The sequence below is a fragment of the Oncorhynchus mykiss genome, chromosome 8, assembly GCF_013265735.2.
Source record: "Oncorhynchus mykiss isolate Arlee chromosome 8, USDA_OmykA_1.1, whole genome shotgun sequence".
Taxonomy (NCBI): domain Eukaryota; kingdom Metazoa; phylum Chordata; class Actinopteri; order Salmoniformes; family Salmonidae; genus Oncorhynchus; species Oncorhynchus mykiss.
Window position 1 is genome coordinate 72,485,603 of NC_048572.1, and position 244,339 is coordinate 72,729,941.

Genomic DNA, 244,339 nt, shown 5'->3' on the forward strand with positions numbered 1-244,339 from the left:
TGGGCATCATTGAAACATAGCCTTGTATTAAATAGCATATCAGATCTTTTGGAAACTAACTTGACTGCCTCTTTGGTTAACTAATGTATATTTGTTGTGACTAAACTGCCACCAGTATTGTGAGGGGATGAAACACAGTGTATCGTTAGTATGACCTATCACATTCAGCTTTTACAGTATCAATTTATCTACATTTTGAAACAGAGCTTTCACAGCTCTAAACATTATTCTGCAGGAGTTTTTGTCAGCAACTTCACATCCTCAATTGACCTCCTTTATAATCCATCACAAATGTCTCTACAAGAGCCAGCCATTGACGTGACCAAGTCAGCCTGTGCTTCTACACTCTCTCCCACTGTGGATGGTTAGGTATTGAGGCCTCTTCGGTGCCAAGTCAGACGTGGGTTCAAATATTATGTGTTTTAATTACAAAACTTTGTCTGGGCTTGGTTGAGCTTGCCTGGCACAATCAAACTAATTTAATAGTCCAAAACGTCAAAGACTCCATCAAAACATTAACATATTTGAATTAAAACAAATACCATTTGAACCCAGGTCTACTTGGGTGATCTCATCGGTGAGTATATGCTTAAACATGATAGGGTTTCGCCAAGCTGAGAGGGAGAAGTCTGTATTGTTGGAGCAGTCGTCATGGCATCAAGGACCCCAGACCAAGCCTTTCAGACACATGGGATCCCCACTCCCCACTGTAGTGATTAAGAGACAAAGAGCCAAGGGCCACACATGACAATTGCGTAGGTCTAGGGCCCCAATATAAAACACCCAGCTGTGTCTGTTGTAAGACTTCCAGTCTGGAGGAGCCACACACGCCTGTAGGTATAAATCTCTAGAAAGTTCTGCTGTGTAAACACCGCCTGTCTTGAGCCAGATTGTAGTAGGGTGTGTTTATAAATGCAGCCTGGTCAAACCTTTTATTTGGCATGGCACCAAACCAACAGAATTACTTTTTAAGGAAATCAATCTGGATGAAAGGAATCCCTTATGTTATATGTGAAGTCCAAAAATGGTTGGTATTTTTTGTACAATTGAGTCAGAATGTTTATGGCTGTATATAAACAGTATCAAACAGACATGATTATATTTTACAAAGCTATTTATGATGAATGCAGATTTATCTTTGCTAATACAGTTAACTTCTGATTACATTTTTTTTTTACCTTTAGGCAAGTCAGTTAAGAACAAATTCTTATTTTCAATGATGGCCTAGGAACAGTGGGTTGAACTGCCTGTTCAGGAGCAGAACGACAGATTTGTACCTTGTCAGCTCGGGGGTTTGAACTTGCAACCTTTCGGTTACCAACACTCTAACCACTAGGCTACCCTGCCGCCCCATTGATTACATTTACAGTGGGTCCATGAGGACATAGAAAGAATAATAATATACTGTACATACAATATGAATACTGTATATCATTTAGTTTGAGCAACCTCACAAAATCAGAGGAAATCCCAAAATAAATAGCACTATAGCTCCCTAATTGCGTTCATCACATGGATGTCCGATAAGCAAAACACCATTTAAAAAGCATTAGGATTGTTAATACCTTCCTGTCCTGAACAGCCACAACAAACCCCTATAGCTAGGAGGATGTTTTGTAAACAAAATGGTAAGGGGAAACACCAGAAGGAAATCCTTTGGACATCAAATTGGTCTGTTCTGCAACACAATCTCTAAAGAAAACGCCATACCTGGCCATAGCTGCAGCAACATAGATATGGCATGGCTGGCTCGTTTGAAGACTGCAAGTTCAATTAAGAGTCGCAGCTCGCAGTTTAAGGCCATCCTTTAACCCCCTAGCTCGCCCCTAGCTCATCGCAAGCCTACTAGATGGTAATATAGCACCTGCATTGCCCCTAGCGGGAAGTACGAAATTGTCATGGAAATAAAATGACACATCATGCCATAGTTTTACAATTTCAAATCTGCCTAAAAGCGCCACACATGGTCTATTTTTCCAAATAAAGAGCATTTGACTATTTACTATTTTCCAAAATATAATGTGAGTTCAGTGAATAGCACTCGTCGCATCCATTTATATTTTTCTTTCGTTTTTATTGGTCCCACCCAGGGGTGTGAATGGGTTGAACCAGGCTCTGGAAGGTTTTTTAAGTGAATTCAAGGATTTTACATTGGTGAGTTCCCTGATTTACTTTTTGTATTTTCACTGCTGGTCCAGTATATCTGGTTCCTGACAGTTACATAAGTTTCAGTACTGTCTGGGTCAGCCCAGTCAGCACCCACAGGAACCCTCATTAAGAGCTAGTCCACGATTCTAATTTGGAACCTTTGAGGGAGACTGCTGGGTTCCAGCCATCTTATTAATGTGGTATCTATTAAATACCATCCTGTTTCCTATATTGTGCACTACTGTTAATGGGCTATGTTGAAAAGTAGTGCACTCTATAGGGAATAGGGTGCTATTTCTCTATCTGTGACTTCTGTACTCTTTGTGACATGTCAGCCCATTCTGACGTGAGGTATTTTTAGAGAGGTTTCTTTCTGCTTTTGTAATCAAGAGGATCTACTCTATTCATTCAGGTCTTTGGTCTCTGTCTCCTTTTTCACACTTGGAGCTAAAGTCCTGGGAGTGTGAAGCCACTGTGAAGAATTGCCGATCTTAGTCTTAAATTGTACTCTCTAAACACCATATTTTGAAGAAAATTCGTATTTTTGCCTTGCTTTTCTGTTTGTTTTTCTATTTGTTCAACTTGTTAAAAATGAGTCTTTAAAAGAAAATGTTGTTAATGACTGGACTCTTAGTAGATCACTATCTTTGCTTTGACACAAAAACTACTAGGGTGTTGCAGGAATTTCTCTTTGAGCACCAAATGCCTCCCACCAAAATTCTATGAACCAATTAGATAGGTTTGAGCAATTAGTAAAATTAGTTCCTCCACTGTCACAAAACGTTTCATGGGTCAGTAAGTGTCTCTGTTGCCTGTCTCACAGCCCCTAACCCCTCAACATGTAGGTTCAGCCATCAACAAAAACATCTATCCCACCAGTACTCAGATTATGGTTTGACACCACTTCCCTCGACAGTAACCTTTTTGAATAAAGTCTCAAAAATAGCATCCTGGTCAGCACGGATGGTTAGGTTACTTTCGAAATGTAATTCATTACAGTTACTACCCACTGGGCGCAAACTGGTTGAATCAACGTTGTTTCAACATAGATTTCATGTCACAATACATTTACAAATTATGTCAAAAATACATTGGATTTGAAAAAAGTCATTAAAGTAAACTGTTGTTTTGAGGGTGAAATTTAAACCCACTGGATTGTCATCATGGTAACCAATTTTCAACATAAACTCAGCAAAAAAAGAAACGTCCTCCCACTGTCAACTGCGTTTATTTTCAGCAAAGTTAAGATGTGTTCATATTTGTATGAACATAACAAGATTCAACAACTGAGACATAAACGGAACAAGTTCCACAGACATGTGACTAACAGAAATTGAATAATGTGTCCCTGGACAAAGGGGTGTCAAAATCAAAAGTAACAGTCAGTATCTGGTGTGGCCACCAGCTGCATTAAGTACTGCAGTGCATCTCCTCCTCATGGACTGCACCAGATTTGCCAGTTATTTCTGTGAGATGTTACCCCACTCTTCCACCAAGGCACCTGCAAGTTCCCGGACATTTCTGGGGGGAATGGCCCTAGCCCTTACCCTCCGATCAAACAGTTCCCAGACGTAGTCAATGGGATTGAGATCCGGGCTCTTCGCTGGCCATGGCAGAAAACTGACATTCCTGCCTTGCAGAAATCACGCACAGGACGAGCAGTATGGTTGGTGGCATTGTCATGCTGGAGGATCATGTCAGGATGAGCCTGCAGGAAGGGTACCACATGAGGGAGGAGGATGTCTTCTCTGTAACGCACAGCGTTGAGATTGCCTGCAATGACAACAAGCTCAGTCCGATGATGCTGTGACACACCGCCCCAGACCATGATGGACCCTCCACCTCCAAATTGATACCGCTCCGGAGTACAGGCCTCGGTGTCAACGCTCATTCCTTCGACGATAAACGCGAATCCGACCATCACCCCTGGTGAGACAAAACTGCGACTCGTCAGTGAAGAGCACTTTTTGCCAGTCCTGTCTGGTCCAGTGACGGTTAGTGCCCATAGGCGACGTTGTTGCAGGTGTTGTCTGGTGAGGACCTGCCTAACAACAGGCCTACAAGCCCTCAGTCCAGCGCCTCTCAGCCTATTGCGGACAGTCTGAGCACTGATGGAGGGATTGTGCATTCCTGGTGTAACTCGGGCAGTTGTTGTTGCCATCCTGTACCTGTGCCGCGGGTGTGATGTTGGGATATACCAATCCTATGCAGTTGTTACACGTGGTCTGCCACTGCGAGGACAATCAGCTGTCTGTCCTGTCTCCCTGTAGCGCTGTCTTATGCGTCTCACAGTACAGACATTACAATTTATTGCCCTGGCCACATCTGCAGTCCTCATGCCTCCTTGCAGCATTCCTAAGGCATGTTCACACAGATGAGCAGGGACTCTGGGCATCTTTCTTTTGGTGTTTTTCAGAGTCAGTAGAAAGGCCTCTTTAGTGGCCTAAGTTTTCATAACTGTGGCCTTAATTGCCTACCGTCTGTAAGCTGTTCCACAGGTGCATGTTCATTATGGTTCATTGAACAAACATGGGAAACAGTGTTTAAACCCTTTAAAATTAAGATATGTGAAGTTATTTGGATGTTTACAAATTATCTTTGAAAGACAGGGTCCTGAAAAGGGGACATTTCTTTTTTTGTTGATTTTATTTTATACAAGGTTTGTCTACGTTGGATTTGTACCTTTGAAACCATGTCAGATCGTCAATGTTATATTCGATATTAAAAACAAACAAACGATAGGATGGGCAGCACCTCCTACTGGAGAGTTGCTCTGTCTACAGCTATCCATTTTGTCTCTCATCCAGTTTTTATCAAGCCCTGCTTTGAAATTTGCCAATGACTACCAATATGCTCTCTTGAGAATGATTATTTCAGAGATCTGTTAATATCTAAATAGATTAGTTTTGGTTTAGATGGAGATGTGAATCCAACATTTCAATCATTAATTTGTAGACAAACTGGATATTGAATGTCTATATCAACATCAAAATTTGAAGGAGATGTATCTTCTGCTTGGGTCGTTCAATCTGTGCCACTGACTTAGTCTTTAATTCTAGTTTGTCTACAAATTAGTAAATTATACTGTAAATTTGATTCCTGTCTCCATCTCAACCAGAAATAAAGAATAGGATTAAGCCAGTGGCTCAGATTAAACTATTTAAGCATTAGATACGCTATCTCCTTTAAAAATAATTCAATGTTACTTTTGTAATACAGTAAATAGCCTAAAGTTAAGGCCATTTTACAAACTAATGTAATAGTATTTATTCAACCTTCAAATGAGTAAGACGGGTTACTGTTGCTAAATGTCTTATGTAATCATATAAAATGTGCATGTTCAAGATAGCATGCAAGGTCACAGGTCTGTGGAGATCTTCACAATTGCTATAATAATCTGTGCAGAATCTTGAACAGCATTGATCACTTGCACTATGTACTTTTAATGTAATCTCATCTGCAATTCAGGTCATTTAGTTGTGCTATTAGAAGACGCACAGTGATAACACATTAAGTGGTTGTATAAATAAATACAAATCTGAAGTTGTTTCCCATTTGAAATGTGTTGTGCTTTTAAATGGTTGAAAGCGCAGTGATAACATATTTAGATGACAAACCAAAAATTAGACATTGTTTTTCCATTGGAATTTGGTTGTGCTTTTAGATGACTGAAAGCACAGTGATAACACATTGTGAATTCAACAAACTTCTCGTTTTTTTTTAAGTGGGTGAATAAAGATAAAAAATGTCATTGATCAACATTTCAACCAAATATTACCAAAATGTTCACGTTGAAATGACATGGTGGACCCAGTCGGTAGTTACCTGTCCAAAATTGTAATCAGTAACGGAACTTTTGGATTAGCCAAACTCAGAAAAATGGAATCTGATTTACGTTCAGTACATTTTGGATTACTTTCCCTTTAAGATGCATTAGAAGAAGAAAAAAAAGATCCATCAGACATTTGGTGTGTCATCATAGTTATCTCTGAAAACGGAAAGATGGCCTGAACTTAGTCACTGCCACTAGCCGGCTACCTCCCAGTTACTCATCTCTGCACCTTAGAGGCTTCTGCCCTATGCACATGCAGTGCCTTGCGAAAGTATTCGGCCCCCTTGAACTTTGCGACCTTTTGCCACAATTCAGGCTTCAAACATAAAGATATAAAACTGTATTTTTTTGTGAAGAATCAACAACAAGTGGGACACAATCATGAAGTGGAACGACATTTATTGGATATTTCAAACTTTTTTAACAAATCAAAAACTGAAAAATTGGGCGTGCAAAATTATTCAGCCCCCTTAAGTTAATACTTTGTAGCGCCACCTTTTGCTGCGATTACAGCTGTAAGTCGCTTGGGGTGTGTCTCTATCAGTTTTGCACATCGAGAGACTGACATTTTTTCCCATTCCTCCTTGCAAAACAGCTCGAGCTCAGTGAGGTTGGATGGAGAGCATTTGTGAACAGCAGTTTTCAGTTCTTTCCACAGATTCTCGATTGGATTCAGGTCTGGACTTTGACTTGGCCATTCTAACACCTGGATATGTTTATTTTTGAACCATTCCATTGTAGATTTTGCTTTATGTTTTGGATCATTGTCTTGTTGGAAGACAAATCTCCGTCCCAGTCTCAGGTCTTTTGCAGACTCCATCAGGTTTTCTTCCAGAATGGTCCTGTATTTGGCTCCATCCATCTTCCCATCAATATGAACCATCTTCCCTGTCCCTGCTGAAGAAAAGGGGGCCGAATACTTTCGCAAGGCACTGTAGACATGGAACACTGGTCACTTTAATAATGTTTACATACAGTTTTACCCATTTCATATGTATAAACTGTATTCTAGTCAAGGCCATCCTATTCAACTATTGCTGTACATACACTATTCTATCCACATATTTTTCAGATATACTATATATTCTATCCATATATTGTCCATAATGTTTATACATCCCATCACACATACAGTGCATTCGGAAAGTATTCAGACCCCTTGACTTTTTCCACATTTTGTTGTGTTACAGCCTTATTCTAAATTGGATTAAGTAAAAACATGTCCTCATCAATCTACACACAATGCCCCATAATGACAAAGCAAATGTTTGCACATTTATTACAAATAATAAACCAATTACAAATAAAAAACAGTATTCTGGGGAATAAGGATTGACTGACCTTCATGTCTTAAAGTGATGATGGACTGTCATTTCTCTTTGCTTATTTGAGTTGTTCTTGCAATAATATGGATATTTAATAATAATAATATTTACCAAATAGGGATATATTCTGTATACCACCCCTACCTTGTCACAACACAATTGATTGGCTCAAGCCCATTAAGAAGGAAAGAAATTCCACAGCAAACTTTTAACATGGCACATCTGTTAATTGAAATACATTCCAGGTGACTACCTCATGAAGCTGGTTGAGAGAATGCCAAGAGTGTGCAAAGCTGTCATCAAGGCAGCGGGTGGCTACTTTGAAGAATCTAAAATAAAATGTTGATTTGTTTGGGGGGGGGGGGTATTTAATTGTTCTGATGTCTTCACTATTCTACGATGTAGAAATTAAAGAAAAACCCGTGTTCAGTGTGTGTGTATGTGTATATATAGATTGTATTGCTCATAGATTTCTATCAAATCATGTTGAATAGCATTTATCCAGATGGATTCCCAATGTATGTATTCCCTGAATCTCTCTTTTTTTCCCACTATGGGAACAAACTCACGTGCATGTCTTTAGAGTGCCATGTTAGGGACAGACTCTGTCCTCTTTGGAGGCTTTGCTGTGACCCAGTCACTGCTGAGTTAATGTGGAAATTCAATTATTGATGCTATTCACTGGTATAGAGACATCTTAACAGGTAAACATATCGAAGAAGCGCACACTATAATATTTGAAGATGGGACTTGGAAATATGTTCCAACAACACCATAGTTAGAAATCCCAAGCAACAAACCTTGTGGACACTCACCTTATACTGTAGTCATAAAGTCCTGCTACTGTAGATGTCTTTATGAATGGAGAAACAAAGTGCCTCCGAGTACAACTTCCCCTCTGTCCTACTACAGCCTGTTCTACACCACTACTTCTGAAAGTCCAGAGGGAGAAAAAAAGAAGTAAGTGCAGGGAGTATGGGAAACGAGAGGGATGGGAGGGAGGAAAAGAGGGAGAGGGAGACCAGTAAAAGAGTGAGGGAAAGGGGGGCGAAGAAGAAAAAAAGCCGTTTGGATTTCTCCCTTCCCTTTCACTTTTTAGAACCCGCCTCCCATCATTATCAGCAGCCTTATAAATGCAGCCTGTTGATGTTGTTTGGGAGTTCCACTGACACCACTCTACATTATCTCAGATAAGACCACCATACGTCCAGGCTGCAGCCAAGATGAGAGAGTTCAAGAGCAAGGCATTCTGGAGGGCTGTACTAGCCGAGCTTGTTGGGATGACCATGTTCATATTTCTCAGCATCTCAGCTGCTATTGGGAACTCAAACAACACCGCTCCTGACCAGGAGGTGAAGGTTTCTCTGACCTTTGGTCTGGCCATCGCCACTCTGGCCCAGAGTTTGGGCCACATCAGTGGAGCCCACCTGAACCCAGCTGTGACACTGGGCATGCTGGCCAGCTGCCAGATCAGCGTGTTCAAGGGGATGATGTACATAGTGGCTCAGATGCTGGGCTCTGCTCTGGCCAGTGCTATTGTCTACGGAACCCGGCCAGAGGCAAATACTGCACTGGGGGTCAATGCTGTGAGTGGCTCATTTTGGCTAATTTGTTTCAGAATGCAAATTTGAATATATATGGTTAATGTGTGTCCTTTTCAATTAGAAATGTTGGCTTTCAATTCCATTTTATGGGAAGTGTTTGAACTTTGTGTGCAATTTCTTGATAAATGTATATTGCATCTCATAGTTGTTGGCAAACAGTAATGAATGTGAACCTGCATGCACTGCATTGATAAAATAGTTGATTGAACTTAGTTTAATTTAGTTCGACTCAATGATTTTTGAAGGGACTCAAATGGGATGTCATTCATGTTTGATTAGAGTGAGCTTGAATGCCCCGGCTGCAAACTATTGACTAACAGAATAATGTCATGTTTTTTTATGACCACACTAACTCATATTAAGCATAGGTGCTTCTGCTGTTCTCTAGTGAATATAGGATGTACAGCTGCATGGTAGTTACTTTCCCATGCCATAAAAAACCCTCACATGCCTCCTATGGACACCAAGTTATATTGTCTTTTAAGCTGTTGATACAGAGGATCATCACATCTATTGCCATTAACGGAATTCTAAATGAAAGTTTGTAAGAATATGATCAATTATCAACGTCTTTCAATCATTTACAATTTCAATGAATGAATAAACTAAGACTTGCTCAGACTTTGACAAATTATAGTTAGACTATCAGCCTGCTGAAAGTTTACATTACATTTTAAATTATATTTTTTTCTCCTCACCCTGCACTTCACAAGGGAAGCCTTTGCTTTGCCAGCTATTTAGAATAGCACATAGTAGTTGAGAAAAACATCCATCACGCTGATGCACACTGACAAATTGTTTTTGTTTGTTTCCCCCTCTGCCCCCCTCCTTCCCCCTCGTAGCTAAATGGTGTCAGTGCCAGCCAAGGCGTTGGCATCGAGCTCCTGGCTACCTTCCAGCTGGTCCTGTGTGTCATAGCAGTAACTGATAAAAGGCGGCGTGATATCACCGGCTCTGCCCCCCTGGCCATCGGGCTCTCTGTCGCTCTGGGACACTTGGCAGCCGTAAGTTACTTATAGTAGTTTGTCAACAAGGTATCTCCTCTGACACATGCATCCAATTAACAAAACATGGATTTTGAATGTGTTATTGTGACAAATCACCATTGAATTAAAGCTTCATTTTACTCAGTGCAAATGTTAACTGTTGAATTTACCCCTCAGACCCTAGGCCTAATCCTATAACCATAAACTATTTATATTGATTTTACAACAGATTGTCTCATCCCTCATTTTGTCCTAAGATATTTATCTTGTTGTTGTGAACAGATCAGCTACACAGGCTGTGGTATCAACCCGGCCCGATCCTTTGGACCAGCTTTGATCATGAATGATTATACAAATCACTGGGTAAGTGGATATGGTGTGTTTGCAGGCACGTGTTTGCAGATTCCTTGCATTTAGTGTGACATCAATTCCATGACTAGTAAATTCAATAAACTTCTAAAATGATTACCAAAGCTGAGCTACTTTCAATAAAGTGGTTACTGAGTGACAGCGTCTCTATTGTTTTATTGTAAAAAAGCAAAGTTAAAGTTAACCCTGTAATATTTGTCTTCAATCTGCTCTTCCATTGATTCAATGATTGACTTCTTTGCACCATGGCAGGTGTACTGGGTGGGGCCAATGACTGGAGGTGTGGCAGCTGCTCTGGTCTATGACTTCCTCCTGTACCCCAAATCTGAGGACTTCCCTGAACGTATGAAGGTCCTTGTTAGTGGCCCGGTGGGAGACTATAATGTTAATGGTGAGGAGTCTGCAGCTGTGGAAATGTCATCAACAAAGTAGTGTTGTCATAGCAACACCATATAGTGTATAGGACTTTAGATTGTCTACCTACAGTACAGTCTACCTACAGTCTACCTACTCCTGTAAAGCATTGACATTTCCTTTAGAATGGCAGCAGTTGAATTGTTATTTCAAAATAATGATAAAGAATTTCAAATAAGAGGGGCATTTTTATTTTGTTGTGAAGTGTTAGGCCTGTTTCATTGAAAATCACACTACTGAACTGCCGATTTAGTAGACAAATTGTCACTTGACTATCACAGGAGGTTGGTGGCACCTTAATTGGGGAGGACGGGCTCGTGGTAATGGCTGGACCGAAATGAGTGGAATGGTATCAAATACATCAAACGAATGGTTTCCATGTGTTTGATACCATACCATTTTCTCTTTTCCAGCCATTATTATGAGTCGTCCTCCCCTCCGCAGCAGCTTCTACTGTTGAGTATTCACTTCAATTTCTAAACGTCTTTAACAAGAGTTGTTGGAACATCTTGCTCTTTGTTCAAATATTTCCCATATCAGTATTCTATATAGAGCTATTTGTTTTTGTATATTTTCTATGTACCTGTTTATGGAATAACTTTTTATTTCTTGATGTATATGTATTTCTGTGTGCACTCTTGAATTGTATTTCACTTTTGTACGTAAATAAAACACCAGATGTTAACAGACGTTTACTTTGGCAATATCCAGTCTCCACATCCAAACAGTACCCTTTTAATTTTTGGACTTAATTTTTGGACTTCAAAGCCAAACACTTTGGGGGCTCCCGAGTGGCGCAGCGGTCTAAGGCATTCCATCTCAGTGCTAGAGGTGTCACTACAGACCCTGGTTTGATTCCAGGCTGTATCACAACCAGCCATGTTTGGGCATCCCGTAGGGTGGCGCACAATTAGCCCAGTGTCATCCAGGTTAGCGTTTCGCTGGGGTAGAGGCTGTCATTGTAAATAAGAATTTGTTCTTAACTGACTTACAAAGTTAATTAAAAATGTGGCTAACACAATCTATTTCAGTTTATCTCAGAAGGTGGGGAGAGGGTAGCCTAGTGGTTAGAGTGGTGGACTTGTAACTGAAATGGTTGCAAGTTCAAATCCCTGAGCTGACATTTCCTTATCTAGAATTGCTGTTAACAGGCCAGGTTTTTTTCCCCTGGAATCCACTGTGTGCTTGAGCCAGTAAGTTTACAGAAAAAATATGAGTAACTTTTAACACACCCCAGTCTTATCTGCATTTTATGTGGTTACAAAAAGAAAAAGCAGGGAGTATTAGAGGCAATATGTGATTCAAAACACGATTAGAAACAAAAAGTAAAGTTTTTTGTTTCAGTTTTCTTCTTTGGGTAGGATGAACCGTAAATCAGAGGTGTGGGCATGACTGGTTTCTCATTCTGACCAACCTTTCTGATATGTCTGTTGTATGAAGTGAAGGATTAGGTTAGTTGTTATTGTCATGATTCAACAACCACATTTCCCTACACAGATTCACATCAATCAGTTTGACTTACTCAAAATAGAGTGAATAATTCAGAGTGAACAAAAACCATCTGATTTGTTGTAGGCTACAGAGTTCCCCATTCGTAATATCTGAGTCCCATAGTGACCAAAGCACAAATGTGTTGGTGGCTAGAGAGAGAATATAGTTGATCTTAGGTTATGGGAATTCATGCAAATTAATCACCACAACATGGTGTATTAACAGAAACCATTTTCTATGCATGTAATTATCTTTAATTGAACATTTATCAAAATGTAACAAAATAGATTGATTGCCCTGATCATGATAAATGTATTTCATAGGCACAGCAGATACATCAATTGACCTGCATTCCCATTTCAATTGGCTTGCTCCTCAATAGAAGGGGCCTATTAATTTGGGTTGAACATTCAGACCCTTGCAGCTAGAATGTAATTGTATAGAATGAATGGACACAACCCTCCATGGATAAGCATGTCCTTTCCATGCAACACTTTTCTATCTGCAACAATAGAGGAATGTTTCAGAAGGAAAACGAAAGAAAAGAGGGGGGGGAAATGTGATGTCTGTAGTCAATGCAATGGCCCTGTTCAAATCCTTTAAAAGTGCATCCTGCCTTCCGAGTGGCGCAGCGGTCTAAGGCACTGCATTGCAGTGCTAGAGGTGTCACTACAGACCAGGGTTTGAATCGGCCGCAACCGGGAGATCCATAAGGCAGCGCACATTTGGCCCAGTGTCGTCCGGGTTAGGGGAGTGTTTGGCTGGCCGGGAAGTCCTTGTCCCATCGCACCCTAGCTACTCCTGTGGCGGGCCGGGCACATGCACGCTTACTTCGGTCGCCAGTTGTACAGTGTTTCCTCCGACACATCGGTGTGCTAGCTTCCAGGTTAAGCAGGCAGTGCGACTTGGCAGGACCGTGTTTAGGTGAATGCATGGCCCTCGACCTTCGCCTCTTCTGAGTCCGTATGGGAGTTGTAGAGATGGGAGAAGACTAACTACCAATTAGGGAGAATAAGAGGTAAAAATAAAGTACATCCTTCATTCCTAATTTCAGTCATTAGAAATGACTGGACAGGTGAAAGCAATGTGCTGGAGCCGTTGTATTCACTTGCCCAAACATGTCATGTCTAATCAGTGATTACTTCAAATGGAGAAAATAAATATTCATTCTAACAGGCCTACTTAGGGCTCTATTCAATCCGCATCGCGGAAGTTCAGTTTTACAGCGTGATTGAAATTTAAAGGCAATGTTCCTGCTTTAGCGGAGACTGCATTCACGGTAAACGCTGTATACGTTGGCTCAATCGCAAATTGCCTTTACATTACTATTGCGGAATCTGTAACACTTCAGCTTTACAGATTGAATATATCCCCTATTGTGACATGGCTCTCAGCTGATTCAATCAAACCAGACAGTTGAAAAAGCATACCTGATTCAAGCCAAACTAATTACTCAAAATTCACTTTTGGGTAAGGTGCTAGTTGCGAGACTAAACCGTGTGAGGGTGTATGATACAAACTTGGCATAACAGCTTCATTTGTGCTCCATAATACCATTGACCTAGCGCCTATGCCAAGTTTATACTTGTTTTAAATTGAACTAGCAAAACCATGGTGGCAGCTCCCACATAAAGACTATAGTTTTACTATAGAATACTGCAGTATTATCCACAGACACAAAAAAACACTGTAGTAAATACTACAGAAATGTCTGCAAAAACAACACAGTAAAAGCTACAGTATTTTATTTGCATATACCCTGCCCATTCCCCTCCCCCATATCCCAATTTGTGCCACCAATAAGTATATACAGTGCCTTGCGAAAGTATTCGGCCCCCTTGAACTTTGCGACCTTTTGCCACATTTCAGGCTTCAAACATAAAGATATAAAACTGTATTTTTTTGTGAAGAATCAACAACAAGTGGGACACAATCATGAAGTGGAACGACATTTATTGGATATTTCAAACTTTTTTAACAAATCAAAAACTGAAAAATTGGGCGTGCAAAATTATTCAGCCCCTTTACTTTCAGTGCAGCAAACTCTCTCCAGAAGTTCAGTGAGGATCTCTGAATGATCCAATGTTGACCTAAATGACTAATGATGATAAATACAATCCACCTGTGTGTAATCAAGTCTCCGTATAAATGCACCTGCACTGTGATAGTCTCAGAGGTCCGTTAAAAGCGCAGAGAGCATCATGAAGAACAAGGAACACACCAGGCAGGTCCGAGATACTGTTGTGAAGAAGTTTAAAGCCGGATTTGGATACAAAAAGATTTCCCAAGCTTTAAACATCCCAAGGAGCACTGTGCAAGCGATAATATTGAAATGGAAGGAGTATCAGACCACTGCAAATCTACCAAGACCTGGCCGTCCCTCTAAACTTTCAGCTCATACAAGGAGAAGACTGATCAGAGATGCAGCCAAGAGGCCCATGATCACTCTGGATGAACTGCAGAGATCTACAGCTGAGGTGGGAGACTCTGTCCATAGGACAACAATCAGTCGTATATTGCACAAATCTGGCCTTTATGGAAGAGTGGCAAGAAGAAAGCCATTTCTTAAAGATATCCATAAAAAGTGTTGTTTAAAGTTTTCCACAAGCCACCTGGGAGACACACCAAACATGTGGAAGAAGGTGCTCTGGTCAGATGAAACCAAAATTGAACTTTTTGGCAACAATGCAAAACGTTATGTTTGGCGTAAAAGCAACACAGCTGAACACACCATCCCCACTGTCAAACATGGTGGTGGCAGCATCATGGTTTGGGCCTGCTTTTCTTCAGCAGGGACAGGGAAGATGGTTAAAATTGATGGGAAGATGGATGGAGCCAAATACAGGACCATTCTGGAAGAAAACCTGATGGAGTCTGCAAAAGACCTGAGACTGGGATGGAGATTTGTCTTCCAACAAGACAATGATCCAAAACATAAAGCAAAATCTACAATGGAATGGTTCAAAAATAAACATATCCAGGTGTTAGAATGGCCAAGTCAAAGTCCAGACCTGAATCCAATCGAGAATCTGTGGAAAGAACTGAAAACTGCTGTTCACAAATGCTCTCCATCCAACCTCACTGAGCTCGAGCTGTTTTGCAAGGAGGAATGGGAAAAAATGTCAGTCTCTCGATGTGCAAAACTGATAGAAACATACCCCAAGCGACTTACAGCTGTAATCGCAGCAAAAGGTGGCGCTACAAAGTATTAACTTAAGGGGGCTGAATAATTTTGCACGCCCAATTTTTCAGTTTTTGATTTGTTAAAAAAGTTTGAAATATCCAATAAATGTCGTTCCACTTCATGATTGTGTCCCACTTGTTGTTGATTCTTCACAAAAAAATACAGTTTTATATCTTTATGTTTGAAGCCTGAAATGTGGCAAAAGGTCGCAAAGTTCAAGTGGGGGGGAATACTTTCGCAAGGCACTGTACATATGTTGTGTTATCTACAGATTATAGAAAAGAGCAGAAGTGCTGAAATCTCTGTTCAGATACTCGTCCAACAAACCAACGCCTACCTACCTACGGTCTATGGAACATTTGCTCTTTTAGTATTTATCCAGTAGGTTTTCTCAAGGAGAAACTCCCAGTAATAGACACCAAAAATGGATATATCACATTATCTGGTGTACAATCTTAAACTAACCTGAACCCAGCTTGTCAGCTGCCAGTTCTGTGTCGTCAGTAGCCTACCATGAGTTGATCCAAAAATAATTTACATTATACACAAGTTAACTTGGGATTTAAATGCAAACAGAATTTCAAAGTTAATGGTGTCCTTTGTAGCATATGCCGCTCCAGCTCAGGTCACTGTACAGAAGTTGTCATGTACTGTCATGTTGTGTCTTGTCTCTGTCCTTTCCCTTCACCCTGTCTCCCTCTGCTGGTCGTTGTTAGGTTACCTTTTCTCCCCCGCTTTCCCCCAGCTGTTCCTTGTCTCCTCTAACTACCCATTCACCCCGTTTCCCACCTGTTCCCTTTTTCCCTCTGATTAGGTCCCTATATCTCTCTCTGTTTCTGTTCCTGTCCTTGTCGGATTCTTGTTTGTTGTGTTTCATGCCTGAGCCAGACTATCGTCATGTTTGCTGTAACCTTGTCCTGTCCTGTCGGAATCTGCCGGTCTATCTGAGCCTACCTATGTTTGGTTATTAAAGAAGCTCTGTTTAAGTTAGTTCGCTTTTGGGTCCTCATTCACTCACCATAACAGAAGAATCCGACCAAGAATGGACCCAGCGACTTCGGATCCTCTCCACTCAGCCGTCGGGATCCAGGGAGCGATGCTAGGCAGACACGAGCAGGAAGTGTCTGCTGCTCGACATGCCGTTGAGACCCTGGCCACCCAAGTCTCCAACCTCACAGAACAGGTTCACCATCTCCGCCTCGATCCACCGGCCACTTCCAGGGCTTTCGAATCTCCGGAGCCCAGAATCAATAACCCGCCGTGTTACTCTGGGGAGCCCACTGAATGCCGCTCGTTCCTCACCCAGTGTGATATTGTGTTTTCTCTCCAGCCCAACACTTACTCCAGGAGCACTGCTCGTGTCGCCTACGTCATATCTCTCCTTATTGGACGGGCTCGTGAGTGGGGCACGGCAATCTGGGAGGCAAGGGCTGAGTGTACTAACCAGTATCAGGACTTTAAGGAGGAGATGATACGGGTTTTTGATCGATCTGTTTTTGGGGAGGAGGCTTCCAGGGCCCTGTCTTCCCTATGTCAAGGCAATCGATCCATAACAGACTACTCTATTGAGTTTCGCACTCTTGCTGTCTCCAGTGGCTGGAACGAGCCGGCCTTGCTCGCTCGTCTTCTGGAGGGTTTCCGCGCAGAGGTAAAGGATGAGATTCTCTCCCGGGAGGTTCCTTCCAGCGTGGATTCCTTGATTGAACTCGCTATTCGCATTGAGCGATGGGTTGATCTTCGTCACCGAGCTCGTGGAAAGGAGCTCGCGCTCTCCGTCGCCTCCCTCTCCGCATCACTACCATCTTCCTCTGCCGGCTCGGGTGCTGAGCCCATGCAGCTGGGAGGTATCCGCATCTCGACTAAGGAGAGGGAACGGAGAATCACCAACCGCCTCTGTCTCTATTGCGGTTCCGCTGGTCATTTTGTCACTTCATGTCCAGTAAAAGGCCAGAGCTCGTCAGTAAGCGGAGGGCTACTGGTGAGCGCTACTACTCCTGTCTCTCCTTCAAGATCCTGCACTACCTTGTCGGTCCATCTACGCTGGACCGGTTCGTCAGCTTCCTGCAGTGCCTTAATAGACTCTGGGGCGGAGGGCTGTTTTATGGACGAGACCTGGGCTCGGGAACATGACATTCCTCTCAGACAGTTAAAGGAGCCCACGGCCTTGTTCGCCCTGGATGGTAGTCCTCTCCCCAGGATTCAGCGTGAGACGCTACCTTTAACCCTCACTGTTTCTGGTAATCATAGTGAAACCATTTCTTTTTTAATTTTTCGTTCACCTTTTACACCTGTTGTTTTGGGCCATCCCTGGCTAGTGTGTCATAATCCTTCCATTAATTGGTCTAGTAATTCTATCCTCTCCTGGAACGTCTCTTGTCATGTGAAATGTTTAATGTCTGCTATCCCTCCTGTTTCCTCTGTCTCTTCTTCACAGGAGGAGCCTGGTGATTTGACAGGGGTGCCGGAGGAATATCACGATCTGCGCACGGTGTTCAGTCGGTCCAGGGCCACCTCTCTTCCTCCACACCGGTCGTATGATTGTAGTATTGATCTCCTTCCGGGAACCACCCCCCCCCGGGGTAGACTATACTCTCTGTCGGCTCCCGAACGTAAGGCTCTCGAAGATTATTTGTCTGTAGCTCTTGACGCCGGTACCATAGTCCCCTCCTCCTCTCCCGCCGGAGCGGGGTTTTTTTTTGTCAAGAAGAAGGACGGGTCTCTGCGCCCCTGCATAGATTATCGAGGGCTGAATGACATAACAGTGAAGAATCGTTATCCGCTTCCTCTTATGTCTTCAGCCTTCGAGATCCTGCAGGGAGCCAGGTTTTTCACTAAGTTGGACCTTCGTAACGCTTACCATCTCGTGCGCATCAGGGAGGGGGACGAGTGGAAGACGGCGTTTAACACTCCGTTAGGGCACTTTGAATACCGGGTTCTTCCTTTCGGCCTCGCTAACGCTCCAGCTGTCTTTCAGGCATTAGTCAATGATGTCCTGAGAGACATGCTGAACATCTTTGTTTTCGTTTACCTTGACGATATCCTGATTTTTTCACCGTCACTCCAGATTCATGTTCAGCACGTTCGACGTGTCCTCCAGCGCCTTTTAGAGAATTGTCTTTTTGTGAAGGCTGAGAAGTGCACTTTTCATGCCTCCTCCGTCACATTTCTCGGTTCTGTTATTTCCGCTGAAGGCATTAAGATGGATCCCGCTAAGGTCCAAGCTGTCATTGATTGGCCCGTCCCTAAGTCACGCGTCGAGCTGCAGCGCTTTCTCGGCTTCGCGAACTTCTATCGTCGTTTCATCCGTAATTTCGGTCAGGTGGCAGCTCCTCTCACAGCCCTTACTTCTGTCAAGACGTGCTTTAAGTGGTCCGTTTCCGCCCAGGGAGCTTTTGATCTCCTCAAGAATCGTTTTACATCCGCTCCTATCCTTGTTACACCTGACGTCTCTAGACAGTTCGTTGTCGAGGTTGACGCGTCAGAGGTGGGCGTGGGAGCCATCCTTTCTCAGCGCTCCCTCTCTGACGACAAGGTCCACCCATGCGCGTATTTTTCTCATCGCCTGTCGCCGTCGGAACGTAACTATGATGTGGGTAACCGCGAACTGCTCGCCATCCGGTTAGCCCTAGGCGAATGGCGACAGTGGTTGGAGGGGGCGACCGTTCCTTTTGTCGTTTGGACTGACCATAGGAACCTTGAGTACATCCGTTCTGCCAAACGACTTAATGCGCGTCAGGCGCGTTGGGCGCTGTTTTTCGCTCGTTTCGAGTTCGTGATTTCTTATCGTCCGGGCTCTAAGAACACCAAGCCTGATGCTTTGTCTCGTCTCTTCAGTTCTTCAGTAGCCTCCACTGACCCCGAGGGGATTCTCCCTGAGGGGCGTGTTGTCGGGTTGACTGTCTGGGGAATTGAGAGGCAGGTAAAACAAGCGCTCACTCACACTCCGTCGCCGCGCGCTTGTCCTAGGAACCTTCTTTTTGTTCCCGTTCCTACTCGTCTGGCCGTTCTTCAGTGGGCTCACTCTGCCAAGTTAGCCGGCCACCCTGGCGTTCGGGGTACGCTTGCTTCCATTCGCCAGCGTTTTTGGTGGCCCACCCGGGAGCATGACACGCGTCGTTTCGTGGCTGCTTGTTCGGTCTGCGCGCAGACTAAGTCCGGTAACTCTCCTCCTGCCGGCCGTCTCAGGCCGCTTCCTATTCCCTCTCGACCGTGGTCTCACATCGCCTTAGATTTTGTCACCGGACTGCCTTCGTCAGCGGGGAAGACTGTTATTCTTACGGTTGTCGATAGGTTCTCTAAGGCGGCTCATTTCATTCCCCTTGCTAAGCTTCCTTCTGCTAAAGAGACGGCACAAATCATCATCGAGAATGTTTTCAGAATTCATGGCCTTCCGTCAGACGTCGTTTCGGACAGAGGTCCGCAATTCACGTCTCAATTTTGGAGGGAGTTTTGCCGTTTGATTGGGGCTTCCGTCAGTCTCTCTTCCGGCTTTCACCCCCAGTCTAACGGTCAAGCAGAACGGGCCAATCAGACTATTGGTCGCATCTTACGCAGTCTTTCTTTTCGTAACCCTGCGTCTTGGTCAGAACAGCTCCCCTGGGCAGAATACGCCCACAACTCGCTTCCTTCGTCTGCGACCGGGCTATCTCCTTTTCAGAGTAGCCTCGGGTACCAGCCTCCGCTGTTCTCATCTCAGTTCGCCGAGTCCAGCGTCCCCTCCGCTCAGGCTTTTGTCCAACGTTGCGAGCGCACCTGGAAGAGGGTCAGGTCTGCACTTTGCCGTTATAGGACGCAGACTGTGAGGGCTGCTAATAAGCGTAGAACTAAGAGTCCTAGATATTGTCGCGGTCAGAGAGTTTGGCTCTCCACTCAGAACCTTCCCCTTAAGACGGCTTCTCGCAAGTTGACCCCGCGGTTCATTGGTCCGTTCCGTATTTCTCGGGTCAATAATCCTGTCGCAGTTCGACTTCTTCTTCCGCGATACCTTCGTCGCGTCCACCCGGTCTTCCATGCCTCCTGCATCAAGCCCGTCCTTCGCGCCCCCGCTCGTCTTCCCCCCCCCCCCCCCCATCCTTGTCGAGGGCGCACCCATCTACAGGGTCCGTAGAATTTTGGACATGCGTCCTCGGGGCCGTGGTCACCAGTACCTCGTAGATTGGGAGGGGTACGGTCCTGAGGAGAGGAGTTGGGTTCCCTCTCGGGACGTGCTGGACCGTGCGCTGATCGAGGATTTCCTCCGTTGCCGCCAGGTTTCCTCCTCGAGTGCGCCAGGAGGCGCTCGGTGAGTGGGGGGGTACTGTCATGTACTGTCATGTTGTGTCTTGTCTCTGTCCTTTCCCTTCACCCTGTCTCCCTCTGCTGGTCGTTGTTAGGTTACCTTTTCTCCCCCGCTTTCCCCCAGCTGTTCCTTGTCTCCTCTAACTACCCATTCACCCCGTTTCCCACCTGTTCCCTTTTTCCCTCCGATTAGGTCCCTATATCTCTCTCTGTTTCTGTTCCTGTCCTTGTCGGATTCTTATTTGTTGTGTTTCATGCCTGAGCCAGACTATCGTCATGTTTGCTGTAACCTTGTCCTGTCCTGTCGGAATCTGCCGGTCTATCTGAGCCTACCTATGTTTGGTTATTAAAGAAGCTCTGTTTAAGTTAGTTCGCTTTTGGGTCCTCATTCACTCACCATAACAGAAGTTGCAATACAAGATTTAGATTTATAATGTCCTCGAAATGTGTTAGACATCTATTGAATCAAGAGCGGCACTTTCCTCAAACAGCTCTATGCATTGAGTTAATGTGTTTTCTTCTGATTTCAGCCTTTAACATAAGCTCTCCCTTCCTGGCAGGGATTGTTGGAGCTGAAAGAAGCAGAGCCGCCTTATCTTTCAACTCCCTCTGCTTAAATACATCCTCTGAATGATCGTAATTCTATTGTATTTTCAGACAGTTATGCGGGGCGAGATTAACCAAATGCTTTCCTGTTCTCTTCTCTTGTAGTTGAATGGAATCAAGGATTTGGCATAGAATTTATTCTCACCCTCCAGCTTGTGTGTCATAGCAACCACTGATAGGTGGAGTGATGTCGGAGGTTCTGATGTCCTGCGCCCTTGGCGATCAGGCCCTCAGTAGGTCTTGGAGTAAATCAAAGCCATTATATTGTTTTAATCTACCCTGGAAACGATTCATGACTTGTAGTGCAGTGGTATAACACATTAATTGGATAATTTACCTCACTAGTCTCAACGCCAGCTGTAAGACACCTGGGTCATGATCAGTAGGGCACACCGTAGAAAAATGTTTTCAGACATTACATTTAAAAAAAATACTAGACGTATAAGATACCATTTTGTATTTGTCTGTGATGACTTATACACCCTGCAGCATGTTTGACTTCTTGTCAGAAATAAAGCATGGAAATCGATTTAAATGTCCTGTTTTCAACTTTAACAACCTTTTTCATTCTAAATTTAACATAGATATTTGACAAATGTAAATCATTTGAATTGCAAAGAATGTGTTTTAAGAGTTCCTGTATAGTAATGTTTCTCAGTCACTTTTCAGTGCAACAATTTCTGTTTAGAACTGATACATATTTTATGGGGTGACTGAGAAAAAGGGGTGAAAACCTGAAGTCTCTTGTTAGCGGTATTTCCTGCTACTTTGAATGTCAGTCTCCTCCTACTTTCACTAGGGATCTACAGTAACACTACAGTATAAATGCTGCTTGGCTTGCATTGTTAGTAACACTGAAGACACAACACAAACGCCACCCAACACCACAGTGATGGGAGAACTCAGAAATTGGGCGTTTTGGCGGGCTGTTCTAGCAGAGCTGATTGGTATGATCCTCTTCATATTCATCGGTATATCTTCTGCTATCGGGAATAAAAATAACTCCATGCCTGACCAGGAGGTTAAAGTAGCGTTAGCCTTTGGTCTGGCCATCGCCACGCTGGCCCAGAGTTTGGGCCACATCAGTGGAGCCCACCTGAACCCAGCCATCACCCTAGGTCTGCTGGTCAGCTGCCAGATCAGTGTGTTCAAGGCAGTGTTCTACATCCTGGCTCAGATGCTGGGAGCTGTAGTAGCTAGTGCCATAGTGTATGGAGTCAAGCCGACAAACATTGATGCACTGGGAGTTAATCACGTGAGTGAATATCACTTTTGACTGTTTTCAGATTATTGGCTAATATGGAGAGATTTCAAACAAAAAACAAGGAAGTCACCCACCACTGTTTTAGGAGAAAGCTGAGTGCTGGGTCTGGATATTTTTTATCACTTTCGAATTTATAGACAGCGCTATAGATGCAAGGACTGACCATCCATGTTAACACAATTTAAGTTTTAACCATGTTTTGAGGCTATACATTGTTTGTTTACAATTACATGGTAAAAAAAAGGAGCTAAATAAAATTATTTGGGGTTCTGATGGAATAAGTTATATTCTTCAAGAATCAATGGATATATACTGTATCATTAATTTAAAAGTCAAAAAATTTATGTAAAATGTATGTACCAATTGCAGATTGCCACTAAGTATTAAAATGCTGAAAATATACATTGGAATGAATTCATTTTAAATGGAATTGATTCCGACATGTTGAAGACTTTTGTGAAAATTGTCATCTAAAGTAAGCTTAAACTCATCTACTTTAAATCAGACTGACTTAATCAACGCTTGAGCCGTCATGCATCTCAGATCTCATCTCAGATGCCACCTAATGTTTCACAAGCTCATCATATCCTCTCCGGTCTTCTCCAGCTGAATGAAATAAGTGTAGGACAAGGGTTTGTCATCGAGCTCCTGACCACCTTCCAGCTGGTCCTATGTGTCATAGCAGTGACTGATAAAAGGCGTGGGGATGTCACCGGTTCTGCCCCTCTAGCCATCGGGCTCTCTGTTGGCCTGGGACATCTTGCAGCAGTAAGTGAATAATGCTACCCAAACGTGTGCTGATAAAAATGTTTTCAGCTTTACACTGTAGATCTACAGTAGATTATAGTCTTGCTATAAACAAACTTCAGGAAAATCCATAATCTCCAGTGTAAGTGCAATATAGCGGTACAGTATAACATAAACATGCCATAAATGCTATGGTTAATCGTTTCTATCCTCAGATCAGTTTCACTGGATGTGGCATTAATCCTGCTCGCTCATTTGGGCCAGCTGTAATCTCCGAATACTTTGGTGACCATTGGGTAATCTTTCACCTTTTTCACCCTAATGTTTGTGTTGTCGTCAAAACTATCATATCATATTAATGATAGCTTCTTGTCTATCAACTGCACCTCTATCACTTTTGTATTATTATCTAACTTTTAATTATCCAGGTTGATCTCAAAAAAATAGACCTGTTCCACAGCAGCTCTTGGTTAAGCACAGATACTGAATTGTTGGCACCATTTCTGCTCCTGTACTCCAGGTGTACTGGCTGGGGCCGATGTGTGGAGGTGTAGCAGCAGCCCTTATCTATGACTTCCTCCTGTATCCTAGAAGGGATGACTTCAGTCAGCGGTGGAGTGTTCTGGTCAGTGGGCCAGACAGGGATAATGATGCCCCAAATTGTGCTTAAAGACCTTGTTTCTGCAGTCTCTGCCAGCCGCTGAAAGATCCATATGTAGAATTAATTTAAACTGTCAGTTTGATTTATGCAGTTATCTAACTTTTATTATTGCTGTTACAGACATTGTGTTTCTGTTCGTCCTGTGTTGAAGGTTGAAACATTTGTACACCTAGGGGACAGTTCAAAATGTACTGTAAAAACAAAATGCGCCCTTATAGAATTAACAAGAAATGATGTTTTACGACCACAAATAACTGTAGTGAGCCTGTGTTGTTTAACGTAGATATCGACTTTGCCACTTCAGCATGGTTTTGTGGTACAGTCAATGCCACGCAAGGCTACGGGCCAGAAGGTTGAGGATTTGCTGACCACCACTGACGAGCTAACTCTCCCTGCCTTTCATTAGAACTACACTACGATCAGAGCCGGCTGCAGACACTGATCATCCAGGTGGAAATGTAATATTTAATATTTTGATACTATATTTATAATTATACAAATTAAATGCAACAAATATATGCAACGCCACAATCTGCACAGTTTGAATGCCGGAATTATGTAGCCTACAGGAGACTTTTGAAGTAGCCTAATCATTAAAACATTGTAACTGGTTGTGTTGATGCCACACATAAAAGGTAATGCATTTTAAAAGTGAAATTAACTATATTTAGGCTATAGGTTATTGAAGCGTTAAGCTCTAGGTGCGGCACAGCAGAGTTGTCAAGCTTTCCTGAATAACTGGGCCTGCTGGAAGCCTACTGTATGTGGCCACATTATTATAGGACGACTTGGGAGAATGAGGATCCGCAACAAACAGCGCATCTCAGTATCAGGATTTAAAATACAGCCAAACAGCCAAATACTATTTTGGACCGCCCCAGTTAATATCGAACTGCCCCTACGGTATTTACATTTTCTTTGTTTTAGTGTTTGCTTTGTGGAAATAAAGTATTTTTTGTATTTAAAGAATAAACTGTTTCAGTCAAGTTTGAACACCATTCAATGTTTTTTCTTTATTTTCACTAATAGTGTAGACATCAAAACTATGAAATAACACATATGGAATCATGTAGTAACCAAAAAAGTGTTAAACAAATCCAAATATATTTTAGATTCTTCAAAGTAGCCACCCTTTGCAGGTTACAGGTTTGCACACTCTTGGCATTCTCTCAACCAGTTTCACCTGGAATGCTTTTCCAAAAGTCTTGAAGGAGTTTCCACATATGCTGAGCACTTGTTGGCTGCTTTTCCTTCCAACTCATCCCAAACCATCTCAATTGGGTTGAGGTCAGGAGATTGTGGAGGCCAGGTCATCTGATGTAGCTCTCCATCACTCTCCTTCTCGGTTAAATAGCACTTACACAGCCTGGAGGTGAGTTGGGTCATTGTCCTGCTGAAAAACAAATGAAAGTCCCACTAAGCATAAACCAGATAGAATGGCGTATTGCTGAAGAATGCTGTGGTAGCCATGTTGGTTAAGTGTTCTTTGAATTCTAAATAAATCCCTGACAGTGTCACCAGCGTAGCACCCCCCACATCATCACACCACCTCCATGCTTCACGGTGGTAACCACACATGTGGAGATCATCCCTTCACCTACTCTGCATCTCACAAAGACACGGCAGTTGTCACAAAAATCTCAAATTTGGACTCATCAGACCAAAGGACAGATTTCCACCAGTCTAATTCCGACAAGCAAGCAAGTCTCTTATTATTATTGGTGTTCTTTAGTAGTGGTTTCTTTGCAGCAATTTGACCATGAAGGCCTGATTCACACAGTCTCCTCTGAACAGTTGATGTTGAGATGTGTATGTTACTTGAACCCTGAAGCATTTATTTGGGCTGCAATTTCTGAGGCTGGTAACTCTAATGACCCTATCCTCTGCATCAGAGGTAACTCTGGGTCTTCCTTTCCTGTGGCGGTCCTCGTGATAGCCAGTTTCATCAAAGCGCTTGATGGTTGTTGCGACTGCACTTGAAGAAACTTTCAAAGTTCTTGAAATGTTCCGGATTGACTGACCTTCATGTCTTAAAGTAATGGACTGTCATTCATGTTTGCTTATTTGAGCTGTTCTTGCCATAATATGGATTTAATCTTTTACCAAAGCGGTGTACCACCGCTACATTGTCACAACACAACTGATGGACTCAAATGCATGAAGAAGGCAGAGTTCCTCTGTCCAGTGTCTGTGTACCTTTGCCATCTTAATCTTTTATTTTATATTGGCCAGTATGAGATATGGATTTTTCTTTGCAACTCTGCCTAGAAGGCCAGCATCCCAGAGTCGCCTCTTCACTGTTGACGTTGAGACTGGTGTTTTGCGTGTACTATTTAATGAAGCTGACAATTGAGGACTGTCAGACACTCTAATGTACTTGTCCTCTTGCTCAGTTGTGCACCGGGGCCAACCACTCCTCTTTCTATTCTGCTTAGAGCTGTTCTGTGAAGGAAGTAGTACACAGCGTCGTACGAGATTTTCAGTTTCTTGGCAATTTCTCGCATGGAATAGCCTTCATTTCTCAGAACAAGAATAGGCTGTCTAGTTTCAGAAGAAAGTTCTTTGTTTCTGGCCATTTTGAGCCTGTAATCTAACACACAAATGTTGACGCTCTAGATACTCAACTAGTCTAAAGAATGCCAGTTTTATTGCTTCTTTAGTCAGAGCAAAAGTTTTCAGCTGTGCTAACATAATTTCAAAAGGACTTTCTAATGATCAATTAGCCTTTTATAGTGATAAACTTGGATTAGCTAATGTTGCGCAATGTGCCATTGGAACACAGGAGTGATGGTTGCTGATAATGGGCCTCTGTACGCCTATGTAGCTATTCCATTTAAAACATCTGCAATTTCCAGCTACAATAGTCATATACAACATTATCAATGTCTACACTGTATTTCTGATCAATTTGATGTTATTTTAATGGACAAAAAATGTGCTTTTCTTTCAAAAACAAGGACATTTCTAAGTGACCCTGATCTTTTGACCGGTAGTGTATATTTACATAAAAATATATGATGCAGACAATTAGATTGTGGCTTCTATATATCTATCTGCAATATTAAAGCTGATCTACCCTTTAAAAAGACCAAGAACATTTAATTTAGCAGACACTCTCTTATCCAGAGCGACATACAGTTAGTGCATTCATCTTAAGATAGCTAGGTGGGACAACCACGTACAGTGCATTAGGAAAGTATTCAGACCCCTTCCCTTTTTCCACATTTTGTTACGTTACAGCGTTATTCAAAAATGGATTGAATAAAAAAAATCCTCATCAATCTTCACACAAAACAGGTTCCTATAAATTTTTGCAAATTTATAAAAAATTAAAATATTTAGGTAGGTATTCAGACCCTTTGTTATGAGACTCTACATAGAGCTCAGGTGAATCCTGTTTCCATTGATCATCTTTGAGATGTTTCTACAACTTGATTGGAGTCCACTTGTGGTAAATTCAATTGATTGGACATGATTTGGAAAGGCACACACCTGTCTATTCAAGGTCCCACAGTTTAAAGTGCATGTCAGAGAAAAAAAAACAAGCCATGAGGTAGAAGGAATTGTCCGTAGAGCTCAGAGACAGGATTGTGTGGAGACACAGATCTAGTGAAGGGTACCAAAAAACTTCTGCAGCATTGAAGGTCCCCAAGAACACAGTGGCCTTCATCATTCTTAAATGGAAGAAGTTTGGAACCACCAAGACTCTTCCCAGAGTTGGCCACCCGGGCCAAACTGAGCAGGGAGGTGACCAAAAACATGATGGTCACTCTCACAGAGCTCCAGAGTTCCTCTGTGGAAAAGGACAACCATCTCTGCAGCACTCCACCAATCAGGCCTTTGTGGTAGAGTGGCCAGACGGAAGGCACTCCTCAGTAAAAGGCACATGACAGCCCGCTTGGAATTTGCAGAAAGTCACCAATAGACTCTCTGACCATGAGAAACAAGATTCTCTGGTCTGATGAAACCAAGACTGAACTCTTTGGCCTGAATGCCAAGCATTAAGTCTGGAGGACACCTGGCACCATCCCTACAGTGAAGCATGGTGGTGCCAGCATCATGATGTGGGAATGTTTTTCAGCGGCAGAGACTGGGAGACTAGTCAGGATCGAAGGAAAGATGAACAGAGCAATGTACAGATGTCCTTGAAGACAACCTACTCCAGAGTGCTCAGGACCTCAGACTGGGGTGAAAGTTTACCTTCCATTAGGACAACGGCCCTAAGCACACAGCCAAGACAACACAGGAGTGGCTTCGGAACAAGTCTATAAATGTTCTTGAGTGGCCCAGCCAGAGCCCGGACTTGAACCCATTGGACATCTCTGGAGAGACCTAAAAATAGTTGTGCAGCGACGCTCCCCATCCAACTTGACAGAGCTTGAGAGGATTTGGATAGAATAATAGGAGAAACTCCACAAATGCAGGTGTGCCAAGTTTGTAGTGTCATACCAAAGAAGACTCAAGGCTGTAATCACTGCCAAAGGTGCTTCAACAAAGTACTGAGTAAAGGATCTGAATACTTATTTAAATGTGATATTTCACTTTTCTTAAAACCTGTTTTTGCTTTGTCATTATGATGTATCGTGTGTAGATTGATGAGGGGGGGAATGATTTAATCCGTTTTAGAATAAGGCTGTAACGTAACAAAGTGTTACAAAGTCAAGGGGTCTGAATACTTTCTGAATGCACTGTAGCACGGTCTTAGTAAGTACATTTTCCTCGAAGTAGCTATCAGTAAAGTCAGTTTTAGTAGGGAAAAAAAGTAAAGTGTGAATGTTACAGTAGTTCAAGAAAGAAAAGGGTATTATTATTATTTTATTTTTTTCAATAGAGTACCGCAAATAAATGTTTACATCATGACATCATATGTCCATTAAACAGTAGGTGGCATGAATTAACCTTGACTTCATCCAAGGTCATCAGAAGTATGGCACAGGTCATTCTATTCTTTTAAGAATTAACTGGAACCCCTCTGGAGTCATTCCATGGTGCCTACAGTAACTGCATCACAGAAACAACATGAGGATGTGACTCATATAATGGGACATTAAAACAGTACAGTTTCCACCAGAAAAAAAATATATGATTACAGTGCAGTGGAGAGAATAGGGAGGTTTAATTTCCATCTCAGTTTGGCAGTATCACAATGTCATGTTCTTCCTATAGCAGCACACATTGCCTGTCTCACCCGTTATGGGTATTTAATGGTCCCTAGTCCACACCCTGGGCCTGCGCTTATCATTGTGTAATGACCGAATGACTTGGACTCCACAGGCAGTTAATCTGAACAGATATGGTAAAGTTGGACAGCTAATCTGAACAGATACGGTAACGTTGGACAGCTAATCTGAACAGATACGGTAACGTTGGACAGCTAATCTGAACAGATACGGTAACGTTGAACAGCTAATCTGAACAGATACGGTAACGTTGGACAGTTAATCTGAACAGATACGGTAACGTTGGACAGCTAATCTGAACAGATACGGTAACGTTGGACAGATAATCTGAACAGATACGGTAACGTTGAACAGCTAATCTGAACAGATACGGTAACGTTGAACAGCTAATCTGAACAGATACGGTAACATTGGACTGCTAATCTGAACAGATACGGTAACGTTGGACAGCTAATCTGAACAGATACGGTAACGTTGGACAGCTAATCTGAACAGATACGGTAACATTGGACTGCTAATCTGAACAGATACGGTAACGTTGGACAGATAATCTGAACAGATACGGTAACGTTGAACAGCTAATCTGAACAGATACGGTAACGTTGAACAGCTAATCTGAACAGATACGGTAACGTTGGACAGCTAATCTGAACAGATACGGTAACGTTGAACAGCTAATCTGAACAGATACGGTAACATTGGACAGATAATCTGAACAGATACGGTAACATTGGACAGCTAATCAGAAGAGATACGGTGACATTGGACAGCTAATCTGAACAGATACGGTAACATTGGACAGCTAATCTGAACAGATACGGTAACATTGGACTGGAACTAAAGACATCCACATCCAGCAAGCTCCCCCCAGTGAATATTAGTAACCCACTGGCACACATTGGTTGAAGCAACGTTTCCACATCATTTCAATTTCAACCAACGTGGAAAAACAAAGAATTGACGTCTGTGCCCAGTGGGAAGTTATTCTTGGCAAAAGCACCAATCAGAGGCAGGAAAAGCTCTGCGTTTGAATGAACATCCTCTCTGACCACTCCTATTACTTTGCTCTGTGTGCGGGGATCATTAACCTTGAATGTTGTCAACCCAGATACTATTGGAGTTCCCTGGAGGATAGTAAAACGGACCAAGGTGTACAATCTGTAGTATTTACCAGATGTGTGTCTGTCTGTTCCACATCTAAATGGAAATGAGCAGTAGCCTACAGCAGAACCCGATATCAGTGGAATAACATAACTACAGAAAGTAGGCTAGTTTGTATAAGAATGTAAAATGATATAATTTATTTCAGTTTAAGAAATTTTATTTCACATATGAATAGGATACACATGGTGTACACAGTCCAATGACATTCTTACTTGCAGGTCCTCTCGATAATGCGACAACAATAATAAATAATAAAAAGTTCAAATAAAGCTCACGGAAAATAATAAAACATTAGCATAAATATAAATACAGTAAGGCACTGAACAATTTGCAGTACATTATTTACACCAGGGTTGGGGTTTAATTCAATTTAGATGTCATTCAATTCAGGCAGTACACACATTTTCTAATTATTTTCAATTAGGAAAGATATGAATTTGAATTGGAGTTTGGTTAATTTTCTGAATTGACAGGAATTTAAATGGAATTGACCCCTTCCTTTATTTACATGTGTGTTAGGGGAAGGGGGATTCCGAGGTCAAAGTGTTTAAATTGTGCAGTATTTTTCAGTAATAATCTTATCATAGGATTCTTCCTCATGGACCCTTCAGTATTACTGCAAGGGACAAGGAACCATTTGGTCATATTAAGATATCATGATCCTAACCCCCCTGACAGACACACAAATACAGGTTGGAGAGATTGGAGGTGGTTAAAGAGGTTAAGGTTAAGTGTTTCACCTAAATCTATTTACTTCTCTTACATAAGTGGTCAGGGTGGACCCTAGCACAGTACCAGTCATAAGTTTGGACACCTACTTATTCAAGGGGTTTTCTTTATTTGTACTATTTTCTACATTGTAGAATAATAGTGAAGACATCAAAAATATAAAATAATACATGGAATCAAAAAAGTGTTAAACAAATCAAAATATATTTTCTATTTTTTTTTACCCCTTATTCTCCCTCATTTCGTGGTATCTAATTGGTAGTTACAGTCCTGGCCCATCGCTGCAACTCCCGTACAGACTCGGGAGAGGCTAAGGTCGAGAGCCGTGCATCCTCCGAAACACAACCCAGCCAAGCCGCAGTGCTTCTTGACACAATGCCCGCTTAACCTGGAAGCCAGGTGTCAGAGAAAACGTTATACACCTGGCGACCGTAACAGTGTGCATGCGCACGGACCACCACAGGAGTCGCTACAGCGCGATTGGACAAGAACATCCCGGCCGGCCAAACCCTTCCCTAACCCGGACAACGCTGGGCCAATTGTGCGCTGCCCCATTGGTCTTCCGGTCGCGGCCAGTTATGACAGAGCCTGGACTTGAACCAGGATCTATAGTGGCTCAGTTAGCACTGCGATTAATATATTGTATTTGATAGATTCTTCAAAGTAGCCACCCTTTGCCTTGATAACAGTTTTGCACACTCTTGGCATTCTCTCAACCAGCTTTACCTGGAATGTTTTTCCAACAGTCTTGAAGGAGTTCCCACATATGCTGAGCACTTGTTGGCTGCTTTTTTCCTTTCCTCTGCGGTCCAACTCATCCCAAACCATCTCAATTGGGTTTAGGTCGGGTAATTGTGGAGGTCAGGTCATCTGATGCAGCCCTCCATCACTCTCCTTCTTGGTCAAATGGCGCTTACACAGCCTGGAGGTGTGTTGGGTCATTGTCCTGTTGAAGGACAAATGATAGTCCCACTAAGCACAAACCAGATAGGATGGCGTATCGCTACATGCTGTGGTAGCCATGCTAGTTAAGTGTGCTTTGAATTCTAAATAAATCACCAATAGTATCACCAGCGTAGCACCCCCACAGCATCACACTTCATCGTCCATGCTTCACAGTGGGAACCACACATGCGGAGATTTTTGGTTGGAACCAAAAATCTAAAATTTGGACTCATCAGACAAAGGACAGATTTTCACCTGTCTAATGTCCATTGCTCATGTTTCTTGGCCCAAGCAAGACTCAACTTTTTGGTGTCCTTTAGTAGTGGCTTCTTTGCAGCAATTCGACCATGAACGCCTGATTCACGAAGACTCTGAACAGCTGATGTTGGGATATGTTACTTGAACTCTGTGAAGCATTTATTTGCCCTGCAATTTCTGAGGCTGGTAACTCTAATGAACTTATCCTCTGCAGCAAGGTAACTCTGGGTCTTCCTTTCCGGTGGCAGTCCTCATGTGTACTAGTTTCATCATAGCACTTTATGTTTTTTGCGACTGCACAATTTTCCAGATTGACTTACCTTCATGTCTTAAAGTAATGATGGAATGTGGTTTCTCTTTGCATATTTGAGCTGTTCTTGCGATAATAAGAACTTGGTCTTTTACCAAATAGGGCTATCTTCTGTATACCACCCCTACCTTGTCACAACACAGGTGATTGGCTCAAACGCATTAAGTAGGAAATTAATTTCATAAATGAACTTAACAAGGCACACATGTTAATTGAAATGCATTCCAGGTGACTACCTCATGAAGCCGGTTGAGAGAATGCCAACAGTGTGCAAAGCTGTCATCAAGGCAAAGGGTGGCTACTTTGAAGAATATCAAATATGAAGAATGAAGAATCTCCATATGTGTTATTTCAGAGTTTTGATGTCTTCACTATTATTTTACATTGTAGAGGTATGTCCAAACTCTTGACTGGTACTGTGCATACCCCGATCCTCAAAGTCACATTCATAGCTTGTCATGTTCCTCAACACCAGAAAATGTGGCAATATTCAATCAGTTATATCAGACAGTGATCTGTAAACAAACAGGTTAAAAATGTATAAAACATGTATAATAAAGGGTCATTATAAATGTCTTCTGCACTACATTGTTTGTGTGATGGTGAAAAGCCTTGATTATTCTATATTTGCTGAATCAATAAAACGTTGATCACAAAAAAAGCAAGCTCCTGCTCCTCCTTTGTCTCGATCCTTGTGATTGCAGTAAATTTGCTCGCTGAGACCAACTGTTGCCTGGCATATCAAACATTACTGTGAAGGGAGTGGTGAGAAGAGAAACCTCACCTAGTATTATCACTACTCCCGATGATCTGTCTCAAAGAATCGTTGGTGGTTTCCAACGGGTAAAAGTCTTAACAATTCAATACTTTAACTTATATGAATGTTTCTAGTCTGCCATTGGAGTTAATACATTCAGCCTATATGCCTCTGATCTGTTTGATGGCAGTATCTTCCTGTCCCGTGCCATGTGAAGGGCCCAATAGCCTCTACTTCCATTGTGTGTTTAACCTCTGAGGTCATCGCATTGTGTTGGTCTCCTGTTTTGATGTTTGCCCTCGACGGCACGAACAATGTTGTTTTTGTTGTCCCATCTATCGTTTGTGGCAGAGTTCCTCTCATCAGACTGTTTGGCTCTCATATAGAGGTCATCAACATGTGATTACTCTGGCTGGATGAATATGGGGGTTTGGTGATACTGTGGAGCTCTGACTGGGTCCTGTGCCCTATATCCCTTGTCCTGTGGCTTCACTTTTTCCTTAATGTAAAGTGCACATAAAAGATCCCAGAAATGTTCCATACACACAAAAAGCTTATTTCTCTAAAATGTTGTGCACAAATTAGATAATCCATCTACCTGACAGGTGTGGCATAACAAGAAGGTGATTAAACAGCATGGCCATTACACAGGTGCACCTTGTGCTAGGAACAATAAAAGGTCTCTCTAAAATGTGCAGTTTTGTCACACAACACAATGCCACAGATGTCTCAAGTTAGTAGGGAGCATGCTATTGGCATGCTGACTGCAGGAATGTCCTCCAGAGCTGTTGCCAGGGAATTTAATGTTCATTTCTCTACCATAAGCCGCCTCCAACGTCATTTTAGAGCATTTGGCAGTACAAGCCTCACAACAACAAACCATGTGTAACCACGCCAGCCCAGGACCTCCACATCCAGCTTCTTTACCTGTTTTCAAACCTGTTTTCGCTTTGTCAGTATGGGGTATTGTGTGTAGATTGATGAAAAACATTCATTTAATCAATTTTAGAATAAAGCTGTAACATAACAATATGTGGAAAAAGTCAATGGGTCTGAATACTTTCCCAATGCACTGTATCTGTATGTTAAGTTGGACATTCACTGGATTAAACAGGTTATTTCAACGTAACCCTGGAGAGTTGAAGTTTAACTAGCTGGAAGGTTGAGGAGGAAAACAACACCCCCAATACCACACACAAACAGGCACCAACCCAATCTCCATATTCCCAGTGCTGAGCGAATTTGAGCCCTTATCTGTGACCGCAGCGAGTTATCATGTTCCCTCCCTTTCTACTTCTCATCGGTTACTGGTGTGGGGTCAGAACCCACTGTGGCAGATGGGGAGCAACTCTGCTGAGCATAGTAATTGTGTTGTTAATTTGGCAGTGGTGTTCATTTGGCCATGGTTATCATCATCTGGGACCATAGGGGCGAAAGAAGAGAACTCGTGTTCATTCAAAGCTAGGAGGAACTGCTTGATCAAGCAGTCATGACTTCTTCTTTTTTTGGACCACACTGACCACACAAGCAGAGTGAAAAGTTTATCAGCTCTTTTCCTCTGTGAGATGTCAATCTTCTGGTCCACCGTTTCACACTTTTGCTGCTCAAACAGAAGCACCCCAACACCCAAAGTTCCGTTATAACGGTATCTCCTTTTCGCAGCTGACATTGCAGAAACCTATAAAATGTCCCCAGTCTGTTAAACACATCAGCATACTGGAAGCTTCATATACATGCCTCTCATGCTGAGAGCAAATATTAAGTCTACATCCAAGTATATAAATTACCTATGCAACAACAACTGGCAAGTCACAGAGTCTCAGAGTCTTTACCTCAAAGAATACATAATCTACACATGTGCGCACAGCCACACACACCCAAACCTTTTACGGGCTACACTGACCAGTAGCCCAGTATGGCAATGCAATATACAGTATTTCTCCAATGTATTTGGTTTCAGTCAACATCCTCTTTGAAGAATGGGAACAGGCCTCAGGGCTCCAGACTTTTGACTTGGCTGTGTTAGTTACAATTTTTATTGGTTGCACCGATGCGAGTCGCACATTCTACCTGGTTACCTCAATCAAAAATACCTATTTTTGTGTGGATAAAACCATGATTTGGTCAAACAGTAACGTGCATTATTCTTGTAATGAAAGTCTCTGCCCTGCTGCTGTTCCGCTGTGGCCAGCTGCTGTAATGAGCGAGCCTCTAACACTCTTTAACCCTGAAAAATGCATTCTGATTGTGTAACATTTCAAAATGCAATTGTGCAGGGGGAGGGGTACACACACAGCTTCAGAAGCAACAGGCCTACTGTTGTTCATGCTAAAGGGAGAAGGTTCTCAGCTTTCTGTAGGCATAATGTTTATTTCTCCACTCTCAATAATGAGCTCAAAGCACACTGGTTAACAATCAAGACAGAAATACAGAGCGTGCGAAATGCGCATCAGCCATCTCAAGTTTTCTTAAGACATAAAATGTATTGTTACATAGCTAAATCAAAGTACATTTTATTTGTCAAATGCTCAGAATACAACGGTTGTAGTTTTTACCGTGAAATGCTTGCTTACGAAGTCTTCCCAACAATGCAGTTAAAAAAGAATAATGAAAACAAATAGTAACACAAGGAATAATATACCCAAGAATTAAGCTATATACAGGAAGTAACAGTACCAGATCAATGTTCAGGGGTGTCACGTTCGTCACAATGATTGGATCAAGATGCAGCGTGGTATGTTTCCATCCCTACTCCGGACCGGGAACCGTCTCAGGAGGCTCCGGACCGGGAACCGTCTCAGGAGGCTCCGGACCGGGAACCGTCTCAGGAGGCTCCGGACCGGGAACCGTCTCAGGAGGCTCCGGACCGGGAACCGTCTCAGGAGGCTCCGGACCGGGAACCGTCACCGGAAGCTCCGGACCGGGAACCGTCGCTGGAAGCTCCGGACCGGGAACCGTCGCCGGAAGCTTGGTACGTGGGACCGGTACAGGTGGCACCGGGCTGATGACACGCACCTCAGGGCGAGTGCGGAGAGCAGGCACAGGACGTACTGGACTGTGGAGGCGCACTGGAGGCCTGTTGCGTGGGACCGGTACAGATGGCACCGGGCTAATGACACGCACCTCAGGGCGAGTGAGAAGAGCAGGCACAGGAGGTACTGGACTGTGGAGGCGCATTGGAGGCCTGTTGCGTGGAACCGGTACAGGTGGCACCGGGCTGATGACATGCACCTCAGGGCGAGTGCGGGGAGGAGGCACAGGACGTACTGGACTGCGGAGGCGCACTGGAGACACTGTACGTATGGCCAGAGCATGATATACTGGGCCGTGGAGGCGCACTGGAGGTCTGGAGTGTAGAGCTGGCACAACGCATACTGGCTGGATGCTCACTTTAGCCCGGCAAGTGCAGGGCGCTGGCACAGGACGCACTGGGCTGTGAAGGCGCACTGGCGACACAGTGCGTAAAGCCGGCACAGGATATCCTGGACCGAGGAGGCATACTGGAGACCAGGAACCGGCACAACCCGTCCTGGCTGGATGCTCACTTTCGCATGGCAAATGCGAGGAGCTGGCACAGAACGCACCGGGTTGTGGATGCGCACTGTAGAGACATTGCGTATCGCCGCAAAACATACTGGTCCCACGCTCCTCACGGCAACTGTCTTGCTCCAGACGCCAAAACATCCACTCTACCTCATCACTCCCCTCAACTATCTCACAATACTCCTCGATCAGTCTATCCCAATATTCCTCTTCGCTCTCAGATTCGCCCCTCGGCTTCGCCAACCAACCCGTGTGCCGCCCCAAAAACATTTTTTGGAGCTGCCTCTCGGGCTTCCATCATGGTCGTGAACTTCATAGTCGCTGTTGATCCTCCTGCATCTGCTTCCATGGAAGGCTTTTGTCTCCTGCCATTATCTACTCCCAAGTCCAGAATGTCTTCTCCTCCTAGCCACACTGCTTGGTCTGTTTGTGGTGGGATGTTCTGTCACGTTCGTCATAATGATTGGACCAAGATGCAGCGTGGTAGGTTTCCATCCCTTTTATTTGGAAGAGAAACGTAATTAAAGAACAAAAACAATAAAGATAACAACCGAACCGTGATGCAAATATAATGCTCACTGGCAACTATACCTAGACAACATCCCACAAAGCACAATGGGAAAATGGCTACCTAAATATGATCCCCAATCAGAGACAATGATAAACAGCTGGCTCTGATTGGGAACGATATCAGGCCACCATAGAAATACAATTCCCCTAGATAACCCACCCTTAATCACTCCCCGACCTAACCAACTTAGAGAATAAACAGCTCTCTATGGTCAGGGAGCGACAAGGGGAATGAGGTTGAGGTAGATACACTAGATATGCAAAAGTATGTGGACACCCCTTCAAATACAAATTGGTGGATTCCGCTATTTCAGCCACACCCGTTGCTGACTGGTGTATAAAATCGAGCACCCAGCCATGCAATCTCCATAGACAAACATTGGCAGTAGAATTGCCTTCCTGAAGTGCTCAGTGACTGTCATCAAGGCAAAGGGTTGCTAATTTGAAGAATCTCAAATATAAAATAAATGTTGATTTGTTTAACACTCTTGATTACTACATGATTCCATATGTGTTATTTCATAGCATTGATGTCTTCACTGTTATTCTACAATATAGACAATTGTAAAATAAAAACTCTTGAATGAGTAGGTGTGGCCAAATTTTTTAATGGTATGGTTTGAGCCAATCAGTTGTGTTGTGACAAGGCAGAGGTGGTATACAGAAGATAGCCCTATTTGGTAAAATACCAAGTCCATATTATGGCAAGAACAGCTCAAATAAGCAAAGAGAAACAACAATCCATCATTACTTTAAGACATGATGGTCAGTCAATCCAGAAAATGTCAAGAACTTTCAAAATGTCTTCAACAGCAGTTGCAAAAACCATCAAGCGCTATGATGAAACTGGCTCTCATGAGGACCGCTGTAATGAACACAAGGGGAGACAGAGCTGGTTTGAAGCGCAGGGCGCAGCAGGTGTTTATTGCAAAGGACCACAGGAGGAGGAACATAGCTGGGTCCAGCAGAAGGTCATACACAGGGGTCCAAAAGGGCAACAGTACAGGCTAAAGTACAGGCAGGGACTAGGCAAAAGTCATCGTTAGTGAGGCAAGCAAAAACTAGCATTCACAGGAACCCCAGCACTCGGAAAGACATGTGTCACAAAACAAACAATACAGCACAGTGATGGGTTGCAAAGCACTGAACTAAATAGTGTGGGATTTAGGTGTTTGAGAGTGTGAGCTGGAAAGTGGGCCGGAAAGTGAGCAGCATTCAGGGGATCTACGTGTTTGAGGGTGTGAGTTGGAAGCAGACGTTACAACCACCACAGGAAAGGAAGACCCAGAGTTAACTTTGCTGCAGAGGATAAGTTCATTAGAGTTTACCAGCCTCAGAAATTGCAGCCCAAATAAATGCTTCACAGAGTTCAAGTAACAGACACATCTTAACATCAACTGTTCAGGGGAGACTGTGTGAATCAGGCCTTCATGGTCGAATTGCTGAAAAAAAAACAGTACTAAAGGACACCAATAATAAGAAGAAACTTTCTTGGGCCAAGAAACACAAGTGGAAATCTGTCCTTTGGTCTGATGAGTACAAATGTGAGATTTTTGGTTCCAACCGCTGTGTCTTTGTGAGACGCAGAGTAGGTGAACGGATGATCTCTGCATGTGTAGTTCCCACCGTGAAGCATAGAGGAGGAGGTGTGATGGTGTGGGGGTACTTTGCTGGTGACACTGTTGGTGATTTATTTCAAATTCAAGGCACACTTAACCAGCATGAATACCACAGCGTTCTGCACTGATTCGCCATCTCATCTGGTTTGCGCTTAGTGGGACAGTAATTTTGTTTTTCAACAGGACAATGACCCTACACACCTCCAGGCTGTGTAAGGGCTATTTGACCAAGGAAAGTGATGAGTGCTGCATCAGATGACCAGGCCTCCACAATCACCCAACCTCAACTTAAGGCCCTTGGAAATGACCTGCACATCTGCAGTTCTAAAAAATGTTACAAATACAAATCAAAAGGTGTTTGTGGATAGTGAATTGCATTTGTGGATAGCAGTTTTCATATGTGGAAAGTCATTTACATTTGTGGATTGGTGATTTACATTTGGAATTGGTGATTTACATTTGTGGATTGGTGATTTCCATTTGGCATGATATTGATCCCATACCGTAATACCAGCAAACTCATGTAGGAGAGTGCACTTTTTGAAAAACACAAAGGGACTGTGGTGTAGTGGAGGGAATGTGCAGATAGAAACTGTGTACCCTCTTTTGTATCAGTGGGCAATGCATATACTAACTTTTTAATCTCTAATGATGCGTATCAAAGTAGTGTTTTTGAAAGTATACGATTTATCAATTATGTAGTACAATAGAGAAATCGTGCACAAAGTAGCCTACGCAATCGCAAAGCACGTGAAATATATTCACATGCGCACTGCACACAGCCTAATTTCAGCAAATTATTATCTGCAGGCAGCAAGAGTGTGCAGCTCTCAATTGGTTTTGGCATGGAGCAGCTCACAGAAGAATGACATCTGTAGCCGGTAAGGTTGGAAAGATGTTTCAATTTATGATATATACCAGTAAATGCTAACGAAGGCAACAATGGGTATGCAAATCAGGTTTTGAAAAAGTTGGATATTCCTGGGTGGACAGAGCACTGGGGAGCCAGGCCCTGACTGGAACGTCTGCTTAAGCGTTGTTGTGGACTTAGACCATCACATTTTTGTATTTTTTTCTATTTAAAAAAGGGTGATTTTGAGAGTGAACATTTTTTTTTTTCACAAAGGCCTTTGCTTCACTGGGCGGGCTGTTTGGGTACTCTTTGGCAAAATTAAAGTATACCCACTTCTACAGGCACTGCTGCATAGGGCCGATGGAAAGACAGCAGTGATACTAAAGGATAAGCTGTCCATAAACTCAGACATAATAAACCAGTAGCTCCCAATCATAAGAATACAAAAACACAACCATTATGCATTTCCCAACCGAAATGTACAACTAAACTCAGAAACGTCCTCTCACTGTCAACTGCGTTTATAATCAGCAAACTTAACATGTGTAAATATTTGTATGAACATAACAAGATTCAACAACTGAGACAAACTGAACAAGTTCCACAGACATGTGACTAACAGAAATGGAATAATGTGTCCCTGAACAAAGGGGGGGTCAAAATCAAAGTAAAAGTCCGTATCTGGTGTGGCCACCAGCTGCATTAAGTACTGCAGTGCATCTCCTCCTCATGGACCGCACCAGATTTGCCTGTTCTTTCTGTTTCGATGTTACCCCACTCTTCCACCAAGGCACCTGCAAGTTCCCGGACATTTCTGGGGGGAATAGCCCTAACCCTCACTCTCTGATCCAACAGGTCTTCGCTGGCCATGGCAGATCACTGACATTCCTGTCTTGCAGAAATCACGCACAGAACGAGCAGTATGGCTGGAGGCATTGTCATGCTGGAGGGTCATGTCAGGATGAGCCTGCAGGAAGGGTACCACATGAGGGAGGAGGATGTCTTTCCTGTAACGCACAGCGTTGAGATTGCCTGCAATGACAACAAGCTCAATCCGATGATGCTGTGACACACCGCCCCCAGACCATGATGGACCCTCCACCTCCAAATCGATCCTGCTCCAGAGTACAGGCCTCAGTGTAACGCTCATTCCTTCGACGATAAACGCGAATCCGACAATCACCCCTGATGAGACAAAACCGCGACTCGTCAGTGAAGAGCACTTTTTGCCAGTCCTGTCTGGTCCAGCGACAGTGAGTTTGTGCCCATAGGCGACATTGTTGCCAGTGATGTCTGGTGTGGACCTGCCTAACAACAGGCCTACAAGCCCTCAGTCCAGCCTCTCTCAGCCTATTGCGGACAGTCTGAGCACTGATGGAAGGATTGTGCGTTCCTGGTGTAACCTAGACAGTTGTTGTCATCCTGTACCTGTGCCGCGGGTGTGATGTTCAGATGTACAGATACTGTGCAGGTGTTGTTACACATGCTCTGCCACTGCGAGGACGATCAGCTGTCTGTCCTGTCTCCCTGTAGCTCTGTCTTAGGCTTCTCACAGCACGGACATGGTAATTTATTGCCCTGGCCACATCTGCAGTCCTGCTCATCAGCACGTTCACGCAGATGAGCAGGGACCCTGGGCATTTTTCTTTTGGTGTTTTTCAGAGTCAGTAGAAAGGCCTCTTTAGTGGCCTGAGTTTTCATAACTGTGACCTTAATTGCCTAGTGTCTGTAAGCTGTTAGTGTCTTAACGACCGTTCCACAGGTGCATGTTCATTAATTGTCTATGGTTCATTGAACAAGCATGGGAAACAGTGTTTAAACCCTTTACAATGAAGATCTGTGAAGTTATTTGGGTTTTTACAAATTGTCTTTGAAAGACAGGGTCCTGAAAAAAATCCACGTTAAGCAGTTTAAAGTGGAACTGACATTGTTTTTAACAACTTTGCAGATATGAAACAGACAAAAATATCATCAGTCAAAAGTATCAAATTCCCAGTTTATGCTTCAAAACCAACTTTATAAGAGGTTTTAAGAGTATCACAGAGTAACGGCACATCCCACGTTAGCTTGGCCGACCATTGGACAGATTATTATCCCAGGTAGTACAGTGGATCTGGGCCGATTCCGGCTGAGAGTCAGGGCACTCGGCTGAGAGTCAGACTCGGCCGACGTCATGTGGCAGTATTACTTATGGCTAGGATGTGGGGATTGAGCTCGGGCCGATTCCGTTGTGAGTTACCTGGCCCAAATGTACTTGGGGCTCGGGGTGATTGGGCCTACTCTCTGGCAGATGATTACATGGGCTGCTCTATATAATTAACATTTCATTATTTATTTTTCCATATTTTCTTATTGTTTCTATGATTTAAAAAAATACAATTAACATTTAAATTACATTTTTTAAGAATCATGTGTAGTATTTGAGTTTTTTCATACTTTAAAATCTCTGTGGGTGGAGCCTCCCGAGTGGCGAAGCGGTCTAAGACACTGCATTGCAGTTCAAGCTGCATTGCTACAGATGCTGGTTTGAGACCTGTGCCGGCCACGACCGGGAGACACATGAGGCGATGCACAATTGGCCCAGTGTCGTTAGGGGAGGGTTTGGCTGGCCGGGATGTTCTTGTCCCATCGTGCTGTGGCGACTCCTGTGACGGGCCAGGTGCTGACACGGTCACCAGGTTTATGGTGTTTTCTCCGACACAAAATGTTTTTTTTTGTGGATGGGTATAATTTGTATGTATAAAATAGTCATATTTAAAATGACTAAATTGGGTAATTTTTATACATTTTATCTAAATTTGCATCAGGCTGCTTCTGGGGGTATTCTGGTAAAATGCCTGCAAAGTTTGCTGAATTCCGGTAGATGGAAACGGCCCGATGTACTTGGGCCGATTCTGGGCCATTATTCATTTTGATTCCAGGCCGAGTCTGACATCCAATTCCGGGTCGATTCAATCAGTTCCAGCCCCCGCTTCTGGGTCGATTCCTCATTGCTAGCTGGGATGGGTTCCCTTTTTCTTCACATGCAACAGCACAGGAGTAACGCTCTCGAAGACAATATTCAGGAGAGACATGCTCAGCCTGAGTACTGGGAGATGGGGACAATGTTCTTAGGTTTGAATTCAATTAATTTTTGGTCATCATGTGATTGACTACAGGCAGAGGGCAGAACATGCATTAAGCCATTGAGACTGCACTCACAGAGAGCATGTGCATGTAACTGTTGCTCATGGTTGCTCAATTCAGAACCACCAAAGACAGTACAGTAAGAAGCGAGACATAAACTGCTTCTTCAATATAAATCCTGATAACGCTTGTAGGTGATGTCATGGCGACGTTGGCTAGCTAAGCTCATGCGCAGAAACGTCATCAAGTCTAACGGTCGTCTCGCGCCGAACTGGGCCTATGCAGGCCGTCAAATCAAAAGGCACTCATTCGATATTACGAAAATGAAGGTCACTTTCACAAGGTTGGAGTAATAACATGTTCAACTGCTTAAGACATTGGCTTGTTTCTATGTTGTGCCTTTAGATTCCGAGAAAATTAACTAATGAAGAATTTTTCACGTCTCTCATTGACTATGAAGGTAAAATAGTGCCTTAAGTGTACAAGGATGTAAAGTATGATTTGCACATGTAAAATATGAGTTGCACCTGTATAATCAGTGATGTAGTTGCAATTTTTTTTTGAAAACATGTAACTTCTTTTGAGAATAAATGCAACAAAACTTGCAAGCACAACATGATGTGGGAATTAACACAATATGATTTGCAAGCATGCAACTAACTTTGAGAATGAATGCAGCTCATTTACTAAACTTGCGACTGGTGAATGTTCTTCTGTTAATCAAAACTACATTTGCCAATGTCGAATCTGTGTGCTCCAAGTTTTGGCAGTAATGTAGCGACTAACCTCAGCCAAAAGTTTTGTAGTTGTAAAAAATAATTATGCAAGTAGCTGCAGAGAAATACGCAAGCTCTGGTGGACAGGGCTTTTTCCCCAGTGTTATTCTGGAACGTGCTTTCACATTTCACAGTGTTCCGGTCTGGAAGCGTGCTTTCCAATGTGCTAAATATGGATCAAATTTGTAAAAATTACTAGCCTCTTTTTTATTGACATTACATGGCTGGTTAGCTAGCTAGCATTAGAGCTTTCTGGCTAGCCTGTCTAGTGGTTCTTACATTGTGTAACAGAGCAATAGGTTTAGCTATGCACTTGTCATTTGGTTGAGACTCATTAGTTTAGAAAATAATTGTTTGCTCTGTGTATATTTGGTGTGAAGTTGATTGGCTTTGCTAGTTAGCAAGCTGCGATCTCTGCTCAAGTTGGCTACCGTTAGCTAGCTTGCTAATACGTTTTAGAGGAGAACAGGCTAGCTACCTGTAGAATCAAGACAAGACAGGATGGGGAAGAAGATTATATTTGCAGTTTCGTCATCAGGCTGATGCAGTGCCCAGATGTGATGAGAGATAAAAAGGTTAGTTCTCTCAGGTTCTATCTCGATTAGCTAGATGTCATTGTCAAACCAATGGAATGATATTTATTGGCTTGCTATATGAGCTGCTTTTCCTGAAAAATGTATAGCTAGCTATCTGATATGGCTAGCTAGTTGTTGTTCTAGTGTCCGTTAAATGTTACAGCCACAATATCATGATCATGTAGTCATGCATCGGCAGACCAGCGAGGAGGACAAAAGCTATCAATAATATCAAATAAATATTTTCAGGAAAAGCATGGAAAGAGCTTTACCTGTAGTAATTATATTATTTTTAACCACCTCATGCACATCATCTGTTTCTGTGTTACATTCCATATTATGTTTTAATATATTTGTACTGTATCTGTCTCAAGTTGTACAAATTATGTTTGAATTGTCAAGTGGACTGAATTCTCATTAAAATAATGTTGTGCCTCTGCTAGCCACACAACCACTGCCTCAGAGTGGTTGGGTAAGCTCCTTCCTGCATTTACATAACCATGGCTAACAGTGAACTTCAACATCTTCTGTTTTGATTTTGTTGTTGATTCTGCTCTTCACAAGTCCTCACTGCCAACCCTAGCTATGGAAACAATTTCCCCAGTTTAACATACACTAGTGTAACACTGATACATCTATACATCATGGCAACATGCTTGACTTTAAACATGCCTTAACTTTATGGAGGTGATTGTTCCTGTTGTTGTCCATTGTTCCTGTGAGATATTCAATGTCCTGCCTTCCCCCAACCCTTTCCTTTCGCTCTCTCTTAGGATCTTGTTTGCAGACTTCTTCCTGATTAACATGATCCTGTGGGTAGAGGGCTTCTTGGCAGCCATCCCCTTCAGGACGCTGGTGGCCATCTTGGATTTGTGGTTTGGCATCTCCATGCCTCTCACCTTCGTGGGCGCCTAGCCTAATTCGTCTTCAAGAAGCCTGTGAGTTTCATCTATCAATCACACTCTCTGTATGAATAACTCTTTCAGGCAGAGGCTCCTAAGAGGAGGAAGGGGAGTACCATCTTCCTCAGTGAAATTCATAAAAATTTAAATTGTAAAACATTTCAAAAGTTATCATTTTTAGATAAAACTATACTAAATATAATCAAGTCAATAATGTTGTTCACCCAATCAAAGGATCAGAGAATTTTTATTTATTTATTTCACCTTTATTTAACCAGGTAGGCAAGTTGAGAACAAGTTCTCATTTACAATTGCGACCTGGCCAAGATAAAGCAAAGCAGTTCGACACATACAACGACACAGAGTTACACATGGAGTAAAACAAACATACAGTCAATAATACAGTATAAACAAGTCTATATACGATGTGAGCAAATGAGGTGAGATAAGGGAGGTAAAGGCAAAAAGGCCATGGTGGCAAAGTAAATACAATATAGCAAGTAAAACACTGGAATGGTAGATTTGCAGTGGAAGAATGTGCAAAGTAGAAATAAAAATAATGGGGTGCAAAGGAGCTAAATAAATTAATTAATTAAATACAGTAGGGAAAGAGGTAGTTGTTTGGGCTAAATAATAGGTGGGCTATGTACAGGTGCAGTAATCTGTGAGCTGCTCTGACAGTTGGTGCTTAAAGCTAGTGAGGGAGATAAGTGTTTCCAGTTTCAGAGATTTTTGTAGTTCGTTCCAGTCATTGGCAGCAGAGAACTGGAAGGAGAGGCGGCCAAAGAAAGAATTGGTTTTGGGGGAGAGATATACCTGCTGGAGCGTGTGCTACAGGTGGGAGATGCTATGGTGACCAGCGAGCTGAGATAAGGGGGGACTTTACCTAGCAGGGTCTTGTAGATGACATGGAGCCAGTGGGTTTGGCGACGAGTATGAAGCGAGGGCCAGCCAACGAGAGCGTACAGGTCGCAATGGTGGGTAGTATATGGGGCTTTGGTGACAAAACGGATTGCACTGTGATAGACTGCATCCAATTTGTTGAGTAGGGTGTTGGAGGCTATTTTGTAAATGACATCGCAAAAGTCGAGGATTGGTAGGATGGTCAGTTTTACAAGGGTATGTTTGGCAGCATGAGTGAAGGATGCTTTGTTGCGAAATAGGAAGCCAATTCTAGATTTAACTTTGGATTGGAGATGTTTGATATGGGTCTGGAAGGAGAGTTTACAGTCTAACCAGACACCTAAGTATTTGTAGTTGTCCACGTATTCTAAGTCAGAGCCGTCCAGAGTAGTGATGTTGGACAGGCGGGCAGGTGCAGGTAGCGATCGGTTGAAGAGCATGCATTTAGTTTTACTTGTATTTAAGAGCAATTGGAGGCCACGGAAGGAGAGTTGTATGGCATTGCCTGGAGGGTTGTTAACACAGTGTCCAAAGAAGGGCCAGAAGTATACAGAATGGTGTCGTCTGCGTAGAGGTGGATCAGAGACTCACCAGCAGCAAGAGCGACCTCATTGATGTATACAGAGAAGAGAGTCGGTCCAAGAATTGAACCCTGTGGCACCCCCATAGAGACTGCCAGAGGTCCGGACAGCAGACCCTCCGATTTGACACACTGAACTATATCAGAGAAGTAGTTGGTGAACCAGGCGAGGCAATCATTTGAGAAACCAAGGCTGTCGAGTCTGCCGATGAGGATGTGGTGATTGACAGAGTCGAAAGCCTTGGCCAGATCAATGAATACGGCTGCACAGTAATGTTTCTTATCGATGGCGGTTAAGATATCGTTTAGGACCTTGAGCGTGGCTGAGGTGCACCCATGACCAGCTCTGAAACCAGATTGCATGGCAGAGAAGGTATGGTGAGATTCAAAATGGTCGGTAATCTGTTTGTTGACTTAGCTTTCGAAGACCTTAGAAAGGCATGGTAGGATAGATATAGGTCTGTAGCAGTTTGGGTCAAGAGTGTCCGCCCCTTTGAAGAGGGGGATGACCGCAGCTGCTTTCCAATCTTTGGGAATCTCACGACCCGAAAGAGAGGTTGAACAGGCTAGTAATAAGGGTGGCAACAATTTCGGCAGATAATTTTAGAAAGAAAGGGTCCAAATTGTCTAGCCCGACTGATTTGTAGGGGTCCAGATTTTGCAGCTCTTTCAGAACATCAGCTGAACGGATTTGGGAGAAGGAGAAATGGGGAAGGCTTGGGCGAGTTGCTGTGGGGGGTGCAGTGCTGTTGACCGGGGTAGGAGTAGCCAGGTGGAAAGCATGGCCAGCCGTAGAAAAATGCTTATTGAAATTCTCAATTATGGTGGATTTTTCAGTGGTGACAGTGTTTCCTATATTCAGTGCAGTGGGAAGCTGGGAGGAGGTGTTCTTATTCTCCATGGACACTTTACAGTGTCCCAGAACTTTTTTTGAGTTAGTGTTGCAGGAAGCAAATTTCTGCTTGAAAAAGCTAGCCTTGGCTTTTCTAACTGCCTATGTTTTCTAGCTTCCCTGAACAGCTGCATATCACGGGGGCTGTTCGATGCTAATGCAGTACGCCATAGGATGTTTTTGTGTTGGTTAAGGGCAGTCAGGTCTGGGGAGAACCAAGGGCTATATCTGTTCCTGGTTCTAAATTTCTTGAATGGGGCATGTTTATTTAAGATGGTTAGGAATTTTAAAAAAAATATCCAGGCATCCTCTACTGACGGGATGAGATCAATATCCTTCCAGGATACCCCGGCCAGGTCGATTAGAAAGGCCTGCTCGCTGAAGTGTTTCAGGGAGCGTTTGACAGTGATGAGTGGAGGTCGTTTGACCGCTGACTCATTACGGATGCAGGCAATGATCGCTGAGATCTTGGTTGAAGACAGCAGAGGTGTATTTAGAGGGCAAGTTGGTTAGGATGATATCTATGAGGGTGCCAGTGTTTAAGGCTTTGGGGAGGTACCTGGTAGGTTCATTGATAATTTGTGTGAGATTGAGGGCATCAAGCTTAGATTGTAGGATGGCTGGGGTGTTAAGCATGTTCCAGTTTAGGTCGCCTAGCAGCACGAGCTCTGAAGATAGATTGGGGGCAATCAGTTCACATATGGTGTCCAGAACACAGCTGGGGGCAGAGGGTGGTCTATAGCAGACGGCAACGGTGAGAGACTTGTTTTTAGAGAGGTGGATTTTTAAAAGTAGAAGTTCAAATTGTTTGGGTACAGACCTGGATAGTAGGACAGAACTCTGCAGGCTATCTTTGCAGTAGATTGCAACACCGCCCCCTTTGGCAGTTCTATCTTGTCTGAAAATGTTGTAGTTTGGGATTAAAATGTCAGAATTTTTGGTGGTCTTCCTAAACCAGGATTCAGACACAGCTAGAACATCCGGGTTGGCAGAGTGTGCTAAAGCCGTGAATAGAACAAACTTAGGGAGGAGGCTTCTAATGTTAACATGCATGAAACCAAGGCTATTACGGTTACAGAAGTCATCAAAAGAGAGTGCCTGGGGAATAGGAGTGGAGCTAGGCACTGCAGGGCCTGGATTCACCTCTACATCGCCAGAGGAACAGAGGAGGAGTAGGATAAGGGTACGGCTAAAAGCAATAAGAATTGGTTGTCTAGAACGTCTGGAACAGAGAGTAAAAGGAGGTTTCTGGGGGCGATAAAATAGCTTCAAGGTATAATGTATAGACAAAGGTATGGTAGGATGTGAATACAGTGGAGGTAAACCTAGGTATTGAGTGATGAAGAGAGAGATATTGTCTCTAGAAACATAATTGAAACCAGGAGATGTCATCGCATGTGTGGGTGGTGGAACTAATAGGTTGGATAAGGTATAGTGAGCAGGACTAGAGGCTCTACAGTGAAATAAGCCAATAAACACTAACCAGAACAGCAATGGACAAGGCATATTGACATTAAGGAGAGGCATCCTTAGTCGAATGATCAAAAGGGTCCAGTGAGTAGAGAGGTTGGTTGGGGTCACGGCGATTTAGACAGCTAGCCAGGCCATCGGTAGCAAGCTAGCATAGGATGGAGGTCTGTTATTAGCCACCTCGTGCGTTCCGTCAGTAGATTAGTGGGGTTCCGTGTGGTAGAGGGGATTAATCCAAATCACACAACAACAAAAAAACTATAGATATAGTTATAGAGGCCCAAGAAAAAATAAAGAAAAAATAAATAAATAAATAATTTGTCCGATAGGTCTATTCAGATAGCTGTCTTATCGGCTGCTAACGGTTAGCGGACCGCAGATGGGCGTTCAGGTAACGTCGCGACGGAGGAGCCAGCCGGATAACTCCTTCGGGTAGATAACGTCGGTCGTCCAGTTGTGAAGGCCCGGTGGGGCTCCGCGTTGGCAGTAAAACGGGTCCGGATAGGTGATTGTAGCCCAGGAGTGATTGATGGAACTCTTCAGCTGGCTAGCTCCGGAATAATTGATGTTTGCTCCGGAATTGACGAAAGCCGATAGTCACACGGATAGCAGCTAACTAGCTGCGAGATCCAGGTATGAATGTCCAGAGTTAGCGGTTGAAATCCACGGACATGGAGAGAAAAATAGGTCCGGTATGTTCCGAGCCGCGCCGTACAAAACTGCCGATAGATTTTCGAGCTAAAGGATAGCTGATGACCACAAACCGTGGTTAGCTGAATACTAACGATTAGCCAGTAAAGCTTCTGGCTAACTAGCTTCTGGATTAGCTTCTGGATTAGTTTCTGGCTAGCTTCTATGGAGGATTACAGATTTGAGGTAAATACTTTTTTTTTTTTATAAATATAAATTGGTGAGGCGGGTTGCAGGAGAGTGTGAAGAGAATGAATCTAGTACTGAACGCATAAGCTACAGGTAGCTACCACTGCAGTGTATAAAATGTGCTGTAGTTGACTCAAAGAGAGAATTACAATAGTTGAACAGTTTTGAATAAATTAATTTCTTCCAAAATGAAGGAGAAGCAAGAGAAAGAGATTTACTCAATTTTCTTTCACTTTGTTTCACTTTCTTAGCTAGTTCTAGCCTACTCAAACACTCTGCTCAAACAGAGGGAGGCAGTGTTAACTAGCTGGCTATGACTATCCAACACAACACTGGAACTCTTCCAAGTAAAGCTTAAACTGCTTACTGACTGTACACTGTAACGTTACTGCATGATTGGCGTGGGTTTACTAACACGTTAGTTCTATTAGCAGTGATGGAAAAATTACCTAATTGTTGTACTTGAGTAAAAGTAAAGATACCTTAATATCTGGCAAACAATCAATTATTTGAACCAAGATCAACTCAGCCTCTAAGCAAGGAGACTGAATTTGATTGTTGAGTATTTTCTCGACATTTTATCACACCAGATGTTCCTGTTCAAGGTGTTCATCATTTCTCTCAACATCTGCTCCATGGCCACCATCCTGCTGTGCTACTTCCACTTGTGGGTGGAGCCATACACACAGTACATGGATCTCACAGGAGGCTGCTTAGGGGAAAACGGCTCATAATAATGGTCAGAACGGAGCAAATGGAATGGCATCAAACACATGGAAACCATGTCTATGATGTATTTAATACCATTCCACTAATTCTGCTCCAGCCATTATCAAATCAAATCAAATGTTATTGGTGACTTGCGCCTAATACACCAGGTGTAAACCTTACAGTGAAAGACTTACTTACAAGCCCTTAACCAACAATGCAGTTCAGGGTTAAGAAAATATTTACCAAATAAACTAAAGTAAAACATTTAATTATAAAGTAACATAAAATAACAAGGCTATATACAGGGGGTACAGGTACCGAGTCAATGTGCAGGGGTACAGTTTAGTCAAGGTCATTTGTACATGTAGGTAGGGGTAAAGTGACTTTGCAAGAATAATAAACAGAGAGTAGCAGCAGTGTAAAAACAAAGTGGGGTGGGGTCAATGTAAATAGTCTGGGTGGCCATTTGATTAATTGTTCAGCAGAATTATGGCTTGGGGGTAGAAGCTGTTAATGAGCCTTTTGACACTCGACTTGGCGCTCCGGTACCGCTTGCCGTGCGGTAGCAGAGAGAACAATCTATGACTAGGGTGACTGGAGTCTTTGATTTTTTTGGGCCTTCCTCTAACACCACCTAGTATATAGGTCCTAGATGGCAGGAAGCTTGGCCCAATGATGTAGTGGGCCGTACACACTACCCTCTGTAGCACCTTGCGGTCAGATGCCGAGCAGTTGCCATACCAGGCGCTGATGCAACCGGTCAGAATTCTCTCGATGGTGCAGTTGTCGTACTTTTTGAGGATCTGGGGACCCATGACAAATAATGTATGTCTCCTGAGGGGGAAAAGGCGTTGTCATGCCCTCTTCACTACTGTCATGGTGTGTTTGGACCATAATAGGTTTGTTGGTGATGTGGACACCAAGGAACTTAACTCTCGACCCGCTCCACAACAGCCCCATTGATGTGAATGGTGTGTTCGGCCACCCTTTTCCTGTAGTCTACGATCTGACCTCCTCCCTATAGACTGTTCCATCACTGTCAGTTATCAGGCCTACCACTGTTGGTGTCGTCAGCAAACTTAATGATGGTGTTGGAGTCGTGCTTAGCCACAAAGTTGTGGGTGAACCGGGAGTACAGGAGGGGACGCACCCCTGAGGAGCCCCCGTGTTGAGGATCAGCATAGCAGATGTGCTGTTGCCTAGCCTCACCTCCTGGGGACTGCCCGTCAGGAAGTCCAGGATCCAGTTGCAGAGGGAGGTGTTTAGTTCCAGGGTCCTTAGCTTAGTGATGAGCTTTGTGGGCACTATGGTGTTGAAGGCTGAGCTATAGTCAATGAACAGCATTCTCACATAGGTGTTCCTTTTGTCTAGGTGGGAAAGAGCCGTGTGGAGTGCGATTGAGGTCTAAGGTTTGCGGGATGATGGTGTTGATGTAAGCACTTCATGGCTACCAACGTGAGTGCTACAGAGCGGTAGTCATTTATGCAGGTTATCTTTGCTTTCTTGGGCTCAGGGACTATGGTAGTCTGCTTGAAACATGTAGGTATTACAGACTCGGTCAGGGAGAGGTTGAAAATGTCAGTGAAGACACTTGCCAGTTGGTCCGCGCATGCTCTGAGTACACATCCTGGTAATCTGTCTGGTCCCGCGGCCTTGTGAATGTTGACTTGTTTAAAGGTCTTACTCACATCGGCTACAGAGAGAGTGATCACACAGTCGTCCGGAACCGCTGGTGCTCTCATGCATACTTCAGTGTTGTTTGCCTCAAAGCGAGCTTAAAAGGCATTTAGCCCATCTGGTAGGCTCGCATCACTGGGCAGCTCACGGCTGGGTTTCCCTTTGTAGTCCGTAATAGTTTGCAAGCCTTTCCACATTCTACGAGCGTCAGAGCTGGTGTTGTAGGGATCTTAGTCCTGAATTGACTGTTCGCCTTAAGGCACAGCGGAATTTTGGATATAAGCATCCGGATTAGTGTCCCACTACCTGAAAGCGGCAACTCTAGCCTTTAGCTTGATGCGGATTTTGCCTGTAATCCATGGCATCTGGTTGGGATATGTATGTACGGTCACTGTGGGGACGACGTCGTCGATGCAGTTATTGATGAAGCTGGTGACTGTGATGATATACTCAATGCCATTAACTGAATCCCGGAACATATTCCAGTCTGTTCTAGCAAAGCAGTCCTGTAGCGTAGCATCCGCGTCATCTGATCACTTTCGTATTGAGCGAGTCACTGTTACTTCCTGCTTTCGTTTTTGCTTGAAAGCAGGAATCAGGATGATAGAATTATGGTCAGATTTAACAAATGGGGGGCGAGGGAGAGCTTTGTATGCCAGAGCCCCTCAGTCCAGAGGCGCCAGAGCCCCTCAATCCAGAGGCGCCAGAGCCCCTCAGTCCAGAGGCGCTGCCGGAGCCTCCCTCCTCTCCGGAGCTGCAGGAGCCTCCTGCCTATCCGGCGCTGCCGGAGTCTCCCGCCTGTCCGGCGCTGCCAGAATCATCCTTCACCTCGGCGCTGCCGGAATCTCCCATCCAATCGGGACCCATTTCTAGGGTCCCCAGTCCGAGGTCAGCTGCGAGGGTTGCCGTGTTTAGGAGGCCACGGAGGCGGAGAAAGACTGTGGGGAAGTGGGGTCCACCGCCACCGCGGACAGACGCCCACCCAGACGCCCACCCAGACCCTCCCATATAGGTTAAGGTTTTGCGGCCGGAGTCCGCACCTTGGGGGGGGGGGGGGTACTGACCTTTATTTCCTTTGTTCTGTCATTATTTAGTATGGTCAGGGCGTGAGTTGGGGTGGGCAGTCTATGTTTGTTTTTCTATGATTTTGGGGATTTCTATGTTTCGGCCTAGTATGGTTCTCAATCAGAGGCAGGTGTCATTAGTTGTCTCTGATTGAGAATCATACTTAGGTAGCCTGGGTTTCACTGTTGTATTGTGGGTGATTGTCTATGTCTAGTTGCATGTTAGCATTATGTTTCATTAGCAGTCACGGTCGTTTGTTGTTTTGTTAGCTTGTTTAGTTTACGTCGTGTTTTTCGTCATTCAATAAAATAATGCATTCATACCACGCTGCGCTTTGGTCAGCTTCATACCACGATCGTGACACATAACCTGAGCGGGAAACCAGGTTGCATACCAGAGATATCAAGAAAGCAAAGATTATCAAAAGTGTTGGAAAAACTTGTCAGTAAACAGGGGAAAATAGAAATAGGCCTATAACAGTTAGAATCAGCTTGATCTCCCCCTTTAAATAAAGGACGAACAGTGGCTGCCTTCCAAGCAATGGGAACCTCCCCAGAGAGAAGAGACAGGTCACAAAGGTCAGAGATTTTAGGGGCAGCAACCTTAAAGAAGAAAGGGTCTAAACCATCTGACCCAGATGTTTTTTGGGGGTCAAGTTTAAGAATCTCCTTTAGCACCTCGGACTCAGTGACCGCCTGCAGGGAGACACTTTGTAGCGGGGCAGAGGAAAAGAGGGAGGACCATCGGGGCTCGTCGCATTAGAAGGGGTGGGAGATGAGGAAATGTTGGACGGGCAAGGAGGCATGGCTAAGTCAAATAGAAATCCTGACAATGAAGTGGTGATTAAAAAGCTCAGCCATGTGCTCCTTGTCAGTAACAACCACATCATCAACTTTAAGGGACATGGGCAGCTGTGATGAGGGAGTGAAACACAGTGTGGGTGAACGGATGATCTTCACATGTGCATTTTCCACCATAAAGCATGGAGAAGGAGGTGTGATGGTGTGGGGGTGCTTTGCTGGTGACACTGTCTGTGAGTTATTTGGAATTTAATGCACACTTAACCAGCATGGATACCACAGCATTCTGCAGCAATACACCACTCCATCTGGTTTGGACTTAGTGGGACTATTATGTTTTTCAACAGGACAATGATCCAACACACCTCCAGGCTGGGTAAGGGCTATTTTACCAAGGAGAGTGATGGAGTGCTGCATCAGATAACCTGGCCTCCACAATCACCCGACCTCAACCACATTGAGATGGTTTGGGATGAGTCGGACCGCAGAGTGAAGGAAAAGCAGCCAACAAGTGCTCAGCATATATGAGAACTCCTTCAAGACTGTTGGAAAAGCATTCCAGGTGGGGCTGCTTGAGAGAATGGCAAGAGTGTGCAAAACTGTCAAGGCAAAGGGTGGCTGCTTTGAAGAATCTCAAATATAACATATATTTTGGTTTGTTTAACACTTTGTTTACTACATGATTCCATGTGTTATTTCATAGTTTTGATGTCTACACTATTATTCTACAATGTAGAAAATAGTGAAAAAAAAGAAACTCTTCAATGAGTAGGTGTTCTTAAAAAGTTTGACCAGTAGAGTAAATACAAAAGTATGTGGACACCGCTTCAAATTAAGGGAATTTGGCTATTTCAGCCACACCCGTTGCTGACAGGTGTATAAAATCGAGTGCACAGACATGCAAGCGTCGGCTGGCGTGGTATACAGCTTGCCGCCATTGGACTCTGAAGTAGTGGAAATGTGTTCTCTGGAGTGCTGAATCACGCTTCACCATCTGTCAGTCCGACAGACAAATCTGGGTTTGGCAGATGCCAGGAAAACGCTACCTGCCAACGGTAAAGTTTGGTGGACGAGGAATAGTGTACTGGGGTTGTTTTTCATGGTTCGTGCTAAGCCCCTTAGTACCAGTGAAGGAACATCTTAACACTACAGCATACAATAACATTCTAGATGATTTTGTTAGTGGGAGCATGCCTAAGATCACACATTAGACCAAGGCCCATATTCATAAAGCATCCAATGCTGCTTTTCGACTAACATCAGTGTTACACTAGTGTATAAACCCTTATGTTATACTATTGTTTCCATAACTAGAGCTGGCAGTGAGGAATCCACAACCTCTGCATAATAAAAACCATTGCTTTGAGAGAAGATGTTAAAGTTCATAGTTAGCCATTGTTATGGCAATGCAAACTGAAAAGTACCAGCGGCCTGGCTTTGGCCCCAAGAGAGAAGGTCCGACAGAGCCATGGCCCAGTGAGACACGGGTGCCGGCCCACGTAGATGGAGACAGAAAAGTCTGAGCCTTTTAGGTAAAACACTGAGGAGACGGGGGCTGGGAGACACTGTGGCCCTGTCCAATGTCACTCCTGAACAGGGCCAGCCAGGAAGGAGCTGACCCAACCACTTTGAGGTAGTGGTTGTGTGGGTAGCAGAGGCAGAGGTGTGCTTAGCAGTGCTTAGCAGATCTGAAAGAGAGGCACAACATTATTTGAATGAGAATTCAGTCATGACAATTCAAACAGAATGTGTGCAACTTGAGACAGATAGCAATACAGTACAAATATACTAAAAGATAATATGGAATGTAACACAGACGTGCATGAGTTGGTTTAAAATAATACTACAGGTAGCTAACTCTTTCCATGCTTTTCCTGAAAATGTTTATTGGATATTATAGCTAGCTAGTTGATGTTGTTCTGGCTAGCTCACCCAAAGCAAGCTTTTCTTCACCTCGCTGGTCTGCAGATGCATGACTACATGATCATGATGTTATGGCTGTAAAGATATTACTGCACTGTTGGAGCTAGGAACACAAGCATTTCGCTACACCTGCTAAATATTGTGTATATGACCAATAACATTTTATTTGAATGTTTTTTTACATCTACAAAACCTGGCCGAGGTTAGTCGGTAAATTAGTGACAAAACTCTGAGTGCACAGATTTGACATCAGTAAATGTAGTTTTAATTCACAGAAGATTCACCAGTCACAAGTTTAGAAAATTAGTTGCATTCATTCTCAAATTTAGTTGCTCATTTTATTGAATTTATTAACATCAACGTACATGTTTGAATGTTCATGTTATGTGCTTGCAAATGTGGCATTTATTCTCAAGTGCCATGTTTGATATTTTTTTTGCAAATACAAAACGGATTATATAAGTGCAACTCATATTTGACATTATTTTACACAAGACACTATGTTACCTTCATAATTGACCCCAAACCCAACACATGCTTTCCCGGAAGTCTCGCGATGTTGCGCTTCTGGGTTTAGGAACTCTGTGGAACAACAATCAATACTTTACAAAAGTGTATAGTGTCATCTTCTGGCCACACGTAAAACTGAAGGCTATTATACCAATGAACATCCCGGGAATACGAGATCGATCATCCCTGAAATGCAATAGGCTACATCCGTTATTACACTGGTTATAAAAATAAAGTTTAGATATCTAAAGGCCAGCAAAGCATTTGATTTGGCATAGGCCTAGTTGAACAGTAAGTGTTACTCTAATGTTGACGATAGGAACCTGTGGCTCTGATGTTCCTTCTAAACAAAATCAAAATACTGCTAGGGCAGAAGATTATCCGTAAATTGTATTCATGTTACAAATTATAAACATTACTTTCTGAACCATGCCTTAAGGCTTACAATGTTGACATCCTGATTGCGCCCGATTTGAACCGGATATACAACTTTAGTCGGGGTCACGTTTATTGTTGAAGAGGAAAGATGTCTGAACTGATTTTATTCAATTTCAACGATGCAAAATATATATTTACAGTAAGAACTTGTCTTCAATACGGAGTATTTCAGACTATTCTATGCATGATTTAAATTGTTTATCACATCTTTGTAGAAACGCTTACAATACCTTTGCAAGCCAAGTCATATTCATTAGACACGTTGGTTGGCTAGCTTAATCACGTTAGCAGGTTAACAACGTGTAACGATAGTCCCAAGAAAATACTAAGCTTTTATTATTTGTTCAATTGTTATAACTCTCACCCAGGCCTCAAACAGAAGTGTGTTAGTCAACAAAACCAGCAAACCGTTGATAAACGCATTCAACCAGATCACTGGAAAGTGAGTGAATGGCGTTACATAGCTAATGTTAGCTGTTAACATTAATTATATTATCTCTAGGCTATGCCTCTGTCCACATCACCACAGACATTGTCTGCCTGCTTGTCTCTTCACAGTGAGACAGAGAAGAAGACCACCTTTGACCAAGCTCTGAGGCAGGTCCTGGAGGAGTAGATTGTAAGTTTAAAGAAATGTAGCACATATGTATGTATGCGTGTGTGTGTAATTTGTTTTAGATATGTATATGTAAAGTGTTGGTCCCATTTTTTTTCATGAGCTGAAATAAAATTTCCCAGGCATGGTTCAATTTTTCTCAAATTTAGTGCACAATTTTGTTTACATCTCTGTTAATGAGTATTTCTCCCTTGCCAAGATAATCCATCCAATTGACAGGTGTGGCTTATCAAGAAGCTGATTTAAACAGCATGGCCATTACACAGGTGCACCTTGTGCTGGGGGCAATAAAAGGCCACTATAAAATATGCAGTTTTGTCACACAACACAAAGCCACAGATGTCTCAAGTTTTGAGGGAACACGCAATTTTCATGCTGACTGCAGGAATGTCTTAACAGAGCTTTTCCCAGAGAATGTAATGTTAATTTCTTAATGTTAATTTCGCCTCTAACGTCGTTTTAGAAAATGTGGCAGTACTTCCAACCGGCCTCACAACTGCAGACCACGTGTAACCATGCCAGCCCAGTACCTCCACCTGTGGGATAGTGAGAGGAGTGGGGATGCTGAGGAGTACTTCTGTCTGTAATAAAGCCCTTTTGTGGGGAAAAACTCATTCTGATTGGATGGGCCTGGCTCCCCAGTGATTGGGCCTGTGAAATCCATAGATTAGGGCCTAATTAGTTTATTTCAATTGACTGATTTCCTTCTATGAACTGTGTAACTCAGTAAAATCTTTGAAATTATTGCATGTTGCATTTATATTTTTGTTTAGTATATTTATATGTATGTGTATATGTGTGTTTGTTTTGTTGTCACATACACCTGATAGGTGCAGTGAAATGTGTTGTTTTACAGGGTCAAACATGGTAGTATGGTGCCCCTGGAGCAAATTAGGGTTGAGTGCCTTGCTCAAGGGCTACCTGCCACCTAGTGGTTAGTGAGGTCGCTGGTTCGAAAACCTGAGCCGACAAGGCGAAAACTCTGAAGTATACTGCTAGTACATGGTCTTGCTTATGCTCAATATGCTTCACCAAGAGTCGAGCAACATTCTCCCTTTCTCTCCTTTTCTTTTACAGGTGGAAAAGAAAGCACTCGTCGATGACTTCCTGTCTCTCATCATTCTCAGCATTGATGGAGTCACTGAAGGTAAGCAGCAGGCTGAACGTCACGTCATAACATCGCTACATCTCCTTCTGTTTTACCTCCTTAGTATTTCATCGATATACACGCCAGACAGCAAATTATGTAGTAATTGTGTAGAAAAGTGTAGTAAATTCACTTGTCCATGCAGGTATCTGCTCCGCCACCACTCCTTTCCTACTGTTGGGAGATGTTCTGGACTGTCTTCCTCTGTACCAGTGTGATAAGGTCTTCTCCTTTGTTGAAGAGAATGTCTCCACCTGGAAGTCTGTAAGTAGCTTAGTCTGTTTCTCTGCGTTCTTAGAGTAACGGTCAATGTTTACTTGATGACAGGTTTCTTATAGATCTTTCCTTTTAGTTATTGAGGAAATGCCACCAACATAACTTTCTCCTCTCTCACTTCAGAACTCCTTTTACACTGCTGGGAAGAACTACTTGTTAAGGATGTGTAATGGTGAGGATAAAGGCACACATTAAGATCACTTCCTGGCAGATGTTTCCTGTAGGACCCGGGATTTGAACTGGCAACCCTCTGGTTGCTGGCTTGCCTCTCTAATGTCTAGTGCACCTGCTCCATGGTAAGCAACATGAGTCCTTGTTCCATCTATCGCAATGCTTGAAATCAGTGGTTTTTCATCAACATAGCTGTTGCACTGATCCCTATGCTGGCAAGTCTTGTAAGTTTGATTGCAGCTTGCTAAAACAAGTTGTTATCTTTATTTGTGCAGATATTCCATCACTAAACCCCATCTTCTTACTTTGCAGATCTTTTGAGGAGGTTGTCCAAGTCTCAGAACACAGTCTTCTGTGGACGGATCCAGCTGTTCCTGGCTCGTCTCTTTCCCCTGTCTGAGAAATCAGGTGAGAGGGTTACATGGAGCTACAGGAACTGACGTCATTTATGTTTTATCATGGATGTGGACTTGTGGCCACTATTGTGTTCCTTTGTGTGTTTCAGGTCTGAACCTGCAGAGCCAGTTTAATCTCGACAACATCATAGTGTTCAACAAAAATGAGCAAGAGAGCACTCTTGGCCAGAAGGTAAGGCCTTGTTCTAAGGATTGTCGATACTGTGTATTGTGTAAGCTGTTGAATGATGTGTGTGCTGTTGAATGTGCTTAACAATGAATTACCACTCTCTCTCTACCTCTGTTCTGTGTTGTCTTCTACAGCCCACAGAGGAGGAGGATGGGATGGAAGTGGAGGAGGGGGAGATGGGGAACCTAGTGCACCTGCTCCATGGTAAGCAACATGAGTCCTTGTTCCATCTATCGCAATGCTTGAAATCAGTGGTTTTTCATCAACATAGCTGTTGCACTGATCCCTATGCTGGCAAGCCTTGTAAGTTTGATTGCAGCTTGCTAAAACAAGTTGTCATCTATAAAATTGCTCCCTGTTTGTAGTTCCATCCCTATCGACTACAACCTACAGAAAGTTTTGGACTCTGCAGGACTACTTCAGAAACCCTGTTCAGTGTTATGAGAAGTTTTCCTGGATGACTTTCCTCAAAGTTACTTTTCTGCCCTCTTTCCCTCCCAAAATAGCTTTGTGACATGACCCATCTATGGACATCTACTAAAAGTATGACACTTTGCTTTAAAAAAAATGTCTTGTTCAAAACTGTTACTATTCTGTATGTCCTGTGAAGTTTCAAGACAGGTGCTGGCTGTGTTTGTTTCTGTGAGAAGACACTGAAAAGTTGTTTGAGTTAATAGAAATGTTCTGTATGTTGTCTGTAGTATTCAGACAGTGTTTAGAAGCTTCAAGCTGGACGACATGCAGGCTTCTAAAAAGAAGCTGGAAGAGCTGAGGACGGCAGGAGGAGACCACGTTTACTTTGCCAAGTTCCTCACCAGTGAGAAGGTGACATCTCAACTTCCATCAATTAAGAATAGAACAGAATAGAGATTGACTACATTGCAGTGACTGCACAGTCACTGTTCTACAAATCACCTTACGTCCCAAGTAACTACTCATTATGTGATTGAGATTAGGAAGTCTATACCTCACCTTTCTCAAATGGATCCCTTCAAATACAATGACAGTCTCTGTCTTTGCCTCTAGTTGATGGACCTGTAGCTCAGTGACAGTAACTTCAGACGACACATCCTCCTGCAGTACCTTATCCTGTCCCAGTACCTCCAAGGGACAGGTCAAGTTCAAAAGGTGAGGTGGCCCAAGAAGATGGCCCCCGTCCCACACCATCATTCACTATGTCAGGTTGAATGTAGTTTGATTCAATTTAGCAGTAAAAGGTGTAACAGTGAATTCATATTGTGATTTGACTGCTGTTGGTCTCTTCACTACCAACTCTTGTCCTGTAAATTGCTGCAGCTCCAGTTGTATCCTGAATGATGATCAGTGTTCATGGATGGAGTAGACCATCAAAGTTGTGTACCAGGTGTGTGTGTTTCATCTGATAGATTGTAAATTACTGTTTTATATAATTATCCTCTTAGTATGAATAGATTGTTTTTATATCCTTAGAGATTGAAAGTAGTGTTAGGTTCAAGCTCTGTGCATGAGAACTGTAATTATTTAGTGAACTGTAGGAATGTGTGCTCCCAATAACTCAAGGACTCTGCTGACTGACAATACGTCTTATTGATATGCACGGAGAAATCCTGGGTGATAGGGAAAAGTACTGAAGTACATCTTTGTGGAAGAGAGGGTGTTAAAGCTAAGGTTATAAGTGGACACTGCACTGTTTCGAATGTATGTATTCAACTGTACATCTTCACTGAGTAAACATTTTAAATTTCACTTTGAGTTTGGGCTCTTTTGTATGATCATGTGTTTATTGTATATTCAGATATTGCTATTTTTTATCACCTGTCTAACTTGTTCCCTATAGCTGCTCAGAGAGATCCCACCGGATGAAGACAAGTTTGCCACCATGGTCGAGGTAAGAATAGTCTGAATATTCCGTAAGTCTGTGTAGTTCCTGCAAGTTCACATGTTTTATTAGTGACATCACAACATACAGTACCAGCCAAAAGTTTGGACATACCTACTCATTCAAGGATTTTTCTTTATTTTTCTATTTTCTACATTATATAATAATAGTGATGATATCAACTATGAAATAACACATATGGAATCATGTGTTAAACAAATGAAAATATATTTTAGATTCTTCAAAGTAGTCACCATTTGCCTTGATGACAGCTTTGCACACTTTTGGCAACCTCTTAACCAGCTTCATGAGGAATGCTTTTCCAACAGTTTAGAAGGAGATCCCACATATGCTGAGCACTTGTTGGCTGCTTTTCCTTCACTCTGCGGTCCAACTCATCCCAAACCATCTCAAATGGATTGAGTGATTGTGGAGGCCAGGTCATCTGATGCAGCACTCCATCACTCTCTTTCTTGGTCAAATAGCACTTACACAGCCTGGAGGTGTGTTGGGTCATTGTCCTGTTGAAAAACAAATGATGGTCCCACTAAGCACAAACCAGATGGGATGATGTATCGCTGCAGAATGCTGTGGTAGCCATGCTGGTTAAGTGTCCCTTAAATTCTAAATAAATCATACAGTGTCACCAGCAAAGCACCATCACACCACCTCCTCTATGCTTCACATTGGGAACCACAGATGCAGAGATTATCTGTTCACCTACTCTGCATCTCACAAAGATACGGAGGTTGGAACCAAAAATATAGAATTCGGTTGCTCGTGTTTCTTAGCCCAAGCAGTCTCTTCTTATTGGTGTCCTTTAGTAGTGGTTTCTTTGCAGCAATTTGACCAGAAAGGCCTGATTCATGCCGTCTCCTCTGACCAGTTGATGTTGAGATGTGTCTGTTATTTTAATTCTGTGAAGCATTTATTTGGGCTGCAATTTAAGATGCAGTTATTTGCAGATTTCTGAGGCTGGTAACTCTAATGAACTTTCCTGTGGTGGTCCTCATGAGAGCCAGTTTCATCATAGTGCTGGGTGGTTTTTGCGTTTTAAGACACTTTCAAAGTTATTTAAATCTTCAGGATTGACTGACCTTCAGGTCTTAAAGTAATGATGGTAATAAGTTTCTCTTTGCTTATTTTAGCTGTTTGACATAATATGGACTTGGTCTTTTATCAAATAGGACGATCTTCTATATGTCACAACACTAAGAAGGAAAGAAATTCCACAAACTTTTACCAAGGCACACCTGTTAATTGAAATGCATTTCAGGTGACTACCTCAAGAAGCTGGCTGAGAGAATGCCAAGAGTTTGCAAAGCTGTCATCAAGGAAAAGGTTGGCTACTTTTAAGAATCTCAAATATATTTTGATTTGTTTAACACTTTTTTGGTTAAAACATGATTCCATATGTGTTATGTCATAGTTTTGATGTCTTCACTATTCTTCTACAACGTAGAAAACAGTAAAAAAAAATAAAGAACTAAAGAACCCTGGAATGAGTAGGTGTGTCAACTATTGACTGGTAATGTACACTGCTCAAAAAAAATAAAGGGAACACTTAAACAACACAATGTAACTCCAAGTCAATCACACTTCTGTGAAATCAAACTGTCCACTGATTGACAATACATTTCACATGCTGTTGTGCAAATGGAATAGACAACAGGTGGAAATTATAGGCAATTAGCAAGATACCCCCAATAAAGGAGTGGTTCTGCAGGTGGTGACCACAGACCACTTCTCAGTTCCTATGCTTCCTGGCTGATGTTTTTTGGTCACTTGTGAATGCTGGTGGTGCTTTCACTCTAGTGGTAGCATGAGATGGAGTCTACAACCCACACAAGTGGCTCAGGTAGTGCAGCTCATCCAGGATGGCACATCAATGCGAGCTGTTTGCTGTGTCTGTCAGCGTAGTGTGCAGAGAATGGAGGCGCTACCAGGAGACAGGCCAGTACATCAGGAGACGTGGAGGAGGCCGTAGGAGGGCAACAACCCAGCAGCAGGACCACTACCTCCGCCTTTGTGCAAGGAGGAGCACTGCCAGAGCCCTGCAAAATGACCTCCAGCAGGCCACAAATATGCATGTGTCTGCTCAAACGGTCAGAAACAGACTCCATGAGGGTGGTATGAGGGCCCGACGTCCACAGGTGGGGGTTGTGCTTACAGCCGAACACCGTGCAGGACGTTTGGCATTTGCCAGAGAACACCAAGATTGGCAAATTCGCCACTGGCGCCCTGTGCTCTTCACAGATGAATGTGACAGACGTGACAGACGTGAGAGTCTGGAGACACCGTGGAGAACGTTCTGCTGCCTGCAACATCCTCCAGCATGACCGGTTTGGCGGTGGGTCAGTCATGGTGTGGGGTGGCATTTCTTTGGGGGGGCCGCACAGCCCTCCATGTGCTCGCCAGAGGTAGCCTGACTGCCATTAGGTACCGAGATGAGATCCTCAGACCCCTTGTGAGACCATATGCTGGTGTGGTTGGCCCTGGGTTCCTCCTAATGCAAGACAATGCTAGACCTCATGTGGCTGGAGTGTGTCAGCAGTTCCTGCAAGAGGAAGGCATTGATGCTATGGACCGCCCGTTCCCCAGACCTGAATCCAATTGAGCACATCTGGGACATCATGTCTCGCTCCATCCACCAAAGTAGCCACCTTTTTCCTTGATGACAGCTTTGCACACTCTTGGCATTCTCTCATCCAGCTTCTTGAGGTAGTCACCTGGAATGCATTTCAATTAACAGGTGTGCCTTGGTAAAAGTTTGTGGAATTTCTTTCCTTCTTAATGCGTTTGAGCCAATCAGTTGTGTTGTGACATACAGAAGATCGTCCTATTTGATAAAAGACCAAGTCCATATTATGTCAAAAACAGCTAAAATAAGCAAAGAGAAACGTATTACCATCATTACTTTAAGACCTGAATGTCAGTCAATCCGGAAGATTTAAAGAACTTTGAAAGTGTCTTAAAACGCAAAAACCACCCAGCACTATGATGAAACTGGCTCTCATGAGGACCACCACAGGAAAGGAAGACCCAGATTACCTCTGCTCTCCTAAGTTCATTAGAGTTACCAGCCTCAGAAGTCTGCAAATAACTGCATCTCAAATTGCAGCCCAAATAAATGCTTCACAGAATTAAATTAATAGACACATCTCAACATCAACTGTTCAGAGGAAACTGTGTGAATCAGGCCTTCATGGTCGAATTACTGCTAAGAAACCACTACTAAAGGACACCAGTAAGAAGAAGAGACTTACTTGGGCCAAGAAACACGAGCAATGGACATTAGACTGGTGGAAATATGTCCTTTGGTCTGATGAGTCCAAATTTTTAGATTTTTGGTTCCAACCGCCATGACTTTGTGAGACGCAGAGTAGGTAAAGGGATGATCTCCGCAAGTGTGGTTCCCACCGTGAAGCATGGAGGAGGTGTGGGGGTGCTTTGCTGGTGACACTGTCAGTGATTTATTTAGAATTCAAGGCACACTTAACCAGCATGGCTACCACAGCATTCTGCAGCGATACGCCATCCCATCTGGTTTGCACTTAGTGGGACTATCATTTTTTTCAACAGAAAACACAAAACACACCCCCAGGCTGTGTAAGTGCTGTTTGACCAAGAAGGATAGTGATGGAGTGCTGCATCAGATGACCTGGCCTCTACAATCACCCAATCTCAATCCAATTGAGATGGTTTTGGATGAGTTGGACTGCAGAGTGTAGGAAAAGCAGCCAACAAGTGCTCAGTATATGTGGGAACTCCTTCAAGACTGTTGGAAAAGCATTCCAGGTGACTACCTCATGAAGCTGGTTGAGAGAATGCCAAGATTGTGCAAAGCTGTCATCAAGGCAAAGAGTGGCTACTTTGAAGAATATAACATATATTGACACTCTTTTTTGTTATTTACATGATTCCATATGTGTTATTTCATAGTTCTGATGTCTTCACTATTATTCTACAATTTAGAAAAAAATCCTTGAATGAGTAGGTGTCCAAACTTTTGAACGGTACTGTATATACAGTGCCTTCAGAAGATATTCACACCCCTTGACCCTTTTCACATTTTGTTGTGTTACAGCCTGAATTTTAAATGGGCTAAGTTGAGGTTGTCACTGGCCTACACACAATACCCCATGATGTTTTTAGAAATGTTTACAAATTAATAAAAAATGAAAAGCTGAAATGTCTTGAGTCAATTAGTATTCAACCCCTTTGTTATGGCAAGCCTAAATAAGTTCAGGAGTAAAAATGTGCTTTAACAAGTCACAAGTTTCATGGACTCATTGTGTGTGCAATAAGTGTTTAACATGATTTTTGAATGACTACCTCATCTGTCCCCCACACATACAGATAATTGTAAGTTCCCTCAATCGAGGAGTGAATTTCAAACACGGATTCAACCACAAAGACCAGGGAAGTTTTCAAATGCCTCAAAGAACAGCACCCATTGGTAAAAAAAAAAAAAAAATGCTCACATTGAATCTCCCTTTTGAGCTTGGTGATGTTATTAATTACACTTTGGCTGGTGTATCAATACACCCAGTCACCACAAAGATACAGGTGTCCTTCCTAACATAGTTGCCAGACAGGAAGGACACCACTGGGATTTTAAATTGTTTATTTAAACTTTATTTAACTAGGAAAGTCAGTTAAGAACAAATTCTTATTTTACAAGATGGCCTACACCGGCCAACACGGATGACGCTGGGCCAATTGTGTGCTGCCCTATAGGACTCCCGATCACGGCCGTTTGTGATACAGCCCAGACTGGGGTCTGTTGTGATGTCTCTAGCACTGCGATGCTGTTCCACTCAGGAGCCCCAATGGTGACTTTAATTGTTTTAAACGTTTAATGGCTGTGATAGGAAAAAACTGAGGATGGATCAACAACATTGTAGTTATCCACAATACTAACCTAATTGACAATGTGAAAATGTGCATCCTGTCTGCAACAAGGCACTAAAGTATCTGCAAAAAATGTGTCAAAGCAATTCACTTTTTGTTCTAAATACAAAGTGTTATGTTTGGGGCAAATCCAACACAACACAACAGAGTACCACTCCATATTTTCAAGCATAGTGGTGGCTGCATCATGTTATGGGAATGTTTGTAATCATTAAGGACTGGGTAGTTTTTCAGGATAAAATAAGAAATGGAATGGAGCTAAACACAGGAAAAATCCTCAAAAAATCTGGTTCAGTCTGCTTTCCACCAGACACTGGGAGATTAATTCACCTTTCAGCAGGACAATAACCTAAAACACAAGGCCAAATCTACACAAGTTGCTTACCAAGGAGTAGCTGAGAATTTTGAAAAAGATAATGGGCAAATGTTGCACAATCCAGGTGTGGAAAGCTCCTAGAGACTTACCCAAAAGACTGTAATTGCTGCCAAAGGTGCTTCTATGAACTATTGACAAAGGGTTGTGAATACTTATTTAAATAAGACATTTCATTATGGGGTAATGTGTGTGAGAAGAAAAATTATACATATTTTGAATATAGGCTGTAACACAACATGTGGAATAAGTCAAGGGGTATGAACACTTTCTGAAGGTACTGTAAAAATCAAGACCAGTAGATGACAAACCCAAGAGACCCATTGGGAAGAGACAAGCTCCAGAAGACTTCCTAGGTAAAGGCCCTGACAGGAAGGTCTTCATGGGGAAGTAAGTATCAATCCTAACATAATAATAATAATTTGGTGGGTGCTTATAATGTACAATAATAAATGATACAACTTCTATAGCGCTTTTAATTACAGAAAGAATATCAAGATTCAAGTCTGTAGGGAAAGGATGGGGGGTACCTAGTCAGTTGTACAACTGAATGCATTCAACTGAAATGTCTTCCGCATTTAACCCAACCCCTCTGAATCAGAGAGGTGCGGGGGGGGGGGACTGCCTGAATTGATATCCACATCATCGGTGCCTGGCGGAACAGTTGATTAACTGATTTGTTCAGGGTCAAAATGACAGATTTTTACCTTGTTAGCCCTGGGATTCGATCTAGCCACTAGGCTACCTACCGCCCCTGTATTATACGCATGTGTGAATTGGACATTTTGTCCATATCCAAACTCTGTATGGCAATGATAACTGGGACAGAATAGTAATGTGTTCCCCAAAACCATAGTTGGTTTAGGAAAGTTGAGGTATGCCAGTTGAATTATTTACAGTGTCTAGCCCTCATATTGGAGCCTAATGAAAATGGGGAGACATAGCATGTTGCCAATATGGGGGACGAGTGACACAGCTTCCCTTGTATTTGGCTTTGTCAAAACTCGTGTTTGTTTTCTTGCAGTGATGAACTCACGAGACTGTGGAATCTGAATCATAACAATATGGCAGCTTGCCAGTCAGTTAGCAGGTGAGTGGTTTTACAGCAGTGGTGCAGCTGGTCAAAGTTACATAGCCCACTTATCTACCTATACATTTTTGGTGTATAACATTAAAGGAGGATTTCGCTTTTTACAACCAAATGTAAAAAAATATATATAAATGACATATTATAGAAGGGTCCAGACACTTTCTTTGTGACTTGACTTGTTTTTGAGAAACTTACTGCAACCAGCGATTCACTTGCTTATCCTCGTACAGTAAGGGGCTCAGAAAGACATGAACAAATGCTCCAAAAACCACAGCAGCCTACTTGAACACTGTAACTTGAAGCGGGTACAGCCTCAGTGTTGACAGTAAACACATGCTGGAAGTGGGACCGAATTTTCCCAATATTGAAGTTTGTGCTCAGCAGACCAGAAATGTGCTCAGTGCCCCCAAAAAATGTGGCTAAACATTGGTATGGACCCTTCTATAATTTGCCATTTACATAAAAAGAGATTTGGTTAAAAAATATATATAACTTATTATTTAACCCTAAATGTTAATTTCTTGTCCACAGGGAATTCATGCCTACTCTGGAGGAGTTCTTTGAAGAGGCCATTGAACAGGCTGACCTAGCCAACATGGAAGATGAGTACAAGTAAGTGTATACACAGTGTACAAAACATTAGGAACACCTGCTCTTTCCATGACTGACCAGGTGAAAGCTATGATCCCATACTGGAAGTAGATGCCAGGCACACCAGTTGGAGTGTGTCAATAACTGCAACGCAGCTGGGTTTTTCACAATCAACAGTTTCCTGTGTGTATGAAGAATGGTCCACCACCCAAAGGACATCCAGCCAACTTGACACAACTCTGGGAAGCATTGGAGTCAACATGGGCCAGCATCCCTGTGGAACGCTTTTGATACTTGTAGAGTTCATGCCTCAATGAATTGAGGCAATTGAGGGGGTGCAACTCAATGTTAGGAAGGTGTTCCTAATGTTTTGTACACTAACTGTTGATTGTCTGTCCTAAGACCTGTCCAATGGTGTCAAGAAAGATCCTGCCGTGTGAAGTGTTCTGGTTCAATATTATCCACTCACCTCCACGCCCCGTCTTGTAGGGTGGTGCGTAACTCAAACTGGCTGGCGAGCCCTGCGTCTTGTCTAGGAGTCCCCACTTCTTCCAGCCCACCAACCAGCAGTTCAAGAGCCTGGCTGACTACCTGGAGATGGTCATCAAACTGGCCAAGGAGCTGCCTGTGAGTTGTCTGGTCTGGCTGGAACTATGGGTGCTTGGATACTGAAAATGTTAATGAATTACAAGGCTCCCTTTGGGAGCATCTCAATTTCATACTCCTCACAACCCATGAGGTCAGAGGACACAAGGAGTATGTAATTGAGATGTTCCCCATGACCTACCCTCTGATGGATTGGAACCCCTTTGCCCTGTCATCACAGAAGGACCTCCCGTCTGAGGAGATTAAGACAGAAGACACCCTTCTCAAAGAGAGCAACGACATTGAGTTCTAGCACAACTAAAATGTATAGCTTGTAGATATGTAGTTGTAAAATCAAAGCTCTAGTTGGACTGCAGATTTTCCATACTGACCTGATCACATCCCTTTTGTGTGCCCCAAGGTCTGAGCATGCAGACTAACCTGGTGTCTAACCAGCAGATGGATAAGCTGGGTTCCCAGTGGGAGATTGAGACAGCAAGGACGTGGCCAAGCAGGACCGTGAGGGGAATCTGGTTCCAGCGCTCAATGCTGCTGGCTTCCCCAAGATCGCAGACATCCTCAACGAGGCATAGATCAAGGCCTTCCTTTCGTTGGTATTTATGCTTAGACATGTACTGTAATTTCATCCTCCATAGAATCATTAAATAAATGCTCAACTTTGACCAGAGCTTTATTCATTTAGCGCTAACCACTTACAGGACGGGCATTTAGATGGATAAAAGTGAGTCATTTAATCAGAACATGGTTTGGTATAAGTTTATTTTCACCATTTATGAAAAGCCATCAGGATAATGACTGCATGTATGAGAGAGAAGCGTTATAGTCACACTGTATTAGAGGTATTGAACCGCTCGTATGATGACAAATCACAATGACGAAAGCAATGTGCAAGACAGTTCTGTTTCCAAAAGAGATGCAAGGATTCATTATGGTTTGAATAGTGGGCACTGTAGGTGATAGGGGTGGTCTCCAATACATTTGAATTAAAGGTACAGGGTAAATTGAAAGACACCTGAACCAGATTATATAACTTGGCCAAAGACTGTACAGCTGATTAGTTATGACTACAGAAGTACTGACATGAGCACCTTGTTCAAGGATTTAAAAAATATACAATGTGTATAAAACAATGAAACTGCAGAACTAGAAACTCAACCGCTCAATGATCCAGTCCAGAGATTGCCTGGCTCAATAAACCATTTAAAACCTTCCTCCACTCATGTTGATATAGGATGGCTTTACAAACATCTGTCCAAGTTACTTTATAAAGACACCCAGAATTTATTGCACATCTATGCAGGGTAGACAGTGCTTGGAAATGGCATTTGTTGGTTAGATTAGTTTTTTTGCATTAGGTTGATTACTGTTTCTCCTCTTCAAGTATTTCCAGTCGTCGGGGTCCGTACAGTAGGACGTAGGCTATATGCCAGTCTCCTCCACCGGACAGCCTCAGTATATCCTCTGGAGACACCACACTCACCTTGTCGTCATCAAACTTCACCCACTCGTCTGTAATGGCAAAACATGAATATAGTAGTTTGTTTACAAGGTAAACAATAAATCAGGCCGACTTCCACAACTAAGAGAGAGAAGCATGAGGGTAAACTTCCACCGTTTTGGTCCCGCAGCTATCACCTTTCAGCAGAGCGAAGGGCACTTGTGCTCATCTGGCCGCTACTTGGCAACGTCATATAGCTGAACCTTAGTTCAAAGTAAAGTGATCTAAAATCTCTGGGTCCGTATCCCACATCCTCCGTTGTGGTGAACTACCCATTTAAGCAGCAGGTTGATGTATCTATTCATCGCACTGTGGAGACTTTTCTTAATGCTATGGAGGTTACCTTCTTTCCTCTTGACCCAGCCAACATAGTGTCCGGAGGAGCTGGATCGGCCCTGGTGTGTCAGCACTGCCTGCAAGTCGTAGTAACCGCTGTTGTTGGAGCCCAGGTCTGCAAGGAAGACACATGCTTAGAAACATTAACAACCTCTCTCTCACACTGACTGATTCTTAGTTTGTAAAGGTATGCCACAAAACAATATGATGTAAAGTAACCAACCGTCATCAAATGAAAAGGGCTCATATTTCACTTCCTTCGGTTTGTCTCCCACTTTCTTCTCCACCTGCTTGATTCACAAAGAGAAAATGTAAGCTACACGCATGTTGTTTGAGACGTTCGTTCACACCGAGTTGCTTTGTTTGGTCAAAGGACAACACGGAAATATATTTCTTGGAGGTTTGGGTTTATTTTCTAGAGTATAAATTTGCAGTTCAAAGCTGAATTGCAGTAGAGACGGTACACAAATAAATATATATTTTTACCTTCTGTGACTGTTTCTCCAGCTTCTTGTCCTCAATCTCCTTGAACTTTGACCTGACTGCCACCATCTTCTCTTGCAGCTCAGAGGTACACAGCTCATACACATCCAGCATCAGCGGGAACTTGACATCCTGGAGAATTAAGTCAATAGGGGAAAAAAGCGTCAGGACAATATTTTTTTCTCCATTTACAACAGTATTCTGATGATAATCCCATCAATTAGGAGGACATTCCTAAAACATCAGAGGACTTACCTTTAGGACTTTGGCATTGACAGATTCCTTCTCTTTGTAGAAAAAGCGAACCATCTGAATGGTCAGGTAGGCAGGGAGGCGGCTGACTTTAGACTAGACGAAGGGAGATCAAGTGAACATCACCTTAACCAACCAACTAAAACAACATAACAATAAAACACATTTCACAAGCTCTCACTAGTGTATAAAAATCTTACGGCCCGGCCCAAACTACAAACTTACAGATTTTATGTACAGGGCATTTCTTTGCAAAGACGGGGACAGCTTGGTGATTTCTTCCTGCAGTCTCTGGAGAAAGAAACAGCGGGACATGACGGGATTAGATCAGTGTTGCCATGGTGACAGACCACCTTCGAGACATCGTGTGCACATGTGTGTTTCTGTGCATTTGTGCGTGTTGCTGTGGTACTACTCACCAGCCTGAGCCCAGTGGCCAGGTATTTGACCTCCTGGTTGATGAAACAGCTGAGTTGAAGCTGGCTCTCTTTACCTTTAGCTGGCTCCTCATCTTCAGACTCTGTACATTTCATACTGAGAACAGAGGTTAAAGAGATTCTCTACTACTTTTGGATACTTTAGCCAGTAGGTCTGAAAGTAGCTCATGAAAAGTGGTCAACGGAAATTGCGTACTACATCACATATGTGCAGATACGTGCACCACATTGCAAAGAGCTTAAGCGCATTGGCTAAAACTCAAATTGCCAGGGGGCTGGCCCATGTGGGAAAAATGGCACCGCCGTTTCCAAAAAACGGTTGCTTTCAAACTAGGAATTGAGACGAATTGCGCATCGACACATCCAGCCCAAAGTGGGAGGTAAAAAAAAAAAACTTGAGCATATCTTCAAGAAAGAAACAGAAATAGGAGACTCAAGATACAGGTGTCCTTCCTAACATAGTTGCCAGACAGGAAGGACACCACTCTATTTAACTAGGCAAGTCAGTTAAGAACAAATTCTTATTTTCACCTTGTCAGCTCAGGGATTCGATCTTGCAACCTTTCAGTTACTAGTCCAACGCTCTAAACACTTGGCTACCTGCCTCCCCATTCTTGGGAGGAGAGGGCAAAAGGTTTGTTGAAATAATATACAAATGTGGAAGCCGGGGATATTTCTGCCATTCAAATCCTTAGGCGGGCCGCTAAACGTTTTTTTTTGGGTCGCCTTAAACCAAACAGTGTAAAAAAAAAAAAAAAGACATGCGCAGGATTGCAGGAAAAGTATTTCAGTGTAACCAGATATAAAGTATGTAGAAAGAAAAGAAATACATATATATAGGTCCATTATTGTTTATAATATAATATTTGAGAAATAACAAATCACAAAAATGAAAGCTAGACAGTCGGGAGAATTGATTAGCCATGGCAAAACGCATAGAATTGCAGGAAATTTGCTTTAAAACTGCGAAAATGTATCTCGGCTCCATGGAGAAATTTGTAGAATTGCAGAAAATTGGCTTAGAAATGGAAAAATGTCTACACTGCCAAGATGGGGGCCTAGAAAATGTTGCCGTGCCACCTGCCACATCCAATAAAAACCCTGGAAGCCATATTCCTTTCCCTAATAGATCATACGTTCATCTCAAATTCAATTGGTCAGGTGTACCGACTAAGGATACGTGGTTTCATACTCCACTCCAAAATACTGGTCAATGAAGTTCTTCTTGGCAGCGACAGCAGCAGCTCCACTCTCAGTGTCAGTCTATGACAGACAGAAAAAGGGAAAGTTAGGACAGACATCCACATCTACCTTGACAGCTTACATATTTGTTTATACACATACCTCCATGGGAGCGTCTGAGTCTTGTGGTTCCAACTTCTGCTGAAGAACCCGCATCATCTGCAACCAGCACTCGTTGGCATCCTAGAGAGGGAGAGACATTCATTAATGAAGCCCATGACCACATTCTGTATGCACAATTATTCAAATGTCCTCTTGGGCTACTTGAAACAGCAATCAAGGTGGTTCAGTCTAGATGTGTGTTACTGAGTAGTACCAAGCAGTATTAGCAAAGCAGCATCTTCTGGTGATGAGTGAGTGACTGGTGCAAGCCAGGGGCCCTGGTCTCACCTGCTGAAGGTACTGTCCCTGGTCTCCCTTCTCAGCGAACTGGGGGAAAGCCATGTGCAGGAACTGCAGCAGGATGATCGGGGGTATGCTGGAGGAAGTTTCGTCCATGGTCTCGTAGAGGTCACGGAGGGCTGAGGAAGGGAATACAAACGGTTATTTAACAGTTATAACATGGACATTTAGCTGACCCTTTACCCAAAGCCACCTACAGTTTATAGTACATCACACAATGCAGGTATAGGCAGCACTGTGCTCTGACCATAGAATTAGGAATTAAATACTTAGTAATGGAATAGGATCTCTATGGCTACGACTCACTGAGTCATACCATTACCACGTCTACACTGGCAGATACAAAAATATAAATACAACAGATACAGATGCCAGGCACTGACCTGCTGTGATGTACTGGGATGATGCGTTGGCCCCTGAGGACCCCAGAGCACCTGCGTACCTGTAGGGGGAGACAGAGGGCTCATAAATAAGATCAAATCCATAAAACACGACTAAGAACAAAAACAGTCTATTGTCTAACCTTATAGGCACACCCTGGTCACCTGCTCATGGCAAGGTAGCAATCAAAACGAGAAAAAAAAACTATCATGTTGAAGAGCCTGAAAGCGGCGTCTTCTAAGACTAACAATACATGTGATATAATTGTCAGCTGTATATAGATATAAAATTTATAAGAATCATATTGCATCATCACTATAGATTAGATCACTGACAAGTTGCTTGCATCATCACAGAGTGGCATTAATGCAAAAATCATGAGCACACCTTCTGAGGGCTCCTTTAAGCTCTGGCACGGAGCGAAGACACTGCACTGTAGCGTTCATATAGCAGGTGTTTCCCAGGTTGGTCAGTCCACAAGGCATCTCCATCTACACAGACAACAAGCAAAATGGGGTTAGTTTCTCTGACTGCCTGTGTTGGCAAACCCAGACAGCATCCATTCCCTTTAAACAAACAGACATCCAACGAGTAAACATTAACTCACAGCTGAGGCCAGCTGGTCCTCAGTCATGTCCTCTACAAACATGGGCCTGACTGCAGGCTCCTCGGGCAGGGCCTCCGCTGAGCCCATCATCAACAGAGTCATCCCCTAGGACAGAGGGTGGAGGGGGAATGACGGAGAGAGAGTGGAGAGAGGAGGAAGAGTATCGCATGTCACATTGTGTACCATAGGATATCTGGTGATGGTAATCAAAGAAGAAAATAGATTACCCACTAAATTACAATGAAATGTGCCAATATATCAGTCTACTTTCCACAATATTGACAGAAGTAACATGACAACTTTTAGGCTATACTTACATTCTTTAATTTAATGTTTCCCCAGTCATCATCCTGAAAAAAGATATACAAATGATTAGGTATCTTTGGAAATAATGTATTGATCATCCGTGGTCCAAGTGATGACATTCATTGATTAACTAAAATGAGACAACTTTACCTTAAGTGTGCCTCCCTTGACCATAACCTTCTGTCTCTCTGGTTGTACCCCGGTCAAGGCAAAGAGCTGAGCCTTGAAAACCATGGGAGGTTCTTCTGTGTTCAGCTCTATTGCATCAAACTTCTCTTTTCCCCATTTCACATTCACTGAGAAAAAAAACAGGTATTTGTTATTGCTAACCAGCAGGGAGTGGAAGGCATCGTGTCTTGTCATGAATGACACAGCACAATCATATTTTACAGTGATAACCTGTGCTGCAGAGGATGGCTTTAAATAAGAGTCGAATGTTTTGGTTTTTAAGTCTTGATCACCTGTTAGCTAGAAGCAAGTGAAAAACTGCGGCTACTACTGTGCTGACTAGGAAGATTGCATAAAATAGATGGTAAAATGACTTAAGTAACACGCTACCTAAATTCAATAGCTAACTAACCTAGCTAGCAAGTTAGTTAGCAAAATAATCACAAAACAAACCAATTTAGCGGAAACAAATTGCGCTAGCGTTAGACTAGCTCCTTAGCTAGTTTATTTGGGCCAGATGTAACGTTGCAGTACAATTTTCATACAGTAACGTTAGGCTCTTTGCGTAGTGTAAGACAGTTCCTTTTATGGCTAGCTTAACAGTTAGCAGGCTAGCTAGCTAAATATTGACGTGACTGCATGAAGTTAACTGGTGCCGTTAGCACAACATAGAGCTAAGTAGCTAGCTAAATATTGACGTGACTGCATGAAGTTAACTGGTGCCCTTAGCACAACATAAAGCTAAGTAGCTAGCTAGTTAGACACATTACTTAACTAGTTGTCAACACCACCAACACGTATCTAGATTACTTAACTAGATAGTTCGTTTGTCATATTTTCTTAAATCAGAGAAAACACTCTCGAATCTGTTATTTTTGTCGGGCAGCTCGCTAGTTGGTGACTCCACTGATTTACTTTACGGCCTATGATGACTAGCTAACACTTTAGCTAGTTAGCTTGCTAGATAGCGGTCCAATAGTGATCATTGAAACACGTGTATAAATAGTTCAGAAAATGGTCATCATTGTAAGTGGTTACTTTACAGCATTAGCTTACCTGTAAATACGGTCATCTTTTAGGCTGTTTTGGTTGCTATTCTCAAACTCCAGTCACCGGGGCGCGAATTCGCTGTCGGGTGTAGTTGGCTACGATATGTTTCTGTCCAGCTAGCTAGTAGCTACACCGAACTTCATTCAAACAGTTTGCACAATGACGCTGCAACTGCACGGCAGTGTACGCGGAAAATGTATCGATGCGCTCTGCCTGTAGCTATCCAGCCTGGACAGCCCAACATGTGAAGGAGAAGGGTGTAATTGCAGATGCAATTAGGGGCGTTTACTGACATTAGCGTTTCTTGATGTCAAGAAACGCTCGCCATTTGTCCGTGGCAGTTTCTTTCGTATCTGGGACAACTGTAGCATTGCCCAACCTGCCACGTTAATTTATCCTAATCTGCTATGTAAACAAATCTGTGTAAAAAAATAAAAAATAAACACCAGTCTTATAACGCCAGAATTGACCAATGGCAGGCACCAATGGGCGTTCTCTGATATCAAGGAACGCCCACATCAAGAAACACAATATAAAGTAATAAATACTAGGAAAAGCCATTTAGCAGACACTTGAACACTCCCAAATATGTTATGATCAGAGTGGGCCCCTGATCACAGTAGAATTTCTTCAACAAATACATTTGTAAAGGTACTTAAAAATATATATATATTATACATCTCAGTTCCCACTAACACATACAATTTAAACAAAACAAAAATAAACAAAATGTTTTACCAAATTCTGCATCCGTCTCCAAAAAGTTTGACTGTCCTGATGACACTTATTAATTATGATCTGTTAAAAGTAGCTCAATTACTGTAAAAGGAGCAAATCGCTAGCCTAAATCTTCCCACGTGTTAAAAGCAGCCCATTAGTGGTTCTTCATAACCTAACTTACCTTGTGTTTTCTGCCAAACAGTGATGCTCATCCCAGTAACACAGCTCTTCTCTGTTCCCAGCACTGTGATTGTTGAAGGGAAAAGTCTAAAACTGGATCATTGGGACATCCCAAATCTGACTTCACCCCATTGAAGTTGAAACTGTTAAGGGTTAAGGATAGGGGTTTAGGATAGGGACGTCCAAAGGAGCCCATATTGCACTAACCATTGAATGACTAGCTACAATCACAGCACTTGGATTGGTAAATTACTTCGTTAGCAGTAAGTCTATATGTAGTTGCTCAGAATAAAGAGTAGTATATCAAAATCAATCTCAGCCTACATGCATAACAAAAGTGAAGTGCATAGATGATAAAGATATGTTTATTGACACCTATCCATCAGTGTGGCCTCCATTGCAATTAAACATGATTCATCCAAGACAAAATAGAGTAGATCATAGTTCCAGTGCTTTTCTCTTTTTACTGAACAAAGTTTTTAAAAAACATTTAGAATTATTGAGGTATTCATGATCCTTATTTTATTTCTAATATTGTACACTGAGTGGTGTTTGCTTGAAACAATTCCATATTAATATAACATCTTTAACAAGGTACACCATCCAGAAACCTTCGTGAGATACATACTGGACTCTGGGAACTTTGTGTTGATACATTAAACTATTGCAATGAGTCTATAATGAGGCATTCGATATACCCAAACCAGTCGGAACGTTCTGATAAAACCAGTGTGGCAGATATTTAAAAAGATTGATGTAAGAGTTAAGATTTGTCTTCTTTTTGGAGATAAACACAAACAGATATGGCAGTAAAATTGTTATCCAAACATTAAGGCACTAGGTGGGCCAAATGCTACACCTGTTTAGTTTTCTACAAATAATTTACAATTCAAACAGTGCAGTTTTACATTTGTTAACTTAATGTTTTCCTTTTGAACCATTTATCTATGAGTCAATGTAAGGCAATACATACAAAAAATACAAGAAAAAAAACAATATTACAGAAAACAATGTACCCAATGAACACAGAAAAAAAAATGACGTTTCTAGGTCTCCTATATGCCATTACAATGGAATTTCCTTATGGCTTGGAGCAATAACAATTATAATAAAAATAATAATGCATAGATTGAAATGATGATCTTGCATGCTCCTCACTCAATACTCAAAAACATCTAATACTCAGTTCCCAATACATACTCTGTCCCAACCAACCCCTGGTATAACTGATGTGCAGAGTAATAGGGGATAGGAGCATAAAGGCCACCAGTCAAAGGCATCAAAGTACATTGAAGGAAACAGAGTTACTGACAAGGGAAGAAAAAACAACCACATTTCCGTATCCCCGAGATGTACCCATTCACCGCATAGTTAAGCCAATCCCTGTACTACAATACCTCCATGTTGACATGCAAGAGCCCCAGAAAAACCCGCAGTCATTCATTCATTCAACCGGAATCCCTTCCCATGACTGATATGGAATATGTACTACCAACTGCATACCATGAGCCCTTTTCTATTGCTCTCCATCTTCCATTCAGGTTCCAAGTCGCCCACGCCATCTTCTGGAAGAAACGAAGAGTTGCAAGTATGTGGTGCCTGGGTGAGGAAGTCTTAGTTGAGGCTCCGCGGTGAGGATAGGGGAGGAGGGGGTGAGGGAAATAGCAGGCCTTCTCAATGTCCCTGATGCCTTGTGTCAGATAATTGTCCCAATTTCCGTCCCTGGTCAGATTGATTTAATTTACTGTTACATAAAATAAGGATTCTCCTTTAACGTGAGGGATAATGGAGGGGATAAGAAAAAATACAAAGTCCCAATAGAATCCAAATGTTCAGATGGTTAGCTGGAAGAAAGAAGAGAAAACAGGTGTCCAGTAAAAGAGTGGAAGACATTTGACACTTGGTTAGTACCCCCGATAGATATTAATATATTACATAGAACAATGGATTTAAAGACATAGTAACTGCAACTTCATTATGTCTTTGATGGCCTCTGGCATCATTCTTGCTAGAGAGAAATACAACAACCCATATATGGGGCACCTGCTTAAGGAAAGGTTGCATAGAGCGCTAAGAGTTAGTCAATGAAACCAACCAACAACACTTTAGTGTCAAATTAGATAGAAAGAGTTCCCCAAGTCAAACGAGAAAGAACCACAAAGGAGGACAATTCCACTGATGTTATATACACCATCAACGCAGTCAGTTAATAATAAATAAATAGTCAGGCCAAAACAGGAAGGAGATGGTCTAAAAAGTTAAGACTTCTGTAAATTTGGTGTGGAGGAGTTGTTGTCAACAAGTGCTGGATGTTGTGTCTGTTGCTTGGAGGCTGGAGGCTGTGGTAGCAGAATGAGACTGCGACCTGTTACAGTCACAAAGGGTAGTAGAAGACAAATAGCAAGTCACGTGACTGACTGGACTGGAAGACAAAACCGAAACAGACAGTCCAGCAGCAGGGATGTACAGAGGACTTCTGGACCTTAGCACACACTCAACTCCCCAGAATAGAAGCCCACAATTCCTTAATGTTCTGTACTGTTCAAAACAAGCATCAAGCAATAGAAAACAAGTGTGTCCGCTCAGGCCCTACCAGAGGATAGAAGAAAACTACAGAACAACTTTTAGGTTGAAAGGGCTGCTTCGTGGGACAATCAGAGGTGGTGTCCTATGCCCACTATGCCCTATATAGCGCACTACTGTTGACCAAAAGTAGTGCACTACATAGGGAGTAGGGTGCTCATGACTGAAGTAGTGCACTATATAAGGAATATGATGCTATTTCAGGCCCAGAGAGTGTACGTGTGTAAGGTTACCTTGGCTTGCCCGTTATGCTTTTGGGGTTCTTGCGAAAGGACTGGTTGGTTCCGGAGCGGGTGGACAGGGTGCGGGGCGACGCCCTCAGGAAGGAGGAGGGCGGTGTTTTGGGGATCTTCTTGCCCAGGTGGCCGATCCATTTCTTCTGCTCGTCTTGTGTCAAGGCCAGCAGGAGCATGTCCCGGGCAGAGGTCACATCGTAGTTCACTGTTGGAGGAGACAAAACCAGGTAGAAAATTGAAAACACAAACTCAAGATGTCTCGACGTCCCTAAGGAGGTGGAAGTTAATATCCCCTTTAACCCAACACTTGCCAGTTAACAAAATCCAAAATCAAGTTATATTATTAAATTGTGTGTTCTTTCAAAATACATCTTGATAACTTGATTGCTGACATGCAAAACATTTTGGGACTATATCAACAATGGACCAATGTAACAAATACCAAACAAATGTTTTAGGGTGGAACTTTCCTTTAATTGTTACCCAGAAATGATTTGATATATAAAAATGGCTGCATTGGGCCTTAAAGTAAATTTTTCCCCCTTTACAACACAGAGTCAGGTCTTGTCAGTCTAACCTAACCTCTATCACCGTACCTTTGCAGGGGGCGATGACGTCCTCCTTCTTGTCGAGGTGGTCCCTGTGGCACTTGACGTGGCAGCGGCGGCACTCCAAGGCGTGAGGAGGCTTGAAGACATTCCACAGGGGCTTGGAGCAGGCTTCACAGTTGGAAGGGAAGTGGTAGAGCGTGGGGATGAACTCGTGACCTTTGTGGGGCAGACAGTTGGTCTTGTCCCCTTGCGAGACAGTCTCCATGTCCGCCTCCTTCCGGCACTCCCCCTCGTTGGCATACAGGATCTGAAGAGGGGAGACAAGAGAGAATCAGTCTCTATTAAACAATGTTTTTATAACGAGGCTATGTTCAGGGGTTATCCATACCAAGTCAATGTGCGAGGGTACAGGTTAGTCATGTAAATTAGGCAATATGTACGTGTAGGTAGGGTGGGGTTAACGCAAATAGTCTGGGTAGCCATTTGATTAGCTATTCAGCAGTCTTATGGCTTGGGAGTAGAAACTTAAGAAGCCCTTTGTACCTAGACTTGGCACTCAGGTACCGCTTGCCGTGTGGTAGCAAAGAGAACAGTGTATGACTAGCGTAGCTGGAGTCTGACAATTGTTTGGGCCTTCCTCTGACACTTCCCAGTATAGAGGTCCTGAATGGTCCTTGACCCTAGTGATGTACTGGGCTGTACGCACTACTCTCTGTAGCGCCTTGCGGTCAGAGGCCGAGTCATACCAGGCAGCGATGCAACCAGTCAGGATGCTCTCGATGGTGCAGCTGTAGACCCTTTTGAAGATCCATGCCGTCTTTTCAGTCTCCCGAGGGGGAATAGGTGCCTTCTTCACGACTGTATTGCTGTGTTTGGAGCATGACAGTTCGTTGGTGATGTGGACACCAAGGAACTTGAAGCTCTCAACCTGCTCCACTACAGCCCAGTCAATGAGAATGGGGGTGTGCTCGGCCCTCCTTATCCTGTAGTCCACAATCATCTCCTTTGTCTCAATCACGTTGAGGGAGAGGTTGTTGTCCTGGCACCACACTGCCAGGTCTCTGACCTCCTCCCAATAGGCCTACCACCGCTGTGTCGTCGGTAAACTTAATGATGGTGTTAGAGATGTGCTTGGCCACGCAGTCATTGGTGAACAGGGAGTACAGGAAGACACTAAGAACGCACCCCTGATGAGCCCCCATGTTGAGGATCAGCATGGCAGAAGTGTCGTTGCCTATACTTACCACCTGGGGGTGGCCCGTCAGGAAGTCCAGGATACAGTTGCAGAGGGAGGTGTTTAGTCCCAGGGTCCTTAGCGATGAGCTTTGAGGGCACTTTGATGTTAAACGCTGAGCTAAAGTCAATGAATAGCATTCTCACATAGGTGTTCCTTTTGTCCAGGTGGGAAAGGGCAGCGTGGAGAGCAATAGAGATTGCGTCATATGTGGATCTGTTGGGGGGATATGCAAATTGGAGTGGGTCTAGGGTTTCTGGGATAAAGGTATTGATGTGAGCCATGACCAGCCTTTCAAAGCACTTCATGGCTACAGACGTGAGTCCTACGGGTCACTAGTCATTTAGGCAGGTTAGCTTGGTGTTCTTCGGCACAGGGACTATGGTGGTCTGCTTGAAACATGTAGGCATTACAGACTCGGGTCAGGGACAGGTTGAAAATGTCAGTGACGACACATGCCAGTTGGACAGTGCATGCTCGGAGTACACGTCCTGGTAATCCGTCTGGCCCTGTGGCCTTGTTAATGTTGACCTGTTTTAAAGGTCTTACTCACATTAGCTATGGAGCGCATGATCACACAGCCGGAACAGCTGATGCTCTCATGCATGCTTCCGTGTTGCTTGCCTCAAAGCGCGCATAGAAGTAATTTAGCTTGTCTGGTAGGTTTGTGTCTCTGGGCAACTCGCGGCTGGGCTCACCTTTGTAGTCTAATAGTTTGCTAGCCCTGCCACATCCGACGAGTGTCTGAGCCGGTGTAGTAGGATTCAATCTTATTCCTGTATTGACACTTTGCCTGTTTGATGGTTCGGAAGGCATAGCAGGATTTCTTATAAGCATCCAGTTTAGAGCCCTGCTCCTTGAAAGTAATCCATGGCTTCTAGTTGGGGTACGTACGGTCACTGTGGGGATGACGTTGTCGATGCACTTATTGATGAAGCCGGTGACAGAGGTGGTTAACTCCTCAATGCCATCGGATGAATACCGGAACATATTCCAGTCTGGAGGATAGAATTATGGTCAGATTTGCCAAATGTAGGGCGAGGGAGAGCTTTGTATGCATCTCTGTGTGTTGAGTAAAGAAGGTCTAGAGTTATTATTTTTGTCACGTGACATGCTGGTAGAAATTAGGTAAAATGGATTAAAGTTTTACTGCACTAGGAGTGCCGCCTCTGGATGAGCATTTTATTGTTTGCTTACAGCCTTATACAGCTCATTGAGTGCGGTCTTAGTGCCAGCATCAGTTTGTGGTGGTAAATAGACAGCTACGAAAAATATTGATAACTCTTAGTAAATAGTGTGGTCTACAGCTTATAATGAGATATCTATCTCAGGCGATCAAAACTTGGAAACCTCAATAATTGATTTTGCGCACCAGCTGTTATTGACAAATAGACACATACCTCCATCCCTCGTCTTACCGGAGGTAACAGTTCTGTCTTGCTGATGCATGGAAAACCTAGCCAACTGTATATTATCCATGTCGTGGTTCAGCCACGACTCTGTGAAACTTAAGTTATAGTTTTTAATGTCCCGTTGGTAGGATAGTCTCGAACGGAGCTCATCCAATTTATTCTCCAATGATTGCAAGTTGGCCAATAGGACGGATGGTAGAGGCGGGTTTCCCACTCGCCGACTAATTCTCACAAGGCACCCACACCTCCCCTGTATCGGCATCTCTTCTTGATGCGAATGACGGGGATTTGCTGTAAATCAGCAGTAAATCCTTCGCGTCTGAGCCATTAAAGAAAAGGATTGTATACTACTGAAACACACATTGAAAAGTTTAAGCGCTCATTGAAAGTCTTTCTGGGAGAAAAAGGCATCAGCTTAATAACTAATTGTGCATGTAGACTAGAGTCCACTCAAGACAGCTGTCAAAATCTAAAATGGGATTGTAATCATCCGTTTGAGAATGGGCAAGTAAGGCGACTGAAGAACTAAAAAGACTGAGCTGGTTAAGCTGATTGGTTTAGGTCAGAAGGCCTCTGGGTCATTCTAACACGACCGCGTTGCCATGAACCATCAGCGCAGACGGCCGTCGTGCTAAGACAATGGGTTAGAAAGTTGATTGGTCAGGTCAGAAGGTTCCTTCCTACCTGGAATATCCTTGGGATCTCCTCCGTCTCTGCTCGGTACACATCACCCTGGGTAACTGGACGCACGTGGAACAGTTTGCTGCACACAACAAGCAATGACTGATGATTGAGTACCAGAATACACCGTCTCAGACAAAGTGTTACATTATCTATTTTATGATTAAGCAATAATTATCATAAAAAACTACTAAGACTGATATTTTGTCCACAAAACAAATTTCTAGTGTAAAGTGAATTACAATTAAATCCAAAATCATAAAACAAGCATACTTACTCGATATCTAGTACCATGGAGGGGTTGGACTGTTCTTTGTCCTGTTCATCGTTGTAGAACAGAATCTTCTTGCTGCTCACCACCACATACTGAGGAAAAATAGAATCAAGAAATAATGTTAGGAAGAATTGTGGTGGCCATAAGGAGTAGGCACTAGGCAGCACCATGAGCACAACCCGTACTGTGCCATTTAATATGAATAAATATATGTTGCATGTCAGTTAATGTCAGTAAATTGATGAAAAGCTTCCAGGTGACTTACCTGCTTCTTCCAGCCATATCGTTTGATATTAGGTTTATTAGGAATGGACAGCCAACCTTCCAGTCTGGATTCTACATAGACACACAAGATAGACACAAATGAAAACCAAGCCTGTGTAACACTGTCCCCAAAAAGTCATGCAGTGATCAAATTCAAACTTAACTGGGGGAAGAACAGAAAAGTCACGTGACAAGGCTGAGCCATACTACCTTAGAAGTTTCAAGTTCAACTTACTGAGTATCTCTCTGCTCAGGTTACACTTTAAAACAACTGTATTATGTGACAGGCAGGAGTTAAATATCCCATGCTGCTAATTCAAGCTCAGTAGTTTTAGAACCCATGCACAAGGGAGCCTTAAAGGGATATACAGAAATCACTAAAGCATGTAACATCCATGTTATTTTTTCCAGCAAGTTCAATATCAAGGAGTACATTCTACTCCATGAGGAAGAGGTTAGATAGATGTGTTGTAAAATAATGTTATATTCAGCCAATGGCTGACAGAACATGGACATCCTATCGATATAATTAGAATCACTAGCCAATTCAAATTGAAAGGTGCTGTCCAACACGGAGCTTCTGATGCCTCGGTCTCCCGTCACAGAGGACAGAGCCTATTTCATTGAAGATACACTATATATACAAAAGTATGTAGACAACCTTTCAAATTAGTGGATTTGATTATTTCAGCCACACCCGTTGCTGACAGGTGTATAAAATCAAACACACTGCAATGCAATCTCCAGTAGAATGGCTTTACTGAAGAGCTCAGTGACTTTCAACGTGGCACCGTCATAGGATGCCAACTTTCCAACAAGTCAGTTCGTCAAACTTCTGTCCTGCTAGAGCTGCCCCGGTCAACTGTACGGTGCTGCCTCTGGGAGCACAAAAGTCAGCACAAGAACTGTTCGTCGGGAGCTTCATGAAATAGGTTTCCATGGTTGAGCAGCCGCACACAAGCCTAAGATCACCATGCCTAGGTTGGAGTGGTTGGAGTGGTGTGAAGTTCGCCGCTATTGGACTCTTGAGCCGTGGAAATGCGTTCTCTTGAGTGATGAATCACGTTTCACCATCTGGCAGTCCGACGGATGAATTTGGGTTTGGTGGATGCCATGAGAATACTACATGCCCGAATGCATACGTCCAACTGTAAAGTTTGGTGGATGAGAAATAATGGTCTAGGGCTGTTTTCATGGTTTGGGCTAGGCCCATTAGTTCCAGTGAAGGGAAATCTTAACACTACAGAATACAATGACATTGTAGACGATTCTGTGCTTCCAACTTTGTGGCAACAGTTTGGGGAAGGCCCTTTCCTGTTTCAGTATGACAATGCCCCCATGGACAAAGCAAGGTATGTACAGAAATGGTTTGTCGGTGTAGAAGAACTTGACTGGCCTGCACAGAGCCCTGACCTCAACCCAATCGAACACCTTTGGGATGAATTGGAACGCCGACTGCGAGCCAGGCCTTATCACCCAACATTATAGTGCCCAACCTCACTAATGCTCTTGTGGCTGAATGGAAGCAAGTCCCCTCAGCAATGTTCTAGTGGAAAGCCTTCCCAGAAGAGTGGAGGCTGTTGTAGCTGCAAAGGGGGGGGGACCCACTCAATATTAATGCCCATAATTTTGGTATGAAATGTTCGACAAGCAGGTGTCCACATACTTTTGGTCATGTAGTGTATCTTTCCATTACGTTGAGTTGGTAACACTAACATAAAGAGCATGCTTCGGCACAACAAGCTACAAAAGAAGAGTGAATTGATCAAAAGCTCCACTTCAAGTGTGGGAGATTTCCTTGGTTCTGAAAAGGCATTGCTTCTGTTCTGAGGTGATCATGCCAACAAAACAAAACTTAAAAACGGTGAGTGTTTGTTTGAAGAACAAGGCACAGGAAATCAAAGGAAGGGTTTGGTTCATGGTCTCCAGACACATTTTGAAAGGTGCTCAGAGTGATGAGTTAAACCACAGTGTTGTTGTCTAGTATTACAGTAGCCAACCTCTCATGTAGTCACTTTACTTTAGGAGTCATTCAGATTGTATGATAGCTTGTCCTGCTACAAAATAAATGTACAGCTGACAATGAAACTGATTACCTACAGAAGGCTAATTGATATGGTGCAATCAGCATTTGTACTGAAATAATGTTAGATTAAGTTCTATACTGTAATTGGTTTTTAACCCCTTCAAATAGCTTACGTGATTTTTGATTCACGGTTAGTAAATGAAAATGCCGCCAGCCTGGCACACTTGGTTAAAAAAATAACTTTGTTAAAAGACCAGAAAATTGGGCTTTAACTGTTCCTTTTGTCACTCAGAATGGCCTTTCAAAAAAGTGTTGTTTAGAACATACAAGAGGGCTTTCCTTTTCACCACAAAAAAAAATGCCCCAAAAAGTTAGAAAAAAAATACGAGGCAAAAGACAATGTAGCACGGGCCAGGCACAATGAGGGTCCCCCAACTCCGAGTTACTCACAGAAAGAAAAGGATAGAAGATACAAAGGTAAGGAGGCGAGCAAGGAGAACCAAATGGACATGGGGAATAAGAGATGAGAGGACTTTAACGACAGACACTCAGGAATTCCATGTACAGTAAACATCGTTAGCAGGTCTACTAACTGACACTTGAAACAGGTGGGTTGAGAAAGACGAAAATAAGCGTTCTTCTATACTTACTTTACTGCTTCAGAGCCATACTGTCAGAACTCAAACACTCAATGATATATTCATTAGATATTATATTGTATTGTAAATTGTATATTAAAGTTAAAAGATTAGTCCAAATGAGGACTAAAAGAGATCCTAATAAAATACAATTACTTGAAATGGCTGGGATTGAATTTTAAATCATGTCCGGGTGATTGTTGGACAAGCCAGCCTGATGGACCAAACATCAAGTTCAGTGATCCAAAATCCTGCTCCTGGAGAGCCATCATAGGGTAGATTTGTCCTAGCTTAGTACCATCACACCTTCATTAGCTGAGTCGTGTGTGTGTGTGTGGCTTGACAGAAGCAGGATTGAGCCTCTTTGGCCTAGCCGGTACATTGACACAGCCGCCTTTTGTTAGTTGATCCCGCGGTGACCTTACCAGCGATGTTGCTGTCCGTCTCATCCGTCTGCAGGCTGATGACGCTGGAGTTGTCCATGCGCAGCTGCAGGTCGTTGAGCTTCTCCCTGAGCTGCTCAATGTCACTCTCCTTACTGTCCAGCTGCATCTGCAGCTCGTTGCGGTACGTGCACTCCTCCGACAGTTGCTGTTGTAGAAGAGGAGAGGCAAGCAGAATACACATTCATGAATACGCAGTTCATTTAGGGAAGATCAGAAGCACTGCAGCTTCAAGGGGGGATGCGGTGCTGCCTTTCACTATAGAGTTTAACGCCGTTCTAAATTAGGAATGGATTTGACTAAATCTTCCTAATTGTCCTATTGTGGTCATACTTGTCTGTCTTGCTTTTTTTTTGTTTGATTTGAAAGAATACTATTAATTAAAAGGTTCAAAGGATCGTCGTCAAATGATTGAGACCAATTTGACCCTACTGTCAAATTGACAGAAACTGACTGACTGTATAATGCATTATTACTGACCGCCTGCATCTCGCTGAGCTCCTTCTGGTACTTGATGGCCATGTGGTTGAATTTATCCTTCTCCTGGTTGAGATCCACCTGCAGCTTGCGGTTCTCCTTCTCCTTCTTCCTCAGGTCGGTTGTGCTCCCCTTCTTCTTGGTGTCAAGCTTCATGTCCTTCCTGTTCATGATCTCTGCCAGTTTGTTCACCGCCTGGAGAGAGAGACAGGGTTGAGGGAGGGATCAAATGGGGGCAATCGGTTGAGGTTTATGTTTAACAAAATGGGGCAACACGTTGAGGGAAGGTTGTGGTTTAGGTTTAACAAAATGGGGCAACACGTTGAGGGAAGGTTGTGGTTTAGGTTTAACAAAATGGGGCAAACAGTTGAGTTAAGGTTGAGGTTTAACAAAGTAGGGCAATGGGTTGAGGTGTAAAAACTATGGGGTTGAGTTTGAGATGTAAATATGAGGCCAAAGGAGCTCATAACTATTGGTGTAATGTTAGTCAAAGGTTGAAGTGTCTTTACCTGAGTCTTGAGCGTGCGCTCTGTGCTGAGAACCTTCTCATAGTTGGCCTTGATTGTGTTTGTAATCTCCTCTTTCTGGGAGTCATACTCTGCAGAGAAGGGGACAGACAGCGAGAGGACACCAGACAGTCTTAGAGGGATCTAACTGACAGAGGCGACATAAGTGGCTATGAAGAAATTACCCATAGGCCTAGATTGTAACAGAAATGCAGAGAATATACAAATTAGACCAAGTTCTGAAAATGGTGTCTTGACATTACCTTCCTTCTGAGTGCGAAGCTTGTGGTCCAGCTCGGCCTTCTCCTTACTGAGGTTCTCCACGTCTTTGGTCAGGGTTTTGTTGGATTCCTCAAGCTGGGGAGGACAAGAAGAGAGACATTCAGAGGTTTAAGAATGTAGATTACCGGTCAAAAGTTTTACAACACCTACTCATTCAAGGGTTTTTCCTTATTTCTACTTGTTTCTACATTGCAGAATAATAATGAAGACATCAAAACTATGAAATAACACATATGGAATCATGTAGTAACAAAAAAAGTGTTAAATCAAAATATATTTGAGATTTTAGATTCTTTAAATAGCCACCCGTTGCCTTGACGACAACTTTGCACACTGTTGGCATTCTCTCGAATAGCTTCATGAGGTAGTCACCTGGAATGCATTTCAATTAACAGATATGCCTTGGTAAAAGTTAATTTGTGGAACTTCTTTCCTTCTTAATGCATTTGAGGCAATTAGTTGTGTTGTGACAAGGTAGGGGTAGTATACAGAAGATAGCCCTAATTGGTAAAAGTTCAAGTCCATATTATGGCAAGCAAAGCTCAAATAAGCAAAGAGAAAGTAATGATGGACTGTCATTTAAGACATTAAGGTCAGTCAATACAGAACATTACAAGAACTTTGAAAGTTTCTTCAAGTGCAGTCACCAAAACCAAGCACTATGAAACTGGCTCTCATGAGGACCGCCACAGGAAAGGAAGACGCATGCATTACCTCTGCTGCAGAGGATAAGTTCATTAGACTTACCAGCCTCAGAAATTGTTCAAGTAACATATCTCAAGATCAACTGTTCAGAGGAGACTGCAGGAATCAGGCCTTGATGGTTGAATTGCTGCAAAGAAACCACTACTAAAGGACACCAATAAGAAGAGACTTGCTGGGCCAAGAAACACAAGCAATGGACATTAGACCGGTGGAAATATGTCCTTTGGTCTGATTTCTGCGTCTTTATGAGACATATTACAGGTGAACGGATGATCTCTGCATGTGTATTCCTACCGTAAAGCATGGAGGAGGTGGTGTTATGGTGTGGGGGTGTTTTGCTGGTGACACGGTCAGTGATTTATTTAGAATTCAAGGCACACTTAACCAGCATGGCTACCACAGCATTCTGCAGCGATAAGCCATCCCATCTGGTTTGTGCTTAGTGTGACTATCATTTGTTTTTCAACAGGACAATGACCCAACACACCTCCAGGCTGTGTAAGGGCTATTTGACCAAGGAGAGTGATGGTGTGCTGCATCAGATGACCTGGCCTTCACAATCCCCAGACCTCAAGCAAATTGAGATGGTTTGATGAGTCAGACCACAGAGTGAAGGGAAAGCAGCCAACAAGAGCTCGGCATTTATGGGAACTCCTTCAAGACTGTTGGAAAAGCATTCCAGGTTAAGCTGGTTGAGAGAATGTCAAGCGTGTGCAAAGTTGTCATCAAGGCAAAGGGTGGCTATTTGAAAAATCTAAAATCTAAAATATATTTTGATGTTTAATTTTTTGGGTTACTATATGATTCCATGAGTTATTTCATAGTTTTGATGTCTTCACTATTATTCTACAATGTAGAAAATAGTAAAAATAAAAACTCTTGAATGAGTAGGCGTTCTAAAACTTTTGACCGGTAGTGTAGGTGTTCACAGCTGCCTGAGACACACACAAACAAATGTAATTATTAAATAGAACAAAGTTGGAAGTATACTAAGCTGTTGTTTCCGCTGTGCCCACATTCCTGGAGAGATATATTTTCCCTGACTTTGAAGAATTTTACAATGTAGGAGAGGTGTGTATTGAGTGAAGCGGTCCTGACCCGTGCAATGGTTGAATCCCTCTCGGAACCCTCCTGCTTGTGTCTGGCCATGGCCTTTTTGTTCTCCTGGCTCAGCTCAAAGTACTGCTCCTCCTGGAGCGCCCTGGCCAGCTGCTCCGACTCCGCCTTGGTCACTGTCAGATCCAGCTGGGCTGACAGGGAGTCCCTGGAAGAATGGAAGAAGGACAGACAAACATGTGTGTTGATTTGGGAAGTAGGCTGGTCGAGAAAAGCTGCACCCCATATTTTGACAACACTGATTGTTGCTATATTGACAAAGGACTGATATTACATTACACCTACATTTTAGTTACTTCGCAGATGCTCTTATCCAGAGCAACTTACAGGATCAATTGCCTTGTTCATGGGTAGAGACATATTTTTCACCTGGTCGGCTCAGGAATTCCAACCAGCGACATTTTGGTTACTTGCCCATCGTTCATAAGCGCTAGGCTACCGGCCGCACTTTTCCATTTGTTACCTTTCGATGTGCAGCTCATGCACTTTCTTGTGAACTTCCTGGACCTGCCGGTTCCTCTCCTCGATCTCTTCCTTCAGTTCCTTCACCTGAGTTTTATAAAGCGTCTGGAGGTAGAGACAGGAGATATGGCATCAGTCAGTGAGCCACTGAGCAGGGTTATAGGGTAGTGAGGTAGATGGCCCCTACTCACTGAGAAATACTGTTCGGCCTCAAGCTGGTCCTGAAGTTCCCTCATCTGTCCCTCGTTGCCCCTGTATTGCCTGGAAGACGAACACACAAACCATATGGTTAACATATTGGATACAGTAGCGAAATAAACATTTCAAAACAACCAAAACAAACAGTGCTGAAGGGGAAACGCAAACTCTGGTAAAATCCTTAAAAAGCCTTTAAACGTTTCAGACAAAACTTTAGTGTATAGATTATTAACTTAATTACACTATACAGTATGTCCCAGGGTTGTATGTAGCCCGGGCATACCACCACCCCTCCCTGCAGCGCTCCGTAGTCAGAAAGCTACAGGAAGCAGACGGATTAACAGTCCACTCATTCTAATGGGAGGAGCTAATCCTTAACCCTGTGGTGTAAACATTGTCACAGGGGAGCTTTGCTACAGTCAATGTCTAAGCTGAAATAAGAGCCTTTTTACTGGAATAACGACCAGCTATAGGGCCATTTAACAGACTCCCAAAGCAATATTAGCTAGCAGCAGCAAGGAATGTAAAACTACAGACTATTACAAACTTTCAGAATAGCATTTAGCCAATGGAGTCAGAAGTGTGTCTGGAAGGTATTGCATTCATTTGGAAGGGAGGTACACACATTGAGACGATACTCAATGTAGCCTGTCAAGGATCAAGCTAGAAGTTACCAACAGATCTAGAAAAACCCCTATCCCAAACCTAACCATTAGGATGGGGGGGGGGGGGGGGAATGAAAATATATTTGACCCTTGTATCAGTGACTAGGGGTAAACTGAACTATATACCCCCACACAGGGGATTAGGTAAAGTTAAACTGTGGTGGGCTGTGACGACATGTGGCAACTTTGGAGGATATTCTCACTTGGTGAGCTGTGCTAGCTGGAACTCGAGAGAGCGCTTGTTCTCTAGTGCCGTGTTGATCTCCTGCTTCAGCTGCTTCTCCGAGCCCTTCAGCCGGTCCGCCTCCTGGGAGCGGCTCTTGAGCTCGTTCTGGGCCAGCAGCCTCTTACTGGACTCCTGCTCCAGATGGATCCGCAGAGCCTGCACCTGCAGGGGAGAACAAGGGATGTTAGGACAAGAGAACCACAGTATGTCCTAACTACGCTGGGATTATACCAGATTTCTGCTCAGGAAATCCAGTTTTTTCTGGAGGGCCGAATCCTAACTTGAGATCTGCACGTTGAAAACTTTATTTATTGCGAAAGCCTCATTAGTATCGACTCATGATTAACGTTAATTTTTTTTGCAGATGGGGGTAGTTGTAGGATATCCAGAAAAGTGGCTAAACATTTTTAGGGACAGTGCCCATGGACCTCCACCCCAGACAGGGTGAGTCAATGCTGGGGTGATGGTGTTGAGTGGTGCTGGTGCTCACCTCGTCCTCAAGCCTCTCCCTCTGCTTCATCAGCTGCTCCATCTTCTGCACCGACTGCTTGAGGTCAAACTCCAGCATGGAGCACTGCTTCTCTACCTCCACCACCCTGCTCTCCGCTCGCATCCGCGCCCCGCTCTCCTCAGACACCTTGTGCTGCACCGCTGAAGGGACAGAATGAGGGAAGGAGATATCACTCAGTTGCAACTATCCATCATTCAATGGAAGAACCTCACTGACAGATTTAATAGGAAATTTGTGTTCAGTCATTTGAAATGACCCACCCACCACACAGGACAAAACATTTTAGTGCACCCCCCTCTTGGCAGTGGATCATTTGTTTTGTAGTGTTAAAGTACATTTCCTGCAATTCGACACATTTTGCCATGAGGTGGTGAAACTTTGTTTTAAAGCTCATTTCCTGCAGTTCTACATATTTTGCCATGACGTATGCCATGTTCATATGAGTGAGAGTGACTAACAAAATTAAATGAGGGCCCCCTGGGCACAAGTACTGCATGCCCCAATGGCAATTTGGTGATTACTACTAGGTTTAGAATGCTGGCTAGACTACTTTACCTAGCAATATAAAATAATATTAGCTGATATGGGCTAATTGAGTGACTGACAAGTGGAAAACTACCGATGCACTACAACATTTCTAAATTGCCCGATGTGTATTCTACTATTCTAACTCAACAATACGGGGTCGGGGCTCCCTAGCAACCGCGGGGCCCTATGCACAGCGTGTAGTCTGCGTATAGGCAAATGTCTGGAAGACAAATGTTGCTTCAAACGGTGCTAGTTGGAAGGTGGGATTGTGTCCAGATGTTAATATGTAGGGAGGTAACGTCTGGACATGCCACATGGAGTGGAGTCCACTCCCTCAATTCCTCCCCATCTGTCCAGTGCCCCCTGGGTATGAGTGGTGCAGGTGAGAAAGAGAGGGAAGAGATAGAGGGGGACACAAAGAGGGAGAGAGCAGACAGAGAACGAGGGAGAGGCAGTAGTGGTGGGTAGGGCATGCTCTAACAAGGGCCCAGATATACCATGCATGGCAGCCGACTTGGCCTCCTCAATAGACTCGTATTTGTCAGTGAGCTGGGCCCGCGTCACTCTGTGTTCTGTGTGCTCCTGGTCCAGACGCTGCTGCAGTGTCTTTAGCTTGTAGTTCAGGTCGATCTCCAGGTTGTTCTTATCCTGTTGGTAGAAAGCGTAGAATTACATATAGAATCCCTAGAATGGAAATTGGCATCCTGGCAGCGCGTGTAAAAATGACCAGTAAAACATTAATTCTGCTGATCTCTATGGTAGAGGGGCTCTTAACTGGGTGTAAATGGGACTAAAATACCAGTTAGATATACATGTGGTTGTGTTTTATACATGTCTTTGATACTTCCATTTGGACCACTACTCACAATAAGTGGACATGTTAGCCTGATAAAGCACGGTATGTGAGTGACGTGGAGAGACTTAGAGGGCCCAAACCTTCTCCAGGTTGTTGCTCCTCTCCTGGGCCTGCTTGCGTTCCGTCTCCACTTTGGACAGGCTGAGCTTCAAGTTCTTATTGTCCTGTTGAAGACCTGTCATTCGCGCTACAGACACACAGAGAGAGGGAAACAAAGAGTCACCTTCAAAACAGTGGTTTGTGCAACATGCTAAACCCATGTTGACAACACCATAATGCATAGCATTCAGATTTGGAAAACTATATTTGTGGAGTAACGAAACTGGACAATAAAGTATTATTTTTCTATTCCATATGGATGCCTGTAGACTTGGAATTCAGTCTGAATTAAGAGCAATATTATATCAACACAATCCATCAGATATATTCATCCCCAAGACTTCAAAGCGCTCCTCTACAGATAAAACATGACTGTTGGACAGATAAGTCGGATGTGAGCTCTGTGGGCATGGGCAGTGCCTGGGCACGTCTAATGTGATGAACGAGAATGGTTAGAACTGGAGCTAAGATTCCCCAGCTGTCTCTTAAATAGTTAAGAGGGAGAGACAGATCACTTCAGATCATTTGAAGTTAGTTGAACATGCCAAGAATGAAAAACAGTTAAGAGTGAGTGAGGAATTACTGTAAAGCAAACTAAAATGGTGTGGGAAATCATGTTCATCCCTTCTCGTTCTAACACATGCCCAAGTGAATGCAGGGTTGTGGTCAGACCTTCTATTTACTCAAACACTGAGTCATGTCCAAGTCATATTTACTCATAGAACAATGAGTGCAGTCTTTGGGTGTGAGCCACTGAGTGTCCCAATTCTCCATACTTTTCCTTTTCTGGTGCACTTGTGCACCCCCCTACATATATATAAAAGACCATGCTTACATGAGTGCTTAGCTGTACTTTTGTTGTTGTATGTATAGACCTCAGGAAGAGTAGCTGTCAGCTAATGGGGATCTGAATAAAGATTAAAGCGTGGAGAATTGAAATGTAGCCAGGAATGTGTTCTGGTACCTTGTAGCTCATGGATCTCCTCTGATCCCTGACTGTAGCTCCTCCTCTCAGAATCCAGGGTGCTCTGCAGCTGCAGCAGCTCTTTCTCCAGCTGGGCCTTCCCCCCATCGGCCGAGCGGCTCTTCTCCTGCAGCTCGCTGGTCAGCCCCTCCAGCTGGCTCATGGACTTGGCCATCTCCGTGTGGCTCTTTCTCAGCCGAGCCGCCGTGTCTGACTCCACCCTCAGCAGGTCATTGGCCTCCTCCAGCTGTCAATCAAGGAAACAACCATTGGGAGAGCTCAGAATCAATATTACCTCCTGACACAGGCGATCTGCTCAGTTGCTGCAGAATGTTTGATTCTGAAACGGTTGTTGGGGTTTTTAACCAATATGTGGGTGGATGTCTAATGTTACTATAGAATCATATCCATCCATGCACTTCCAGGAATAGTTAATAGGCAAAGACTACCATCTATACCAGTCTGACATGAGGCACTGATTCCTCGGTCCTTCACTTCCTCATATGGAAATAAATTAGCCTTCAATTTGCTGATAAACATCAATGCATGTAAAGTAAAAGCCATAGGGTGATGACACAGGGTCAGATATTGTTCATTTTTTTAATGGTTAAGGTTCAAATTTAGGATGGAGTAATCTGTTCCTAGATCTGTGGTGATAACCTGGCCTTCCCTCTCCTTGAACTGTCTCAACCATCCAAATACATTCCTCAAAACAAAACCCCTTCCCTGCACGGTTCTCATTCCCTTGACTCACATTCTGACCCTCAAACAAGATCTCAAAGCTAGAATAACACCCTAAGCTGTGTGGATGGCAATTGAAGAGAGCAGTGTGTGTGTGTGTGTGTGTGTGTGTGTGTGTGTGTGTATATATACACACACACACACGTTTTCCTACCTTATCAGGACCACAATGTCCTGACAAGTCGTCAGAGTATCCTGACAAGGTAGGAAAACAAGAAAACATTTTAAAACACTAATTTAGGCTTACGGGTTAGGTTTAAGTTTAGTATTAATGTTTAGGGTAAGGGATTAGGTTTAGAATAAAGGATTAGGTTTAGGGTTAGTATAATAGGATTCTGAATGGGAAAATATTCTCTCTCCAAAAAGAGAATTTACCAAAATATAAAGCTGTGTCCGCGTGAGTGTAAGAGAGATAACGTACCTGCTTCTGCAGTTGTAGGATCTTGTCATTTGAGGCCTGAGAGTTTTGGCTGATTTTCCTCATGACCTCAAGCTGCTCTTTGAGAGTGGACACTGAGAAGAAAGAGAGTACGGATGAGAGTTAAATGAAAGATCAAGTCATCTTTATTGCACATCTCCCTTTCAAAACATGACACTAAACAAACTGTATCCAGAAACATGTTTTTTTGTGCATGGGAGTTGCTCATGTGTTGCATTTAAAGTGCTGTTTACGTGCATGTTGTTATGCGATCTGCTAGTTTAAGGGAGTTAATGCGTGTAAATCCACTTAGTTCACAGCGATCCTCTGGTCACAGTTAATGGGAGGGTCTCAGAGGGTGAGTGTCTGGGTTAAGACTGCTAGTTAGCACTGCAGGGGGCGTCAGACTGGCAGACAACTAGACCAGCAGGTCAAGCTGCTCTAGTATCGGTCAGTGTGAGCACTAATAATCCAGTTGGGAAAACACCTGTTAGGGCTAGGTGCAATAACATCTGAGCCTGTTTTCATAAAGCATTTCAGAGTAGGAGCACAGACATAGGATCAACTTTCCCTTCTAGATCATAGTAACACAACATGGACAGGGAGGACCTGATCCTAGATCAGTAATCCTACTCCGAGTGAGATGCTTTATGAATACAGGGAGGAAAGATGCTACTGCAGTGGTACTAGATCTCATTCTAGATTATACTGTAGTAGCACCTACCCTGTACAAATCCCGTCACTGAGTGTACAAAACATTAGGAACACCTGCTCTTTTCATGACCGACTGACTAGTTGGATCCAGGTGAGCCCTTATTGAGGTCACCTGTTAAATCCACTTAAAATCAGTGTAGATGGGAGGAGACAAGTTAAAGAAGGATTTTTAAGTCTCGAGACAACAGACATGGATTGTGTATGGGTGCCTTTCTGAGGGTGAATGTGCAAGTGTTTATAATCAGTGTTATAAACACGTGTATAATCTAGAAGAAAAATAAACGCACACCTATTTAGGCGAGGTGCTGGCTAGCGGAGTAGAAAACTTGAAAATAAAAGTGAGCCGCACTCTAGGAGCTCAGATGCAAAAATCTATCAGATTTCGACAGAAATATGGCTGAGACGCAAAGAAAGTTCAAGGAGAGGGGCTACAAAAATGATCAGATTAATATTGCCATTGAGAAAATTCAAAACAAAACGAGACCTGACCTTTTTCAAGGTCAGTCTCGCAAAGACGCATTCTTGTGTTCTAACTACCCGCTATTTAAAGCGTTCTGAACGAATTAAGGGAATTTTTCACAAACATTGGCACATTCTAAAGTCCGATGATAGTCTCGGTAATGTGTTATCGTATTCTCGCGGGGCAGAAATCTCAGACACCAATTGGTACACTCTATTTACCACCCCAAGATAATCCTGAACAACGTCTATTTGCGCCCCTAATGGATGGAAATTACAAATGTAACGGCTGTGCTCAATGCAATGGCACTTATAAATGTAGATCCTTCAAACACCCACAAACAGGGAAATCGATCCCAATCAAAGGTGTTATTACGTGCTCCACTAAGGCAGTTATTTATCTTATAACTTGTCCTTGTGGTAAAAATGATGTGGGTAAAACAAAGCTCAAATTAAAAGTATGTATCTCAGAGCATCGTAGCACCATTAGGTGTAAAAACTTGACTTACCCAGTTGCAGCCCACTTTTTGGAGGCAGGCCACTCGATTTCGTCTTTGCTTTATATTCGCATCGAACATGTCACCCTCCCTAGGAGAGGGGTGACCTTGATAATTTATTGTTAAAACGAGAGGCTGCCTGGATCTTTAACTTAAAGACCCTTGTTCCCTTCGGTCTCAACGTAGACTTTGATCTGAAGCCATTCTTGTGATTATTGTGACTTTGCCATTGTAATTGTTTGTAAGCTTGTGTAGTCTAAAAAGGAATTTATGATCGTATGCTATCCATTTGTTGTTTGTATGCTGTTCTTTGTATGCCATTTTAATATTTGATAATTAACCAATGATATTAGGCCACTCTTGGCCATGATTACAGACACCTGTGTCTTTTGACACTATAAACGAGTCATCCCACAGTGTTAGTGATTATACCCTGATGAAGACAGCTTGGCTGTCGAAACATTGGTAATTACATTTTTGCATCTGAGCTCCTAGAGTGTGCGGCTCTCTTTTATTTTCAAATAAACACGTGTATAGACAGGTTTGGACTAAAACAGTGGGAGATTGGAGAATGAATTAAATGATAAAAAATAAAAAAAGAACTATCCTTACCCTCGTTCTCCATGTTGCGTCTCTTTTCGGCCTCCTGGTCGACCTTTCTTTGGTACTCTGTGGCTCGGTGCTGGATCATCATCTTGTCTTTCTCCAGGAGGGACATACTGGCCTCCACACCCTTCCTCACGTTGGCCTGGGAGGAGGGGAGGACGGCAAAGGAGTTAGAACTCAATATATAGAGCAATTAGGCCCTATATCATGTCTTGTTTGCTGCACTTTTGTAGACTACTGTAGATCGTGATTATGCACTTGCCCTGGTATACGTTTCAGAATACTAGATATTCACTCACCTCCTCGTCCAGCTCTTTCATGATCTTGTCGAGTTTTGTATTTGTCGTCCTAAAGGACAACAATGATTAGCACTTTTTGCTTTGCTTGATCTTTTAAAAATGGGAAAACGGATGCATTGTTCATTAAAATACACTTGTTTGTATTCAAAACCAGAATGTATTTTTTTGCTTGAAATCTGACTTGTTAGTTAAATTAAGTTGATTGACAGGTGATCGATTACTACCTGCACTTTTGCTCCATCTCATCCTTCAGCTGCATCTCACTATGTAGCTGCTCCTCTAGCTGGTAGACCCTCTTCTGCAGGTTCTCCAGCTGAGCACAGACAACGTGTAAGACAGACTGTAGAAAACATTACGCTTTGCTATACAATAAACTTGTAATCAGTTTGGCATTGCAAAGTAAAATGTTCAAGTACAATAAACCGATACTAGCGTACATTATGTAACAAAAACAACTTGCAGAGAATTTAGTATTGCAGAAAGTAGCTACTTCAGATGCAACAGAGTGTTGTTTTCATCTCTTTAAGTAGTACTCACATGGCTCTTGTCCTCCTTGGTGGAGCTGCTGCGTTTGTCAACACTCTTGGTGCTGGTGCTCCGGGAGAACCTGGGGGATAGACCACAACAACATGATCAACATTTTGTGTTACAAAGTAGGGAAAAAAAGGATGTCGTAATTTTCTTGTCAACGATCTACACAAAATACTTGTCACAGTGGAAGAAATGTTTAACATTTGTGAAGAAAATATGGAAAAATAAAAATGAATATATCTTGATTCAATGTCTGTTAGAATCAACTTTCCCAGTGATAACTGCTGTGAGTCTTTCTGGGTAAGTCTCTAAGAGCTTCGCAAACCTGGATTGTACAATATTTGCACATTCTTAGAAAATATTCTACAAGCTCTCAAGTTGGCGGTTGAGAATTGCTAGACAACCCTTTTCAAGTCTTGCTATAGTTTCAAGACGATTTAAGTCAAAACTGTAACTAGGCCACTCAGGAACAATCAATGTCGTCTTGGTACTCTACTATAGACTTGGCCTTGTGTTTTAGGTTATTGTCCTGCTGAAAAGGTGAATGTTTCCCAGTGTGTTGGAAAGCAGAATGAACCAGGTTTTCCAGCAGGATTTTGCCTGTGCTTAGCTCGATTCAGTTTATTATTTATCCTAATAAACTCCCTAGTCCTTGCCGATGACAAGCATACCCATAACATTATGCGCCACCATGCTTGAAAATATGAAGAGTAGTACTCAGTGATGTGTTGGATTTGCCCCAAACATAACTTTGTCCTAAATACAAACTTTTACAAAAACTTTTTTTCTTTGCCACATTTTTTTGCAGTTTTACTTTAGTGCCTTATCGTAAACAGGAGGCATGTTTTGGAATATTTTTATTCTGTACAGGCTTCCTTCTTCTCACTGTCATTTAATATTGTGGAGTAACTACAACGCTGTTGATCCATCCTCAGTTCTCTCCTATCACAGCCATTAAACTCATGGTGAAATCTCGGAACGGTTTCCTTCCTCTCCGGCAACTGAGTTAGGAGGACCCCTGTATCTTTGTAGTGACTTAGTGTATTAATACACCATCCAAAGTCTGATATAAACTTTATCATGCTCAAAGGGAGATTCAATGTCTGCTTTAGGTGCCCTTCTTTGCAAGGTATTGGAAAACCTTTCTGGTCTTTATGGTTGAATCTGTGTTTGTAATTCACTGCTCGACTGAGGGACCTTATAGATAATTGTATGTGTGGGATATAGAGTTGAGGTAGTCATTCAAAACTCATGTTACAAACTATTATTACACGCAGAGTAAGTCATGAACTTATTTAGGCTTGCCATAACAAAGGGGTTGAAAACTTGACTCAAGACATTTCAGCTTTTCATTTTTAATAAATTTGTAAAAATGTCTAAAAACATAATTCCTCTGCCATCATGGGTTATTGTTGGTAGGCCAGTGACACAAAATGTCAATTTAATCCCTTTTAAATTCAGGCTGTAAGAACAAAATGTGGGAAAAGTCAAGGGGTGTAAATACTTTCTGAAGGCACTGTAGTGACAACACTAGGACTACACTTCCCTGACCCACTGATGACCTGACCAAACCGTGAACACATCCCACTGGCTCAAACACGTTGTGGTTGTTATCTAGGTCAGATTACTCTCCAGTGTGAGACATTCATATGTGCATGTCTAACAAGCTCTGGGTGTAATTAGCTATATTGCTATAAAAGTTGCATTAGATTTATGAGGCTGTATAAAACAACGGCAGTACTGACGGTTCTGATGGCTCTAGCAGGTTAAGCTAGAAAGTGTCAACTAGCAGTTCACAGAATAACAGATGATTGCGCCAGCTGGTGCACCCAGACTATTTTGACTGTGGTAAGTCAGGCCTGACTATAGTATGTTGACCATGGTTAGGGCCTTGAGTTTCTCCTGAGCTGACCAGGAAGAGTCTAAGTGATGACTGACAGTGTTGACTGTAATTGGTATTTGACTGATGAGTGTTCTAGTGAAGCCTGACAGTGTTGACTGTAGTTGGTAGGCTAAGCGGACAGTGCCAACACATACTCTGCACACCGTTTCCCGACACAGATTAAGCCTAGTCCTGGACTAAAATGCAGTTCATGGAAATTCTCCAGGAAACATGATTCAAGCGCCTTATTGGTGACTGCTGTAGTAGTTGAAGCCTGGCTATGCTAACATACTTACTGGTGACTGCTATAGTAGGTGAACCCCACAAAGGGCAGCTGGTTGCCCACGAAGGCCTTCGGTATGGGGAAGGTCTCCTCGTCTCCCCGGTCCTCCTCAATTTCGTCAAAGTTACTGGTGTCGATGTCACTGCTCAGCTCAGGCACTACCGGGGCCGCCGCTGGAAATACAGATAGACAGGAGGTGGAGGAGAGAACAGAATCATGACTCACTGAAAGTGGGGAGCTATTCTCATTGTTTTGATGATTTGGTGCAGAGGCACATTGAGTTGAGAACTTGAGATCATGTTTTGGGGGAAACGCCAGTCAAACTTTGAGGCATGTACTGCACTTTGAAACTTGCAAAGTGCAAAATATAGATTCCAGTACAAGGTGATGGGAGATAAGTGTAAGCAACACAGTCTCAGGGCAGTTGGGATATGCAAGAAACCCACTTCCATTGCATACTTGTGTGTAACAAGACAAATATAAACACCCCCCAAATTATTATTACTCTACATCAGTCCCATTTCAAATCCAAATTGTATTCATCACATGTACCGAATACAACTGGTGTAGACTTTAGGTAAGATGTTCTATATTCATCATATGTTTGTAAGTTACTTCTCAACAGAATGTTTATTTTTGTATAATACTGTGGCGGGGTTGAAGTATCTGTTCTGTCAAGACTAAGTTGCTTGGGCCGGAGAGAGGGGAGAGGTCAAGCGTGTATCTCTTGGCTCTACAATGTCTGTGTGCCAGACAATGTGTCTCTGTGATCTTGTCAAGATAGGATGGATTTGATATATGCCTGTTGATATGGAGGATTTGTTTAGGTTCTGAGTTTGAGAAAATAACATAGTTTAGGAGACAAAGCTGAACGATAAATTATGCCGATGCTGTCTGGCTATGTGATTTTTTGCAATAAAGGATCTCAGTTGCAATGTGTAAGGAACTCAGAGAATTCATTGATAGACACTGAATTGATCGGAGAGTCACAGGGTTGTGATGGAACTCATATAATTAAAGATGGACTTTGTGATAACTAACTCTGACTTGTGTGTGGTTTGCTCTCATGATTTGGTAAATACAGGAAATTTCCACGACACAGTGAAAGGCTTGATTACCAACTTTCCCAACAATGCAAAGTTAAAAAATAAAACAAGTAAAATGGTAACTAACAAGAGGAAAAAAATAAAATACACAATGGAGCTACAGTGGGGCAAAAAAGTATTTAGTCAGCCACCAATTGTGCAAGTTCTCCCACTTAAAAAGATGAGAGAAGCCTGTAATTGTCATCATAGGTACACTTCAACTATGACAGACAAAATTAGAAACAAAATCCAGAAAATCACATTGTAGGATTTTTAATGAATTTATTTGCAAATTATGGTGGAAAATAAGTATTTGGTCAATAACAGTTTCTCAATACTTTGTTATATACCCTTTGTTGGCAATGACAGAGGTCTTCACAAGGTTTTCACACACTGTTCTCCATGCAGATCTCCTCTAGAGTAGTGATGTTTTGGGGCTGTTGCTGTGCAACACAGACTTTCAACTCCCTCCAAAGATTTTCTATGGGGTTGAGATCTGGAGACTGGCTAGGCCACTCCAGGATCTTGAAATGCTTCTTACGAAGCCACTCTTTCATTGCCCGGGCGGTGTGTTTGGGATCATTGTCATGCTGAAAGACCCAGCCTCGTTTCATCTTCAATGCCCTTGCTGATGGAAGGAGGTTTTCACTCAAAATCTCACGATACATTCATTCTTTCCTTTACACGGATTAGTCGTCCTGGTCCCTTTACAAAAAAAGCCCCAAAGCATGATGTTTCCACCCCCATGCTTCACAGTAGGTATGGTGTTCTTTGGATGCAACTCCGCATTCTTTGTCCTCCAAACACGATGAGTTGAGTTTTTACCAAAAAGTTATATTCTGGTTTCATCTGACCATTTGACATTCTCCCAATCTTCTTCTGGATCATCCAAATGCTCTTTAGCAAACTTCAGACGGGCCTGGACATGTACTGGCTTAAGCAGGGGGACACGTCTGGCACTGCAGGATTTGAGTCCCTGGCGGCGTAGTGTCTTACTGATGGTAGTCTTTATTACTTTGGTCCCAGCTCTCTGCAGGTCATTCACTAGGTCCCCCCGTGTGGTTCTGGGATTTTTGCTCACCGTTCTTGTGATCATTTTGACCCCACAGGGTGAGATCTTGCGTGGAGCCCCAGATCGAGGGAGATTATCAGTGGTCTTGTACGTCTTCCATTTCCTAATAATTGCTCCCACAGTTGATTTCTTCAAACCAAGCTGCTTACCTATTGCAGATTCAGTCTTCCCAGCCTGGTGCAGGTCTACAATTTTGTTTCTGGTGTCCTTTGACAGCTCTTTGGTCTTGGCCATAGTGGAGTTTGGAGTGTGACTGTTTGAGGTTGTGGACAGGTGTCTTTTATACTGATAACAAGTTCAAACAGGTGCCATTAATACAGGTAACGAGTGGAGGACAGATGAGCCTCTTAAAGAAGAAGTTACAGGTCTGTGAGAGCCAGAAATCTTGCTTGTTTGTAGGTGACCAAATACTTATTTTCCACCATAATTTGGGTGAGTGTACGTGTAGTGTGAGTGAGCATGTAGTGTGAGTGAGTGAGCGTGTAGTGTGAGTGAGTGAACGTGTAGTGTGAGTGAACGTGTAGTGTGAGTGAGTGAGTGAGTGAACGTGTAGTGTGAGTGAGTGAACGTGTAGTGTGAGTGAGTACGTGTAGTGTGAGTGAGTGTAGTGTGAGTGAAGTGTCTGTGTAGTGTGAGTGAGTGAACGTGTAGTGGGAGTGAGTGTACGTGTAGTGGGAGTGAGTGTACGTGTAGTGGGAGTGAGTGTACGTGTAGTGGGAGTGAGTGTACGTGTAGTGGGAGTGTAGTGAGTGAGGTGTAGTGTCAGTGAGTGAAGTGTAGTGTGAGTGAGTGAAGTGTGAGTGAGTAGTGTGAGTGAGTAGTGTGAGTAGTGTGAGTGAGTGTAAGTGTAGTGTGAGTGAGTAAGTGTAGTTGCTGGTGAGTGTAAGTGTAGTTGTTGGTGAGTGTAAGTGTGGTGTGAGTGAGTAAGTGTAGTGTGAGTGTAAGTGTAGTGTGTGTATAATGTCTAGGGAGTATGCATAGGGTCAGTGCAAGATAGTCAGTGCAGATAGTTTGAGTACCATTAATTGACTATTTAGCAGTCTGGGGGTTAAAGCTGTCTTGGAGCCGATGCTTTGTTACAGTGATTGGTTTGGGTGGCTGGAGTCTTAGGCAATTTTTCAGGCCTTCCTCTGACAACGCCTGATAGAGGTCCTGGATGGCAGGGAGCTCGGCCTAGGTGAGGTACTGGGCTGTCCGCACCCCCCTTTGTAGCACTTTGAGGTCAAGGGCGGTATAATTGCCATACCAAGCGGTGATCCAGCCAATCAAGATGCTCTCGATGGTGCAGTTGTGTAACTTTTTGAGGATCTGACGGCCCATGCCAAATCTTCTCAGCCTCCTGAAGGGGAAAGGAGCTGCCTTGCCGTCTTCAAGACTGTTCAGGTGTGTGTGGAACATGTGGACCAACAGCCTCTCCCTCAATGTGAGCAAGACAAAGGCTTCTTAACAGCTTCTACCCCCAAGCCATAAGACTGTTGAACAATTAATCAAATGGCTACCGGACTATTTATATTGACCCCCCCATTTGTTTTGTACACTGCTGCTACTCTCTGTTTCTTATCTATGCATAGTCACTTCACCCCTACCTACATGTACAAATTACCTCTAACCCGTACCCCCCCACATAGACACTGTACCGGTACCCCCTCCTTCTCCTATAGACCTGGCACCACACTAACTCATCTCTGCTTATGGGAATGTTCTGCTGTCAAATATGTCAGTCTATTAAACTGTCTCTTGTCAATCTAGACTACTTAGAGATAAAAATGCATCAACTACAAACACAAAGCATTCAGTCCGACAGTTGATACAGTGAGTTGACACAGTAGATATTCAGGTGCTTTTTATGCCTCAGAACAGCATCCTATTCCCTATGAGGTGTACTACTTTGCACCTTTTCCCTATGAATTGTAGGGAATAGGGATCCAATTAGTCTCCCAGCTAATCATCTAGGGGAGTATCTAAAGGAGCAGCTAGGACAGCCAGTGCTGGTGGCATGGCAGGGCATGCCAGAGCAGGGCTAGGGGCGGTGTGGCCAGGCCAAAGTGATGACTGCAGCCCTTCAGCGTATTTAATATAAACCCAGTAAAGAGCTGCAATACCCTGTGGGTTTACATTTAGCCCCCCCTCCTCTACTCTCTCCGCTGCAGGAGGAGACCACATCAACACTCACGCCAAGGTGCTGTTCAGTAGGGTACACCGCAGCAAAAAGCTTTGCAACTACTGGACATGACCCAGTACTGCTTTCCTCCCGTTCTCACCCTCAAAAATAAACCATCCAGGTTCAAATTGGTTTCAAACTGATAACACCACTAAAAGCGGAATCGTTGCAATCACTCAGTGTGTGGCCATGGGTTACTGAATGGATCTTATTCTGGAATTTCCTGAGACTGTCCGCAGTAGGTCAATGGGATAACATGTAACACTAAAAGCAGTTTGCCAACAGAGCAGTGTGTGGGGGGGGGGTTACAAACACATAGGAATCATGAAAGCGCTGCTGGTTGACCTGAACACAACTCACTCTCTCGGATGTTCTCCCATGTCCACTGGTCGTTCTTGAAGAAAGGATGCCTCTTGATCTCATCCACCCCGTTACGACCCAGTCGCACCTCCCTAGTAACAGGGAATCAGAACAAGGTGCCGTTTAGTCATTCTGCAATCCACTGATAATGTCCATTGTTATACAGAGTCTATGGCTTTGAAACAAACTCTGAACACAGGAAGTGAAAGCTTTAGACGTGATTGATAGCTCTTCAGAAGAACACAGCTTGATGTCTGACTGATTACTAAGTCTAATCAAGCCAATGAGTTCATGACACTAGTCCCTTTCCATCTACTTGTCAACTAGGGAAATCATTGGTAAAACATGAATGATTTCTCTAAACAAAACAGTATAAAATCAGGGCTTTCTGCACCACCAGTTTTTATTTCCTAACCGCGCATAAAAATAAAGTCATCATCATCCTCACCTGTCAGTCAGGAAGGCACAAATGAGGTTCTTGGCATCCTTGGAGATGTCGCTGTCTTCAGGGAAGGTCAGTGCGTTCTTGTGGTTCATGATCTTACTGTACGTCCCCACCAACGAGTCAGCGTAGAACGGTGTGTCACCTACAGACACACAAAACCACAGGCAGTGAGGTTAGCTAGTGAACCCAGCCAAGACTACATATTTTCAATGGGGGTTTGCTTAGCCTAAACCCTTAACCATTACTCTAGTCTTGAACAAAGTTTGATACCTATACCTAGCCTCTTCCTTTAGGTTGAGGCAATGTAGGGCTGGGCGATATATTAAGGTATACTGGTATGGATTTTTACAATACCGTCTATAAAAAGGTATTCTGATAGTGTTAAATAAATGAAAAGTTCTACAAACTGTCAGTTTTGTCCTAGTTCGGTTGAGTATAAAACAATCAGAATGGAGGAAGCCCATTAGAATCATTTGTTGCCATCCTAACTACTAAAAATATTTTTCTAACTTTTTTTGGTCTTTATTCTATTTAACCACACAAGTCAAGACATTAAGTAAACACGATTTGAGCAACAAGATAGTATCCTTTCCAACTTCATCTTTTCATAGTATGGATTCAAGGCGTGATGATTACACAATATGACAAAACAAGGGGAAGACGTTATGTACTACCAGAGTCAAATAAGAGAGGGAATATAGAAGACTATCCTCAATGGTATTTTTGCTGCCTGTAAATGAATGGGAATACTCTGCTTCAGAACTACAATAGGGGTTCAAATTGTATGACCAGTTTGTTTCTGATTGTAACAGCGTGAAAAAAGGTCTCTTATTGCGACTCACCGACAAGCATCTCATATAGGAAGACTCCCACGGACCACCAGTCACACTCCCGGCCATAATATCCATCTCCTCCCTGGGATTTTAGTACCTCTGGCGAAATGTAGTCTGGAGTTCCCACTGCTGTGTCGCATCGGACCATACCGTCCTGAAAGAGCATTAATCTTAAACTACTATACTTATAAACACTGCTGTGTCGCATTGTTCAAAGCGTATACGCTCTAAAATACATAAGCATTCATAGTTCAAGAAAACAAACCAATTGTAGGCCTAAGTGCTGATACAGTGCCTTCAGAAAGTATTCATACCCCTTGACTTATTCCACATTGTTGTAATTACTGCCAGAATTCAAAATTGATTAAATTGATTTCTCACCCATCTAAACACAATACCCCATAATGAGAAAGTGAAAACATGTTTTTTATTTTTTACAGAAATCTAATTTATTCACAACTCTTTGTCAATACTATGTAGGAAGTACATTTGGGGCCGATTAAAGCGTCAAGTCATCTTGGGTATCTCTCTGCATCAGCTTTGCCCATCTGGATGGAGATATTCTTCCTTGCAGATTTTCTCAAGCTCAGTTAAGTTCAATAGGGTGCGGCAGGAACAGCAATCTTCAAGTCTTTCCACAGATATTCAAATTAAATTTAAGTCTGGGCTTTAGCCAGACTCAAGGACGTTCATATTCTTGTTCTTAAGCCAGTACAGAGTTGCACTGGCTGTATGCTCGGTGTCATTGTCCTGGTCAATTGCACCCTAAAGCACGTTTGCCTGTATTTCGCACCATTCATTGTTCACTCTATCCTAACCAGTGACTGCCACCACCATGCTCCACGGTAGGGATGGTGTTAACAGGTGATGAGGTATGCCTGGTTTTCACCAGACAAAGCGGTTTCCATTCAAGCCAAAGAGTAATTTTTTTTGTATCATCAGACCACAGAATATTTTGAGTTATGATCTCAGTGTCTTTTACGTGCCTTTTTCTCAGGAGCAGCTTCCGCCTGGCCACTCTCCCATAAAGCCCAGATTGGTGAAGTGCTGCAGAGACTTTTGTCCTTCTGGCAGTTTCTCCCATCTCAGCCAAGGAACTATTTAGTTCTGTCAGATTGGTCAATGGGTTCTTGGTCACCACCCTGACCAAGGTCATTCTTGCCTGGTTGCTCAGTTTGGTTGGCCAGCTCTAGGCAGTCTGGGGAGTTCCATAATTTTTTCAATTTCCCCAATGATGGAGACCACTGTGCTCTTGGAAACGTTCAACACTCTAGAAATAGTTTTATAACCTTCCCCAGATATAAGAATTGTGATGAGGCAATCTGAGATCTACGGACAGTTCATTGGACGTCATGGTATTGTTTTTGCTTTGACATGTACTGTCAACTGGGACCTTAGACAGGTGTGTTTCTATCTAAATCATGTCCAACCAATTGAATAGGCAACAGGTGGACACTTTGTAGTGATCAACAATGATCAAAGGAAATGTGATACAGTTGATCTCAATTTGGAGTGTCATACAAAGGTCTGTGAATACTTATGTAAATTAGATAGACGCATTTCATTTTCATTAACATGTTTTCACTGTCATTATGGGTCATTGTGTGTAGATGGGTGAATAAAAATGTGGAATAAGTCCAGGGGTATGAGGACTTTCTGAAGGCACTGTATGTAAGATGAAGAATGATAAGTAAATGTGTTAAAAGTTGGAAATATTGATAAACCATCACTAAGATGAATTAAATAGAGCATTTGGAAGCAGCAAACAGTTTAAACTCTTAAACAACAGTCTACTCTACAGGGTGATAGTGTCAACTAACTTCTCATTATCAGTCACGGTGCGTTGGAAGGCTAGTGCGATAGCTACCTTGTTCATTTTCATACAGGTCCCAAAGTCTGCCAACTTCAAGTGGCCTGCTTTGTCTAGCAACATGTTATCAGGCTTCACGTCCCTGAAAGACATAAAAAGACACTTAAGGGATAATCAACAAGAGGCTATGCGTTCTCTGGATTATAATGAATGACGTGGGAGATGTCTTCCACGACGCGCTAGCGGAGTGGAACTGACCTTCAATGGAGTTGCATTAGTTTCCAGAGAACGCATAAAGCCCTAAGTTGATTGTCCCTTTAATACCATGGCGATAATTTAACACATTTGCCAGTAGAAATTTGTTCATTTTCCACTAGAAATGTGTCCAATATCCACTGAAGTAGCTAGCAAGTTGACAAGAGTGATCGTAGTTGCCTTGGTAACCAAACAAACAGACTTGCTAGTTTAACGAACCAAGCCATCAGTCCAAGCTTGCCATTATAAAATAGAATTCAACAACGGCAATAATGTTTTCAATTCGATTTTGCTTTCAACAGCAGCTCAAACACAGAACATGTAAGAATGAACTATAGCCATTGAATTCTACCGTGCAAATATACCGTGCATTATAATGAAATAATGCATGCCCTAGAATGCCCTTCAAGCCAATCAGATGGAGTATTCAACGATGCCATTGTATAAAGTAATTTCTAAAATGGGTGGTTCGAGCCCTGAATGCTGATTGGCTGACAGCCGTGGTATATCAGACCGTACACCACGGGTATGTGACAAAGCATTTATTTTTACTGCTCTAATTACATTGGTAACCAGCTTACAATAGCAATAAGGCACCTCTGGGCTTTGTGGTACATGGCCTATATACCACGACTAAGGGCTGTTGGCACTCCGCAACCCTTCAGGCCTTATTGCTTAAATAACAAACCAGCAGTTCTTGAACCTAAAACCTGATTATACAAGCAAAGCATTCTCAAACCAACTACAGTACATTAAACAAGTGATTTAAGTTCCTGTCAAGGAGGCTTTAGAAGGGTGGAGAAAACTGCCACTACAGAAAAGAGGAAGTAGAGACACTAGAGCCACCTTTACAATTGAAGAGGAGGAGTCCAGTACCAGTAACAGCAACAGTAGTACCTGTGTATGAATCCCATGGCGTGGATCCCATCCAGAGCCAGCACCACCTCGGCGGTGTAAAAGCGGGCCCACTTCTCGGGGACGTCATAGTTGCTCATCAAGTTGACCAGGTCTCCGCCGGGCATGTACTCCATCACCATGTAGAGGTAACGGTCGTCTTGGAACGCATAAAACAGCTGTGGGGGGGTTAGTGACCAAACATCATTAGGAGGAATGAAGAGGAAAGCAACAAACAAAAAATTAGCATTACAATTGCCTGAATCTCAATCACTGTGCTTCCTTACAGATTATTCCTAGTAGGCAAAGTTGAGAACGAAACTAAGGTGTCGCTATAAACAACTATGCGTTCCATACCTGCACCACCAGGGCGCTGTTAGCAAAGGCCATGATGTCCCTCTCCTCCCAGAAGAAAGCAGAGTCCGACCTCTTGATCATCTCAAACTTGCTAAGCAGCTTCATGGCATACACCTTCATCGTGGCTTTGTGTCTTACCTGGGAGAGAGGAGAGTCTCTAGTTAGGGCGAATGGCTTGCGTCAAGCCAAACCTATAGCCATATAATAATAATAATATTATACTTCTATATCTGTCTGCACTAGATGTATGAAGGGAAAGCAGACAGACAAAAGTTGATGTGATTCACGCAGGACAAATTAGCATAACCATAATGGCGATCCTCACCAACTGCACTTCTCCAAACGCCCCCCTCCCGATAACCTTGACCACCTCATAGTCCTCTGCTTTCATCCGCAGGTCCCGGATCTTACTGATGGTGTCCTTATCTAAAGAAGAGAAGTGGAGAGATGACATTAAAAGGAAACTTGTTAGAAAAGGGTAGATTAGTAAATTACTGAAGGGACTTTGTCCACCGCATCAGACAGAGAATACAAAAATAACACAACATTAAAACAGCAGAGGAAAATCTGTAATAATAACATCACTAGATATCTGAAGTACAGGTACCATTGAACTTGGATGTTACATAGACACCAGTTAACCTTGACCAGTGATCCATGCCTCAGGACTACCTGGCCTGATGACTCCTTGCTGTCCCCAGTCCACCTGACGGTGCTGCTGCTGCAGTTTCAACTGTTTTGCCTGCAGCTATGAAACGCTGACCTGTTCACCGGACGTGCTACCTGTCCCAGACCTGCTGTTTTCAACTCTCTAGAGACAGCAGGAGCGGTAGAGATACTCTGAATGATCGGCTATGAAAAGCCAACTGACATTTACTCCTGAGGTGCTGACTTGCTGCACCCTCGACAACCACTGTGATTATTATTATTTGACCCTGCTGGTCATCTATGAACATTTGAACATCTTGGCCATGTTCTGTTATAATCTCCACCCTGCACAGCCAGAAGAGGACTGGCCACCCCTCATAGCCTGGTTCCTCTCTAGGTTTCTTCCTAGGTTCTGGGCCTTTCTTGGGAGTTTTTCCTAGCCACCGTGCTTCTACATCTGCATTGCTTGCTGTTTGGAAAGAAACCTCTTTCTTTGAGCTGATGGGATTTCTCCACTGACCGCTTTACAGAGTGTGTTACAGTACTGAGAGCCTATCTGATGTAACAACTGGCTTCCCTGCCCTAGGGAAGATAGTATTCAGCCAAATTTGGTCATAGCTGAACAGGAGGGGTAGTTTTTCTATTTGCATGGTTCACAACTGGCACAAGAATGCATGGGAAAAAAAGGGGGGCTGAGTGCAGTGCATCAGAGTTCAATTGATCTAAAAAAAATAAAGCCACGGACTAGAACTATTAAAATGAGACCATTTTGAATGCAGAGTTGTTTCCCGCAGTTACGGTTTCAGGGTTTCATAACTAAAAGTACACGATCAAGTAAAGTACATGATTGAGAAGTGATTCAAAAAGTGCGATAAAAATTACATTTTTTACAAGTTTTTTTAAACATGGTTTTATTCCCACATGCTTGGACTAAAATATGGAGGGAGAAAATCAAATCACTTGTTTGTACTGTCCGCGGAGATGTTGGCTAATGTGATTGAGTGTAGCCTAGGCATATTGGCTACTGGTCTCATACAGAATATGATTAGTCCACATGTCATGGGTTAGTAGTCTAAGGAGGAGAGCACTAGCAATACAAAGAGCACAGACCCCCTGAAGGGATGACATTTGCAATCAGCCCCTTCACAAAACAGCTAGCCCATTGCCATAATGTCCTTCAAGGCCTCTCCAACACTGAAAGTACCCAGCAAGACTAACTGAACAAATAGCCTGTGATAGATGTAGCCCCAAGGCTTTACAGTAGCTCGTATTGACCGTTTATTTCCAATATGGGGAACAGTTTGTGAAGAATTGTCCTCATCTATAGTAGATGCTTTACTACCATTGTAGTCACATATAATATATAACCATATTCATAAACTAATGACATGCCAAAGTTGCAGACAGTCCTTGTGCTAAAATGCTCCAGTCATACAGACATGGTGGTCCCCCAGTCTGAGGGGGACACCATGTGGGTCACCAGCCACTCATTAAAGCCCTTTTGTTGAGGACACCGAGTAGACTGAGCTGCAGACACAATAGTGCCATGGAATGTATAGAGGCGAGGCGGTGACCCCAAAACAGCCTCCACTCTCTCCTGTCTGCCTGCGTGTGCGTGTGTTCTACAAATATGATGTAAGTGACAGAGATTCTGCACAAAGGGAGGAGGACATATGCGGGAGAGGAACCTTGTATAGGCTAGCTACTTACATCTATTCAAGAAGTTGTCGATGCTTTTGTTTTTTCTCAGGGCTGGAAAGTCAAGGTCGTACACCAACGCATCCAAGCCATCCTAGAGAGAACGAAGAGAAGCATTAATAGAAAGCATAGATTTCAAAAACTAAGACCACAACTGGGGCAAATACTCTAACCAGCTCACTACTAGCACTATGTAGCTAGCCTACAGTAGAACTAATACAGTGCCTTGCAAAAGTATTCGGCCCCCTTGAACTTTGCGACCTTTTGCCACATTTCAGGCTTCAAACATAAAGATATAAAACTGTATTTTTTTGTGAAGAATCAACAACAAGTGGGACACAATCATGAAGTGGAACGACATTTATTGGATATTTCAAACTTTTTTAACAAATCAAAAACTGAAAAATTGGGCGTGCAAAATTATTCAGCCCCTTTACTTTCAGTGCAGCAAACTCTCTCCAGAAGTTCAGTGAGGATCTCTGAATGATCCAATGTTGACCTAAATGACTAATGATGATAAATACAATCCACCTGTGTGTAATCAAGTCTCCGTATAAATGCACCTGCATTGTGATAGTCTCAGAGGTCCGTTAAAAGCGCAGAGAGCATCATGAAGAACAAGGAACACACCAGGCAGGTCCGAGATACTGTTGTGAAGAAGTTTAAAGCCGGATTTGGATACAAAAAGATTTCCCAAGCTTTAAACATCCCAAGGAGCACTGTGCAAGCGATAATATTGAAATGGAAGGAGTATCAGACCACTGCAAATCTACCAAGACCTGGCCGTCCCTCTAAACTTTCAGCTCATACAAGGAGAAGACTGATCAGAGATGCAGCCAAGAGGCCCATGATCACTCTGGATGAACTGCAGAGATCTACAGCTGAGGTGGGAGACTCTGTCCATAGGACAACAATCAGTCGTATATTGCACAAATCTGGCCTTTATTGGAAGATTGGCAAGAAGAAAGCCATTTCTTAAAGATATCCATAAAAAGTGTAGTTTAAAGTTTGCCACAAGCCACCTGGGAGACACACCAAACATGTGGAAGAAGGTGCTCTGGTCAGATGAAACCAAAATTGAACTTTTTGGCAACAATGCAAAACGTTATGTTTGGCGTAAAAGCAACACAGCTGAACACACCATCCCCACTGTCAAACATGGTGGTAGCAGCATCATGGTTTGGGCCTGCTTTTCTTCAGCAGGGACAGGGAAGATGGTTAAAATTGATGGGAAGATGGATGGAGCCAAATACAGGACCATTCTGGAAGAAAACCTGATGGAGTCTGCAAAAGACCTGAGACTGGGACGGAGATTTGTCTTCCAACAAGACAATGATCCAAAACATAAAGCAAAATCTACAATGGAATGGTTCAAAAATAAACATATCCAGGTGTTAGAATGGCCAAGTCAAAGTCCAGACCTGAATCCAATCGAGAATCTGTGGAAAGAACTGAAAACTGCTGTTCACAAATGCTCTCCATCCAACCTCACTGAGCTCGAGCTGTTTTGCAAGGAGGAATGGGAAAAAATGTCAGTCTCTCGATGTGCAAAACTGATAGAGACATACCCCAAGCGACTTACAGCTGTAATTGCAGCAAAAGGTGGCGCTACAAAGTATTAACTTAAGGGGGCTGAATAATTTTGCACGCCCAATTTTTCAGTTTTTGATTTGTTAAAAAAGTTTGAAATATCCAATAAATGTCGTTCCACTTCATGATTGTGTCCCACTTGTTGTTGATTCTTCACAAAAAAATACAGTTGTATATCTTTATGTTTGAAGCCTGAAATGTGGCAAAAGGTCGCAAAGTTCAAGGGGGCCGAATACTTTCGCAAGGCACTGTATATGGTGCAAAGCATGTTACCTGGAGGTTATAGGCTATAACCCAGCTAAAGGCCAAACCGTCACAATAAGCAACCTTGCAAGCAGTAGCCTCAAACTGGCTTAGGCAACAGTGGCCAAGGTTCAGCTAATCACAAACAAAATATCCTAATTATTTGCCACTTGTAGCTTAAACGGTTATAATGTAATTAAACCGATTAATAGCAGATCTGATGACAGGTTTAAAAGGGTTGCGTTTTATAACTTGATCCGTGTTTAGGGAAATTTGGACTCTATAAAAAAAACACCAAGTCACATTCAATTAGAGGGCTAGTGTTACACTACACACAATCACAGCAATGGTGTGGCGTCAAACATATGACTATCTGGTCTTCAACAAAACGATGGACAGAGCCTATTCAGTCATTTGGAACAGCTCATTACCATACTGCAAGATCTCAAAAAAGACCTTAGGATGATGTACATTAGAAACAAATTATCTATGGCCAGCTTAGCCACAGGCATTGGGCATCACACAGGAATTGAGACTTTATTCAACACCCAGCAGCAACTCCTCAAAACAGCAACTGAAGTAATTGAAGAACCATAAAGCCCTTCATCTGTGGGTCGTGATGATTTCCTGAACTTCTTGGGTCAGGGAGCTCTTCAATGCAAACGTGTCTGGTTGACAGAGTTCCTAACTGACACTCAACTTGGCAGGGCATATACATTTAGCACCTTAACTCAAATGGATCTAGTATGTGGAAAAGTATGTAAACGTTGCAGTGACAGACATGTCATGATGAGCTGTAGAGAGAACTAAGGTCATCCATATGATTATATTACTCCAACATGATGATTAACCCCCAATCATCGCCCAGCTGCGAACATAAGGGTCCTCCTTAGAGTCTGGGTCCTGCCCTGCTTGGGAAGAAGTGGCCGGCAGACCAGCGGGATTTAACCTAATCTTCCTTAATCCAGGATGTCTCACACACAGAGGGCAGTGGCACATCACAAAGATCGCAGTTGTAGCCAGGGCCTATATACAGGACATATATGGTTCAGTTGTATCCAGGGCCTATAACAGTACATCTATGGTTCAGTTGTATCCAGAGCCTGGCCTATAACGGTACATGTATGGTTCAGTTGTGGCCAGGGCCAGGCCTATAACAGGACATGTATGGTTCAGGTTGTATCAAGGGCCTATAACAGGACATGTATGGTTCAGTTGTAGCCAGGGCCTATAACAGGACATGTATGGTTCAGGTTGTATCCAGGGCCAGGCCTATAACGGTACATGTATGGTTCAGTTGTATCCAGGGCCAGGCCTATAACAGGACATGTATGGTTCAGTTGTATCCAGGGCCAGGCCTATAACAGGACATGTATGGTTCAGTTGTATCCAGGCCCAGGCCTATAACAGGACATGTATGGTTCAGTTGTAGCCAGGGCCAGGCCTATAACAGGACATGTATGGTTCAGTTGTAGCCAGGGCCTGGCCTATAACAGGACATGTATGGTTCAGTTGTAGCCAGGGCCTGGCCTATAACAGGACATGTATGGTTCAGTTGTAGCCAGGGCCTGGCCTATAACAGGACATGTATGGTTCAGTTGTAGCCAGGGCCTGGCCTATAACAGGACATGTATGGTTCAGTTGTAGCCAGGGCCTGGCCTATAACAGGACATGTATGGTTCAGTTGTAGCCAGGGCCTGGCCTATAACAGAACATGTATGGTTCAGTTGTAGCCAGGGCCTATAACAGGACATGTATGGTTCAATTGTAGCCAGGGCCTATAACAGGACATGTATGGTTCAGTTGTAGCCAGGGCCTGGCCTATAACAGGACGTGTATGGTTCAATTGTAGCCAGGGCCTATAACAGGACATGTATGGTTCAATTGTAGCCAGGGCCTATAACAGGACATGTATGGTTCAGTTGTAGCCAGGGCCTATAACAGGACATGTATGGTTCAATTGTAGCCAGGGCCTATAACAGGACATGTATGGTTCAGTTGTAGCCAGGGCCTATAACAGGACATGTATGGTTCAGTTGTAGCCAGGGCCTATAACAGGACATGTATGGTTCAGTTGTAGCCAGGGCCTATAACAGGACATGTATGGTTCAGTTCTAGCCAGGGTCAGGCCTATACATGGTTCCTTCCTTGGCTTCCCCACGAGTGAGAAGGAACCTTACCCTTCATTATTCTGATTGAGTAGGGCCTAGATGTAATGTCTATGACTCCTGAGCACAGGACTTTCACCTTTGTCTACCTAGTTGACTTAAACAAGCAATCTATGCAAAAACAAAACAGATGACACTTCAAGACAAAGGCCCGACCCTCCTCCTGCATCCTAATGGGTAAAAACAAAACAGATGACACTTCAATACAAAGGCCCGACCCTCCTCCTGCATCCTAATGGGTAAAAACAAAACAGATGACACTTCAAGACAAAGGCCCGACCCTCCTCCTGCATCCTAATGGGTAAAAACAAAACAGATGACACTTCAAGACAAAGGCCCGACCCTCCTCCTGCATCCTAATGGGTAAAAACAAAACAGATGACACTTCAATACAAAGGCCCGACCCTCCTCCTGCATCCTAATGGGTAAAAACAAAACAGATGACACTTCAATACAAAGGCCCGACCCTCCTCCTGCATCCTAATGGGTAAAAACAAAACAGATGACACTTCAAGACAAAGGCCCGACCCTCCTCCTGCATCCTAATGGGTAAAAACAAAACAGATGACACTTCAAGACAAAGGCCCGACCCTCCTCCTGCATCCTAATGGGTAAAAACAAAACAGATGACACTTCAAGACAAAGGCCCGACCCTCCTCCTGCATCCTAATGGGTAAAAACAAAACAGATGACACTTCAAGACAAAGGCCCGACCCTCCTCCTGCATCCTAATGGGTAAAAACAAAACAGATGACACTTCAAGACAAAGGCCCGACCCTCCTCCTGCATCCTAATGGGTAAAAACAAAACAGATGACACTTCAAGACAAAGGCCCGACCCTCCTCCTGCATCCTAATGGGTAAAAACAAAACAGATGACACTTCAAGACAAAGGCCCGACCCTCCTCCTGCATCCTAATGGGTAAAAACAAAACAGATGACACTTCAAGACAAAGGCCCGACCCTCCTCCTGCATCCTAATGGGTAAAAACAAAACAGATGACACTTCAAGACAAAGGCCCGACCCTCCTCCTGCATCCTAATGGGTAAAAACAAAACAGATGACACTTCAAGACAAAGGCCCGACCCTCCTCCTGCATCCTAATGGGTAAAAACAAAACAAAAAAAAGACATGGTGAATCAGCTGCAGCTCAGACAAGCAGATGAACCCTCTTAAGTAACTCCTCTGATGGCTATTGATGGTGTAACAGTGTTTGTGGTGGTCATGGCCTCTTTATAGTAGCAGGCATGAAGACTGAAATAACACCTCAGGGAAAGAGATGGAGGAAAGAAAACTAGATATTCAAAGAAGGGGGGCGAGAGTGTAGAGTAAAAAAAATGGGAGAGCTGGCTAGATCAGCCCACCCGTTAGTCATGGCTGAACTGAGGATAGGCATAGATTTCACAGCAGCTCTTCTAAATGGTGGGCTGAGTGTTTCATACAGAGGGGAAAATGGGGCCTTGTATGTGACCATGGTGCAGAGCAGATGAGAAAGCCTATCCCCCTCCTCCCTGCCTGCTGCAGAGAACTCTGGACGGCCGCAGTTCGCATTCCTCAACAGGACTCTACACGTCAGAGTGCTATTTTTAAGTATGTGGCCAAACAAGTTCAACGAAATGCTGAACAAAAATTGTAATTGTACAAAAGTCAAAGTGAGGCAGGCCCCTTCTTTTCAATGCCAACTGTACTGGTTCAGTTTCTTTCCCTTGGCATGATAGTATGACAACTCCACCCGTACTAGTTCAGTTTCATTATCCTTTTCACACCATCAAGCCAACTCCAACCATACTGGTTCAGTTTCCTTACCCTTTTCATGCCATCAGTACTGTTACAGATGTTTATTTTTTTCCAGCTTGATTCTAGACACTATGGTGGATGTGTAACTAAGCCAACACGGTAGAGAACTTGGCTAAGCTCAGTAGTGTGAAAAGGGTATAACAGAGAACCAGAGGTGTGTGGACCCAGCTGCCCTGGGAAGAAACGCGCTCAGGATGTTCTTATAGGCACTTTAGTATTGCCAGTGTAACAGTATAGCTTCCATCCCTCTCCTGGGCTCGAACCAGGAACACAACGACAACAGCCACCCTTGAAGCAGCGTTACCCTTTGCAGAGCAAGGGGAACAACCACTCCAAGTCTCAGAGCGAGTGATGTTTGAAGCGCTATTAGCACGCACCCCTCTAACTAGCTAGCCATTTCACATCGGTTACACCAGCCTAATCTCGGGAGTTGATAGGCTTAAAGTCATAAACAGCTGCTGGAAAACGCACAAAAGTGCTGTTTGAATGAATGATTACGAGCCTGCTGCTGCCTACCATCGCTCAGTCAGACTCCTCCATCAAATCATAGACTTAGTTATAACATGATAACACACAGAAATACGAGCCTTAGGTCATTAATATGGTCGATTCCGGAAACTCACCTCGAAAACAACACGTTTATTCTTTCAGTGAAATACAGAACCGTTCCGTATTTTATCTAACGGGTGGCATCCATAAGCACTAGCGACTCCTGTGGTGGGCCAGGCGCAGTGCACGCTAGCCAGGTGCACGGTGTTTCCTCCGACACATTGGTGCGGCTGGCTTCCGGGTTGGATACGCGCTGTGTTAAGAAGCAGTGCAGCTTGGTTGGGTTGTGTTTCGGAGGACGCATGACTTTCAACCTTAGTCTCTCCTGAGCCCGTACAGGAGTTGTAGCGATGAGACAAGAAGGTAACTACTAAACAATTGGATACCACGAAATTGGGGAGAAAAGGGGGTCAAATTTAAAAATATATATATTTCTTTATTGATTTCATGAACCGTGTTTAAGATAAATATGTTAACATGGGCTATTTGTGGCACTGGGATGCTTATTTGTTTTCATTGCTTTACTGGGAAGCTTAGCAGAAGTAAATATGCTCATGTTATTTAGTACAGGGTGAGCTGCACACAGTGGACTTCCTACTAGGACACACCGCCTCAGTGCTAACAGTATACCCCCGGTTCATAGGCACATGATTACTGTTTACAATGGCTGTAGGACCAGCAGAGTCATTCAGAGAAGTTAGAGGGACATACATTAGGTTACTTACATTGTGTCTACCGACACCCCTGGTATAATGTACATTTGCTGAAGCATTATGACAACTCAGCAACACAATGGTAGGGATTAAATGAGCTGGGCTTGGGTCATTGATAAATCATTGTCTGAACGCAGCCTTATGATGCTGTGTAAGGATCCAGGAACGTAAATGATTGGGGTGGATCCAACCTCCTTATTAAACGTATTTGGTTTCCAAAAGGTATCGAAATAGTCAAAAGTTACACCCACTGTGTTGCAATAATCACGTAGCAAGAATCCTACTAACGCATCCAGAGATGGCAGAGGGCCAGATATGATGGGTATTTGATTAGGGTCTAGCAGAGAGTCACTGAGCTCTTTAAAATCCAGTTTCAACTGTTCAGAGCTGACCTTCATAATGTCATTAAAACCCACATGGACTATGATAGAATCAATGTCCTGACGTAGTACATTTTGGAGCAGCTTAGTAATGTCATTTACTCAAACTCCGGGATAGGACATTGTTTTTGCACGAGGAACGGTCACATTTTTTACCATGGAGCTGCCCAAAATCACAGCTGGCGAGAAGGACACGGAAATCCACCCACTCCCATGCTTCACGGGATTCAGAGAACCCTTTATGGAAGGGCGAGGGGCAGGATCACTTTAGCTACCTCTGTCCCTAAGCAATTTGAATGTTTAGTCCCAAATGTTGGCCATTGTAATGATGCCAAACTTACACAAGTGGGAATAAATCACCCTCCCTCTGCCTCAACATATGCTCTTAGCCGATTGTCTGACCTTCTGTTTAACTATGTTAAATCTGAATTATATATTTTGGGTGATCTTAATCTGGATTTGTTGATGCCAGCTTCTGATAGCTGAAAGATATCTGATTGAGCTGAATCTAGCACCGCTGACAACTGAACCAGCCCGGCCCAAACAAAAACACTCCGAAAACTCAATTTTGACAAACTCCCCTCATAAGTACACAGCCAAAGGATTTTTGCTAGTGATTTCAGTGACCATTGTCCCGTTGTCTGCATAAGAGATGCAAAGCTACCTGAATCTCGCTATCGCATATTACAAAGAGAAATGATAGGAATTTCATTGAACAACAATTCGTGTCTAATCTGTGATTGTATGAATGGGGGAGGTTGTCATATCTCTGACTCAAATCAGGCTAGGGCGATATATAAACTAAAAGAAACGTCCTCGCACTGTCAACAGCGTTCATTTTCAGCAAACTTAAAATGTGTAAATACTTGTATGAACATAATATTCAACAACAGACAAACTGAACAAGTTCCACTGACATGTGACTAACAGAAATTGAATAATGTGTCCCTGAACAAAGGGGGGGTCAAAAGTAACAGTCAGTATCTGGTGTGGCCACCAGCTGCATTAAGTACTGCAGTGCATCTCCTCCTCATGGACTGCACCAGATTTGCCAGTTCTGGCTGTGAGATTTTACCCCACTCTTCCACCAAGGCTCTTGCAAGTTCCTGGACATTTATGGGGGGGGAATGTCCATAGCCCTCACCCTCCAATCCAACAGGTCCCAGACGTGCTCAATGGGATTGAGATCCGGGCGCTTCGCTGGCCATGGCAGAACACTGACGGTCACGCACAGAACGAGCAGTATGGCTGGTGGCATTGTCATGCTGGAGGGTCATAAGAGGATGAGCCTGCGGGAAGGGTACCACATGAGGGAGGAGGATGTCTTCCCTGCAACGCACAGCATTGAGATTGCCTGCAATGACAACAAGCTCAGTCCGATGATGCTGTGACACACCGCCCCAGACCATGACGGACCCTCCACCTCCAAATGGATCCCGCTCCAGAGTACAGGCCTCGGTGTAACGCTCATTGCTACGACGATAAACGCAAATCCGACCATCACCTCTGGTGAGACAAAACCGCGACTCGTCAGTGAAGAGCACTTTTTGCCAGTCCTGTCTGCTCCAGTGACGGTAGGTTTGTGCCCATAGGCGACATTGTTGCCGGTGATATCTGGTGAGGATCTGCCTTACAACAGGCCTACAAGCCCTCAGTCCAGCCTCTCTCAGCCTATTGCGGACAGTCTGAGCACTGATGGAGGGATTGTGCGTTCCTGGTGTAACTCGGGCAGTAGTTGCCATCCTGTACCTGTCCGCAGGTGTGATATTCAGATGTACCCATCCTGTGCAGGTGTTGTTACACGTGGTCTGCCACTGCGAGGCCGATCAGCTGTCCATCCTGTCTCCCTGTAGCGCTGTCTTAGGCTTCTCACAGTATGGACATTGCAATTTATTGCCCTGACCACATCTGCAGTCATCATGCCTCCTTGCAGCATGCCTAAGGCATGTTCACACAGATGAGCAGGGACCCTGGGCATCTTTCTTTTGGTGTTTTTCAGAGTCAGTAGAAAGTTTTCATAACTGACCTTAATTGCCTACTGTCTGTAAGCCATTAGTGTCTTAATGACCGTTCCACAGGTGCATGTTCATTAATTGCTTATGGTTCATTGAACATGGGAAAACAGTGTTTAAACCCTTTAAAATGAAGATCTGTGAAGTTATTGGGATTTTTATAAATTATCCTTGAAAGACAGGGTCCTGAAAAAGGGACATTTATTTTTTTGCTGAGTTTACATGAGCTGAGGTAGAGGGGGAGTCTCTGGAGAACTGCTTTATGTACAAAAAAGTAGCCAATGCTGGGCCCTTATGGTAGTCAGACTCCCAGCCAACAGAACTATACAAAATGCAGTGAATTGTCCCCAGTGATAAAACACAGTGCTGAGTGATAGTCGGAATCTAAAGGTTTTAAAACAGAGGCTGCTGCATGCATGTAGATTATATCACCATAATCAAGTACTGGGAGAAGCATTGCTTGAACAATCTTCCTTCTACTTTCCAAAGCGAGGTAGGATTCATTTCTAGAAAAGAAACCAATCTTAAATTCTCCGCTTTTTTCAATTTTAAGAGTACTTATCTTCAATTCAAATACCTAAGTACTTGTAATGGTTTACTTGCTCAATTTGGGCTCCATTCAATGTGCAAATAGGCAGGTCCTCATGGTCAATATTATGAGACCTAGAGGACTACATAAACTTGCTTTTCTTAGCAATTAGCACTAGTTTAAGATCAGTAAGTGATTTTTGAATCGAGTCAAAACCATGCTGAATGTCATGAATGGCCTGCTGTACTGAGGGGGAACAAGAGTAAATAACGATCATCCGCTTAGAGATGAATGGTACAGGTTTATCATACTCATTGTGTCCCGTCTGTCAATGTTCCCTCTAAAAAATGTTGGCACTGAGCAAATTTCAGGTCTGCTGAGCGCAAACTTGAACCTCGTGAAATGTCGGCGCAACTTCCGGTGCGTGTTTACTGGGAACACTGAGGCTGTACCTGCTTTAAATTGACTGTTAATAACAGAGGCCAAGTAGGCTACTGTGGCTATTTGATCATTATGCAGACATACCAGAGTGGCATACCATAAAAACAATGGAGGAAATGCTTCACATAACATTTTAACATGAAAATAGCAGGTCTATCATTCAGTCTACAGGAACTGGCGATGTGTGGTGTTAAATGTAGGCCTACATTCCACGAGACTTTGGAAATCAAATTGTATGTCAAAATAAAGTACATTCATCTCAAGAAGACAGAACACGTCTCCTTCCTGAGCGCTATGACGGCTGCGTGGTCTCATGGTGTTTATACTTGCGTACTATTATTTGTACAGATGAACCTGGTACCTTCAGGCATTTGGAAATTGCTCCCAAGGATGGACCAGACTTGTGGAAGTCTACCATTTTTTTTCTGACGTCTGGCTGATTTCTTTTGATTTTCCCATGATGTCAAGCAAAGAGGCACTGAGTTTGAAGGTAGGCCTTGAAATACATCCACGGGTACACCTCCAATTGACTGAAATTATGTCAGTTAGCCGATCAGAAGCTTCTAAAGCCATGACAAAATTTTCTGGAATTTTCCACGCTGTTTAAAGGCACAGCCAACCTAGTGTATGTAAAGTTCTGACCCAATGGAATTGAGATATAGTGAATTATAAGTGAAATAATCTGTCTGTAAACGATTGTTGGAAAAATTACTTGTCATGCACTAAGTATATGTACAAGAAAATTGTGGAGTTTTAATGACTCCAACCTAAGTGTTTGTAAACTTCCAACTCCGACCGACCGACCGACCGTCCGTCCGTCCGTATGTATGTATGTATGTCATGGCTCCCAAGTGGCGCAGCGATCTAAGCCACTGCATCTCAGTGCAAGAGGCATTACTACAGTCCCTGGTTTGAATACAGGCTGCATCACATCCGATTGTGATTGGGAGTGCCATAGGGCGGGGCACAATTGGCCCAGCGTCATCCAGGTTTGGCCGGCGTAGGCCGTTATTGTAAAATAAGAATTAGTTCTTACCCGACTTGCCTAGTTAAATAAAGGTTACATTTAAAGAAAATTGTTTTAAAAACTGGCGGCAACCTCAGGGCAATCAATAGGAGGTGAACAGTGGCTGGTGTTGAAAATGTAGCTAACTTTTTATGCAAGTGTTGCACACCGAACAGATGGAGAAAACCTACACCAATCGAGCAACTCATTTCAACAATAATCTTAATTTTACTTTACAAAACAAGAGGGCTTAATTTGAGTCTATTTCTGCAGAGCCTAGGCCTATCTAAAATAACTTACCTGGCTGAAGTAGCTTATGAGGCTTAACAGCCTAATAGAAGTACCTTTTATTTTTATTAGGCCTACTTACAATTGCAACTGGCCAACAATGTAGCACCCTATACAAAACAATCATTAAAAAAATGTCTGCTTGTTCTAACTAAAACAATGTAACTAATAATGAAAAGCGCACATTTGTAAATCACAAACTCTAAAAGTAATTGGAAAGGTAGATACAAATTATTTGTGACAGTGGTTACAATCAAGAATAAACAAGATGCTGTGTTTTTATTTACAGTAGTGATGGACAACTGGAGGCATATTGAAAACAGGTTTTTAAATGCTCTATTATCCAAATGTAAAAGTATATACTGTACAGTACTGTATTTCTTCATCAGCATCTTTATGTGTTCGTTAATAAAATAATGATAAAAATACTCTTAAAATGCTGATGTTTAGTTATGGATCCATAACGAATTACTACGGGAATAAATATCACTGACGGTCACATTGTACAGAACCATTACGGCCATTAGCTGGGCTACATTTGGGCCTTTATAAATATTATTTTGGCCTTTATTAATATTACATGTTTATTTGAAAACAAAATAATCTCCAAAATATCGTTATATATAGCCTTCCCGCTGTGGACATCAATTTCAGCACTGTTACACGCTGCTCTGCGATAAGCATGGAGAAACGAAAATGTTCAATTATATTCCATGATATTCTTAAGATATATGTGTTGACTGAGTATAAGCAAGAGATGTCTGCTAAATAATCAAGTTATAAATAATTATTTTTGGAGAAAAATAAAAAAAACTTGCTTTATTTCCAAATTAGTGAGAATGTCTCCCCATGTTCAAGAATTGCCTTTTTCTCACTCATTCTAGGTTAAATGAAATCTCCAAAATAGTTTATTTTTAAACAAAGCAACTTATTATTTTAAAATTACATAAAAGCCGCTTAGATATTCTCAGTTCTCACAATTCCTAACGGAAAATGCCCCATAGATATTCATTTAGAATCCTCCAATCATCTAAAAGTAATTATTGGCAGAGTCACGTCATTGAAAAAAATATTTTTAGATATACTGTAGGCCTACCATAGGTGAAATGAGTCTCACTAGTTTTGAGTAATGTGCTGTTAAAAGTGGTGTATGTCTTATTTAAAGAGCATATTGAAGTTAGAAGCAATAGGATTTGAAGCAAATGTCTACAAACTATTTTAGCACCGTTCCGCGCTGCTCTGAGACAAGCATGGGGGGGACTGGTCTTAAAATCAGAGTTTTATTTTCACGGAAGCTCCGTTTGGGTATTGGTTAGACTAGAATTAGAAAATCAGGGTGCAGAAATGTTACACTCTTTGTGTAACCTTTTTTTAGCTAGGCAAGTCAGTTAAGAACAAATTCTTATTTACAAGGACATCCTACTCCTTCCTCCTCGTCAGGGAATTGAATGCCGGTCTCCCGCGTTTCCTACCCACACAACACAGGGATACTTTAGCTAAATAGCTCAGTACTGTGCTGGTGACCTTCATGTACAGCACCATATTTTCCGTTCCATCCTAACGGAAACCCAGAGGGTTTTTCCGAGGTTCTTGGGGGAAAAAAATAATAAATAAAAAATAATATAATATAAATGAAGTTAATTAAGCAAGTACCAGTCAAAAGTTGACACACCTAGTCATTCCAGGATTTTTCTTTATTTTTACTGTTTTCTACATTGTAGAATAAAAGTGAAGACATCACAACTATGGAATCAGTTAAGAACAAATAATTATTTACAAGGACAGCCTACTCCTTCCTCCCCATCCAGGAATTGAACCCTGGTCTCCCGCATTCTCTAGTAGAGACATACCCTGCTCTCCCTTATGTGAGGAATTACACACTTTCCCATGTTTACTACAGTATGTATTGTAGGCTATGTTTACATGTCAGACTGCACAGTAGCCTACTAAACAAATGCAAGTGGCTTATATCTATGCTTATTATCCAAATGTAAAAACAAACTGTACAGTACAGCATTTCTTCATGCGTTCGTTAATAAAATGACAAAAATACTCTTTAAAATGCAGATGTTGATTTAGTTAAGGATCGATCCATTACTAATTACAATGGGAATAAGTATCACTGATTTACAGAAATATTGGAACAAAAGCTGTAAAATGAAGGCAATTTCTTTTTTTATCCTCCAATCCTCTTATGCTGTAGCCTACTCCCGACCGTCACGTTGTAAACGCCATATTTCCCATTCTATCGGAAACACTGAGGGTTTAGTTTCTCGGAAAATAAATAACATAATACTAATCCAATTAATTAAGGTAAATATCATAAATCCCATATCCCACATTATTACAAAAAAAAGGTTTTAAATTCTCAGGTAATGCCAATATAGAAGAAAATCAAATGCTTCTCCGGTGGTCAAACTAGCACTAACTTGCATTAACAGAAAAAAATTACACAACATTTAAAGGAGGAACCACAAAACTGGGCTGTACGCACTACCCTCTGTGGCGCCTGTCGATTGGAGACCGAGCCGTTGCCATACCAGGCAGTGATGCTCTCGATGGTGCAGCTGTAGTACTTTTTGAGGATCCATGCTGTCTTTCAATCTCCTGAGGAGGAATAGGCTTTGTCATGCCCTCTTCACAACTATGTTGGTGTATTTGGACCATGATAGTTTGTTTGATGTGGACACCAAGGAACTTGAAGCTCTCAACCCACTCCACAACAGCCCTGTTGATGTTAATGGGGGCCTGTGCGGCCCGCCTTTTCCTGTAGTCCACGATCAGCTCCTTTGTCTTGCTCACATTGAGGGAGAAGTTGTTGTCCTGGCACCACACTGCCAGTTCTCCGACCTTCTCCCTATAGGCTGTCTAATCATTGTCAGTGATCAGGCCTAGCACTGTTGTGTCGTCAGCAACCTTAATGATGGTGTTTGAGTCGTTTTTGGCCACGCAGTTGTGGGTGAACAGGGAGTACAGGAGGGGACTAAAAACACACCCCTGAGGGGCCCCACTGTTGAGGATCATTGTGGCAGATTGTTGTTGCCAACCCTTACCACCTGGCAGTGGCCCGTCAGGAAGTCCTGGATCCAGTTGCAGAGGGAGGTGTTTAGTCCCAGGGTCCTTAGCTTAGTGGACACTATGGTGTTGAACGCTGAGCTGTAGTCAATGAACAGCATTCTCACAAAGGTGTTCCTTTTGTCCAGGTGGGAAAGGGCAGTGTGGAGTGCGATTGAGACATCTGTTGGGGCGGTATGCGAATTGGAGTGGGTCCAGGGTATCCGGGAGGATGCGGTTGTCCGCCATGACCACCCATTCAAAGCACTTCATGGCTACCAACCTGAGTGCTACGAATCTGTAAATCATTTAGCTTCGCTTTCTTGGGCACAGGGACTATGGTGGTCTGCTTGAAACATGGGATTAGACTAATTCAGGAAGAGGTTGAAAATGTCAGTCAAGATACTTCCCAGTTGATCCGCGCATACTCTGAGTACACATCCTGGTAATCCGTCCGCGGTCTTGTGGATGTTGACCTGTTTAAAAGGTCTTGCTCACATTGGCTACGGAGAGCGTGATCACACAGTCATCTGGAACAGCTGGTGTTCTCATGCATGTTTCGGTGTTGCTTGCCTCGATGCGAGCATAAAAAGGCATTTAGCCTTGCCACATCCGACGAGCGTCAGAGCTGTGTAGTTGTATTCAATCTTAGTCCTGTATTGATGCGTTGTTACCTGTTTGATGGTTCATCTGAGGGCATAGCATCAACTGTTTTGAGCAGCAGGTAGCCTAGTGGTTAGAGCATTGGGCCAGTAACCAAAAGGTTGCTAGATCGAATCCCCGAGCTGACAACATAAAAATCTGTTGTTCTGCCCCTGAACAAGGCAGTTAACCAACTGTTCCTTGGCCATCATTGTCAATAAGAATTAGTTCTTAACTGACTTGCCTAGTTAAATAAAAGGTAAAAAAATAAAATAGGAGTTCTTATAAGCGTTCGAATTAGCGTCCCACTCCTTGAACGCGGCAGCTATAGCCTTAAGCTTGGAGCGGATGTTCTCTGTATTCCTTGGCTTCTGGTTGGGATATGTACGTACGGTCACTGTTGGGACGATGTAATCCATGCACTTGCACTTGATGAAGCCAATGACTGAGGTGGTATACTGCCACTGGATGAATCCCAGAACATACTCCAGTCTCTGCTAGGAAAACAGTCCTGTAGCATCCACTTCATCCGACCACTTCTGTATTGAGCGAGTCAATGGTACTCCCCGCTTTGGTTTATGCTTGTATGCAGGAATAAGGATAGAATTATTAGTCAGATTGGCAATGGAGAGCTTTGTATGCGTCTCTGTGTGTGGAGTAAAGGTGGTCTAGAGTTTGTTTCTCCTCTGGTTGCACATGTGACATGCAGGTAGACATACGGTAAAGTGGTATTTAAGGGTTACTAGTCCCGCGGCTTCTGGATGAGCATTTTCTTGTTTGTATACAGCTCGTTGAGTGCAGTCTGACTGCCAGCGTCGGTTTGTGGTGGTAAATAGACAGCTACGAAAATTATAGATAAGGACTTTTGGTAGTGTGGTCTACAGCTCATCATGATGTACTCTACCTTAGGCGAACAATACCTCAAGACTACCTTAATATTAGACATTGCGCACCAGCTGTTATTGACAAGTAGACAGACCCCCCCCCCACCCCTCGTCTTAACGGACATAGCTGTTCTGTCCTGCCAATGCACGGAAAACCCAGCCAACTGTATGTTATGTGTTGTAGTTCAGTCACGACTCAGTGAAACATAAGATATTATAGTTTAATGCCCCGTTGGTAGGATAGTCTCGAACGGAGCTCATCCAGTTCTCTCCAGTGAGTGCACGTTGGCCAATAGAACGGCAGGTAAAGGAGGGTTACCCACTCGCCAACAAATTCTCACAAGGCACCCTGATCTGCTCCCCCAGCATTATATCCTTTGCGTCACTCATTAATTAACTTCTTCAGGCTAGGGGGTAGTATTCAGAAGTTTGGATGAATGAGGTGCCCAAAGTAAACTGCCTGTTTCTCAGGCCCAGAAGCTAGGATATGCATAGTATTATTGGAAAGAAAACACTAAAGTTTCCAAAACTGTTAAAATAATGTCTGAGTATAACACAACTGATATGGCAGGCAAAAACCCGATGACAATCCATCCAGATTTTTTTTTTTTTCAGCTCACCAGTGATTACAATGGCTGGGAATGGGAATATAAAAGGAAGACCTCCCAGGTTGCAGTTCCTAGGGTTTCCACTATATGTCAGTCTTTAGAAAGAGTTTCAGGCTTTTATTTATTTTTTAAATGAGCTAGAATTTGTACTTTTTCTAAATGTCTCCCATTTTGGCTGTAGTGTTTGTTGCGAGTTCCGGTGAGGGAGTGCACTTCGTTATTTATCTCCGGTAATGGTCTCCGGTATCCTCCATTGTAACCTTTATCATTTATTTACATATTAGGGTACCTGAGAATTGATTAGGAACGTTGTTTGATATGTTCGGAAGAAGTTTATTGGTAACTTACGGAATTCATTTGTATGCATTTTGAACGAGGGAAACCGGTGGATTACGGAGTCAAGCACGCCAATGAAACATATTTTTTGAGATATAAAGAAGGACTTTATCGAACAAAAGGACCATTTGTTATGCAGCTGGGACCCTTGTGATTGCAACCAGATGAAGATCTTCAAAGGTATGCGATTTATTTTAGCGTTACCTCTGCTTGGTTGGAAAATGTATGTAATGCTTTTGTGTGGGGGCGCTGTCCTCAGATAATGGCATGGTGTGCTTTCGCCGTAAAGCCTTCTTGAAATCTGACAGAGCAGCTGGATTAACAAGAGGTTACACTTTTAAATGATGTATCACACTTGTATCTTCATGAATGTTTAATATTACGATTTTTGTCATTCCAATTCCGCGCTCTGCAATTTCACCGGATGTTGACGAAGTGGGACACTAGCTTCCCAATGATCCATAAGAAGTTAAAAAAATATATATATATTCAGAACAGCTATTACCTCAAACTGGATGATATCCAGAAGGTGGATCCAGGATTCACTTATCCTTCAGACAAGGTGGTGACTGAAAAGGTTGTGTTTGATCGAAGAAACCACTTTACAAAATAAAATTATTATTATTCCCATACCATTATTAAAGAGAGTCAGAAATTATGCTAAAAACTCTTGCTTTTTGGCTACTTAGCTTATTCAAGCCTGTCTCAAAATACAACCCCTTTAACACAAGGGAAAAAAACTTTACCTGACTACATTTTTAAAGATGTCTAGAAATGTACACATTTTGTGCTCTTGTAGGAAGCAATCACTCCCACGTTGCTAACTACAAATGGGCTATAACTGGGCTAATAACTCACTAGCAAAGAATATGAACAGATGTGCACATGGCTACATGCAGTTCTTGCTTTTATCAAAAAAGCTGTTCATAATAAATGACGACGCTCATGTTGTAAAACAGTCCAGTACAAAGTGAATGGCATAAATCCATATATGGCAATGGACCAAAAGGCGTACTGCAGCTCTGATTGGTTTTGGCGTACCGGTCTGTGTAGAGTACTGAGTCCTGCCTGTCAATGCAATAGATTGCTATTCGGATGCATTCTGCCGACAACAATCTCTTGCATAGTTCGTTTTGCATACTAAATCATGCATAGTTCGTTTTGTTTCGGTATATTGCATTGAAAGCTGTTAGTATTGCGTTGCTTTGATCACAATTCTCACAGCAAAGGGAAATGTTGTATAGTGTTAATTAACTGGGAAAACTTCACTCAACTTTGTAGAGTTAAGTCGTGTGCTTCTCTGCGCGTGCTGCTTGGCAGTCCGTTAATAGTTGAACAAATTGCAAGATGCCTGATCTAGGCATATGTGCCATGTAAGAAAGCTAACGTTTAAGTTCCAAGAAGTTTTAAGTTGTAGTTATTATAGGAATTCTAGGACTATTTCTCTATACCATTTGTATTTAATTAACCTTTGACTATTGGATGTTCTTATAGGCACTTTAGTATTGCCAGTGTAACAGTATAGCTTCCGCCCCTCTCCTCGCTCCTACCTGGGCTCGAACCAGGAACACCGACAACAGCCACCCTCGAAGCAGCGTTACCACTACTCCAAGTCTCAGAGCGAGTGACGTTTGAAACGCTATTAGCGCGCACCCGCTAACTAGCTAGCCATTTCACATCGGTTACACCAGCCTAATCTTGAGTTGATAGGCTTGAAGTCATAAACAGCTGCTGGAAAACGCACAAAAGTGCTGTTTGAATGAATGCTTACGAGCCTGCTGCTACCTACCATCGCTCATTCAGACTGCTCTATCAAATCATAGACTTAGTTATAACATGATAACACACAGAAATATGAGCCTTAGGTCATTAATATGGTAAAATCCAGAAACTATCATCTCGAAAACAAGACGTTCACTCTTTCAGTGAAATACGGAACCGTTCCATATTTTATCTAAAGGGTGGCGTCTATAAGTCTAAATATTCCTGTTACATTGCACAACCTTCAATGTTATGTCATAATTACGTAACATTCTGGCAAATTAGGCGGCCCAAACTGTTGCATATACCCTGACTCTGCGTGCAATAAACGTAAGAGAAGTGACACAATTTCACCTGGTTAATATTGCCTGCTAACCTGGATTTATTTTAGCTAAATATGCAGGTTTAAAAATATATACTTCTGTGTATTGATTTTAAGAAAGGCATTGATGTTTAAGGTTAGGTACACATTGGAGCAACGATACGAACCACATCAATTATATGCAACGCAGGACACCCCTGAACGAGGCAGTTGACCCATCGTTCCTAGGCCGTCATTGAAAATAAGAATGTGTTCTTAACTGACTTGTCTAGTTAAATAAAGATGTATAAAATAAAATACATTTTTATTTTTTTTATTTTTTTTTAATCGGCTAAATCGGTGTCCAAAAATATTGATTTCCGATTGTTATGAAAACTTGAAATTGGCCCTAATTAATTGGCCATCCCGATTAAATCGATCAAATGCCTTCGTCAGTAAACAAGGCAGCACAATGATTTTTATGGTCTAAACAATATAGCACATCATCGAAGACAAGCGTAGCTGCTGAAACAGTGCTACGTCCAGGTCTAAAACCAGATTGGTGCTCATTAAGAATGTAATGAGAAGTTCTATGCTGAGTTGGCCAGGGACTCTAAAACTTTGCCAAGGCTAGATGGCTTGGAAATTGGACAGTAGTTAACCAAGCCACAAGGGTCTCCGCCTTGTGTAGGGGGGGGGGGGGACTTGTGACGATTTCCAGATCTTAGGGATAACCTCAGGAACAAGTGTCAAGTTAAAAGTATAGGTTAATGATTCTGCAATACGTGACCATCTTAAAACAAACAATTCTGTATGTCAGCTCAGTAGAGAGTTGAGCAAAGAAGCAAAACAATTTAGGATCAAGGGCTGGGTGACATGGCCAAAAAATAAAATAATCAAGATTATTTTTTATGTATGGGAGATTCACTACCTCTTCGTAAAGAATATATAACAACTCTAAATAAGCTTTGTTGCACAATTAAAGGTCAATACGCTGCATTTCAAACAGTCATTAATAATCTAATTATACCTAGGCTAAATATAAGCCCTCAACCATAAGACCCACTAATAATTTAATTATTTTATCAAAATAGTTGAACCTGCTTTTTTTTGTGCAATAAATCACTGATCTAGCTCTGCCATTTCCTGGTTGCTAAAATGTGTGTAATATCTTTGTTTGTGAAAAAACAAGCAAGTATAGAAAATTATTGTACAATCTAAACTAGAGGTCAACCGATTAATTGGAATGGCCGATTAATTAGGGCCGATTTCAAGTTTTCATAACAATCGGAAATCTGTATTTTTGGACACCAATTTGTATTATTTATTTTTTTATTACACCTTTAGTTAATCTTTATATAACTAGGCAAGTCAGCTAAGAACACATTCTTATTTTCAATGACGACCTAGGAATGGTGGGTTAATTGCCTCGTTCAGGGGCAGAACGACAGATTGTCACCTTGTCAGCTCGGGGGATCAAATCTTGCAACCTTACAATTAACTAGTCCAACGCAATAACGACCGTTACACTCCACAAGGAGACTGACGACCTGCTACGCGAATGGCGTAAGCCAAGGTAAGTTGCTAGCTAGCATTAAACTTATCTTATCAAAAACAATCAATCATAATCACTAGTTAACTACACATGGTTGATGATATTACTAGATATTATCTAGCATGTATAATCTGACTGAGCATACAAGCATACAAGTATCTAAGTATCTGACTGAGCGGTGGTAGGCAGAAGCAGGCGCGTAAACATTAATTCAAACAGCACTTTCGTGCATTTTGCCAGCAGCTCTTCGTTGTGCTGTTTATGACTTCAAGCCTATCAACTCCCGAGATGAGGCTGGTGTAATCGAAGTGAAATGGCGTGCTAGTTAGCACGCGCTAATAACGTTTCAAACGTCACTCGCTCTGAGCCTTGGGGTGGTTGTTTCCCTTGCTCTGCATGGGGTAACGCTGCTTCGAAGGTCGCTGTTGCCGTTGTGTTCCTGGTTCGAGCCCAGCGAGGAGAGGGATGGAAGCTATACTGTTACACTGGCAATACTAAAGTGCCTATAAGAACATCCAATAGTCAAAGGTTAATGAAATACAAATGGTATAGAGAGAAATAGTCCTAGAATTCCTATAATAACTACAACCTAAAACTTCTTGGAACTAGAGCTCTCTTGAATTTTTTCAACATTCTGTTAAAAATCACGCAAAATTTCAACGTCCTGCTACTCATGCCAGGAATATAGTATATGCATATGATTAGTATGTGTGGATAGAAAACACTCTGAAGTTTCTAAAACGGGTTAAATCATATCTGTGACTATAACAGAACGTGAATAGCAGGCAAAATCCCAAGAAAAACCTGTTCACAAAAAATAAATAAAAGTATCCATCCGCCAGTCTCTGAATTGTCTATGGCAAGGGAAAATAGATAGCGGCCAGTTTACAGTTCCTACAGCTTCCACACGATGTCGCCAGTACTGGCAATTGGGTTGAAATTAATCCTTGGTGAAATGAGAAATAGGCACTTCCTGTCATCCAGTACACAGGAGGAAGTTTATGGAAGAGAGAATATGGACCATGATTTCAAGAGTAGCTGCTATTGAATACAGATCGCCCCGTGATCAATTTGATCGATTATTAACGTTTACAAATACCTAAAGTTGGGTTACAAAAGTAGTTTGAAGTGTTTTGTCAAAGTTTATAGGCAACTTTTTTAATTTTAAAAAATGACGTTGCGTTTTGGAAAGCAGTCTTTTCCTGGGTCAGACGGGCTATATAAATGGACATTTTGGGTATACATGGACGGATTTAATCGAAAAAAAGACCCAATTGTGATGTTTATGGGACATATAGGAGTGCCAACAAAGAAGCTCGTCAAAGGTAATGAATGTTGTATATTTTATTTCTGCGTTTTGTGTAGCGCCGGCTACGCTAATTCTTTTGTTTACGTCCCCTTCAGGTATTTCGGGGGGTTGCATGCTATCAGATAATAGCTTCTCATGCTTTCGCCGAAAAGCATTTTAAAAATCTGACATGTTGGCTAGATTCACAACAAGTGTAGCTTTAATTCAGTACCCTGCATGTGTGTTTTAATGAAAGTTTGAGTTTTATCGAGTACTATTAGCATTTGGCGTTGCGCATTTTCATTTCCTGTTGGCTAGGTGAGACGCTGGCGTCTCGGTGGCTGTAAGAGGTTAAACGTTAGCTTTCTTACATGGCACATATTGCACTTTTACTTTCTTCTCTTCTCTTTGGATTATTTAAACCAAATTGAACATGTTTCATTATTTATTTGAGGCTAAATTGATTTTATTGATGTATTATATTAAGTTAAAATAAGTGTTCATTCAGTATTGTTTTAATTGTCATTATTACAAATAAATAAATAAAAAAAACGGCCGATTAATCGGTATCGGCTTCTTTTTGGGCCTCCAATAATCGGTATTTGCGTTGAAAAATCATAATCGGTCGACCTCTAATCTAAACTGCTGTGAAATTTTCCTTAACCAAAAATATTGTATTCACCTGTTTGAAGTAAAAGACGCAAAAATGCATCTTAAAAACGGAAAGCATAGAAATAGCGCACATAGAACCCATCCACTGCTTCTTAGACTTGCTTTCAATGAGAATGACAGATCTAAAACTCCCATTTCTATGTGCTTTTAGTCAGGTCATCCCAAAAAGTTACATATTGCAGCTTTTAAAGTCTAGCCAACTTGGATCTATTTGCATTCTAACAAGGTTGAACTGTTATGAATGCACACTCCTGTCAATCTCCAACTGTTTTCACAACACAGCCTGTTCACTTTGTTAAGATGTCAAAATGAGTAGCCTATCTGGATAAGAAGCTTATTTCTCAGAATGAGAACGTGTTGCCAATTCCTTATATACACAGTGCCTTCAAAAAGTATTCATACCCCTTGACTTATTCCACATTTTGTTGATACAGCCTGAATTCAAAATGGACTAAATGTTTGTTCTCACCTATCTACACAATACCCTTCAACGACAGTAAAAACATGTTTATAGAAAAATGTGCTAATTTATTGAGAACGAAATACAGATATCTAATTAACGCAAGTATTCACAACCCTGAGCCAATACATGTTAGAATCACAGAATTACAGCTGTGAGTCTTTCTGGCTTAATCTCTAAGAGTTTTGCACACCTGGATAGAACAATATTTGCACTTTATTCTTAAAAATAATTCTTCAAGCTCTCAAGTTCGTTGTTGATCATTGCTAGACAACCATTTTCAAGTCTTGCAATAGAGTTTCAAGCTGCTTTCAGGTAAAACTGTAACTAGGCCAATGGCATCTTGGTAAGCAACTCCAGTGTATATTTGTGTTTTAGGTTATTGTCCTGCTGAAAGGTGAATGTCTCCCAGTGTCTGCTGGAAAACAGATGAAACCAGGTATTCTTCTAGGATTTTGCCTGTGCTTAGCTCTGTTACGTTTCTTCTTATTCTATAAAAAAAAAATTAAAAAATCCCTTGTCCCTGCAGATGAAAAGCATACCCATAACATGATGCAGCCACCACCATTCCTTTAAATATGAAGAGTAGCACTCAGTGACGTATTATGTTGAATTTGCCACAAACATAACACTTTGTATTGAGGACAAAGTTCATTACTTTGCCACATTTGTTGCAGTTTTACTTTAGTGCCTTGTTGCAAACAGGATGTATGTTTGGGAAATGTTTATTCTGTACATGCTTCCTCCTTTTCACCCTGTCATTTAGGTTAGTATTGTGGAGTAACTCCATCCTCAGTTCTCCCATCACAGCAATTCAACTCTGACGGTTGGCTTCATGGTGAAATCCCTGAGTGGTTTCCTTCCTCTCTAGCAACTGAGATAGGAGGACCCTTGTATATCTGTAGTGACTGCGTGTATTGATACACCATCCAGAGTGAAATGAATAACTTCACCATTCTGAGGGATATTCAATGTCGGCTTTTTTTATTTTCATCTACCAATAGGTGCCCTTTGCAAGGCATTGGAAAACCTCCCTGGTTTTTGTGGTTGAATCTGTGTTTGAAATTCACTGCTCGACTGAGTGACCTTACAGATAATGTGTTGGGGTACAGAGATAAGGTAGTCATTCAAAAGTCATGTTAAACACTACTATCCATAATACTTATTATGTGACTTGTTAAGCAAATGTTTACTCCTGAACTTATTTAGGCTTGCCATAACAATGGGGTTTTATTATTATTGATCCAAGATGTTTCAGCTTAAATTTAAGAATTTGTAAAAAAGTAAAAAATGTTACCTTCACTTAACTTTTGTGTAGATCAGTGACAAAAATGTAAATTTCATATTTTGACCACTACACAACAAAATGTGGAAAAAATTCTACAGGTGTGAATACTTTCTGAAAACACTGCACAAGTTAATGTGTATTATTATGCTCATTGCACATGAAGAAAACAGACTAGACCCGCTAGCACCAGTCTTTGGCTAAAATTATGATAGTGGTACTGCAATGCCGTGTGTGGCAGAAACTGTGCATTAATTTCCCACACGTTCATTAACTCCCGTCTTAGTAGGGTCTGCTCAGTTGTACATTTTTAGGAGTTGTGACATAAAAAGGATATCATTACAATGGTTAAGTTCTCCTCTATTACAGTAAAAACCTGAAATGCAAATGGCAAGATAAAACTGCTTGTTGTCAAATAGGAAGATGATCTTTCATCTTTGTTGTGAGTGGCAGGGGGAGGGGCTTGGTGTCGGTGTGAGAGTGGGAATGTGCACAGCACAGGAGTGACAGACAAGAAGAAAAAAAAATCAACACGCATTAAAGCAATTTGGAAAATTGCGCGCTGAAACAGAAATTAGACTAATCAAATTCATTCTAAACTCAGTATAAAAAAAGAAATGTCCTTTTTTCAGGACCCTGTCTTTCAAAGATAATTCATAAAAATCCAAATAACGTCGAAAGATCTTAATTTTTAAGGGTTTAAACACTGTTTCCCATGCTTGTTCAATGAACCATAAACAATTAATGAACATGCACCTGTGGAACGGTCAACAAGACACTAACAGCTTACAGACAGTAGGCAATTAAGGTCACAGTTATGAAAACTTTGGACACTATAAAGAGGCCTTTCTACTGACTCTGGAAAACACCAAAAGAAAGATGCCCAGGGTCCCTGCTCATCTGCGTGAACATGCCTTAGGCATGCTGCAAGGAGGCATGAGGACTGCAGATGTGACAGGGCAATAAATTGTAATGTCTGTACTGTGAGAAGCCTAAGACAGCGGTACAGGGAGACAAGACAGGCAGCTGATTGTCCTCACAGTGGAAGACCACGTGTAACACCTGCACAGGATCGGTACATCCCAACATCATGCCTGCGGGACAGGTACAGGATGGCAACAACAACTGCTCGAGTTACACCAGGAATACACAATCCCTCCATCATTGCACAGACTGTCCGCAATAGGCTGAGAGGCGCTGGACTGAGAGCTTGTAGGCCTGTTGTAAGGCAGGTCCTCACCAGACATCACCGGCAACAACGTCGCCTATGGGCATAAACCCACAGTCGCTGGACCAGACAGTACTGGCAAAAAATGTACTTCACTGACGAGTCGCGGTTTTGTCTCACCAGGGGTGATGGTCGGATTCGTGTTAATCGTTGAAGGAATGAGCGTCACACCAAGGCATGTACTCTGGTACGGGATCCGTCACAGCATCATCGGACTGAGCTTGTTGTCATTGCAGGCAATCTCAACGCTGTGCGTTACAGGGAAGACATCCTCCTCCCTCATGTGGTACCCTTCCTGCAGGCTCATCCTGACATGACCCTCCAGCATGACAATGCCACCAGCCATACTGCTCGTTCTGTGCATGATTTCCTGCAAGGCGGGAATGTCAGTCTTCTGCTATGGCCAGCGAAGAGCCCGGATCTCAATCCCATTGAGCACGTCTGGGACCTGTTGGATCGGAGGGTGAGGGCTAGGGCCATTCTCCCCAGAAATGTCCGGGAACTTGCAGGTGCCTTGGTGGAAGAGTGGGTTAACATTTCACAGCAAGAACTGGCAAATCTGGTGCAGTCCATGAGGAGGAGATGCACTGCAGTACTTAATGCAGCTGGTGGCCACACCAGATACTGACTTTACTTTTGATTTTGACACCCCTTTGTTCAGGAACACATTATTCAATTTCTGTTAGTCACATGTCTGCAACTTGTTCAGTTTATGTCTCAGTTGTTGAATCTTGTTAAGTTTGCTGAAAATAAACGCAGTTGACAGTGAGAGGATGTTTATTTTTTTGCTGATAGACATTTTCAGAACCGCTCTCTGGACTGGCTGGTTCCGGAGGTCCCGCTGGTCTCCACTGACCTGGGGAAAATGTATTTTAGTTTTTACGCATGGCATTGTTGCTTGATACATTCAGCCAAGTAAAAACAGAAATCCTGTACTAGGCTAGGGCTAATTAATTAATAGACTATGCCTATATGGCTCGTAGAAAGCAGGCCTAGCTCAATAGCCAGAGCCATCTGTAGCCTATAGCCTTAATATAGCTCTAATGACTAGCCAAGCCTATCCCCCTCATTTTCAAACCTTGCTATGGACACAGCCAAACCTCCACTTTACTCCCCTACTGCAGTGCACAGTGGTAAATTTGCAGCGGTAAATTATTTAAATGTCAGTTTACAGACCCTAAAAGTCAAAAAATATATATATAAAACTGTAGTCTATAGTTTAACTATAAAACGTTTGTGAGCATCCATTCTAGAGGAAAGCTTATTCATCGTTCTATAGTCCTAAACCTGTCAATCAACTGATGAACGCATCCTTGCCTACTGCACGCTGCGTATTAATAAAGGTGTGTTTGTCATACTGACAACAGCAAATAGGCTACATATTAACTCTTATTTAAACGTAGAATTCAACAACGCTGTTTAGCCTGCGCATCTTTTACAGTTTGTCAACATTGCCTTGTTACTCAAGTGGTTTTGCAAGTGATTTCCATTTTTCTAATAGTTGTCAATTCCGTCGGGTCTTTTTCATTGTGCTCATCTCTGTCTGTCCTGTGCAACTACTTGCAATGCATCAGTGCAACAATGTTATCATAACCAGCTAAAAGTGATGACACCAACAGTTCATTTGACCTATGGTTCCTCTAGGTTCTCTCTGGGGTGAGGTCAGGAATCCTGAATTTGCCTTGAGAAATCCAGGGCTCAAATATTATATAACACAGCCTAGACCTGAATGAATGAAATATTCTTATTAAATACTTTTTTCTTTACATAGTTGAATGTGCTGACAACAAAATCACACAAAAATGATCAATGGAATTCAAATTTATCAACCCATGGAGGTCTGGATTTGGAGTCACACTCAAAATTAAAAGTGGAAAACCACACTACAGGCTGTTCCAACTTTGATGTAATATCCTTAAAACAAGTCAAAATGAGGCTCAGTAGTGTGTGTGGCCTCCACGTGCCTGTATGACCTCCCTACAACGCCTGGGCATGCTCCTGATGAGGTGGCGGATGGTCTCCTGACGGATCTCCTCCCAGACCTGGACTAAAGCATCCGCCAACTCCTGGACAGTCTGTGGTGCAACGTGGCGTTGGTGGATGGAGCGAGACATGATGTCCCAGATGTGCTCAATTGGATTCAGGTCTGGGGAACGGGCAGGCCAGTCCATAGCATCAATGCCTTCCTCTTGCAGGAACTGCTGACACACTCCAGCAACATGAGGTCTAGCATTGTCTTGCATTAGGAGGAACCCAGGGCCAACCACACCAGGATATGGTCTCACAAGGGGTCTGAGGATCTCATCTCGGTACCTAATGGCAGTCAGGCTACCTCTGGCGAGCACATGGAGGGCTGTGCGGCCCCCCAAAGAAATGCCACCCCACACCATGACTGACCCACCGCCAAACCGGTCATGCTGGAGGATGTTGCAGGCAGCAGAATGTTCTCCACGGCATCTCCAGACTCTGTCACGTCTGTCACGTCTGTTTTCAGATGTAAGGAACACAAGCTAATAGTGTAATTATAGAATGCTAGATTTATATTAAGAAGCAGTGACAACTGCATCATTGTCCTCAACATTGTCCATGCAGACTGAACGCAAGTGTCTCGTGGCAACGAATGCGTTCCTTGAGTGACAGGAGACGGGATAGGTTTGTGTGGAAAGCGGCGTGGAGAGAGTGTGGTGAGATTGGAGAGATGACTCAAGTTGCGAACTATAAAAATGGATGGTACACACTGCGTATCACATTTAACAAACCAAACATTCAAATACCGTTATAGAAGGTAAAGTAAAAACCCAAATCGGTTTGTGCATCAATACCGGTATATCGCAAAAAACGCCCAGCCCGTCCCATGTTTTTTTTTTACTATTTAAGGAACTCCGTCAGGCTTTAAACTTACTCTTGAAAGTTGCAATGTATATATTATTTTATCCTCACTCAAATATCACACAAACACATTAAACATGGCAACATGTATAAAATTACAAGAAAATATGCTTTAAAACTGCAATATGTTCTTTGCATCCCATGACAAAATGTGTAGAATTGCAGGAATTAAGCCTTAAATGTGCAAAATTCTCTGCAACAACAAGGATGTGAACAGTGCTTGAGCCAATAGAAATAGTTCTGGCGCATGCAAAGAAGGTGCATGGGATGTTCCTCAATGCTGGAAGGGGGACCCTGAGTGAACAAGTTCGGGAACTCCTGGGCTTCAGTATGCCTCACTTCACACACTGATGAAAATCAAACCTCAAACAATCATATGGCAGTCTAGGGGAAATAGCAAAAGAAAATGGAGATGAGAGGCCTGTATTGCAGCCTTCTAACTCACAGCCTTTTTACAGCTTTCTGCTAATGCAGCCGGCAGGAGAGTGACAAGTATCCATCCATAGGATTATTAAATAAAATAACAAAAAGCACTCTATTAATGAAAAATACACTTATAATTGCATGACTACACCCCCCAAAAAATTACATAAAAAAAAAACTAACATAACAATTATTTATATTAAACTGAAGGGTAGAAAAATCCAGTGGAGGACAACCTCTTTCCAGACATTTCAGTTGGAGTTTAAGTTTCCATGGCGAGTCAACCACATCTTCCTTCTCTAAAATGCCAACAATGGGCACTGTGGGCAAGGCCAGGCAGAGAAGCCTTACTTCTCATTTCCATTTCCCAAATTAAGAGCAATACAGATGGTCAGTTCACAATGCAAAATCTGATTAGGAAGTAAGTAAAGCCATCCATCTACACCACAGAACAGTGCCAATGGCCGGCTCTCTGTCTGCAACTCATACTAAAGCAATACTAGACCCATTTACAAAAATGTCTAACTGCCATGCTTTTTGCATACTTCATTTTTTTCTGCAATGCATTGTCGATGGCTGAAAAATCCAACTAATGGGCATGGCTAGGACAATTCCCTGCATACAGTGTCATGGGGATGTAGGCCAGAACTTTGGAAAACTCTGCCTGACAATCAACAAGACCCATCAGAGAGCCGAGTCAGACTGTCCTCAATGCCAGAAAAAAAAAAAGAGTAACAGTTCATAATATCTACAGACAGGAAATCCCACTTACCTAGAAAGACCGCATATCTAACAAGATTCGTGGATAAATGGCAATGACAGTGAACCCAGGCATGGCGAACCGGGGCATTCCATTTCCTTATGAGGCCCCAGTGAGTCGTACTGGCTGTCAAAAAGGCTTTCACGTCAAAATATAATTGAGTCATTCCAACAGAGAGAGGTGCACCACTCACATGTCTCTTAGTACTGACTGAGCCCTGGATTCTCAAATTCAACTCAGCCATGGCTGCCTGCCTTACCTTGCCAGGACTCCTGACCTCACCCCAGAGATAACCTAGCAAGCATAAACCAACTTATTAAACATTGACCTGCAGCTCAATTCAGACAAGCTCTGCTGACTGACTGGCTCTACTGAACACAGACAGCACAGCCAGGGCAGGCAGGGGGAGATTCATTGGTTAGTGGGATTAAAAGTAAAAGAATGATGGTAAAGAGGAAAAGATTAAATGGATAGAAAAAAGAAAAAAAACACAGGAGGCAGTGACGTTAAAGGAAATGAATCACGGAAGGAGGTTGGGTTGCCCATTTATTAAAGTGCCTGGGACTGGATCATTTTAGTCTGCATTCCTGCACATGATCAGTCAGTTCAGGGGGAATGTTATGTGTTGCAATGAATAGCTGGGCATATTGTTGTTCCAATAGGCAGGCAAATAGCTGAGGCGTGCAGTTTAGAGTTTACAACTGACAGTCACAGCACTGGCCTGGACCATTCTGACAAAGCTGTGCACAGATGCAATGCGGACTCAACTTTTACCACCAATACGTCCATATTTCTCCACAACGGCATGCCGTTCATCTTTGGGGGCTAAGATAGCTGTGGTGTTAACATCCATCTATTAAACAAGTAGCCAGATTCACAAGGAACGTTAGCACCTGAATTATCAGTGCAGGGAGGGGGCACTGATCATAGGGTAGCCTAGTGGTTAGAGCGTTGGACTAGTAACCGGAAGGTTGCAAGTTCAAATCCCTGAGCTGACAAGGTACAAATCTGTCGTTCTGCCCCTGAACAGGCAGTTAACCCACTGTTCCTAGGCCGTCATTGAAAATAAGAATTTGTTCTTAACTGACTTGCCTAGTTAAATAAAGGTAAAATAAAAAATAAATAAATAAATAAACACCTATAGCCTCAACTTTCTTGATTTCCATTGCACGACCACCGCCAGTAAACATACCTAAAACTCATGAGACATTTTGTGACCAAAATGTGTGATCCACCCATACAAAGTAAATTTCATAGACTCAGTCTTAGCTCAAGGAAGAGGCCAAAAATACATCTAGGCTAGGGAGCCAAATGTGCCAAGTGTCAAATAAACAAAGACTGAGCTATGCCAGGAAGTCTTTCCATCTCAAAACAAAGGTCCATATCAGGCAAGTTCAAACAGATTAATCCAGCCATCCCATTCTGCCAGCCCGAGACTTGGATTTAACAAAAATGTGATCAAACCCAAGGAGACCAACTAGCAATTATGAATGAAATAGGCTTCTATTCAAGGATTTCCTGGACAAGAGAATTTTTCTAAACTAAGCCTGTGTGAGCAATCAAAAGCCCTATGGAAAAACAAACATAGCTAACTACATAGACAATAGCAGCACCCTTTAATGTCAGTGAGCTTTCCCTTCACAATGCCAAGAATTCTGGTTGTGCAGAGGCTCTCAGGAGCAGGAGCCTGCCTGGAGCTGAGCGATGCAGGGCGGGCAGTGTTACAGATATGGCCCTCTCTCTCTCTCCAAGAGAAATTACTTCGGGAGAAGATAAGAATGACTGGGCTGGAACACAGCATCTGAGTGATAGGCCACCCCTGAGTGGAGGATGCAGGCCAAATGTCACAGCAAAACAGCCTACAACAGGCAAAAGAACAACTGCATAACTTATTTTGGCCAAGGCAGTGGCAAACTAGCCTGGGTGCTAGTCTTGCTGAGCACTTAGCAACATTTGGCATGGCATTTCCATAAGGAGTTGGCAAGAGAGCAGATAGACTGGCACCCCAGACCCCACCCAGGCTAATGGCAAACCAACGCAACCCCAAGTCAAATCAGATTAGAGATACAACAACCATAGCAGCCTAAGTAAAACACTTCCATTGTGCATTTTGATAGAACCGATTATCCAGAGCATAGCAGCCAAACATGTTGGAAACTGCTTTAGGAGTTAAATGTCCCGATACAAAGAAAGGCTCTTTCGGAAACATGAGTCTACATTCAACATAATTTTGGTTTTATGGGTATTTAGAGAACACACCCATCTAGCTACCTCAGAGCAGGGGCTGGGCAAGCAGCTCTGACTCTTTCCAGGCGCAGGCCGCACATACATAATGGCTTTGGGACACACAGGGGACACCAGGCCAGTCAAAGACAAGAGGTTATTTGATTAGCATGGAATTTTATTAAGCTGTGGGTGGAGTAGCATGGTGGTGGAGAGGGGGCTGAAGCAAAGGCTTCCATTCATTGATCAGGAGATTGCAACTAGGAGGAAAAGAGGAACAACACCCTTGTGTGTAGCTGCCCTTGGCCTTCGCTGCGGTACAGTCCACACAGCTTTTTGCCATTAAAAGTCAGAGGAGAGCCGGAGCATGTGCATTAGGTGAGTTGAATTGCCTTGCCTTTCTCTGTGGCAGACAAGGCAGGGAGGTCAGGGAGACTAAACAACTGATCTTGTTTAAGAGTCAGAGTTTGTTACATATAAAAATAACAGTGAACTAAGGTAGGTGGGGGTGGGTAGGGCTACAGGAAAACGTTCCTCCCAGTTAGTGGATGATCTGAATGCTCCCTTTATCATCAGTGAATGAGGCACCATTTTCAGTGTAAGGGAAATTCAATCATGCTTTGTCTCAGTCACTGTCATCTCTCCCACAATTAATACCTTAAGACAGAGGCCCGTATTAGCATGAGATGCTGTATGAATAGGCTACATAAATAGCAAACCTCAGTCATTTTAAAATTTGCATCATTGATACAGTAGAGCCTGTGAAGGTATTTCTCTGAGGTTTAGCACGTGGCAGTCTGATACGAGTCAGTGATGAGTCGTGTGTGAGAGACAGGAAATCGTCAGGGTTGGCAGACTAGAGCAGGTTAACTGATGCAGCTGGGATGGCAGGTTAGAACAGGCCTGATGCATACTGTAGCTTACACTTCAGAGGATATATAACAAAATATATACTTTTCGTGTATACTCTACAAAGAGTGTCCTCTAGTAATGCCCATTATACAACAAAGGAGGCCATCAAGCAGGCAGCACCGAACCCTGTCTCATTTGCTCCACTGTCGGCCCTTTAATCTTCAAATGGAAAATAAATTAATGAACAAATATATCAGTGACTTGTGTCACTGCAGGTTGCACTTAGGTTTACGACTTCACCTTGAGACATTAATTTCCTTTTCTGGTTTTATGCACTATGATTGACTGACTATCTTAATGGAAACAACTAAATTATACAGTGTAACGTTGCCTTTCTGTCTTACTATGTAGTCTGCAAAATACCCTAAGGGTCAAACAGGACAATAGCAACTTCAGTGTTGATGGTTTGAAAATAGACAATTGTAATTATAACAAGAATGAGACATTAAACTGTTGATTAATAATTATTTAGTCATGTTCTGGCTAGCATAGATGCCCTAGCTAACTAGAGTAACGCTATATGACTTATCATCGCTGTTTTGGATGCCACTTGTTCAGCTTGCTAGCCAGTTAACAAAACGTTAGTTAACAAAACGTTAACTACCCACTAGTTAAGTAGTTAGCTAATCTTCAAGATGTCGACTGGCTACCAAATATAGCCTACATACAGCTAGTTATTCGTATAACGTTAGCTAGTTGCCGTTAATAACAACGGTAGTTAGCAAGTTGATTAGTTAAATTAAATAGTACGTTAATTTAAACAAACCACAAACTTAGCTAGCATGCGTATGTTAGTTAGCTAGCATTAGCCAACAAGCCAAGTTCATTGTCAGGCTAGCTAACAGTAACTTACCAAAAGGCAATCCGTGTTTATTTCCGACTTCGGGTCCTTCAACATGGCATCGATTTTCTCAAAACGAGCCTCCAAACTTTCTCCAGCAGACATTGTTGCAGTTAAGTAGAGTTCCACGCCGGTGTTACAATTAAAATGAATTTATCTAGCTATAGGGCTAGTTAGCTAGCCCAATGTTCTTCCCTTCGCGTGAACTCAGTCAGTGTTTAGCTAGCTACAATTCCGTAGAACCCGCAGTTTGAATCAAAGAAACGTGTTTCTTCTCGTTTGTTCACAGACGATGACACATTTGATATTCAAAAGCCACATTTTAAGAGAAAAATGTTTCACCAGCTCAGATTACGAAGACAACTTCAACTATTCAAAATAAGATAACTGCATCGACGATAGATTAGTCGGCGACCACAGGATGCAGCAGCGGAGTTGTGCAGGACTTTAAAAGATAACGATACATCCAAAATCAATTTATAAAAATTAAACCGTTTTTTTTAAATCCGGCGATATAAATCCGGAGTTGCAAACTAGCCACATTACTCCAGGCCTGTCCATCAGTGCCAGACCCTTGCAAAAAAAAGTAAAATGAGTCTGACAGCTGCAAAGTAGAAGTGGCGAGAAGAAAAAAACTTTGCTTCCAAATTTCGATCAGTTTAAACCACGGTCTTGTTAAAACATTTCATTTACTGTCCTTTCGTAGTAAATATCACATGTTCATCGGCCATTGATGTTGACCGATACAGACGAAAATCGTGCTGGTTCTACATAGATACATCGGCTTTTGATCTGTTTTTGTTTTTTTAAATAGACTATGCCCGATTTTCTCCCACTGCCTGACCAACATGTCCGCCTTCCTGTTCAAACACCGGAGAAGCAACTTTGAAATGTCAAGCACTGCGCATGAGCCACACTGGAAGCGCGTTCAAGGAGTTCACAGGCTGTGTTGTTGAGCACGCGATCGTGATGATGACAAAGGTCGCGTTCCACTGCTTTCTGGGGATTTTCATATAACACGATAATTCGGATAGCCACTCAAGCTTCGCCCTTACTGGGCGTGAGCAAGCTAGCAAGTAGGCTATGTAGTGCTTCGTATCAACGGCCAATCCAGTAGGGTCTGGAAGGTATGGTGAGCTCCCTCGCCCATACCTGAATCACCGAACTGTCCCCGTCCACTTCACTTCCCTCCATTGCACTCAAAATGAATAGGGCTCTGTAATGTCATCGCCCCCATCACGTTATGTGGAAACGCAGTTACCATACATTTTAACCAAAGATTTTTAATAACTAAACCAAGATCGTTTCAAATGAGTCATAGTGGGCGGAGCATGCAAGGAGGTGGGCAGAGCCAAGCACAAGCTAGCGAGATCCTATTGGCACGTTCTAGCATTATTTGCATATTTATGTTATGGAAAGCCTAGTCTGTAAAGTGCATGTGTGCAATAACTCAATTTGCATTTGCACTGCTTCAAGACAATGTATTTTTTCAAAATACAGTTTTCTGATTTGGGACCAGAAAACTGTATTAAGCTCTAATGTTTCATCGATGAGAAAATTAGCAGAATGTTGGCCAAAATGAATATCCTTCCATCTACTCCCACTGCCGGCCACGGCTTCCTACACTCACTACCATATTAGTAGTGAGTGGAAACGCCACTGATGCTTCACATTTACACATCCGGTGAAATATCTGTCTCATTATTCTATTGGTGTTTTGCCTAGCAATTGTACTCCTCTTCGCCACACCAACTTCGCCCTCCTGTGGGTGCAAGCTTGCATCAACAGCCAATCCAGTAGGAACTGGAAGCGATAGTGACCCTCGAATGGCAAGCGCACCGCGATGTCGCAGAGTATTTGCATAAAGTTCTACTTTCTACAACTTTGGTCCCGCGCCGTTCACGTCCCCTCGCCCATGTTCGCATTGCCCAACGGTCTTCCGCACACTTCGCTGTTTCTCAATTGGAAATAAATGGCTTTCCGTAGTTTCATCGCCCTCCCCCGATGATTGATGCGTTGGGCAGACAAATTTATTCAGCCTCCTGACATTGAAGAGGCGCTGTGGAGCCTTCTTCACAACTGTCTGTGTGGGTCGATCATTTCAGATCGTCAGTGATGTGTAAGCAGAGGAACTTGAAGCTTTCCACCTGCTCCACTGCCGTCCCGTCGATGTGGATAGGGGGGCGCTCCCTCTGCTGTTTCCTTAAGTCCACGATCGAATTCGCCAAAGCTCTAGAGCATATCAGTAAGTATTTGTTTGTTGTAGTTACGTGTATTTTTTTAATATTTTTTTTTACATAATATTTTTTTTTAACTCTTCATTGAAAGGAAAAATCGGTTGGCTATTTAACTGTTTATTTATTTACAAGCTATAGCCTAGACGTGTTGTGTTTTCAGGCACACACTGCAGTTTATAGACTAAATAGTATGGCTGTATGGGCCTACTGGAATGATTATTTGTGGAAATATAAATTAAAACTCCTTTGAAGTATTACAGAGATTCACCTACAAAGGCAAATCATCAGTGACAAGCTTTCGGGTTACTGGCCTAACGATCTCAACTCTAGGTCATCTACCACCCTGCATTTGAGTAGGCCTATGCAACCGAGCATTTTTCCCGACAGAGGGAGATGTTCTCAAACTTTTAGTCAAACCCCATGGGAGGAGCTGATTAACAAGTTCTACATGCAACTACTAAATTAAAAACATGTGCGTGCATGAAACATGTAGCCAAAAGATAGGCCTTTTATATGGTTCTAGTTTCGATGGTGTGGGCCTATCATTTCTATACTTTGTATTCTAATAAGCTTTTATTTTGTATGCTTTACAGTAAATATAGTTTGTGTGTCCTACTTATGTAGGCCTATGCGATTATGCAATTTATAGCCTAAGTGTTAAACATTAAATAAATCAAACTTAACCAACATGTAATTGTGTAGAATTCAAATATATATATATATATATATCTTTAAAAATCATTAATTATGAGGAACCACGATCTCGTTCTGAAAATGAGAAACCATTTTTTTCACTGAACTGGACTGCTTCTCTTGCGCGCATTTGAGGCATAGCCTACAATGACTGAGCGTCAGTTTTGCACGTTCTGAACTCTTTGTTTGTATTATATGCACTGTTCATTACAAGAACTACAAGCAATTTCCCAATTAAAGCCAAACGCTACATGCAGTAATTCCTTGACGTCACTTGGAGGGCTCCCTGTCGTCTACTGTGGCTCAGATGACCAGCAGGAGCTGCCAGCGCCTTGTGGAGAGAGAGCGATTCAGAGAGAGAGAGAGCAAGACAAATGTACGATTATGTGCGTGCATGATGGACATTTAAACATCCACTCATCTGAAATTGCAAATTGGTAAGTCTTTTTTCAATGACTGATGTAGGCCTATAAAATGTATGTATTTTACAACTGGCTATACATATGGAATTTGATGTTGCAGGTGATGGGTCAAGTTGAAACAGAGAGACTGTCTATATTTCATCCAACTCTATATTGCATTAGATTGAAATAACAAATATGTTCTGTCTAATATATATTTGCTCAGATAGAATATACTATGATGACACATTGTATTTTTTTCTCTGTCTCTTACTCTAAGAACCTTTTATAGAAATATTGGCTAATAAGCTGCCTTTTCTTTATCTTATTGTAAGTTTGGATGGGCAATGAGAGGAGACATCAGATGGGAGTGACCAGGAGATGTGGTGTCAGTGAGCTTATACTGTAATTACTGCCTTTACAAATCTGTCTGTCCATCCTAATCTACTGTACTGTCCCCCATGTTTCATGTCCTAGAGGATAACTCATTTCCTCCTGTCTCCACAATACCTCTCATTTATCCCTCCCTCCTCCTCCTCCTCCTCCTCCTCCCAATTTATGGCTGGACAAATACCTTTATTTTTGACAAAATGTCCTAAAAGGACCAGCATTTGAAAATGAAATAGAAAGTACCTAATCACAAATTGGGACTGCTAGCTAATATTGGGTTGTTGCCAGTCATCAAACTGCTCTGTATTTTACGTGTGACTACAGCCTTGGACTATTTAATAGACAATACTGAGTCAGGTATGGTTGTGAAGTCTCATCAGTCATATGTTCTCAGCAACCAACATCAGTTTTTCATATTCCCATGCATTGCATCTCAATAAATTATTACCCTAATAAGGCTAACTAATATCCTCACTATGTTGTTGTGATTGTGATAAAGCAAGGTCACATGATCAGTTGCCTTTGCGTTTCATCTGGGCCTGCAGTTCCTTGTAGCATACTAGTTTTGATGACATTCACTTGGCATCATCGGCCGATGTGTATGATGATGAACTCTGGGTGGCTTAGGACTGAGCATGTGCGGCCATGTCAGTGAGGGCAAGGGGCTTTCCAGCAGAGTCAGGGGCCCCGAGCAGAGCTCTGAGCTGACAATTTGGCCCTCGGGGGGCTGGCCCTGGCCTAGCTTCCTCATTGTTCCCAGGGACCAATGTAAAGTTAATCTGAGGGAGATAAGAATAGCCTCCTCAGTGGCAGACAGGTTTCTCTCTCTTTTCTCTCACTCTCTTTCTCTTTTAACTCTTGTGTTTGTGGCCCTCCTTTTTTCTTTCCTAAATGGTGCAGCTTCATTATGAAATCACCAGCGGTTAACTGCTTTGAAGGCAATCCCAATTTGAGGAACATGGAAGCAGCTTGAAGGCAGCCTAAATTTGGCATTGATGAGATATTCAAGAAACTTGCAAGAGTTCCGTGTCATGAGTGCCCTATCTCAAATAAGTATTCAGCTCTTATGTTATTTTCATTTATTTAACTAGGCAAGTCAGTTAACAACAAATTCTTATTCACAATGATGGCCTAACCCTCCCCTAACCTGGGCCAATTGTGCGCCGCCCTAAGGGACTCCCGATCACGGCCCGGGATCGAACTAGAGTCTGTAGTGACGCCTCTAGCACTCGGGAGCAATCCTTTAGTTTATAAGAACAGAGAAACACAATAACGTGCTGTATTGATTCAGCTATGATTTTAATACTTTGAGTGAGTCGTCACAATAAGATTAGATTCTTCTCCTTCACGATCCATGGTCTGTCTTTCAGGATCTTTTGTTTTTCAGCTACCAAAACCTGCAGGGAGGGACAAAGGTTTAGTTGAATGCCACCTGACATTTCTTGAGATCACTCAATGCTTATTTTAGTCAGTTGTTACCAGGGTAACAGCTTGATAAGCAACTTTTGAGTCTCCCTGGTTTCATCTCTAGCCTACTGTTAATGTCTTGAGATGAAGGTCATAAAGTGCTTATCTGATGATGAATATGGTAGTAAGAGAGACAAAATCCAGTTAGCTGCCAGGGAGAAATTGTCGTCTTTGTCTTAACACCTTCCGACTTAGAACTGATGACCCGGAAAATAGATGGTCTCCAAAACAAACACCATCATTGATCAAATTGCCACGACATGACATTTTGAATAAATGTTTTGCAAATGGTACTGTTTAATTCCACAGTGCCATGGACTTTTTTCTACTATTCTCAAAAATATGCTTCTACCTTCAAATTAGTGAGTGGTTTCTGTATGGATTTTTAGGTTGCACTTTATTTTCGTAATTACACTGTAATATACATGTTAGCTTCTTGGGGATTCCTTAAAACAAGCACTAGAGATGAAGAGTTAGATATTTCACATAGATGTCACTACCATCATTCTGATTAATATTTTCTTTCGATCTCCAAGGCGTCAACCAAGAGACAACAATATTCAATGAAATGTTAAAGTTGAGAGGTCTTGAGCATACTTGCACAAGTAAGGTCAGTGGACCTGGAGTTAGGTCAGACAGGTGTCTAGTTAACCACAATGTTCAATAACCTTTGAGCCCTGCTACAAGCCATCTGAGAACTAATCACCACTGGAGTTGTTAGTAGATATCCTCTTTCAGCTGTTGCTCTTCTGGCCCAGCCATCTTCCTGCATGGGTGCTTGTAAACTTTTAACCTGCCCTTTTTATTGGGGTTCAAGAATGCCAGGAACCCATCTTCATTGTCAACCCTGTGTAAAAAAGATGGAAAGAAAAACATTGACACTAACCACGTTTCCATCCACAGTTTTTCTGCAAGGAAAGTCATGCCATATATTTGAAAAAATAAAATTTAAAAAAAGCACGACAGCTGTGATGGAAACAGGACGTTTCGGTACAATTTTATAAATGCCGACAGATATTTATTTCGTTCGACATGGTGAGATATTTTTGTGTCTGTAAAATGTATTATGCGAGAAATGGCGGTGGAAACGCCTTTATGTGCAAATATTGATATAATTACCATCATTTCGAAGTAAACTTGAAGTCACGCGATGATATTGCGTGTGGTCCTCCCGCATACGATTCCGGAAACCATGCAGTTTATTTGGCTACAGATTCATTTTGTGGTGAAAGTGCACAGTGATCTTGATGCTCCTTTCCAATAAATATCGAGGGTCTTATTCTGGTGACATGATGATCGATGCTTGACTACAAAAAAATATATTATTTGCTCCTATCCATAATAATGTCATCATGTAGACTAGCCTGCAAGCTGTTGGCTAGAGCGCATGTGCCAAAACCAGAGTAGGCGCATTTGCTATTTAACGCAACAGATGTGGCAAAACTATCAGTAGAGTTGAAAATACAATGGAAACACATTTAACTTTTAGATGTTTATTCAGTACATGAAAACTTAACCGAAACAATGTATTTTGTGTGCACTACCTCATCACTCACTGATTTGTTTTTTATCTGCAACAATTCAGTTTGGTGGAAACTCACAACTGGTGAGAAAAATAGCATATTTTCCTTACGCGAATTTTAGAATATTCACATGAACATCTGATCTGTCGCCAATTGAATGGAAACCTAGCTACTGATAGTCTTTATAATAACCAGATGTGCTGAAAATCAAAATAAGTACATTTGTTTGTTTCTCTCTGTGAAGTCTTACCTTCATTTGGTGTATTGCTGTAAATTACAGCTGTAGCTTTTATGCTTACAGTTGGCTAAGAGGCATGATACTTTTCTGTCATTTAAATTATTTTCTTATTTCTTAATAATTAGGCTAAGAAATAACAGTGCTCTCTATGGGGTCCTAGAATTGACATATTTTGTATATAAAATTTTAAAAAACATTGACTTGCTACAGTATGCTTCTTAGGTAGACTCAGCGAAATGACGTTGCCACGAGCAGGTCCACAGTTATTGAGATGAGCGATAGGCAAGACTTCGCTCTCACACACAGTATCTGCTCATGTGCACGGGTTCGCTTCACGCTAGCTAGGGCACCAAAACAGCTGAGAAGTTGAGCCTCGCGCTTCAATGCTATTATTGTGGAAATTGACCCACTATCATTAAAGCCAATATAACAAATGCCCTGGCCCCTCCTCCCTCTGAATGAAGATGTCAAAGGTCGCAGACCCTTTCCATTTCTGGGCGTTGATCCCTCAGCTGGAGGTGGGGTTTCTTTCCTCCCTAAAGCAAAGCCTGCCCAGATCAGCTGTTATATCTTAGTTTTTTGTACCAGGAAATTATTCACAACATGTTATGTTGACAGCAATTCTTATATTTAGAAACTGGACAGTGTACAAGTAATGTAAATGTCAAAGCACAAAGAGTAACAATATAACCTAAAAAAGAAGGGTTCATAGCCTGTTTCTCCTCCTTGACTTTTTCCCTAATCCACTTTTAATCTAATGACTGACAAGTGGGCCTTCTTGAGTGTGAGTATTTTTTTTTTTATTAAACTTTGTATTGAACTTCACATTTGAGCATATGGTGTTTCTCACCAAAGACACATGCTGGCCTGTTTCTTGAAAATCCATGATTGCTTAAGGGCTGCAACTATCTTTGTCATAAGGAGACTGAGACCATAGTAAACATACATTGCAACTACTAGGAATCCTGTTATTTTGTTTGGTAGTATGTTTTTTGAAGTTGTCCTTTTCCACAGAAAAGATACATCTAGGTAGGCTATGTACATCCATCCATGCTTGTTATACTGTGTATTAATGAACTATGTTGGACTGACTTGGTGGGTGATGTGAGGTCATGAACTACCAGAATCAGGTTGTGTTCTATTAGAAATCACACAATGTTGAATGCAGGGTAATGAATGAAGGATGAGTCATTGCCGGTGAATCTCCTGAATCACTCTGTGCTGCTTAGAAACACAGCGTCCGAACTCTACTTTAAATAGTCTACTGTATGTGTTTATCCTGTCTGTGTAGAGATGCCAATCCCACAGCCAGAAAAATGTAATGAGGCTTCCAGATTCCTTATTAGAAAGCACAGTACCACTGGGTACACATTGGTTGAATCATTGTTGTTTCCACGTCATTTCACCATGCCTCCCCACACAAACAATGTGTACTGAAGCCTAAGGTCATGACAGCGTCAGGCCTGCCAAGGCAAGGTGGTGTGTGTGGGACAGGAGAGGAGAGGATTGGAGGGGAAAGGAGAGGAGGGGAGAGAGGGCCACAGTGACCAGTCACAGTGACCAGTCACCAGTCCAAGGCCACAGTGACCAGTCACCAGAACCCAGTCAGTCAGCCGCTCTTTATCTCTCTCAGCCCTCTCAATTCACTTTCAATTCAAAGGGTCTGTATTGGCATGGGAAACATATGTTTACATTGCCAAAGAAAATCAAATAGACAAGAAACAAAAGGGGGAAATAAACAATCAGAAATTAACAGTAAACAATACACTCACAAGTTTTAATAGAATATAAACATTTCAAATGGCATTATTGGCAATGTTGTAAAAATGTGTAAATAGTTGAGGTATGAAATAGAAAATAAATTAACAGATAAATAAATATAAGTTGTATTTACAATGGTGTTTGTCCCTCTCAATTTTTTCAATTTGCTTTATTGGCATGACGTAACAATGTACATATTGCCAAAGCTTACCTTGGATATTTACAACATAAATGGACATGTGCAGGTTGGTTGGTCTGTCAGACACGGTCCCTCATCTTATGGCAGGCAGCAATGTAGTGCGCTGCCAACCCACAGCTCTCTGTCCTCCCCCAACAGGACAGGTAGCCTATTCTCATCAGAGAGGTCTTTGAAACCTTGAATAAGGGTTTCAAATTTGGGGAAATGACACTCAAAATGTCAAAAATTTAAAACAATTAGTCAGGAAATGCAGCTCTGTCTCAGGTTCTGCTGTTGTGCAGTGGTTGCACATCCTTTCCTCTACAGGGAGCAAGGTTTTCCTGTGTCTACCCTTCTCAATGGCAAGGCTGTGCTCACTGAGCCTGTACTTTGTCAAGGTTTTTCTAAGGTTTTGATCAGTAACCATGGTCAAATAGTTAGCCATGGTGCACTGGCGATATAGGGCCAGATAGCACTGCATTTTGCTTTTTGCTTGTGTTTCCCAATCAGTAATCTAGCTTTGTTTAGACTGTGTTGTAATTTGGTTTATTCTGATTGATTGGATGTTGTGGTCCTGAGGCCCCAGGACCAGCTGGATGAGGGGACTCTTTTCTTTGCTCAGCTCTTGGCATTGCAGGGCTTGGTAATGATATGAGAGGGGGTCACTGTATTTTAGATGTTTCCAAAATTGAATTGCTATGTTTTTGTGTATTTATTATTAGTGGATATTGGCCTAATTCTGCCCTGCATGCATTGTTTGTAGGTTTCCTCTGGACATGTAGGATAATCTTACAGAACTCTACATGCTGACTGGTTGCATCACTGCCTGGTATGGCAACTGTTCAGCCTCCGACCGCAAGGCACTACAGAGGGTAGTGCGAACAGCCCAGTACATCACTGGGGCCAAGCTTCCTGCCATCCAGGACCTCTATACCAGGCGGTGTCAGAGGAAGGCCATAAAAATTGTCAAAGACTCCAGCCACCCTAGTCATAGACTGTTCTCTCTGCTACAGCACGGCAAGCAATACCAGAGCGCCAAGTCTAGGTCCAAGAGGCTTCTAAACTGCTTCTACCCCCAAGCCATAAGACTCCTGAACATCTAGTCAAATGGCTACCCAGACTATTTGCAGTGCCCCCCCCCCCCCTCATTCCTATTTACACCTTTGCTCTCTGTTGTCATCTATGCATAGTCACTTTAATAACTCTACCTACATGTACATATTACCTCAACTAACCGGTGCCCCCGCACATCAACTCTGTATTGGTACCTCCCTGCATATTGTCTCGCTATTGTTATTTCACTGCTGCTGTCTCGCTATTGTTATTTCACTGCTGCTCTTTAATTACTTGTTACTTTTATCTCTTATTCTTATCTGTATTTTTTTAAACTGCACTGTTGGTTAGGGGCTCGTAAGTAAGTATTTCACTGTAAGGTCTACCTGTTTTATTCGGCGCATGTGACTGATACAATTTGATTTGATGCAGGGTTTCAATGAGGTGTTTGTCCCATTTGGTGAAATCTTGTTTTGCAAGTGGACCCCACACCTCGCTGCCATGAACTGCAATTGGTTGAATGACACATTCAATTAGTTTTAGCTAAATGTTTATAGGTATTTCAATTAGAATTTGTGTTTTAATGGCGTAGAATGCCCTGCATGCTTTCTCTCTCAGTTCATTCACTGCATCATTAATGTGTCCAGCTGAGCTTATTTTTAAACCTAAGTAATTGTAGTGTGTAGTATATTTTGTACCAATTGAGAACTTCGGTCTAATTCCCTGAGATCTGGATCTTCTCTGGAAAATCATTATTTTAGTCTTTTTGGTGTTTACTGCCAGGGCCCATGTCTGGAAGTACTGCTCTAGCAGGTCCAGGCTCTGCTGTAGGCCATGTGCTGTGGGTGACAGCAGGCATAGGTCATCTGCAAAGAGCAGGCATTTAATCTCTGAATTGTGGAGACTAACACCAGGGGCTGAGGATTCTTCTAGAATAATGGACAATTCGTTGATGTAATTATTTAAGAGAGCAGACATCAGATTGCAACCCTGATGAAGGCCCCACCCCTGGCTAAATAATTCTGTTATTTTGTTACCAATTTTGATGCTGCACATATTGCCAGTTTAATTATGCCATATGTTTCACACCCTACACCCTACACCACTTTCAATAACGTTGTAGAACAGTCCTGTATACCAAATAGAATCAAATGCTTTTTGAAAATTGATAAAGCAAGCATACATTTGGTATTATTTTGGTGGACATGTTTATCTATCAGGGTGTGTAGGGTGTAAGTATGATCGGTCGTGAGATATTTTGGTATAAATCCAATTTGGCTTTTACTCAAGACATTGTGCTTATTAACGCAGTTTAGAACTCTTACATTTATAATACTATGGAAAACCTTCCCCAGGTTACTGTTCACACAAATGCCTCTAATTGTTAGGGTCAAATTTGTCTCTGTTCTTGAAGATTGGGGTTATTGATTCCAGATGTCAGGAAAATAACCTACACTCAGGATCAAATTAAACAGTTTTATTATAGCTAATTGATATTTTGCACTAGTGAGTTTGAGCATCTCATTTAGGATTCCATCAGGTCCGCATGCTTTTTTACATTTGAGGGCCTGAAGTTTCTTATAGAGCTCCTGGTCAGTAATTGGGGAGTCCAATGGATTTTGATTGTCCTTTAAAGCTTTTTCTAATCCATTACATTTTTCATGAATTTGCCGTTCTGCGTTTGTGTCAATTTGAACGGTGTTGTAGAGTGTTTTAAAATGGGTTGTCCATATGTCAACATTTTGTATCACTCATTTCTCTTGTTTAGATTTTTATTTTATTTTTCTCCAAATTTGACAGAAGTTGTTTGTGTTTATGGACTCCTCAGTTAGTGTCAACTGCTTGCTGTTGTACTGGGCTTTTTTGGTTTAGAGTGCATGTTTATAGAGTTTTAAAGTCTCACAGTAATGAAGGCATAATTCACCATTATTTGGGTCTCTGTGCTTTTGGTTTGATAGTGTTTTAAGTTTTTTTCTTTTATAATTTTACAATATGTGTCAAACCAGTTGTCATCTGTGGTCTTTTTGTTTTATCAATTTCAGTTGTGCTTCTTTTGCCATTTTCCTGAATATATATATATATATATATATATATATTCAGGAAAATGGCAAAATAATATATAATATATATATTATATATTTGGCTGTGATAATTTGGCTGTGATCAGACAGTGGTGTTAGTGGCTTGACGGTGAATGAGCTGAGAGAGAAAGGGTCAATGTCTGGATTCATGGAGTGAGAGAGAGAGAGAGATGCCATACTGTTTACAGGCCACACTGTTTCTTATTACTCACTTCTTGGCCACTGTAAACAGTATGGCATCTCTCTCTCTCTCTCTCTCACTCCATCTCTCTGGTTTATCTCTCTATCAATTCAAAGGGGCTTTATTGGCATTGGAAATATATTGCCAAAGCAAGTGAATTAAACAATAAACAAAACTGATTAGAAACAAACAACATCAACAAAATGTACGGTAAACACTGCACTCATCAAGGTTTCAACTATAAGGATGTTTCAAATGTTCTATTATCAGCTATGTGTAGTGTTTTTAACAATGTGCATATAGTTGTAGTACGAACAGTAGGGGAAAATCTATTTTTCTCCCTCCATCTCTCTCTCTCATTCTCTCTCAACTCTCTCTCTCAGATCTCTTTCACTCCTCCCTTCTCTCTCTCTTTCTTTCTCTCTCTTGCTCAGTGTTTTGATGCATTGGAACTAGAACCTAGACATTCAGAATATCCATTTCCGGATTTAAAAGTTCAACAATCCATTCGCAGATTGTCCAGTTGTCTTGGACAGACAGAGCAGATTAAATGACAATATAAACCACATTGTGGTTATTAACAGTGGAGTACAGTACATTTTGAGTCTTGCATTGTGTTTTAATAGAAAAAATGTATTTAACTAAATCCTGCAGGTTTTGAAATGTTGTTTCAATCAGTGCTTTTGTATCAACTGCTGTATCATACACGTGTCTTGTGTGTGGCTAAATGTAACATTTTAGAATCTTAGAAAAGGAACAAAGATGGAAATAAGTAACATTATCAAACAAGAACACATCTTAACTTCCCACAGTAACTAATTAACCCGCATATGTATCCTCTCAACCCACACCAAGACCTGCAGAGACAGTCTCAGCTCCTCTCAGCCCTGACTGGCACATCTGTCAGGAAAAGATCCCCTTCTCCCGCAGGATCAATACCGATTAAGAAGTGTGCACTATGCCTAAATAGGTTTACTGTCACTGTTCTCGTCAGTGAGGTTTGTGTCATGGCCTAACAAAGGCCCCCCCAGCCACCATTGTTCCATTAAGACAAAAAGAAGAAGAGAGGAGAAGCCCTGCTGCCACTGTGACCACTGTGGGTCCAGGCTGTGCTGTGGTCAGCTATGGGGAATGGGATTTAAAGTGTAAACCCTTTCAACAGGTTTCCTGACGACTCATCCTGAATTTAATTTCACTGCTCTATCGCTTCATAACCTGCTATCCTAGAAGGCATTTTTGCTGATGTCAAAATGATGTGTACACAGGCTCTGCCCCAACCCATCGGTTTCGGTGACCAATCAGAACGATATGAATGTGTTCGCGTTTGAAAAGTTGTTGGGCAGGAAGCAAATCTAGACTGATCGTGGAGAAGAAACATTAGCGGGAATGACGTTTGGCCGGGGCGAGGTGGATGGGTAGCCAGGCAAGTCACCAGGGGCAACATGGCTACATACTATTAATCAGGAGGGGTTTAGGGGTGGACAGGAGTAGTGGGGGTACATGTGTGTGTGTGTCGGCACTGATGCAGCAGAGGTGCCTAGAAGTCAGGAAGAGAGGCATGATGGATACAGCTGATCACCTCTCAAGAGAGTGAAGAGGGGAGGGGGTAGAGAGGGGTAACGCTCCTTCCTTAGGACATAAAGGACGTTATTTGTCAATGTGTCACTCAAATGAATTCAAGGTGGCCTGGGACTTTTGAATGAGGGAAGAAATAATTGATGGAGGGGTCCTATTCAGTGAGGTGTCTTCTTCCTTTCTATCTATCTTTCTTTCTTCCTATTTTCAAAACACATTTATTCATCAAGTTTAATTGTGCTCAAAAGTGGTCTGTTTCTGAACATTTTGAAAGGGTAGCGGTTGTCTGGATATTTGAGCGTTACTTTTAGATTTATATGATCAGATTTAGTAAAAATCAATCATGATACATTTTTTTGTTGCCTTCTGAGTACAACTGAATATACTAATATGAACTATCCTATACTGATAGCTATGTGATATAATAGCAACATGCAGTTAGTGATTGAGGTGTGGGGAAAAGTGCAGCCCAGGCCTGTCACCTGAAACGGAACTCCACCTCTCACTGCTCCCTCCAGTCATCTGATAACAGAGTGTTTTAATAATATTTCCCTCCCCATAACAAATAGGCCTGTCTAAATACCAATTGAAGGCCAGAACAGGACAGGTCTGGTCAAACTGACCATGAAAGGTTTGGAGTTTAGGGAGGGGTTGAGCGTAGAGGTGTTGACCAGATAACCAAATGGAGTTGTTAGCTGTGATGATGCTATCAGGGTACATAACCACTAAAGTGAGTCAAGCTGAGATACTTTAATTTCCTTTTCTCCTGTCAAGTCCTTTATTATGGCCTTTTTACATTGATGAAAGTAGAAGGATATTCACGAGAGCTATGGGAAAAAATCCAGAGAATTAGACAATTTATGTCTCGACCGCTACCTCTTGAGGTAATGCACGACAGTCACCTGACAGTTGCCCTCCTCCAAGCAGGGCAGTGTGAACAGAATTGTCTTGTTAAGCCGAATACTTCAACAGCAAAAATCTTAATAGCAGAACAATGTTTTTGAAACAGCTGAACTGTACAGACATTTTCCTTATATTTGATGCTAGTTTTATTGAGTTTTTACCTGAAATTGCAGCAACAGCCTGTTACATTCAGAAACTGTTGCTGTAGATAAAAATAGAAGTTCAATGGTGCTTGCTTGGCAAGGCTGAGCCATATAAAATAACTGATCTCAACCACTGAGGTATAATAAGAACGGGAGACTGCTTCCAAGATGTCCGCCAGGTGTTTTCAAGGTAATCTACTTAAATTCACATACACCAATTCATGGACGGTCTATTTCTGGATTGCATCCGGTTTATATGGACCGACATATACGCATATACGCACTAGCTCTAAGAGCGACGTCATCCAAAAACATGACAGACATTGGGTAAATATAAAATGTTAATATCTTCAGTTGTGAGTAATGAATAAAATATGTTTTATGCACAAAAGTGATGACTAAGGTATCGTATTAGGACTTTTTTATTTTGACTTTTCTATGTGGCCGTGTATGGAAACTGTATTTTTCGTCCAGGCGGCAGTTACACTGCAGAACCGAAACAAAACTGTAGGAGCAGCCATTACTGTGCTTCGAGACTGGAACCCTGTGTACCTTGATCTCAACTCACCAGTGAATTACCCATGTTTTCTTTCGCAATTTTCTGATATCACATGTAATGATTTCCATGATATTGATGAAAATGAAGCCTGGGATGTTCTTTTATTTTATTTAACCTTTATTAACCTTTTAAGTCAGTTAAGAACAAATTCTTATTTTCAATGACGACCTACCAAAAGGCAAAAGACCTCCTGCGGATACAGGGGCTGGGATTAAAATAAATAAATATCATATATAATATATATATAGGACAAAACACACATCACGACAAAAGAGACAATACAACACCACATAAAGAGAGACCTAAGACCACAACATTGCAAGGCAGCAACACATTCTAATGTTGTAAGGTAGGCCTACTGTACTTTTATTTTCCTATGACAGGGTTAAAGTTTTGTATTGGGCACAGGGGAGGATTGTGCGTTATTTCCCAGGTTTACGTTTGGTGTTTTGGAAGTTTTCCTATATATTTTATTCCATCCTGCTTGCATTCGCCTCCCCTAGCTCATTCATAGACGCTAACTACCTTTAGCGCCTATTGATAATAGTATCTTCTGGCCGGGGGAGTTTTGTTACAAGCCAAGACGCTCTTTCTGAACGTTAAAATGCATCTTTTGCGGTACGGTTTTGGAAACATAAGGAAAGTACTAGATCTTTCATATCAGAATTTTTTTTATTTAATAAAAATGACGTTAAATTACTACACATCAAATCAAATTTTATTTGTCACATACACATGGTTATCAGATGTTAATGCGAGTGTAGCGAAATGCTTGTGCCGACAATGCAGTAATAACCGAGTAATCTAGCTAACAATTCCAAAACTACTACCTTATACACACAAGTGTAAAGGGATAAAGAATATGTACATAACGATATATGAATGAGTGATGGTACAGAACGGCATATCGAGTACAGTATATACATATGAGATTAGTATGTAAACAAAGTGGCATAGTTAAAGTGGCTAGTGATACATGTATTACATAAAGATGCAGTAGATGATATAGAGTACAGTATATACGTATACATATGAGATAAATAATGTAGGGTATGTAAACATTATATTAAGTAGCATTGTTTAAAGTGGCTAGTGATATATTTTACATCAATTCCCATCCATTCCCATTATTAAAGTGGCTGGAGTTGAGTCAGTGTGTTGGCAGCAGCCACTCAATGTTAGTGGTGGCTGTTTAACAGTCTGATGGCCTTGAGATAGAAGCTGTTTTTCAGTCTCTTGGTCCCAGCTTTGATGCACCTGTACTGACCTCGCCTTCTGGATGATAGCGGGGTGAACAGGCAGTGGCTCGGGTGGTTGTTGTCCTTGATGATCTTTATGGTAGTTTGCCCCCGGTGATGCGTTGTGCAGACCTCACTACCCTCTGGAAAGCCTTACGGTTGTGGGCGGAGCAGTTGCCGTACCAGGCGGTGATACAGCCCGACAGGATACTCTCGATTGTGCATCTGTAGAATTTTGTGAGTGCTTTTGGTGACAAGCCAAATTTCTTCAGCCTCCTGAGGTTGAAGAGGCGCTGCTGCGCCTTCTTCACGATGCTGTCTGTGTGGGTTGACCAATTCAGTTTGTCTGTGATGTGTACGCCGAGGAACTTAAAACTTACTACCCTCTCCACTACTGTTCCATCGATGTGAATAGGGGGGTGTTCCCTCTGCTGTTTCCTGAAGTCCACAATCATCTCCTTAGTTTTGTTGACGTTGAGTGTGAGGTTATTTTCCTGACACCACACTCCGAGGGCCCGGGAGGTCCGTGGGGCGACGCACAATTGGCCTAGCGTCGCCCGGGTTAGGGAGGGCTTGGTCGGTAGGGGTGTCCTTGTCTCATCGCGCACCAGCGACTCCTGTGGCGGGCTGGGCGCAGTGTACGCTAGCCAAGGTGGCCAGGTGCACAGTGTTTCCTCCGGCGCATTGGTGCGGCTGGCTTCCGGGTTGGATGTGCGCTGTGTTAAAGAAGCAGTGCGGCTTGGTTGGTTGTGTATCGGAGGACGCATGACTTTCAACCTTCGTCTCTCCCGAGCCCGTACGGGAGTTGTAGCGATGAGACAAGATAGTAGCTACTACACAATTGGATACTATGAAATTGGGGAGAAAAAGGGTTAAAATTCAAAAAAAAAAATAATAATTGCTTGGTTCTAGTGGGTGGCGAGCACAGAATTGCACATCAGCGCTGCCAGCTGGATGGGTGTTTACTACTGTGCAAGGCAACCTTCAGACCAGTACTAAAGTTAAATGATAACTAAATGTAGCCAAACAGTGGTTGGTTAGTTTAGTGGGTTGGAGTAAAGTCTTATGTACTCTCCCATTGTTATCATTTGAAAGTTCTACAAAGTTACATGGCAGTTAATTCAACAGTGGGAAGTTATCTAAATTAGGTGGTGTGATTACTAAAACACCTCTTGATTAGTAGTAGAAAATGTACTAATTGCAGATTTAAGTTTTTGTCTAAAGTGCTGGGTAAGTGCAAATTTCAGTTGTTTGTAAAAGTTGAGATGAAAATGTTGTTAAACCGCTGTAATGTTTGATTGGTACCAGATAATTCTGTTCTGATTTCAGATTTGAATAGGAGAGAAGAAGAGAAAGATTCCATTCACAAACTCTTTGTCTAAGTTGTTGGTGAATACAGTGAATAGAATAGAATGTTGGGAGTGATGATATCACAATTGGACCTTTAGAATGCTGAGGATATCCCATGAGTGGATGGAGGACAAAAACATGACAAAAAGTACAAAAAGTTGTGTGCAAGCACACCATTCCACTATTAAAGTTTGAACGGCATTTCTAGCTTAATGGGAGTAGCGTTGTAAAGAATAAGAACAACTGTAAGTCAGAAGTACCTATGACAATAGCTAAAGTGTGGCTGCTGTCGCAAGCCACCCTAATGATGACTGGCATAAGCTTGTGTGAATACTTCAATAATAAAGTAGAGGCAATAGTTATGTTTTTACCATGTTCTGAATGATCTAAATCATTATAGATCAACTATGCTCTGATGTGTTGCAGAAAAAGCATGTTCAGGATCATTGAGCCAGTGTCTCTTTTTTCTTCCTTTTCCACACGTGTGTATCTGTGTGTGTGTGTGACTATTTGTGCCTACGTGCCCGTATGTGGATACAGTTGAAGTCGGAAGTTTATATACACTTTAGCCAAATGTGAAATATCAGAATAATAGTAGAGTGATTTATTTCAGCTTTTATTTATTTCATCACATTCCCAGTGGGTCAGAAGTTTACATACACTTAATTAGTATTTGGTAGCATTGCCTTTAAATTGCTTAACTTGGGTCAAACGTTTCGGTTAGCTTTCCACAAGCTTCCCACAATAAGTTGGGTGCATTTTGGCCCATTCCTCCTGACAGAGCTGGTGTAAATGAGTCAGGTTTGTAGACCTTGTTCGCACATGCTTTTTCAGTTCTGCCCACACATTTTCTATACGATTAAGGTCAGGACTTTGTGATGGCCGCTTCAATACCCTGACTTTGTTGTCCTTAAGCCATTTTGCCACAACTTTGGAAGTATGCTTGGGGTCATTATCCATTTGGAAGACCCATTTGCGACCAAGCTTTAACTTCCTGACTGATGTCTTGAGATGTTGCTTCAATATATCCACGTAATTTTTCTCCCTCATGATGCCATCTATTTTGTGAAGTGCACCAGTCCCTCCTGCAGCAAAGCACCCCCACAACATGATGCTGCCACCCCCGTGCTTCACGATTGGGTTGGTGTTCTTCGGCTTGCAAGCCTCCCTCTTTTTCCTCCAAACACAACGATGGTCATTATGGCCAAACAGTTCTATTTTTGTTTCATCAGACCAGAGGACATTTCTCCAAAAAGTTTGATCTTTGTCCCCATGTGCAGTTGCAAACCGTAGTCTGGTTTTCTTTTTTAATTTTACCCCTTTTTCTCCCCAATTTCGTGGTATCCAATTGTTGTAGTATCTTGTCTCATTGCTACAACTCCCGTACGGGCTCGGGAGAGACGAAGGTTGAATGTCATGCGTCCTCCGATACACAACCCAACCAGCCGTACTGCTTCTTAACACAGCGCGCATCCAACCCGGAAGCCAGCCGCACCAATGTGTCGGAGGCTACACCGTGCACCTGGCAACCTTCGCTAGCGCGCACTGCGCCCGGCCCGCCACAGGAGTCGCTGGTGCGCGATGAGACAAGGAGATCCCTACCGACCAAGCCCTCCCTAACCCGGACGACGCTAGGCCAATTGTGCGTCGCCCCACGGACCTCCCGGTCGCGGCCGGTTACGACAGAGCCTGGGCACGAACCCAGGGACTCTGATGGCACAGCTGGCGCTGCAGTACAGCGCCCTTAACCACTGCGCCACCCGGGAGGCCCGTAGTCTGGTTTTCTATGGCGGTTTTGGAGCAGTGGCTTCTTCCTTGCTGAGCGTCCTTTCAGGTTATGTCGATATAGAACTTGTTTTACTGTGGATATAGATACTTTTGTACCTGTTTCCTCCAGCATCTACACAAGGGCCTTTGCGCTGTTGTTCTGGGATTGATTTGCACTTTAAGCACCAAAGTATGTTCATCTCTAGGAGACAGAACGCTCCTTCCTGAGCGGTATTACGGCTGTGTGGTCCCATGGTGTTTATACTTGCATACTATTGTTTGTTCAGCTGAACGTGGTACCTTCAGGCGTTTGGAAATTGCTCCCAAGGATGAACCAGACTTGTGGAGGTCTACAATTTTTTTCTGAGGTCTTGGCTGATTTCTTTTGATTTTCCCATGATGTCAAGCAAAGATGCACTGAGTTTGAAGGTAGGCCTTGAAATAGATCCACAGATACACCTCCAATTGACTCAAATTATGTCAATTAGCCTATCGGAAGCTTCTAAAGCCATTACATCATTTTCTGGAATTTTCCAAGCTGTTTAAAGGCACAGTCAACTTAGTGTATGTAAACTTCTGACCCACTGGAATTGTGATACAGTGAATTATAAGTGAAACAATCTGTCGGTAAACAAATGTTGGAAAAATTACTTGTGTCATGCACAAAGTTGATGTCCTAACCGAATTGCCAAAACTATGGTTTGTTAACAATACATTTGTGGACTGGTTGAAACACTTAGGTTGGAGTCATTAAAACTAGTTTATGTAAACTTCCGACTTCAACTGTACAGCAGGAAGTTCGATTTCATAATGTGAAACCCTAAACTGACTTTGCAATGTTGCAGTGTTGTCTTTGAAGAAAAGGGTCCAGGAGTGACAGAGTGGTTCTGAAACAGGTTGTGAACAAGGAGAAGGTGATGTAAAACCCTCTCTATCCTCCATTTGTGCCTCTATTGCCAGGAGTGTAACATCATAATGCAGATGAAGGAAGAAACAAAAGATGGAGTGGAATGGCGTGAAGAAAGCATAGAGCAGGAGGGAGGGAGAGAGAGAGCGGACAGGACGTGGTGGGAGCAAGGGGAAGCCCACAGTGCTCTTGGAGTTAAATATCAAACATTTCTTAAGATTTAAATCCTTATTGCTCTAAAATAGGAGCTCTGTTTTCACATTGTATATTTTACAGTGATTAAGCTATTTCACGTGTATGCAGCTTGTTTCCAAGTTAAGCAGGGTCCATAGAGGTAGTCATTTAGATGGCACATTTAGAAGTCCGTTACCCCTCATATACCTGGAGGAGTCACTGTTCATGCAGAAATCTTTGGACTGTGGCTTCTCATTTTATTTCAATATACCTCTTTGTTTAAGTTGATAGCATGACGTTGAAACAATGATGTTGATTCAAACATACTATTTTACTATCAACATTGATACAAGGTCAAATAAAATATGTCTAATCAAATCTGAAATTCTACCTAATTTCAACCACAATACACTACAGTTGAAAAGTTTGGGGTCACTTCGAAATGTCCTTCTTTTTGAAAGAAAATCAAATTTTTTGTCCATTAAAATAACCTCAAATTGATCAGAAATACAGTGTTGACATTATTAATGTTGTAAATGGCTATTGTAGCTGGAAATGACAGATGCTTATGGAATATCTACATAGGCGTACAGAGGCCCATTATCAGCAACCATCACTCCTGTGTTCCAATGGCACATTGTGTTAGCTAATCCAAGTTTATAATTTTAAAAGGCTAATTGATCATTAGAAAACCCTTTTGCAATTATGTTAGCACAGATTAAAACTGTTGTTCTGATTAAAGAAGCAATAAAACTGGCCTTCTTTAGACCAGTTGAGTATGTAGAGCATCAGCATTTGTGGGTTCGATAACAGGCTCAAAATGATGTGTACTACTCCCTTCACAGAACAGCGCAAACTGTCTCTAACCAGAATAGAAAGAGGAGTGGGAGGCCCCAGTGCACAACTGAGCAAGAGGACAAGTCCATAAGAGTGTCTAGTTTGAGAACTAGAAACAAAGGAGGGGAGAAATAAATACACTTTTTAAAATAGACCTGGAACCATTCTATCAGTGAATCAATAAATAATACAATAATGCCTCACAAGTCCTCAACTGGCAGCTTCATTAAATAGTTCCCGCAAAACACCAGTCTCAACGTCAACAGAAGAGGCGACTCCGGGATGCTGGCCTTCTAGGCAGAGTTCCTCTGTCCAGTGTCTGTGTTCTTTTGGCCATCTTAATCTTTTCTTTCATTGGCCAGTCTGAGATATGGCTTTTTCTTTGCAACTCTGCCTAGAAGTCCAGCATCCCGAGTCGCCTCTTCCCTGTTGACTTTGAGACTGGTGTTTTGCGGGTACTATTTAATGAAGCTGCCAGTTGAGGACTTGTGAGGTGTCTGGAAACTGAGTGAAGGAGGCAAAGTCTTAATGGGGAAATATCTATGAGAGGAAGGAGGGTCTTGTTCATTAGGGCACACCGTAACAAGCATTTCTTATTGGACAAGTTTAGATGGAACCTCGCTCAGTCAAATTCAGACAATTTTCTTCAATTTCATGCCTAATGAACACAACCCATGTTTTCTCCGCTATGGTCTCCTGGAATCTGCAAGCTTGTAAGGGGGCCAGAGCTTAATTCTGACCTGGGGTCAGATTCTTGCAATATGGCCATTATGACCACCCAGGATCAAGAATTTGAGGAAGAATTGGAGACCTGTTTTCTGGTCAGCTTCCAGTTGTTTCAGTGAAAATCTATGTCTCTGTTACTTCAAATCTCCAAACAGGATTCTATTTCTACCTAAAAACACAGATCAGACACTGTTCCATTATCCATCAAACGTAATTACATCAACAGAAACCACACCTGACCCGGACCAACTCACTGGCTCTCACTGGCTCTCTTCCGCTCCAGCCACATCCATTAGGCCACTTCAGGCCACCACAATGGCTTTGCTGTGTGAGGTCACCACAATTGCTTTGCTGTGTGAGGTCACCATTATGGCTTTGCTGTGTGAGGTCACCACTATGGCTTTGCTGTGTGAGGTCACCACTATGGCTTTGCTGTGTGAGGTCACCACAATGGCTTTGCTGTGTGAGGTCACCACTATGGCTTTGCTGTGTGAGGTCACCACTATGGCTTTGCTGTGTGAGGTCACCACTATGGCTTTGCTGTGTGAGGTCACCACTATGGCTTTGCTGTGTGAGGTCACCACTATGGCTTCGCTGTTTGAGGTTAATGACAAATCTGTTCTCTGCTGTTCTGGGCTCTGGTATTGGGCTCTGGTATTGACATGGACATTTCCATCTGGAGCACCTCTTAGCTCCTTCACCAGGCTCCGCCACCTCTTTAAACAGTTCTCTCTCTGTCTCTTTCTACCTTCCTCCATCCATCCATCAGCAGAGGGAGAAATACTGTAGCTTCTTTATGTCAATCTGCGTATCTTTGTCAAAGCACAATCAAGCACCACACTTAGGCTCTTTTCACATTGACAATACTTAAGGAGATTCTAGCAAGGTATTGATTCTGGAGAGACATTACTGTAATGTAAACGTGCAAATTTCATACGTCTCGACCACTACCTCCAGAGGTCGCGGGGCGAGCCTTCCTCAAGGGTCACAGCCCCCGAGCAGGGCTGTTTAAATAGAATTGTCTCATTGAGCCCAACACTCCTACGGTAAAAAATGTAGTAGCAGAGCAATGTTGTTGAAACAGCTAAAATATATAGACATTTCCTTATGGGGCGGCAGGTAGCCTAATGGTTAGACTCTAACCGTTAGAGTGTTGGGCCAGTACCCAAAAGTTTTCTGGTTCGAATCCCTGAGCTGACAAGGTAAAAATCTGTCGTTCCCTGGTAGGCTGTCATTGTAAATAAAAATGTGTTCTTAACTAACTTGCCTAGTTAAATAAAGGTCATATTTAAAATAAAATAGATTTAAGACTTGTTTTATTGAGTTTTAACTGAAATCACAGTAACAGACTTACATTCTGAAATTATCACCATAGCTTTAGAGGGGCAATCTGTAGTTGTTACATTACTTTTTTGACTAATAAATAAATTATATGTACCCATTTGATTCTTGAAGAATATAACTTATTGTCGTACCCGATCAGAACTCAAAATATAAGCTTGTCTTACTATAGTGTTTATAAACAATGTACTTGTAAACAAACACTGTACAGCCTCAAACATGTTTAAAACAATAATTTGGATATCATGGATGGTCAGCCCTTGCATCCATAGCTCTGTATATGAATTTGAGAGTGGTTACTTTTCTCCAGGCCTATCCCTCAGCTTTTTGCTGAAACAGTGGGAGAGGGGGTACGCTTTGTTATTGTTTCAATTAAGGATTTCACCTTAAAAAAAAAGGTAAGTGGCGCTTTGGTCGGCTGCACTGAGAGTTAGTGCTATCCGGTATCCTTGGGAAGTCCCTACCTTAAACCCCTACCCTTACTCTAACCCTAACCTTAACCATAACCCTTGCCTAACCCTAAACTTAACTGTTTAAAATGTCAACTTCAAAGCGGTGACGTCAGAGTTGGACGTCCCAAGGATCTCAGATAGCGAAGACCTGCATTGAGCAGCTGTTGTCAACTCGCAGTTAATTACCCACATTTTCAGTTGCAATTTGCTTTTACCACATGTAATGATTTGCATGATATTGATAAAAATGAAGCCTGGGTTGTTGTAAGGTAGGCCTACTGTACCTTTCATTTCATATGAGAGGGATAGCTACTAGCTAATCATTCATTTTTGATAGTGGTTTATTTGTCAAAGTGATCTCTTGATTTAGTTAAGTTTGTTTGGTTGTATTTCATAATTGTTACCTTAGCCGAGTGGTATTGCCAATTCACTTGCAAATTAAATTAGCTGGATTGGATGCAACTCTGGGTTTTTTACCAAATAAATGTACGCAAGTTGTTTAGTTACAGTATGTTTAAATTTAATTTGTCTCAATTATGGAGGTACTATAGATATTATATGTAGGCTTGTAGCATTCCTGTGAATGTTTTTTATATTGTAATACAGGGTTTTGTTTTGGAATTGTTTTCTGAAGGCCATTCTTAAATTGCTTGCCATAGTAAAAATCAATATTTATGGCATTGTATTAGTCAAAATACACAAATAATCTTGTCCCTAAAAAGAACTGTCGCACAGACACCTCTTCCACACCACAGATAACTGTCACGTTCTGACCTTTATTTCCTTTGTTTTGTATTTATTTAGTATGGTCAGGGCGTGAGTTGGGATGGCAGTCTATGTTTGTTTTTCTATGTTTTGGGGCATTTCTATGTTTCGGCCTAGTATGGTTCTCAATCAGAGGCAGGTGTCATTAGTTGTCTCTGATTGAGAATCATACTTAGGTAGCCTGGGTTGCACTGTTTGTTTGTGGGTGATTGTCTATGTTGATGGCTTGTTTCAGCGCAGCTCGCATTAGCTTCACGGTTGTTATTTTGTTTACTGGTTTGTATAGTTTTCAGTGTTCAGTACTTTCTTGATTAAAGATTTACCATGGACACTTACCACGCCGCATATTGGTCCTCTGATCCTTTTCGCCTCTCCTCTTCAGATGAAGAGGAGGATGACCGTGACAGAATCACCCACCAACCAAGGACCAAGCGGCGTGGTAAAAGACAGTGACTGCAGCAGCAGCAACAACAGCGGCCAGCATCACAGGACTCCTGGACATGGGGGAATGGAGCCTAAGGGAGAGGTGCGTGTAGTAAGCACTAGATCTCCCGTGCTTACCCACAGCCCGGTTCAACCTGTGCCTGCACTCTGGAGGGTCCGGGCTAGAGTGGTTGTCCAGCCTGGGGAAGTGGTGCCAAGGTTGCGCACCAGAGCTCCAGTGCTCCCCCACAGCCCGGTCCTTCAGGTGCCTCCTCCTAACCCCAAGCCTCCTGAAGGTCTCCCCAGCCTGGTGGTTCCTGTGGCAGCCCCACGCACCAGGCTGTCTCTCTGTCTCCTCCCTGCAGGTGGTCTTGTCTGTCCGGCGCTGCTGCCGGAGTCTCCCGCCTGTCCGGCGCTGCTGCCGGAGTCTCCCGCCTGTCCGGCGCTGCTGCCGGAGTCTCCCGCCTGTCCGGCGCTGCTGCCGGAGTCTCCCGCCTGTCCGGCGCTGCTGCCGGAGTCTCCCGCCTGTCCGGCGCTGCTGCCGGAGTCTCCCGCCTGTCCGGCGCTGCTGCCGGAGTCTCCCGCCTGTCCGGCGCCAGAGCCGCCGCCCCTCTGTCCCGAGCCGCCGCCCCTCTGTCCCGAGCTGCTGCCCCGCTGTCCATTGAGAGGAGTGGCCATGGTTAGGACAATGAGGCGGACTAAGACAATGGCGAAGTGGGGTCCGCGACCCGCGCCAGAGCCGCCACCGCGGACAGACGCCCACCCAGACCCTCCCCTATAGGTCAAGGTTTTGCGGCCGGAGTCCGCACCTTTGGGGGGGGGGGGGGGGGTACTGTCACGTTCTGACCTTTATTTCCTTTGTTTTGTATTTATTTAGTATGGTCAGGGCGTGAGTTGGGTGGCAGTCTGTTTGTTTTTCTATGTTTTGGGGCATTTCTATGTTTCGGCCTAGTATGGTTCTCAATCAGAGGCAGGTGTCATTAGTTGTCTCTGATTGAGAATCATACTTAGGTAGCCTGGGTTGCACTGTTTGTTTGTGGGTGATTGTCTATGTTGATGGCTTGTTTCAGCGCAGCTCGCATTAGCTTCACGGTTGTTATTTTGTTTACTGGTTTGTATAGTTTTCAGTGTTCAGTACTTTCTTGATTAAAGATTTACCATGGACACTTACCACGCCGCATATTGGTCCTCTGATCCTTTTCGCCTCTCCTCTTCAGATGACGAGGAGGACGACCATGACACTAACGTAATTGTTACAGAGTCCTGGCTGTTCCCAAACAGCCTTCAACCTGTGGTTTGACTTGACTTGGCTGTTAATGGCTGCGTTTATACAACACTACAGTAACACCAGCCCAAGGACAATGGTAGGGAGGGTTTTCCAGGCCAAGACCATACGTTAGGTGCCAAAAAATGTGACTTTCTTTTCAGTCCTTTGTAAACCCTGCAAATGAATGGCTCAAATCAAAGTTTATTTGTCACGTGCACTGAATACAACAGTTGTAGACCTTACAGTGAAATGCTTACTTACAGTGTCACGAATTCTACCGAAGCCGTTGCCTCTCCTTGTTCGGGCGGTGCTCGGCATTCGACGTCACCGGTCTTCTAGCCATCATTGATCCAATTTTCATTTTCCATTGATTTTGTCTTGTCTTCCCACACACCTGTTTTCAATCCCATTCATTACCTGTTGTGTATTTAACCCTCTGTTTCCCCTCATGTCTTTGTCAGAGTTTTTTTTTTTTGTCAGTGTAGTGTTTTTTTGTATAGGTGCGCTACAGGTCTTCGTACCCATATTTGTTTATATTCATTTTTCTATTTAGTGTTATGGAGCATGTTACTTGGACATTTATTAAAAGACTCCATTTTACACTCCGTTTGACTCTCCTGCGCCTGACTTCCCTGCCACCTATACACATATACAGTGCCTTGCGAAAGTATTCGGCCCCCTTGAACTTTGCGACCTTTTGCCACATTTCAGGCTTCAAACATAAAGATATAAAACTGTATTTTTTTGTGAAGAATCAACAACAAGTGGGACACAATCATGAAGTGGAACGACATTTATTGGATATTTCAAACTTTTTTTAACAAATCAAAAACTGAAAAATTGGGCGTGCAAAATTAGCGAGGCTATATCCAGGTGGTACCAGTACAGAGTCTATCTGCGGTTAAAGTGACTATGCATAGATGGTAAACAGAGTAGCAGCAGCGTAAAAGCGGGATTGGTTGGTTGGGGGTGGCGGGACACAATGCAAATAGTCCGGGTAGCCATTTCATTAACTGTTCAGGAGTCTCATGGCTTGGGGGCAAAAGCTGTTGAGAAGCCTTTTGGTCCTTGTTATGAGAATTTCGTTATCAATGTTCAAAAACTTAAATTAATCTACTCAGTCTGCAACCCAAAGTTTGTAAGATTCTAGTTGAATGAAACAGCATGTCCCAGCTTACAATAGTCCAAATGTTTATTCACGAGAGTACTCTGAAGTCCACTATACAAACCCAGTCTTTATAACACACACAAACAAGTTCAAATAAAATAAAATAAAATGTATTTATATAGCCCTTCGTACATCAGCTGATATCTCAAAGTGCTGTACAGAAACCCAGCCTAAAACCCCAAACAGCAAACAATGCAGGTGTAGAAGCACGGTGGCTAGGAAAAACTCCCTAGAAAGGCCAAAACCTAGGGAGGAACCAGGCTATGTGGGGTGGCCAGTCCTCTTCTGGCTGTGCCGGGTGGAGATTATAACAGAACACGGCCAATATGTTCAAATGTTCATAAATGACCAGCATGGTCCAATAATAAGGCAGAACAATTGAAACTGGAGCAGCAGCACGGCCAGGTGGACTGGGGACAGCAAGGAGTCATCATGTCAGGTAGTCCTGAGGCATGGTCCTAGGGCTCAGGTCCTCCGAGAGAGAGAAAGAAAGAGAGAATTAGAGAGAGCACACTTAAATTCACACAGGACACCGAATAGGACAGGAGAAGTACTCCAGATATAACAAACTTGACCTTAGCCCCCCGACACATAAACTACTGCAGCATAAATACTGGAGGCTGAGACAGGAGGGGTCAGGAGACACTGTGGCCCCATCCGAGGACACCCCCGGACAGGGCCAAACAGGAAGGATATAACCCCACCCACTTTGCCAAAGCGCAGCCCCCACACCACTAGAGGGATATCTTCAACCACCAACTTACCATCCGGAGACAAGGCTGAGTATAGCCCACAAAGATCTCCGCCACGGCACAACCCAAGTTCAAATCTTAAGCTACGCCTTGCTCAGACAGTCTGTGTTTTTCCACTACACAGATACATTGTTTAATAATTTTCTGCAAGCCTAACAGTTTCTCCCCAACACGGGTAGAGACAGAATGTCCTGTAAGGACCACAGTATTACAACTTGTCTGTCGATAGCTCCTCTTATCATTTGTTTCCCACTTGCACCCTGCTTCTGTAACAGTTGTTAAAGTACTTAAAGTACTATGTGAATTCCACCAGGTTCATATATTAATATGTCGTGTTGATTTGTTCTTATGCATGCCTGCATCCTGGGAGTAGGGGAGTGTGTACTTACTTTGTGCCCTGTGTGCTCGTGCTCAAATCATTTTGATGCACTATGAGAGGTAGGCAGCCTTTTTCTGTTGTCTTCAGAAAAGTTTGATTCTTTTAACTAATAAACCACTTGTTGAATTCAGAATGTTGATATCATCCTAAAAAGTACAATTACAAGTGCATCTTAAGAATACCCTCCACTTATGAGTAACCTCTAAATATACAACATTATTCATGAACAAAACACTGTGTGTATGACTTTGTAGCTAGCTAAGGTATTAGCATGTGTATGTGTGAACGATGGCTAGCTCCAAAAATGATCCCAGTCCCTCCTATTGTGCATCTGTTGTAGAAAGAGGTGACGATTCGCAGAACATATGTACTCTACAAATGTTTTATTTCCTTTTGGATGCAGTCCACATCTATAGTCTCAATCAACCACACACAACGCAGAGTTACAGCGGTGCAGCACAGCACCGGTTACACTTCCATATTAAAAAGGAACTAAAGGTCCTTGTTCTAATTCTGACTAAAACTACACACATCATCAGATTATAGTTTTATGATTCTAATCAATTTCATACAATTATATGGTTTCAGAGTGGAATTATTTAATCATTATCTTTAAACATATCAATTATTTTATCAGTCCTAGACTTGGCGATCCGGTAGCGCTTGCCATGCGGTAGCAGAGAAAACAGTCTATGACTGGGGTGGCTTGGGTTGTTGACAATTTTTGGGGCCTTCCTCTGACACCGCCTGGTGTAGAGGTCCTGGATGGCAGGCAGCTTAGCCCCAGTGATGTACTGGGCCGTACGCACTACCCTCTGTAGTGCCTGTACCAGGCAGTGATGCAACCAACATGCTCTCGATGGTGCAGTTGTAGAACCTTTTGATGATCTGAGGACCCATGCCAAATCTTTTCAGTCTCCTGAGGGGAAATAAGTTTTGTCGTGCCCTCTTCACGACTGTCTTAGTGTGTTTGGACCGTTCTAGTTTGTTGATGTGGACACCAAGGAACTTGAAGCTCTCAACCTGCTCCACTACAGCCCCCTCGATGAGAATGGGGGAGTGCTCGGTCCAGAAAAATTTGATTAATTTAACCCTCATACCACCAACATGTTTTACATTCATGGATTTCCAACTGGGGCCATTTTGAAAATAATGAAAAAAGCAACAATCATAGAAAAATATCAACGTAATAATTTTCAAAACATCATTAGACATGTTAATAATGTTAGCGGAAATACAAATAGCAAAAACAGACTGTTATATTAGCAAACTGACAGTTAAATAGCATTTTCTGTAAAACAAAAATATATATATTGTTCTCTTAAATAATGTACAGTGTAACGCTCAATGAGTGAATGGGTGTGGAGTCAGGCGCAGAGAGCAAAGGATGCGGGAAAAAACACGCTTTAATGTCCAAAATCAAAGGAAGAAAATAGTTATACCCAAACAGGCGTAACTATAAAAACAATATAGTACCCTTAGGTAAATACCAGGACAGCGAGAAAACCCAACAAACACTAACACCTCTCACAAATACAGAAGAACAAGCGGGCTAAACAAACTTAAATAACCCCACCCTAACAACCAAACAATGAACAGGTGAAACCAATTAGACAAAACCAAACGAACACGGAACAAAGGATCGGTGGCAGCTAGTAGACCGGCGACGACGACCACCGAGCGCCACCCGAACAAGAAGGGGAGCCACCTTCGGTAATATTCGTGACAGTACCCCCCCTGACGCGCAGCTCCCGCAGCGCTCCGACACCGGCCTCGGGGACGACCCGGGGGCCGAGGCGCAGGGCGATCCGGATGGAGGCGATGGAACTCTCTCAACATAGATGGATCCAGAATATCCCCCACCGGGACCCAGCACCTCTCCTCTGGACCATACCCCTCCCAGTCAACGAGGTACTGCAGGCCCCTCACCCGGCGTCTTGAGTCCAGAATAGCTCATATCGTGTACGCCGGGGTCGATGTCCAGAGGGGGCGGAGGGACCTCCGGAACCTCACCTTCCTGCATGGGACCAGCTACCACCGGCCTGAGGAGAGACACATGAAACGAGGGGTTAATGCGATAATACGAAGGAAGTAATAATCGATAACAAACCTTGTTTATTCTCCTCAGGACTTTAAATGGCCCTACACACTGCGGACCCAGCTTCCGGCAGGGCAAGCGGAGGGGCAGGTTTCGGGTCGAGAGCCAGACCCTGTCCCCCGGTGCAAACACGGGGGCCTCACTGCGGTGACGGTCAGCGCTCTTCTTCTGCCGTCCACTCGCCTGACGTAATGACTCCTGGACGGCCCTCCAGGTCTCCTTAGAGCGCTGCATCCACTCCTCCACCGCAGGAGCCTCAGTCTGGCTCTGATGCATGGTGCCAGGACCGGCTGGTTCCCCAACACGCTCAGTCCGCCTCTGCTGACCACTGCAAACGCACCGGCCCCCCCTTCAGCAGTGAGGTAATAGGAGCTGAGACACACCATAGCACCAGAGACACATGCGTGTAGCGGAGTAGATCAAAATATCGTCAATATACACCACCACACCCTGTCCGTGCAGGTCTCTGAGAATCTCGTCAACGAAGGATTGAAAGATAGCTGGAGCATTCTTTAACCCGTACGGCATGACGAGGTACTCATAATGGCCAGATGTGGTACTAAACGCGGTTTTCCACTCCTCTCCCTCCCGAATACGAACTAGATTATACGCGCTCCTGAGATCCAGTTTCGTGAAGAGCTGCGCTCCGTGAAATGATTCCACTGCCGTAGCGATGAGAGCTAGTGGGTAACTAAAACCCACCGTGATGAAATTGAGACCTCGATAATCAATAAACGGACGCAAACCACCAGGGAGAGAAAAATAGTGACAGAAGGAGAGATCGAAAGAGAGGGAAAGAGAAAGAGACAAAAACTGAAAAAAATATGAAAAAGAGGTAAAAAACAAGAGGGGAAAAAAGGGAAAGAGTGTGAGATTGTGTGTGTGCATGCTTAGTCTCACACAGAAAGATGCATCTAAGTTCATCCTAGCATCTGTATGGACAAGTATCCTATGTAGATTGGATATTTACCCGTGGAGGCTGGTGGGAGGAGCTATATGAAGATGGGCTTATTGTAATGGCTGGAATGTAATTAATGGAACGGAGTCAAACATAGTTTCCATATGTTTGATGTGTTTGATACCGTTCCATTTATTCCATTCCAGCAATTAGCCGTCCTCTTATAGCTCCTCCCACCAGCCTCCTCTGATTCCACTATCTTACATATTGACGTGGATGGAGCTGAGCCTGGAGTGGATAGCTGTGCCTTTGTTCATGTTATACCCTCCTTCTCATTCCAGATAATGGGGAATTCATATGCAGGGCAGCCGAAGTCTGCTCGCTTCGAAGAGGCCCTCCACAACTCTATCAAGGCCTCCCTATGCTCCAGCAGTGGAGACCCACAGCCCGTCTTCACTCAGCTATACCTGGAGCCTGTCCATTATCCTGGCAACATGGAGGGCATGTCTCCCTGTCTCCCTGTGTCCCGTGTCTGTCTGTCTGTCCTCATCTAGATCGTTATATATAGAAACAGAACAAAACACTAGCTATAGCTAGCTGCCTCTTTCATTTAGTGGATCATAGTTAACAGAAACACATTGAAACTGATACTGCCATCTCTGATCATGTTTAATTATGCTGATGTTGACCAGCTGAATGGCACTTGAGAATGAGTCACTCAATTATACCCATACAGCAAGTCCATGTCATCTCAGTAATTTATACTTAACAAAAATATAAACGCAATATGTAGTGTTGGTCCAATGTTTCATGAGCTGAAATTAACCTTTCTGATCTCCCCATCCCGGATCCGGGATCGTGAATACAGACTCAAGCTCATTACCATAACGCAACGTTAACTATTCATGAAAATCGCAAATGAAATGAAATAAATATGCTAGCTCTCAAGCTTAGCCTTTTGTTAACAACACTGTCATCTCAGATTTTCAAAATATGCTTCTCAACCATTGCAAAACAAGCATTTGTGTAACAGTATTGATGTCTAACGTAGCATTTAGCGTAGCATTTAGCATTAGCATTCAGCTGGCAACATTTACACAAAAAAACAGAAAAGCATTCAAATAAAATAATTTACCTTTGAAGAACTTCAGATGTTTTCAATGAGGAGACTCAGATAGCAAATGTTCAGTTTTTCCTGAAAGATTATTTGTTTAGGACAAATCGCTCCGTTTTCTGCGTCACGTTTAGCTATGAAAAAACCCCTGTATCCAGGATTGTGTAAATCTATCAGCAAGCTCATTAGCATAACACAACGTTAACTATTCATGAAAATCGCAAATGAAATGAAATAAATATGCCATCTCTCAAGCTTAGCCTTTTGTAAACAACACTGTCATCTCAGATTTTCAAAATATGCTTCTCAACCATAGGAAAACAATCATTTGTGTAAAAGTAGCTAGCTAGCGTAGCATTTAGCGTTAGCATTAGCGTTAGCATCCAGCACGCAACATTTCAACAAAAACATAAAAGCCTTCAAATAAAATCATTTACCTTTGAAGAACTTCAGATGTTTTCAATGAGGAGACTCTCAGTTAGATAGCAGATGCTCAGTTTTTCCAAAAAGATTCTTTGTGTATTAGAAATAGCTCCGTTTTGTACATCACATTTGGCTACCAAAAAAACCCGAAAATTCAGTCCTCAAAACGCGAACTTTTTTCCAAATTAACTCCATAATATCGACTGAAAACATGGCAAACGTTGTTTAGAATCAATCCTCAAGGTGTTTTTCACATATCTCTTCGATGATATATCGTTCGTGGAAGTGTGCTTTCTCTCCTGAATCCCAGGAGAAAATGCCCGCACCTGAAGATTACGCACAAATTTAGACAAAGGACACCGGGCGGACCCCTGGAAAATGTAGTCTCTTATGGCCAATCTTCCAATGATATGCCTACAAATACGTCACAATGCTGCCGACATCTTGGGGAAACGGCAGAAGGTCTAAGCTTATTCCTGTCGCATTCACAGCCATATAAGGAGACATTAGAAAACAGAGCTTCAGAAATTCTGCTCATTTCCTGTTTAACGTATCATCTTGGTTTCGCCTGTAGAATGAGTTCTGGGGCACTTACAGACAAAATCTTTGCAGATTCTGAAACTTCAGAGTGTTTTCTTTCCAAAACTGTCAATATGCATAGTCGAGCATCTTTTCGTGACAAAATATCGCGCTTAAAACGGGAACGTTTTTTATCCAAAAATGAAATAGCGCCCCTAGAGATGCAAAGAGCCCAGAAATGTTCCATATGCACAAAAATCTTATTTCTCTCAAATGTTTTGGACAAATTCGTTTACATCGCTGTTAAAGAGCATTTATTCCTTGCCAAGATAATCCATCCACCTGATCATTTCACAAGTGCACCTTGTGCTGGGAACAATAAAATGTCACTCTAAAATGTGCAGTTTTGACTGCAGGGATATCCACCAGAGCTGTTGCCTGAGAAATTCATGTTTATTTCTCTACCACCTCTAATGTTGTTTTAGAAAATTTGGCAGTATGTCCAACCAACCTCACAACTGCAGACCACGTGTAACCATGCCAGCCCAGGACCTCCACATCCTGCTTCTTCACCTGCAGCATCGTCTGAGACCAGCCACCCGGACAGCTGATGAAACTGTGGGTTTGCACAACCGAAGAATTTCCACACAATTTGTCAGAAACCGGCATAGGGAAGCTCATTTGCGTGCTTGTTATCCTCACCAGGGTCTTGACCTGGCTGCAGTTCGGCATCGTAACCAACTTCAGTGGGCAAATACTCACCTTCAATGGGCACTGGCACGCTGGAGAAGTGTGCGCTTTACGGATGAATCCTGTTTTCAACTGTACCGAGCAGATGACAGACAGCGTGTATGTCAGCGTTGTGTACATGGTGACGGAGGAGTTATGGTATGGGCAGGCATAAGCTATGGACAATGAACACAATTGCAAGAGATCCTGAGGCATATTGTCATGCCATTCATCCGCCATCACCACGTTTCAGCATGATAATGCATGGCCTCATGTCGCAAGGATCTGTACACAATTCCTGGAACCTGAAAATGTCCCAGGTCTTCCATTGCCTGCATACTCACCAAACATGTCACCCATTGAGCATGTTTGGAATGCTCTGCATCGAGGTGTATGACAGCGTGTTCCAGTTCCTGCCAATATCCAGCAACTTCGCACAGCCATTGAAGAGGAGGGGGACAACATTCCACAGGCCAAAACCAACAGCTTGATCAACTCTATGTGAAGATGTGTCACGCTGCATGAGGCAAATGGTGGTTACACCAGAGACTGACTGGTTTTCTGACCACACCTCTACTTTGTTTTTAAGGTATCTGAAACCAAAAGATGCATATCTGTATTCCCAGTCATGTGAAATCCATAGATTAGTGCTAATGAATTTATTTAAACTGATTGATTTCCTTATATGAACTGTAACTCGGTAAAATCTTTGAAATTGTTGCATGTTGCGTTAATGTTTTTGTTCAGTGTAGTTCTCTTGAAGAAAGGTAGACTTGAATGTGGCCATATAATGTGTTATGGGTTCGTCCTTCTCTTGAAAAATACCTTGCAGAGTGTCCAATCTCCAGCTCCTTGCTTTTGTATGGCATCTTCACTCCAAGATAATATCATGTGTTGTGTGATGTGGTGTATAATGGCGACATTGTCATAGGTGGAAATTATGTCTTACAGAGTCCTGGTTTCTTACAGGGTCATTATGTCTTAAGGGGTCATTGTGTGTTATGGGGACATTATGTCTTAAGGGGTCATTGTGTGTTATGGGGACATTATGTCTTACGGGGTCATTGTGTTATGGAGACATTATTTCTTAAGGTGTCATTGTGTTATGGGGACATTATGCCTTAAGGAGTCATTGTGTTATAGGGACATTATGTCTTACGGGGTCATTGTGTTATGGGGACGTTATGTCTTAAGGGGTCATTGTGTTATGGGTACAGATATAAAGCCCAAGGTGGACCTGTACCTGCCGTGCGGGAAGCCTCCGGGTCAGGATCAGCTGAACGGCCAGGCCTCTAATGGTCTGGAGGAGATGAAGGTGGACGGCAACTATGACACCAGCAGCCCCCCACCGCCCAACTTACAAGGCCCCTCGCCCGACAGCTGCTGCACCATGGACGGTAAGCGTCAAACCATCTCAAACTACTTTCGCCCTGGGACTTTCTCAGAAGTTGCGAAGCCCTCGGATTCAAATCCCTGCTAAAAAGCATATCTGAAGAACACATCTTGTTCATTCTCTCCCTAGGAACACCACGTTTGCAGCAATATTCACCTTAGTATGTTCCACTGTAATGTAGACATGTAGATTACATGCAGGGAGCCCTTGTCATGCAGGGCTTCTTGTAAAAGAGTCTTTGGTCTCAACGGGACTCCACCCTGGCCTGCCTAAATAATGGGGGGGTATTATGGTTGTGGATGTTTACTCCTGAGTTGACTGGTGTTCTCTCTCTTCTCCTCAGGTTTCTGTCAGGCCGGTAGGGACCTCCGTCTGGTCTCCATGTTGACAGAGCCAATCCAAGTCCCAGCTGGCTTTGAGTTAGTCGGTGCCAAGTCCCCCAGCATCCCAGAGCACATCCTGGTGTGTGCTGTGGATCGACGCTTTCTGCCTGATGAGAACGGGAAAAATGCACTTTTAGGTCAGTCTGCCATGCCTCTTTGACTTGATACAATACGAAGGTCGTCCACAGCCTAGGTCAGAGTTACAGGAAATGCAATGTACTTTAGGCCTCTGAAATGAATGTACTATTTTACCCACTCAGCTCGGATGAGTCATCTGAAGTTATATTTTTTTCCCACCATCCATAATGTAGCTTGCTACAACTTTTGATTTTTGTTGCATTCAGCAGTTGATTAACCTGTGCTTTGCTGTCATTTAATGCAATAATAAGTAAGTTAATTGAATGGCTTATTTTGGGCTGTTTTGAAAATGTTTTGGTTAGCAATATTGACATAAGACAATAATGTATCCATATAACCTGAAATAATGCATACTTATTCTGTAAATACCTACAGTTCCCAACTCATGTTCTCTCTCTCTCTGTTTGGTGTGTGCAGGGTTTTCAGGGGACTGTGTTGGCTGTGGAGAGAAGGGGTTCCGCTACTTTACTGAGTTCTCCAACCACATCAACCTGAAGCTGGCCACGCAGCCCAAGAAGCAGAAGCACTTAAAATACTACCTGGTGAAGAACTGTCAGGATGCTCTGTGCAAAGGACCCCTCATCTGCTGGAAAGGTGAGATTTGTATTTGTATTTATTAGGGATCCCCATTAGCTGTTGCCAAGGCAGCAGGTTCTCTCCCTGGGGTCTAAACAGGCACTGGTATTACACATAAAACAAAAGATTAAACAGTACATTGTGTATCATTATTACACCACTACATAGCTACAATACAAAATGTATAATACCACCATACAACTTGAGATGTCTCTCCGACTCTATCTGCATATTTCACTTCCACTTTCTGGAACACTTTACATTGAATTGCTGTTATACCTGTGTAGTAACACTGTGGTTATACAACATTACATCATGATTCATGCTACATGTCATTTAGTAAATGCATTATAAATGCATAGTAGCCTAATGTTTGTAGTTGAGCGGTTTTTAAATTGAATTTGTAATAACTAAAATGTGGTATTGGTTTGGGGCTGTAATCTTTTTATGACCCATCAATATATGCACTACTGTTCAAAAGTTTGGGTTCACTTAGACATTTCCAAATTTTTTTGTCAATTAAAATAACATCAAATTGATCAGAAATACAGTGTAGACATTGTTAATGTTGTAAATGACTATTGTAGCTGGAAACGGCTGATTTTTAATGGAATATCTACATAGGCGTATACAGGCCCATCCTCAGCAACCCTCACTCCTGTGTTCCAATGGCACGTTGTGTTAGCTAATCCAAGTTTATCATTTTAAAAGGCTATTTGATCATTAGAAGACCCTTTTGCAATTATGTTAGCACAGCTGAAAACTGTTGTTCTGATTAAAGAAGCAATAAAACTGGCCTTCTTTAGACTAGTTGTGTATCTGGAACATCAGCATTTGTGGGTTCGAATACAGGCTCGAAATGGCCAGAAACAAATAACTTTCTTCTGAAACTCGTCAGTCTATTTTTGTTCTGAGAAATGAAGGCTATTCCATGCGAGAAATTGCCAAGAAACTGAAGATCTCATACAACGCTGTATACTACTCCCTTCACAGCACAAACTAGCGCTAACCAGAATAGAAAGAGGAATGGGAGGCCCCGGTGCACAACAGAGAAAGAGGACAAGTACATTAGATTGTCTAGTTTGAGAAACCGATGCCTCACAAGTCCTCAACTGGCAGCTTCATTAAATAGTACCCGCAAACACCAGTCTCAACATCAAGAGTGAAGAGTCAACTCCGGGATGCTGGCCTTCTAGGCAGAGTTCCTCTGCCCAGTGTCTGTTCTTTTGGCCATCTTAATCATTTCTTTTTTTGGCCAGTCTGAGATGTCTTTTTCTTTGCAACTCTGCCTAGAAGGCCAGCATCCCGGAGTCGCCTCTTCTGTTGACGTTGAGACTGGTGTTTTGCGGGAACTATTTAATGAAGCTGCCAGTTGAGGACTTGTGAGGCATTATTGTATTATTTATTGATTCACTGATAGAATGGTTCCAGGTCTATTTTAAAAAGTGTATTTATTTCTCCCCTCCTTTTCCCCAGACTGTAAGACATGTCAGTTCTCCATTAGCAGTTCATCCACCTCCAAGCCCAACTCCTCATCCTCCCTGAGCATCAAGGAGAATGGAGGCACCAACAGACACAGCTGTTCCCCCTTCTCCCTGTCAGGTAGGACACAAACACCCTCCTCTTACCCTTCTCCCTATCAGGTAGGAAACATACCCTACTCTTACCATTCTACATGTCAGGTAGGACACACACCCTCCTGTTACCCTTCACTCATGGCAGTGGAGCCTGATCAGTTTGTAGGGTAGTTAGTGTTCAGTCAGTATAAGATCTAACCTGATGTTAGACAGCTGTGCTCATATGCTCTATTGACTTTAGCCTGAGCTACATCCTGCTCCTCTGTCAGGGAAGGGTAGAGGTGTGACACAACACCCCCTCTCCTCTCCCCTCCCTACCCTCTTCTCCCATCCCTCCCTCCCTCTGACCAAGATGACATCTGGCTGGAGTGAATAGTGTCTGTGTTTGTTTACAAAGCATTGTTTAGTTAAAGGGGGCAGTTATGGTCTACTTGTTGTAATGGAAAAACTGTAATGAGTCATTATTATTTGTTAGTGTTGTTTGGAGACAGTTTGGTAAACGTCACTTGACAGGACCCATTCTAACACCCACACTGTGTTTTTATTGCCCTCCAGACTCCCCATCTACCAGAATTCCCTCTGCATCCTCTGTGTTCCTCTCAGCCCAGGACCTGGCCCGAGAGGGCAGCTTCCTCAAACCTTTGGCCTCTACCCCTGGGACAGAGACTCTACCAATAGGTTCAACTCTTCTTCTACTCTTGTTCTACCACCACTGTTTCTGGGTGACATTGTGTTAATCTATGTGTGATCACATCTCCATCGCATAGTCATCTTTCTCCCACAACGTCAGCTTCATGTTTTACACCATGGTACATCATACAGCAATAACATCCAGTGATATTATGCAGACTGCCTCATGTGTAATAGGCTTTAGTCTGGGTATTTCAGAACATTCCTTGTGTGTGTGTGTGTGTGTGTGTGTGTGTGTGTGTGTGTGTGTGTGTGTGTTTGTGTGTGTGTGTGTGTGTGTGTGTGTGTGTGTGTGTGTGTGTGTGTGTGTGTGTGTCCAGTCAGTAGAAGAATCTACACTCCACAGCTCCATCTGGCCTATGCTTGGCCATGTAAACCAACATATTTGTAGGCAACAGCTCATTCTCCTACTCAGACCAGGGCACATAGCAGAAGTGATGCCGTATGCACACAGGCCTCATCAATAATGAGCAGAAAATCCCTGTAATGACTTTTTAAGGGCCGGCTATCCATTAGCTCGTTTACAAGGTTGCGAGATTGACAGGCCTGGGCTACACATACTGTACTGATCAATGTGTTAGCGTATATGCACACACAGTGAATCTGAGATTGGTAAGTGCCCCATCAGTTCATTGGCAATAAGAAACCAATAGCTCAGTGTTAGGCGGGCATAAATCCTTCTTATAAAGTATATTGCTCAGTCTCTGTATTAGGAAGATATGTCAGGATGATTGGTTTTCTTTTGTGATTATCAAACACATGTATCTCTTGTATTTTTTTACTATTTGTTTCCTATAAGAGAGGAAGATAAATGTGCATTTCACGTATGGCATCTCTCAAAAAATTGTCTTACGAAAGTAAATGATTTAGCATCGAATCATCTGAAAATGAACTGTGGTGAAATGCATTATAACAATGTATGGTGTGTCTGTGTGTGTCTGTGTGTCTGTCTGTGTGTCTGTCTGTGTGTTTGTCTGTCTGTCTGTCTGTCTGTCTGTCTGTCTGTCTGTCTGTCTGTCTGTGTGTGCGCGCCCACAGTTCTGATAGTGAACAGTCCGGCTAGCGGACTGGGTGCAGAGGGCCGCCCCCCGTTACTGAGCCTCTCCCAGGTGTCTCTGGAAACCCAAGGACAGGGGTACAGAACCTCAGACCCAGGAAACAGCCCTGGTGAGCACCATGTTCTCCTCCCAAACCTTTGTGTTGCTGTTTTAAACCCAACTGAGGGTAACTCAACCGCCCTAGCTCCTCGTTTTAGATTCTATGTTCTGAAATAGTACATTTACTCATAGATTGCTATTGTAGAAGCCCAGTGAATGTTCTGGGGACCAGGATTGTAGGTATTCTGCAGTTTATTCATATGTTCCTCTTGTGTTGTTTTCTATCCAGTTTTGTCTGCCATGACCCTTGGCCCGCCCAAGAAGCGCCACCGCGGTTGGCACCCCAACCCCCTGGTCCCAGTCCCCCCTACAGCCATCCCTATGCCCACCATCCAACCCATCGTCTACTCCCCAGGTCCGGCACAGAGTTTTTGATCATTTTTATTGTTTATTTACATAGGGACAGATTAATTTAGCCTCTCTCTGTCTCTGTCTCTGTCTCTGTGTGCATGCGTGCGTGATGTTGACTAGTACATTGACCTCCCTTTTTGGGAGAAGGAAGGACACAAGATCTGAGACATTCTCTGTTGTCAGTGTGATTCATTCAGCATCTCCATGGAGATCGGGTCAGACGGGTTAGTGCAGATACAGTATGAACAGAGAATCGCTAAAACTGAGAGGTCTGCAAAGCTAGGAGAGCCAGGACACTATGACTTAAAGGAGACATACAGTATATTCCCTGGTTTTATTCTGTATATATCCAGAGGATAAAGGGCTGTATAGAGCCATGTGTATGACCACCCCACCTACAAACATTGGACATGGTTATCTTCAAATAACAATCTGAAAAATCTACAGTAGACCAGGCCAACTCTCCTTCTGGAGTGGGTTGGCCTCGTCATGGTCCTGGTGAGTAGTTCAGTAGAATTATCTATGCTAGATAATGTTTTCAGTGAAAGTCTGCTGGAGGGTATCTCTGAAGGAGGAGAGTTGGTGCTGAGCTGATGTCTAGCTGTATTCTAATCCCAGTATTGACATGTAGCTCTCTGTCTTTTCCATCAGGCTCTGTACTGGCTATGCCTACTCCTCAGCCGCCTGTAGCAGGGGTCCTTCAGCCCCAACCTGTCACTGCCGGAGAGACTGTCATCGTCCCCAACAACCTGCTCAACACCTCAGGAGTCCGTCCCGTCATCCTCATCGGTACAAACCACCATTCTTTGACTGACTGCAATTTAATTGAATTTAAGTGAATTGAATTAACTCTGATGTTTGGTTTGGCAGGGCATGGTACGTTACCATACTTCTACGGGAACGTGGGGGACATTGTGGTGAGCCCCCTGCTAGTGAGCTGCTATAAAGGCAACAAGCTGACTGAGAAGACCCTGTCCAGTCTTGGACTGAACAGTAGCCAACTGCTCAGTGTGGAAACCATAATACTCCTCACCCTGCAGTACCTTGCAAGGCTAGGTAAAGGTCTCAAAACACTCATACACTTGCACGCACATGCATGCATACACCCTGTTCGATATGGAAGACTTATATAACATTTTGAATCACACAGGCTAAGCTCAGCCAAGGCCTGGTTGTTTTAAGTTTGGTAACACAATAGAGAATGACAGAGGACTCTAGTGCCCAAAAGACAGGCTTAGCATGGGCAGCACCATTGAAGATTTTCAACATTTTGAAGATATCAACTAGGTGGGTCTTCCTATTGGTTCAGGAAGGATCACATAATTCCATTCAGGTCATCAGGAGAGATCAGCTAATTAATTATACTCATGAGCAAATATTCCATAACTGCAGGTGGCAGTAAATGGCCAACCTTGGCTTCATACCGGTTCTAACAACACACTACAGGGGGCGGTGTGCACCCTTTCCGTTTGTTTATCAACTCATAGAAGTAGTAGAAGAAGAAAATGTACTACTTCAAAATGGTAATGGTCTCAATGGCGCCGCCCGTGCACTCACAAACGCAATAATGGGACGATACAATGTTCCGTCTTCTAACTTTATATACAAAGGTATATGGACACCCCTTCAAATGAGTGGATTTGGCTATTTCAGCCACACCCGTTACAGACAGGTGTATAACATCAAGCACACAGCCATGCAATCTCCATAGAGGAACATTGGCAGTAGAATGGCTTACTGAAGAGTTCAGTGACATTCAACGTGGCACCGTTATAGGATGCCACCTTTCAACAAGTCAGTTCATCAAATTTCTACCCAGCTAGAGCTGCCCCAGTCAACAGTAAGTGCTGTTATTGTGAAGTGGAAATGTCTAGGAGCAACAATGGCTCAGCCGCGAAGTGGTAGGCCACTTCGTAGCACGTAAAAATCGTCTGTCCTCGGTTGTAACTCTCACTACTGAGTTCCAAAGTGCCTCTGGCAGAAACGTCAGCACAAGAACTGTTCATCAGGAGCTTCATCAAATGGGTTTCCATGGCAGCCGCACAAAACCCGGAGATCACCATGCGTCGGCTGGAGTGGTGTAAAGATCGACGCCATTGGACTCCGGAGCAGTGGAGTGATGAATCACACTTCACCATCTGGCAGTCCCACAGATGAATCTGGATTTGGCGTATGCCTGGAGAATGCTACCTGCCCGAAAGCTTGGTGCCAAATGTAAAGTTTGGTGGAGGAGGAATAATGGTCTGGGGTTTGTTTTTCATGGTTTGGGCGAGGCCTGTTACCTCCAGTGATGGGAAGTCTTAACGCTACAGCATACAATGACATTCTGGACGATTCTGTGATTACAACTTTGTGGCAACAGTTTGGAGAAGGCCCTTTCCTGTTTCAGCATGCCAATTCCCCCATGGACAAAGCGATGTCTGTACAGAAATGGTTTGTCGAGATCGGTGTGGAAGAACTTGACTGACCTGCACAGAGTCCTGACCTCAACCCCATTGAACAACTTTGGGATGAATTGGAACACTGACTGTGAGCCAGGGGGACCAACTCCATTTTAATGCCTATGATTTTGGAATTAAATTTTCGACGAGCAGATGCCCATATACTTTTGGTCATGTAGTGTACCTCTATGGGTAACATTGATGAGGTAGTCGGATCCCCCTCCCCCATTGTAACTCAAAGTGCTCCATCCCTGCCACTGCTCCACTTACCTTCACTGATGCACTTTAATGGCAGCTCCAAAAAGCATGACCTTGAGATGAACATCTTGTTCACACTATACAAACATAAGACCAGTGCATAATTTGTAAATCGGGAGGTGCCGGAACAAAAAGTGAGGGTGAGAGGGGGGAGACCTAGGGAGCTCTGAGGTACCGGAACGCATGAGAAAAGAAAATCACCTTTATAGGCTAATAAAGCATTGTGTGCATATCATCGCATTTGCGTAGAGGCATAGAGCAGAAGTTGCACACATGGAGGAACGTTTTTAGTGCCAACGGTCCGGAAGAAATGTGGCCTTTTATAAAGGCCTTTTATAAACGCATTTCAAATCAAATCAAATCAAAGTTTATTTGTCATGTTCGCCGAATACAACAGGTGTTCACCTTACAGTGAAATGCTTACTTACAGGCTCTAACCAATGGTGCGGGGGAAAAAGGTGTGTGTGTGTGTGTGTGTGTGTGTGTGTGTGTGTGTGTGTGTGTGTGTGTGTGTGGGTAAGTAAAGAAATAAAACAACAGTAAAAAGACATTTGAAAAAAGAGTAGCAAGGCTATATACAGACACCTGTTAGTCAGGCTTATTGAGGTAGTATGTACATGTAGGTATCGTTAAAGTGACTATGCATATATGATGAACAGAGAGTAGCTCGCGGCTGTGCTTCCCTTTGTAGTCTGTAATAGTTTGCAAGCCCTGACACATCCGACGAGCGTTGGAGCCGGTGTAGTGTGATTCAATCTTAGCCCTGTATTGGCTCTTTGCCTGGTTGATGATTGGTCGCAGGGCATAGCGGGATTTCTTGTAAGCTTCCGGGTTAGAGTCCCGCACCTTGAAAGCGGCAGCTCTACCCTTTAGCTCAGTGCGAATGTTGCCTGTCATCCATGGCTTCTGGTTGGGGTATGTACATACAGTCACTGTGGGGACGACGTCCTCAATGCACTTATTGATAAAGCCAGTGACTGATGTGGTGTACTCCTCAATGCCATAGGAAGAATACTGGAACATATTCCAGTCTGTCATAACAAAACAGTCCTGTAGTTTAGCATCTGCTTCATCTGACCACTGGTGCTTCCAGCTTTAATTTTTGTTTGTAAGCAGGAATCAGATGGATATAGTTGTGGTCGTATTTACCAAATGGAGGGAGAGGGAGAGCTTTGTATGTGTCTCTGTGTGTGGAGTACAGGTGATCTAGTATTTTTTTCCCTCTGGTTGCACATTTAACATGTTGATGGAAATTTGGTAGAACTGTTTTTAAGTTTCTCTGCATTAAAGTCTCCGGCCACTAGGAGCGCCGCCTCTGGGTGAGTGGTTTCCTGTTTGCTTATTTCCTTATACAGCTGACCTAGTGTGGTCTAAGTATAATGCAATTCTGGATAATTTTACATAACTGGAATCTTTAAGTTGTCAAATTGACAGACTACTTTGACACTGACAAACTGAGAATGTGATAAAAATGACCTTGTCTTGAATCCATCAATATCCTAGGTGTGTGGAGACACTTGTGGCTACAATATGAGGAGGAAATTATAGTCCAGTTTCACTTGAAAGCATGTCTCTGTTATTTTACTTTGTAAAATGAAATATTTTGTTAGCCTCCTGCAGACAAATTAGAGTCTTCTCTTTTCATCAGGAACCATTTGCATTCCAACCTGTGTTTTCCTGCGATTATATTGGAAAAAGGTTTATTTTTTATTTTTCATGCTGTTCATTCACAGATTTGCCGCGTGTTCCCGTCTGTAGGCTATGCCTTGTTGTTGGAATATACACAATCCACAACTAGGCCATTTTTTAAAATAAGTTATTGATTCTCTGTGTCAAAATTATAGGCCTTTTCTTGGTGTAGTAGGCTACTCTGAATTATTTCATTTATTTTTGAACAGATAGCAGTAACTCTATAACTTTGGCTCATTTATTTCAATTCACCAGGGGTGCTGCAGCTCCAGAACCCTTTGTGCTGGAGAGATGAGAGTTGCAGGGTCATGTCTATCAGAGCAGAGAGAGGGATCATAGAAAGTGAATGTCATTCTAGTTCTGTGAGAGATGCAGGCGTTCTTCTCACACTGCCATGGCCACGCGTTTGTCTCAAGCATAGGTTGTAATGTTGCCCAAACCGTAAGCCAGCCCAACCCGAATCAACTCTTCGAATATCTACTTTTTCACATTACATTGGGGCAGGGGATTTAACAAAGAGGCAACTTTTTTTCAAATTTTTACATTGCTAAAAGTGAAAATTACTTCTCAGGCCATGAGAGGTTCCGGAAACAAAACAGTCCAAAACAGAGAGGTACCGGAGGATCCAGCTCAAATGAAGCACTGCATAAGAACACTGTCCCCTGCAAAACAAATAGCAAGTAGACATGGGAAACTGATATATGCATTTTTTATCTTCTGTTCTCTTTACTTCTCTTCTCTACACTTGTCCTCTCCTCATCTCTCCTCCCCCACCCCAGGTTCGGAGCAGATCCCTCTGAGGGAGTTGTTAGAGCAGATTGTGCTGAAGGCTATGTTAATTTGTCCTGGAGGTCTCTCCATCTCCCCGGCCCAGCTGCCCTGGCTAGCCCGCCTGGGGGCCAGCGTAACTGGGGGCAGGGTTCAGGTCCTAGTCACCCAAAACTCCCTGGGGGAGGGCATCTCCGAGTCCCTGCGCTCACTCTGCAATGGGCCGCCCCACCAACAGTGCCTGCCCACCTACGTGGTTATTGTTTTTGCCTCCAAGATGAGCGGCAATGAGTTCTGTGTGCTCGTTCTGGGTGAGTGTTCTCAGTTCTCATACTGTCTTTACACTACAATACCTATATGTGTTGTGTCTGTATAGTTATAGCAGTGTTCCCCAACTGGTGGTCCACGGTCCGAATTTGGCCAACGGGTGATTTGACCCCCGCCCCAAGTTTTCTCAGATAACATTTTTTATATATTTGTTGGATATAAAAGACACCAGCAAATCAGCTCCAAGTGATTTTAATTTTGCAAATCTGTTTCCATAATAAAGAGATATATGTGATCGTATATAAATGTAACAAGGTTTGAAATAGTTACGTTTTAGTTAAATATTACATCTGTTAAAATTATTTGTAATTATGTTCCGGCCCCTTGACTATCCATTCTAGAAAGAATTGGCCCACAACTGAATCTAGTTTATGATCCCTGATTAATAGCGTACCAAAGGAAGTAATTATAGTAGGTGAACCTTGCCTGAGACCCTAAGTCAAATCAAATCAAATTTTATTTGTCACATACACATGGTTAGCAGATGTTAATGCGAGTGTAGCGAAATGCTTGTGCTTCTAGTTCCGACAATGCAGTAATAACCAACAAGTAATCTAACTAACAATTCCAAAACTACTGTCTTGTACACAGTGTAAGGGGATAAAGAATATGTACATAAGGATATATGAATGAGTGATGGTACAGAGCAGCATAGGCAAGATACAGTAGATGGTATCGAGTACAGTATATACATATGAGATGAGTATGTAAACAAAGTGGCATAGTTAAAGTGGCTAGTGATACATGTATTACATAAGGATACAGTCGATGATATAGAGTACAGTATATACGTATGCATATGAGATGAATAATGTAGGGTAAGTAACATTATATAAGGTAGCATTGTTTAAAGTGGCTAGTGATATATTTACATCATTTCCCATCAATTCCCATTATTAAAGTGGCTGGAGTTGAGTCAGTGTCAGTGTGTTGGCAGCAGCCACTCAATGTTAGTGGTGGCTGTTTAACAGTCTGATGGCCTTGAGATAGAAGCTGTTTTTCAGTCTCTCGGTCCCAGCTTTGATGCACCTGTACTGACCTCGCCTTCTGGATGATAGCGGGGTGAACAGGCAGTGGCTCGGGTGGTTGATGTCCTTGATGATCTTTATGGCCTTCCTGTGACATCGGGTGGTGTAGGTGTCCTGGAGGGCAGGTAGTTTGCCCCCGGTGATGCGTTGTGCAGACCTCACTACCCTCTGGTAGTCTTGCGTCAGCTCCCAGAGCTGCCTAGGCATTAGCTCTGTGGGCTGAAACAGTCTTACGGCGCAAAGGACACTCAGGCTCATTCACACTTGTCTACATGTGTCTTACAGGGAAGTACCAGGCGAGAGCACTAGCTGAGGGAATGCTCACCACCAATGAGTTCCTGAAGGAGATCAGCTACGAGCTCATAACAGGAAAAGTCAGTGTCCTAGAGTCTAACTTCAAAACCACATCACTAGGTGAGCATAGTAAGTGCCATGGGACAGGACATCAATGGAAAAAACTCAAAGATCATTTCTACTCTATTTTCTCATTTTTTTGTTGGAGGAAAAGTAATTACAGTGGGGCAAAAAAATATTTAGTCAGCCACCAATTGTGCAAGTTCTCCCACTTAAAAAGATGAGAGAGGCCTGTAATTTTCATCATAGGTACACTTCAACTATGACAGACAAAATCAGAAAAGAAAATCAGAAAATCACATTGTTTTTAATGAATTTATTTGCAAATTATGGTGGAAAATAAGTATTTGGTCACCTACAAACAAGCAAGATTTCTGGCTCTCACAGACCTGTAATTTCTTCTTTAAGAGGCTCCTCTGTCCTCCACTCGTTACCTGTATTAATGGCACCTGTTTGAACTTGTTATCAGTATAAAAGATGCCTGTCCACAACCTCAAACAGTCACACTCCAAACTCCACTATGGCCAAGACCAAAGAGCTGTCAAAGGACACCAGAAACAAAATTGTAGACCTGCAGCAGGCTGGGAAGACTGAATCTGCAATAGGTAAGCAGCTTGGTTTGAAGAAATCAACTGTGGGAGCCATTATTAGGAAATGGAAGACATACAAGACCACTGATAATCTGCCTCGATCTGGGGCTCCACGCAAGATCTCACCTCGTGGGGTCAAAATGATCACAAGAACGATGAGCAAAAATCCCAGAACCACACGGGGGGACCTAGTGAATGACCTGCAGAGAGCTGGGACCAAAGTAACAAAGCCTACCATCAGTAACACACTACGCCGCCAGGGACTCAAATCCTGCAGTGCCTGACGTGTCCCCCTGCTTAAGCCAGTACATGTCCAGGCCTATCTGAAGTTTGCTAGAGAGCATTTGGATGATCCAGAAGAAGATTGGGAGAATGTCATATGGTCAGATGAAACCAAAATATAACTTTTTGGTAAAAACTCAACTCGTCGTGTTTGGAGGACAAAGAATGCTGAGTTGCATCCAAAGAACACCATACCTACTGTGAAGCATGGGGGTGGAAACATCATGCTTTGGGGCTGTTTTTCTGCAAAGGGACCAGGACGACTGATCCATGTAAAGGAAAGAATGAATGGGGCCATGTATCGTGAGATTTTGAGTGAAAACCTCCTTCCACCAGCAAGGGCATTGAAGATGAAACGTGGCTGGGTCTTTCAGCATGACAATGATCCTAAACACACCACCCGGGCAACGAAGGAGTGGCTTTGTAAGAAGCATTTCAAGGTCCTGGAGTGGCCTAGCCAGTCTCCAGATCTCAACCCCATAGAAAATCATTGGAGGGAGTTGAAAGTCCGTGTTGCCCAGCAACAGCCCCAAAACATCACTGCTCTAGAGGAGATCTGCATGGAGGAATGGGCCAAAATACCAGCAACAGTGTGTGAAAACCTTGTGAAGACTTACAGAAAATGTTTGACCTCTGTCATTGCCAACAAAGGGTATATAACAGTATCTCAAGTATTGAGATAAACTTTTGTTATTGACCAAATACTTATTTTCCACCATAATTTGCAAATAAATTCATTAAAAATCCTATAATGTTATTTTCTGAATTTTTTTTCTCATTTTGTCTGTCATAGTTGAAGTGTACCTATGATGTAAATTACAGGCCTCTCTCATCTTTTGTGGGAGAACTTGCACAATTGGTGGCTGACTAAATACTTTTTCGCCCCACTGTATGTAGGTAGTCCATTTAATGAATCAATCAATTAATCAAACAAACATGAACTGTGTTTCAAGGACAATGTTTATTTTAGTGTCAATATGAAAACAGAACAACACCACAATCTAGGTCCCATATTATTCTGTTTATGTATCTTTTCCCAATGATGCATATTCACCTTCCTTAATGCCCACTGGCCCATCCCTACTGCTTTCTTCAGCAATACCTTGAACTGGCAGTTTGGCAGTCACAGAATGGGAACGGGACACTGTGTCACAGACAGACATCAATATTTGATGAGGTTTTGCTTATGTAGCTGCTGTGTGTGTGAGTGTCTTTGTCTCTGACGGGTGGTGGCCTGTTGTGTTGTTGTTTCCAGGGGACAACCTGGACAAGCAGCTGCTACACATCCAGCGGCAACGGAAGGGCCAGGTCATCCAGCCCTTCCAGGGCGATGTCACCGACCACATCCCGTCCCATGAGGCAGCCACCATGGTACCTCCCTCCGAGTCAGGTGAGGCATGGCTACTGTATGGTCCGTCTTCTCCTCCTCCTCCTGCTGGAGACTCACTATGAAGCTTCTGGATCAGAATATGGATGGATAGATATCAAAGTAATCTACTGTATATATTCAGCTCTAAGTTTCCAGTATGCTGACCTGCAGGTTCCTCCCCCCCTTCTCCAACAGATCTGCTGAGTGACATGTTTCAGATCCACTCTCCCCAGCTGAGTGTAGCCAGGAGCCTGCTCTCCCTGGTGTGTTCCATAGCAGACTCAGGCAGCCAGAGTCTGGACCTGGGCCGCTTCTGCAAGGTGGACTTCCTGGTTCTGGTTTCTCCGTCTCACGTCCTGATGAACCAGACCTCTCATCGCATCCAACAATCAGGTATTCATGAGGGGCGGACAGGGTCAAATTAGAATTTAAAGGCTGCACTGGCAATACAATGGATTGAAAAATCACATCTTTAGGTGGTCGTCTACAAGAGACTCATCTCAAGATTACAGTATATCTGCCTTTTATGACGTTTCTTAGTAATGATTGTTGGACTTTTAGTAATCTCTTTCTGGCTGTCTCTAACAGGAGTGCTAGTGGACCTGGGTATAGAGGATGCTTCCTCAGCTCACCAGAGGTCAGACCAGTACGTGGTGCGTCTAGATGGAGACGTCCACGCCAAGATGGAGGCCTTTATGAGGAAAGTCAAACAGAATCCCTACACCCTGTTCGTGCTCATCCACGACAACTCCCACGTGGACCTGACCAGGTAACACATACACACACACACACACACATGCACACACAGATTTGAGTAAACTGGAAGTTGTGCTGCTGATCCTGTTGGTTCTGACAGATGTTGTAATGAAAACTTTGCTCTGGCTAGAGGGTCAGTCCTCGGCTACACATTGTACTGAATAAGAATAGAACAGCCCAAGCCAAGTCAGAACAAGACAGAAAAGAGCAGAGGTATATTTTTCGTCATAAATATAGAACAGGACAGAACAACTTACCTTCATTTTTGTTTCCCCTCGCTGTGTAGTGCCCGGTCCGGCTCGGTGTGCCACGGGGAGCTTCAGGGTATAGCTGACAGGGTGGTAAACTGCCAGGAGGTCCTGGAGGCCTTGAACCTGCTGGTGCTGCAGGTCAGCTGCTTCCCCTTCGCCCTGCAGACAAGACAGTCCCGCATCAGCGTTCACAACGAGGTGCACTGGCCAGACAACACAGACAGCCTGGTGAGTGGCCCTGTGCAATGGTTCATCTACATCTTCTGGTGGTACCTATTTGGAATTACATTCACATTTGGGTCATTTAGCAGACACTTCTATCAAAAGCGACTTAGTCAGTGCATTCAACTAAGGTAGGAAAACAAACCCATATCACAGTCAATGCAAGTAAAAACATCTAAATAGCCGCACAAATAATGGGGTCGAAAATTGTTCCACCACTGAGACAACAAGATTGGAAAGCTGCCACAGTCACCCCCCCTCTTCAAATTGTATGAATTTATTTTTATTTCACCTTTATTTAACCAGGTAGGCCAGTTGAGAACAAGTTCTCATTTACAACTGCGACATGGCCAAGATAAAGCAAAGCAGTGTGACAAAAACATAGGGGGAGACACTCTAAACCCAAACTGCTACAGATCTATATCCATCCTGCCCTGCCTTTCTAAAGTCTTCGAAAGCCAAGTTAACAAACAGATCACAGGACATTTAGAATCCCACTGTACCTTCTCCACTATGCAATCTGTTTTCCGAGCTGGTCACGGGTGCACTTCAGCCACGCTCAAGGTCCTAAACGATATCATAACCACCATCGATAAAATAGAGTACAGTGCAGCCGTCTTCATCGACCTGGCCAAGGCTTTCGACTCTGGCAATCACCGCATTCTTATCAGACTCTCAGATAGAGTTCAGTGTGTCAAATCGGAGGGCCTGTTGTCCTGATTTCTGGTGGTCTCTATGGTGGTGCCACAGGGTTCAATTCTCGAGCCGACTCTTTTCTCTGTATACATCAACGATGTGGCTCTTGCTGCTGGTGATTCGCTGATCCACCTCTACGCAGGCAACACCATTCTGAATCATCTGGCCCTTCTTTTGACACTGTGTTAACACACCTCCAAACAAGCTTCAATGCCATACAACACTCCTTCCGTGGCCTCCAACTTTTCTTAAATGCTAGTAAAACTAAATGCATGCTCTTCAATTGATCGCTGCCCGCACCTGTCTGCCTGATTAGCATCACTACTCTAGACGGTTCTGACTTAGAATATGTGGACAACTACAAATACTTAGGTGTCTGGTTAGACTGTAAACTCTCCTTCGAGACTCACATTAATTAAATATCTCCAATACAAAATGAAATCTAGAATCGTATTCCGATTTCGCAACAAAGCCTCCTTCACTCATGCTGCCAAACATACCCTCGTAAAGCTGACCATCCTACCGATCCACGACTTCAGCCATGTCATTTAAAAAATAGCCTCCGACACTCTACTCAGCAAATTGGATGTAGTCTATCACAGTGCCATCCGTTTTGTCACTAAAGCCCCATATACTACCCACCACTGTGACCTGTATGCTCCCGTTGGCTGGCCCTCACTACATATCCGTCGCCAAACCCACTGGCTCCAGGTCATCTATAAGTCTTTGCTAGGTAAATCCCCGCCTTATCTCAGCTCGCTGGTCACCATAGCAACAGCAGCACGCGTTCCAGCAGGTATATTTCTCTGGTCATCCCCCAAGCCAACACCTCTTTTGGCCACCTTTCCTTCCAGTTCTGCTGCCAATGACTGGAACGAACTGCAACAGTCACTGAAGCTGGAGACTTACATCTCCCTCATTAGCTATAAGCATCAGCAGTCAGAGCAGCTTACCGATCACTGCACCTGTACACAGCCCACCTGTAAATAGCCCACCCAACTACCTCATCCCCACATTTTTATATTTTTGCTCTTTTGCACCCCAGTATCTCTACTTGCACATCTATCACTCCAGTGTTATTGCTAAATTGTATTTTTTTTCTCCTCTATGGCGTATTTATTGCCTTTATACATTTGCACACACTGGAAATAGATTTTTCTATTGTGTTATTGACTGTACGTCTGTTTATCCCATGTGTAACTCTGTATTGTTTGTGTCGCACTGCTTTGCTTTATCTTGGCCAGGTCGCAGTTGTAAATGAGAACTTGTTCTCAACTGGCCTACCTGGTTAAATAAATAAAATTAAAAACAAATGTAAATGTAACTGACAGACACAGAGAACAGTCAGTTTGCATAGACAGCAGCTGATGTTCTTGTGTTTGACCCATAGGGGGAGGTCTCTCCTAAGGAGCTGGTGTACTTTGGCCTGAGGGACAACAGCAGCTCTCTGCGGTGGGGGGTGGCCAGCCCCATCCTGCGCTGTGATGACGCCTTCGAGAAGATGGTCAACATGCTGCTGGAGAGGTCAGTCAGTCACTCTGCGTCAGGGGTCAGGTCCCCAAAAAGCTGCTAAGCCAGTTCACCTGGACACCAAACCTGCCGTAAAACGACTAACACCACCACCTGTACTTTCTCTTTTGCAGACATCCCCACCTACACAGCATGGTGATCAGGAGCTACCTGTTGATCCAGCAGTACACAGAAGCCATGATGGCTCTGATCTCCTCTCCTTCCCTACGGGACAACATCACCCCCGAGACCCTGGCCATGGTGGAGGATCTGATCAGTGCTCCGGGCCGGGAGGGGACCAGGGGCCGGGGCCACATGCTGCTGATCCGGGTGCCCTCTCTGCAGCTAGCCATGCTGGCCCAGGAGCGCCTGGAGGACGTCAGGGACAAGCTGGGTCTCCAGTTCTGCTTTGCCATACTGCTGGGGAACCCTGCCGCCGAGCTCAGGCTTCCACGACACTTCGCTAACCGACTCAGGGTGAGATTTGGGGTCACACTTTATTTGGATAGTTTGGATAGTCCATCTGTAGGTGCTCTACATATGGTAATACCATCAACAAAATATCTGTTGATAAGCAACTACTTGTTAACGTCACAGTTAGGGTTAGGTTTAGAATCAAATCAAATCTTATTAGTCACATGTGCCGAATACAACAAGTGTAGTAGACCTTACAGTGATATGCTTACTTACGAGCCCCTAATCAACAATGCAGTTAAAAACAAAATAAATACAGATAAGAATAAGAAATATAAGTAACAAGTAATTAAAGATTAACAATAGCGAGACTATATACAGGGGGGTACCGGTACAGAGTCAATGTGCGGGACCACCGGTTCATATAGGTCATATGTACATGTGGGTAGATTTGTTAAAGTGACTATGATGACTATGATGATAACAACAGAGAGTAGCAGCGGTGTAAAAGAGGGGGCGGCAATGCAAATAGTCTGAGTAGCCATTTGATTAGGTGTTCAGGAGTCTTATGGCTTCTCACATGGGTGTTCCCTTTTGTTCAGGTGAGAAAGGGCAGTGTGGAGTGCAATAGAGATTGCATCATCTGTGGATCTGTTGGTGTGGTATGCAAATTGGAGTGGGTCTGGGGTTTCTGGTATAATGGTGTTGATATGAGCCATGACCAACCTTTTAAAGCACTTCATGGCTACAGATGTGAGTGCTATGGGTTGGTAGTCATTTAGGCAGGTTACCTTAGTGTTCTTGGGCACAGGCACTATGGTGGTCTGCGTAAAACATGTTGGTAGAGGCTGAAAATGTCAGTGAAGACACTTGCCAGTTGTATAGCGCATGCTCACAGTACACGTCCTGGTAATCCATCTGGCCCTGCTGCCTTGTGAATGTTGACCTGTTTAAAGGTCTTACTCACATTGTGGAGAGCGTGATCACATTGTCTTTTGGAACAGCTGGTGCTCTCATGCATGTTTCAGTGCCATTTGCCTCGAAGTGAGCATAGAAGTTATTTAGCACGTATGTTAGGCTCGCTTCACTGGGTAGTTCTCGGCTGTGCTACCCTTTTGTAGTCTGTAATGGTTTGCAAGCCCTGCCACATCCAACGAGCATCAGATATGGTGTAGTACGATTTGATCTTAGTCCTGTATTGACGATTTGCCTGTTTGATGGTTTGTAGGAAGGCATAGCGGGATTTCTTATAAGCTTCTGGATTAGAGTCCCGCTCCTTGAAAGCGGCAGCTCTAGCCTTTAGCTCAGTGGCTTCTGTTTGGGGCTTCTGGTTGGTACGGTCACTGTGGGGACGTCGTCATCGATACACTTATTAATGAATCCAATGACTGAAGTGGTGTACTCCTCAATGCCATCGGAGGAATCCCGGAACATATTCCAGTCTGTGATAGCACAAAACTCCTGTAGCTTAACATCTGCTTCATCTGACCACTATTTTATTGATCTAGTCACTGGTGCTTCCTGCTTTAATTTTTGCTTGTTAGCAGGAATCAGGAGGATAGAATAATGGTCAGATTTGCCAAATGGAGGGCGAGGGAGAGCTTTGTATGCGTCTCTGTGTGTGGAATAAAGGTGGTCCAGAGTTTTTTTTTCTCCTCTGCTTGCACATTTAACATGTTTTAACAACGGATTTAAGTTTCCCTGCATTAAAGTCCCAGGCTACTAGGAGCGCCGGCTCTGGGTGAGCATTTTCTTGTTTGCTGGGCCAAAATTCACCCAACTTACTGTGGGAAGTTTGTGGATGGCTACCCGAAACGTTTGACCCAAGTTAAACAATTTAAAGGCAATGCTACCAAATACTAATTGAGAGTATGTAAACTTTTTACCCACTGGGAATGTGATGAAAGAAGTAAAAGCTGAATAAATCATCTCTCTACTATTATTCTGACATTTCACATTCTTAAATTAAAGTGGTGATCCTAACTAACCTAAGACAGGGAATTTTTACTAGGAGTAAATGTCTGGAATTGTGAAAAACTGAGTTTAAATGTATTTGGCTAAGGTGTATGTAAACTTCCGACTTCAACTGTATGTCATCTATTTTATTCTCCAACGATTGCACGTTTGCTAGCAGAATTGAAGGAAGTGGGCGTTTATTCGATCACCTACGAATTCTCAGAAGGCAGCCCGCGCTTTGGTCCCTTTTTCTCCGCCTCCTCTTCACGCAAATCATGGGGATCTGGGCCTGTTCCCGAGAAAGCAGTATATCGTTCGCGTCGGGCTCGTCAGACTCGTTAAAGGAAAAACAGGATTCTGCCAGTCTGTGGTGAGCAATCGCAGTCCTGATGTCGAGAAGTTATTTTCGGTCACACGAGACGGTAGCGGCAACATTATGTACAAAATAAGTAAAAAATAAGCTACAAAAAACGCTAATAAGGGTTAGTGTAAGAGATAGAGTTAGGGTAAGAGTTAACGTTTATAGCGTAGCGGAACCCCTCGACAACATTCCGCTGAAAAGGCAGCTCGCAAAAATCTAAAATATTTTTTAGAAATATGTAACTTTCATACATTAACAATATAGCAAATGAAAGATCAACATCTTGTTAATCTACCCATCGTGTCTGATCTAAAAAATGCTTTACAGCTAAAGCACAACATTATGATTATGATTATGTTAGGTCATAGCCAAGTCGAAAAAACACACACATTTTTCCAGCCAAAGATAGTAGTCACAAAAAGCAGAAATATAGATAAAATTAATCACTAACATTTGATGATCTTCATCAGATGACACTCATAGGACATCATGTTACACAATACATGTATGTTTTGTTCGATAATGTGCATATTTATATCCAAAAATCTCAGTTTACATTGGCGCCTTACGTGCAGTAATATTTTGATTCCAAAACATCCGGTGATTTTGCAGAAATACTCATAATAAACATTGATAAAAGATACAAAAGATACGACTTCTCCTTAACCTCTAGCGTCGAGCAATCCCGTATCCGGGAGCGTAATCATAGCCTCAAGCTCATTACCATAACGCAACGTTTCCTATTCATGAAAATCGCAAATGAAATTAAATAAATATGTTGGAACACAAGCTTAGCCTTTTGTTAACAACACTGTCATCTCAGATTTTCAAAATATGCTTTAACCAAAGCTACACAAGCATTTGTGTAAGAGTATTAATAGCCTAGCATAGCATTAAGCCTAGCATTCAGCAGGCAACATTTTCACAAAAACAAGAAAAGCATTCAAATAAAATCATTTACCTTTGAAGAACTTCGGATGTTTTCAATGATGAGACTCTCAGTTAGATAGCAAATGTTCATTTTTTCCCAAAAATATTATTTGTGTAAGAGAAATAGCTCCGTTTTGTTCATCACGTTTGGCTAAGAAAAAAAAAACGAAAATGCAGTCAACGCCAAACTTTTTTCCAAATTAGCTCCATAATATCGACAGAAACATGGCAAACGTTGTTCAGAATCAATCCTCAAGGTGTTTTTCACATATCTATTCGATAATCTATCAGTGGTGGCAGCTGGCTTTTCATCAGAAGAAAACGGAAAAATACTGCAGCTGGAGATTACGCAATAATTGCGACGGAGGACACCAAGCGACCACCTGGTAAATGTAGTCTCTTATGGTCAATCTTCCAATGATATGCCTACAAATACGTCACAATGCTGCAGACACCTTGGGGAAAACGTGGAAAAGGTAAGCTGACTCCTAGCTCCTCCACAGCCATATAAGGAGTCATTGCCATGAGGTGGTTTCAAAAAATGCAGCACTTCCTGATTGTATTTTTATCTGGGTTTTTTCTGTAACATCAGTTCTGTGGCACTCACAGACAATATCTTTGCAGTTTTGGAAACGTCAGAGTGTTTTCTTTCCAAAGCTGTCAATTATATGCATAGTCGAGCATATTTTCGTGACAACATATCTTGTTTAAAACGGGAACGTTTTTCATCCAAAAATTAAAAGAGCGCCCCCTATATCGAAGAAGTTAATGCAACCACTGTGTCAGATTTCAAAAAAACAAAAAAACAGCCAGAGGAATATCCGCAATTTTGGAATCAACAAAGTTAGAAACAACACCATAAATATTCACTTACCTTTGGTGATCTTCATCAGAAGGCACTCCCAGGAATCCCAGTTCGACAATAAATGACTGATTTGTTTCATATTGTTCCATAATTTATGTCCAAATGTCCACTTGTTGTTAGCGTGTTCAGCCCAGTAATCCATCTTCATGATGCGCAGGCACTTCATCCAGACAAAAACTTAAAAAGTTCCGTTACAGTCCTTTAAAACATGTCAAACAATGTATGGAATCAATCTTTAGGATGTTTTTAACATAAAACATCTATAATGTTCCAACCGGAGAATTCCTTTGTCTTCAGAAAAGCACTGGAACAAGAGGTAACTCTATCGGGAGCGTGCATCATGAGACCAAGGCTCTCTGCCAGACCACTGACTCAAAGAGTTCTCTTGAGCCCCTCCTTTATAGTAGAATCCTCATTCAAGTTTCTAAAGACGGTTGACATCTAGTGGAAGCCGTAAGACGTGCAACTTTATCCATATCTCAATGTGTAGGCCAAGCTTTGGAAAACTACAAACCTCAGATGTCCCACTTCCTGGTTGGATTTTTCTCAATTGTTTCCTGCCATATAAGTTCTGTTATACTCACAGACATCATTCAAACTGTTTTAGAAACTTCAGAGTGTTTTCTATCCCATACTAATAATAATATGCATATATTAGCATCTGTGACAGAGTATGAGGCAGTTCACTCTGGGCACGCTATTCATCCAAAAGTGAAAATGCTGCCCCCTATCCCAAAAAGGTTAAGGTAAGGGTTAGGGTAAGAGTTACGTTTAGGGTTAGGATAAGGGTAACGGTTGGGGCTAGAGTTAGGATTAGTAGACAGTTTAAATATTAGTGATAGTTTGTAGAGTGTCTACAGATGGACTTTCTAAATAAAGTGTTACCTAACTTGGTTTTAATTTGGTCCGGAAACATTTCTAATTGTGTGTTGTGTTGTTGCTGCAGGCCTGGCAGGGATGTGAAAATGAGGACTGGATCCCTCAAACCTATGAGGATCTGGAGGGTCTTCCCTGTGTCGTCATCCTCACTGGAAAAGACCCTCTGGGAGAGACCTTCCCAAGGTGATCAACTCAAACACATCACATTTGCCACAGTAGTATTAGCAAGTAGTTTTGCAAATTTGTGTAGCACTTGAGGTTGCTCATAAACCTCTATAGTAATGTTGTAATACTGCTAGTAATGCAAAGTGTTTCCCAATTCGGATACCTAGTCCCAATGGTCATCACCATCCTGTAAAAAAGGTTTACCGTCTATTGGATTGACTTGGTAAAATTGCAGAATCCCCTACCTCACCTTTCCTATTTTTTCCCCTTAAAGGTCTCTGAAGTACTGTGATCTGCGTCTGATCGACTCCAGCTACCTGACACGTACGGCCCTGGAGCAGGAGGTAGGTCTAGCCTGCTCCTACGTGTCCCTGGGGATGGTGCAGGAGCGCCGCAAGGCAATGGCCCACAGGGACCAAGAGACAGACAAAACCAGCGGCCCCCAGGACCCAGACCTAGAGCTTCATGTGGACCTGGAGAAGTCCCAGAGCAATGTCAGCACTGCTACTAAAGCCTCCGGTAGGTCCCTGGACAACAGACTCAACATGTTTAGGAAATGGGGATGAGCCGCTTGTTTTCAGGTTTCAAGATACTGTTTAGTGAGGGTGTTACAGTTGGAAAGGGTTTATGAAACAGTTGAAAGACTATTCTATGAGTCTGGACTTTCTCTCTCCCCATCCTATTCCTCTCCCTTTCTCAGGCTCTCTGGCAGAGAACGGGGTCAGCTCTTCTGACGTCCCTGACTCCTCCCAGAAGCCCTCCACCTTCTCCTGCCCCCCCGGAGGCAGGGCAGGCAGCATCATGATGGACTACAGGACAGTTCCGGGCACGGCCTCATCCTCCCCCTGCCGGGTCAAACAGGAGTGTGACTCCCTGGGTAATGCCGCCCCCTGCCCCTCCAACACCCCTCCCTCCTGCTCTTCCTCCTCCTCTACCCAATGCCCCAGCCAGTCCACGGGGTGTGGTGGGGGCAGCAAGTCACCTCTAGTCTCTCCGCGGAGTGTCATCCTGTCCCACGCAGCCTACAACCTCCTGGCTCCAGAATCAGGGAGCCAGCTGAGCTCCTTCTCCCTGCTGCCTCACGCTGATGTGGGCTGGAGCAGCCTGCTGAGGCCCCTCGTCAGACCTAACCTCCAGGGGGCAGAGCAGAGCATCTTCTACAGACAGTGGACCGTAGCCGGGCAGCACCATGCCGACCACGAGGCTCCCCCGGTGCCACACCCACGACGCCTGCTGCTCAGTGGACCCCCACAGGTTAGAGACCATGCAGATATTAATCTATCACCTCATATCTATATCAATGACAGCACCTCTCCTGTGCATGCCATCCGGCATAGTCTAGAGCTGCATGCTGATATGGATTGTTCTATCATATCCCTCCCATTCGGATACAGAGATAAGTATCAGTCTTCTACCACCATGTGCAAGAGAATATCGACCTAGTTGTATGGAGTCCTAAGAGGCAATTGTGTTTAATTATGGTATTTGAATGGATGCCTAAGATTAAGTGTTGATGGCTGCATGCAATGTCAGCATGTCAGTTGTAACAACCGGATAGGTAAGTCCATTTAATTACTCTGTTCTCTGTAATAGGTGGGGAAGACCGGTGCCTACCTGCAGTTTCTACGCATCCTGTTCCGCATGTTGATTAGACTGCTGGAAGTGGATGTGTACGATGAAGAGGAGCTGGAGGAAAGTAAGGAGAGCTGGATCTTATGTTTTATCTATGTATTGTCTCTCTCTCTCTCTCTCTCTCTCTCTCTCTCTCTCTCTGATGCTGTGTGACTCGAGGAACTGAAGCTGATGTAAATGTTTATTGATGTGTCATTCTCCTCCTCTTCTAGCGACCACGGACATGTCTGAGGCCACACCCCCAGCCAGGACCCAGTGGCCAGACATCGAGGAGATCCGCAAACTACCCTTTGACCTCTTCCCCAGAGACCCTAAGTTCAGAAGGGCCAGTTCCGTGTACACTGACAAGATGCCAAAGGGCTTGAAAGGTCAGCAGAAATAAACTCTTATTCACGGCCCATGTCATTGTAGAAGGAAGCTGCCCTGATTCAGGATCAGATATGAGTGGACCCCATTAATAGGTTGAGTTAATATTTGGTGTTAACATCTGATCTTACATCATCTGATCTTAGTTTAAGGGCAACTTCTACCTCAAGTGTGATATGTATATTGATTTGTTGTCTGTGTATCTTAAACTGCTTTGTCCCATAGCATGTGGATGTAACTGTAATATTTGTCCATGCAGATCCCAAACTGGAAGGAGAGAGCCAAATGCCTGTAAAGAGGGAGACTGTGTCGATTCGGCTGAGTATGTTCGCGGCCCACAATGCATTTCACCATTGTGAGCAGTGTCACCATTATTGTGAAGGAAGCCCTGCCACACAGGTCAGTACATAATGAGGGAACAGAGCCATCTATATATTTAGATCTAAAGATGGTTCTGGGAGGGAAAAGTAGTTTGTCATTGTGAAGAGATTGTTTGTCTCATGGGAGAACTTGATTTATTGGCTTAACTAACAGAACACCTGTGTCAACTATTGCTGTGTTGTGTGTTCTCAACAGCCCCACCCTTCTTCCACTTTTCTAACCCTATAGAAAAACACCACCCAACTTGTAGAAGGACTGTTGTGCTGAGCATTGCAGCCTTTTGTGCTGGGTGGTGTGCTGGGTGGTGTGCTGGATGGTGTGCCGGGTGATGTGCCGAGTGGTGTGATGTGTGGTGTACTGAGTGGTGTGATGGGTGGTGTGCTGGGTGGTGTACTGGGTGGTGTGCTGGGTGGTGTGGTGTACTGAGTGGTGTACTGCGTGGTGTGTTGGGTGGTGGAGCTCTGAGTGTACAGGATGTGTAACGATGTGTGTTGATGTGTTTTTGTTCAGCTGTCGGAGTGCACCTTCCACGCCTTCACATTCTGCTCGTCCATGCTGGGAGAGGAGGTGCAGCTCCACTTCATCATCCCCAAGGCCAAGGAGCAGCACTTTGTCTTCAGCCAGCACGGCAGTCACCTGGAGAGCATGAGGCTGCCCCTCGTCTCTGCGCAGGTAAAGGGTGATATGGACAATCTTGAGTCTGCCCTCCAGTTCTAAGAATGTTATTCCCAAGATGAGTATGAATAGTGGCAAGGAATGTTCTCCCTTCAGCTTCTGTAATCAGTAGTGCATTTTTTATATATATCTTTTTATTTCACCTTTATTTAACCAGGTAGGCTAGTTGAGAACAAGTTCTCATTTACAACTGCGACCTAGTCAAGATAAAGCAAAGCAGTTCGACACATACAACAACACAGAGTTACACATGGAATAAACAAACGTATAGTCAATAATACAATAGAAAAGGTCTATACAGTGTGCAAATTAGGTAAGATACGGGAGGCAATAAATAGGGGTTCACCTAGGGGTCATGAAAAGGGTTGTGCCAAAGTGTTTGATGTATTATAAAAAATTGATTATGCTTATGTTTTATTAATAGAAGGAGAGGGGTTGAAAGACCCCTCCCTACTTACATTTATAGGGTTTTAGACTACTGATTAACAATATTGTAGAAGTTTAGTATGGTTCTACATTTGTATTTTAGTTTTCTCTCTCTTTTTCTGCCTCATTATAAAGAGGCCCTTCTTAGAAATGTGTGACTTAGACAGAACTCTGCAGGGGAGTGAAGGAGATAAGACTACGTAAACATTCCACAATCAATCAACTTTGGGGGAAGGGGACATTTACTGTTAAGTGTTTAGCTAACAATAAAGGCCCTGTTTATACAGCTTTGTAGGCATGGTTTTGGTCCTGGGAGTAGAGGATGATGACGTAGGCAGTGACATCACCAGGGCACAACTTAGGGTTTAATAAAACTCTGGAGACCTTTTGTTGGATATAGAACTTACTCAGAAACATTCATGGTATGTTCCTGTTTGTCAACTTCTGTCTGCAATTGCATTAATAAAGTTTTTTTACATTATTTAATTAAAGTTATTGTCATAATGCTAATTTCACCAATGAGTAACTAATTGATAAGGAAACGAGGAAACGAACACTAACAATATACCAATTAAACACTGGAATGATAGATGTGCAGAAGATGAATGTGCAAGTACAGATACTAGGGTGCAAAGGAGCAAGATAAATAAATAAATACAGTATGGGGATGAGTTAGTTGGATGGGCTATTTACAGATGGGCTATGTACAGGTGCAATGATCTGTGAGCTGCTCTGACAGCTGGTGCTTAAAGTTAGTGAGGGAGATGTGAGTCTCCAGCTTCAGTGATTTTTGCACTTCGTTCCAGTCATTGGCAGCAGAGAACTGGAAGGAAAGGCAGCCAAAGGAGCAATTGGCTTTGGGGGTAACCAGTGAGAAATACCTGCTGGAGCGCATGTTACTGGTGGGTGCTGCTATTGTGACCAGTGAGCTGAGATATTGCAGGGCTTTACCTAGCAAAGACTTGTAGATTACCTGGAGCCAGTGGGTTTGGCGACGAGTATGAAGTGAGGGCCAGCCAACGATAACGTACAGGTCGCAGTGGTGGGTAGTATATGGGGCTTTGGTGACAAAACGGATGGCACTGTGATAGATTGGATCCAATTTGTTGAGTAGTGTGTTGGAGGCTATTTTGTAAATGACATCGCCGAAGTCGAGGATCGGTAGGATGGTCAGTTTTACGAGGGTATGTTTGGCATAATGAGTGAAGGATGCTTTGTTGCGAAATAGGAAGACGATTCTAGATTTCATTTTGTATTGGAGATGCTTAATGTGAGTCTGGAAGGAGAGTTTACAGTCTAGCCAGACACCTAGGTATTTGTAGTTGTCCACATACTGTATTCTAAGTCAGAACCGTCCAGAGTAGTGATGCTGGACCGGCGGGCAGGTGTGGGCAGCGATCAGTTTAAGAGCATGCATTTAGTTTTACTTGCATTTAAGAGAGGTTGGAGGCCACTGAAGGAGAGTTGTATTGCAATGAAGCTTGTTTGGAGGTTAGTTAACACAGTGTCCAAAGAAGGGCCAGAAGTATACAGAATGGTGTCATCTGCTTAGAAGTGGATCAGAGAATCACCAGCAGCAAGAGCCACATCGTTGATGTATACAGAGAAGAGAGTCGGCCTGAGATTTGAACCCTGTGGCACCCCCGTAAAGACTGCCAGAGGTCCGGACAACAGGCCCTCCTTTGACACATTGAACTCTGTCTGAGAAGTAGTTAGTGAACCAGGCGAGGCAGTCCTTTGAGAAACCAAGATTACTGAGTCTGCTACTAAGACTGTGGTAATTGACAGAGTCGAAAGCCTTGGCCAGGTCGATGAATACAGCTGCACAGGAATGTCTCATATCGATGGCGGTTATGGTATTGTTTAGGACCTTGAGCGTGGCTAAGGTGCACCCGTGACCAGCTCTGAAACCAGATTGCATAGCGGAGAAGGTACAGTGGAATTCCAAATGGTCGGTGATCTGTTTGTTAACTTGGCTTTCGAAGTCTTTAGAAAGGCAAAGTAGGATGGATATAGATCTGTAGCAGTTTGGGCCTAGAGTGTCTTCCCCTTTGAAGAGGGGGATGATCGCTGCAGCTTTCCAATCTTTGGGAATCTCAGACGATATGAAAGAGAGGTTGAACAGGCTAGTAATAGGGGTTGAAACAATTTCGTCAGATCATTTTAGAAAGAGAGGGTCCAGATTGTCTAGCCAGGCTGATTTGTAGGGGTCCAGATTTTGCAGCTCTTTCAGAACATCAGCTATCTGGATTTGGGTGAAGGAGAAATGGGGAGGCTTGGGTGAGTTGCTGTGGGGGGGCTGTTGACCGGAGTAGGGGTAGCCAGGTGGAAAGCATGGCCAGCCGTAGAAAAATGCTTAATAAAATTCTCAATTATAGTGGATTTTTGCCTCAGTTCAGTGGGCAGCTGGAAAGAGGTGCTCTTATTCTCTATAGACTTCAGTGTCCCAGAACCTTTCTGAGTGCTACAGGATACCAATATCTTTTTGAAAAAGCTTGCCTTATCTTTCCTAACTGCATGTTATATGTTTCAATGAAACCGTGCCATAAGCAACATTTAAGCAACACCTACAGTAAACAACACCTACAGTAAGCAACACATTATCAACACAGACACTCACATCATTATGTTACAAGAAGTTGCCACATGTCTCACACAGAGCGATCTATACACTGATGTACCTCTCCTTCTCTCACTTTAGTGGTTTGATGCTAATGAGCCCTGGTCCTAGTCTAATGTAAGCAGCCTGATCTCGTGATAGCTCAGCTCAACAGTCAGTCTGCTTGACCAGGCTACCTGGGCCCTAGTCGGCTGCACTATGCAACTTTAACTATATCTCTACTTTCTCTCCCCAGGACCCCAGTCTGTTGAAGAGCCCCATCTTCACCCCGACCACGGGGCGTCAGGAGCACGGCCTTTTCAACATTTTCCATGCCATGGAGGGCACCGCCCACCTCCACATCCTGGTGGTCAAGGAATACGAGATGCAACACTACAGGAGAAAATGGCCCAACCACATCCTGCTGGTGCTGCCAGCCACGTTGAACAGCGCCGGAGTCGGTGAGTGTCTGGGCTCTGCGCTGAAGTTTCACTGAGGTACAGTTCTAGGATCAGCTTTCCCTCCCACAATCCTATCCTTAACCATCAGCGGGGAAAATACACAACTGACCCAAGATCAGCTTCTAGGGGCAACCTTACCCCTCATTTAGATAGTTCCTCTCATTTCATTGGTCTAGTTCTGTGATCATTGATTGGAAAGTTGCAGTACTACAGGTTTTTCGTCCCATCATAGTGCTCAATAAGGTGTTTCACTGCTGAGTGGTAGCATTGAGGACCATAGTAATGTGTGATAGAACACTCAGCAAAGAGATCATAGAGCTGCCTTGTGTTTTATTAACTATATTGATGTATTTCTTTATACACTAATGTATTTTACACTTTTAGTTTGTCTAGTAGCTTATCTCTCTCTGCTGATAGTGATGAATTTATGGCAGTCAGTGTGAACTTCAAGAGACATACTGTATCTTGCCGTCTGTTGAGTAAGGTTGTAGTCAGTAGGTAAGAGTTAAATATTACATTAACCAATAGGGTTAATGGTCAATGAAAACACAACTAGGCCAGTAGTCTGAAATATGGATCCACCAATCAGGTGTGTAGTCTTTATGGATGGACCAATAGTGTTGCAGCACTACAGGCACATGGCACGTGCAGCAATAGGGGCATTAGGTAAAGGGCGATAAAAACAGGACAGTTCAGCAGGTGGACGGACCAATAAAGTAATAATTAGAATTCAGGTACTGTGTTCAGACTGTCGTTTGAGTTAGAGCCTTTAGAGTTGGAGCTCTGTGGTAGAGCTCTTTAGTTAGTGGTTGGCAAATATTTTTCTGCTGTGTTCATACAATTTGTGAATTTGACCCACAATAAATCTGTTTGGATTTGACCTTGGGGATAACCACAGTCCAGACCTTTTTCTAGTCAGGTCATGTGACTAGACCAAACGAAATAAAATAAATAAGGGATCAGTGGATCTCCACCATCATCATATATGTCATTATGGTCAGAGCCCTGGTCAAAAGTAATGCACCATATTGGGAATAGAGTGCCATTTGGAACATACCCACACTGTCAGTAACATAGCTGTAACATTACTGTCCCAGGGGCAGCTCGGTTCATGATCAAGGAGCTGTCATACCACAACCTGGAGCTGGAGAGGAACCGTCTGGGAGAGCAGGGGGTCAAGAGGCAGGACATCTGGCCCTTCATAGTCATGATGAACGACTCCTGTGTGCTCTGGAACGCACACCAACCCCAGTACAGCAGCAGGTACAGTTTCAAATTCAAACTGGCATGCACACACACGCATGCAAGCATATCCTCATGTGTGGCTCAGTTGGTAGAGCATGGCGCTTGCAATGCCAGGGTTGTGGGTTTGATTCCCACTGGGGACCAGTATGAAAAAGTACCAACATGTATGCATGTAAGTCGCTCTGGATAAGAATGTCTGCTAAATGACTAAAATGTAAAAAATATATATACAGTGGGGCAAAAAAGTATTTAGTCAGCCATCAATTGTGCAAGTTCTCCCAATTAAAAAGTCTGTGTTAGTCCGTGTTGTCTAGCAACAGCCCCAAAACATCACTGCTCTAGAGGAGATCTGCATGGAGGAAACAGTGTGTGAAAACCTCGTGAAGACTTACAGAAAACATTTGACCTCTGTCATTGCCAACAAAGGGTATATAACAAAGTATTGAGATAAACTTTTGTTATTGACCAAATACTTATTTTCCACCATAATTTGCAAATAAATTCATAAAAAATCCTACAATGTGATTTTCTGGATTTTTTTTCTCATTTTGTCTGTCATATTTGAAGTGTACCTATGATGAAAATTACAGGCCTCTCTCATCTTTTTAAGTGGGAGAACTTTGTATATACTCAAAAAATCTCTGATTGTTGGTCCATGAATATTGATCTGCAATGAATTCTCAGAAAGAACCATAATTTATCTGGACTACTCTATCAACACCCTTACTAATATATGTCTCTTCCCTCTCTCCCTCAGTGATATGGCAGACACAGGGCCCAGTCTGACCAACGTGTCTTTGAAGACGGTGCTGCAGCACATTGAGGCTACTCCTAAGATCTTCCTGTATACCATGTGTGGCACCCGCAAGTGGAGCAGTGCCCTGGCCCGCCGCCTGCCTGCCATGCCCTTCTCCCGATGCCACCTCCATGACTTTGTCATGCTCAATGTGGACCTGACACAGAACGTCCAGTACGACCTCAACAGGTACAGCTGTGAGGAGGTGGACTTCAACCTGAGAGCCAACAGCAGTGGTCTGCTGCTCTGTCGTTTCAACCACTTCAGCCTGATGAAGAAACACATTCCCTTTGGAGGACACAAGGACTTTCTGGTCAAACCCAAACTCACAGTGAGTTTTCTGCTCCTACTTGTTCTACCACGTCCTTCTTTTCAACATTTTTTTTTATATATATACAGTACCAGTCAAAAGTAAGGACACACCTACTCATTCAAGGGTTTTTCTTTATTTTTATTATTTTCTACATTGTAGAATAATAGTGAAGACATCACTACTATGAAATAACTTTGTGCTTTTGTCTGTGCCCAATAATGTTTGTACCATGTTTTGTGCTACTGCCATGTTGTGTTGCTACCGTGTTGCTACCATGTTGTTGTCATGTTGTGTTGCTACCTTGCTGTGTTGTCATGTGTTACTGCCATGCTATGTTGTTGTCTTAGGTCTCTCTTTATGTAGTGTTGTATTGTCTCTCTTGTTGTGTTGTGTGTTTTTTTTCCTATATTTTAATTTTAAATTTATTTTGGGATTTTTAATCCCAGCCCCCTTCCCTGGAGGATTCCTTTTGGCAGGCCGTCATTGTAAATAAGAATTTGTTCTAAACCGACTTGCCTAGCTAAATAAAGGTCAAATACAAAAATGAAATAACACAAGGAATCATGTAGTAACCAACAAAGTGTTAAACAAATCAAATATATTTTAGATTCTTCAAAGTAGCCACCCTTTGCCTTGAAGACAGCTTTTCACACTCTTGGCATTCTCTCAAGCAACTTCATGAGGAATGCTTTTCCAACAGTCTTGAATGAGTTCCCACATATGCTGAGCACTTATTGGCTGCTTTTCCTTCACTCTGCGGTCCAACTCATCCCAAACAATCTCAATTGGGTTTCGGTCGGATAATTGTGGAGGCCAGGTCATCTTATGCAGCACTCCATCACTCTCCTTGGTCAAATAGCCATTACACAGCATGGAGGAGTGTTTTGAGTCATTGTCCTGTTGAAAAACAAATGATAGTCCCACTAAGAGCAAACCAGATGGGATGGCGTATGGCTACACAATGCTGGTTAAGTATGCCTTGAATTCTAAATAAATCACTGACAATGTCACCAGCAAAGCACCCCCACACCATCACACCTCCTCCTCCATGCTTTACGATGGGAACCACACATGCAGAGTAGGTGAACAGATGATCTCCGCATCTCACAAAGACATGGTGGTTGGAACCAAAAATCTCTAACTTGGACTCATCAGACCAAAGGACAGATTTCAACCGGTCTAATGTCCATTGCTCGTGTTTCTTGGCCAAGCAAGTCTCTTCTTCTTATCAAGTTTAGTATTGTTTTTTTTTGTTGCAGCAATTTGATAATGAAGGCCTGATTATCTGATTGAACTCTGATTGAACTCTGTGAAGCATTTATTTTGGCTGCAAACTGAGGTGTAGTCAACACTAATGAACTTATCCGCAGAAGAAGTAACTGGGTCTTCCTTTCCTGTGGCGGTCCTCGTGAGAGCCAGTTTCATCGCTTGATGGTTTTTACGACTTCACTTTCAAAGTTCCTGACATTTTCCATATTTTTTTTTTTTTTTTTTACCCCGTTTTCTCCCCAATTTCGTGGTATCCAATTGTTTTTTAGTAGCTACTATCTTGTCTCATCGCTACAACTCCCGTACAGGCTCGGGAGAGACGAAGGTTGAAAGTCATGCGTCCTCCGATACATAACCCAACCAAGCCGCACTGCTTCTTAACACAGCGCGCATCCAACCCGGAAGCCAGCCGCACCAATGTGTCGGAGGAAACACCGTGCACCTGGCAACCTTGGTTAGCGCGCACTGCCCCCGGCCCGCCACAGGAGTCGCTGGTGCGCGATGAGACAAGGACATCCCTACCGGCCAACCCCTCCCTAACCTGGCCGACGCTAGGCCAATTGTGCGTCGCCCCACGGACCTCCCGGTCGCGGCCGGTTACGACAGAGCCTGGGCGCGAACCCAGAGTCTCTGATGGCACTGTCGTTTCTCTTTGCTTATTTGAGCTGTTCTTGCCATAATATGGACTTGGTCTTTTACCATATTGGGCTATCTTCTGTATACCAACTCTACCTTTTCACAACACAACAAATTGGCAGAAGGAAAGAAATTTCACAAATTAACTTTTAACAAGGCATACCTGTTAATTGAAATGCATTCCAGGTGACTACCTCATGAAGCTGGTTGAGAGAATGCCAAGTGTGTTCAAAGCTGTCATCAAGGTAAAGGTTTGCTACTTTGAAGAATCTCAAGTATAAAATATTTTGTACATTTTTTTAACACTTTTTTGGTTACTACATGATTCCATATGTTTTATTTCATAGCTTTGATGTATTCATTATTATTCTACAATGTAGAAAATAGTAAAAAATAAAGAAAAACCTTGAATGAGTAGGTGTGTCTAAACGTTTGACTGGTATTGTACATAATATAGTGTGTTTGTATGTGCCTAAATATGTCTGAAACACAGTCAGTCACCCTAACCCCCAACCTGCTCCCCCTCTAGGTGATGGAGAATCCAGCCCCCATCAGCCCGTACCAGTATGTCTGTGCCCCAGACAGTGATCACACCCTCCTGGCTGCCCCGGCTCAGTTCCTCCTAGAGAAGTTCCTCCAAAGTTGCAGCCACATACTGTTCCCCAAGGCAGTACAGAACAACAGCAACCCTGTGCTGTCCATAGACAGTTACCTCAACATAGGCCCTGAGGTAAAATCCATAGACGGTTTCCTCAACATAGGCCCTGAGGTAAGATCCATAGACAGTTTCCTCAACATAGGCCCTGAGGTAAGATCCATAGACAGTTTCCTGATTTGTCTAAAATCCTTATTCATGTCCTCATTACATGTAGCGCCAAAAGACCACTCATAATCTGTAAAGTTCTCTACTTTTGATAGATTTAAACAGACAATATTGGAATCACCTTGGTCACAACCATGAACTGTCAACTCCGTCTGCCTGATAGAATATGAATTTTGGTTAAAATATGTTACATGTCATTAGATTTTGGAGTCATAAAGCTACTGAGGAAAAACAACATTGCTGCTTTGAATACCACTTGAATGAAGAAGAACATTTTTGTTTTTGTCAACTATGTAAAACATCAACTCCGTCAGATTTCTGTCTAATGTCAATTCCGTCAGAGTGCTGCAAGATCTGATAGGATGGTTGTTTTTATTGGGGAATTTGAAATTAATCATTCTCCATATTTTACAATTGTTTTGTATTGAACGTTTATTTTTAGAGGCAATAATATGTCTGTTTTCAAGATCTATTGTCATCTCCGTCAGTGGCTTGTCAATTCCATCACTGATGGTGAGATATCGTTTTTTTTTTAATATTCAGAACAAATATTAGAATCACTGTTCTGCAACATTTGCTGTTGAAGTATTTGCTGTTCTAGGTATAAAGGATAATATTTGCTTTATACATGTTGTTTTATGTTCTCAACCTAGAAAAACATGCCAAAATGCTAACAAAATCAGCCCTGGAGTCTTCAATAGAGCTATAAAACAAAACAAAAATAAGTTTGTGTTACGGGATTCTTCCGTCGAAGGAAAGGCGGACCAAAATGCAGCGTTGTTATGGTTGAACATCTTTAATAAAGATGATAACGTGAACAATATACATATACAAAACAAGAAAACGTTTTGGCCAGGGTGTCCGCACCCCCCAAAGGTGCGGACTCCTGGCCGCACACCTAACCCCATAGGGGAGGGTCTGGGTGGGCGTCTATCCATGGTGGCGGCTCTGGCGCGGGACATGGACCCCACTCCAACATAGCCTTAGTCTGCTTTCTTAGCGTCCTTAGAGTGGCGACCCTCGCCACCGACCTTGGCCTAAGAACCCTAACAGAGGGCCCCACTGGACTGAGGGGCAGCTCCGGGCTGAGGGGCAGCTCCGGACTGAGGGTCAGCTCGGGACTGAGGTAGCTCTGGACTGAGGGGTAGCTCAGGACTGAGAGGAAGCTCAGGACTGAGAGGAAACTCAGGACTGAGAGGAAGCTCAGGCAGGTTGACGGCTCTGGCAGATCCTGGCTGAATGGCGGTTCTGGCAGATCCTGGCTGACTGGCGGTTCTGGCAGATCCTGGCTGACTGGCGGCTCTGGCAGATCCTGGCTGACCGGCGGCTCTGGCAGATCCTGGCTGCCCGGTGGCTCTGGCAGATCCTGGCTGACTGGCGGCTCTGGCAGATCCTGGCTGAATGGCGGATCCTGGCTGAATGGCGGATCCTGGCTGACTGGCAGATCCTGGCTGACTGGCGGCTCTGGCGGATCCTGGCTGACTGGTGGCACTGGCGGATCCTGGCTGACTGGCAGCACTCGCGGCTCCTGGCTGACTGGAGGCACTGGCGGCTCCTGGCTGACAGGCGGCACTGGCGGCTCCTGGCTGACTGGCGGCACTGGCGGCTCCTGGCAGACTGGCGGCTCTGGCGGCTCCTTGCAGACTGGCGGCACTGGCGGCTCCTTGCAGACTGGCGGCACTGGCGGCTCCTTGCAGACTGGCGGCTCTGGCGGCTCCTTGCAGACTGGCGGCTCTGGCGGCTCCTTGCAGACTGGCGGCTCTGATGGCGCTGGGCAGACTGGAGACTCCGGCAGCGCTGGAGAAGAGAAATACTCTGGCCAGAGGAGCTCTGGCGTCTCTGGACTGAGGGGCGGAAGCTCTGGCAGCGCCGGACAGGCGGGAGACTCCGGCAGCGCTGGAGAGGAGGAAGGCTCTGGCAGGCGAAGCGCACTGTAGGCCTGGTGCCTGGTGCTGGCACTGGTGGTACTGGGCTGAGGACACGCACCTCAGGGCGAGTGCGGGAAGCTGCCACCGGAGGACTGATGCGTGGAGGTGGTACTGGATAGACCGGACCGTGCAGGCGCACTGGAGCTCTTGAGCACCGAGCCTGCCCAACCTTCCCTGGTTGAATGCTCCCGGTCGCCCTGCCAGTGCGGCGAGGTGGAATAGCCCGCACTGGGCTATGCAGGCGAACCGGGGACACCATGCTCAAGGCTGGTGCCATGTAAGCCGGCCCAAGGAGACGGACTGGAGACCAGATGCGTAGAGCCGGCTTCATGGCACCTGGCTCGATGCCCACTCTAGCCCGGCCAATACGCGGAGCTGGTATGTACCGCACCGGGCTATGCACCCGCACTGGGGACACCGTGCGCTCCACAGCAATACACGGTGCCTGCCCGGTCTCTCTCGCCCTCCGGTAAGCACAGGAAGGTGGCGCAGGTCTCCTACATACATTTTTGGGGTTGACTCTCGGTTTTCCTTGCCAGCCGTGTTCCCTCATATCGCCGGCTCCTCTCTCCGGCTGCCTCCACCTGTTCCCATGGAAGGCGATCTTTTGCCGCCAGGATCTCCTCCCATGTGTAGCAACCCTTGCCGTCCAAAATGTCCTCCCATGTCCATTCCTCCTTGCGCTGCTCCTGCTGCCGCTGCCTGTCACCGTGCCGCTTGGTCCTGTTGTGGTGGGTGATTCTGTTACGTGATTCTTCCGTCGAAGGAAAGGCGGACCAAAATGCAGCGTGGTTATGGTTGAACATCTTTAATAAAGAGGATAACGTGAACAATATACATATACAAAACAAGAAAACGTGGAAAAACCGAAACAGTCCTAACTGGTGCAAAACACAGAGACAGGAAATACAAAATACTAAGGCCAGGGCGTGACAGTTTGGAGATTTGTATTCCATATTTGAATAATCTACATTTAGAATTAAACAATCAAGGCCTTTAAACACTTGGATAATAACTGTAAAAATGAAATGCCTTTTATGGTGTCTGATGGAGTTGACATGAATCCAGTTAGTTAATTAAAAATAAGAAGAAGAAGAATTAGGAGGTTGTTCCTTTACATGGTGTGATGGCTAATACTCTGATCAATCACAATATAGTTGATATTGTCCCATCTTTTAAGAAACCCTGAGTTCTAAAACAGTTTTTTTTTTAAATGTCAAAATGTGTAAAATAGCACGAGATTATCTGTAAAACTTCACGTTTTTTTCTTTCTGGCCTATGGGGGGAGGGTGTTTAACATAGGCCCTGAGGTAAGATTTAGTCAGTTACCTCAACATAGGCCCTGAGTATTAGCTGAGCAATCTTTTGAAAAGGGGTGGAGAGAATGTGAAAATCTTAAGATTTTCACATTTTGTTGTTACAGCTTGAATTTAAAATGGATTAAATATAAATGTTTGGTCACTGGCCTATACACAATACCCTTACAATGTCAAAGTGGTGTGTGTGTGTCTTGGCCACCATACTCCGGTGCTAACCTTGTCAAGATATTCTCCACTGCTGTGCTCGTTATCGAGGCCACTGGGCACTCGTTGTCCTTCGACTATTTAAAACTCGAACGGGTCACTTCCCTTGATAACCACGTCTAGGAAGGTTGTTAGCCTACTCAGCTATAAGACGTGAGATTTGGATTGCCTCCCCTAGGCATCCCTCTCCCCTGGTATTACTGGCATGCTACAAGCTAGCGCCACTGTGTATCATCAGCTAGTTTACTAACTCCACCTAGCTGCCACTGTGTGTTGTCTGCTTGGCTTACCAAACAACGGCCATTTGTGCATGTTTCACATTAATAAGCCTATGTGGTATCTCTCCTAAACATGATATCTCTCCTGCTCCAGCCCTGTGGTCATAGCTAGGCTCACCCTAAATTGTTTGGCAGGTGCTGTACAATTCCTGACAGATTATTGTAGCTCTCTACCTTTACTCTGTATTGTGATAGTTGTTGTAATACAGTCTCCAGTTACTATTATATTAGTTAACTTGATTAATCAGATTATTGCATAAGAAATATGTTATTTGTTTATTTTATATATTTTTTCTTCACATTCGGAGAGAACACTGGGCATGCATAGCTGCTCCTCTTGTGAAGCTAAACTACAAGTAGAAGATGGTCATGACATGTGCCCCGCCTGCCTAAGCGTTGGCAACCTGTATGAGGCCCTTGCTGAACCCTGAATTAACTGCACCATTATGCCTGTGAAAGTAAGGGAAGCGAGGTTAGTCAGAATTGACAGCCTGGTTTTCACAGATAATTTACCAGCGTTGATCGCCTGGATCCACCCAGGGCGACCAAAAGAGCTAAAGCCCACGAAACTGATGGCCTTCACGTTCCTGTTTTACCAGAACTGTCACGGTTGTCGTAAGAACGGGACTAAGGCGCAGCGGATGTTGAGTTCCACATATTTATTTCAAAAGTGGAACTTAAAGCAAAAACAATAAATCAATGAACGAACAACAAAACGTGGTGCACATGCACAAACACACACAAAAAAGGTACTTAAATATGATTAAATATGATCCCGAATTAGAGACAACGATTACCAGCTGCTGCTAATTGGGAATCATACAAAAACACCAACATAGAAATTATAAACTAGAATACCCCTAGTCACGCCCTGACCTACTACACCATAGAGAAACAAGCGCTCTCTATGGTCAGGGCGTGACAAGAACACCGGCATTTTCTGCGGTTTGCCATCCAAAGCCAGGCATATTAGTTTGCGATATTACCCTTCGTCCTCTCCCTGGCTCCTTGCATCTCCACAATATGTGTGAGTGCAGCCATGATCTCCCTCCACCTACAGGCGATCAGGATCCTTCCTTACTTTGACGACTGGCTCATCTTCTCCCCCTCTTGCGAGTTTGTGGCTGAGAACCAAGCGTTGACACTGACCCACCACAAAAAACTTCACACCAGGCCAAAAGGTCACCTTTATTGGTATGGCTCTGAACTCCTGTACTATGAGGGCATGTAAAAAACTCAGTGTGTGGACAGCATTCTTCTTCTGCAATTTTCCAGTTGAATGAGTGGTGAAGGTACCAACGTTCCAACAACTGATGGGCACACTCACGGCGGCCTCCAGGGTGACACTTTTAGGCCTCCTGTCTTTAAGACTACTACAAGTGTGGTTTAATGACCTCCGCCTGGACCCCAAGTGGTACTGAAACACCAAAATGCAGGTGACATGGGCATGCTACTCTACTCTGCGGCCATGGAGGAAGAGAACCTACCTGACTACAGATGTCCCTCTTGGATCAATTCCGGTAAGGCGTGAACTGACAACCGACGCTTCACTATCAGGCTGGGGAGCACTGTGGCAACACAGGTCTGTATAGGGAGAGTGGCTCCCCCGCTGGAGAAAAATGCACATCAACGTGCTAGAACTTCAGACAGTTTACCTAGCCCGGAATCACTTTCTGCCGGTTCCTGATGCAATCAGACAATACATTGACAGTGTTCCACATCAACCATCAAGGGGGAATGAGGTGGCCCAACAACTTCTGGCATGGGCCCTACGAGCCATTCATCTCCCAGGCAAGGTGAACGAGGTGGCGGACTTCTTGTCGTGACGAAAAACGGCCCCGGGAGAATGGAGACTTCACCCGCAAGTAGTGAAGATGATATGGCAGCGGTTTGGAACTGAACATGTGGACCTGTCCGGGCGAGAACTTGGGATCTGCGAAAACCTCCCTTCGAACATACGGAGGAGTCAGACATAAAATGGTTACGTTCTGAAAATGGTTTTCTTCCTAGCTATTTCATCAGCGAAACTTGGGAGTGAGCTCCACGAACTCTCTATGAGTCCTGTCTGCATACCATGGAAGGCCTTATGGTCCTATCCAGCCTTTTGCCTAAATGTATCACTCCTTCACATCAAGCCTTCTTCCCTCATTCCTTTCCAGAATGCGGAGGAGGAGCGAGCAAATCTCCAGTGTCCAGTCTGTTCCCTCAAATGCTATATGCAAGTCTTGGAGCACTACAGGAAATCAGACAAGCAGTTTCTGTGCTTTGTTGGGAAGTCAAAAGGCCTTGCATTGTCCAAGCAGAGGCTTTCTCACTGGGTTGTGGATGTCGTTGCTCAGGCCTACAAGGGTATAGGGCTCCCTGTCCCAGAAAGTGTGATATATTACTGGACCAGAAGAGTTGTCACATCTTGGGCTGCACTGAGAGGCGTCCCCCTGAATGAGATATGCACAGCTGCTGTCTGGTCGTCGCCCTGCACGTTCTCAAGATTTTACAAGGTCAACGTTGCATCTTGCCACAACATGGGGTCTGCCATTCTTCCAGTGGCACCGGCACATTAATCAGAGGTTAGTAGTGCTATTCCTTGCGACCTTGTTGGCATGAATACTGACAGTCTTCCAAGTATTTGTAGAACCATATTTACATTCGTAACTTCCGTTCTACTTCATACATATAAAACAGAAGTTACCAATGAAACTATGGTTCTACAAATACCTGGAAGATCGTCAGTACTTTCCTGTCACTCTGAATCTTTGGGCGAGAAGATTCTCTAAAACAGTGTGTGATCTGATGCACAGTTTAAATGAACAGTGGGGGCACGTCACCGTATTATTCTCTTTATTCATATTATTACCGACCTATGCGGAGATTGAGAGATATAATACATCTTCCAGGTATTCGTTGAACCATAGATATTCCGTTTTTCCGGATGAAAAGGAAACAGAATGGAGCTAAGCACAGGCAAAGTTCTAGAGGGAAACCTGGTTCAGTCTGCTTTCCAACAGACACTGGGAGATGAATTAATGTTTAAGCAGGATAATAACCTAAACTACACAGGAGCTGCTTACCAAGGAGACAGTGAAGGTTTCTAAGTGGCTGTGTTACAGTTTTGACTTAAATCTACTTAAAAATCTATGGCAAGACTTAAAAATGGTTGTCTAGCAATTATCAACAACAAATTATTTGCCAGAGCTTGAAGAATTTTGAAAAGAATAGTGGGCAAATGTTGCACAATCCAGGTGTGGAAAGCTCTTAGAGACTTACCCAGAATGACTCACAGCTGTAATCGCTGCCAACGGTGCTTCTATAAAGTATTGACTTAAGGGTGTGAATACTATGTAAAGTAGATATTTCTGTATTGTATTTTAAATACATTTGCAAAAATGTCAAACATGTTTTGAATTACTGTCATTATGGAGTATTGTGTGTAGATGGGTGAGACAAAAACTATATAAATCATTTTGAATTCAGTCTGTAATACAACAACATTTGGAATAAGTCAAGGGGTATGAATATTTTCTGCAAATATTGCACAATCCAGGTGTGTAAGTCTTAGAGACTTACCTAGAAAGAGTCACAGCTGTAATTGCTGCCGAAGGTGATTCTAACATGTAGAACATGTAAGGGGAATGAATACTTTCTGAAGGCCAACTTGTGTCCAACTCATTGTAAAAATGTTAAGTCAAGCACAGGTTTTAAGAATTTTTCGTATAGGATTTGAACAATTGGAACGATTCCATGTTCCCATGATAAAACATCATGACTGAGATGGTGGAGATGTGACTGGGCTTTCTACATCCCCAGGTGTCAGTATGTTACGTCAGCTCCAGGCCACACTCCTCAAACCTGGACCACCAGGGTCTGGTCTTCAGTGGCCTGCTGCTCTACCTGTGTGACTCCTTCGTTGTCTCTGGCCTCCTCAAGAAGTTTCACTTCCTCAAAGGTAACTAATGCTATTTTCTATGTTGTGTTTTGTTTGCCCTTATGTAAAGTTAAGTGTAACCTCATCCATAGTTTTGGAACCATGTAAGGTTTGACCAGTGTAATGTCTGTGAGGCCTAGGGCTATTAATCTTCAATTCAATTCACTCGATCAATACCACCTTTCTGACTGGTTCTCTGACCTCTGATTATAATGTTTTCCAATATATACAGTGCCTTGCGAAAGTATTCGGCCCCCTTGAACTTTGTGACCTTTTGCCACATTTCAGGCTTCAAACATAAAGATATAAAACTGTATTTTTTTGTGAAGAATCAACAACAAGTGGGACACAATCATGAAGTGGAACGACATTTATTGGATATTTCAAACTTTTTTAACAAATCAAAAACTGAAAAATTGGGCGTGCAAAATTATTCAGCCCCCTTAAGTTAATACTTTGTAGCGCCACCTTTTGCTGCGATTACAGCTGTAAGTCGCTTGGGGTATGTCTCTATCAGTTTTGCACATCGAGAGACTGACATTTTTTCCCATTCCTCCTTGCAAAACAGCTCGAGCTCAGTGAGGTTGGATGGAGAGCATTTGTGAACAGCAGTTTTCAGTTCTTTCCACAGATTCTCGATTGGATTCAGGTCTGGACTTTGACTTGGCCATTCTAACACCTGGATATGTTTATTTTTGAACCATTCCATTGTAGATTTTGCTTTATGTTTTGGATCATTGTCTTGTTGGAAGACAAATCTCTGTCCCAGTCTCAGGTCTTTTGCAGACTCCATCAGGTTTTCTTCCAGAATGGTCCTGTATTTGGCTCCATCCATCTTCCCATCAATTTTAACCATCTTCCCTGTCCCTGCTGAAGAAAAGCAGGCCCAAACCACATGTTTGACAGTGGGGATGGTGTGTTCAGCTGTGTTGCTTTTACGCCAAACATAAGGTTTTGCATTGTTGCCAAAAAGTTCAATTTTGGTTTCATCTGACCAGAGCACCTTCTTCCACATGTTTGGTGTGTCTCCCAGGTGGCTTGTGGCAAACTTTAAATGACACTTTTTATGGATATCTTTAAGAAATGGCTTTCTTCTTGCCACTCTTCCATAAAGGCCAGATTTGTGCAATATACGACTGATTGTTGTCCTATGGACAGAGTCTCCCAGCTCAGCTGTAGATCTCTGCAGTTCATCCAGAGTGATCATGGGCCTCTTGGCTGCATCTCTGATCAGTCTTCTCCTTGTATGAGCTGAAAGTTTAGAGGGACGGCCAGGTCTTGGTAGATTTGCAGTGGTCTGATACTCCTTCCATTTCAATATTATCGCTTGCACAGTGCTCCTTGGAATGTTTAAAGCTTGGGAAATCTTTTTGTATCCAAATCCGTCTTTAAACTTCTTCACAACAGTATCTCGGACCTGCCTGGTGTGTTCCTTGTTCTTCATGATGCTCTCTGCGCTTTTAACGGACCTCTGAGACTATCACAGTGCAGGTGCATTTATACGGAGACTTGATTACACACAGGTGGATTGTATTTATCATCATTAGTCATTTAGGTCAACATTGGATCATTCAGAGATCCTCACTGAACTTCTGGAGAGAGTTTGCTGCACTGAAAGTAAAGGGGCTGAATAATTTTGCACGCCCAATTTTTCAGTTTTTGATTTGTTAAAAAAGTTTGAAATATCCAATAAATGTCGTTCCACTTCATGATTGTGTCCCACTTGTTGTTGATTCTTCACAAAAAAATACAGTTTTATATCTTTGTTTGAAGCCTGAAATGTGGCAAAAGGTCGCAAAGTTCAAGGGGGCCGAATACTTTCGCAAGGCACTGTACATCCAAAATGACATATACTGTATAATGAACCATACAACAATACACGTATATACTGTAGGAAAACAATGGCACCTTTCTGATTGGTTCCTTGACCTATGACCTCTGACCCCTGACCCTGTTTCTAGGTGCCACATTGTGTGTGATCTGCAGGGACCGTAACTCTCTGCGTCAGACCATCATGCGGCTGGAGTTGGAGGACAAGTGGCAGTTCCGCCTGAGGGATGAGTTCCAGACGGCCAACTGCAGCGAGGACCGGCCACTCTACTTTCTCACCGGACGCCATGTTTAACCCTAAGACTGATGCCAGACCTGCTCAGCTGCCCTCCTGTTCCATAGACCCTAACCAGGCAGAAGGATAACCACCAACCACTGATCTCAGACCAGTTAACAATCACAATTATTCTCTTTCTGTCAGAGGATACAATCACTCTTAGATCTGTTCAGCCAACCTCCTGTCACACAGACCCTAATCAAACAGGAGGATAGCATCTGTTCTCAGACCACTTAACAAGCACAACAATTCTCTGTATGTCAGGAGATCAGAGAGATGAATTGGGGCACACCCAGGCCCCAAGTGCCCTGTATGGACACGTGGTCATCATCAATGTGGATGTAACTTCTCCTATACGCTCCTCTCCCATGCTGCACTATGTTCGGAACAGAATTGTTCAGCTAGAGACTCTTAACTGAGGCTTGTGTTGGAGTCTGTCCCTAATCTGAGCCTGGCGAAAGCACACCATGCGATTATCTGAGGACAGCGCCCCACATACAAAACCATGAAAAACATATTTCAACCAGGCAGGTGCGACACGAAAGTCAGAAATAGCGATATAATAAATGTCTTACCTTTGATGATCTTCTTCTGTTGGCACTCCAAAATGTCCCAGTACATCACAAATGGTGCTTTTGTTTGATAATGTCCTTCTTTATATCCATAAAAACTCGGTTTAGCTGGCGCGCATCAGTCAATAATCCTCCCAGTTTCCCTCCATCAAAATGCATACAAAATGAATCCCAAACGTTACTTATAAACTTTTCCATACAAGTCAAACAACGTTTATAAACAGACCTTAGGTTCCCTAATACGTAAATAAACAATAACATTTAAGACAGAGAATCGTTATTGTCTTTTCCGGAGAAAAAATACCAAAGAACATGTTCTCACTCACGTGCTTGGAAACACTACAGCCAAAATGGGAGCCACCTAGAAAAACTTCAATTTCTGGGTCATTTTTCCAAAAACCAGCTTGAAACTCTTTCTAAAGACTGTTGACATCTAGTGGAAGCCCTAGGAACTGCAGTCTGGGGGGATTTCGCCTTATAATAAAAGTGACAGCCATTGAAAAGTGGTAGGCTGAAAAATGTTGGGATGGTTTGTCCTCTGGGTTTCGCCTGCCACATCAGTTCTGTTATACTCACAGACATTATTTTAACAGTTTTAGAAACTTTAGAGTGTTTTCTATCGAAATCCAAATGCATATCCTAGCTTCTGGGCCTGAGTAACAGGCAGTTTACTTTGGGCACGCTTTTCATCTGGACGTCAAAATACTGCCCCCTATCCCAAACAAGTTTGAACTCTTTCTTGAACTGCATTGTTGTTAAAAATTATAGTTACAAATTATAAAAAGTAACACGAACAATAACAAGGCAATATACAGGGGGTACCGGTACTGAGTCAATGTGCAGGTTAGTCGGGGTAATTTGTACATGTAGGTATGGGTAAAGTGACTATGCATAGATAATAGACAGTGACGTAGCAGCAATGAAACAAACTAATGGGGGGGTTGGCAATGTAAATAGTCCAGGTGGCCATTAGATTAATTGTTCAGCAGTCTTATGGCCTGGGGGTAGAAGCTGTTAAGGAGCCTTTTGGTCCAAGACTCGGCGCTCCGGTACCGCTTGCCGTGCGGTAGCAGAGAGAACAGTCTATGACTTGGGTGACTGGAGTCTTTGACAATTCTTAGGGCCTTTCTCTGACACCGCCTAGTATATAGGTTTTACATGGCAGGATGCTTGGCCCCAGTGATGCACTAGGCCGTACGCAATACCCTCAGATGCCGAGCAGTTGCCATACCAGGCGGTGATGCAACCGGTCAGGATGCTCTCGATGGTGCAGGACCCATGCCAAATCTGTTCAGTCTCCCGAGGGGGACAATGTGTTGTCGTGCCCTCTTCATGACTGTGTTGGTGTGCTTGGAACATGATAGTTGGTTGGTGATGTGGACACAGAGGAACTTGAATCTCTCGACCCGATCCGCTACAGCCCCGTCCATGTCAATGGGGGCCTATTCGGCCCGCCTTTTTCTGTAGTCCATGATCAGCTCCTTTGTCTTGCTCACATTGATCGAGACGTTGTTGTCCTGGCACCACACTGCCGGGTCTCTGACCTCCTCCCTATAGGCTGTCTCATTATTGTCGGTGATCAGGCCTACCACTGTTGTGTCATCAGCAAACTTAATGATGGTGTTGGAGTCGTGTTTGGCCACGCAGGGGGCCCCAGTGGGGCCCCAGTGTTGAGGATCAGCATGGCAGATGTGTTGTTGTCTACCCTTACAATTTGGGGAAGGCACGTCAGGAAGTCCAGGATCCAGTTGCAGAGGGAGGTGTTTAGTCCCAGGGTCCTTAGCTTAGTGATGAGCTTTATCCAGGTGGGAAAGGGCAGTGTGGAGTGCGATTGAGATTGCGTGGTCTGTGGATCTGTTGGTGCGGTAAGCGAACTGGAAGTGGGTCTAGGGTTTCTGGGATGATGGTGTTGTGAGCCATGACTAGCCTTTCAAAGCACTTCATGGCTACAGACGTGAGTGCTACAGGGAGGCAATCTTTGAGGCAAATGATCTTCTCTTCCTTGGGCACAGGGACCATGGGGGTTTGCTTGAAACATGTAGGTATTACAGATCAGTCCGGGAGAGGTTGAACATGTCAATGAAGACACTTGCCAGTTTGTTCTTATAAGTATCCGGATTAGTGTCCTGCTCCTTGAAAGCGGCAGCTCTAGCCTTTAGCTCGATGCGGATGTTGCCTGTAATCCATGGCTTCTGGTTGGGATATGTACGGTTGCTGTGGGGATGACGTTGTCGATGCAGTTATTGATGAAGCCGGTGACAGGGGTGGTATACTCCTCAATGCCATTGGATGAATCCCGGAACATATGCCAGTCTGTGCTAGCAAAACAGTCCTGTAGCGTAGCATCTGCATCATCTGACCACCTCCGTATTGTGTAAGTCACTGGTAATTCCTGCTTTAGTTTTCGCTTGTAAGCAGGAATCAGGAGGATATAATTATGGTTAGATTTGCCAAATGGAGGGCGAGGGAGAGCTTGTTATGTGTCTTTGTGTGTGGAGTAAAGGTGGTCTAGAGTTTTTTTGTCCTCTGGTTGCACATGTGACATTCTGGTAGACATGAGGTAAAACGGATTTAAGTTTGCAGCAATAAAGTCTCCAGCCACTATGAGCGCCGCTTCTGCATGAGCATTTTCTTGTTTACTTATGGCCTTATACAGCTCGTTGAGTGCGGTCTTAGTGCCAGCATCAGTCTGTGGTGGTAAATAGATGGCTACGAATAATATAGATGAGAACTCTCTTGGTAGATTGTGTGGTCTACAGTTTATCATGAGGTACTCTACCTTAAGCGAGCAATACCTTGAGACTTCTTTAATATTAGACATCGTGCACCAGCTGTTATTGACAAATAGACACACACACACCGGCCTCTCGTCTTACCACACGTAGCTCCTCTGTCCTGCTGATGCACAGTTATCCCAGCCAGTTCTATATTATCCGTGTCGTCGTTCAGCCACGACTCGGTGAAATATAATATATTACAGTTTTTAATGTCCCGTTGGTAGGATAGTCTTAATCGTAGATCATCAATTTTATTTTCCAATGATTGTACGTTGAGCAATAGAACGGATGGTAGTGGACGTTTACTCACTCGCCTATGAATTCTCAGAAGGCAACCCGACCTCGGACCCCTTTTTCTCCGTCTTTTCTTCACGCAAATGACGGGGATTTGGGCCTGTTCTCGAGAAAACAGTATATCCTTCGTTGTCCAGTTCGAGGTGAGTAATTGCTGTTCTGATAAGAGACAGAAGCAGCGACATTATGTACAGAATAAGTAAAAAAATAAGTTGTAAAAAACGCATAAAAACTAACAAAATAGCACAGATGGTTAGGAGCCCGTAAAACAGCAGCCATCCCCTCCGGTGCCACTATCCCCTTCTATTGTCTGCGTAATTCACAAGAACACTCAAGAAGAAATCCCACTCCATTATTAGATTACTAGTGTAAAGATGATAGAGTTTGGAGTGTATTTGATTTCTTTACATTTTGATGCTGGTCTGTCGGGGAAAACGCTTCTAGTTGATATCCGAGCCACTGTATATTGTCCAGTCAGGTTCCATTTGACTGGCAAGCCACTGCAAGGGATCCTGTTGCTCTTGTTCCTTCATAATGTAACATGTTGTCCCTCACAAAGCTGTTCCCATGATACTGTCTTTTTTAGTTTAACTGAGCCACTCAAAAGGAGTGAGGGAGAGCAGGACGAGACCTGTTGAACAATCAGCTAGCTCTAAAGGGCTGATACTTAGATAAATAGTATAATTATATTTCATGTTATGCAGTTGATTTATTTTTTGTATTTTTTATTACACCTTTATTTAACCAGGTAAGCTAGTTGAGAACAAGTTCTCATTTACAACTGCGACCTGAACAAGGTAAAGCAAAGCAGTGCGACACAATCAACAACACAGAGTTACACATAAAATAAACAAGCGTACAGTCAATATCACAATAGAAAAAAGAGAAAGTCTATATAAGAGAAAGTCTATATACAGTGTGTGCAAATGGCTTGAGGAGGTAAGGAAATAAATAGGCCATAGTAGAGAAGTAATAAAAATTTTGCAAATTAACACTGGAGTGCAGATGGTGATGTGCAAGTAGAAATGCTGGTGTTCAAAAGAGCAGAAAAGTAAATAAAAACAATATTGGGATGAGGTAGTTAGATTGGGTGTGCTATTTGCAAATGGGCTATGTAAAGCTGCAGCGATCTGTTAGCTACTCAGATAGCTGATGTTTAAATTTAGTGAGAGAAATATAAGTCTCCAGCTTCAGCGATTTTTGCAATTCGTTACAGTCATTGGTAGCAGATAAATGGAAGGAAAGGCGGCCGAATGAGGTGTTGGCTTTGGGGATGACCAGTGAGATATATCTGCTGGAGCGCGTGCTACGGGTGGGTATTGTTATCGTGACCAGTGAGCTGAGATAAGGCAGAGCTTTACCTAGCATAGACTTATATGACCTGGAGCCAGTGGGTCTGGCGACGAATATGTAGCGAGGGCCAGCCGACTAGAGCGTACAGGTTGCAGTGGTGGGTGGTATAAGGGGCTTTGGTGACAAAACAGATGACACTGTGTTAGATTGCATCCAGTTTGCTGAGTAGAGTATTGGAGTATCGCCGAGGATTGGTAGGATAGTCAGTTTTACAAGGGTATGTTTGGCGGCGTGAGTGAAGGAGGCTTTGTTGCGAAATAGGAAGCCGATTCTAGATTTTAGGTGGATCAGGGAATCACCCGCAGCGAGAGCGACATCGTTTATATATACAGAGAAAAGAGTCGGTCCGAGAATTGAACCCTGTGGTATCCCCATAGAGACTGCCAGAGGTCCGGACAACAGGCTCTCTGATTTGACACACTGAACTCTGTCTGAGAAGTAGTTGGCGAACCAGGTGAGGCAGTCATTTGAGAAACCAAGGCTGTTGAGTCTGCCGATAAGAATACTGTGATTGACAGAGTCGAAAGCCTTGGCCAGGTCGATGAAGACGGCTGCACAGTACTGTCTTTTATTGATGGTGGTTATGATATCGTTTAGTACCTTGAGCGTGGCTGAGGTGCACCCGTGACCAGCTCGAAAACCGGATTGCACAGCGGAGAAGGTACGGTGGGATTCGAAATGGTCAGTGATCTGATTATTAACTTGGCTTTCGAAGACTTTAAAAAGGCAGGGCAGGATGGATATAGATCTGTAACAGTTTGGGTCTAGAGTGTCACCTCCTTTGAAGAGGGGGATGACCACGGCAGTTTTCCAATCTTTAGGGATCTCGGACGATACGAAAGAGAGGTTGAACAGACTGGTAATAGGGGTTGCAACAATGGCGGCGGATAATTTTAGAAAGAGAGGGTCCAGATTGTCCAGCCCAGCTGATGCATATATCCCAGTAGCTCTCACTACTAGATGTTAGAGGTGGCAGGGAAAGTTTGTTCTTTCTCTATCTTGCTATTGAATGTTCCTGTGGTCTGATTGTAATATTACTCAGTGTTATATTTATGTGCTTCATTGTATAGATGGCTTAGGCCTCCACCCATATACCTAAATTAATTCAGTCAAATCACTTACAGTTGCAGGTTTTCTCATGAAACTATGGATAATCAGTGAATGGGTGTGTAGAGTCACTATCAGATGACTAGGTCAGTTGGACACAGGTAGGAATGTTTTTATATGTTATTGCACAGGGTCATCCAAAGAATATGCCTTATTAAATGATGTTGTTACATAGATCAATCACTCAATCCTCACTAATTTACAGTAATATTATAGTAAGTCTTACAATGGCAATAGACCAAAGCTAGGGAGAGAATTTGTCTGGTTGGGGTTGAGTTTAGGAAATGGTTGAATTTTAGGACTATTGTCTGTTGTTAAAAGCTTTGTTTACATTATTAATATATTAAATAAACCCTATTACAACTCACAGAGGGTTTCTGACCATTTTAGTATTGTCACTTTTATCAGTTATGTTTTGGTGTCATGATAATGTATTTGTCTGCATTCTGTGTTTGCCTGGCAAGGCACAACGAATCTATTTAAGATTCATTCTTCTTACCCTGTGTTTGTTCCCTCTCATTTCTCATGTTGGATATTCTTTATTTAAAATGAAAATCATGTCCTTTACATGAGAGGTTCTTATTTTGGACTGATAATCATATTGAAGTGTAGTAATTTTGATTGTATCCTCTTCTGAAAACCATCGCTGAAGGCTTTGCACAAGACCAAGAGATCTTGAGTGTTATCTATTGAAATTCTATTGAAATTCTAGGGGGGAGGAAATGTGAACTTGCACTATACAACTTGCCAGCAGCAAAATAAAAAGTATTGACCATTGTCATCAACACTGTAAAGGGTAAATGGTGAACAAAGACACCAAAAAATATAGATTACATTGTCAGTAATGACAGTGTTGATTGATTAATCAGATTTATTGATTTATTATCAAGCCCTTTTGACCCATAAAATGTGTCTTGTTTGTAGATAATTAGATGAGCATGTAAGTTATACAATTTGCTTCTCACAATCTTCATTGAAGCATCATCTGTTGTGTGCATGTATGTTTCTTTCTAGAGATTATGCGACCCACCCGATGGTAGCCTTGACCTCCTATTGACTGTTGTGATTGTACAGTATGTGGACTGTGAACATTTGAATTTGGAAAACATGCTTTTGTCGTTGCTATTTATGAATGTAATAAAGTAACATTACAATAAACTAGGGAGTTGAGAATTTGTTTTGTTTATGTCACGCCCTGATCTGTTCACTTGTCCTTGTGCTTGTCTCCACCCCTCTCCAGGTGTCGCCCATCTTCCACACTTATCCCCTGGGTATTTATACCTGTGTTTTCTGTCTGTCTGAGCCAGTTCGTCTTGTTTGTTCAAGTCAACCAGCATTTTGTTTCAGCTCCTGCTTTTCCCCAGTATCTCTTTTTCTCATCCTCCTGGTTTTGACCCTTGCCTGTCCTGACTCTGAGCCCGCCTGCCTGACCACTCTGCCTGCCTGCCGTCCTGTGCCTTTGCCAATCCTAATATTCTGGATTATCGACCCCTACCTGCCTTGACCTGTCGTTAGCCTGTCCCTGTTGTTGCAATAAACATTGTTACTTCAACACAGTCTGCACCTGTGTCTTACCTGAAACCTGATCGTTTATGTTGTACTGTGCTCACGTTGAACTCGTTCAATGAAAGGTACTACAATTGGTGGATAAAAAAATCTTTATAATGATGGAAAGAAACTGCTAATTTAAATTATTATCTTACATAATATTGTGATTGATAAATAATCCCCTGAGGCCATGTTTTAGAATAATCTGTTCCTTACTAAAGATTTTGGCTTGTTGTACGTAACACATCCTTTTTTGTCAACCTTTTCTATACCCATTTTCAACCATTTTCACAGTGACCCACAGCTCTTTCATCAACAGCATTAAAGGTGTTTTAATGGGGATGTTGGTGGGGGGAGTAGGCCCATGGTTGACTCATGTGCAGTACTTTTGGGACATGGGAGTTGTCACATGGGCTGGAGGTGGATGTGTAACATAAGGTTATTTTAAGACTCCAGCAGGGTGTGGATAAGGAAGAGCAGAGTGGAAGGCCGGCACACTGATTCCTTTATAAACTCTGTCATAATTGCCCCGTTGGGAGGAACAGACACTTGCAGTCTCTCTCTATCTCATCTCTCACGCTCTCTTTTCTTTCTCTCTCCATCTCTACTATCTCTGTCTCTCTCTCTGAGGACTGCTGATACCCTAGGTCAGGGATGATCACCTAGATTCAGCCATGGAAAGTTTTTTTCTTGAGCGGATGGTCGGTGGCCCAGAACATGATTACAAATCATTTGTAGACTACAAATTGACCGAAAGAAGAACACCATTCAAGGGTTTTTCTTTATTTTTTACTATTTTCTACATTGTAGAACAATAGTGAAGACATCAAAACTATGAAATAACACATATGTAGAAACCAAAAAAGTGTTAAAGAAATCAAATTATATTTTAGATTCTTCAAAGTAGCCACCCTTTGCCTTGATGACAGCTTTGCACACTCTTGGCATTCTCTCAACCAGTTTCACCTGGAATGCTTTTCCAACAGTCTTGAAGGAGTTCACACATATGCTGTGCACTTATTGGCTGCTTTTCCTTCACTCTGCGGTCCAACTCATCCCAAACCATCTCAATTGGGTTGAGGTGGGGTGATTGTTGGTCATCTGATGCAGCACTCCACCACTCTCCTTGGTCAAATAGCCCTTACACAGCCTGGATGTTTGTTGGGTCATTGTCCTGTTGAAAAAAAAAAATTGAGTACAACTAAGGGCAAACCAGATTTTAATTTTGCTGCAAACCAGATTGTCACATTGCTGTCATATTGCTGCAGAATGCTGTGGTAGCCATGCTGGTCAAGAGTGCCTTGAATTCTAAATAGATCACTGTGAAAGCACCCACCACACCATCACACCTCCTCCTCCATGCTTTACGGTGGGAACCACACATGCAAAGATCATCCGTTCACTTACTCTGTGTCTCACAAAGCCACTGCAGTTGGAACCAAAAATCCACCGGTCTAATGTCCATTGCTAGTGTTTCTTGACCCAAGCAAGTCTCTTCTTATTGGTGTCCTTTAGTAGTGGTTTCTTTGCAGTAATTTGACAATGAAGGCCTGATTCACGCAGTCTCCTCTGAACAGTTGATGTTGCGATGTGTCTGTTACTTGAACTCTATGAAACATTTATTTCAGCTGCAATTTTGGAGGCTGGTAACTCTAATGAACTTATCTTCTGAAGCAGAGGTATCTCTTGCTCTTCCTTTCCTGTGGCGGTCCTGAGGAGAGCCAGTTTCATCATAGCGCTTGATGGTTTTTGTGACTGCACTTGAAGAAACTTTCAAAGTTCTTGACATTTTCCAGATTGACTGACCTTCATGTCTTAAAGTAATGATGGACTGTCATTTATCTTTGATTATTTGAGCTGTTCTTGCCATAATATAGACTTTGTAATTTACCAAATAGGGATATCTTCTGAATACCACCCCTACCTTGTCAAAACACAACTGATTGGCTCAAACGCATTAAGAAGGAAAGAAATTCCACAAATACATTTTTAACAAGGCACACCTGTTAATTGAAATGTATTCCAGGTGACTACCTCATGAAGCTGGTTGAGAGAATACCAAGAGTGTGCAAAGCTGTCATCAAGGCAAAGGGTGGCTACTTTGAAGAATCTCAAATATAAAATATATTTCTTTAACACTTTTTTGGTTACTACATGATTCCATATGTGTTATTTCATAGTTTTGATGTCTTCACTATAATTCTATAAAAAAATAAAGAAAAACTCTTGAATGGGTAGGTGTGTCCAAACGTTTGACTGGTACTGTATATCATATTCGACTAAAACATAATCATTTCAAATCTTGCTTACATTTGTATACGATAATGTGTCTCTCTATTATGTGTGGGAATACTTGGGAACAGATTTCTTAAATTAAAATAACTTGGATTTCCTGGTGTTTTTACAGTCTTTTATGTCCAACAATGAAATCTTTTTTTTGCTTTTTTTTGCTTTTTTTTCAGAAAATTGAGGGGCCAAATAAAACCACCTCCAACAGTTGGGAAACCCTGCCCCAGGTGTTTCATCTGTGGTAAACATGGGAGTTTATCAGCGCTGAGAGAATGGTTGAGACATTATTGATCCTCCAGGAATATATACAATATGTGTACACAAAGTCTTTCCTGGGCTACATATGAACCCCCCCCCCCCCCCTTCACCCTCCCTCCTCAATTGCATTGTTTCTACAGAGCTTTTTAAAATGCCATTGTTACAAAGCCCTTGACAAAGAAACCTAGTGTCTCTCTCCTGAGGATTCCATCTCAAAAGTATGTTCAGTCGTTCAGCCCTCAGGGCAGTCTCTCTCTGTAGCTGGCAATACTGTACTTAATCTAACCACTCACAATTTGCATGATTAAAGTATTAAATATCTGACCTAATGAATTATGAAACAGAAGTAATTGAACGTCATTGCTTAGTTAGATCAGTAAGGGTGTGCGTGTGTCTGTGTGTCTAGTCAATACATCATAGGTCACATAGATTCCTGATATCATGAGTTTTGCCCTTGGGGGTGGTGTTTCACAGTAACACAACAGTAATAACCACTATGATGGCGACAAAAAGGAAATCATGTGACTTGTCAACACTGTCTACTCAAATTACTCTCCAAGTCTTCTAGAGCTTACTGCGTGTGTGTGTTTTGTGTGAGCATGCTTGCGTGAGTTCAAGTGGTGTAGTGGAGGCTATACACAGTGGGCATTGCGTAAACTCAATTCTCAATCCCCACTGATTCATATCAAAGTAACATTAATGTAACATGTCAATCTCTCCTGGCTCAAAGTGGAGGAGACATTGAATTCATTGTTACTTATATTTGTGAGAAGTACTGACATGTTGAATGCACCAAGCTGTCTGTTTGAACTACTGGCAAACAGATCGTACACAAATGCATACCCAACAAGCAGTGGTGGAAAAGTACCCAATTGTGAAAGTCACCCAGGAAAATACTACTTCAGTAAAAGTCTAAAAGTACTTGGTTTTAAATATACTACAGTGGCTTGCGAAAGTATTCACCCCTTGGCATTTTTACTATTTTGTTGCCTTACAATCTGGATTTTAATTTATTTTTGGGGATTTTGTATCATTTGATTTACACAACATGCCTACCACTTTGAAGATGCAACATATATTTTATTGTGAAACAAACAAGAAATAAGACAACAAAAAACAGATATTGAGCATGCATAACTATTCACCCCCCAAAGTCAATACTTTGTAGAGCCACCTTTTGCAGTAATTACATCTCTTGGGGTATGTCTCTATAAGCTTGGCACATCTAGCTACTGGGATTTTTGCCCATTCTTCAAGGCAAAACTGCTCCAGCTCCTTCAAGTGGGATGGGTTCCACTGGTGTACAGCAGGCTTTAAGTCATACCACAGATTCTCAATTGGATTGAGGTCTGTGCTTTGACTAGGCCATTCCAAGACATTTAAATGTTTCCCCTTAAACCACTCAAGTGTTGCTTTAGCAGTATGCTTAGGGTCCTTGTCCTGCTTGAAGGTGAACCTCCGTCCCAGTCTCAAATCTCTGGAAGGCTGAAACAGGTTTCCCTCAAGAATTTCCCTGTATTTAGCACCGTCCATCATTCGTTCAATTCTGACCAGTTTCCCAGTCCCTACCGATGAAAAACATCCCCACAGCATGATGCTGTGGTGTTCTCGGGGTGATGATAGGTGTTGAGTTTGGCTAGACATAGCATTTTCCTTGATGGCCAAAAAGCGAAATTTAGTCTCATCTGACCAGAGTACATTCTTCCTTATGTTTGGGGAGTCTCCCACATGTATTTTGGCAAACACCAAATGTGTTGGCTTATTTTCTAATTTAAGCAATGGCTTTTTTCTGGCCATTCTCCGTAAAGCCTTGCTCTGTGGAGTGTACGGCTTAAAGTGGTTGTAATGAGGTCTGTGTGTAGCTAGTGTAGATACTCCAATCTCCACTGTGGAGCTTTGCTGCTCCTTCGGGGTTATCTTTGGTCTCTTTGTTGCCTCTCTGATTATAATGCCCTCCTTGACTGGTCCGTGAGTTTTGGTGGGCAGCCCTCTCTTGGCAGGTTTGTTGTGGTGCCATATTCTTAATTTTAAAAAAAAATGGATTTAATGTTGCTCTGTGGGATGTTCAAAGTTTCTGATATTTTTTTATAACCCAACCCTGATCTGTACTTCTCCACAACTTTGTCCTTGACTTGTTTGGAGAGAGAGCTCCTTGGTCTTCAGGGTTGCTGGCTTGGTGGTGACCCTTGCTTAGTGGTGTTGCAGACATTGGGGCCTTTCAGAACAGGTGTATATATACTGAGATCATGTGACAGATGATGTGACACTTTTATTGCACAGGTGGACTTTATTTAACTAATTATGTGACTTCTGAAGGTAATTGGTCGCACCAGATCTTATTGAAGGGCATCATAGCAAAGGGGGTGAATACATATGCACGCACCACTTTTCCATTGTTTTTTTTTAATAACATTTTTTTGAAACAAGTACATTTTTTCATTTCACTTCACCAATTTGGACTATTGTGTATGTCCATTACATGAAATCCAAATAAAATCAATTTAAATTACAGGTTGTAATGCAACAAAATAGGAAAAACACCAAGGGGCTGAATACTTTTGCAAAGGCACTGTAAGTATCAAAAGTAAATGGAATTGATAAAATGTACTAATGTATCAAAAGTAAATGGAATTGATAAAATGTACTAATGTATCAAAAGTAAATGGAATTGATAAAATGTACTAATGTATCAAAAGTAAATGGAATTGATAAAATGTACTAATGTATCAAAAGTAAAAGTAAAATATACAAATCATTTAAAAGTCCTTATATTACGCAAACCAGATGGAACAATTGTCTTTCTTTTTTTATTGACGGATGGTCAGGGGCACACTAACACTCAGACATAATTTACAAACAAAGCATTCGTGTTTAGTGAGTCTGCCAGATCAGAGGCCGTAGGGATGACCTCTTGATAAGTGCGTGAATTGGACCATTTTCCTGTCAAAATGTAACGAGTACTTTTGGGTGTCATGGAAAATGTATGGAGTAAAAAGTATATTATTTTCTTTCGGACTGTAATTTAGTAAAAGTAAATAGTTGGCAAAAATAAAAATAGTAAAGTAAAGTACAGACACCCCAAAAATGACCTAAGTATTTTACTTAAGTACTTTACACCACTGCCCACAAGACATGCCACCAGAGGTGTCTTCACAGTCACCAAGTCCAGAACAGACTATGGGAGGCGCACAGTACTACATAGAGCCATGACTACATGGAACTCTATTCCACATCAAGTAACTCATGCCAGCAGTAAACTTAGATAAAAAAACAGATACAAATTCACCTTATGGAACAGCGGTAACTGTGAAGAGACAAAAACACAGACACAGACACATGCATACACACACATGATAACATACGCATTTTATTGTGTTACTTTTAATAATTTTTTACTTTCGTTTATTTGGTAAATATTTTTTTAACTCTTCTTGAACTGCACTGTTGGTTAAGGGCTTGTAAAGTAAGCATTTCACAGTAAGGTCTACACTTGTTGTATTAGGCGCATGTGACAAATAAAGTTTGATTTGATTTGACTATACACAGCCTCCTTAGGATGAAGAGGCGCTGTTGCACCTTCTTTACCATACTGTCTGGGTGGACCATCATTTCAGATTATCAGTGACGTGTACACCGAGGAACTTGAAGCTTTCCACCTTCTCCACTGCGATCCCGTCAGTGTGGATAGAGGCGTGCTCCCCCTGCTTTTTCCTTAAGTCCAAGATCAGCTTTTTTGTTTTGTTGAGGGAGAGGTTATTTTCCTGGCACCACTCTACCAAGGTTCTCACCTCCTCCCTGTAGGCTATCTCGTCATTGTTGGTAATCAGGTCTACTATGTTTGTGTCTTCTGCAAACTTGATGCTTGAGTTGGAGACTTGTGGCCATGCAGTCTTGGGTGAACAGGGAGTACATGAGGGGGCTGAGTACGCACACTTGTGGGTCCCCTGTGTTGAGGATCAGTGAAGTAGAGGTGTTGTTTCCTACCTTCATCACCTGGGGGTGGTCCGTCAGGAAGTCCAGGACCCAGTTGCACTGGGTGGGGTTCAGACCCAAGGCCCCGAGCTTGATGATGAGCATGGAGGGTACTATGGTGTTGAAGGCTGAGCTATGGTCAATGAACAGCATTCTTACATAGCTTTCCTCTTGTCCAGGTGGGATAGAGCAGTGTGCAGTGCAATGGCGATTGCATCGTTTGTGAATCTATTGGGGTGGTAAGCAAATTGAAGTGGGTCTAGGTGTGTCAGGTAAGGTAGAGGTGATAGGATCCTTAACTAGCCTTTCAAAGCACTTCATTATGACAGAAGTGAGTGCTACGGGGCGATAGTCATTTAGTTCAGTTATCTTTGCCCTCTTGAGTACAGGAACAATGGTGGACATATTGAAGCAAGTGGGGACAGCAGACTGGGATAGGGAGAGATTGAATATGTCCATAAACACTCCAACCAGCTGGTCTGCGCATGCTCAGAGGACGCGGCTAAGGATGCCGTCTGGGTCGACAGCCTTGTGAGGGTTAACACGCTTAAATGTCCTACTCACGTCGGCCACGGAGAATGAGAGCCCACAGTCCTTGGGAGCTGGCCGTGTTGATGGCACTGTGTTATCCTCAAAGCAGGCAAAGAAGGTGTTTAGGTTGTCTGGGAGCAAGACGTTGGTGTCCGCGACGTGGATGGTTTTCCCTTTGTAATTTCTGATTATCTGTAGACCCTGCCACATACGTCTCGTGTTTGAGCCATTTAATTGCGTCTCCACTTTGTCTCTATACTGACGTTTTGCCTGTTTGATTGCCTTATGGAGGGAATAACTACACTGTTTGTATTCAACCATATTCCCAGTCACTTTGCCATGGTTAAATGTGGTGGTATCAATAATCATGATTATTATTCAATTTTTTCCCCTAATTTCGTTATATCCAATTGGTAGTTACAGTATTGTCCCATCGCTGCAACCCCCGTACGGACTCGGGAGAGGCGAAGGTCGAGAGCCGTGCTTCCTTCGAAACATGACCCCACCAAGCCACACTGCTTCTTGACACAATGCCCGCTTAACCCGGAAGCCAGCTGAACCAATGTGTTGGAGGAAACACCGTACACCTGGCGACCGTGTCAGCGTGCATTACGTCCGGCCCGCCACAGGAGTCACTAGAGTGCAACAGGACAAGGACAAACCCTCCCCTAACCTGGACAACACTGGGCCAATTGTGCGCCGTCTCACGGTCGTGGCCAGCTCGTCTACTTTATTGTCCAAAGACTGAACATTAGCGAGTAATACACTCAGAAGCAGTGGATGGTGTTGCCTACTCCTGAGTCGGACTAGAAGTCCACTCTGAATACCTATTTTCCGCCGGCGGCGTCTTGGAGCAGACTCTGGGATAAGTTTATTTTCCCTGGGGGTTGCGAACAAAGGATCCTATTCGGGAAAGTCGTATTCCTGGTCGTAATTCTGGTGAGTTACTGCCGCTCTGATATTCAAAAGTTATTTCCGTCTGTATATAATGACACAACTGTTCTGGGCTAATAGTCTAAGAAATAACCCACCAAAAAACAAAATACTGCAAAGTTGCTTAGTAGCTAGAAGCAGAGCTGCCATGTCTGTCGGTGCCATCTTACCACATGTCACTGTTTCTCAAAGAATTGTTCATGCAAGGTGCCATTCTTTCGCCGGTGTGGACAGTTTGTGAAACTGTTCAGAAAAAAATTGTATACCAACTTTACCACTCACCACTACACCACTAGTGCGTTCATATGTGAGTGTGTGCATAAAATGAAGAATTATAGCCCAGTACCAGTAGTACCATTCAAACCCATGTCTGGTAGAAACACTACACCAGGACTGCCAATGACAGTTAGTCCACCAAATCCGGCCAACCATAAAACAGCAAGCTTGGTATAGCGTGACAGATGTGTCCTAACCTAGTAACCTGGTTGTGTGGCACATTACGGGTTATATGATAAGCCATGAGGAGTCTGTTCTGTGGCAAGCTGTAAAATTTTACTTTCACAGGACGTCTGAATATTCTTACACAGAACCCAAACCGGCTGTGCGCGTGCGCCATCGTGCGCACGCGCATAGCCGGTTTGGGTTCTGTGTAAGAATATTCAGACGTCCTGTGAAAGTAAAATGTATTTTGTCCCCCCACACCAAACGCGATCAAGACATGCAGGTTAAAATAGCAAAACAAACTCTGAACCAATTACATTAATTTGGGAACAGGTCAAAAAGCATTAAACATTTATTGCAATTTATCTAGTTAGCTTGCACTAATTTGTCCTATTTAGCTAGCTTGCTGTTGCTAGCTAACATGTCCTGGGATATAAACATTGAGTTGTTATTTTACTTGAAATGCACAAGGTCCTCTACTCCGACAATTAATCCACACATAAAACTGTCAATGGAATCGTTTCTAGACATCTCTCCTCCTTCCAGGCTTTTTCATCTTTGAACTTATGGCGATTGGCATCTAAACTTTCATAGTATTACTACACCGACCGGCAACACAGTTCG

General features: G+C 43.0%; 5 protein-coding genes, 1 long non-coding RNA gene, 1 other non-coding gene and 1 pseudogene across 12 annotated transcripts; 5 read left to right on the plus strand and 3 right to left on the minus strand.

The window, feature by feature from the left end:
* The first annotated feature begins 8,442 nt into the window (after positions 1-8,442).
* Positions 8,443-11,368, plus strand: LOC110530498 (aquaporin FA-CHIP). Its single transcript, XM_021613638.2, has 4 exons — positions 8,443-8,891; positions 9,752-9,913; positions 10,178-10,258; positions 10,517-11,368. The coding sequence occupies exons 1-4, from the start codon at positions 8,529-8,531 to the stop codon at positions 10,694-10,696; spliced, it is 786 nt and encodes a 261-aa protein (XP_021469313.1). The 5' UTR covers positions 8,443-8,528; the 3' UTR covers positions 10,697-11,368.
* A 4,338-nt stretch (positions 11,369-15,706) lies between these two features.
* LOC118965654 lies at positions 15,707-15,762 on the plus strand. Its single transcript, XR_005053035.1, has one exon. It is a non-coding gene; the product is annotated as a U7 small nuclear RNA (small nuclear RNA).
* A 6,333-nt stretch (positions 15,763-22,095) lies between these two features.
* Positions 22,096-24,906, plus strand: LOC110530499 (aquaporin-1). Its single transcript, XM_021613639.2, has 4 exons — positions 22,096-22,491; positions 23,107-23,268; positions 23,463-23,543; positions 23,768-24,906. The coding sequence occupies exons 1-4, from the start codon at positions 22,129-22,131 to the stop codon at positions 23,915-23,917; spliced, it is 756 nt and encodes a 251-aa protein (XP_021469314.1). The 5' UTR covers positions 22,096-22,128; the 3' UTR covers positions 23,918-24,906.
* Positions 24,907-56,452: 31,546 nt separating this feature from the next.
* On the plus strand, positions 56,453-69,683 carry LOC110530976 (annotated as a pseudogene).
* A 347-nt stretch (positions 69,684-70,030) lies between these two features.
* LOC110530500 (ubiquitin carboxyl-terminal hydrolase 14) lies at positions 70,031-76,871 on the minus strand. Of its 2 annotated transcripts, none has more exons than XM_021613642.2 (16): positions 76,459-76,871; positions 75,385-75,530; positions 75,246-75,278; positions 74,929-75,033; positions 74,709-74,812; positions 74,324-74,382; positions 73,929-74,059; positions 73,641-73,721; positions 73,477-73,559; positions 72,279-72,393; positions 72,085-72,150; positions 71,863-71,955; positions 71,611-71,739; positions 71,348-71,411; positions 71,132-71,239; positions 70,031-70,799 (listed from the first exon to the last, which is right to left on the minus strand). In XM_021613642.2, exons 1-16 carry the CDS (start codon positions 76,472-76,474, stop codon positions 70,651-70,653), a joined length of 1,482 nt encoding a protein of 493 aa, XP_021469317.1. In that variant the 5' UTR covers positions 76,475-76,871; the 3' UTR covers positions 70,031-70,650. The 2 variants fall into 2 exon arrangements, with proteins under 2 accessions (XP_021469317.1, XP_021469316.1); XM_021613641.2 differs by having other exon boundaries at positions 71,348-71,414.
* Positions 76,872-77,699: 828 nt separating this feature from the next.
* Positions 77,700-148,421, minus strand: LOC110530503 (rho-associated protein kinase 1). Of its 2 annotated transcripts, none has more exons than XM_021613646.2 (33): positions 147,188-148,421; positions 113,350-113,431; positions 111,317-111,417; positions 110,992-111,129; positions 110,638-110,813; positions 109,543-109,627; positions 107,685-107,829; positions 106,846-106,984; positions 106,398-106,489; positions 101,733-101,892; positions 99,561-99,630; positions 99,248-99,336; positions 99,024-99,072; positions 98,731-98,866; positions 96,452-96,543; positions 95,290-95,536; positions 94,307-94,413; positions 93,868-94,018; positions 92,822-92,982; positions 92,309-92,493; positions 91,434-91,503; positions 91,244-91,347; positions 90,763-90,928; positions 88,941-89,034; positions 88,681-88,769; positions 88,175-88,366; positions 87,677-87,842; positions 84,589-84,659; positions 84,327-84,415; positions 84,053-84,131; positions 80,768-81,029; positions 80,169-80,376; positions 77,700-79,717 (listed from the first exon to the last, which is right to left on the minus strand). In XM_021613646.2, the coding sequence occupies exons 1-33, from the start codon at positions 147,278-147,280 to the stop codon at positions 79,648-79,650; spliced, it is 4,158 nt and encodes a 1,385-aa protein (XP_021469321.2). In that variant the 5' UTR covers positions 147,281-148,421; the 3' UTR covers positions 77,700-79,647. The 2 variants fall into 2 exon arrangements, with proteins under 2 accessions (XP_021469321.2, XP_021469322.2); XM_021613647.2 differs by having other exon boundaries at positions 77,700-79,196; positions 147,188-148,419.
* Positions 148,422-148,635: 214 nt separating this feature from the next.
* LOC110530502 (GREB1-like protein) lies at positions 148,636-228,463 on the plus strand. 3 transcript variants are annotated; one of them, XM_036986152.1, is made up of 33 exons: positions 148,636-149,420; positions 150,320-150,542; positions 179,442-179,601; positions 183,103-183,282; positions 183,622-183,798; positions 184,217-184,393; positions 185,852-185,977; positions 186,508-186,630; positions 187,681-187,809; positions 188,029-188,154; positions 188,802-188,939; positions 189,021-189,206; positions 193,318-193,617; positions 194,947-195,075; positions 197,143-197,277; positions 197,452-197,649; positions 197,845-198,025; positions 198,299-198,491; positions 200,572-200,705; positions 200,825-201,167; positions 206,163-206,278; positions 206,535-206,779; positions 206,961-207,514; positions 207,854-207,956; positions 208,105-208,260; positions 208,518-208,657; positions 209,150-209,311; positions 212,596-212,800; positions 213,898-214,063; positions 214,803-215,172; positions 217,589-217,789; positions 225,416-225,554; positions 227,495-228,463. In XM_036986152.1, exons 3-33 carry the CDS (start codon positions 179,445-179,447, stop codon positions 227,656-227,658), a joined length of 5,853 nt encoding a protein of 1,950 aa, XP_036842047.1. In that variant the 5' UTR covers positions 148,636-149,420; positions 150,320-150,542; positions 179,442-179,444; the 3' UTR covers positions 227,659-228,463. The 3 variants fall into 3 exon arrangements, with proteins under 3 accessions (XP_036842047.1, XP_021469320.2, XP_021469318.2); XM_021613645.2 differs by lacking the exons at positions 148,636-149,420; positions 150,320-150,542; positions 179,442-179,601 and having other exon boundaries at positions 182,362-183,282; XM_021613643.2 differs by lacking the exons at positions 148,636-149,420; positions 150,320-150,542; positions 179,442-179,601; positions 227,495-228,463 and adding an exon at positions 223,771-224,178 and having other exon boundaries at positions 182,362-183,282; positions 225,416-225,549.
* LOC110530505 lies at positions 152,111-153,752 on the minus strand. Of its 2 annotated transcripts, XR_002474540.2 has the most exons (3): positions 153,483-153,752; positions 153,070-153,210; positions 152,111-152,293 (listed from the first exon to the last, which is right to left on the minus strand). It is a non-coding gene; the product is annotated as an uncharacterized LOC110530505 (long non-coding RNA). The 2 variants fall into 2 exon arrangements; XR_005052945.1 differs by lacking the exon at positions 152,111-152,293 and having other exon boundaries at positions 152,869-153,210.
* Positions 228,464-244,339: the final 15,876 nt, after the last annotated feature.

What these genes read in the sequence shown, in the direction of transcription:
- LOC110530502 (XM_021613643.2), top strand. Translation starts at nt 182,934, where the DNA reads ATGTCTTACGGGGTCATTGTGTTATGGAGACATTATTTCTTAAGGTGT. An exon ending in GTCAACATGCTGCTGGAGAG is followed by an intron (nt 200,706 to 200,824) that starts GTCAGTCAGTCA and finishes TCTCTTTTGCAG; the next exon opens with ACATCCCCACCTACACAGCA. An exon ending in GATGCCAAAGGGCTTGAAAG is followed by an intron (nt 208,261 to 208,517) that starts GTCAGCAGAAAT and finishes TTGTCCATGCAG; the next exon opens with ATCCCAAACTGGAAGGAGAG.
- LOC110530503 (XM_021613646.2), bottom strand. Translation starts at nt 147,280, where the DNA reads ATGTCTGCTGGAGAAAGTTTGGAGGCTCGTTTTGAGAAAATCGATGCC. An exon ending in CGACAACTTCTTGAATAGAT is followed by an intron (nt 111,418 to 113,349) that starts GTAAGTAGCTAG and finishes TCTCTTCTTTAG; the next exon opens with ATAAGGACACCATCAGTAAG. An exon ending in CCTATATGAGATGCTTGTCG is followed by an intron (nt 106,985 to 107,684) that starts GTGAGTCGCAAT and finishes GTGTGTCTGTAG; the next exon opens with GTGACACACCGTTCTACGCT.
- LOC110530498 (XM_021613638.2), top strand. Translation starts at nt 8,529, where the DNA reads ATGAGAGAGTTCAAGAGCAAGGCATTCTGGAGGGCTGTACTAGCCGAG. An exon ending in CTGCACTGGGGGTCAATGCT is followed by an intron (nt 8,892 to 9,751) that starts GTGAGTGGCTCA and finishes TCCCCCTCGTAG; the next exon opens with CTAAATGGTGTCAGTGCCAG. An exon ending in ATGATTATACAAATCACTGG is followed by an intron (nt 10,259 to 10,516) that starts GTAAGTGGATAT and finishes GCACCATGGCAG; the next exon opens with GTGTACTGGGTGGGGCCAAT.
- LOC110530499 (XM_021613639.2), top strand. Translation starts at nt 22,129, where the DNA reads ATGGGAGAACTCAGAAATTGGGCGTTTTGGCGGGCTGTTCTAGCAGAG. An exon ending in GCCTGGGACATCTTGCAGCA is followed by an intron (nt 23,269 to 23,462) that starts GTAAGTGAATAA and finishes TTCTATCCTCAG; the next exon opens with ATCAGTTTCACTGGATGTGG. An exon ending in AATACTTTGGTGACCATTGG is followed by an intron (nt 23,544 to 23,767) that starts GTAATCTTTCAC and finishes CCTGTACTCCAG; the next exon opens with GTGTACTGGCTGGGGCCGAT.
- LOC110530500 (XM_021613641.2), bottom strand. An exon ending in CTTAAAGGAGCCCTCAGAAG is followed by an intron (nt 74,383 to 74,708) that starts GTGTGCTCATGA and finishes CTCCCCCTACAG; the next exon opens with GTACGCAGGTGCTCTGGGGT. An exon ending in GGAGTGGAGTATGAAACCAC is followed by an intron (nt 72,394 to 73,476) that starts GTATCCTTAGTC and finishes CTCTGTTCTCAG; the next exon opens with TATGAAATGTACAGAGTCTG.